This window comes from Lynx canadensis, chromosome E1, assembly GCF_007474595.2.
Source record: "Lynx canadensis isolate LIC74 chromosome E1, mLynCan4.pri.v2, whole genome shotgun sequence".
Lineage (NCBI taxonomy): Eukaryota > Metazoa > Chordata > Mammalia > Carnivora > Felidae > Lynx > Lynx canadensis.
This window is the reverse complement of record NC_044316.2, coordinates 56907937-57120232: the sequence shown is the minus strand read 5'-3', so window position 1 is coordinate 57120232 and position 212296 is coordinate 56907937. Positions and strand designations below refer to the sequence as shown.

The 212296-nt window shown below is 60.0% G+C and overlaps 3 protein-coding genes and 2 long non-coding RNA genes across 11 annotated transcripts; 3 read left to right on the top strand and 2 right to left on the bottom strand.

Moving 5' to 3' along the window:
* Nucleotides 1–238: 238 nt before the first annotated feature.
* Nucleotides 239–101629, top strand: DNAH17 (dynein axonemal heavy chain 17). Its single transcript, XM_030295066.1, has 80 exons — nucleotides 239–583; nucleotides 1903–2096; nucleotides 2948–3140; nucleotides 3320–3419; nucleotides 3557–3642; nucleotides 3829–3954; nucleotides 4596–4748; nucleotides 4860–4946; nucleotides 6338–6505; nucleotides 6728–6844; nucleotides 11252–11517; nucleotides 12269–12464; nucleotides 14348–14494; nucleotides 19594–19702; nucleotides 20670–20773; nucleotides 24215–24355; nucleotides 26641–26784; nucleotides 29692–29874; nucleotides 32640–32894; nucleotides 33927–34096; nucleotides 34675–34897; nucleotides 36767–36883; nucleotides 36964–37050; nucleotides 38104–38256; nucleotides 40121–40369; nucleotides 42076–42198; nucleotides 43475–43822; nucleotides 43929–44020; nucleotides 44362–44488; nucleotides 45118–45270; nucleotides 46475–46600; nucleotides 46750–46857; nucleotides 48106–48237; nucleotides 48540–48700; nucleotides 49336–49492; nucleotides 50575–50679; nucleotides 52864–53021; nucleotides 53452–53590; nucleotides 53715–53942; nucleotides 54329–54466; nucleotides 55923–56055; nucleotides 56559–56686; nucleotides 57306–57454; nucleotides 59781–60063; nucleotides 60155–60328; nucleotides 60536–60743; nucleotides 62153–62318; nucleotides 63090–63192; nucleotides 63822–63969; nucleotides 64363–64454; nucleotides 65097–65258; nucleotides 65750–65914; nucleotides 66139–66330; nucleotides 70807–71073; nucleotides 71915–72076; nucleotides 73530–73763; nucleotides 74109–74273; nucleotides 75741–75836; nucleotides 75993–76210; nucleotides 77466–77673; nucleotides 77994–78109; nucleotides 79575–79767; nucleotides 80281–80516; nucleotides 81163–81285; nucleotides 82978–83182; nucleotides 83608–83772; nucleotides 83979–84119; nucleotides 84377–84547; nucleotides 86066–86188; nucleotides 86767–86960; nucleotides 89756–89904; nucleotides 90634–90761; nucleotides 91454–91681; nucleotides 92636–92827; nucleotides 95525–95704; nucleotides 96035–96217; nucleotides 97111–97293; nucleotides 97642–97785; nucleotides 98284–98509; nucleotides 99505–101629. Exons 1-80 carry the CDS (start codon nucleotides 239–241, stop codon nucleotides 99750–99752), a joined length of 13389 nt encoding a protein of 4462 aa, XP_030150926.1. The 3' UTR covers nucleotides 99753–101629.
* LOC115500566 lies at nucleotides 77558–79644 on the bottom strand. Its single transcript, XR_004344402.1, has 3 exons — nucleotides 79558–79644; nucleotides 78444–78540; nucleotides 77558–77646 (listed from the first exon to the last, which is right to left on the bottom strand). It is a non-coding gene; the product is annotated as an uncharacterized LOC115500566 (long non-coding RNA).
* On the bottom strand, nucleotides 99509–134960 carry PGS1 (phosphatidylglycerophosphate synthase 1). 5 transcript variants are annotated; one of them, XM_030295067.1, is made up of 10 exons: nucleotides 134803–134960; nucleotides 125370–125559; nucleotides 122674–122751; nucleotides 121090–121193; nucleotides 120149–120334; nucleotides 119328–119506; nucleotides 116910–117431; nucleotides 108325–108473; nucleotides 103577–103716; nucleotides 99509–99597 (listed from the first exon to the last, which is right to left on the bottom strand). In XM_030295067.1, exons 1-9 carry the CDS (start codon nucleotides 134943–134945, stop codon nucleotides 103597–103599), a joined length of 1671 nt encoding a protein of 556 aa, XP_030150927.1. In that variant the 5' UTR covers nucleotides 134946–134960; the 3' UTR covers nucleotides 99509–99597; nucleotides 103577–103596. The 5 variants fall into 5 exon arrangements, with proteins under 5 accessions (XP_030150927.1, XP_030150929.1, XP_030150930.1 ...); XM_030295069.1 differs by having other exon boundaries at nucleotides 120149–120338; nucleotides 121094–121193; XM_030295068.1 differs by having other exon boundaries at nucleotides 99512–99597; nucleotides 103587–103716.
* A 12817-nt stretch (nucleotides 134961–147777) lies between these two features.
* SOCS3 (suppressor of cytokine signaling 3) lies at nucleotides 147778–150995 on the top strand. Its single transcript, XM_030295072.1, has 2 exons — nucleotides 147778–147867; nucleotides 148533–150995. Exon 2 carries the CDS (start codon nucleotides 148627–148629, stop codon nucleotides 149302–149304), a length of 678 nt encoding a protein of 225 aa, XP_030150932.1. The 5' UTR covers nucleotides 147778–147867; nucleotides 148533–148626; the 3' UTR covers nucleotides 149305–150995.
* Nucleotides 150996–201971: 50976 nt separating this feature from the next.
* LOC115501142 lies at nucleotides 201972–203959 on the top strand. 3 transcript variants are annotated; one of them, XR_003964737.2, is made up of 4 exons: nucleotides 202524–202614; nucleotides 202894–203001; nucleotides 203584–203678; nucleotides 203921–203959. It is a non-coding gene; the product is annotated as an uncharacterized LOC115501142 (long non-coding RNA). The 3 variants fall into 3 exon arrangements; XR_003964738.1 differs by lacking the exons at nucleotides 202524–202614; nucleotides 203921–203959 and adding an exon at nucleotides 201972–202089 and having other exon boundaries at nucleotides 203584–203702; XR_003964736.2 differs by lacking the exon at nucleotides 203921–203959 and having other exon boundaries at nucleotides 203584–203702.
* Nucleotides 203960–212296: the final 8337 nt, after the last annotated feature.

Below are 212296 nucleotides of genomic sequence, written 5' to 3'. Positions count from 1 at the left end.
CCCCCCCCCCCCCCCCCCCAACCAGCCAGAACAGACAAGGCCCCCCGGTCCCTCCCTCCCCCCAGCCCATGCACCGCTGAAGAGTGTACGTTCACAAGGAACCTTCTCTCACTGCCTGGTCAGAACAGAGGTTTCCAGTGGCTCCAGAGACGGGGGGACGCCAGGTGTCCCGGCAAACAGAGCTGCGTCGGTGTCTCTGCGTGCCAGAGGGACGACCGCGGTCTAAGGAAGCGTCACGATGACCATCACCCCGGACGTCAGGTTAGAGTATTTAGAGGGAGTCGCCGCCCTCATTCTGAAGTTCAAGCCCGACAAGTGGAGCAAGATGGTGGGAGCCGAGGAGAACCTGGCCTTGTTCACCGAGTTCTTTGAGAAGCCGGACGTGCTGGTTCTGGTTCTGACGCTCAGTCCGGCCGGCGTGATCATACCCTGCCTGGGCTTCCCCGCCTCCCTCAAGTCCAAAGGCGTTTACTTCATCAAGAAGAAACCGGGGAACGTCAAGAAGGATACCTACAAAGACCAGCTCATCTACGGGGACATAAGCCCCACCCCTGTGGAACACCTGATCGCTGTTGTGGAGGAGGTGGGTGCCCCGGGTGGGCCAGGGGCCAGAGGAAGGATCTCCAGTAGTGGGTGGTCTAGAGCCCTGCCACTCATGGGGTGGCCCACGGGCCACCGGCATCAGCCTCCCTGGGAGCCCATTAGAAATGCAAGAGCCCTGATGCCAAGGCAGACCTGTGTCCTTTTTTTTTTTTTAATGTTTATTTTTGAGAGAGAGAGACGAGCAGGGGAGGGGCAGTGAGGGAGGGAGACGCACAATCCGAAGCAGGCTCCAGCCATCAGCACAGAGCCCGACGCGGGGCGCGAACTCATGAACTGTGAGATCGTGACCTGAGCCAGAGTCGGACGCTCAACCGACCGGGCCCCCCCGGGCGCCCCGACAGACCTGCATTCTGACCAGACCGAGAGCCCCCGGCCTGGCACCTCATTAGGTGGACAGCCACACCAGCCAGAGTCCGAGTGACGTAGCTTTCTGGCCATTGCTCTCCTCACGTGTGAGATGAGGACTCGTGGGACCCAAGTGCCAACTCAGGGCTCGGGCCAGTGTCCTTCCATCTGGAGGAGGAGCCCGGCGGGCCCGGAGCTGACAGGCGTCCGCGTCAGTCTGCTCCGGCTGCCACGACAGGGTACCACGGGCCTGGGGGCTGGAAGTCCGAGATCCAGGTGTGGGAGGGGTTCCTTCGGGAGCCTCCCTCCTGGTCCTGTAGATGCCGTCTCCTCCCCGCGTCCTCACCTGGCTGTCCCTCCGTGTCTGTCAGCGTCCAGACCTCTCACAAGGACGCCAGTCGCGTTGGATTTGGGCCTCCCACCCGTGTGACCTCATTCTAACTCGATCACCTCTTGAAAGGCCCGTCTCCAGGGGCGCCTGGGTGGCGCAGTCGGTTAAGCGTCCGACTTCAGCCAGGTCACGATCTCGCGGTCCGGGAGTTCGAGCCCCGCGTCGGGCTCTGGGCTGATGGCTCAGAGCCTGGAGCCTGTTTCCCATTCTGTGTCTCCCTCTCTCTCTGCCCCTCCCCCGTTCATGCTCTGTTTCTCTCTGTCCTAAAAATAAATAAACGTTGAAAAAAAAAAATTTTTTTAAATAATAAAAAAAAAAAAAAAGAAAGGCCTGTCTCCAAAGACAGCCACACCCCAGGGTGCCGGGGTTGGGGCTTCACATGAGCCAGGGGGGGGGGCCCGGCTCTCCCCTCGCGGAGCTGGCTTTGCCGGCGAGCGGCCGTCCTGGGCCCGTGCCCCTCTGCGGCCGTGCCTCCCCCTGGCATCGATTCGGGGTCCCCACTCCTGGGCGCCACCGGGTGGGAGGACACACGTGGGCACACGTCCGGGGCCCTTGCCTTCCAGGTGCTCTGCTCTCTGTTAAACCAAAGCGAAAACTTGAGCGGATGGCCCCGGGTGGTCTCGGAGGACATTGTCAGGCAGGTCCACAAGCTGAAGAACGAGATGTTCGTGATGGGGGGCAAGATCAGAGGGACGACGCTGCTGCCCGTCCCGGAGCACCTGGGGAGTCTGGACGGCACTCTGGAGTCCGTGGAGAGGTAGGAGGCTCGGCCCAGGCCACCGGCCGGGTGCGGGAGTAGCCGACCGGTGGCCGGCAGGGTTGGAGCACGGGAGGACGGGGTGCCGGGAGACGGCGCTGAGTCGGAGGTCAAAGGCGGGAGGGCAGCGCGGCGGGGGTGGGGGGAGGGGGGGACTGGAGCCCCTCCCCCACCACGCACGTGTATGCGCCCAGGCGGCCCGCGGCCCGTATAGGGTGTCACACAGGATATCCAGATCTAGGACGTGGGCACCGAGGGGCGTGGGAGGGGTTTGGGGCAGGCGGAGACCGCGCGTGTAGATAGAGGCTGTGTCGTCCCAGAGGCCCCGGGAGGCACGCGATGTCCCCCCGCACCTGCCCGACCACCACGTTCAGCTGGCTGGCGTGTGAGGCTCTCGGAGCCGCTGTGGGGTGACGGCGTGCTCCATCTACTCGTGTCGGAGGGTGACCGCTCTTGGGGGGCTCACTGTGCAGGCAGGTCCTCCACACAACCCCCGACACATGCCTTGTGCGGCCCCGATCAGGATGGCACGAGGAACCCACGTTGGACGTGGTCTCATCCTTGTTCAATCTGGGCCTCTCTGAGCTGGGAGGTCCTCCTCCCCCCCCATCCTCCTGCACCCTCGCCCCCCCGCCCCCCTCCCCCTCCCCTCCCCCCCCCACCCTCCTCTCCCACCCTCCTCCTTCTCCACCACCCTCTGGGACGTGAGGCAAGATGCCTGGGGCCTGTTGTCTGAGGGCCGCTGGCGGAGGCGGGTAGGAGGGGGGGACGATTCCCGCCCAGAAGGGGCAGAGCTGGAAAACCCAGCACCTGTGGCTGTGAGAGCGTCTCCCCCACCTTCTGCTCTGCAGGATCCCCCCCTCCCTGGACAACTCGCTGCTGCACGCCATCGAAACCGTCATCATCGACTGGTCCCACCAGATCCGGGACGTGCTGAGCCAAGACTCGGCCCAGGCCCTGCTGGACGGACAGCACCCCCTGCCCCGCGTCGAGTTTGAGTTCTGGGACGCCCGGCTGATGAACCTCAAGTGCATCCATGAGCAGGTGACCGGGCCTGAGCTTCTCGGCAGCCACCGTCCAGCCAGGCGGACCAGTCACCAACGCGACCCTTCCGTGCGGACCCCCAGGATCCTCGAGGCCCCGCGTGCAGCCCTCCGCTCCAGCGGCCGCAGGGTCTAGGGTCTTGGAGTCCCTCTCGAAAGGCTCCTTGTGTTCTTTCTCAGCTGAACAGGCCCAAAGTGAACAAAATAGTCGAGATCCTGGAAAAAGCCAGAAGCTGCTACTGGCCGGCCCTGCAAAGCGTGTACATGAACGTCACCGAAGGTGAGCCCAGGGAGCGGTCGGTGCCTTCGGCGAGGGGCTGGGGCGCCTCCCCTCCAGCAGCTTCCTTTGGGGAAGGGTGGTGGGTCTCGAGGAGCAGGTGTCGATGAACAGAGAGCCCTTGCTCTCGTCCCGTGCAGGGCTGAAGGAGGCCAATGACATCGTTCTGTATCTGAAGCCTCTGCGGATCCTTCTGGAAGAGATGGAGCAGACCGACTTCACGGTGGTGTGTCAGCCGGACAGAGGCCACTCTGAGGGGCTGGTCTCGTGTCTTAGGGGGAGGGGACCCCCCACGCCACGGGGCTTCTTGGCCGGGAAGGGCTGCGCGGTCCCGGGGAGCTCCTCTTCCTTCTGCTCTGGGGTCCCGTCCTGGAGGCACACCCACCCGTCTCCCCCCCCCCCCTCCCGCCAGCTCCCCACCGTCATCGCCAAGGTGCTGTTCACGACCGGCTTCATCTGGGCCACCTCCGAGCACGACGACACGCCCTCCCGGATCATCATCATCCTGCAGGAGTTCTGCAACCTGATCATCGAGATGGTAACCGTGCCCCTCCCTGTCTCTCCGTGTCCCCGAAGCTGGCATTGCCGGGCGGTTACACGCACGCAAAGTGGCTGGCACCGGGGTCTACGGGCCCCGGGCTGAGCTTGGGCCCTCTTGGTGGCCACCCAAGAGTCCTCCCAAGACCTGGCCGGTGCCAGCCCAAGCTGCCCCCCACACCTGGAGGGAGGAGGACAGCAAGGGGACCGAGTCCCAGCACCCCAAGACTCGGCCGGGACTGAGGGGTTTTATGCACCTGCCCCGAGATCCTTCCGGATTCCCTTCCTTCCCTGCTTGTCACCAGCCTGCCTCAGCCAGCCACCAGCCTTTGAGTCTGGGCCACCTGCGGGTGGTGCTTGCGGGCCTGGACCCTGCAGCGGGGGGCAGTGCTGTATTTCTGGGTCCCTGGAGGGACCGGAATCTGTGCAGTAGCCCATACACTGCGGGGCTGCAGGGCCGGGCGAGGCAGGCAGCCGGCCGACCGGTTGGGGCAGGGACATGAGGGACGGTTGACGTGTCCCAAGGCCGAGGACCCCATGCCGGACTGTTCGTAGCCCGCTGAGCGGCCTGTGGGCAGTGCGCCCGGATGTCCCCCCCGGAGAGCTCGGTCACGACCTGGGAACGCCTTCTCTTCGGCCCAGACGCGCAATTTCCTGAGCCCGGACCTGGTGCTGAAGGGCCTGCAGGGCGAAACAGAGGAGGTTCTGAGCGGCATCTCTCTGTCCGTGGGCGTCCTGAAGGAGCTCTACCACACCTACGACTTCTGCTGTGCGAACATGAGGCTTTTCTTTAAGGTACGGCCTGACGTCAGAGGCGGGTCGGGGGGCGACTCCGCGCGAGCTCCACCTGCACCCGTGGGAGTGTCTGGGCCAAGCACGGCCTCCCTTCTCTCTCCCCCCTTGAAGGACAAGGAGCCGGTGCCTTGGGAGTTCCCTTCGTCCCTGGCGTTTTCCAGAATGAATGCCTTCTTCCGTCGCATCCAGACCATTGAGGTACAGGTGACGCTTGGTTCAGGCTGCCCTTAACCTTGGCAGAGCTGCGCCTCCCGTCCTTACCCCGCCACCATCACACAGCCCCCAGCAGGGAGGATGAGAGTCCCGCCCGAGCATCCGCGTCGTGGGGAAACCGAGTCACGGGCCGGCCTCCTCCGCGCCCGGAGCTGTCGGCCAAGAACAAAAGTGGCCCGTTGTGGCTGCTTCTCCACACCCCACACCTTCTGTCCAGGAGCAGGCTGAAAACAAATTAAGCAGGCACAGCCAGGGAGCCGGGAGGCGGCGGGAGAGGACTAGCGGGGCTAGGCTAGGGCAGGTGTGGACGGACGCAGGACCCCGCACGAGCACTGTCGGATACATGGAGTGACCGAGCAAATGAACGTTTTTAAAGTTGTTTTTTTTTTTTTAATTTTTTTTAGTTTTGAGAGAGAGAGAGCGAGCAGGGGAGGGGCAGAGAGAGAGGGAGACACAGAATCCAAAACAGGCTCCAGGCTCCGAGCTGTCCGCACAGAGCCCGACGCGGGGCTCGAACCCACCAACTGTGAGATCATGACCTGAGCCGAAGTCGGACGCTTAACCGACTGAGCCCCCCAGGCGCCCCTCAGTTTCCTTATTTGTAAAATGGGCTCATAACAGTACCTATTCTGTCCAGTTGGTGGGAGACGGCCCCGGCCTCGGCCCCGGCTCGGGGGAGTGATCAGTGCCAGGCCCTAGGTTGGACTCCCGAGGCTGCGTGAGATCCTCAAGGAGCCTTGGGGATCTGGACTGGGAAACAGCAGCCTCACACGGAAGCAGCGAGGTCCCGTGAACGGACCGGGTGTGATTACATGCCAAGGTCAAGGGCGAGTGGGGGTTCCGGAAAGGGAGACCCCCGCCAGAGGCCAGAATAGTTGCAAAAGCCTCCGGGAGGAGACAGGGCCCCACCTCAGAGGCGGTAGGATTTACATGCAGGCCTCTGTCCCGGCATCCTGGGCGTGAGGGCATCCTTTCAGACCCCCGTCAGGGACGGGCTCGAAGTTGGGGACGGGCTTCCAGGAAGCAGAGGATTCGAAGCTGAGTCAGGACATCAGAAATTACATGGTGCCTGTCCAACCGCCTCCCCCCACAGCTGAGGAAATGGGGGCCCCGGTAAAGCGTGATCTATGTAGAGGCGCCTTTCGGGCGGTGTGGGGTCCGGACCAGAAGAGCCCAACCTCCTCACGGCTTGGAGGTGACTCTCAGAGTGTTCCAGAAAGCACTTTACAGAACAGAAATGAACAGAGGGCCCCCCACTGCCCTGAGGCTCCCAGGGTTCTTGCTCCCTGCCTCCTTCCTGCTGGATAAGTGGCTCATCCGTTGCGTTTAGTTACGGAGATTACTGGGTGGGTTTTTTTTTTTCCCCCCTCCCCCAGGATCTTTATAAAACAGCCATCGAGTTTCTGAAGTTGGAGAAAATCGAGCTTGGGGGAGTGAGAGGGAACATTCTTGGAAGCATGGTCACCCAGATTTACGATGAGGTCTCTGAGCTGGTGAAGGTCTTTGCCGAGTGCAAATATGACCCCTTAGAGCCCGGAGATTCGGTAAGTCGGGGGCCTCGGCCGGATCCACGACAGACGCCCCGGGTGTGGGAGGCACAGGGAGGCGGTGTGTTAGACGGTCACGTTCTGAAGACGTGCTCACGACAATTTGCGCACTCAGATGGAGCCCCGAATCCTGCCAGCGGGCTCAGGGTCGGGGTCAGAGCGAGTATTCCCCTGCTTTGCATGCCGACTTACCAGGTTGGTGTTCTGATTCAATTGCAGAGTTTTGACGACGATTACGCCGGTTTTGAGACCAAAATTCAAGATCTGGATAGGCGGCTGGCCACCATCTTCTGCCAGGGCTTTGATGCCTGCAGCTCCATTGAGTCATGCGCAAAGGTAGGCGTGGGCAGGGGCCTGACGGCCGCGGTGTGTCCCAGCAACACCCGGGGTGGGGGGGACGCCGGGAGCCACCTTGGGGTGACCATCTGGAGAGGAGGGGCTGGCCCAGCCGGGGGCCTCGCTCAGCATCTCAGAGCTCCTTGGGTAACTCCTGTCGGGTTTTGTCGCCAAAGAGTAAGGACGGAAAGGGAGTAAGGAGCAGGTGACAGTTCGTCCGTCTACCGATAGTCACTAAGTGAAGGTGTCCCTTTGTTCTCACTCGATTCGACCCTCCCCCTGCTCAAAAGGACCAAACGTTAGAGTTGCTGTAAAAATAAAACGTGCACTTTTTGACCCGCTGGGCTGAATTCACGCCCTCTTCGACACCCGAGGCTCCACGAGTGGCCCCGGCATCGTTAACAGGGACCCGCCGCTGCCCTGTTGGTCCGTGTCTGCCTTCCGTGTACTTTTATACGATTTCCAGGTGGCGAGCGTTACGTGTTTTTAGCACTTTTGCGCTTAGAAAAAAGGCATGATGCTATGGAAAAAGAATGTCAAAAAATAGACGGCAGAAAGGCGCTAACCCCCCTGGACAATATCCGTTCAAAAGGGAAGCACGGGGGCGCCTGAGCGGCTCAGTCGGTTGAGCGTCCGACGCTTGATTTCGGCTCAGGTCTTGATGGCAGGGTCGTGGGATCGGGGTCTGTGCTGAGCCTGGAGCCTGCTTGGGATTCTCTCTGCCCCCCTCCTCCCTCCCTCCCCCCCCCTCTCTCTCTCTCTGTCTCTGCCTCTTTCTCTGCCTCTCTCTCACTCCCTCTGCCCCTCTCCCCCCAACTCACGCTCTCTGTCTCTCTAGACTTGCCTACTCTCGCCCAGCAGGTTGAAATTTTTTTGAACGAAGCCGCCAACATGTAAAAGTTGAGAAGGTTCACGTGAAAGTCCAGACTTTCACCTTCTCTTGGAAAAGGCGATCTGGCCACGCTGGCCTCTACACAGCCCCTCGTAGTAACAAGTGGCTGAAGGGAACAACTGTTCCTCCCTGTGGACAGAACGTGGCGTCCAGTTGGCCCCAGCCCCCACCACTCCTTCCCGCCCTCGCTCACCCCTCTTCGTGCATTTCCACGGCCTGCCTGGTCCCAACAAAACGATGGAGGGGGGCCTCTGCTGATGCCACGGCCCCTCTGGAGAACGGGCATCGAGCATTCAGATGAGTAAATATACGTATGTACTCGGGGAGGTTTTTTATTTCTGCCTGGTTTTCCGCGTGTTTCTCGACGCGGACACTCTGCGGGTCAGACCTGCTGCTTCCCCTGCTGTGCAGGCTCTAGGCTGCTGCAGGAAGTTCAGTGCCCACAGGGGACGCCCAGTAGTCATTCTAGGATCTTCGGTCCCACGCGCTCGGCTGAACTTGTCACCCACGTTAGCCATCTCCTTGTGCCAGCTCGGAAAAGTCCAGAAGCCTGCGCAGGGTCACGCTGTTAGCCAGCCGGCGGCAGAGCCGGGACCCCAAACCAGCCCGAGCGTGGCCAGACAGGAGGACAGTAGGGGTGGCCCAGGTAGCTCAGGGTGCTGACCATCTTCCTGGATCCTGGATCTCCCCGGCGGAAATGGCCAGGATGTGCCTTTGCCTTCGCCTTCTAGACCTTGTTTTTGCAAACGCAAGGGAATCGGATCTGCAAATGGGATGAGCAAGTCAGTCTTAGATTCAGTCGGTGCTCCAAGCAGAATATCCGTGAATGCAAATTAACCCAGCAGTGGAAGTGCCGTTCCCGTCTCTGGAACATTCTTCCCCCTAGGTAGCTGCCTCAGGCCAGCGCGAGGCCTCCAGGACTTCCCTGCAGACCCGCCGGCCCTCCCTGGTGTCTTCTATTGTGTGTGGGTCTCTGCGCCTTCATTGTCCTCCGGGCTCGAATATCACCTCCCCGAAGGCAGGCGCTTGATTTGGGTGCACTCGGAACCCAGCCAGCCGGGCACACAGCAGGTGCTTTTGGGCTCTCGTCGCCCAGGGAACTGGCTCCGGCCGAGGGAGCGGAGTGGTACTGGGGTCCCAAAGCTCCAAGGGTCCCGAACACAGGTTTCCAGCCAGTCCTGTAACCTGGAAACAGGAGTCTCCCGCCGCACCCCGTGATGGGGTCTCCCAAGCTGGAGGGCAGCGCGGGAGCCGGGCGGGCCCTGTGTCTCCCCTCCTGCAAGGGCAGAGCTGAGAGACGCGTACCTGTGCTCTTGGGGCTCAGGGGCTGGGGCTTTGTGCTGTTCAGTCCAGGGGCCTCAGGGAGCTGGGCTGTTGCGGCCAAACCAACGAGGTCGTCCCCTTCGTGATAGGGAGCCTGCGGTCAGCGCCGCGCTGCGAGGGGCAGGGTGTCCGGGAGGAAGCCCCCTCCCCCCAGGCACTCGAGGGGGTGGCGGAGGGAGGGGGCCACAAGCCAGAGCACAGAGGTCGTGAACAGGGCACTCTTCTGCCCGGGCCTTTCTCGTCCCCTCTCCTTTCACGGCCTTAATCTGGGTTTTGCACGCAAAAAGGAAAGGTTCTCTCCGAAATTTTAACTTTGTGCTCGTGCTAGATTAAAAAAAAAAGAAAAAGAGAGGGGTGCCTGGGTTGCTCGGTTGGTTAAAGGTCTGACTTTAACATCTAGGCTCAGGTCCTGATCTCTCGCTTCGTGGGTTCAGACCTCCCCACGGGCTCTGTGCTGACGGCTCAGAGCCTGCAGCCTCCTTCGGGTTGTGTCTCCCTCTCTCTCTGCCCCTCCCCTGCTCGTTCTCTCTCTCTGCCCCTCCCCTGCTCGTTCTCTCTCTCTGCCCCTCCCCTGCTCGTTCTCTCTCTCTCTCTCTCTCAAAAATAAACATTAAAACAAGGAAAAGGAGGGAGAAAGCGGTGCCTGTAAACCGTCTCCCCATCTACCTGCCTTTCCCTCCGCACCTGGGAGCATTTCCTTTCCAGCTTGACAACCCTGAGCCCTAATTAGGACGGGCCCCCGGGGCTCCCTCCGTCCCAGCCCGTGGATTCCCTGCAAGTCCCCAAGCTGCCCCGATGCCATCTCTCACACACAGCCAGGAAAGTTCTAGAGCAATTTTCCGCATGATCTCCTGGTAGAAAATAAGATCAGCTTCCTGCCCAGAAGCCAAAACCATGTGAACGCGGAGGGTGGGTGGTGGGAGGGGAACCGGACAGACAGACCGTCAGGAGGGTCGAGAACCAACAAGAGGAACCTGTGTCTTCCAGGGGGCGCTTGTCAATTTTGTGAGAACTTGCGACAACGGTGACCCCCGGTGGCAGCCCCCCCCCCCCCCCCCCCCCGGGGAGCTGTGCTTGGAGCCTTACTTTCTCCCAGCGTCCAGCTATTCGGTCTGGCTTTCCGGGGGCCTGAAGATCTCTCCTTTTTCTGCAGCCGGGTCTCACTGTTGCCCAGAAAGGCCATTTTGGGGACATTGTCATATTTTTCACACCAAAAACTGGGGCGAATCTGAGACTTGGGTCCAGTGCCCCCAGACCCCAAGAGGCTTAGACCTTGTGACCTGAGCACCTTTGATCTCCGTTTGCCTCAAGGGCCACTCTCATTGGCCCCAGTCCGGGTCTGGGATGACCTCGGGCCAGCTGAGGAGCTTCCAGAACTTTCTCTGTCTGGGTTCTAGGAAGGGCTCCCCCTTCAGGCCCAGCCCAGGGCCCTAGGCTTTGCTGTGCCTTGACCGTGAGCTGTGACCTTTTAGGAAAATTCTCCATCTGATTCCAGCCAGCACCCTACCCCAAACATCCAGATAAAATATCTTGCTCTCTACTAAGCGTTTTATTTTCTAAAACAATTCCTAATGTTGAGCATACATAGGCCGTGAGGGCAATGAGCCAGCTACTTGCAGAGGTTCTCCTCGGGCGTGGTTACTGTTTTCAGAAATGTGCTGTGTTGCCTCCCAGGTTAATTTGGGCCAATGGCATCCAGCAGACAGGTCTGCAGGCCTAGCTTTCCTCTCAGGGTAAAGGACACATTACGGGGGATGCGGTAACCAGGGCTTGAACCCCCCAGCGTCACAGCCCACTCCACGTTCCAAACCTCCCTCTGTGACTTCCTCAAATCCTTGGGGGCGACGTTCTCAATCAGCGCCCCCCCCCCCCCCCCCCCCGGCATCTCTGCTCACTGCCTGGGCCCCCGTCCCGACCTCCGCCCCCACCCTGGCCAGCCTGACTTCTCTCGGGCCTCGAATGTTACCTAGACCTCAGACCTAGTTTGTGGCGTTGGCTTCCAGCCAAGCGTTTTGGGACCCCGCGTGCGTCAACCTGCGAATCACGGAGGCGTCGCATTTAACCAGCTGCTCCGCGGAGGAAGATTCTGTGTCCTCGCCCCGTTGGGCCAACAGCCACGCGGCGGGGGCGGTGCCGGGGAGGGGGCCGCCGGCGGGGACCCCGGCCAAGGCGCGTCTCTCCTCGCTCCCCAGCTCCTGTACATGTGTGGGGGCCTCCTGGAGCGGCCTCTCATTCTTGCTGAGGTGGTGCCCAGGTACTCGGTCATGCTGGAGCTGTTTGACGCCGAGCTGGACAACACCAAGACCTTGTACGACGCCCAGCTCGCAGCCTCCGCAGACGGGAACGTCCCCCCGCTCCACAAGAACATGCCCCCCGTGGCCGGGCAGCTGAAGTGGAGCCTGGAGCTGCAGGAGAGGTTGGAGGCGCCCATGAGGGACCTGAAGCACATAGACCACCCGTGAGTCGCGGCCCCGGGGGGGGGGGGGGGGGGCAGCGCGCCTCCGTGGCGGCAGGCGAGGGGAGGGTCCATCCTGACTCCCGAGGCCGTCCCACCCTTCACGTTGGCCAGGCCTCTCCTCCCCAGAGCACGATCCCCGAAGAGACCCCACTCCCGTCCCCCCTCCTCCGGCGGGAGCCTGCTCGGCGAGCACGACCTTAGGGGTCTGGCTTGCCCCCGCCCCGACGGTCAGCCTGAGGGAGAGTGACGAAACCGTCCAAGTGAGGACGAGCACCGGCTGGCCGGAGCTTGTCACGGCAGGACGCGGCCACCGTCGCTGCGTCTGGCGGAGACGCGGACGCAGGCGGGGGAGGGGAGAACAGAGAGAAGGCTTCAGCTGTGCCCTGACTGGAGGCCGCCCCGGGCCTGGGGGCTGGAGGGGTCGCCTCTGCGATTGGCTTGGGGGGCGTCTCCGGCTTTCTCCAATCCGTCCTGAGTTGGACGGGAAGCTGGCAGTCCTCAACCAAGTCCTGGCCGTTTGGGGCCAGTGGTTACCGGGGCGGGGGTTGACATCCTGGACCCGTTGCTGCCGTCACGGGCGGTTGTCTGTCTGTCCGTTCAGTCTCCCGGCCCAGAGGAAAGGGAAAGCCGGCTGCTTCAGCACCCCCAGATCTGGGAGCCGCACTGAGGGCGCTAAAGAGACCCTGAAGGAGGCGGGCACCTCACCACCCCATCACCCCATCACCCCATCACCCTATCTGACCGATTCCAGGGTCATGTCCAGCACGGAGGCCAAGCTGATCTACCAGAAGTACGACGAGATGATGGGGCTGCTAAGAAACTACCGCGAGAGGACCTACCGGCAGTGGGTGGCCGGTGTGGACCAGGATTGCCACTTCAACCTGGGGCAGCCCCTGATACGGCGGGACCCCGTCACCAACCTCATCCGAGTCAACTTCAGCAAAGCGGTGCGTGCCGTCCTGCCGCCGTGTCCAGAGGGCGTCCGCGTCAAAGGTTCCACTGGGACCAGGGCCCCCCTACGGATGGCGGGTGGGAGAAGCCCAAAGAACAGACCCGTGGCGTACTTAGCTGGAACTTTACCGCGTGAGCGGTAAAGCGTGTCTGCGACGTGTCTGAGGCACGAGACCAAACAGCAGCTTCGGTGACAATAGTCCTTCGCAGCTTGGCTGCCTCTCCTGTGGTCTCAAGAGGCAACGTCAATCTGAGAATCGACAGGAACACGGAGAGAAGGGTCCTTGCGGGGTCTGAGCAGACGGGCCCTCTGGTTAAGTCAGGCAGGGTGGAGAGGATTCACGAGTGGGCTGTGGGGCGTGCATCCCAAGGCTCAAACCTGGGTAGCTGTGAGCCAAGTGCCAAAGACAGAGGAGTGGGGTGGCCCGGGTTCCTGCCACAACGCACCTGCCACGCTTTAGATCCCGGCAGCGATGCCGGGGAGGCAGATGTGAGGTTTCCCCTTCTCTTCCACTAAAATGCGGTCTTTTTTTTTTTTTTTTTTTTAACTCCACACATGTTTACTGAGCACCTACTTCGTGTCGGTGCTTGGAGTAAATGAACGAACGAAGCAGACAAAAATCTCTGTCCTCCTGGAGCATACCTTTCACTGGAGGACGGGGGCGGGAAGGAAAGAGAGAGCTGGGGGAAGGAGGCGGAGGAGGGGCAGGAGGAAATATAACTTGGTGTAACATAAAGCAGCGAGGTACGTGACACTGAGGAGGTAGGGACGGGTGCCTCCGAGGACCTGGAGGACTGGGGGGCAGGTTGAAGTTTGGATGTCGGCAGAGACTTGCGGGAGGTCAGGGAGTTAGCGGATTCGAGGAGAAGCCTTTGAGGAGGGCAAACGGCTAAGGCGAGGACCACACGGGTGTGTTCCAGGGGCAGCGGGGAGGCCAGTGGGGTCTGGGGTCAGGGTGGAGTGAGCAGAGGGCTGGGGAGGGGAGTGGAAGAGGAGGTGAAGGGAGGGGTGGAGGAGGGCGGGGGACAGGGCACTGAGAGCCTCCAGGACCAGCAGAGGGACTTGGGTTTCCGTTCCGAGTGACGTGGCTGCCGTGGCGGGTTTCCGAGGACAGACGTGCCCCGATGTGGTTTGTATATTTCGGGGATCCCTCTAGGTGCCACGTGTGAACAGACGGGGGGCGGGGACAGGCGCAGGGGCAGGAAGCCCAGCTAGGAGGAGCCTTTTGCCGTAATCCGGGAGAGAGACCACGAGACGGTGGTGGCCCAGATCAGCGTGTCGGCGACGAAGGCGTGAGGGGCGAATGGCTTTCGGCCGCAGAGCCCGTGGGGCTCGGACGGGTTGGAAAGAGAGTCTTTGGCGACGACAGCCTGAGCCCCAGCCGCTCTGGGCTGGCCCACTGGAGGGGTGGAACTGCCATTAGCTGGAGGCGGCGAGCAGAGCAGGCCGTGAGGGGAAGACGGCCCGTTCTGGCCACGTTGGGCTTGAGATGTCGTCTGGACGCGCGAATGGAGACGCTGCGTGGGCGGGTGGACACGGGAGCCCGAGGGTCGGGAGAGCGGTCTGGCTTGGGGACACAAACGTGTGTGTGGTGCCACCCACACGTGGCTGGTTCTTAAAGCCACGCTGTTGGGTGAGGTCGCCGAGGCGAGAGCGATGGAGAGGGCTCACACCCTGGGAGTCTCCAGCACGCAAACCTCTAAAGCGTCAAAGCACCGCCTGATGGCGGTGACTGGGAGAGCCTGGTGTCCTGGATGCCAGCGGGAGACCGTGCGCCCAGGACGGGGAGTGACCTGGGAGCGCCCTTCACCTGCGCTGCCGAGGGCCGTACCGTTGGGGTCGCGCCCTGACCTTTTCTGTGATCTCCGTTGGCCCTAGTTGGTGGCAGTTCTGAGAGAGGTCAAGTACCTGGGTTTCCAGCAGCAAAAAGAGATCCCAAGCAGTGCCGAGGATCTGTTCTCACGGCATGAGACCTTCCGGAAGTTTGTGGGCAACTTGGAACTCATCGTTGGCTGGTACAACGAGGTGAGCTGGTGTAGTTTGGTTTTACTTGCCGAGTTTCGGGTTTTGTTTAGGACAAACAAAGGGGTAGGGTCTCCAAGCGCAGTAGAGGAGGTGAGGACCCCCTCTTGTTACAACGTGGCTCGAGCCACTCCGCCATCAACCCAAACAGCAGCGGCAGAGATGGCGACGGAACAGCCAGTGATGGAAACCTTACTTCCACTGGACGTTGGCCTCCGTCCCACGATTGCTTAGAGGCGCCGTAGTTTGCCCTTGGGGAATCTCAAAGTCGTTCTGTTACTCCCAGTGGGGTGTGGCGGGGTGGGCGTCTCCTGGAATCCAGCCGGGTTTACAAATTTCCCAGCGACCCTGTGACCCAAGAGGTGGAAGGCGGGAGGTGGCCTCGAGGTAGGCTGGACCGGGACCTGGGAGGGGACAGGTCCACCTGTGCTCTGTGGAACAAGAGGTCCTCTTCCGCCAGATCTGGGGACCTCACACAGGTGGTCGTGCAGAGGCTGGCTCCGAATCAGGGCTCCCAGTGACTGACCGGCCCTGGGGGCCGGGGCGTCTGGCTCCGGGGCTGTTTGTTCCGCGCACCTCCTTCCTGGCATGAGAGCCCCTGGAAGGTGAATCCGAGATCGGAAGGGGACGCGGGGAGGCGTGGACTCGGGCCGCCGTGGGCCGTGGCGGGCACCCCTTTCCGCACAGACCCCAGAAGACGCTGCCGCTGGTGCCACATGACCTTCGCTCCTGCCCAGGCTGCGGCGGACGAGGCTGCCTGCGTGGGCTCTGCGTGAGCCTCCTGGGGTGGCCGCCACAGGCCGCCACAGACGCAGTGGCTTCCGACAGCACACGTCTACTCTCTTCCGGCTCTGAGGTCAGAAGTCCAAGATCTGCTTCCTTCTGCTGAAATCAGAGACGGGCCGCTTCCTGGCGGGCTAAGCCGCCTCCTCGAGGCCACCGCCTTCCGCGTCCCTCTGCCGTCAGACGACACCCCTCCGGCCGCTGCCTCCTTTGTTACGTCCCTCCTTCCCCTCCGACCTTCTCGCCTCCCTCTCACGAGGACCTTGTGATTGCGTTGGGCCTGCCGCCCGGATAATTCTGGACCACCTACCGGTCTCTGAGTGAATCTCATCCGCAAATTCTCTTTTGCCGGGTGAGGTGGGACGGTCGCAGATCCCAGGGACTAGGACGCCGACGTCCTTGGAGAACCATTTGGCCCACCACACCCGCCTCATCCACGGGGCCACCAAGATTCCCTCTCCTTGGAGCCCTGGGAATTTGGAATTGGCTGCCAGCCTCCTTCACGTGGGAGTCACAGAGAGACGGAGAAGGACAGAAGCACAGGCCGTGGAAGGAAGGGAACAGGCGGCTCAGCCCGTGGCCACAGAGGCCCCGAGAGTCCAAGGAGGTGCCTGAACGTGGACTTTGCTGGTCCCATCCCCTTGGGCCCCCCAGATGCGTCCACGTCTGTGGATTTCCTGTTGGTAACCTTACACGTTCTGCACTCTCGTGAGACTCAAGCCACCGACGGCAGGTTCACGGTTCTCGCAGCGAGCTTGCCCCCGACGGGAAGCACCGTCTGGGGCCTGGAACGTTTTCATTTTTGTTCTTGTGCTTTGTGCCTCCGATCCGCCCAAGAGATGCCTCTGTTCATGGGTTCCTGAGCCGAGGGCCCCTTTCTTAGAGCCGCGGGCCGTGCCTCTGTTGCCTTCCCTCGCCTGTCTTGCAGGAGTCCTGTACCAAATGCCCGGGTCCATCCCGCACGGGCAGGGGAGCACTTGCACCTGCTCTCCGTCCCCTCCCCAGCAACCTCCCTAGGTTCCATGTGAGCTGGTATTCACTGGAGCACGGCACGCCCTGCACCTCCCTCCTAGGACCTAAGAAGATGGCAGCAGTAATGCTGAGTCCGAAGGGTGTTTCCGGAATAACAGATCGTGCTTAGCCAACCTCTCCTGTAGGGGACGGTGGCCAGATCACACCGTGTGCTGGACCGAGCCCAGCAATCTGGTGCCAGCCAAGAGAAGAGTCAGAATATCCGAAGATTAAGAGAGAGGCCTTGGGGAGACCCGGGAAGCCCCCCGCTCCCGGTGGAGGTGACCCCCTTCGTGACCATGCTGGCAAAGCCGAGCGCGAAGTGAAGCGGGCCGGCTCGGGCCGTCACGTCGATTTGTCAGAAATACCACCGCCAGCCCGGACACACCCACCAGAGAATCAACCACGGGCCTGCTCCTCACTCCATTCCCCGGGGTCACGCGTGACGGTGGTAACGTCACCGAAGACGCGGTCAGTGGAAACTGAATGAAGCTCGTTTTCACTAATCGCATTTCTCAAAATTGTAAGTGGCTCGCTTATGTGCGCCGTCCCGCATCAGGCTCTGTGCTGACAGCGTGGAACCTTCTGGGGATTCTCTCTCCCCTTCTCTCTGCCCTTCCCCTGCTTGCTCGCTCGCTCTCTCTCTCAAAATAAATAAATAAATAAATGTAAAAAAAAAAGAGCCCGTCTTTGACTTCTGTAGTTCCACACGAAACCCAGCCACGCCCACTGCTCTCCAGCTCAAGAAGCCAGGAGCACGTTCGCTCCGGCTATGGATGCTGTCTGTCCCTCTTCTGTCCCTCTTCTGTCCCTCTGCTGATACAAACACTGGGTTAGGGTGAGGAGGCCTGGAGCTAGAGACGCTCGCTGCTGACGCGGATTCCCCTCTTTAGAGACGTGCCGGGCCCTTCTCGTCCTTCTCGTGCTTTCTGTTGGCAAGAGACCACTGGCCTGCAGACGGCTCAGGTCTGTTAGTGTCCGAGCCAGAGAGGGGCACGCGGTGCTTTAAGGAGTCTGCTGGGGTATCCGAGGGACCGCCCGAGTGTGTTTTTCTCCCCAGGTCACACTTCTGAGGACAGCACCCTAAAGGCGTGGGTTTATAACATAGGCTCTTAAAAAATACACAGGACGGACGTATCCTTACGTGGATCTCATCGCCGTGGGCTCTGTTTACCCTGGCAGTTACGACAGACATAGTGGCTACTTTTCTGGGCGGTTACTACGGAAAATAGGCAATAAACGAACGGCCTTCCTGAGGCCCTGAGTGTCCACGTGCGTCGTGGACGGGACGCGCAGCCTGAGGCGGCCCCGGCCAGGCTGGCCTTGGATTCGGAGCCCGGGACATACCTCCCGTCTCTGCCTGTGACGCAGTCATCAGGAACTCAGCACCTTTCCCAGCTGGAGAAGTTCTGTGTGAAGGGTTCCCCTCTGAACTCTAGTCACAGGACTTAGTGACTAAACACACCACAGAGGCGTGCTATGAAACGATCTCACTTGGGATATGTTCTCAAAGCAACGGCACCGGGTAATTGGGAGGGGACCACGGCCCGTTATAGTTATTTCATATCTAAACTCTGATGAGTGGAATCGGTACCTTCTCGTTCACTCGCTTTGTAATTCCATAGATGGAATTCTCTTCTTTCCGTCCTGTTTCTATCGGTGATAGGTTTGTAAGCTTTACTTCTCTGGCCTCACCCACCTGCTTAGAGAGTGAACCACATGAAAACACCTCAGGGCAGAGGTCAGCAGAAAGGGGTGGCGGGTGGGGGGGGGGCACCTAAAAGGACCAAATAAATGTATGTGAGGGATTATTCTGAAAGGCAAGAGTGGTCAGCGTTTAATGTACGATTTTAACTCTGTTTTGCATCCCTCACTTTATAAAGTACAAGTGTCCTTGAAAAGTTATATAAAATAAAAATGTTGCTAGGTAAAAGGACATTCCAAGACTCCAATGGTGCTTATCATTTAAAGGAATAATTTACAGGGGCGACGGGGTGGCTCAGTTGGTTGAGCGTCCGACTTCGGTTCAGGTCATGATCTCACGGCTCGTGAGTTCGAGCCCTGTGTCGGGGTCTGTGCTGATGGCTCAGAGCCTGGAGCCTGCTTCCGATTCTGTCTCCCTCCCTCTCTGTCCCTCCCCTGCTCACGCTCACGCTCTCTCTCTCAAAATCAATAAACATTAAATTTTTTAAAAAGTTAAAAAATAAAGGAATAATTTATAAAAAACTATATACACCCTCCTTCTCCTTTTTTCCTCCTGTTTTGTGAATTGATGTTTTTTCCAGGCCTTAAATGAATTTCTCTATTAGAGCAGGGTAGAACTATATCAACACTATATAGGACCTGGATGAGTGCTCTGATTCACAAACAGCTTGAATAGCTTCCCTGTAGATCCTAGATCTCCTTTTCTATTTTTTTTTTTTAGTTGTTTTTAAAATTTTTTAAATGTTTGTTTATTTTTGAGAAAGAGAACAGAGGATGATGGGGGGCAGGAGGGGCAGAGAGAGGGAGACACAGAATCTGAAACAGGATCCAGGCTCCGAGCCGTCAGCACAGAGCCCGATGCAGGGCTCGAACTCACAAGCCGTGAGATCATGATCTCAGCAGAAGTCGGACGCTTAACCAACTGAGCCACCCAGGCACCCCTCCTTTTTTATTTTTTAAAGTTTATTTATTTTGAGAGCGAGAAAGAACATGTGAACAGGAGGGGCAGAGAGAGGGAGAATCCCAAGCAGGCTCCACACTGTCAGCGCAGAGCCCAATGTGGGGCTTGAACTCATGAACTGCGAGATCATGTCCTGAGCTGAAATCGAGTGGGATGCTTAGCCAACTGAGCGCGGCCCCCCCACCCTGCCCTGCCACGCACACACACCGCCCAGGCACCCCCTGGATCTCCTTTATGTACCTAAATTGCAGGCTTGGGGTTTATGACCAAGGAGAGATTCTGAGCCCCGACCTGCTTCAGTTACTCGTGTTCATTTCTCTGAGTTTCTTTGTATGATTTTAAGCCAAATAAAAACAGTTTTGGATTACACACTCATTATTGTCCCATTATCCCCTTTCCTTCTGTTTCTACCCCCATTCCGTAGGTAGCCAAGAGTTAAGTGCATACATAAATCCTTGGTGATAAAAGTAGTTTGTAGAAGCTGAAATCTCCTGGAATTTGAATTATACGTAATTCCCAATTAAATGACACAAGTTGTAATTGGTTTGGTTGGTAGTGGGTAAGAAAACCCTAACCATGAGACCATTTAAAATCTGGCTGGATTTGGAGCAAAGGCCCTGAGACTGTAGCCTTTTTGTTGCAGATAAAGACCACCGTGATGGATGTAGAATTTCCACTAATAAAGTCAGAACTGGAAGCAATCGATGTCAAGTTATTGACTGCTGAAACAACGCTGTTCTGGAATGGGGAAGGTACTGAAGCCATGTTTGTCTCACTGGGAGGGTGACCAGCAGATCAATGGCGGTGGGACGGGGTGGGGGGGATGTCCTCCCTGTCCAGCGTCTGTCCTATGACACTTGCAAATGGCTGCTTCTGCCTCCCGGTTGGGTGGGTCCACTTTGACTCCAGTGGGGTTATGTTAAAGGCCATCGGAGAGTTCCACCTGCTTGCCCTGTCCCAAAGAGCCCATTTGTGTCACTTACAAATGGAATCAGGCAAAGACCCCTCCGGGGAACACCAAGGGTCCCAAAGTTTTCACAGTGGGCTTTTGGGGCCTGGGGCTCTTTGGTGGTTTCCTGGGCAGGTGTCGGAGAAGCAGAAAGAAGTGTGCTCACGAAGTCCCTTCTTCCCACCACGGGAGCAGGCAGAAGCCTTCCCCCCTGATGTCCCTCCCCTCTGGACCCACCTCTGGGTGGCCACCACCGCCAAGGCTGTCTCCTTTATCAAGGCCTGCAACTTGCCCTGGGCCGTTTTTCGGCCATATCCTGTCTCCACTGTCTCAATGAGAAGGTGGGACCGTCCACCTCCCTGCAGCCGGGGTTGGCCTGGACTTTCCGTGCAGAGAAGATACACTGCTTCTCACTGTGGCCCAAGGACGCACCTCTTTCCAGCCGCTGTGGCCCAGGACGCTGAGACCTGTCACCATGCTCATGTGTCTCCAGTGCCCTGCTGGTGGTTGGAGGGGCAGGGGCGCGAGGGGTCCCCTCGGGGGGTGGGGGCCCGAGAACTGATGGCCCACCTATTTGGGGATAGGGAAGTCCTGCTTCCGAACAGACGCTGTGTGCATCATCTGTCAGCATTGCGTTTGGAGAACTCTGGATGAGCAGCGGGCATGTTTTCCAAGCGCTGTCTGGCAGTGATGAGCGCGAAAGCCTGCCCAAGACTTTTCACTGTTCTGAATTGTTCATTTCGTTATATTCCTTGATGTTTATATTTTAGGTGTGTTAGAGTATATCCAAGACTTGCGAGAAATTCTACATAACTTGCAGAACAGGATGCAAAAAGCCAAGCAAAATATAGATGGAATTTCTCAGGCCATGAAGGTGAGTAAGCAGCAAGGTATTATAGAGCAGGGCTTAACCAGAAGCCCAGGAGAGGGTCCTGGGGAAAAGGCACCCGCGGAGATGCTCACAGAGAGTCCCAAAGGCAGCAGGAACTTGTTGTGTGAGGCTCTGGACTGCACAACGATGTCAAGGTGGTCCCGAGGCAGAGAAGTCCCAGGCCAGGGTGCAGAATTCAATTCTGTTCCGTTCTGTTGAGCTCGGCAAGAGTGCTTGTAGGGTCCTCTCTCTGCCGGGAAGGCACCGGGAACAGGGGGCAGGAAGGTACCCTGAGACTCAGCTCCGCTCAGGGAGGCACCGAGCTGACTTTCACTGAAGCCCAATCCAGGAAACTGGGGGCGAATTCCTTCACTAGCTTCCCCATGGTCCGTCATCAAGGCCCTAACGTGCAGAGAGACATCTGCAGTGACACATCCAAAGGGGAGCTTGAACTGCCCTGCCTCGTTAATTTACAGTCTACTACATGACTCCATTTTTTTTTAAGTTTATTTCTTTAAGTGATCTCTATGCTCAACGTGGGGCTCAAACTCATGACCCTGAGATTAAGAATCACGTGCTCCACTGACTGAGCCAACCAGGAGGCGCCCCACTCCATTTCATTTTTAAAACAATCATGTTTAAGCTCTATTTCATCAATATATCAAGATTAAATAATCACATTCTGTTTTACTGCCCATTGTGCCCCCACCCATGGGACCTCAGATCTTCTGCCTCCTCCGGCCACCTCCCTGCAAATGTCTGAGCTGGAAGAGTTTCACGTTTCTGACTCTGGCCATCGTTTAGTTTTGAGTCTCCTTTGTCATGGTGTGAACTTTCTTGTCTTTTCTTTTCTCTTTTTTCTTTTCTATGTTTATTTTTGAGAGGGAGGGAGGGAGGGAGGGGCTCACCAACACCCGCTTGGGTTTACTCCATAAACTGTAGACCGGGATCATTGCTCGGTTGTCGCTTGAGTGGAATATTTCTTCGGGTGCTTTCCGCGGGCAGGAAAGGTGCATTGATGACCTAGTGGGTCCTTGCTTGTCCAAAAATCTGTCTCTCTTGACCTCGCCTGCAGCTGTCCTGTCCAGGTGAGCGATTTTTTTGATACGGTCCTTTCCTTTCAACAGTCTAGAGACATCTGTGTATCAGCGAGCTCGTGCTGCCCTGACAAAGCCCGCTGGCTGGGTGGCTTAAACAGCAGAAGTTCATTTCCTCACAGTGTGGGAGGCAGGACGTCCGGATAGGGTGCCGTCGGGGTGGTTTTCCAGAGGCCTCTGTCCTGGGTTCCCAGACGGCCGTCTCCTCCCCGTGTCTTCATGTGGTCGTCCCTCTGTGCATGTCTGTGTCCTGAGTCATACTGGGCTCGGGCCCACCTAATGGCCCCATTTTGCCTTCACCAGCTCTTTAAAGACCCCTTTCTAGACACGTCCCACGATACCAGGGGGTCCGGGCTTCAGCCTGTGAATTTGGGGGACACAGTTCAGCCGTCACAGTCCCTGTCTCCCAGACCCACGTTGACAAGGCTGGCGATGGTGTGACTGTCCTGTGGGTGCCCCTGCTCTCTCTGTAGGCACGTAAAGTTCTTCGTCACCGTCGGGGCTCAGAAATGCCCCCGCAGTGCGTCTGGACAGGTGTCTCCTCTAACTAACGCTCCCCAGACTTGGTTAAGTGCTTCCTGTCCCAAAGAGGCCGAATCTTCTGTACCTGCTCAGTGTCTCACGGGTACCCCCTCCGGGAGCTCTGCCAGTCTCCACGTTCTCCACCGGGGCACAGCAGGAATGCTGGTTCCCTGGCTCTGAGCTTGCTGGGGTCAGGAGTGCGTTCTGACTGCGCCCTCCATGTCAGAGCAGGAGGGGGGGTGGGCACATCGGCCTGGCTGCCGTAACACGACATCTCAGCCTCCAATAGCATGTGTTCGCTCGGCTCCGCTCTGGAAGCTGCAGGTCTAAGATCAGGGTGCCGTCAGCCGTAGTTGATGGCGAGGGCCCCTTTCCTGCCTCACATGGTGAGGACACAGTTTAGTCTCTCTGCCTTTTCCTATAAGGACACTAATCCCATCGTGGGGGCCCCACCCTTGTGACCTCATCTGGCTGGCCCTTCTCACCTCCCACATTAGTCTCAGTTACAGGGGGAGCAGTCACCGGGCCCCTCGTGCTGGCCTCAGGGCCCTGTCCCCAGCCGTGTCCTCTACACATCCATTCAGAAGCTGCAGCCCGGCCGGAAGGGAGGGGGTGGATGGAGGGCCACCTCACTCAGGGTTTGGGTGCAGAAGCAGGGTCTGGCTCGCCCAGGCCCTCACACGGATTACTCCATCCAAAAACAGCAACCCAAACAAGACAGTAAATAGTATCTGCCCCCCCGGCTGCATGAGGAAACCAAGTAATTGGAAAAGAAAACAATTCAAGTCAGTCTATTAGACCTGAAATAAATAACGCAAAAAAAATAAATAAGGCACATGTAATTCTCAAATACTGGGGAGAAGGGAGAGGCAGGTGAGCTAAACCTTGGTTGCTCACACTCGAGTCACAAGACGGTCTAGACATGACTCAGTCTGACACAGAGAGTCCCACAAACCATCTCGAGTGCTGGGGCAACCGAAGTTTCCAGTGGGGACCAGGATGGAGAGACAGGAAGACATGGGGCCAAGGGGGTGTGGGTTTTGTCCAGAAACTTTTCCCACTCAGTGTTTTGTTGCCGTGTGTATTGATGAGAATTTAAAATGAACAAAAAGGGGGCACCTGGGTGGCTCAGTAGGTTGGGCATCCGACGTCCACTCAGGTCATGATATCATGGTTCATGGGTTCGAGCCCCGTGTTGGGCTCTGTGCTGACGGCTCAGAACCTGGAGCCTGCTTCGGATTCTGTGTGTATGTGTATGTGTCTCTCTCTGCCCCTCCCCTGCTCACACTCTGTCTCTCTTGCTCTCAAAAATAAAATGTTTAAAAAAATTTTTTTAAAAAGATCTAACTATTGGATAATAGAGCAAAATCAATATCGTAATTGCCGATGACAAGAATCCTTGTAGTAGAGGTCCCAATTATAGGAGGGTCAGAGCCCCCTATCCCCGCTCCCCCGACCCAGCAGTAGGTCAGCTGTCCCCACGAGAGGGACTCCTCCCCCTGGGCCTGCTATTCGGAGCCATGGATGCTCTGCCCAGCTCTGACCACACACCCCTCACCACAGATGCCTGCCCCAGGGTGATTCCCCTTGGGCCTGGTCAGGCAGGTAGAGCCATCCAGTGGTCTCCCTGCACCCCCCACCCCCACCCCCCGAGGCTCTGCCTGGCTTTTAGGCAAACCGTCTAAGCTCTCTGCTCAAGTGTCCTCAGGGGCCCCCAGGCCTCTCCGAGGGACAAGGACATTCGCATCAACGAGCAGGCAGCGAAGGCACAAGACCACAGGTGTTTTCCCCATATGTTTTCCTCACTCCCACCCGTGCCCTGCAGGACTGGTCGGCCAACCTGATGTTTGAGAGAAAGGACAATAAGAAGGAGGCCCTGTTGGACTTGGACGGAAGGATGGTCAATCTCAACAAGCGCTACACTGCGGTCAAGGACGCCGGTGTAAAGATTCAAGCCATGGTCATGGTAAGAACTCGCCCAGAAGGGGCTTCGAGAGGCCACTCACTTTCAGTAGAAGAGGGAGAGCCAGAGATGTCACGAAAATTACTTTAGTGGTCACGGAAGTTACTCTCTTTACTCCGAGAGTCTCGCTTGCAGAAAGCAGACAGACTATGGTAAACGTACCCTCGGTTAACGAGTTTCTCTTGCTATGGGCCTGCCCTCCTCCGTGCTAAGGGGTCGGCACGCCCTACCCTGCACAAAAGTGGTATAGACCAGTGGCATCGTCGTACAAGGTCAGCAAATCTTGTTTCCCTGGGTCACGCTGCTTGAGGACAGGCGCCGTGTGTCTCTGTTGTCCTCGGCGCTTTCCCGACGTGAGCGCGAGGAGCAAACGAAACACGTAAACGCGGGTGAGGAATGTGGAACGTGTGTGCCTGGTGTCCCGGTGCCGACACGTTCCGACTGGGCGGATGTGAGAGCACTCACCTGCTGGGCTGCCCCGAGCATAGGTTGTGCCTTGTTGCCAACAGCCTCAAGGGGCCGTGGGCCTCTGTCCTGGCCGGGGCACTCTGAGGGAGAAGGAGAAGCGGTAGCCTGGCGCCCCTGGAAGGTCTACCCAGGTTCCCGACGACGCGGGGGGGGTCTCACACCTTCCTCACTGGCCGCCGTGTTTCTGAGGCACGTGTGAGAGGTGGAGCTCTGCCTTGGCCCCCCAAAAAGAAGATTCTACCTTGAGCTCAAGATATTTTCAGGGCAGTTGTTTTTGGGTTTTCTGATGCTTGGTACAAATCATGGATGTGGACTTCAGTGATGGATCACCACACCCAGACAGACCGCAGCACCACCCCCCACCCCCCCCACCCACCGCCCCGCCAGGGAGGAGGGTCTCTCACTGGCTGTTCTCATGGTCAAGCCATTGTTTACAAGGCCATTGCCCCAGTGGAGTTACTTGACTGGATCAGAAGATATTTTGTCTCGTTTCCAGACCCTCTTCCTTCCCCTTTGCCTTGGTGCCAGAAGCTCCCACTAAATTAAAATGTGTAGCTGCAAACATATTACTTGGAAGCGTTGACCAGTTAACCTGTTAACGCTCTCAGATGTGTTGGAAATGGGCAAAGCAGAGAGAAATTTGGCTGGAGTGAGGGAAGGGTCCACAACACAATGGCACAGAAAGCGGACAGAGAGGAGGCAGCGCGCCGGGGAATAGGAACCTGGGAAAAGTGGAAGCCAGCAAGCTGAGGGGGCAAGGCTTTGTTGTCCCATTTGCCAGAGTCCTCGATGCACGTAATAATCATCTGGACCATTTCTTTCTGCCTTAGGCTGAAGTTACTTAGGCCTGTGTCTTCTTTCCCCTATTAGAAGATAACTGCCCTGAGGGTGCGGACTGGGCCATATTCATCTTTGTTTACCCTATAGCTCTCAGTGTCTTACAGATTCATCCATCTGTTCATCCACCCATCCACCTATCCATCCTCCATCCATCCATCCATCCATCCATCCATCCATCCTCCCATCCACGCATCCAACCACTCATCCATCTAGCCATCTAATCATCCATCCACCCATCCTCCCATCCACCTATCCGTCCACCCACTCATCCATCCATCCATCCATCCATCCTCCCATCCACGCATCCAACCACTCATCCATCTAGCCATCTAATCATCCATCCACCCATCCTCCCATCCACCTATCCGTCCACCCACTCCTCCATCCATCCATCCATCCATCCATCCATCCATCCAAACACCCATCCACTCATCATTCCACCCACCCATCCACCCATTCACCAGCTCCTGCTTTGTCCCAAGCATCCTGCCACAAGCTGAAGGTACAGCGGTGGAAAGGACAGTCAATCCATGAACTCATGTAGCTTGGTATTAAGGGGAGGTACAGACTAAACACAAATAAATACAATAATTCAGGGTTGTCATCTGTGCTATAGTAGGCACAAATAATGGATTTCTAGAGGGATTACAGGTAAGAGGCAGGAACAGAAGCCAAATCTGAGGTGAATAGGGTGTGGTCAATGGGGGGGTAGGGGGGGCTTTTCCTTTGTGAGGAGGTAACATTTGGGCTGAAACCTAAAAGGTTAGAAGAGGGAAGGCTTGGCAAGGATGGGAAGCAGTCTGTGGGAAGGCTCTGACGTAGAAAAGAGCCCGGCACTTTCAAGAAGCTAAAAGCAACCCCGTGTGCCTGGAGTATGTGAACAGGGACAAGAGTAGCCCAGAGAGTCCCCTAGTGAGTTGGTTGAAGAAGGAGCAGGTGAATCCATGAAGCGTCAGCCGACTGTGTGGTTCTGTTCGCAGGAAAATGCTGAGCTGTTCAGAGCAGATACGACGAGCCAGTCCTGGAAAGACTACATCGACTACATTGACGACATGGTCCTGGACGAATTTGACCATTTCATCCACAAATCTCTGAATTACCTAATGGACAACATGGTCACGGATGTGAGTTACAAACATAAGATACACATACATTTGTGCTGTACTTACGGTATTTTAACTGTAAAACAAGGTCTACTTTGCAATCTATAGTTTGCATAGACCAGGCTATCACGTTACAAGTAAACAGACCTTAAAACCTGCGTAGGGGGAACTCCTCACCCTGGACTTGAAACTGAGATTCCTGCATGCCAGGACCCTCTTCAGGCCCCAGCACTCAGGGCATCTGGTCACCGTACATCGGCCAGGCCCTGCCTTGCTGCTAGGTGAGGGAAAGCAGGCACCGCTGGCCCCCCAAGTCTTACGGATTGGGCAGGGTGTACCCTCCTGTTGGCAACATCAGCTACCAACCGACTCAACCCTCCGCGGGGCGGGTGGGAGTGTAAAGCAGGTCGGCAAAGAGGACGTGCTGGTTGATTTCATCCCGGAATGTTCTCCATCGTTTTCCCCGTGGGTCAGCCCTCCCCGAGCCATGTCTTTTTCATTACAGTAGTTCCCAAATGGTATCAAATATGCTAGTAGGGCAAGATCAAAGATCCCCCGGCCCACCCAGTGCACCCACTGGAAAGACAGTGGGAAGGACAGCGAGGCGCCCTCGGACCAGCTGCAGAGATGGATGGTTCATGCTTGAGCCCAGCACATACGTCTCAAAGGCCGGGTGTCACCAGACAATCACAGACCCAAAATTCTGTTGATGGATCGTCATCATTACTACCGACTCTAAAGTTCACCAAGCAACCCACAGTGATGCAAAATGTCACCAAGTTCTGTAATTTATAGTTAGTCACCATCAAAACCATGACGATCCCCTGATGACAAAATGTCCTTCTCCAAAAGTCCCAGGGAGTCCCCATATTTGCACGCGGCCCCAGCAGCAAGAGCAGAGCCCTGAGTCAGAGGCTTTAGAAAAGCCTGGTCATCTAAGTTGGTGGCAACTGACCTTTTGTGCCAGTTAGCAATTCACTTAAACGCCAGTAGACGCCATCCATTGGTTGTATTGGGTTCTCAAGTCAATCGCCCACAGGGCCATCGTGGGACTGTGTTTAGAAGAACACTAGCAGCCGTGGAGTGGATTTCATGGCCACCCATGGGCCTTGGCCCATCCTGGGAGCATCGCTGGTGTGGGGCTAACCTCCATCGGGTCACCTTACAAATGAGGCCATCATCCATAGCCATGCAGCCTCGCAAGGGGGATCCAGGAACAGACAGGGCTGCGGTGCACACGTGCTTTATGAACGGGAAGTCCAGTGGCTGGCTGTCCTTGCTGGGGCACAGCTGAGGCCGACCCACCTGGTGGCTGGTATTCCACAGCAGGTGTTTTAGTTGCTTCACTAATTGGCCACAAGGCAATTTTGCCATGAAAGATAAAAGAAGGACATTAAAAAGGTCCCCATGAAACAGGACAAAACTAATCATATTAATAATTTCTTCTGGGGCGCCTGGGTGGCTCAGTCAGTTGAGCGTCCGGCTTTGGCTCAGGTCCTGATCTCACGGTCTGTGGGTTTGAGCCCCGCATCGGGCTCTGTGCTGATGGCTCGGAGCCTGGAGCCTGCTTTGGATTCTGTGTGTGTGTGTGTGTGTGTGTGTGTGTGTGTGTGTGTGTGTCTCTGCCCCTACCCCACTCATGCTTTGTCTCTCTCTCTCTCTCTCTCAAAAATAAAATCATTAGGGGCGCCTGGGTGGCGCAGTCGGTTAAGCGTCCGACTTCAGCCAGGTCACGATCTCACGGTCCGTGAGTTCGAGCCCCGCGTCGGGCTCTGGGCTGATGGCTCAGAGCCTGGAGCCTGTTTCCGATTCTGTGTCTCCCTCTCTCTCTGCCCCTCCCCCGTTCATGCTCTGTCTCTCTCTGTCCCAAAAATAAATAAATGTGGAAAAAAAATAAATAAATAAATAAATAAAATCATTAAATAAATAAATAAATAAATAAATAAATAAATAAATAAATTTCTTCCTTCATTTAAAAGAGGTATCCGTTTTCCAGATACTAGGGTGCCAATTGGTAACTGATGGTATTTGCCCCGTGAAAGCGTCTCCGCTGACGTGTCCCCTTGGCACACCGTCACGTGTAGGTTGATAGGCACCCAGCGTTCTGCAGGAAATACCGGAAAATGCTGGTGCCGTCGCGCGTCGTAACTGGCGTGCTCTCCGTTTCTAGGAGAGTCGAGCGTGCAACCTGGCTTTACCCGGCCTTGTTTCACGCTCCCAGGAAGTTCACCACCGTGTTTTCCATCAAGCTGACACCCGCGGTTGACCTCCCCTGGCACCCACGGCGAGGGCTAGCCGAGGTTTATATCGTGTGATAAAAAATGCAGACACCTCTGAGAACAAACCACCAATGGGCTTTTTTTTTTTTTTTTTTTTTTATCTTTTATGGCAAGGCTGTTCGACCGTCAATGAGTTCTGTGGCGAAGGTGCTTCACCGCACAACTACCTAGAGCCAGGGGCCTCCAGAGACGGGAGGGCTGTGCTTTCTGGAGCGCAGCGAAGCCCGTCCTGCCCAGCTGGGACACCCCCCACCCCCAGCCCACCATGCACTGTGGGCCACTCATACTCACCGGCCACCACTCCCACGCTTCATGCGTTACTGACTTACTTAGTCCTCATAATAACCTGAAGAGATGGGGACAGTTGGCGTCTCTGTTCTACACAAGATTATCCTCATTTTATGTTTTTGGGGAGCCTGGGAGGCCACGCAGCTGGTGAGCGACAGATACAGGCTTTGCAGTGAGACGGTGGGGGGGTCCCCTGCTCCAGCCTGCTCTGGGCCCTGCAGCTCAAAGGGCCCGGGAAAGAGTGCTCCCCCAAGTGCTCCCGGCCGGCCCGGGTCAGCCTGTGGTGCCCGGAGGGAACACTGGGACCTTGGCAGCGGGTCATCCGAGCTCGAGGTACTGAGCCCGGGACGATCTCTTCCAGGGGAGCGTGGCACCGCTGTTTGAGGTCCTCATGCAGCTGGACGAGGACGGGCTGGTCTTCAATCCGTCCCTGGAGTTGGGCCCCGACTGTGGCTTCCTGATGCTGATTGAGGGCCTGATCAACGACATCTACACTGCAGCCAAGCTCATCCCCCGGCTGGCCAAGAACCGAATGAGCTACAAGGTCAGTCCGGGCCTCACCCGGCCCCACCTTCCTCCCCTGCAGAGGCTCCTACGGCTCCCCTGTTCCGGTTGCCTCCCCGACGCGCCCCCGCCCCACCAAGATGGCAAGAGCGTGCTCTTACCCCGCGGGCTGGTAGTTCGCTCCCTTCTGGAGGTTAACCCTGTGAGTCCCTCAGTACTCGGGCATCTGGACCAACAGGCTTCCCTGGCTCGCACATCCTCGGACCCTCGATGCATTAAACACCTGGAAACAAGACCCAGTCAGAGCGGATTCTCCAGACACAAAAAGGCATAGGAAGTTAGGCCCCCCCCTGGAGGGAGGTCTGAGGACGTGTTTGTCAGAGCGTTGTCTGTATAACAGGGAAACCCCAACTGGAAAAGACCTAACTGCCCTCCAATAAGGGAGCTCTCCAGTAGATTCCAGTAGATTCGGGCCCATCCGCACAAGGACAGCCAGCTGAGTCCCAAACATGAGCCAGGGGTGGAAAGAGGCTGGTGACAGGTTGTTAAGTGCTCATCAGGTTGTGGCACAACGCGTAGAATACGATTTCATTCGTCGACACAAACGTCTGTATTTCTGTGGATACACTCCGAACTGTTAAGAGTGCTTACCTCTGGAAACAGGATGGGGTTAAGGATGGGGGACGGTGAGGGGTCGGGGCGGGACAGGGGGTGCAAAGTTGTTTTTTATTTCATATACGTGAGCGCCGCTTGAAGTTTTGGTAACGGGCATGAATTCTTTGCAATAACAGATATTTACAACAAGAAGCTCTGTACTGTTAGGGAGGAAGGTGTGTGTGCACACGTGCGTATGTGTGTGCCTGTGTGTGAGCGTGTGTGCCTGTGCGCGCGTGCGGTGAGGTGGGTACACAGAGGAGATAACTGGCAAGGTCAAGGGCGGCTTCCCAGAGGAGCTGAGTGTGCACGGAGTGTTGAAGGGTGAGGAGGGGATTTCTAGGCCGACAGTATCGGGCAAAGAAATCGGCCTGAGGATTTCTGAGCCGCAGAAAGGGGATGAGCCCGGCCCAAGTGCACACGGCAAGCTGTTCCAGAGCCCAGAATAGAGTCTGTCACCAGACATTCACTCAGGTATGGACGTGGGACCCCGTGAGCTCCGGAGTCTGGCAGGATGCGAGTCTGGAGCTCCTGCAGCCTCCGTGGGGCTCTGAGGGGATTCATCTGCTGAGGAAGCCACACGTGGAGGAGGACAGAGCAAAGTAAGACAAGGATCCTGCTGATCATGCCACACCCCCGGCCTTGCGCCCCCCCCCCCCCACACACACACCGGTCTCGTTCCTACCTGTGGGATCTTAGTTTACGGAGGTGACTGAGCGGCGATGTGGAGAGGCCGGTGCCATTGAGAGGAAAGTTAGTGCTGCTCACAGTTCCCATAGAAACGGGAGGCCTGGCGGGCCCCAAGGAGTGGCAGGGGTCCAAGCAGGTGCAGTTGGGAGGCAGAAGCAGGAATGAGGAGGATAGCCCAGGCCAGAGACTTCCGTGGGGTTTCTGCAGGAGAGGCAAGGCTGGTGAGGGAAACAGCTCAGAACTGGCCAGTTTGCACTGACGTCAGTGACTCTGAGGCCCAGGGGTCACCTCGGTTACCTGGTACCTGACCCTGGGGCACTTAGGATAGGAGGAGCGTTGGCTTGGGATAAAGGAGGTGGTGGGGGCGGGGGGAGGGGGGTGTCTAGACCCAGGGCTGGATGGTTTGCATACGAAGGGTGTGCTCCCTGCTCCTGAGCCCTTAGTCTCGCTCAGAATTGGCTGGTCCCCAGGAGGGTGGTGTCTCCCCAGCCAGCAAGGTTTTTTAAGACGTCCGTGAATCTTGGGGCGCCTGGGCGGCTCAGTCAGTTAAGCGTCCGACTTCAGCTCAGGTCACGATCTCACCATTTGTGGGTTCGCGCCCCGCGTCAGACTCTGTGCTGACAGTTTGGAGCCTGGAACCCGCTTTGGATCCTGTGTCTCCCTCTCTCTCTCTGCCCCTCCCCGGCTCATTTTCTGTCTCTGTCTCAAAAATAAATATTAAAAAAGTTTTTTAGAAGATGTCAGTGAATCTCAAGATATGAAAATAAAAACCGTAATTAACACACACCCTCCACCTTGAGATTCTCCAGGTCCGTGGGTCCGTGAATTCTCCTGCTGCTTAAACCAACTTGGGTTGGGTTTTCTGTCGCTTGAAACGCAAAAGATTCTGTCCAGAACAGGCCTCCCCTGGTGCCCGCTCTAGCCATCGTGGTGGACTCCTTTTAGTTCCTCAGACGGCCACGTCCTTCGAGCACAGGGCCTTTGCTTGTGCCTCGCTGCTTCTCTTGCTTTTTGCCGCCCCCCCCCCCGTCCCCCATCCAGCAGGGGTCAGAACAACGGTCACTTCCGCAGGGAGCGTTCCCCCCACCTCCTCCCCGGTGAACGTTAGGGCAAGTCTCAGTGTCTGGGATTCTTTGGTGAACGTCTGACCCCGCCCCTGGACCCTCCGTGCGAGCCCTGTCTAGATCCCCCGTGCCCACCCCCTCGTGTGGCGCACAGCAGGTGCACGGCGCGGATGAATCAGTGTGTGAGTCACCCTGGGGTCCTCCAGACAAAAGTCACGTTCGACGTGATCTCCTCACGGGCGAACATTGCAAGTGGTCAGATTTCTGTTTCCCACCGTGAGAGGTTAGCAACGCTCCCGCCGGCAGGGAGCTTCCTTGCAGGGCGGAGAGATGACGTCCACGCCGTGACCCCCGGCAAAACCGCTCACAGGTCTGCTTGTCTCCTGCCCGCTCCCAGGCAGACCTCGAGGACATGTCGGACCTCATAGAGACGAGGGAGGAGTTGTCCAACCTGGTCCTCAGCGCCATGAAGGAGGCCGAGGAGTACCAGGACTCCTTCGAGAGGTACTCCTACCTGTGGATGGACGACCCCCAGGAGTTCATGAAGAACTTCCTCATCTACGGGCGGGCGGCCACCCTGGACGATCTGGACACCCGGGCCGAGGAGGCCCTCCCCAAGACGCCACCCACCCTCGCCCAGTTCCAACAGCAGGTGCGCGTGAGCCTCGCCCCCTGGGATCACCCCCCTCCCCCACCCACCCCAGGGAGGGAGGTCACTGGGCTCCGTTCAAACCTCCAGTGAAAGGTTTCAAAATGCGGGTTTTATTATTATTCGGGTCTGGTGACTCCAGCCGAGCAGGAGATGATCGCCGTGGAAAAGAGTCTGTGACTCACTGGTTCCAGGAGGAGGAGGCAGGCCCCGCCCCGCAGGGCCACAGGGGCAGCACTGGGGGGCAGCACTGGGGTCGGTCCGGAGGCAGAGGGACAGAGGGGAAGGCGTGATTCACAGCCTGGAAGGAATATTCGGGAGAGGCAGGGCAAGGGGACCTAGGATCAGCTAGTGGGAATCACGTCAGTGGATTCCGCGGTGTAGGGCTGGTGCCTCGTTGTGGGGACCAGGCCCTGGGATACTGAGGACAGGGGAATGTTGGCCCCGAGGGCGAAGAGGGTGGTTGGGGAGTGGGTTCTGGGTTGGTTGGTATAAGAAAGACGCTCCCTGGGGAGAGGCCTTCCCTGGGAATTTGCCAGCCTTGGGAGGGACCGTCCTACCAGGCTCAGCAAGGCTGCAGAAAGACGGAACGGGAGAAAAACCGTTAATACGCAAACCTCCACCTGTTGCCCGCGCGCGCGGTGACGGGGAGTCGCCCGTGAGCAGCAGTGACCCGCCCCCAGGGGAGACAGCGCACCAGGGCCGATGCGGGCACACGGGGTGGGGGCGGCTGGTGGAGCGTGAGAGCCCCGAGAATGGAACGCCGCGCGAAGAGGGCCAAGTGTAGGGTGCCCCGAGCCTGCCCTGACCGCGTTCACCTGTTGGCTTCTGGCCTGTCCTGCAGAGGCCGTGCTGGCCTTGCCCGATGGCGTCCCTTTCCGACAGGTTGCCTGAGCTGGGGACGGGCCACTGGGCTGCGGGGAACCCGGGGCTGCCGGGACGGGAAGCCGTGCCCCGCAGGGGGGTGGGGGCCGCCCGCGTGCTGTGCCGCCGCCTCCCACGGCCGCCCGACTGAGCCGTGGCCCCGTTTTCCAGATCGATTCCTACGAGAAGCTGTACGAGGAGGTGTCCAAGTGTGAGAACGCCAGGGTGTTCAACGGCTGGCTGCAGTGCGACTGCCGCCCCTTCAAGCAGGCTCTGCTCAACATCATCAAGCGCTGGGGTTTCATGTTCAAGCGTCACCTGAGCGAACACGTCGTCAACAGGTGGGCACCGGGACCCCGCAGCCCATCCCCCGCCACCCTGCAGAGGGCCGCGTCCCTGGAGAGCCGGGCAGACAGGCTTCCGTGGTGCGGGTGGGCGTTCCTCCGGGCCACGGGGCGGCTGGAGGTCAGGCTTAGAGGTCAGTGGGCCCCCAGCAAGGGGTGGGGGCGGGGGTCCCAGCGGAAAGGTGTCCCCGGCTGTGAAGGGACACCCTGTGCTTCGTTTGACACCTGTTTATTGAGCACGCATGGTCTGCAGCCTGGAGGGTGGGGCAGAGCAGGCTGAAGTGTCACCAGGGGACCGGCCCCACGAGACCAGAGGCGGCAGTCAGGACCTTGAGGGCACGGTGCCGGGACGGAGTACGGGAGGGCTGAGCTCTGCCCAGGAGGCCAGTCTGAGTGGGGCTGGTAAGGCGTAGGGTGGGGATCAAGGTGGTGTCGGGGGGCGGACAGGAGCTCTCCCTTGTTCAGCACGGCCCCGCAGCACAACGGGGGAGCCCTCACGGCTGGCCGCCGCCTCCGATGGGCCTCACCCTCCCCGTGGAAGGGGGCGCCTGTCACCGGGCCCTCTCGTTCAACAGCCTGGCTGACCTAGAGGCCTTCATGAAAGTTTCCAGGATGGGCTTGACAAAGCCCCTCAAGGAGGGGGATTATGACGGTCTCGTCGAGGTGATGGGGCATCTGATGAAGGTCAAGGAGAGGCAGGTGGCCACCGACAACATGTTTGAGCCCCTGAAGCAAACCATCGAGCTGCTCAAGACCTACGGGGAGGAGATGCCGGAGGAGACGCATGTCAAGCTGCAGGTAGACAGTGACCAGGTGCCGCGCCGTGCAGGGAAGAGGGGAGGGAGGCCGCCCAGTGCTGGGCAGGGTGGGGGGAGGAGGGTGTGCAGGGAAGAGGGAAGGGAGGCCGCCCAGTGCTGGGCAGGGTGGGGGGAGGAGGGTGTGCAGGGAAGAGGGGAGGAGGGCGTCCAGGGAAGAGGGGAGGGAGGCCGCCCAGTGCTGGGCAGGGTGGGGGGAGGAGGGTGTGCAGGGAAGAGGGGAGGAAGGCGTCTAGGGAAGAGGGGAGGGAGGCCGCCCAGTGCTGGGCAGGGTGGGGGGAGGAGGGTGTGCAGGGAAGAGGGAAGGGAGGCCGCCCAGTGCTGGGCAGGGTGGGGGGAGGAGGGTGTGCAGGGAAGAGGGGAGGAGGGCGTCCAGGGAAGAGGGGAGGGAGGCCGCCCAGTGCTGGGCAGGGTGGGGGGAGGAGGGTGTGCAGGGAAGAGGGGAGGAAGGCGTCCAGGGAAGAGGGGAGGGAGGCCTCACAGTGCTGGGCAGGGTGGGGGGAGGAGGGTGTGCAGGGAAGAGGGGAGGAGGGCGTCCAGGGAAGAGGGGAGGGAGGCCACCCAGTGCTGGGCAGGGTGGGGGGAGGAGGGTGTGCAGGGAAGAGGGAAGGGAGGCCGCCCAGTGCTGGGCAGGGTGGGGGGAGGAGGGTGTGCAGGGAAGAGGGGAGGAGGGCGTCCAGGGAAGAGGGGAGGGAGGCCGCCCAGTGCTGGGCAGGGTGGGGGGAGGAGGGTGTGCAGGGAAGAGGGGAGGAGGGCGTCTAGGGAAGAGGGGAGGGAGGCTGCCCAGTGCTGGGCAGGGTGGGGGGAGGAGGGTGTGCAGGGAAGAGGGGAGGAGTGCCTCCAGGGAAGAGGGGAGGGAGGCTGCCCACTGCTGGGGGCCTTGCAGGGGGGGGTGCAGGCTGTCTGAACAGGGACAAGGCCTCACGCGGGGCCTGCACGATAAACCTCCCCTCTGGATTCAGGAACCCCGTGGAATGTCCCCACAGAGGAAGGGACACTGAGGCGGCCTCCAGGGTGGGGCCAGTGGGGCCTCCCTTGAACTGTTGGATTAAAAATGCCCCTGTACCCCACACCTGCCCCCGAGGACGGGTCCGCCCTGGGTGCGGGGGACAGTGGACGGAGAGCGGGGTCAGCGGAGGCCCCGCAGAGGTGAGGGGCAGGGCCGTGAGGCCGAGGCAGGGCCGGCTCCCTCCTGGAGGGACACAGGGGCGGCTGCTCTGGGAACTGCCCAGCCCGGAAGGCCCCGGGTCAGCCCGGCTCTCCCCGTGGCAGGGCAGGGTGGAAGGGGGAGGGCCTCAGCATCTTACGATTAGAAGTCCGATATTTGCTCAGGGGTGGAGAACTTTGAAAATACAAAAATCCATCTGATTGTTAAAGCCGTGCTTAAACTAGCGAGATTCTAGAAATGGGGAGAAGGTTAGTGGTTGCCCACGGACGGGCTGGGGGCAGATACAGAGACCGCGTAGGACGAGTTCTTCCCGGCAAAGGACCGTTCCGTGTGTGTGCGCTGAGGAGGTGGTCACGGGGACCTAGACGTGGGTTCAGATCGCTTAGGACGACACACGCTCCCGCACAAATCGCGTGCACACTCGTGCACTGATGGAATCGGGTTAACGCGGGGTGAAAGCGGACGAGGTCTGCCACCCGGTTCCCGGAAACGCGCCGATGCTGGTTTCCTGGGGTGGGGGTCGCACCGCGGCCGTTTGAGGTGCCAGCCCCGGGGGGAGGCTGGGGGAGGCACACAGGACTCTCTACCCCTTTGGCGATTCCCCGTGGGTCCGTCACACTTCGCGATAGGAAGTTTCTTGAAACGACGGAAAAAGGAACGGCCCCTGGGCTCGATCTGCCGCAGGAGCTGCCCGAGCAGTGGACAAACACCAAGAAGCTGGCCATCCAGGTGAAGCAGAACGTGGCGCCCCTCCAGGCCAACGAGGTCAACATCCTGAGACGGAAGTGCCAGCAGTTCGAGGTGGTGCCATCCCGGGGGGCCGGGCCCGCACCCTCCACGTGGCCGGGCTGGGGAGGGTGACGCGACTGCTCCTCCCTTAGCTCAAGCAGCACGAGTTCAGGGAGAAGTTCCGGCAGGAAGCGCCGTTCACCTTCACGGACCCCGACCCCTACAAGTCCCTGAATAAGGTACGTCGGTCGAGGCCCCGGTGCCTCTCGGCCGTTCCTCAGGCTGTCACTCGTGGGCGTCCAGGGACGCGGCCTCGAGGGGCCTGGCCTCGGGGCTGTGCGTGTGCACAGGTGTCCCCACGGACCCCAGGTCCCGTGCCCGAGCCTCTCACCACGTCCCCCTCCGTCTCCGCTGTTTCATCCGGGGCCGGCGTCCAACGTGCAAATTCCACGGGGCTGGGCCTGACAACCCACTCGGGCTCGGGTCCCGCGGCCTCCCGCGGGGGAGCGTGTGGGGCACTCAGGACTTAGCGCAAGAGACCCCAAGTGCGAGTGACCTTCAGGGTCGCCCGTGCGTGCCCTCCCCCAGCCTCTGCTCTTCCCACGCAGCTTCGGGGCTGCCATTCCCCAAGAGGGTCCCCCAAGATGGTCCCCGTTCTGCAGGGTCACGTCCCCGAGCCCAGTGGGGAGGCGCCCAGCGTCTCCTGGAGCCTGAGGGGCCTGGGCTGATTCTGCAGGGGGATCCCGCGTGAGCTTGTCTAGTAACCGGGTGTGTGCGTGCGGAAGGCCTCTTGGAGCCACCCGCCCACACGCACGCACGGGGCGCCCACCTTCACACCCGTGCAGACAACGCGCGTACTCGACACGGAAGCACCCACTCTCGCTCTCCTGGTTTGGGGTGACTCTTGCCTTCCTCCTCTTGCCTAGGCTTCCGTCATATTTAAAGCAATCAGGCATTACCTACGTAATGCTTAATAAGGTAAAAAAATAAAATAAAATAAAATAGAGCGTGAAAATTAGGAAAGTCTGGAAGTCTCAGGAAGTTCGTATAGAGTCCGTTCACTCCTTGAGCCTAAACCGCCTTCCCGCACGATCAGAAGCAGCGGGCGTCTGAAGGCAGGAGGGGAGGGTAGCGACCGTTGCCCCATGGTCGGCGCGTGGGGCTGGGACACAGCAGGGTGCTGGCGGCGACCCCGAGAAGGTGCCCCGGGACGTGGCGGAGGGCGAGAGGGAGGCCGGCACTGAGTGCCAACGGTGCTGTTGACCCCCTCCCTCACCGCCCCCCCCCCCCAGCAACAAAAGAGCATCGCGTCCATGGAGAGCGTCATGGACTCCCTGTGCAAGTCCGGGAGCCTGTTCGAAGTCACGGTCCCAGACTATAAGCAGCTCAAAGCTTGTCACAAGGAGGTCTGCCTGCTGAAGGAGCTCTGGGACATGATCGTCATGGTGAGGTGGATGGCAGGCACCAGGTGTGGACGGGGCAGGCCAGCGCCACGGGGACCCGAGGACGGGGCGGCGGGGGGACGGGTGGCTCTGCACCGGCCTCAGCCCAGCACCCGGATGTCGGGGGGAGGGGGCTCTGCACCCCCACTGCACCCCAGCGCCCAGACGAGGTGCTCCCGCTATCCTCCTGCCCCTCGGATGCGACGGCGTGGCCGACGCAGGCACCCCCTCTAGAAGGGTAGCGCGCGAGCGCCTGGGGGCTCCTGCCGCCTCTCCTCCCAGCTCCCCCGTTTGCAGAGACGCGTGAGCCTTCTCTCTCATTCTCGGGATCGAACTTGAGGATCTTTGCCAAATCCTCCTCCCCTGCGAGAGGGAAAACCGTCACGCCTTTATACGGAGCCGAATCTTCTCCGCGAGCTAATCTGGGGAGAACTGCTCTCCCGGCGTGACGCAGGGCTCCCGTACGGAAGCACCCTCTGTCTCCTCGTTTAGTTCCTCTGTCAGGATGGCAGAGTTCAATGTTGAAGATGACCGCACTGAGCCCACGCAGTGCTTACACAGGGGGAGGCGTCTCTGGAGTCACAGGCTCTCTTACGACCGCTCCTAACGAGAGCGGACGCATACTTACTTTCCACACTTAGCCGGACTCGAGTCTCTTGCGTCGGAAGGCCATCCCAGCAGGCAGCGGTAAAGCCAGAGAGGACGGGTGGCCGCACTTCCCCTCGACAAACACCACTCAGCACAGACTAGAGCCTACGTTGCCCGGGAGGGAACAGTAAGCGTTTACAGCCAGAGTATTTCGGGGACAGCTCTCCAGACCGAACTGGCCAGGACGCTTCTAGGAAAACAGGATAGAGAATAAGCTTAAACCTGCCAGAAAGAGCCACTGATGTGATTGAGGTTTGCCTCTGAGCATAGCTTCCAGGCAGGTTTCTTGTAAACACCCCCACCTCTCTCTCATTCGGTAACAAGTACTCTTGTCCCGCCCGAGCCTCCAATAATCTCGTCCCTTCGATCCCAGCTACGCATCCGTTTTCAGCCCATCCCAGACCCAGAAGATCTGTGGTCTTCTGTCGTCACTGTTGGTAGGGTTTTTCCCAGGGGAACATTCTGTGTCTTCCGGTTTCTTCTAACACGTTGTCACCAGTCAGTATAAGCCAGGTTACTCTGCACTAACAAACAGCCCTGAAAGACAGCTCTGTGTAGTTAACAGCAAAAACGTATTTCTCTTCCGTGCCAAATCCACGCGCTGGTTCCAAGCAGCCCTGGGGCGGCTCAGAGATCCGGGCTAGGTAGCCACACGTGTGTCCGTGATCGCCAAGGCGACAGAACTCGGAGTTGAGCCCTGGCAGTGAAGTGCCTCTGCCCCCAAGTGCCAGGCATCACTCACGTTTTCCTGGTCGAAGCACGTCGGGTGGTCCTGTTAAGTAGAGGGGCCTTTGGGTTAAGAGTCCGACTTCGGCTCAGGTCACGATCTCGCGGTCCGTGTGTTCGAGCCCCGCGTCGGGTTCTGTGCTGACGGCTTGGAGCCTGGAGCCTGCTTCGGATTCTGTGTCTCCCTCTCTCTCTCTCTCCCTTTCCCCCCCCCGCTTGCCCTCTGTCTCTTGTTCTCTCAAAACTAAACAAACATTAAAAAAAAAAAAACAACTATAAAAAAAATAGAGCAATAACGCCCACCATAGGACACTGCCCAAATCTATCTTAACTGCCGACTTCTAAGTTGTATCCGTACAACTCGTCTCCCCGCCCCGGCCCCCGCCACCCTTGTATCTGTCCACCTGACCACCCTCGCTGTTCCCCGGGGGGCCACGGCAGGAAGGTAACCCGGCCGTCTTCCCGAACCTTCAGTGAGCTGTCCCCACCTCAGGTGAACACCAGCATCGACAACTGGAAGACCACCAAGTGGAAACATATTAACGTCGAACAGATGGACACAGACTGTAAGAAGTTTGCCAAGGACGTGAGGTCCCTGGACAAGGAGATAAAAGCTTGGGATGCCTTCGTGGGGCTGGACAACATGGTGAAGAACACCATCACGTCCCTGCGTGCCGTCAGCGAGCTGCAGAACCCCGCCATCCGGGACCGCCACTGGCACCAGCTCATGCAGGCCACCCAGGTAGTGCGCTTGGCGGCCGGCTGGCCCGACGCGGGCGAAGCCGGGCCTGGGCAAGGCCGGCTTCGGGCACCTGTGACCTGGACCGGTCACGCGGGGGCGGGGGGGGGGGTAGGGGTCTGCGCGCAGAGGGCCCCCGTGCTGCTTGCAGCGCTCTGCTGTGGCCGTCTGGGAATTCCTAATAATTTTTTAACAAAGGGTCCCATCGTTTTCATTTTGCACTGGGCCCTGCGAATCCGGCAGTCGGTTTCGGTTGTAAGTTGACTGTCCACAGGGTTCCGGAAGTTCGCCTCGGGTGAACAGCTCTCCTGGCTTCCCCGTGCACCCCGGGACCACAGAGCCCTAGCGTCCTAATTTTCCCAGGGGTGTCCCCTAGTCGGGGGGCTGTTATTGGCATCGACATCTGCAGGAGGCAGATAGGAACAGTTCCCACCGTCTGCAAGCATTGAACAAAACTATATTGGACAGCTACTCTGCAGAGGCCCCGCAGCGGTGCCCAGGATAGAGAGAGAGAGAGAGAGAGAGGGAGAGGGAATACACAGCCTCTGTTCTCAGGGAAGTGAGAGGAGGATAGCATGAGCCATCATATTCGGGATCCCCGAGTGGGATTTTCAGCAGCGATTCTGAGTTTAGAGGAGGCATCCTCTCCGAGGGCAGGGAAGGACAGAAAAGGCTTCAGGAGCAGATGGGGTGTGGCTTGAGCCTTGGGAGAAAGACACACAAGACAACCAGAAAGGCTGTCCGGAGTACTTGGGTGCTGAGACCACAGCTTTTCCAGGCCACTGGCCAGCAGCTTCATATGCCCACCCAGGCGCCCCGGGAGAGATCCCTGGCCGGCGATCAACAGGCACCTAAGACGCCCCAGCCGGGGACTTAGTGAAACCCCAGCAGCTATTTTCCCAAATGTGATCGGGAGACGCTCCGTTCTATCAGTTGGTTAAGCCAGTTTCCAGAGGGGGCTCAGAAGCGGTGTCGGGAAATGTCCGTGTGACGGCGAGAACGAAGGAGAGGGCGTGTGGAAGGGGTTTGAGGACTGGGTGGCACAAGGCCAGCACCTGATTCTGTCACTAGAGCGACAGTGCCCGAGACTCAGCTCTGCCTGCTACGAAAACAATGGCGAGTAACGTCAATAGCATTGATCCCTGAGCAGGTGCGTTAGCATCCGGGGGCTCCTACAGCAAAGAACCACACACCGGGGGCTTCCAACCACAGAAACGTGTTCTTTCGTGGCTCTGTGGCCGGAAGTCTGAAATCAGGGTGTGGGCAGGGGTCCCCCCCTCTGAAGCCTCCTGGGGACAGTCCTTCGCTGCCTCTTCTAGCTTGTGGTGGCCCCAGGCGTTCCTTGGCTTGTGGCTGCCTCCCGCGTCCCACCAATCTCCGTGTCTGTGACCACATGGCTTTCTTCTGCATTTCAAAGCCCTCTCCTCTCCTCTCCTCCCCTCCCCTCCCCTCCCCTCCCTTCCCCTCTCCTCTCTCTTATAAGGACACCTGGGTTTAGGTGCCACACAGATAATCCAGGATGATCTCATCTCAAGAGCCACTCACCCAAGTCACGGAGCCCGTCAAAGGTGGCACAGAGCTCCCGCTCGCTCCCCCCCTGCAGCCCGGATTACTTGCTCACCTGCCTCTCTCCACAAGGCACAGAGATGTCTGTCCCGTGCTAAAGGACCTGATGCGGAACGTGCCTCTCCCCCCACCCCACCCCCCAGGTGAAATTCGAAATGTCAGATGAGACCACCCTGGCAGATTTACTACAGTTAAACCTCCACAAATACGAGGACGAGGTCCGGAACATCGTGGACAAGGCTGTGAAAGAGTCGGGGATGGAAAAGGTATTTTTTTTTTTTTTTTTTTTTTTTCAAAAGCAATGTTGTTCGTATGGGATGATGCTGAACATGACCCACCCGCCCACCGCCTACAAGCATGGGGTCCAGCAGCCACATAACACAAAAACAAAAGCTTGGTGGGCTTTCTCTTAACCGACGCCCCCCAGATACTTCCAGAATTTATTACCGAGGAAAGGATCCCACCCCTCCACCCCACTCCTCCACCCTGGCTACACTTCTGTCTCCTGTGCGCAATGGTGACACTTTTTTTTTTAATGTTTTATTGATTTTTGAGAGAGACAGAGACAGAGTGCGAGTGGGGGAGGGTCAGAGAGCGAGGGAGACACAGAATCGGAAACAGGCTCCAGGCTCTGAGCCATCAGCACAGAGCCCGATGCGGGGCTCAAACCCACGAACCGTGAGATCGTGACCTGAGCCGAAGTCGGACGCTTAACCGACGGAGCCGCCCAGGCTCCCCAACGATGGTAGCACATTTAAAACTGCCCCGAGCTCTCTCCTCTCACGGAGCACCCTTGTTTGTGGCTTTGGAGGAGAGGTGGAAGGAGGGAAGGCAGGAGGGCTGGCCACTGGCTGGCTGGGGCGGTCCCGGGACACAGGGACACTGGGGAGGATTCCCTCTGCAGTTCAAACCTGTCTCCTCACCTGCTTGGCGAGTGTCAGTTGTCGCGTTTTGGCTTTCTTTGAGCCATAATTCACATGCCGTCGCACTCACCCATGTAACGCGTACAACTCAGTGGCTTTTGTCTCTCCATAGATGTGGGCAAGCATCACGTGGTAGAATTATTCCACGTTGGGGCATTTCGTCAACTCAAAAAGAAAGCCGCGCCCTCTAGAAATCCCCCCACCTTCCCGTACATCCCTGTCCCTCGTCTAAGCCACCACGAACCCACCGTCCCCATGGATTCGCCCATCCCGCCGTCTCGTATGAACGGGGTCGCGCAACGTATGGCCTTTTCCGTCTGGCTGCTTTCACGTGGCGTGATGTCTTCAAGGTCCATCCGTGTGGGAGCGTATGTCCGAACTTCATTCCTTTTTATGGCCCAACGGCCTGCCGATGACCTGTTCGTTTTGGCTGTCTGTTCGTCTGTTGACGGACAGTTGGGTTGTTTCCCCCTCTTGGCGGCTATCAGTGTTGCTGGCGTGAACGTGTCGTGTCGGTCTTCTCAAAGCAGGGCTTCGTCCCGTGTTCCAGAGAACTCCGGGTCCTTCTCGGCCCCTCCTGCCAGCCGCTGAGGGAGCCCGTTTCTGTGTCCCCTGGAAGGTTCTGAAAGCCCTGGACAGCACCTGGTCCACCATGGAGTTTGAGCACGAGCCGCACGCACGCACGGGCACCATGATGCTGAAGTCGGACGAGGTGCTGGTGGAGACACTGGAGGACAACCAGGTCCAGCTGCAGAACCTGATGATGTCCAAGTACCTGTCCCACTTCCTGAAGGAGGTGACGAGCTGGCAGCAGAAGCTGTCCACAGCGGACTCCGTCATCTCCATCTGGTTTGAGGTCCAGAGAACCTGGAGCCACCTGGAGAGCATCTTCATCGGCTCAGAAGACATCCGCGCCCAGCTGCCGGAGGACTCCAGGCGCTTCGACGGCATTGACCTGCAGTTCAAGGCGAGCACAGCCTTCTCCCTCCTCCCGGGCTTTTGCGGGAAGGGCTCTGCGGAGAAAACGCGGCTACTGACGCCCTGCGGGGCGGGGGGGTCCCGTCTCTTCCCAGGCCCTGATGGAGGAGGCGGTGAAAACTCCCAACGTGGTGGAGGCCACCAACAAACCCGGCCTCTATGACAAACTCGAGAACCTGAAGAAGAGGTGGGTCCCCACGCCTGTCCGGGTGAGAGGCGTCCTGGCTGCAGGGACCTGAGCCATCAGCCCGCGCCCCGCCCCCTCGCCGGGCCAGGACAGAGCAAACCCCCCTTCCTGGGGGCTCGTGCTCCCGGCCACAGGGCGCCACGCCGGCCACGCAGCGTGTGTCCGGCCTCAGAGGAACGCCCGCGGCGTGTCAGGTCGGAAGGTCTGAATGAAACGGGCTGCGAGCCGGGCGTCTCCGGGGCTGTCAGCCCAGTGCGGACGGGCTGGGCTGGGCTGGGCTGGGCTGGAGGAGGCCTTCCCAGGACTGGGCCTCAACAGCCCCCTTTTCTGCCCCCTCCTAGCCTGGCCGTGTGCGAAAAGGCCTTGGCGGAATATTTAGAGACCAAAAGACTGGCTTTCCCGAGGTTCTACTTTGTCTCCTCGGCTGACCTCCTGGACATTCTCTCCAACGGAAACAACCCCGTGGAGGTAGGTGGGCCCCGGGCGGCCCCGTGCTCGTCCCCTCGGCAGCCCTGGCTGGGGTGGAGGCGTGTGGGTGCACGTCACCTCCACAAGGCCGTCCGCGCCAGAAACTGCCGGGGGCCCGGCCATGACCGCTTCACTGGACGCGTCTCAGATCCTGTCCCATAGCTCCCGTGCCTCGCTTTCCTCATCTGGAAGATGGGTTGGAGGCCCGGGGCTTGGTGGGCCGCTGCTTCTCAGAGACCCGCCCGCTGGCTGGTCCTAACAGACCCCAGGCCCCGAGAGCCAGGAGGAGAGGTCTCCTTGAGGCTCTGCTGAAAGAGAAAAGGGGTAACCAACTAGGCAGGTGGGGGAAACGACTATATTTCACTATACTTTCCTTGAATCGTGAAGTCACGGGATGGCGTGGGGTGGCCCAGGGACACGGCCTTGTCAAGGAAACGGAATCTTCCGGAACAGACCTTTGTCTCTCAGTGCCGGCTCCCGCCTCAGAGCCCTCCGCTGTGCCCTTGGTTGGTCACACATGTTTGGTCATCACCGATCAGAGGAGGGGGAGAGAAGCAGGCCGTGTGCCCCCCCCGCCCCCCCCCAGCCCCTGGTTCACCTGACCCAGTGTCTGCCCTGTCCCGCCCCAGGTGGGCCGTCACCTGGCCAAGCTCTTCGACAGCCTGTGCAAGCTGGAGTTCCGCCTCGATGACGACAGGAAGCCTCTCAAAGTCGGCCTGGGCATGCACAGCAAGGAAGACGAGTACGTTCACTTTGACCAAGAGTGTGACCTCTCGGGGCAGGTGAGCGCCGCGGGCACGTCCGCGCTGGAGGGACAGCGGGGACCTCTGGCGGGGGGTGTCGGCACGGCCGCCGGCCCATGACGGTCCTTCTCTCGAATAAAAGCTCCACCAGCTTCCTTACAGCATTTCCGGAAACGCCTCGCCTGCACAGCCTGAAGCGTATCTTGCGAGCCAACAGCCAGAAGAGGAGGGGTGGGGAGGGGAGGTTTCTGACACGGTCCAGCTGTTCGAGGGCTTGTGGGGGGGCCGCCTGGAGGGGCCCCGAACAGTCAGATCTAGGGCTTTGACCAGAGAGCTCTCCTCACCTCGGGCGGCCCGTTCCCTTCTCTAGCCTCCCTGAGAGGCCACCTCCTGCCGACAGAAACTTCCGGCAGCCCCTTGTCCACCACCCCCCACCCCCGTCTCATTGCCCAACTCAGCAACCAAATGGGATTTCGACATCATCGTAAACGAAATGTAGCTCAGAGACAAATTCGCTGGGGGAGGAAAGAGGAAGATCTCAGGGGCGCCCGGGGGGCTCAGTCGGTTAAGCATCCGGCTTTGGCTCAAGGAAAATCAGGACAAGGTTGGCAGGGCTGGGGCAAGAGCCAGTCACGGAGGCGTGTTCAGACCCGCTCCCCCCCCCCCCCCCCCGTTAGCTCCTTACAGACACAGTTGGCCTGCACCGTCTTTAGTCTAAAAGAAAAACCAACCTGATTGTCCTGTTTCCACCCCGCCCCCTCCCCCGCCGCCACCCACCTACCCCACCCCTGCCAGCAATGGCTACTTGAGGGCTTGTATTTCCAAATACAAAGAAGGCCCGGCTGCAAGTTTGTCCCACGGGACCACCTGAGGAACAGCCAGAACATGCCGGGGACCCGAGAGGACAGACGCCATGTCTCCCAACATCAGTAGCACCCCAGGGGCCCAGACATAGCCAGTCTTCTAGAATTTTCTCTGGATCCCCTCCCCTGTCTGCCTGGAGATCACATGCACGCTTGAACACCCAGCCCAGTGCGACAAGTCTCGGTGGGGGGCACCACTGGGTTTCCCAAGTGTATTTTGTTAAGCAGGTCATTCTTCCTGCTCTGCAAAAACCTTGACTTTCCTACCCCTGGGGTGACGACCACTGGTACTTTTTTTTTTTTTTTTTTTAATGACAAAGTGAGTCTTTGGAGCTAGCTGAGCTCAGGGCCCGTCGGGTTAGTGTGGCTCCCGTCCCCAGGTGGAAGTCTGGCTGAACCGAGTGCTCGACCGAATGCGCGCCACGCTCCGACACGAGATTCCAGAAGCCGTGGTGACGTACGAGGAAAAGCCGAGGGAGCAGTGGATCTTTGATTACCCAGCCCAGGTCTGAGGCTCGGGTGGCGTGGGGGTGGCTGTGTTCACCTGCCCCTCGGTCAGTCCAACCGGTAACAGCCTATCTGGCCGGCAGGGACTGTTTTATCAGAAGTGACACTCACAGCGCGGGCGACGGGGGGGGGGCCCGTCTGTTTTCAGATTGCGCTCACGTGCACGCAGATCTGGTGGGCCACCGAGGTGGGCCTGGCGTTCGCGAGGCTGGAGGAAGGCTATGAGAACGCCATCAAAGATTACAACAAAAAGCAGGTGCGTGGTCCCGCGGGTCCATCCGAAACACTGCCGAGAGATTTCCAGAGGCATCCGCTCTGCGGCTGTGCCCTTGCGGGATTGCCCTACCCGTCGGTCAGCCCAAAGCGCTCCAGTCTTGGCAACCCCCAGTGGTTCTGCCCAAAGGAAACCAACCGTTTTAGAAATACGTAACTTTAGGGGCGCCTGGGTGGCTCAGGGGGTTAAGCATCTGACTTCGGCTCAGGTCATGATCTCACAGTTGGTGGGTTCGAGCCCCGCGTCGGGCTCTGTGCGGACAGCTCGGAGCCTGGAACCTGCTTCTGATTCTGTGTCTCCCTCTGACCGCCCCCCGGCTCACTCCCTCACTCACTCTCTCTCAAGAATAAATATACATTAAAAAAAACTTATTAGAAACGGATAACTTTAATTTTTTGGTCTGGAAATCATCAAAGGCTACCGTGAGCCTTTTTTGAAAGATTCTTGGATCTTCTAGTAAAGTTTGATGTTGGAAATATCAAAAAAAAAAAAATTAATTGATTTAAAATAATTTAAAAAAATAAACAAATAGAAAGATTCTTGGCTAGGGGTGCCCGGGTGGCCTCTTCGGTTAACCGTCTGACTCTTGCTTTCGACTCAGGTCGTGATCTCACGGTTCGTGGGATCAAGCCACACACGGGGATCTGTGCTGACAGCACAGAGCCTGCTTGGGATTCATTCATTCGTTCATTCATTCCTTCTCTCTCTCTCTCTCCCCCTCGTCCACAATAAAGAAATAAATAAGCATTTTCTTAAAGAAATTTTGAAACTAAAGATAATTTTTTTACGTGAGGAAAGCTACCCATAACCCCCCCCACCTGTTGTGCCAACCGTCAACGATTTGTATGTACACTTCTGATCTTTTCACGTGCGTGTGATTGACTTGCACGTAAATAACACACACACTATCTGCAGGGCTTCAAAACCCCCCGCTTTTACTGAATACCCACCATCTCCCCGTGGCGCTAGATTTTTCTCGTGCTACGTCATTTTTTGAGCCTCCGCGGAATTCCATCAGGGGCTTCTCTGCTTACCCCGCCCCCCCCCCCACTTGGGGGATATGAAGAACTTTCTCTGCGCTCCCTGTTTGTAAGCAAAGGCGTGCCGGTCGTGCCTACCCTACCGTCCCCCCTGCCGTGAGCTCCCAGGGGACCCAGGCAGCCAGGCAGGGTGGGGGGGTGGGCATGGGCAGCACGTGGGGTCCCAGCCGAGGTGCCTCTGCCCCTGCAGATGAGCCAGCTGAACGCGCTCATCACCTTGCTCATTGGAACCCTCACTGCCGGCGACAGGATGAAAATCATGACCGTCTGTACCGTCGATGTGCACGCGCGGGATGTGGTCGCCAAGATGATCACGGCCAAGGCACGGGCGCTCGGGCAAGGGTCAGGTGTTTGGGGACCCCAGCCCCCCGTTCGTGCCTCTTCCTGGAGAGGCCGCTCTATTCCTGGTGGCAGCCACCTCCCCCTGTGCCTCCCCCCCAACCCCATCCCTCTCTGAGACTCACCCCTGGTGAGCAGTCAATCCGGGGGGAGGGGCTCGCTCATCAGGATTGGGCTGGGGGAGGTGGGGGTGGGTGGGGGGGGTGGGACCCTGCAGGAGGGACGGGGGCCCTTCCTGGGTCAGCTGTGGCTCCCACACTCCCGCCTCCTGCCGCCTCCCTGCAGGTGGAGAGCTCCCAGGCCTTCACCTGGCAGTCACAGCTCCGGCATCGCTGGGACGAGGACAGGAGACACTGCTTTGCCAACATCTGCGACGCCCAAATCCAGTACTCGTACGAGTACCTGGGCAACACGCCGAGGCTGGTCATCACCCCCCTCACGGACAGGTGAGGGCACCGGCGCCCGTCGCTTCCCGAGCAACCGGGAAAGGAAACCGCCTGTTTTCTGCGGACCCTTCCCCGTGCTCCCTCGCGCTGTCAGACCCGAATGTCCCCCCCACCCCGCCCCCAGCCCCCCGTGGCTGACAGAACCAGGCACTTGGGTCGGGGAGGCCTGCGTTCGGACTCAGTCCTGCCACCCGGTGGGGACACCCAGCCTCGGGCGCCGCGTTCTGGACCCATCACTTCACTAGCCGTGCGGTCTTGGGGGACTGGCTTATCCTCTCTGGGGGCCTGCAGCGGGGGGGGGGGTGCCATCTTACGAATGAGCTTGTGGAAGAAGGAGCGATTTAATGAGATGAAGCACTCCGACCGGCCAGGAGGTGCTCAGAGCGAGCCCTCCAAGATGGTGAGGTGACGGTCACTGGTTTACTCCGCCCCGCGGTGGGCACAGCGTCTGTGCTGCGTCTGCCCCAGGACGGTGCTGGTTCCTGGGCCGCGTCTCGCGCGCTGGCCGGGCCGGTCCCTGTCCCTCCCTGGCGCCCAGCAGGTGCACCATGGGCACGACGAGCTGACCCTATGGTGAGAGGAGAGGGGGCAGCCGTGGGGTCGCCGCACTCGGGATGATCAGAGGTCCCTTACAGATGCTACATAACCTTGACCCAGTCCCTTCACCTGATCATGGGCGGAGCCCCTGCCGGCCCCGCCGGGACGGGAAAGACCGAGACCACCAAGGATCTGGGCAGGGCCCTGGGCACCATGGTGTATGTCTTCAACTGCTCCGAGCAAATGGATTATAAGGTGAGCTCCCAGGCCCAGAGGGGGCGGCCAGAGGCCCCCGTGGGGACCACGTACAGCACCCTCCACGCTCCAAGCGTGTTCTAGGCATCTGGACACTGCAGGCCGAACCAGGGGAGGAGAGGCCCCAGGTTCCCGGTCTGCAGAGTCTCTGTACACAGCAGGCTCAGCAGCTGTGTCCCTGCTGGCCGTCTTGGCCCTCCCGGGAAGCTGGGGCCTCGTGGATATGACTAACACGTCTGGAAGAGGCTCCTAGGGTCAGCACGCCCAGCCCCGAATGTCCTGACCCGCCCTAGGAAGGGACCTCCTCCCAGCCTCGGCTCTGAGCTTTCCCCCTGGTGGCTGGGGGCACCTGTGTCGTGGTTCATCCAGCCTGGGGCTTCCGGGTAAAAGCAAGTCCAGGCAGGCTTAGGAGGGGAGCCAGAGGCCAGGCCGGGCCCCGCCAGGCCCTGGAGACTGTGCAGAATGGTGTCAGTTTTCTGAGGGTCCCGGGAGAGTGCATACCCTCTTGGAGGCCCCGTAGAGCAGCTTCCGACAGGAGGGCTGGGGGTGGGCCTGAGGCCGGGAGCCTGGGTCTGCGGGGGCCTCCAGTCCCTTCCCCACCCTCATGTGAGCCCCGGGGCCCGACCCTCCTGAGGTGGCACCAGCAACCTCACCAGCAAGGCCACGGTCCACGCCAGCCTCTGTAGTCCGGAGAAGTCAAACCTGAACCCGGACGCCCCAGAAGGAGCGAAACACTCCCTGGAGCCCTCGCAGAATCCCTGAAGACTGCCGATCACCCAGCTGAGGACTGGGGTGCCAGAAGCATCTAGAAGAAACTGACACTCACGCCCCACCAGCCCCTCAGAGAGAAGCCCCCTCCCTTGTGTGCAAGAAGAACATTGCACGAATGCGCTTGTCTGAACTGTCCAGCTGGGGCAGGGGGTGGCAGGGCAGCCCCCACCCCAGGGAGATCACCGGGGCAGGATGGGCTCTCCCCGGCGGCCAGCTCCACGCGGTATTAGCCCCGCCTGAGGCGGGGGGCGCCGGCCCTCCGCCTGCCTTCCTCTCCCCAGGGCTCCCTTCTCCCCTCTCACCCTCTCTAGTCCTGCGGCAACATCTACAAGGGCCTGGCCCAGACGGGAGCCTGGGGCTGTTTCGACGAGTTCAACCGAATCTCGGTGGAAGTCTTGTCGGTGATCGCCGTGCAGGTAGGGCCCCGCGGGGCTTAATGCGCCGTGCAGCGAGGGGTGCTGTGGCACAGAGACGGGCGGTCTCCCCCGGGGCTGTCCCTCGGGGGCCCGGGGTCCGGGCAGGCACACGGAAGCGAAACCAGTGAGCATCGGAGAGAGCGGCGTGTACGTAACCGACCGCAGGTGAGGGGCTGCCGGAGTTTGCTTGGAGGCCGGGGACAGAGTTCTTTGTAACAGGTGTCAGTGCAGGATGCGTTAGAGAGCGGTGCTTGGAGGGGAGGGGGGAATCTGCCCGTGAACTTCGGGAATGCACCACGGGGGGGGGCGCTGGGGACCAGGTGGGGACAGGATGCTCAGGTGGCGACAGCCCTGTGCTCACCCCACATTCCTCCCGTGATCCCACACACGCAGGAGGTGAGAACCACAGGGCTCTCTCCGGGGAACTGAGGCGAAGCTGGGGGTCCAGAAGCAACTTTGCATATTCCAAAAGGCCCCAGAGGTCAGGCTGTTGCTGGTGCAGAGGACCCCCACCCCCACCCCCACCCCCGCACAACAGACAGAGAAGCAGACACAGGTCCCCGGAGCCAGGCCTTCCGGCCAGCACACGAGGCTGCGAGGCAGAGCGGGGGGCGCAGAGGGGACCCCGGCCCCCCCTCCGCTCGAGACTCACAACCTGGGCGTGGGGCCCGGTTGAAACTCACTGATCGGACTCCCCAGCTCTGCGCTTGGCAGGGATCGGAACCCTCTGTGTTCAGTGATCGGAACCACCTCCTAACCCACAAGATGGTTTTGAGGGCACAGGCTGGCCGGCAGGATGGGAGGTGAACGTGGGTAGCTGACATCCTCCACTGTTACCCTCCTGACACAGAGCTGTCCCCGAGCCCTGAGCCAGGGGCCGGGAAGGCAAAGAGGGGACGAAGGCCGATGCCTTGGGGTGCCCCCGGCCCCAGTCCACCAGTGCAGCAGCAGTTACTGCCCCACCCCCTAAGTCGGTCACTGCACCCCAGAATGTTTTCTGACTCCAATGGACCAGCAGGGACCGGCCCGGGGTGCTAGCTAGAGGCTTCGCATGGGGTGGCGGGGGGGGGGGGGAGCCCTTCTGGAAGGGAGCCCTGCGCTGCGGGCCAGCCAGGGAGGAAAGGCCAGGACCGAGGGCGGGAACTTTGCTGGGAAGGCGGAGACTCTGAATTCAAGTCCGGGTGGTTGGAAGGTTTTAACCGCGATCGTGGGGCGCCCTCCAGTGGTGGCGCGCGGCCTCGCAGCCGCTCTGCCGGCGCGGACCCTCAAACCCGGCCAAGGACCCCTGAAGTTTAGAGATCCCCCAGGGCCGGCTTTCTTAAAGACTGTCTGACACAGAGGTGGCTCTGATCAGTGCTCCCACGCGGCACTTCCAGGGCAGGAACGGGACACACGGAGCCGCTAGGAGGTGAACACCACTCAGCGATAGTGCGGAACCAACTCTGGGGCAGCTTCGCCCTTGGGGGCCGGGGTGGGGGGGCGTCCCCGGCGTTCTGCTGGGTGACATCACGTTACACGCCGCACGACACCCTGGCGTTCTGCTGGGCTACGTCATATTACAAGCTGCACGATCCCACACAGCATTCGTGAAATGGCAGGGTTACAGCAATGGGGAGCCGGGGGCCAAGGAGAAGGTGGGGGCCGGGGGAAGTGGGGCTATGGCTACAGAAGGGCACGTGAGGGGTCCTCGTGGTGACGGCAATGTCCCTTGTCTCGACTGCCTGTCGGTGTTGGGGTCCTGCTTGTGATGCTGCACTGCTGCTGTGCCAGATGTTACCACTAGGGGGCGCCGGGTAGGACACGCGGGGGCACCCGGGCATGTGCTCCGCATTGTTTCTGAAAACTGCACGGGAGTCTAGTGTCTCAAAATGAAGTTTCATTACAAGGAGAGAAAACAGGGCCTGGGTGGCTCAGTCGGTTAGGCATACGACTCTTGATTTCAGCTCAGGTCGTGATCCCAGGGTCACGAGATTGAGGTCTGAGCTGGGCTCTGCTCTGGGCATGGAGCCTACTTAAGACTCTCTCTCTCCCCCTCTGCCCCTCCCCCCTCAAAAAGAGAGAGAGAGAGAGAGAGAGAGCAGGAGCGTCCTCTGCAAACTCACATCCATGCACTTTAACACAGACGGAGATCCAGCCCGAGGAAGCTGGTCATTCCCACGCGGACGTGTCTGTGTGCTTGTTTAGGTAAAATGTGTCCAAGATGCAATTCGGGCCAAGAAGAAAACTTTCAATTTCCTGGGAGAGATGATAAGCCTCATCCCCACCGTGGGCCTGTTCATCACCATGAACCCTGGCTACGCAGGACGCACCGAGTTGCCCGAGAACTTAAAAGCCTTGTTCAGGTGCGTGGGCAGAGGGGAAGCTAGCCCAGAGCAAGCTGGGAGCCAGGAGAGGCCGGGGACACGGGGCTCCCCAGTCAGGGAGGCGAGGGGTCTAGCAGGCAGGGCCCCCTCTAAAAGTAGGCGGCGGTCTTCCCTCTCTGCCTTCCTGGAGGGCACGGGGCACGTGCGCTTCGGTGGAAGGCAGGGTTCAGAGAAGAGTCCGTAGAACAGGCGTAGGGCCTGGCGACAGCCCGGGCGGAGGGCAGAGGGCATAGGAGGAACCAAGGAGGTGGAGAGTGGAGGGGGGCTGCTGGGAGCCCACCCCCTCGGCCCCGAAACCCTGACGCTGCGGGCTGCCTGGCAGGTGAGGTGCCGGGCTAGCTAACCAACCATGGGGTGGCGGGAGGAAGACGGGAGAAGCCGGAGGCCCACCCCGGCCGATCTCCCCCAGGCCCTGCGCCATGGTCGTCCCCGACTTTGAACTGATATGTGAGATCATGCTGGTGGCCGAGGGCTTTCTGGACGCCCGCCTGCTGGCCAGGAAGTTCATCACGCTCTACACCTTGTGCAGGGAGCTCCTGTCGAAGCAGGTGCGAGCTGACGGCATCTGGGGCCCGCAGGGCGGCTGGGGAGGGTGCCTTCCGGGCCGGTCTGGGGAAGCTGCCCGAGCCGGAAGGCATGCTCACGTCCGCCGCCCGTGCCTGCCCTCCCCAGGATCATTACGACTGGGGCCTGCGAGCCATCAAGTCCGTGCTGGTGGTGGCCGGCTCCCTGAAGAGGGGCGACCCCAGCCGGGCGGAGGACCAGGTGCTGATGAGGGCGCTGAGAGACTTCAACATCCCCAAGATCGTGACCGACGACCTGCCTGTGTTCATGGGGCTGATCGGGGACCTCTTCCCTGCCCTGGACGTGCCTCGCAAACGGGACCTGAATTTTGAAAAGGTGGGTCCTGGCGGGCCCTCGGGTCCAGCCAGGGCGGGGTGGGTGTCGCGTCGGCACCTCCATGGCAGGTGCGACGGTGGGGCACGCGGCTCCCTCTGCCACGAGAGGCCCCCTGGAGCCACGAACGGCCTTCCAGCCCCGGGGGGCCCCTCTTTCAATGCTGGGGGCCGGGTCTCCCGGGGGAGCAGAGAGGGCTTCGGGCAGGTCTGTCCCCCGCAGGGGTGCTCGGGAGAATCACCGGCAGGGCGAGCGAGCGAGCGAGCGAGCGAACACAGCCACGCCGGGGGGCCTCCCTCACAGTACCCCCTGCCAGGCAGGAAGTCCCCCTCCCGCCAGGACCGCCTGGTCCCCGCGCCCAGCACCCCGCCCTGTGCGCGCCTCCCCAGATCATCAAGCAGAGCGTCGTCGAGCTCAAGCTGCAGGCGGAAGACAGCTTCGTGCTCAAGGTCGTACAGCTCGAGGAGCTCCTCCAAGTGCGGCACTCAGTGTTCGTCATCGGGAACGCGGGCAGCGGCAAATCCCAGGCACGCCGCCCCCCCCCCCCCCCCACCGCCCCCCGCGCAACCCTCGCAGGGCCTCGTCACCTCCCCACACCCCGGGGGCAGCCGCAGCCCTTGTCCTGGGCCCTCCTCTCTTCCTGCTCCTTCCCCCTGGACACCAGCCACCTGGCCCTCTGTGGCCAGTGCCCCACCCCCACCCTCCTGTTCCCTCCTGCCCCCCTGTGCAAGCCCCCCACGTTCCTGTCCCCTCCTCCCCCCATGTGAGCCCCCCCACATTCCTGTCCCCCCCTGCCCCCCCTGCACCAGCTCCCCACGTTCCTGTCCCCACCTGCCCCCCTGCACCAGCTCCCCACCCCCACTCCTGTCCCCTGTCCCCTGCCACTACCTGGGCATAGTGAGAAGCAGAGGGTGGTGGCCAATATTACTCACATCGATAACATCGGAAGATTCTAAGCCAGCCAAGTGTTCAGCCGAACGCCCACAGGATGGATTCCCGTGCTATTAATTCAAGATCGTTTCCAAAGTAATAACACGGGGGACGCTCACAAGTTATTTTTAAAAAGGCAGAAACTATATGAACCCAGTCTTCTAAAAGGAACATATACATATATATGCATTTTTTTTAAATTTTTTTTTTTTCAACGTTTATTTATTTTTGGGACAGAGAGAGACAGAGCATGAATGGGGGAGGGGCAGAGAGAGAGGGAGACACAGAATCGGAAACAGGCTCCAGGCTCCGAGCCATCAGCCCAGAGCCTGACGCGGGGCTCGAACTCACGGACCGCGAGATCGTGACCTGGCTGAAGTCGGACGCTTAACCGACTGCGCCACCCAGGCGCCCCTATGTATGCATTTTTAATGTTTATTCATTTTTGAGAGAGAGAGGGAGAGGGGAGGGGCAGGAAGAGGGGACAGAGGATCAGAAGAAGGCTCTGTGCTGACAGCCGACACGGGGCTCGAACTCAGAAACCGCCAGATCATGACCGGAGCCGAAGCCCGATGCGCAACCGGCTGAGCCCCCCCAGGCGCCCCACACGTATGCATGTTTATGTCTGCACACACACACGCACACACACGCGCGTTCACGTGAACCACCGACAAGTGTCCTTAAACACCCTTTTCTCTGGGTGGAGGGATGGCGGGGAGTTTTCTTCCGCGAGCGGGGACGGCCTCCACGGTCAGGAAATCGCTGCGAGTTTTCCCGAGCTTAGCCCGGTCTCCGGGCACACGGTGCTCCGCTGTCCGCGGATGGGAGCGCCTGCGGTCCCCGTCCCCGGGTTACTTGCCTCGGCCACCGTTCGGGGGACGCACGCTCACCCGTGTGTCGGCAAAGCACAACAGTCGCGGAGCAGGAATTCTGCCTGGGGTTCGCAGGAGGCCCCCGCGGCCCTCGTGGCGGGCACCTTCCTGGGTTCGGGAGCCGGAGTGGCCGGGCCCCCGAGCCCGGTGTGAACGCCCGCCCCCCCGCCCCCACACCCAGGTCCTCAAGTCTCTCCACAAGACCTACCAGAACATGAAGAGGAAGCCGATCGCTGTGGACCTGGACCCCAAGGCAGTCACCTGTGACGAGCTCTTTGGGATCATCAACCCGGCCACCAGGGAGTGGAAAGACGGTAGGAGGAGCCGGGTCCGGGCAGGCGGAGTGGAGGCGGGTCACCGGCAGGCGTCCCAGGGGCACCCCGGGCCTGCTCACCCACCCCGGCCCTGCTCACCCCAGCCCTGCTCACCCACCCCGGCCCTGCACACCCACCCCGGGCCTGCTCACCCACCCCGACCCTGCTCACCCACCCCGGCCCTGCTCACCCACCCCGGCCCTGCACACCCACCCCGGCCCTGCTCACCCACCCCGGCCCTGCACACCCACCCCGGCCCTGCTCACCCACCCCGACCCTGCTCACCCACCCCAGCCCTGCTCACCCCAGCCCTGCTCACCCACCCCGGCCCTGCACACCCACCCCGGCCCTGCTCACCCCGGCCCAGATCATCCACCCTGGCCCTGCTCACCCCGGCCCTGCTCACCCACACCGACCCAGCTCACCCCGGCCCTGCTCACCCACCCCGGGCCTGCTCACCCACCCCGACCCTGCTCACCCACCCTGGCCCCACTCACTCACAGGCCTTTTCTCCACCATAATGCGGGACCTGGCCAACATCACTCATGATGGCCCCAAGTGGATCGTCCTGGATGGGGACATAGACCCTATGTGGATCGAATCTCTCAACACCGTCATGGATGACAACAAGGTTCAAGGGGCTCCTGGGTTCTAGAGCTAACCCTCAAAGCCTGGCGATGGCCCGGAGGGGGGCAGGGGGCTCACGGGAAGCACATCACCACCTGCTGCACACAACGGACAGAACCTTCCGTAGACTGGCCCTGGGGAGTGAGACGGAACCTTCCGTAGGCTGGCCCTGGGGAGTGAGGGTCTGTCTGGAACGGCAGCAGCATGGGTGAAGGGCACAGATATGGAAAACTTTCTTGCCTAAATGGCATGTGACATAACGTGGCAGGACATCTAACATCTTGGAAGACAGAAACAGAATTCAGAATGATCTAGAAACAGCGGAAGACGACGATTCTTACTTGGGTGGAACAGGGAACACAAGAACTCCGGGGGGGGGGGGGCGGGGCCACGCTTTCCAGAAACAAATGTGGTATCACAGTGATGCCCTACGCGGTGCTCACTTCGGGAAGCCTCCTGTGTTGTCTGGGGGTGGGACAGGTGTCAGGGACATCTAGGGAAGCTGGCTGGTGACGAGCACAGGTGCACGGGCCCTCTTTGTTCTGAGACACCCCCGTGTGACGAACCATCAGGACAATGGCACGTCGGCCGCTGAAAACCCACAGGCCTGACTCCCTTCCCAGGTCCTCACTCTGGCCAGCAACGAGCGAATCCCCCTGAACCGCACCATGAGGCTGGTGTTTGAGATCAGCCACCTGAGGACGGCCACCCCGGCCACCGTCTCCAGAGCCGGGATCCTGTACATCAACCCCGCAGACCTGGGGTGGAACCCGTGAGTTGGGTTTTCGCTTTTCCGTTCCAAACTGGCAGAGAAAGGCGAGGCTGGTGGCGTTTCCGAGTCGCCTGTGCGGGCGTGCGGGCATTCGCTCAACAAATACCGCACGCAGGGCCTCCCCCGGGCCCCGGGTCACGGCAGCGGAAGGACCGGCGACAGCCGTGTAAACACGAGGTGACTAGCACACGGCCCCGTGCGCCGGGAACCCTGCGGGGAAGCGTTCCCGAGAGGAAGGCGCAGTTTGGGCTGACACCTGGCGGGAGAGGGAGTTTTCCAGGCGGACAGAAACTGCAGGGAGCTCGCCAGGCGAGAACCAGCCTTGACGGGAACGTGGCGGGGCGGGGTGGCTAGAGGGGGAGGTTCCGGGGTCCCGGTGGTGGTCGGGTGTCCGTGGACGGAGCGTCAAGCCTGAAGATGCTCTTGGCAGGAAGGAGCTGATACTGGGCAAGCCTGCGGGGCCCACACGGGGGCCCTTTCTGGGGTGAAGAGGGCCGGCCACGCCAGGGGACGATGGGTGACCACTGGGGGCAGGGAGGAAGGGACAATGTGAGAAATGCTCAAAATCCTAAGAAATGGAAGATCTGGCATTGATTCGGGGGCCCGAACCCAAAATCAGAGTGTTGGAGGGTCTGGTTCCACCCAGAGGCCCCCAGGGAGCCGGCGGCCCAGGCCTTTCTCCTGGCTGCTGGTGGCTCCGGGCCACCCGTGGCCACCCTTGGCTCGTGGATGCATCACCCGACCTCTGCGTCCACATCCACATGGCCACCTTTCTGTGTCTCTCGTGGTCTCCCCTCAGTCCCCTTTTCTTGTAGGGACAGTCATGGGATTGGGGCCTGCCCTCATTTCGGGATCCTAACCTTGACTACATCTGCAAAGACCCTTTTCCAAAGAAGGTCACATTTATGGGTCCTGGTGGACATGTGTTTTGGGAGCCACTACGCCACATGTGAGAGTTTCCAGGGTGGGAAGACGAGGCAACAGGAGGGAGGCGGAGGGTTTGGGGGCACCGGGGGGGGGGGGTGGGGGGTAGGAAGGAGAGAGCCGAAAGGAAGCCTTGTGCCAGGAGTGGTTCTCGAGGCCCCCGGAGGAAGGACCAAGCCGGTGAGCGGCTGTTTGGGGACGAGGAGGGGGGGGAAGTGAAGAGGGCAGGGGGCCAACACGCGCCCCCCGACCCCCGGGAGGAAGGCATCCCTCCCACGGGGACAGCAGTGACTTGAGGCCGGGAGACCGCAGGGCACATCCCAGAGCAGGAAGGGGAGCGAGGTTTCCCCCTGGGCTCACCCCGCTTTGCCCGCGGACACAGATCGTGGAGAGGATCGGTCTGTCATTCTGGACAATCCCGGGTGCAGTGGGGCAGACGTTTTAGCTGCCGGTCCTCCGTTCTGATGCAGGCACGTTAAGAATCGGAGCCTGTCCTCGGGGCTGCGGATGCCAGGCTAGCCGTGTCTGGTGACGTGAGCCCCCCGCTTCTGCCCCATCCTGGAAATGATGCGCTCGCTGACCCACGAGGGGGCCGGACGCTGTTTATGCTTTAGGCAGGCCACTTAGCGCTCACGGCAGGCCAGGCTCCCTTCTGCGGGCTCTAAAAATATCAGCCCAGGCAGTCCTCACTCCCGCTCAGAAATGAAAAACCTGGGAGCCAGACACGTTGAGTAACTCGCCCAAGCTGCTGCTGGCCGAAGGGGATTCAAGCCCAGGCAGCAGGCTCCAGAGTCTGTACCCTCGCCCCTGGGGTGGCCCACTTCTCAACAACCCACGCCAGCAGCGGGCGGACACCAGACAGGCCAACACGGGTCCTCAATGGTTCCCTATTGCATTAGTTGGGACGCCTCCGTAGAACGTGACAAATTCATCTCTAATTAGCTAAAGCCAAAAAAAAAAAAAAAAGGTTGGCTCAATTCACCAAGCGGTGCTTCAGGCACGGCTGGATCCAGGAACTCAGAGGATCTAATGAGAGGCGCCTGTTCCTCTGTCTTCCCTTCCCTTCCTGTCCCCCTCCCCCTTTCCACACAGACGATGTGAAATCTTTCTCCTCCCCTATGTCCAGCCCTGCCCCCATCAGTAGTGGCTTCGTCTGGGGTAGCGAAGATGTCTCCCAGTCGTTCTCGGCTACAGGACCCCCCATGGCTAGAATGCCAGGGGCAGAGCGCACCCCCAAGGCCCCGCCACCCCCGCCAGACCCTCTCAAGGCCTGCGTCTGGCCGCATCACCAGGCAGGAGCGCCAGAGTCACTCAGAGGCGCCGGGGATGTTCACCAAGGGGAGGGAGGCCACGCGGGCCCGCCACGGTGGCCCCACCACCCGGTGCCCCCCGTCTCCCCCAGGGTAGTGAGCAGCTGGATTGAGAGGCGCAAGGTGCAGTCGGAAAAGGCCAACCTCGTGATCCTCTTTGACAAGTACCTGCCCACGTGCTTGGACAAGTTGCGTTTTGGGTTTAAGAAGATCACGCCCGTGCCGGAGGTCACGGTCACCCAGACCATCCTGTACCTGCTGGAGTGCCTCCTCACAGAGAAGAGCGTGCCGCCCGACTCCCCCAAGGAGCTGTACGAGCTCTACTTTGTGTTCGCCTGCTTCTGGGCCTTCGGGGGGGCCATGTTCCAGGACCAGGTGAGCGGCCGCCCCCCCCCCCCCGGGGAGCCAGCCGTCCAGGCGGGGCCTCTGGGCGTCCCTAGCCGGGCCCCGGTTTGCTTTTCAACAGCTTGTGGACTACCGAGTCGAGTTCAGCAAATGGTGGGTCAACGAGTTCAAGACGATCAAGTTCCCCTCGCAGGGAACCATCTTTGACTACTACATAGATCCCGACACGAAAAAGTTCCTGCCGTGGACAGAGAAAGTGCCCTCCTTCGAGCTGGACCCCGACGTCCCGCTGCAGGTGCCCGCCCCGGGGTGGTGACGGTTGGGGAGCGGGACTCAGCGCCGCGTCTCACGCTTCTTGACGGGTCACCGAACACACACGATTTTCAACAGCAAACCCGGGGACTTGGCAAACCGTTGGGTCTGCAGGTTAGCCGGGAGGTGGAAATCAGAGGTGCAGGACGTCTGAGGGTCACGACTCCTCCCGCCCCTCCCCCCGGCCCAGGCCTCTCTGGTGCACACCACGGAAACCACGCGCACTCGCTACTTCATGGATCTGCTCATGGAGAAGTCGTGGCCGGTGATGCTGGTGGGGAACGCAGGCACGGGCAAGTCGGTGCTGATGGGGGACAAGCTGGAGAGCCTCAACGCCGACGACTACCTCGTGCAGGCCGTGCCCTTCAACTTCTACACGACCTCGGCCATGTTGCAGGGTGGGGCCGGGGCCGGAGCGGGGGTGCGGGGTGGGGCCGGGGCCAGGAGGAGGGGTGCAGGGGTATAGGGTGAGGCTGGGGGCAGGAACAGGGGTGCAAGGTGAGGCTGAGGCCAGTCTGGGGTGCAGAGTGAAGCTAAGGCTAGGAGCCAGGGGTACAGGATGGGGCCGGGGCCAGAGCAGGGGTGCGGGGGTACGGGGTGGGGCCGGAGCCAGGAGCAGGGGTGCAGGGGTGTGGGGTGGGGCCGGGGGGCAGGCTAGGGTGCAGGGTGGGGCCGGAGCCAGGAGCAGGGGTGCGTGGGTGTGGGGTGGGGCCGGGGCCAGGAGCAGGGGTGTAGGGGCATAGGGTGAGGCTGGGGGCAGGAACAGGGGTGCAAGGTGAGGCTGAGGCCACTCTGGGGTGCAGAGTGAGGCTAAGGCCAGGAGCCAGGGGTACAGGATGGGGCTGGGGCCAGGAACAGGACTACAGGTGGGACCAGGGGCAGGAACATGGGTGCAAGATGAGGCCAGGGCCAGGCTGAGGTGTAGGGTGAGGCCAGGGGTATGCCAGGGTACAGGGTGGGGCTGGGGCCAGGAGAAGGGTGCAGGGTGAGGCCAGGAAAAGGGGCATAATAGGGGGCCAGGTTGAGGTGCAAAGTGGGACGGGGCCAGGTGCAGGGGTGAGGGGTGGGGCCAGGGGCAGGAGCTAGGGTGCGGGGTGGGGCTGGGACCAGGAGAAGAGGTGAGGCCAGGGAAAGGGGTGCAGTAGAGGGCCAGGTTGAGGTGCAGAGTGGGACGGGTCCAGATGCAGGGGTGCAGGGGTGTGGGGTGGGGCTGGGACCAGGAGAAGGGGCGAGGCTAGGGAAAGGGGTGCAGTAGAGGGCCAGGTTGAGGTGCAGAGCGGGACGGGTCCAGATGCAGGGGTGCAGGGGGTGCTCAATGACCACGATGGGTCCTCACAGCCCCGCCTGGATGCCCCCAATCACGCTCATCCCAGTGGCTGGCCCCTTACCGCCACAGTCCCCATTATCCCTTTTCACTAAGACCAGGGACTGGCCAGGTTCCCCTTTGCCGGCCACGCCCCCTCCACTGGCCTCCGTCCTCAGAGGAGGGGGGATGGGAGTAGTCACCAGGACCCCTCGTCCCAGAGCTCCTGGGCAGATCCCACCGGGAGCTCCCGCCACAGCCAGTCTGGGGTGGCCCCAAGGTTGTCCAGGCGCAAGGCTTCTGCCGCCTGCGCCTTGGACCCTTGATGCCCAAGGCTCCCGGCTTTGCTCCTGGGGTTGATGGAGTCGAAGCCCACCCATCCTCAGGGCCCCTCCAGGGCCACTGCCCAGGCCACGCCACCTGGTGCTGGGGACCACGGGCCCCGTAGGACCTCCCTCCAGGATGTACCAGGCATGGAGGCAGCCGGCTGGCTCCCTTCTCCAGGGGTTCTGGAGAAGCCGCTGGAGAAGAAATCCGGGAGGAACTACGGTCCGCCAGGCACCAAGAAGCTGATCTACTTCATCGACGACATGAACATGCCCGAGGTGGACAAGTACGGGACCGTGGCGCCCCACACGCTCATCCGACAGCACATGGACCACGGGCACTGGTAAGCGGGCGGTGGGGCGGGGGCTGCGGGGAGGGTCCAGGACCGGGATGCAGACCGGGCCAGAGGAGTGCACCTCCTGCGAGGCTCGGGACAGCCCGGCCTCCCTCCGCCCCTCGCTCACGCGGGCCCCCGTTCGCAAGACACCCACGGTAACGGCACAAGCACCATCCGGCATTAGCAGACGGGGTCAAGGACTCGCAGAGGCTGATGGCAAATCGGTATCCGGAGCGTGCCAGGAATTCCTGGAAGCCAAGAACAAGCAATGACTCCCAGCGGAGAAAAACGCATAGGGGGGGGGGTGGTGCGGGGAACCCCAACAGGTAAGAGGCACGTGAAAAATGTAACCTTTCGGCTCATCCGAGTCCCTGCAAGTTTTGTCAGGGAAACGGCCAGCCTATCTGAGAATCGTCGTCGTCATTATCATTCATGATTACAACGACCCAGGCCAGGCACCCCTGCCCTGTGTCGGGTCTCCGTGCATTAGCGCATTTAGTCCCCGTGCTGGCGCAGGGCACGGGGCGCTGGGCCGCCTTGCCCGGGGTGGGGGCCCGATGCTGCTGGACGGCAGAGCTGGGGCGGAAGCTCGCGCCTGCACGCTGAGCCACCCCGCCGCCTCTCGTTTCCAGATTTTCCTTGAGGACAGGAAGTGAAATCGGCCCGTTCACATATAAGCGATACTCATGGCGGGTTTTGGTCACCACGCGCGAGAGATGATGGCGGGCGGGGTGGGGGCCGGTGGCACAACTTTGGGGGGGGGTCTCCCTCGCGCAGGTACGACAGACAGAAGCTGACGCTGAAGGACATCCACAACTGTCAGTACGTGGCTTGCATGAACCCCACCTCCGGATCGTTCACCATCGACCCCAGGCTCCAGGTGGGTGGAAGCCACACTCAGCTCGTCCCGCCGCCGTGGGGTTGAGGTCTCAGAACAAGCACATCCCCTACGGTATTCGGGACACGCTTACTCATCAGGACAATTGTTTGTTATTTACCTGAAACTCAGATTTATCTATTATTTTTTTTAAGTTTTTTTTTTAATGTTTGTTTATTTTTGAGAGAGAGAGTGTGAACGGGGGAGGGTCAGAGAGAGAGGGAGACACAGAATCGGAAACAGGCTCCAGGTTCTGAGCCGTCAGCACAGAGCCCGACGCGGGGCTCGAACTCACGGACCGTGAGATCGTGACCTGAGCCGAAGTCGGACGCTGAACCGACTGAGCCCCCCAGGCGCCCCTCTGAAACTCAGATTTAGCAGGATCTCCCGTACTAACGTCTGCAACCCCATCCAGGCAGGACCTCGCTTCTGAAGGATCTAAGCGGATCCTTATGATTTCGTGGGATCTCACCACATAGGACGCCCAAGGAGGGAGACCGTCCGTTCCGACCATGCCCGCGAGACACTAGGTGACGGGGGCAGAGCCTGTGCCCCCAGGCAGGCAGGCAGCCCGGGCCACCAGCTGGTCCCCCCGGGGCCGCCTGACGGGGATCTGTGGTTGTTCCCGGCAGCGCCACTTTTCTGTGTTTGCCGTGAGCTTTCCGGGCCAGGAGGCCCTCACCACCATCTACAACACGATCCTGGCCCAGCACCTGGCCTTCCGCTCGGTCCCCGCGGTGGTTCAGAAGATGAGCGCCCAGCTGGTGACCTCGGCCCTGGGTAAGCTGACGGCTCATCCCCTCCCCTCCTGTCAGGAAAACCTCCTGCTTCATGGGGCTGATGGCTTCTTCGTAGTCTCCCCTGGCAGATATGTTATTTATACTTTTAAAATCAATATTTTTAAACGATGCTATGTTGCAGCAGGAGATGTGATGAAATCCAGTGGCTTGAGGGGAGGGCGGGGGGCGGGGGGCAGGGGTAGGAAATTCAGTGTGCAAGGAGTGATTTACACGTCAGTAGGGCAGCAAGCCTCCCTCTTCGGCCGTGCAGAACTTCTTACTCAAACTGTCACCACCTCGTAGTCCGTTTGCCTTCGAAACTGCACCTTAAGCTCTGCCCTTCCTGAGGCCGTTAAGAGCACCTAAGAATCGATGTATCTTTTTCCGGTAACAGCCCTGCATCAGAAAGTCACTGCGATGTTTCTTCCCACGGCCATTAAATTTCATTACGTCTTCAACCTGAGGGACCTCTCCAGTATTTTCCAGGTACTGCTCTTTCAGCCCTCTTCTGGCCAAGTCCCTGATCCGTGGGTGCTCTCCTCCTGTGCTGCTCTCAGGAGAGAAAGCAAAGCGACCTAAGGACTGAGGACGGCAATGATGATGGGGCTGCGTGTGTCATTACCCTGTTTTGCTTGCCTGGTTGCATCTCCCACTCGAAGTGTGGACCCCATGCAAGCAGGGCCTATCTGGGCCGTGATCCCGGAGCCCCAGAGAGGGTCTGGAACGTGGTAGACTCTCCTTAAGAACCTGTCGGACGTGCCCGGGGCACTCGGTCGGCAAACGGCTGAGCCAGGACCGGATGCGGGCAGGCTTGCGGCGGATCCCCGGCCCGTAACTGCCCGCCCTGTGGCCTTCGAGAGTCGGGTTCCCCTTCGTGGCCAGACTCGTCTGTCCCTTCTCCGCCAGCCACCCCGTTAGAGAATGAAGGCATCGGCCCTGTCGCGGGAGGAGGATTCCCCCACATCTCTGCCCGCGACACAGCCTCCGGGATGCACGTGGCCTCGGCCATCCGTGGCTTGGCAGATCACCGCCTGGGGAAGTGACCACTCTCTCGCGTCAGCTGCGTACGGCACCTGGCTGGCCTCCGTAGTGCAGCTGACGACGCTGACCGTCCCGTGCCTGGGGCAGGGGCTCTTATTCTCCACAGCGGAGATCCTGAGGGTACCGCTCGACCTAGTCCGCCTCTGGCTGCATGAAGCCGAGAGGGTGTATGGCGACAAGATGGTGGACAGAAAAGACCAGGACATGCTGCGCAGAGTCACGATGGCTTCCACCAAGAAATTCTTTGACGTAAGTCAAGCCACCAAGTCCCTCTGATGAGCCCCGACAGGCTCTAGGAGGGCAGGGTGCCTGGGGCCTGCCGATAAGGCGAGCCCTCTCGGAAGGGCCCCGACGTGAGCGTGCGAAGGACCGCGCCGGGTCCCTAGAGATGACTCGGTCACGCGAGTGTGTGTCTGGGGGAAGGACTGACGCCTCAGTAGGTCGCGATGTGATGAGCTCCCTCCGTCCGCTTGGGGTAGAGAAAGGCCTGCTTGGCTCATGGCGCTCTGCTCGTACGTCCTAGGCTTTCTTGGAAGATTCTTTTCTTTCTCCTGACGTGATGGGAGATGGGACCGTCCTACCGGGGAGTTTTTTGCCCACTGTTTGCAGGGCCCCAGCAGCAGCGGTTTGGGCCCATGAAGACTCGGCCCGGCGTCCCGGGGCCGCTGCGGCAAGCAGCGCGATGCGTTGAGCTGCGTGCCCACGATGGACCGCGGAAGTGCCTTACCTCTTATTCCTAGGATCTCGGCGAAGAGCTTCTCTTCGCCAAGCCAAATATCTTCTGCCACTTCTCTCACGGGATCGGCGAGCCCAAATACCTCGCGGTAACCAACGTGGCCCATCTACACAAGCTCCTGGTGGACGTCCTCGACAGTTACAACGAAGTCAACGCGGTCATGAACTTGGTGAGGGGCGTGCGCCGTGCTGACAGCACAGGCGAGGGGCCGGGACCCCGCTCTCCCCGTCCCGCCTCGCTGGGAACCACGGCGGTGCCCTGGGGCGGCGTGACTCCCGGCAAAGGCTGCCTGGACTCCCCCCCCCCCCCCCCCCCGCCCGAGGAGGGTCTGGGCCGTGGACGGAGCCGCGCCCGCGCGCCCGGGATGCCAAGAAGCCTCTCGGCTCTCGGCAGGTGCTGTTCGAAGACGCGGTGGCTCACGTCTGCAAAATCAACCGCATCTTGGAGTCGCCCCGTGGGAACGCCCTGCTGGTGGGTGTGGGAGGCAGTGGTAAACAGAGCCTCTCGCGCCTGGCCGCCTACATCAGCGCGCTGGACGTGTTCCAGATCAGCCTCAGGAAGGGCTATGGGATCCCAGACCTCAAGGTGAGACGTGGCTTTCTGACGAGCCGCCCCTGCGGAAGGGGAGGAGGCGGGGGGCAGGGAAACTCTGACCACGCGCCGGTCCGAAAAGAGGCCCCCGGGACACAGAAAGTGAATGTCCCTGCAGGGTCCTCGTCGGAGGGAGTAAGGCCGGGACACGTGCTTCCACCAGCGCCCGCGCCCCTGTGGCCCAGGGGAGAGGCCGTGCGGGTCCCCGTCCCCGCCGGGCTGGAGTCTGTGGGGTCAGCCCAGCAGCAGCGGGACCCGGTTCTTGCCCCTGGTCGCCGAGTTGTTCTGTGTCGTTCCCGGGTCCCCAGAGTAAATAATTCCGGGCGGTTACTCGGTATCTGACTACGAACTTGGATCCTGCCAGGCCGCGTTTTGAATTAATCAAACAAACATTAGTGTCAACGGGTCTCCCATCGCCAAGACGTGCCGCGGAGGCTTTTCATTGATTTCTTTTTCCCGAAAGTTTGCTCTGGCCGGGGAACTGTGCTCATCAGACATGAGTGGTCCAGGGCAAATCGGCGTCCTGCTTCAGATTAGAACTGAAACTGATTCAACCGCAGTACAGGGGGCGCATCTCTCTCTGCGTTGGTGCCGGGGGGCCGCTTCTGCAGGCCGGACCCAGCGGGGACCCTCCCCACCGCACGGGGCCCCGAGGACCCTGAGGGTCGTTGGTGGGCAGCTTTAGCGGGGTGACCTGGAGCCCTGCCGGGGCACAGCGCCCTGGGATGCTCTGCGGGAGGAGGTGGGCCGCTGGCAGAGACCCTTGGAACGACAGTGGGGACGGGGTGCTAATTCTCAGCCCTGCTGGCTCTGCCAGGGGGGCTCTGCCAGGGACCACAACCTCTGGACAAGCATGTGGCTTCTGTCCTTGGCATTGTCCCCAGTGGATTCTACTCTTTCCAGCAAAGGACTAGCCGATGTATTTTTAGGTCCTTGTGTTAAGGGAAAGGTCTTCCTACGGGGGCACCACCGCCTCCTGGACTGGACCGGCTCGCAGCTTAGCCGGTCAAGTTAGTTCACTCTGATTTCCCGGGTGCACTCGATGGCATTTAGGACCCTCGCCTCTGAGCTGTATCATCTCACTGGGTTTTCTCCGCTGAAAAGTGTCTAATCTATCAACCGAGTTATACTGGTTTATTTCTTTTTTGTAATGTTTACTTATTTTTGAGAGAGAAAGAGAGAGAGAGACAGAGTGTGAGCAGAGGAGGGGCAGAGAGAGAGGGAGACACAGAATCGGAAGCAGGCTCCAGGTTCTGAGCCATCAGCACAGAGCCCAATGCAGGGCTTGAACTCATGAACCGTGAGATCATGACCTGAGCCGAAGTTGGACACTTAACCGAATGAGCCACCCAGGCGCCCCACATACTGGTTTATTTTTACGATTGCATCCCAGTGTCTGTCGCTGTGTGGATTTTGTCCCTGGCACATCACTTTAGGCCCAGTTGTGAGTGTTGAGTCTGAACAGCGTTCTTACAGGCGATCTGAGGGCTGTGCCCTCAACACCCACTGCGAGCCGGCTGGTGCTAACCGCCCGCTATCACTTATTGAGCAGCTGCTGTGTGTTCAGAAGTAAAGAAGCAGACAAAGCGGGCTGACGGGGCTTGTGTTGTGCCGTTAGTGATGTGATGTCGTTACGCGGTCCATACCATAAGCTGTGGACGCCCGCTGGAGGTTAGAGGAAGGAAAGGGGTCAGGAACCGCCCCCGAGGGACACTGTGGAGAATCCTGGACGTGGTCCCCAGGAAACGAGATGCCATCAAGTGTTTGAGCAGAGAGAACCAAGACCTGGGAAGGTCCCAGAACAAAATGGAGGGCGGTTTGAGGACCACAGAGAGTGCCGCAGGGTGAGCGGTGGGGAGGTGCAGAAAAGCCTCGTGCCCCACAGGGGCTGGGACCGGGCCGTGTAGGGAAGGGAGCGGGAAGGGAGAGACCTGAGGGGCAGTCTAGGGGTGCCCCCACCCGCCAGGGCTCTGCCTGCACAGGAGGGAGTAGGGGGGCAGGGCCTCGCTGGGCTCCCCACTCTCTGGGCCCCAGCGCTGCCCTGTTTGTATTCCTGTGGGATGCTCCCCCAAAGCCTGAGTCATAGCCCGGAGAGTAGGGACGCACCTGATGGGGAACCCCGGAAGTTGAGTCAGAGCCCAGCCCATGGTCTGATGATAAGCAGCTTAGGGGGCCTCCCAGCCAGAGATGGGAGCGTGTGCTCCCCTCCACCAACGCCGACCCCTAGACTCACCTGGACGCGGGTGATCACTGAGCTCCTTGTCAACGAGGGGCGAGTGGGGAAGGGACCCGCAGGCACCCGAGCTTAGGGAGCTGACCGTGACATCCGCACCCGGAGCGGCGCCCAGCAGGGTGGTGCCCTCCGCCAGGCCGCAAATGAGGCCGGGGCAGATCTGGGCTGGGGGCCCGGGGGGCAGCCGGGAGGAACCTACGTGATGCCACTCCGCATACACGGGCACCTGAGGAATTTGGGGGAGAGGAAGGACGTGCTGGGGGGCTGGGAAGTGCTGGGAGGTGGGAGGTGGGAGGCGGGGACCCCAGGACGGGACCAGCAGCCTAAGAGGGTGGGAGTGAGGGACGGGCAAGAGAGAACATGCAGGGCCGAGGCCACATGAGGGCAGGTGTGGCCGCCAGGGTCAGAGGGGTGAAGCTTTGAGACGGCGGGGCAGAGCCAAGGCGGGGCAGGACAGGGACGCGCCAGAGGAGGGACAGCCCCGTGGGCTCTCCTGGGGGCACCGAGGAGAGAGCCGGCCGGCCGAGCAGTGGAGCACCTGTGGGCTGATGGGAAGGAGCCACAGACCCAGACGTGGCGGGAGGGGAAGCAGCTGGGTCAGGAGGAGCCCCTTATCCCCATTCCTAGACCTTCAATCTTTCCAGAAACTTCCACCCTGACCTGGACGGCCATACAGTTAGCTTTGCGCACCTCAGCCAGTCGGACCAGACTTGGAATCTGAATTTGGGGAACCTTTGCAGCTTTGCACCCAGTGGCTCCCACCTGCAGGAAGAAAGGCCCCTCCGCGGCATCCTGCCGACCCCACCCCCCGCCCTAGAAGCTGCCTTCCCACTCACAGACCCGCTGCCCTCCGCCACCTCCCTGGGGATGACAGCCGGGCCGCGCACGCTCAGGCCTCTGGATTTAGACACATCTCCAACCACGGGCTCAGTGGGGCGGCAAGACGAGGAGAGCCTTCCTCCTAGCTCTGAGGCTCCTCCAGCCTGCACCCCTGCCCCTGCCCCTGCCCCTGCCCGAACCCCACCGGTGTGGCCCTCCTCTTCTAGCTCAGGACCTCCCCTCGCTTTCGTGCTAAGTTGTCAAACACGTGGAACTTGGGGCTTGCTTTCCACCGCCGTCCCCTCCAGCTAAGGACCTTGGTAACGTTTCTGTCCGGACAGAGACGCCAGGGAGGCTGGCCGCTGCCAGAGGGCAGCACTGAGCCACACGGGATGCCTCCAACTGGCCCGTTTTAAAGCCTTTGAAACGATTACACAGGCCCATCGGTCTCAAAGAAAAATTAGACATTACACGTAGTAGGTCATCAAACCCTGCAAATTCGCATTAGTACCTGGACGACAGACGTTTCCAACGAATATTTACATCTCTCGCGTGCAAGGGGGCACATTCTTTGAGAAACGCAAGGTATTCGTACCGTTCTGACACGTGTGTTTGTTCTTTCTCCTTTTTACTAGTCTCCTTCACGGATGCTTCCAGAATGAGCATAGTCGTTTCACGCGGCTGTTTCTTTAAATCCTAGTAGGGACAGGACAGGCGTTTCGCTCCGTGTAGGGATTGCTCGGAGCGGTGTCCTCCTGGCACTGAGCTCCAGACCTGAGCCCGCAATGCATTTACTGAGGACCTCCTTTGGGATCTCTATTTGAGGGTCCCCCCCCCCCTTTATCTTTTCTCGGTAGTAAACTGTGTGCACAACACAAAATTTACCGTTGTCACCATACAGGTCAGTGGCATTGAGCACACCCACATTGGTTTATAACCCCCCCCCCTCCCGTCTCCGTCTTCCCAAACTGAAACACGAAGTCCCCACCCCTGGCGCCCACCCTGCTACGTTCTGTCTGTATGAACCTGACCACATCAGGGGCCTCCAGCCAGTGGAATCCTACGGTATTTGTCGGTATTTGTCGGTATTTGTCGTTTGCGGACGGGAGTCACGTCCCCCAGGCACATCCGGGTTGCAGCAGGTGTCAGGATGTCTTTCCTGCTGAAGCCTCAATAATCCATCATATGGAGAAGCCACCTTTGTCCGTTTGTTGGCCGACGGACACTTGGGTTGCTTCTGCCCGCGTGGGCGCTGTGAGCGTGGCTACTCCCCGCCCAAGGTTTTGGGTCCCCTTCTACAGACCCCGCACGTTGCTTACAAAGCTGATCCCCGGTTGTCCCCTCCCGGGTGGTTGTGGGGGACGCCTCCAAGCAAACGTCCCCGTGACCGACCCTCGGCGTGTTCTCCTTGCGTCCAGGTTGACCTGGGTGCACAGTACATAAAGTCAGCTGTGAAGAATGTCCCCTCGGTGTTCCTGATGACAGACTCCCAGGTGGCCGAAGAGCAGTTTCTGGTGCTGATCAACGACCTGCTGGCCTCGGGGGAGATACCGGGGCTGTTTACGGACGACGAGTTGGAGAACATCATCTCCTCTGTGCGACCCCAAGTGAAGTCCCTCGGCATGAACGACACTCGGGAAACATGCTGGAAATTCTTCATTGACAAAGTGCGCAGGCAGCTTAAGGTGGGAGCTCGCGTCTTCGCGGCATCCCGGGGGGGCCGGCGCGGGGCTCAGGTCCTTTCCTCCGTGCGGAGTCGGGTGGGGGGTGGAGGGGCTGCTCCCCCTTCGCACGAGGAAGGCCCATCGGAGAGGACGGTGGGGCTGCGTGGTGGACGTGAGCCGACGGAGGTGTCTCGTGGCCAAGAGAAGCGTTTTCTACCCCCGCCCCCCCGACACACACACGGGTGTAAATAGATGAGGAAGTAGGCCTTAACCTTCAACGTTCTTTCTTAGGGAAACTGGGCTGAACTACCCCACTGGACTGAGGGCACTTTGGGTCCTTTACTCCCTTCTGTCAGCATCCAGAAGGGGCAGCTGCCCCCCTGACCCAGATGGTGCTGCCCTCTGGGAGGGTTCAGCCCAGTAGCTCTTCTAGAACCTGCTGGGTTACACAGTCTGACCAGTAGACATTGTTTGGGGGCTGAAGGAGCCCCTGATGGATGCTCCCCGTGCCCCGCCCGGCTTTTCTCCGGTTGAACGGCCACTTCCAATGAGCCAGCCCAGGATCCCCGTGGAAGGAGAACGAGGAGGGGCCCGCAGGGCTGAGGCTTTTCCCAGTCCAGCCAAAGGGACCCCAGGGCCTGTTTGCATAGCACCTATGAACAGCTGGGGTCCCAGGGAGTCCCAACTGTCTGGGAATTAGCCACCTTCTTGGAGGCCTGGAGGAGGCCCGCCCTGTCCTTGGGCCTTATCTGCCCGGCGACCCAGAGAGCTTTCCTTCCGAAGGAGCTTTCTGCCGGACTGGCAGGCTCTGGCCTCAGCAGCACCGTGACCAATGAGCTGTCCCTCTGTGTCCTGCATCTAGGTGATCCTGTGTTTCTCTCCCGTGGGCTCCGTCCTGCGTGTGCGGGCAAGAAAATTCCCCGCCATTGTCAACTGCACGGCCATCAACTGGTTCCACGAGTGGCCAGAAGATGCCCTGGTGTCCGTGAGTGCACGCTTCCTCGAGGAGACGGAGGGCATTCAGGTGAGTCACTGGGCACGGCCCCCTCTGCCGCCCCCTGTACTGGGGCTCACAGAGCCAGGAGGGTCTGCCGCGTGGGACAGGGGGACCCCACGCGCTCTGCCTCCAGGGCAAGTAAGGACTCACCTTGGTGCAAAATTTAAGAGAAGGGAGGGAGTAACTTCAAGCAGTCAAGATCGGTGATGTCTTAATGCAGTACTGTTAACCATCCAAATTGATGCCGAATAATTCACAACGAACGAATATCAAAATTGATCAAAATCGCAAACGATGATAAGTTTCTGGTTGTTGTTTTTCACGTCCTGCATTGCTGTGCCCCCAGACTCTCGTTTCTGCCAGCTTGGAGTACCCTCCCCTGAGGCCACGGCCCCACGGGGCTGGGGCAGGAGGGTTGACACTGGGGTACAAACAGACTGAGCAGATCAGGCTTTAAACGTAGTGCCTGATCAGGGCTGCCTGGGGAGCCCGTGTTTACTTGGTAAGCGTGCACAGAGGCCCACACTTACTCTGGTCTCGGGCTCCGGCACAGCCCTGCCCGGGGCTGCCCCGTCCCCTGTGCCCTGGCCCTTCTCCTCTACAGGCCAGGACGGCTGTGATGGGGAAGTCAGTCTGCTTGTCTTTTGCAGGCCGTTTCTTTAATCGAAAGACGGTGCCCACGTTCACTGTTTGAGCTAACTGCTGGCCTAGAAATGGCCATTAAACCCTGACCCAGCCAGTGGGGGAAACGAGGAGCCCTAGAATAAGTCACACTTGGTTATCATGTTTTGCTTTATTTTGGACACATATTCAGTTACTAAGTACTGAACCTGAAATTAACCGTGGGCCTGGTGGGAAAGGTGGGTAAAATCTGCTGGTCATTGCTAGAGCACCTACTCTGGGATGGGCCTTTCCCACACTTTGCTCGGGGCACAGATGTGGGGTTTCCAGGCCCCCCCCAAGATCGGGGAAAGGCCCCCACGGCTGGCACCAGCGAGGGCCGCAGGGCAGATGGCTGAAGCAGCAGGTGTGAGGGGGAACACGTTTCCAAATTACCTTGAATCACGGCTGGTATGGCTTGGACCATTCCTGGGACCAGGCGCCCAGGCAGATGGGGTGGACCCAGACGGTGGTGGCTGTGACCCTGCCGTGGGAAGCAGGACCCAGCGTAGGACCCTTCGCACAATAAATGCCTACTGGATGGCCCAGGTCGCTCAAACATACCGTCGGGCCCTCCACTCTCCCAGGTACGGGCGGGCGTGGATCAGAGAGAGGTGATCACGGGAGTCAAGCCATGCTGCGTCCCTGGCACTGAGCCAGACCCTTGCTGGTACAATGTCACCAAGCGCCCACGACGGCCTGCACAGGCAATGCTGTCTTGACGGCCCCCACTCCTCCCGGGGCTCCTCCAGGGCCCCCACCGGAGTGGGGTCGCTCCCGCCAGGGGACAGGGAACCAACGGCCCATCTTGCCTTTGCAGGGAGATGTCAAGGCTTCCATCAGTCTCTTCATAGCCTACGTGCACACAACGGTCAACGAGATGTCCAGGCTGTACCTGGCCACCGAGAGGCGTTACAACTACACCACCCCCAAAACCTTCCTGGAGCAGATCAAACTGTACCAGAACCTGCTGGCCAGGAAGAGAATGGAGCTGGTGGCCAAGATCGAGAGGCTGGAGAACGGCCTGATGAAACTGCAGAGCACAGCGTCCCAGGTAGGGAAGAACCTTCCCCCGAGTCGGAGGAACGGGATTCCCGCCTTAGAGAAACGTCCATTCTCACGCCAGAAAGGACGCGTGGGTTTTAATATTAAAAAAAAACACAAAAAAACGAAAACGGGTTCAAAATGCTTTCGCAGTGCTGACGTTACGTTGGGTGCTTCGCGTCGGCCGAGCCGGGCGGGATTCGTGCGTCCAGTCTGGCGCGTCCGTGACGTGCCCGTTCCAGGACGCCCTGCACTGAGGCCACCCTATCACCTACTGCCGCCCCGCGCCCCCTCCCGCTCTGTGTCGTGGCCCCGGGGCCCAAGCTCACGCGTCTCTTGGCGTCTCCTCCCCGAGGTGGATGACTTAAAAGCCAAGCTGGCGATTCAGGAGGCTGAGCTCAAGCAGAAAAACGAGAATGCCGACAAGCTGATCCAGGTGGTGGGTGTGGAAACCGAGAAGGTCGGCGAAGAGAAAGCCATTGCGGACGAGGAGGAGGCCAAGGTGGAGGTCATCAACAAGGTGTGCAGACACGCGGGGCCTCCGTGGGCTGTGGCTCATGGCTATGCCAGGCCAGGCCTCCCCTGAGTGGTCAGTATCTGCCATGGGCCCAGGCAAAGGCCGGGAGGGCTCCCAGACCTGCAGGAAGCCCCCTGAGGGGGCATCTCTCCCAGCTCAGAGGAGGGCCGTCTCCTCTTGGAGCCGTGCCGTCTGTCCCCAGGCCACCTCGGTGGCATTTCCAGGACCTGGTAAGAGACGCAGGTTCTCGGGCCCCGGCCCAGCTCTGCTGAATCAGGTCTGCATTTTAACAAGATGCCAGGGACCTGTGAGCACATTAAGGTTTGAGAAGCGCCCCGCCCTTGGATGGGGGCCCCGGTCCTCAGACCCTGTGCCAGGAGCTCCCTCCAGAGGTGCCGCGGTCACTGGGCCGGGCGGGGCGGCAGGAGCTGCAGAACCACGACCCTCTGAGGCTCAGGGTGGTCAGCAACGTGCCCGGGGGTCTCGAAACTAGGGAGTGGCAGTCAGGACCCACATCCACACCCCAAACTCTGTGACCTGCCCGTCTGATTCCACGTGTGGCTCTTAATGTCCAGGCACCCACCACTCTCCAAACCCGGGGTCAGGGGCGCTCCCCGGGGAGGAAGCCCCGGGTGGCGCCCCCGGGTTAGCCCGCCCAGGCAGCGCCTTCACCCCAAGAGACCTGGGCCACGAGGAGCCCCCGCCACTGGCTCTGAGGCCTTACTGTCTCTTAGTGCCAGTGTGTGATTTCTCCAAAATGGAACAGTTCGGAGGTCTGGCTCGCCCTCCCCGTAAGGAAGTGAGAACGTGTTCACGCACCTGTGCGGAGTTCGCTCCTCGGATCGGGAAGAACCCCTCCGAGTCTCTGGGTGCCGAGCACAGAGACCAGTAGCCGCGTGGTGTCCATCAGGAAGGAGCCAGTAGGGGCTGGGGGCTTTGCTGGGTGCAGAGGACGAGGACAGAAAGGAGAGGGTCTGTCTGCAAGGCACCCCGTGGAGAGTGCATCCTGCCCCCGACTTTAAGAACACCGTGGGGCACGACCACAGGAACGGGCGTGGAAGTTGCTGGCTGGGCAGGCTGCCCCGGGGATAGCACCCGGGCCTTCCTCCCCGGAGCACCCTCGCGGGGGCCGTTTCTGGATGCGGGGGCTGGAGAGGGGCGGGTGCCGGACATTAACCGCTGTCAGTCCCGGAAGCGGGGGCCATTCCAGAACCCCAAGTCCGCCACCCCCATGGCTCATCGCGACCTGTTGAGGGGCAGGGGCAGAGGGGCGGAGAGGAGAAAGGCGGGCTCCAGGCGGTGACCAGTGACCTCCCGGGCATGAAGGGGAGCACGGGGCACAGCACCCTCCTCACTTCCGTCCGTGCTCTCGCTGCTGCCCAGGGCTACACACACACACCCACACACACACTCTCACACGCAGCCGCCACCAATCCCTGCGCTGATCTTTCCCGCGTGGCTTCCTTCCAGAATGTCACAGAGAAACAAAAGGCATGTGAAACGGACCTGGCCAAGGCGGAGCCGGCCCTGCTGGCCGCGCAGGAAGCGCTCGACACGCTGAATAAGGTGCGGGAAGGGAAGGAGCAAGAAACGGACCGGCCAGAGTGGAGGAGAAAGCCGTGGTGTGTGTGTGTGCAAGCGGCCGCAGGCTTGTGGAAGCTTCCCAGGGTGGTCCCGGGGCCTGCGGGCCCCTTTCAGGTGCTCCCCATCTGTCATTTTCAGAACAACCTGACCGAGCTGAAGTCCTTCGGGTCACCCCCGGACGCCGTGGTCAACGTCACGGCCGCCGTCATGATCCTGACCGCGCCGGGGGGCAAGATCCCCAAGGACAAGAGCTGGAAAGCGGCCAAAATCATGATGGGCAAAGTGGACACGTTCCTGGACTCCTTGAAGAAGTTTGACAAGGAGCACATCCCCGAGGCCTGCCTGAAGGCGTTTAAGTGAGTCAGGCTCGGCCGCGCCGCCCAGCTCAGCACAGTGGTGCCAGGGTCCCCCGGGTCCCCTCCCGCCAGCCCCGGCCAGAGACCCGTTCCCAGGGGAAGGCTGTGCCGGCCGGGGTGGGGCAGGGCCTCAGGCCGTGTGCAGCAAGGTGGGCCCCCGGAGCTGGCGGGGGGCGGCCTGGGGAAACGTGGCCGCACGCGGGTCCTGGGGCACCTCAGCACCCTCTTCCTTCCCCACCGGAAGGAGTCAGTGCAGGCGGAAAGGCCCGTGGCTCAAAATCCACAACAGCGCATGGGAGGGTCTAACAACCCGTCACACAGCCCACAGGACCACGAGAAACGCCACCAGGGCCCCTAGAGGCGAGAGCAGTTGCACACACACGCACGCACGCACGCACGCATGCCGTGTGCATCCGCTGACTCGGGCCCCGTCGTGCGTGCTTTCTGCTTCCCGCTGCTGTCACCGCAAATGCGCCACACCTGGAGGGGCAGACCCGGCGGGCTGGCCGTGTTGCTGAGGGGCGGGCGGGGGGAGCAAACCAAGTGCCGCCAAGGGGGCCTCCACCACCGGGAGGTGGACGCGCGCTCAGCCTCCTCGCGGGCGCCGGTTCCCCCACGGTCGAGACGCCTGTGTGTGCGCAGAGATCGCGGGGCTCCTGGCGCTGACCGGAGAACACGTTTTCTTGCCGGTTCATCGGGCTCTCCTCTAACCGCCGGACGGCCTTGGCGGCAGGCAGAGTGTAATTTCCCTAACTGGTCCCAAACCGCGGAAGATTCAGGCCGTCTCCGTTCTGCCAGCTCCCCGACGGCCGCGGCCCCCGACGGGTGTCTAAACCCGTAAACCTGTCGCAACGTCAACCTAGAGGAAACACGAAGTAAACCGAGGGCGGGGATGGCCGGCTGTACTCCCGGCCGACGTCCAAATTGCTCGTCGGTTCTATTTTGAATTAACCCATTCGAGAGTCCTTCTGCAGGGAGTTCAGTCTGTTACGCTTAACGACGTCGCTGTCGCTTTTTAAAATACTGGTTTCCAGAAGGGTCTAAAGTGCCTCTGTGCCCCCTCACACCCCAAACCACTTTTTTCTTCTTCTTGAAGACCCTTCCCACCACGCGCCCCCCCCCCCAAAAAAAAAACCGATTCACCGTGCTCCCCGGTAATTGCCTGTGCTCCGCGGTCAGCGGCCAGCTGAGGGCCGGAGGGACAGACGCAGGGGAGGCCTGAGGCCTGCAGAGCCCACACCTGCTCCCCCTCCAGGCCCTACCAAGGCAACCCGACCTTCGACCCCGAGTTCATCCGCTCCAAGTCCACGGCCGCCGCGGGCCTGTGCTCCTGGTGCATCAACATCGTGCGCTTCTACGAGGTGTATTGTGACGTGGCCCCCAAGAGGCAGGCCCTGGAGGAGGCGAATGCCGAGCTGGCGGAGGCGCAGGAGAAGCTGTCACGGATCAAAAACAAGATTGCCGTGAGCGCCGGTCCACACGGCACCTGCAGCCCCGGGGGCGGGGCGGGGCGGCGGGGGGAGCACCGGAGCCAGGCGCTCACCCTGCCCATCACTACCCCACAGAGGAGGGGTGGGCGCGGCGGCCGCCAGGTACTCAGCACCGCGAATAACCCCCGCAGCCGCAGGGACCAGATGCCCGCACTCCTCGCTCCTCGGGCCCAGCCGGCACGGGAGGCCCCGCTCGGCGCTCACTGCTCACGGCCCCGCTGCGCTCGCTCCCGATGATGCTGGGACGCCCAGCACGGCCCCACTTGAGGGCCTCCCTCCGTCTGTTTTCCCAGGAACTCAATGCCAACCTGAGCAACCTAACGTCGGCCTTCGAAAAGGCGACAGCGGAGAAGATCAAGTGCCAGCAAGAGGCAGATGCCACCAACAGGGTGATCTCGCTGGCCAACAGGTAGCTCTCTCGGCCCCGCGGGTGCCCCTCCTGTTTTCAGGTGCCCTGAAGGGTCGGGCGGCTTTTGGAGGGGGAGGAACAGCCCCAGGCGCAGGCAGCAATGTCCCTGCTTGTGCTAAGTCACGAGTACAGACCCCCTGACGGACTACTGGCCAGTGTCCCCACCTCCCGGAGCCGGTAGCCCTCCACGACGCACCCCTACGCATCCCGTGACCTCAGGCAGGGGGGGAACCCCGCATAACCCAGACCTACCCCGACCTGCTTGGGATGCGGCGTCCACAGACCCCACCCCACCCCCACCCCCAGGGCAGATCCCCCTTGCTCCCACTCTTACCGCCCGTGGTGTGGGCGCCGGCTTCCGGGGCTTCCAGAGCAGGGCTGTCCAAAGGGACTGGGGCCACACCCATCATTTTATGTGTTCTGGTTGCCACCTTAGCAGAGGACAGAGAGGAAACGGACTTCGATAATGCATTTTACAGAACCCCAAATTTGATCATTCCAACGTGTGATCAGTTGTGATCACATGTGATCGTTAAGAATGACCGGTGAGACCACTGATGCACGTTTGCCCCCCGGGCCCTTAAAACCCACACACACACACACACACACGTCAATTCAGACCGGCCACGCGGGTGTGGGCTGGCCACATGTGCCGGTGGCTGTCCCCGCAGACAGCAAGACTTCAGGGCTTTGTCTTTGGATTTCGGAAAGCGACGCCCAGAGCCTGGCACAGAGCTGCCGGAGGGGTCGGTCCTAGTGCATGGCTTCTGGTGGTATTTTCTCTGCCCCGGAGGGGGCCGGCAGCCCACTGTAGCTGTGGTCAGTGAGACACGGGGACCCCGGGAGACCCCCAGGCTGCACGGCCCTAGCCTCCAGCAGGGTGCAGACTGGACCATGCCTGCCAAAAAAAATCAAAGCGCCTCCCTGGGAGGCAAGGGCCCCTCGGGTGATGCTAAGGACGGGCCTCGGTGGGCCTGCGCTTTCAACAAATATTTCAATGCTCTCAGGCTTGTGGGGTCACATCTAGGGTCAAGGACCAGTTCTCAGGCCAGTGGCCCGTGACACATGATGCATCCCCTGCAGTCCCCGCTCCACGTGGGCCAGCTGCCCTCTGGATGCCACACTGTCCTGTGGCCGCCGTGGCCACTCCACCTCTACCAGGACCTGTCACTTGCCAAGCCCGCGCTCGGCGGTGACCGGGCTTTATATAGCACGTGGGTGAAACATTCAAATAACGCCAGGGGAGCAATGACATCAATGCAGAATTCGGTCCCCAGGTGCCTCCAGGAAGCATTAGTTTTGCTTCCCTGAAGCAGTCCTTCCCCCAAACGTCCCCCAACGCATTTCTACTGCCGAAGCTCCGAGCCAAGGAAGGATAGGAAACGCCCAAACCTCACGGCATTAGAGGCGGAGGCCGCCTTCCGGTCTTTCCCTTGGCCCCCACTGACCTCGTGTTTCCATTCAGGCTGGTAGGGGGATTGGCATCGGAAAACATCCGCTGGGCTGAGTCGGTGAAGAACTTCAAAAGCCAGGGGGTCACCCTGTGTGGGGACGTCCTGCTGATTTCCGCCTTCGTCTCCTACATGGGCTACTTCACCAAGAAATACCGCAACGAGCTGATGGAGAGATTTTGGATCCCTTATATAAATAAGTTAAAGGTAAGAGGTTGGGTTGCGTTCATGGCTCAGGAAACTTGGGGAGGCCCCTGGCAGGGCAGACCCAGCCAAATGCCACACTCACGGACGCTCTGGCCATTGCGGGTTTCAACTGTGGCCCAGAGACTCCTGGGTGACTCAGCTGGTTGAGCATCTGACTCTTGGTTTCAGCCGCAGGTCATGATCCCAGGGTCGTGGGACTGAGCCCCCTGTGTCAGGCTCTGCCACGAGTGTGGAGCCTGCCCGGGACTCTCTCTCTCGCTCTCTGCCCCTGCCGGCTTACTCACACGTGCACCTGCTGGTGCCCTCGCTCTAAAATAAATAAATCGTGGCCCAGCGTGCTGCTGCCCTTCTTGGCGGGTTCCCAGGGGCTCTGTCAGCCGCTTGGCTGTCTTCCAGACGACATGGCTCGTCCGTGGTCTAACCACAGACCTACCGTGTCACTTGGAGAGCTGTTTCCCGCGGGGCAGTAAGGCCACACCACCTCTTCTGAGGACTAGTGCTGCCCCCTGGCAGGTCCCCATCCCGATCACGGAAGGTCTGGACCCCTTGAGCCTACTGACCGATGACGCGGACGTGGCCACTTGGAACAACCAGGGTCTCCCCAGTGACCGCATGTCCACTGAGAACGCCACCATCCTGTGCAACACTGAGCGCTGGCCCCTCATCGTGGACGCCCAGCTGCAAGGAATCAAGTGGATCAAAAACAAATACGGCCGCGAACTGAAAGCCATCCGCCTGGGACAGAAGAGGTGCGCGATGGTGGCAGGCAGGAGCCGGAGGGGCGGGGGCGGGGGGCGGGCTCTAAGCGTAGCCACTGGCCGCTGGGCCCCTGTGTGTGGAAAGTCACCTGGGGTGTTTTGTCCTGGTTAAACGGATGGGTGATCTTGAAACACAGATGCTGGCCTGCAGGTGGGTTTGTTTTCCCACATTTGGCCTTGGGGAACAGCGGCAAGAGCGAAGAACCAAACTCGGGGTCTCCTCTCTTCCCCCCAGTACCCGCCGCAGCTGCGGGCAGGAAGCGCTCACCTGGGCTCCAGCCCCGGCTGCGTCCCGCCCGGCCGTGTGCTGGCCAAGAGGCTTCCGGCTGGTCATTTTCTCATTTCTTATCTCCAGCGGGGCTGGCTTCCTTGCTACAGACGGTCACTAAGGCCACCCCGTGCGCCTTCCTGGAGCACTGGGGACGTGGAGCCACACACAGAAGTGAGAACAGAGCTGTGCTCCCACAGGCCCGGAGGGGAGCGCCCCTCGGGGAAGGCGGGTCGCAGAGGGCATGCACTGCAGGCCCCTCGGCCGCTCGTCTTTAGGTGCCTTCTTGCTCTGACAGCGGTCCCTGGGGCACCCAGCGGTGCCGTCACTGAGCCCCCCGCATTAAATGCCCCCCGTGTCGTCCCGCAGCTACCTGGACATCATCGAGCAGGCCATTTCCGAAGGGCACACCTTGCTCATCGAGAACATTGGCGAAACCGTGGACCCCGTGCTGGACCCGCTGCTGGGCAGGAATACCATTAAAAAGGGAAAGTGAGTTCCCGGTTCCATCCGTGCCGACGCCCTCAGTGGCCAGGTGCGGCCTCTGCGTGGAGAAAGCGTGGGGAATCCTGCCTTCCTGGTGGGCAGCCGGGTCAACAAAGTGCCGGTCCCCAGGGAGAGACTGGCAGGTGCAGGACAGCATCCCGGCCAGGAACACGGACACCAACACCTGCCGGAGGCCCCCTGCCAGCAGCAGTCCTCAGTGGCCACACTTCTTCCATTTTTACTCATCGTACAAACCATGAGCCTGCAGTAGCTTTTTTTTTTTTTAATTCAGGTGAAATCTACCCAACATAAAATTAGCCATTTTATTTTTATTTTATATTTATTTATTTATTAATCTTTATTTTTGAGAGCGAGAGAGATGGAGTGCCAGTGGGGCAGGAACAGGGAGAGGGAGACACAGAATCCGAAGCAGGCTCCGGGCTCTGAGCTGTCAGCACAGAGCCCGATGCGGGGCTCGAACCCACGGACCATGAGATCGTGACCTGAGCCAAAGTCGGATGCTTATCTGACTGAACCACCCAGGCGCCCCCCAAATTAGCCATTTTAAAGTGAACGATTCAGTGGCACTGAGTGCGTTCACGGTGTTTTGCAAGCATCACCCCTGTCTGGTTCCAGAACACTTGCATCCCTCCAGATGGAGACCCCGTACTCACGAAGCAGTCACTCCCTACTCCCCCCCACCGGCCAGGCCCTGGTGCCCACCACTGTGCCCTCCAGCTCCGTGGATTTCACATAAAGGGAGTCCTGTGGCGTGGCTCTTTTGGGTCTGGCCGCTTTCCCTGAGCTGTGTCTTTAAGGCTCGTCTGTTCAGTAGTGTGTCAGGACCTCATCGTTCTTACTGCTGAGTAACCGCCCGCAGTGTGGCTGTGCCTCATTCGGTTCCTCCATTCACTGGTCGATGCACTGAGCTGGTATCACTTTTCTAATATAAAAAATATTAGGGGTGCCTGGGTGGCTCAGTCGGTGTTTCTCTCTCTCTCTCAAAAATAAACATTAAAAAAATTTTAATTAAGTCAACTTTGAAAATGTAAACGTCAAAGGTGTTAGGGGCCACCCTTCAATGCAGGGGTGCGTGCAGAAGCCCAGAACAGAGGTAACAAACAAATATGCTGATGTCCTAGCCTCTGGAAAGAGCTTGGTATGAGCGGTGATACCCGAGAGTTGAAGTTAGCAGCCTCCAAAGCAGTGAGCTCAACCAGAAAGAAGGGGAGCAGAGAGAAGAGGTCCCCCCACAGTAGATCAGCAGACCAGGTTCTGGCCCTGGCTGTTCTCAGACTCCCCCCACCCCCGGGGGAGCCTCCAGAACGTAATGGTGTTCTGAATTGGGACGTCAGCGTCCTTCTGGTGTTCGTGGCTCTGGGGTGGGGCCCAGGCAGAGTAGTTCTGTGCCAGCTCCCGGGTGAGTACAAAGTGTCGCTAGAGTTGACCAAGCCCCGCGATCCCCGCTATAAAGATCGGCACAAACCAGCCGGAGAGAGAGCAGGTGCACCTTCTAGAAGGTCCTGACCACAGGCCAGAGAGAAAGACTGGAACGAGCAGAGACACAGCCCTTTCCTGGTGACCCGAGGAGGGTTGGTGGTGGCAGTGGGGCCCGGGGCAAGGGGGCCGCCAGGCTGCTATGGGAGGTGGTCTCTGTGGGTAATACCGCAGCTCTAACCTGCCTCCCCTAACGGCCAGGTTCATTAAGATCGGCGACAAGGAGGTGGAGTATCACCCCAAGTTCCGCCTCATCCTGCACACCAAGTACTTCAACCCGCACTACAAGCCCGAGGTGCAAGCCCAGTGCACCCTCATCAACTTCCTGGTCACCAGGGACGGGCTCGAGGACCAACTCCTGGCTGCCGTGGTGGCCAAGGAGCGCCCGGATCTCGAGCAGCTGAAGGTACCGGGGCCTGACGTCAGCCCCACGTGGCTCGGGGCGGGCTGTTCAGTCACGGCGAGGTTCCCTGACCCAGCAGCGGCCACCCCAAAGCATCCCAGCCTGTCGCACCGATGGCATTAGGTGCACCAGAACGAGCCGCTCTTCCTCCCCGGCGGCCTCCCAAACCGAATTCCAGACCAGACGACTAATTCACTGACGGCAGAGGAGCCTCAGCGGTGCCCAGACGGCCCCATGTGCCAAACCGCTGCCCCACCAGCATGGCCTTTGTGGCCGGCCCCTGTGCGTGGTCAGAGCGGGCTCAGAGCGGTCCCAGGCCCTGCTCCCTGGCCACACACGGCTGCCCAGGACAGGTTCAGGCTTCTCCCGTCCGTGCTGGGGCCTCAGCTGAGCCCGCCCCCCAGCCCCGCGGTCTGTCCCTCCTGCAGGCCAACCTCACCAAGTCTCAAAATGAATTCAAGATTGTTCTGAAAGAGCTGGAAGATTCCCTGCTGGCCCGTCTGTCGGCGGCGTCGGGGAACTTCCTGGGGGACACAGCCCTAGTGGAGAATCTGGAGACCACCAAGCACACAGCCAGCGAGATCGAGGAGAAGGTGAGCGCGCACGGCCGCCTCCGTGGGGGGCCGCCTCCCCCGGTCACTGAAAAGAGAAGCCACAGTCCCATGTGTGCCCCGGGGCCCAAGGCAGGGAACAGCATGCCAGCTGCCGGCCGAGGGCCCCCCCAGGCAGGGGGCGGACCCACTGCCCTCTGGCGCTATCCACCTGCTCGTCCCACTCGAGCCCCATTTTTTTTTTTGAGGTACAAGAGGCAAAAATCACAGAAGCTAAAATCAACGAGGCCAGAGAGAACTACCGGCCAGCCGCAGAGAGGGCGTCCCTGCTGTACTTCATCCTCAACGACCTCAACAAGATCAACCCCATCTATCAGTTCTCGCTCAAGGTGTGGGTGCGGCCAGGCTCCGGGGCGGGGGGCCTGGAGTCCACAGAACCCCCAGCCGTCAGGACAGTCGGGGTCCAGGCTGCAGACGGGTGGGAAGAGGGAACCGGGGCACGGGATCTGTTCCAGGCCGGCACCCCGGGGAGGGGCTCCTCTCCCGGTGCCCCAGACCCCCACCCGCCGCGGAAATAAACTGGAGCCCCCACAGGAAGCACGGGGTGGCCTCCAGCCCCATGAGCCTGTATGCACCCCTTCCCCAGGCCTTCAACATGGTGTTCGAGAAAGCCATCCAGAAGACCGCCCCGGCCGAGGAGGTCAAGCAGCGAGTGATCAACCTGACGGACGAGATCACCTACTCTGTCTACATGTACACGGCCCGAGGGCTCTTCGAACGGGACAAACTCATCTTCCTGGCCCAGGTGGCCTTCCAGGCAAGTCTGGCCTCCCTTCTCGGAGTGTGGTCCGCAGTGCAGATTCCCGGGTGATGGCGTTCGTTGGAGTCACCGAACGATGCTGGGGGACCTGCTTGGGGTTCTGTTGACACGGGGCACGGTTGTAGGTGGCAACCACTGGAGGGGAGGTCCATTAAAGAGAATTCTACAAAGACCCATCATTCTCACTGCATTTACGTTAATGCCGAGCAAGCAGTCCTGCGCCAGCGGGCGGATAACCACCATGGACACCGAACGCTATCTCTTAAGGAAGTAAAGATACTGACGGATAAATAGTTCTCCTGTTCATACAGACAGACCTGCTGAAATTGACCAGCCATTAAATTGATTGTTCCATTAAATCGATCAAACAGCCCCTCCACCCTCTGGTTCACGGTCTCGTGGGTGTGGCAGAAAACACGAATTTCTAGATAGCTTCTGGAAGTTTGCTTCCCTTCCAAACTCAAACTATGAGTCAGGGTCCAGGTCGAAGAGGTTTTCCTTCACCTGCATGAGTTCCTGAGCGGCAGGCCCGGCGGGCGCTTTCTCCCCGCCGAGGGGGCAGCAGGATACTTGATGCACGCCCTAAATTTCCAAAGGAGTTTCTCTTCTGACCAAGAGACAGAAAGAAAAAGAGAGAGAGGGTCTGACTCGGGTGAAACTCTGCTCCGTGGCGTCGGAGAGGAGCTGCGCGGCTGTCCGTCTGTGGCGCTGTGGTGACCGTGGCCCCAGCTCCCCGGGCAGATGGACAGAGTGGGCCGAGCCACCTCTCAAGAGCCGAGACCCGGCCTGCTGGGCGCCCACAGAGCTGGTGGGCACGCGTGACAAGGCGACACGGACTAGGACCCAGAAAATTCCCCGTCCCGAAACGTATGTGTATATGTACCGGAGACGTACGTGTCCCAAAGAACTGACTTGTATACGAACACAGCAGCTCTGCTGATAATCGCCACGAGGTGGATGTGGCCCAAACGTCCATCAGAGGATGAGTGGATAAACCACACGTGGTCTCTCCACACGACGGAACATCATTTGGCTACAACGTGGGTGAACCTGGAGGACAGTGAGAGAAGCTGATGGGAGCGGGCCACATCAGGATTCCACTGCACGGGCAGATCCGGACAGAGCATAGACCCTGGGGTCACCAGTGGCCCCAGCTGGGGGGGGGGGGGGTTGCTGTGCACAGGGTCAGGGGTTCCCTTTGAGAAGAAGAGAAAGCTCTGCTTCTAGATAGAGGTGATACAATTTTACGAAAATTTTACGCTTTAATAGGGGTAAGGCGGTACATTTTGTGTCCTGTGTATTTTACCACAATTTAAAAAATCAACAAGTCAAGGTGAAAAGAAAGTCTTGCCCGGACCCAGAGGGCAGGACGGGCCAGGGGTGTGAGCTCCTCGGCCTGCCCTGCGTCTGTCTGTACGTCTGTGACCGAGGTCCCAGGTGCTCCTGCCAGGGGCTGGCGGCCGCCCTGCCCTGCTGTTGTGGGATGACGTCTGAGCGGCCCCCGTGTCCCCCCAGGTCTTGTCCATGAAGAAAGAGCTGAATCCGGTAGAGCTGGATTTCCTCCTGCGGTTCCCTTTCAAGGCCGGGGCCCTGTCGCCGGTGGACTTCCTGCAGCACCAGGGATGGGGCGGCATCAAGGTGGGCTGCGGGCCCCAGCACTGCGTCCCCCAGCACTGCGTCCCCTCTCTGCCGCCCAGCCCCTGGGGCTCACGCTGGGGACGTTTACAAGGCGGACATTCAGCGAAACGGGGCGGGGGGCGGACCCCGGAGGAGGGGCCGGGGTGCAGAGGGCTACCTGCGGGCTCGCAGGAAACTCTACTTTCCTGTCTGAACCCGGCGGTCCTTACTACCCGCACACAGCCCTGCCTGCACCCCGCAGGCTGAGCCACGGGCGGGGCGGCCCCTCCACCACCAACCCCTACCTCCCGTTCTGGCCGAGTGCAAAGGGCCAAGGAAGCTCCTCCGATTCCGGGCACACGCACTCAGGGGCCCTGGGGGTCTCCGTTCACAAGACCTGAAGAATGGGGTCCCCTGCGGTGGGAGCGGCCCCAGTCCCACAGCCCTCTGGGGGGTGCGGGGGGAGGAGGCCGGCCCCGGGTCATGCGCTCCGTGGTTCTATCCGGGGCCCACAGTGGAGCCAGCGGCTCCTTTTAGGGCCGAGCCAGGCGGCCCATCCTCCGCCAGCGCCGGGGAGCTGAAAGGCCATCTGCCCCCAGGCCCTGTCGGAGATGGATGAGTTCAAGAACCTGGACAGCGACATCGAAGGGTCCGCCAAGCGGTGGAAGAAGCTGGTGGAGTCAGAAGCCCCGGAGAAGGAGATCTTCCCCAAGGAGTGGAAGAACAAAACTGCGCTCCAAAAGCTCTGCGTGCTGAGGTGCATGCGGCCGGACCGCATGACCTACGCTGTCAGGTGGGCGTGGCGCCCGGGGTGGGGGAGGAGCTGCCTGTGGCCCCACCCTGTGGGGGGTGGGAGGGACGGGGACCCCGCCCGCCGGCGCTCCGCCCCCTCCTCCTGCTAGCCTGAGGCACAAGTGATGGGGAAACAGGACACCCCACGTGAGCCGTCAAGATTCTTCAAAGTGTGGGCGTTAATGGCTCTGGGGCCACACAGAGTCCTTTTAAGATGCAGTGGGAACAGTGGCAAAGCCATCAGCACCCCAGGACTTTGATGCCCTCACTGGCTAAATTGAAGCTCAATCTTTTCCTCAGTTTTGGCTCCTTTGCAGAGAGAACTGTTCCAATTTCGTGAATAATTTCTCTGCCCCCAAAACCTCTGCACGGTTGGAAAATTAATCACCATGGCCTTTCGGCAAGCCATCCCATTCACACCCCTGCTGGGACTGTCCTCTCACAGAAAGGCTCCAGGAGCCACAACATCACAGAACACCTGCACCAATCCCCCACGGGTGACACCTGAGATGTCCCATCCACCCTCCCCTGGAGCAGAGAGGACTTCCCTCCTGCCCACCAGGGCGACCATCAAGGGAGGACGGAGATGCCACCAGAAGGAGGGAGGACAGAGCAGACAAGGAACCAAGCTCAGTGTCTGTTCTCCGACATGACACATTACGGTGTCTCTGCCTTTTCTTTGTCCTAGCAGAGCCCAAAAGCAGCCAGATTCCCCAAATGGTGCCTGCGTCCCTAACAGAACTCCCCTCCAACCAAAGCAGCGGCCGGACCCTGCCACTGGCTGTTCACAGACATTTCTGTTTTGCTGTTTGCTGGGGGCTCACGGGCAGGGCAGGAAGGGGCCAGACAGAAACAAGAAATCCCCGTCACGTGCTGGAAGAAGTTGGAGCAAAGTCTGGGAAAGGTCAGGGTGAAGGACGCACACCTGGCCAGCACAGCGGGCACACGGCCCCCTGGGGGAGCTGAGCATATTCGGGTGTCCCCGCCGGCTGCCTCCAGAGCACTGTGGTGAGTCACCACCTGCGCCCACTCTCCAACATGGCACGATACGGTGTCACGAAGGAAGGAACTCGGACCCCATGAGCGTCTGCACCTTGCAGGGGCCTGGGCGACCCCGAACACCAGGTGAACCCAAATCCCGCTGTGACGTTTCTGCAGTGTCCCTGGGTATAGAGAAGCAGTGTAGCTTAAAAGCAAGGGAATTCAAATCCACAGCGAGAAACAGCAGCACTCATCGAGGGCATACTGTGTGCCAGGCACCATTCAAAGCATGAGCTCACTCGGGGGCCCCCCCATGGCCCGAGGCTCACTGGCCCAGAGAGGGCGGCACCTGGGGGTGGGGGTGCCGGCAAACATCTCTCCCAACAAAGGCCCTGGTTTACAGCAGTTTCTGTGATGTGGCTTCTCCACTGTGGCTGTCACAGCTGGGAGCGGGCTCCCGCAATCCTCTGCCAAGGACTCGGCGCCCAGAGTGGCGGAGCCCATCAGGAACCAGTGTGCGCCGTTCATCGTTAATTCACCAGCAGAGAATGACCACGTGGCCTGGCCACATCATTAGTAACCGTGATTTAGTGACATTCCTGCCTACGGACAAGGATCCTAGCACCCACGTTCCCAGCCAGTTCCAAAGGCCGGAATCGAGGACAACTGGAGGCCTTTGGAAGGCATGCCCCCCCCACCCCACCCCTCCTGGCCAGGAGCCAGCGTCAGTTTGGGAAACAGGCCAGAGCAGCAGGTGAACACTGTCAAAGTGTCCCTGGAAAGTCCTGAGCCTCCGAGGTTCCCCACGGAGTCAGAGGGAAGGAGTCGGAGGGCGTGGGGTGGCCTCCAAGTGAGCAGGCCACCAAGAGGCCACCTGACGGTCCTCCAAGATGAGGACAGAGCGTCCAGATGGCCGGCTGCTTGAGAGCGAGCACCTCCTCTCCCACTGTTCTTTCGGACTGACTTGCTTCTTCCAAAGACACTGAAGCCTAGCATTTCAGCTCCTGTGACTCACTGAGAATACAGTAAGCTCAGCCGTCGGTGATGGAGGGAGAGGGGCAGAGCGAGATCCAAAGGTCACCCCAAAGAACACTAGATCTCCCATGAGAGGGGCCTCGATGGACCCCAGACTTCTGAGGGTCAAGAAAGACAGTTTGGGACTTGGAACAAAGAAGTGCTTTTGTGAAGAGAGGTATTGATGTACATTCCTTTTTTTTTTTCCCTGTGATTTTTCTGATGAAAAATCTGATGTTTTGTGGTCCTTGAAGTTCACCAAAATGGCTACAATGCGAACATCCTTCCTCCTCAACCCCTGGTCAGAGGACTGCCAGGATGCAGAGCCCCATCTGTGTTCTCCTTCTTGCCGCCCTTGCTGGAGCAGAGAACTTGACCTGACCTCTTTCTTGGGGGCATAGAGGGCTCGAAGGACCCAGGGGCCTCCTGGCACCGGGGCGTGCTCACCTGTGATGCCCTGGGTTGTGGCCCCACTGGAGCTTGTGTCCCCACCCACCACCCCCCCTTCCAGGTGACCTGGGAGCCTCTGAAAACGGGGCAGCGTGACACGGCCTCACCTGCTCGCGTGCAGGCCTCTCCAGGGAAGTGTGCCCTGCAGGGCCGGGCAGAGACAGGGGGTGCCAGCACCTGCTCCCCCTCCACACCCTCTCCCTGCAACGAGGAAAGCCCCCGCGAGGACTGCCTTCCGGCCGGGGACATCCTCTGCCTTAGGAAGCCTACTAAGAAATGGCCCTTCCCCCTGGGGTCACAGCCCACCCTGTCCCCCTCTGCCTTCGGGGCTGACCAGTGCGTCTCCCTCAGGAACTTCGTGGAAGAGAAGATGGGCAGCAAATTTGTGGAGGGCCGGAGTGTTGAGTTTTCCAAGTCCTACGAGGAGAGCAGCCCCTCCACACCGATATTCTTCATCCTCTCCCCAGGCGTCGACCCCCTGAAAGATGTGGAAGCCCTGGGTGAGTGTGGCCGGCTGGGGGCCGGCGGGGGGGCGGTCACAGAAGGGGGCGGCCACATCATTGGTGGTCAGCAAATGCCCATCAAAACCGCGGTGAGGTCTCATAGCTTCTGTCAAAGACCCAGAAAGTGATGGGCATCGGAGGGAGGGTGAAAACAGGTGTCCGAGCAGGTACTTCGTAGGGCTGTTGGCTCAGCCAAAAGGCAGATACAACCCAGCGTCCCTCAACTACTGAATGGCTAATCCCAACGTGGTAAATCCATTCAACGGGCTGGCGCTCAGCCACCAAAAGCAATAAAGTGCCAACACGCGCAACCCGCAAGGAGCTAGAAAACACTGCGCCGGCTGGAATCCAGGCCAGACACAGAGGCCCCATTTATGTGGTTCTGGTTATCTGAAACATCCGGGATAGGTAAATCCGTAGCAACAGACCGCTGATGTGGCAGCGGCGGGGGGAGCGGGGAGCGGTGGAGGGAGAGGAAGGGGAGGGGCGGGGCATCATTCGGGGTGATGAAAACGTCCTGGAACCGGACGGATGGTTGCACAACATCGTGACTATTAAATGTCACCAGACTGTACGCTTTAAGATGGTTCTTAAATGGGTAAATTTGACGTTCTGAAGTGTGTTTTACCACAATACAAAACAGAGCAGGAAGCGTGTGGAATTCTCAGCTGGGTCGCGGAGCCTCAACCTTCGTCAGAGGCCCCCCATGCGTTTCCTCTCCTTTAGGGAAGAAACTGGGATTCACCATAGACAACGGGAAACTGCACAACGTGTCCCTGGGGCAGGGACAAGAGGTGGTGGCCGAGAATGCTCTGGATGTGGCGGCAGAGATGGGACACTGGGTCATTCTGCAGGTACGGAGGCGCTCCTCTGGTGCAGGGGCTCCCCACCCTGAGACAGCCGCGGGGACAGGCCCGAAGCCTCGAAAGAAAGCCAGTCATGGGGTTCGCGCCCACAACCGTGGGAGGGGGCAGGCGGCTCCCAGGACGCTGGGGTTAGGCCCGAGGACCCCGAAAGAGATGCTGTTCACAGAACACCCGAGTGGCCAACAGCACCCCTCCTCCTCATTTGGGGGAAGCAAAAGTGGCCTGGGGGCACTCTGTCCACACTTTGGGTAAACCCGGCTGGGCCCAGTAGCCTCTCCACCCCCTCTCCTGCACCTCAACCAGCACCTCTAGGCCTACCCAGCTCCCACTGACCCCAGCGTGTGCTGACCTCAGTCTGCAGGGCCAGCCTGGTCCCACGTGGAGACCCCAGCTTCGGGCCATTCCTTTTTACCCAAACCTCTCAGGGGAGGGGTGGGGACCGTAGCGTCCGGCCTTGTGCCGGCGGGGGTGGGGGGTGGGGGCGGCCGGGAACGACTCACCGTGGGGCTGGGGGTCTTGAATTAACGGAGCACAGGAACGGACTCCCAGGCCTCAGCCGTGTAGCTGACATTCCCCAGCGCGCCCAGGGGAAGGGTGGACGGCGGGCACCACCCCCTGCCAGGGAACGCGGTCGCGGCGGAGAGGGGCGCGTGGGCGCTGAGCCCCAGTCTCGGCCGCAGAACATCCACCTCGTGGCGCGGTGGCTGAGCACACTGGACAAGAAAGTGGAGCGATACAGCACGGGCAGCCACGAGGACTACCGCGTGTTCATCAGCGCCGAGCCCGCCCCCAGCCCCGAGTCCCACATCATCCCCCAGGGCATCTTGGAGAACGCCATCAAGATCACCAACGAGCCGCCCACGGGCATGCACGCCAATCTGCACAAGGCTCTGGACCTCTTCACTCAGGTGAGGCGCTTCCCTCTGGTGCGTCCCCGGCCCCCCGGCCCCCATGCAGCCCCAGCCTCTGGCCCCCACTGTGGGGGGAACTGTGGGGACGCCTCCGCACAGGTCCTCGGTGCAGCACGCCACGCCACAGCGCACACTCGCACCTTGCACCACAAAATCAACATGTCCGTGCAAAGCTGAGTCGAATGTGCGATGCGTTCAAATTATGGCTGTAAAAACCAGAAATGCGTATTTTTAACCACTTTCGCGACCTGCGAGTCAGTGCAGGTAAATGCAGTGTGCGTCGTCACCTCAGGAAGGGGCCCTGCTCCTGGCGGTTTGCTCAGGGCTGCCGTGCCCCCCCCCCCCACGGCCCATCCCCACGGGGCCTCCACCCGCTTCGGTGGGGCTCCTCCCTCCTCGAGAGTCCCTGCGCGACCGGACCCCTTCCACAAGCCCCTAGCGTATCCCCCGATCTTCTGTTCCGCACCAGAACTTTCTGGGTACGCTCACTTGATCTCCCCAGTGGGGTCTGAAACCTTTTTTAAGGAAGACGAGACACCCCGTACCGTCTGGTAACACCTACAGAGATCTCGTTGTGGAGCACATTGTGCCGAGAACGCACAGCGAGCCCCTGTTCCTGGAGAGTCTGGGCTAGTGTTCACATGCACATGACGGGGAGTGCTGGCCGCCTCCGAGGACGGTCCCTCTCATTAAAGGAATCCAGAAATGTCCTGAGTTTGGGAATGTTTTATTTAGGAAGCAGTTTAATCCGACTTAAAATCAATACTTAGGTGATAGAACAGCATTTCTGAACGACAGAAGCACAAGAAATCATGCTCCCCTCCAGCCCTCGTGGACCGGGGCCTCAGGTGGCCGGTCCCTGCCCGCCATGCCCCTCCCGCCCCCAGCAAGCTGCTGGCAGAGGCAGGACTCAGGTCCCAGCCGGGGCGCCTGTGCCCCCCCCCCCCACAGGACACCCTGGAGATGTGCACCAAGGAGATCGAGTTCAAGTGCATCCTATTCGCCCTGTGCTATTTCCACGCCGTGGTGGCCGAGAGGCGCAAGTTCGGGGCCCAGGGCTGGAACAGGTCATACCCCTTCAACAATGGGGACCTCACCATCTCCATCAACGTGCTGTACAACTACCTCGAGGCCAACACCAAGGTAAGGCTGAGCCTGGTGCCCAGCGGGTTTCTCTGCCCTCCGACCCTTCCCGCCTCATGCTCAGGACGCATCACATAGAGCTCATTAGTCAAAGAAAATCTGCCCCGTGACCCCACCAGGCTGATAGGACGGTTGTTACCCAGGCCCTGGCCACCACCCCTGCAGCACCTGTCAGCTGTCTGGCAATTTTCCCACTTGTTAGCACACTGCACGGGGACAGGTATTTTTGGGGACCTGCCCAGAAATCCCTGGGCGGGAGGAGTGGATGAGGGACCTCCCTGGGGTGCAGTGTCTGGAGACAGAACCCAGGTTTAAAGGGAGAGCCAGAAAAATCCCCCTGGATAACAAGAGCGCTGCTTTCGTTCTCCTGAAAACGGAAGTAAATGTGTGCAGTGATCTGCAAGGGGCCTCGGAGGACCGGGAGTGGCCGGCCGCCCCCCCTTCCCAGTCCCTCTCGGAGTCTGGCTCAGAGAGCCTGGCGCTGACACGGGAGTGCTGTGACCCCCAGGAGAGGCAGACGCCTGCGTACCCCATACGCCTCGGCTCCCCCGAATCAGCAGAGACGGGACTGAGGCATGGCGCAGGGGTGGGCAGCAGCGGGGGGCGGGGGGCCAGATGGCGGGACCAGGCAGCACCCCTCCCAACGCCCTGGGGACAACGTCGCAAGCGAAGCCCGGCTCTGCCCCTGACCAGGCACCCGGCCTCAGGCTTTAGGGGTTAAGCAAGGGAAGAGCCCCCGGCTGGCTTAAGGGCACATGTTGGGCCACCCACCTGTTTCCCACCCTGCCATAAAGAGCTCAAGACGCAAGCACAGCCCCGCACGCCTGCTCCCCGCAAGCAGCCCAAGACAGGGGCCATCTGTGACCACCTCTGGTGGCCTCTGAGGGCAAACAGCGCCGCTGCCCTGGCCCTGACCGCATGGGACAGCCACCGCCCGAGTCCGGGTACACAGTGCTGGCTTGGTTCCTGGCGAAACCCAGCCCCGGGAGGCAGGAGGGGCCAGCAGTCAGCTCTCCAGGGGGAGGGCGAGGCCTTCTCCACCCGTAGGTTGGGAGGGCTAGAGTCAGAGCTGAACGCTGGCAGCCGCCTTCCAGCACTCGCGAACAAGCACACGCTGGGGACAGCCACGACGAAGGGTCACCGCCATCTCTGCACTTCGGTTAGAGAAGTCTCCTGGGGAGATGCGCGTGGGAGGAACAGTCTCGCTCGAATTTTTTAAAGACGTTTATTCAGACTCTCGCCCCATTGTACACACGTACAGAAGCCAAGGTGGGTAGGAAACTGCTCGAGGACGCGTGCCCAGCAGACAGCAATGAAGGACACAGGAATGCGTGTCCCGCCGAGCCAAGTGCACCAGGCTGGGGGTGGCGGGACCCCTCCTCTGTCGTTAGGTAACACCTGTGATGATGTCCACGTCCCACGCTCGTATCCCCCCACCCCCGACTCCGAGCAGTCGCTCGGGAGAGGCCCGGCACCGTCTCCGACGTGCACTCCAGGACTCCCACCGGCACCATCCCTGCTTGTTGGTCCCACGGCCCCCACCCTGCGGGGACGGACAGGAGGCAGCTCGTGGGGCCGGGGGGCCTCCCAGAACAAACAGACTGTCCCCAAAGCAAACAGGCAAAACGCAGAAATACGCAGCTCAGCACATTCCCAAGATAACGAGGCAGAGCACAAATTTTCAGGCACAAAATGACAATTTAGAGCATGTGAATATTTTGAGTAAAAGGAGACCAAATCCATCAACCGTTCAATCAGCAAGCTCTTAACCGTGTCAGGAGGCAGCCGCGGACCGACCGCCAGTCCAAACTGCGGGTGGGATGTGAGCTGTACTGAGTACTCTTGGGGCAGGTGAGAGAACGGAAAATACCTCGTTAATTCATCGTCTCCGTGCTGGTTACTGCTGCTGGAACAGGGCTCTTACGTGGGTGCTGGCAAATCTGAAACTTCGCGTGTGGCTGCCATTTGTGGCTCCCGTGCCTGGCCCCGGGCTTCCAGATCCCCCCCCTAACCTGGACTACAAGGATCCCCCTCGGGCGGCGCTGTGTGTGCAAGGAACAGCGATGTGCTGGCACCTGGACGCCGGAGCTCACCTGCTGGCTTCCCGGAGGAGGCGGCATTTGAGCTGGCTTCGGAAGTCGGGCGTCGCCTTGGTGAGTGGTGGTGGAAAGGAGCGTTCCGGGCTGAGCATAAGGTCAGACGCCCCAGGTTGGGCAGGTGAGCTCCCCTGCTGAAGCTCCCGGTGCTGCAAAGCCCCGCGGGGCACACGCAGCACGAGGGGCGACGAGCCGGGAAACTCGGCGCCAGGCAAGCCCAGCGGGATGGCAAGAAAGACCCACTGGACGGACACACTGCACAGACCAACTGGCTAACAGAAACGGCACCCGAGCGTCCACACCCCCAGTCAGCACAGAATTAAACCGCTCTGGTCAGGAGTCACGGGTGGCTGCACGTTTCCAGGCAGGGGGTCACAAGGGTGGCCCGACCGAGGGCACAAGTCGGGGCTGCAGGGCAGGCCTCGGAGCGGGACGTCCTGGGACACAGAGGCCAGGCCGTGGGCAGAGGGGAGCCACTGGGCAGCCCTTGCCAGAGAAGGCGGGACCCCGCCAAGGGGCGGGGGGAGGGGAGGGGAGGCCTGGTAACCCTACGGAGCAGCGGACAAGAGGACTTCTCCTCACCGCCTCCGTCCTTCCTAAGGTGCCCTGGGACGACCTACGCTACTTGTTTGGAGAAATCATGTACGGCGGCCACATCACGGACGACTGGGACCGCCGGCTCTGCAGGACGTACCTGGCGGAGTACGTCCGGGCAGAGATGCTGGAGGGCGAGACCCTGCTGGCCCCGGGCTTTCAGATCCCCCCCAACCTGGACTACAAGGTGAGGGGGGCCCTCTCTCGGGGACACAAGCTCACCCTGTGACGCAACAGCAGCAAAGGGCAATGCCGTCCTGGCCGGCTCCGGGGGGCCCAGCCTGGCGTCACAGACAGAGTATCGGTGATTGAGCAAGAAGGCCGGGACGGCTTGAAACACAGCCTCTGGGGAGGGGGCGTGGAGGCTTCGTTCATGTGGCTGGGGTGGGGGGTGTTAGAGAACCAGTGGGGTTGGTACAGAGGGCAAGGCGCGGGCGGAACATTCTGGTCAGAAATGCCTCGTCAACGGCGGACACAGGTTCCTTGGCAGCCCTGTTCACCGACCGCCCCTCTGCAGGGTTACCACGAGTACATCAATGAGAACCTGCCCCCCGAGAGTCCCTACCTGTACGGCCTGCACCCCAATGCAGAGATCGGCTTTCTGACAGTCACCTCAGAGAAACTGTTCCGCACAGTCCTGGAAATGCAGCCCAAAGAGACCGACTCAGCAGGAGGCACCGGAGTATCTCGGGAGGAGAAGGCAGGAGTCTCAACACGGCGCCCAGCGGCAGAGAAGGGGCGGGGCCCAAAACCTGGGGTCGGAAAGTGCGTCCCCAGAGAGCAGGCTGGGGCTGCGAGCCGGCTGACAGGCCCCGGTGGGGCCAGTCCCTGGGCGGCCTCCCCCACCTCAGCCTCTAACGTGGCTGAACTGGCCCATGAGCGGCGAGGGGGGAGCTCACCAGTCTGGACGCATAACAGTCCCTCCCCATGAGCTCAGACGACCACGGTGGGCTCACCCCAGTAACACAACCCAGACAACGCAAGACCTCTCCCTGCACTCCCCCTTGCCTTCTCGTGTGCAATCGGCACGTTTACGCTGCTTAGGAAATCCTGGACAGGTTCTAGTAACAGGCAGCTAAGCAGGGGGCTTCCCAGTAAATAGACCGAATTCTGGATCGCAAGACCCTCGATGCTATGAGGCCTCAGGACCCTTTTCTTGGTGTGATGACTGACACCACACATCTCCCGACCGCAGTGGGGTACGTGACCCCGTGCGGGCCACTCCTGGACAGGGTGTGACCACGCGGTCCCCAGGGACAGCCTACACGGCAGACAAGGTCAGATGACCTGACATTCGGGAATGTCTGAAGGCACCAGGCTAGGGTGGTCTGCTGCCCCCGTGGCCAGAGTCCCATGGTCTTGACGATGGGACCCAAACAGTCAAAGCCTGTCGGCCAACATCCTCTCTTCTCGTCAGATGTGTGGCTGCACCTCTGCACCCTGCTGTTCAGACACCCGCCCCCCCCCCGCCCCAGCGCCCTTTGCTCCAGGGGTCCTAGCCGTGTGCATGCAACACAGGCTCCCCGACCTGGACGCCGGGGGTGGGCTGGCAGGTGCGTGCAGTGACGGGGCTTGTCGGGGACTGACCTCTAGGTGAAGGCCGTGCTGGAGGAGATCCTGGAGAAGGTCCCAGAGACATTCAACATGGCCGAGATCATGGCGAAGTCAGCCGAGAAGACCCCGTACGTGGTGGTCGCCTTCCAGGAGTGCGAGAGGATGAACATCCTTACCAACGAGATGCGCCGCTCACTGAAGGAATTGAACCTGGGGCTAAAGGTAAAACACACGGGTCAGCCGGGACCCAGGGACGCGACTTCGGAGGCAGGCTGGTGCCGCAAGCTGACTCACCTCGCAAGGCGGCTGCGGGATGCGGGGGCGGGGGTGGGGACCGGCCCTGGGCGCTAGCGAAGTACGGTCTCCTCTTGGTTCCCTGGTCCTGAGCTGCAGGCCTGCCAGGCCAAGGTGGCGCACACCGGGGCTCCGTGCCAAACTGCTTTCTCTCGAGGGCCCCTGGCACGGCAGTGGGGGGGGGGGGCCGGGGGGGGGGGGGGGGGAAGGGAGAGACAAGGTGCGTGACCGGCCCGGCCTGCATGCCTACCAGCGCCCTGTCCGTTTGTCCCTTAGGGGGAGCTGACCATCACGACCGACATGGAGGACCTGTCCGTGGCTCTGTTCTATGACACTGTGCCCGACACGTGGGTGGCCCGGGCCTACCCCTCCATGATGGGCCTGGCGGCCTGGTTTGCCGACCTGCTACTCCGAATCAGGGTAAAGACCGTCTCCGTGGGTCACAGGAGGCCCGCCCCGCCCCCCAAGGCCTCCGGGACTGTGGCTGAGAGAGGGGTGGGAAGGGGCGGCCGTGGGCCCCGCCAGAGGCCCCCGCCGGCCTGGCCCGTGTCACAGCAGGGCTGGAAGGGCGCGGGCCACACCACACAGACGCCTGACAGTGCAGGCGCTTCCTGCAGCAGGGAGGAAACAGCGGGTCCGAGGCGGGGGCAGCTTCCATAGACCGACACAGCCCTCTCCGCCACAGCCCAAAGACCCAGGGGGGAACCCGTCGGGGAGCTGGCTCATCAAAGCCTCCTTCAGGCCCCCAAGTTGTCCTCAAAGGTTGAGCCCCCCCACCCCCCCATGCCCCTCTTCCCGTTACATTTTAACTGGAGTCGGCGGGTACCGCTGTGGCACAGGTAGGAGGCTGGGCCTCGCTGACCCATCTGTGTGGCTCGGGAAGGTCGGGGCGTCACCCCGATGGCATACTTCCACCAGGAGCTCGAGGCCTGGACGACGGACTTCGCCCTGCCCACCACCGTGTGGCTGGCCGGCTTCTTCAACCCACAGTCCTTCCTCACGGCCATCATGCAGTCCATGGCCAGGAAGAACGAGTGGCCCCTGGACAAGATGTGTCTGTCCGTGGAAGTGACCAAGAAGAACCGGGAGGACATGACGGCCCCGCCCCGAGAGGGCGCTTACGTGTACGGGCTCTTCATGGAAGGTAATGGGGGTGCCGCTCCTGCTGGGCTGGAGGAGAGGCAGTGGCTAGAGGGGCAGGTGGGAGAGGTGCGCGGAGGGGCGGGTGGGCCTGAGGCCCGGCGCCGGCCAGGGTGGGTGGCACGGCTGAGACGGCACGCTCAGACAACAGTCTAGAGCCCGGCCAGCCTGGTTTGGCTTTGCCAAAAGTGGCGTGAGCACCTGTTTCAAGGCAGTGTGGGGCGTGGCCCTCGCAGGACAGCAGAAGCAGGCAGCCCCGGGGCAGCCGGATGTCCGGGGGTGCCAGCCATCCCGTCCTGCACCCGCTGAGGCCACCGGGCAGCCCCGTCCCTCAGACCCGTGGAGCTGAGTGGCAGCTACCGCACCACAGACCTCCGGGCCACGCAGCGACTCACGTCGCCCCCTCACCTAGGGGGTGCAGGGCTTGGCCAGCAAGGGCTCGGGGCTCCCCGGTCCCCATATCAGAGACGAGCACAGCAAGAGTCGCTCTACATGTTTATTTTGGAATTACAGACAGGAAATACAAACACCATTAACAGGGTGAGTAGAAACAGAGCAGTCTGGTTAAAGGCAAATGGAAGTTCCGTGCGCACATACATGTAATCACGTGCACTGTGCGTGCACACGTAGGCTAGACGCTACATATGAAGGGCATCGGGGAACGTTAATCTCCCGTAACATTCAGCTGGAGGTACGATTTCCTGCCACCGAAATTAAGAAGGCTGACGGGTAGGTTCTGGAAACACCACAAATGTAAACGGGTGGCCCCGAGAGCTTTAGGCTGAGCTGTCCCTCAGAGGCACGTGGCGGGGTCCCGGGGGGCACCGTGTGTACCGCATCCCATCCCGGGCCTCCGCTCACAGCTCCGCTTCCAGCCACCCCTGTGCCAGTCCAGCCCCGGCACCCCGCCGGCCCCCGGTGTGGCTCACGGCCAGCACGCCACACGGCGCCCGGGCACGACCCCACGGGCCCCCCTGACCTCGCCGCGCTGTCCTGCAGGAGCTCGCTGGGACACCCAGACCGGAGTCATCGCCGAAGCAAGGCTGAAGGAGCTGACGCCAGCCATGCCCGTCGTCTTCATCAAGGCCATTCCTGTGGACCGCATGGAGACCAAGAACATGTATGAGTGTCCCGTGTACAAAACACGCATCCGCGGCCCCACCTACGTGTGGACCTTTAACCTCAAAACCAAAGAGAAGGCTGCCAAGTGGATCCTGGCGGCCGTGGCCCTGCTCTTACAGGTCTAGCCTGGCTGGCTGGCTGCCTGGGGCCTGCAGCAGGCCCCCCGCTTCCCCAGGGCCAGATCCGAACCCCGACTTCAAACGGACAACAGAAGCTCAATCTTGCAACGGCCACTGATTTTTATAGAGACTGCAGGTTGCTTTTTGTTCTAACCCAGGCACTTTAGAACCACGGAAACGTGGCCTAGCCAGAGGGAGGGGGCAGTGTGGAAGAGTGGGGCACGGTCTGGATTAAAACAGCAAAGTCACTTAGCTGTGCTTGTCTGATTCACGGGGGCCGGCCTGCAGCTCAGCACGGGGCAGCCACCAGGGGCCTGGCACGGGCTTGGGGGTGAGGCCCCAACCCCCAGATCCCGACCTGCCGGAGGGCCGTCGGGTTTGTCTTCTCCCACAAGTGGCACACAGGCTTTGGGTGCGGCGGTCACACCCTCTGGCCCGAGGCTATACGCACACCACCCGCCAGTGAGGGGACAGGGTGTTCCCTCCCAGGAGCTGCCACCTCCACACAGTCCCCTTCTCCCGGAGACATGGGACCTCTCTGGGTTATGACAAAGCCCCTCCCGTCGCCGGAGTTTGGAGACCTGCCACTCCAGAGGCCGCTTCTCCCTCAGGCGGAGCTGCACCTGCCCGCTTTCTAAACCGTGGGAACAGAACATACCAAACATGGACGCCGGGCCCCCCCTTAAACATGTGTGTCCTCGGAGGTCACTCACGTGTCATTTTCACAATAGCGGAGTCCATGGGTCCCTTCTTAACGGACTCGGCACCTTCCTTTCCTCCTGCCCTGGGGTCCCCTCCTCCCCGGGGGGGATTCGGCCTCCACCGCCTAATTGCGAGCCGGGGCCGGGGAATCCTGGCTTCCAGACAAGTGAGGCCTCCCCGCGGTGAACCGCGATCCAGGGGACGCTCACGGCAGCGGACGCGGGAAGGCCGATATCCCCGTCCCTTCGGACAAGCCCTCAGCCTGTTTGTGTTTCAGGCCTTTGAACTTGTCCGGGGAGACAGGACTAAGAACCGTCCCCCCAGGCACACAGCCTGCTGCACACGGCGGGGGTGGCCGGGCTGGAACGACCCAGCTGACACCACAGGCCCGGACTTTCCGTGGCTGTTCCAGCTATGTGAGCGGGCTGCCCTTTGGGGCTGGCTGGGGTAGCGGCACAGACAGGACGGAGTGACGAGCCAGAAAACCGGGGCCACGGGGAAGACAGCCAGCCGGGCCCGCAGACCCCAGAGAAGATGGTCTCCGGGGAAGCCCACAGGCCAGCGCTCAGGCTCAAATGCGGAGCAAAGGGAGCCCTCTGGGAGTATCTGGCTTCAGGCCAGGTTCCATCTGATCCTGAAGTTTCGTGAAAACTTTTTTCCAAGCATTCTCACCAGAGCCACAGGAGCGGAGACCCCCAGAAGACCTAACTCAGAGGACAATTCACAACGGCCCTGGGGCCCGGGAGCTCACAGAAGAGGGAAAATTGCCCATCAAATCCTCCCGCGGGGACTGAGGGTCCAACCCCTTTGGGGCCGCCCCTCAAGGCAGGCAGGACTCTGGGCCACGGGACCAGGCTGCCGGGCAGCCACTCTGCTGGCCAGGAGGGGTCGCTGCTGCCCTTCCTGTCGGAGACAGAGGGCCAGGGAACCAGAGGGGGCGCCAGAGGGCCAGAAAGCCAGCCACTTCTCAGACTAGAGAGAAAACTAGTGGCCACCAGGCAACTCATTTTTAATCCCTGGTAATAATCTCCAAATGGGAAGGCTTTCCAATTTGCCTTTAGAGCCTGAAATAAAACAGCAATTTATTCCACACGTATTGTGGGTAGCCAACAAAATTATCTCCCAACTTTCCAAGAGATGATTCACCTTTGGGTTGCAATCTGGTGCGGGGGGGGGGGGGGGGGGGGGGGGGGGGACAGGGAGTGGGCTAGAAGCCCGCCCTGCGTCTGAAGGTGCCAGCCTGCAGCGCCCCCCTCTGCACCAAGCCCCCACCTCCTAGGGGACCGGAGGGGCTGGCGGAGAGTGCAGGGCTGGGGGGGGGGGGGGGCCAGAGCCGTCTTGAGGGAATTAACAGAGACAAAGGGAGCAGCTGAGTGTGGAGGGCACAGGCTCGATTGCTCAAGCCAGGCTGTGGCACAATGTTTACTCTGGTCCCACAGAATCTGCAGGAATGTGAACGCTGTTTACCGAAAGCCTCTCTCCAAACAGAAACCCAGCGCCCTGGCACATTCTTTTGGCTTCTCTAGTCTAATTGTCCCACAGGACAATTTAATAACTAGTATGAAGGCAAACAGTGTTAACTGATGTGCCACTGCCCCAAAGCAGCAGAGCCACGGCCCCGACCCGATTCCCAAACACGACTCCCACCCACTGAAGCCTGCACGTCTGCCGGCCCTGGGGAGGGGGAGGGGGAGAGGGGAGGGGAGGGGGGAAGGGCTGCAGATGCTCTCGGTCTAAGACGAGGCGCCAGAGCGCCCCGTGCACACAGCCAGAGTGTAGATGAGGCCGGCCTTCCAGAACCCACGAAGGTGACCGCCAGCCCCAGCAAAGGAGACACATAAAGGTGCTTCTGGGCCAACACGCAGCGGTGGAAAGCACTCTGTCCCCCCACAAAGGATGGGCCGCCAGACCCTGGGGCTGAAAGGCCTTCTCTCAGGAAGGCCTCTCTGTGCAAAAGGTTCAAGCACCTGGAGATGAAGAGATTGGGCAGCAAGGTTTTGCAATCTGCTCCTGAAGACAAGTGGGGGCGGGGGCGGGACCTTGGCCTTTGACAAATCTACGCAACAAGAGGTGAGTTTCAAAGATGCCCCGCTGTGAGGTGTTTAGAGCAGATCCAATAAAAAGGGGGTTCATTCATTTGCAAAGAGAAAAACCTGAGGGGAACCCACAGATGAAAGGAGGCTTGACTGACGGTCACCGCACAAGTGTGGACCTTAACCGGAACTTCAAACACATGGAAAAAATTTAATGAAATAAAAATACTTCTAAGACAACTGCAATTGTGAACACCTTCAGGGTATCTGATGACACTAAGGGATTCCAGCTAATGTCTCAGGTGCCACCCTGAGACACAATATCTAGGGGGAAGGGAATGGCAATGTACACACATTCTTTAGGAACATGGGCCCGTACGTAAATATCAAAAACCAAAACCCGATAAAAGAGTTAAAAGTGGCTGCGGGGGAGGGGGAGGGGAGCGCAAGAGGGCAGGAAACAGCTGCAGTCTGTCAGTTTTCTAGCCGTACTTTCTAAATTTGTGTATTATGTGAATAAAATCAAAAGTAATTAAGATAGAGGAAAAACTGAATGATGAAGTTAAATGAGATGTGGTCTTAATGGCAGAAATGTGGCTCCAGCACCCAAGGGAGCCGCTGCCGCCCGAGCCCCACTCCCCCTTCCCTGCACCCCCACACCTGGGGCCGGTCCCATCCGGGGCGTCTGGGGGCGAGGGCAGGCTCACTCGGGAGAGTCCCCCCCTCTACCGGCAGCCGCACCCGCCAGGCCCCCCGCCTGGCCTCCCCGCAGCCCCGCCCGCGGCCGCCTGAGGACACAGCCCAGGGCTCCGGGCGCCAAGCGGCAGCCTCCATCCCTAGATCCCTAGTGGCAGGCTCCTCCTGAGTGGGCAGAGCGTGTCCGGTCTCCGAGCGCCCCTCCCGCTGCCGTCGCCCCGGCCCCGCTCCGTGCCGCCCAGGCCGCCTCACCTACATCCAGGCCTCGAAAACCTGGATGATGACCATGGTGACCCGAGAGACGGAGCCCTCGGGCCCCCCGCGAGGGGACCTGGGAACCCCCCACCCAGCCCGAGGCGGAAGCCACCAGCCCCCCCCCCCCCAACCCCGTGGCCTCACCGGGCAGCACCTGTCCGTCCTCAGAAGAAGTTCTTGATCAGCGGGGTCACCATCTTTACCCACAGCTTCACCTGCCGACTCGGCTGCTCGAAGGTGGCAGACGATACCACGCCTGAGCACAGGTAGAGCTGCTCCTGCTCCTGAGGAAGAGGAACAAACCATCAGGGCCTCCCGCGGCGCCGGACAGACGACGCGACATGGGGAGCCCCCCAGGGGTGGGAGGGGGACGCTGGCCCGTGCGCCACCCCTTCCCTGGCAAACAAGCTCGGGAGCCCCGGCTTCGATGCTTTCGGAACGCACAGGTGTATGGAACAGGCGACACGGAGGGAAGTACAGCCGGTAGGAAAAATACTTACAAGTGACCCCACTAAACGAGGTAGAGCAACTCACAGGCACGATTTTTAATTTTAACTTTTTAGGACTTAATTTTTTTTAACGTTTATATTTATGTTTGAGACAGAGAGAAACAGACCGTTGAGCGGGGGAGGGGCGGGGGAGACACAGAACCCGAAGCGGGCTCCAGGCTCCGAGCGGTCAGCAAAGAGCCCGATGCGGGGCTCGAACTCATCAACCGCGAGATCGTGACCTGAGCCGAAGTCGGACGCTGAGCCACCCAGGCGCCCCTCAAAGACACGAGTTTTAAATGGGACGGTTTTTCTTTTCTCAAGTCAGCAAAAAGTGGCTTTGTGATATCGTGACCCTGTGCCGACAAGAGGTCGAGGAAACAGGCGATCTCGTGCACTGCTGATGGAAACGGGTCACGCCTGCTTTCTAGAGAGCAACAGGTATGAAAGCCTTAGGAAGCTCTGCTTGCAAGAATTTATCCCAAGAAAGGGGCCCCTGAGTGGCTTGATCAATGAAGTGTCCCACTCTTGATTTCAGCTCAGGTCACGATCTCACAGTTCGTGAGACTGCGCCCTACATCGGGCTCTGCGAGGACGGTGTGGAGCCTGCTTGGGACTCTCTCCCTCCCTCTCTCTCTGTGCCTCGCGCACTCGCTCTGTCTCTGTCTCAAAATAAACGTTTTTTTTTTTTTTAAAAAAAAGAATTTATCCCAAGAAAATAACTATGCACTCAAGATTTTTGTATGCTGATTATCTGTCACAGCAACATTTATGAAGAGGGGAAAAACTGGAAACCACCTAAATGTCCAACACCAACTAGTCAAATATAATAAACCCCCAAGACAAACCAGCATTCACCACGATATAATCGTGTTCTAGAAGAACGACACAGAGAATATAATCCTAATGTCGTTAACAAGAAACAAGCTATGCCTCTCACAGGCACAAAAAATGAGAGGGAATCCTCAGAATGACTTCCATGAATGGAGGAGAAGGTGTCTTCTAAGTTTTCTTCATGTCCACGATGAATGTTTACTTTATATTTAAAAACAAATTAAAAAACAAAGAAGCCTTCTCTTAAGCTGTGCTTAGAATCTTTGAGAGGAAGCTTTTTTTTTTTTTTTTTTAAAAAAAAAACAAAACAATACACCCTCCAAGTCCCGTGTTCCCATTAATAAGGTATTTGAAGAAGCAGCGGGAAAGTGACCCTGACTGCTTCCACCACTCAGGGCTGAGACAGCGATCCCTCTCTGGACCTTGCATCACTCCCTCTAGAAGACACCAACTTCATCATAAGGACCGACTATCCCGCAACATCATAAGGACTGGACCAAACGGCCTCGAAGGCCCCGCCCACTGTAGCAGCAGGGGGCACCAAAGGGAGCTCGGGGAGGGCACGGCCCATGGCGCCAGGGAGCTCACACTCCCTTCCTGGGGGCAGCGACGCCCCAGCGAGAGCAGGGCAGAGGACACCTCACCCTCCAGAACACGAGGAAGCTCTGGGAAGTGTCCACGTGGAGGGCTGGGCAGACCCGGGGCCCCAACCGCATTTCTCCTGCATGGTTTTCAGGCTCACGGCCTTTGCCACACGGAGCAGGGCACGGGCGGCACGACAGCTCTCACCCTCAGGCCTCCTAACGGCAGCAGCGAGGGCCCCAGTCTCCAGCTGGACGTGCCTGCCGGTGTGCAGATGTCTCCACAGACCCAGCTTTATGTGTTCAGATGGACACTCAGCCAAGAGTTCAAATAGATTACCAGAAACACTTAAGTTTCCTCATAGACCCCACAACGGGGCTGGAGAAGGAAGTCAGCTGATCAAGGTCACAATGCTGTTCAAGGGAGTCTTTCTTGGGTCACAAGTGGTAAACCGTGTTCTCCGAACAAAACCAGGAAGCTTTCAGTTTTTATCGTGCGCACTAAGTCAAGGGAGGGACTTCGGATTCTGATAAAAATACCTCTCTATTCCCAAGGCCCAGCGTGCTACAAATAGGACCCTTCCCAGTATCCCAAGGAGAGCAGGGACAGGGGCAGCCGGGGTTTTAGGGACTTTCTAGGCTGTGGGGCCACTGTATGGCTGGGCAGCCCCAGGATCAGGCACTATACGGGCCACCTGGCAGGGTGGGGGGAGGGCGAAGTCCCAGCATGCAGGCATACAGGTGGAACTGCCTAGAAATGAGTCTCTGCACTCCAAAGCCACAGAAATCAATGTACCCCTGAGGAAGGGAAGAGCTAAGAGCTGCAACAACCCTCCCACAACCCAAAGCCCCTGGGATTCAGGTTTGGGAAGAAAAGGAAAATATCCCAAATATGTCATTTAGGGAAAGAGCTGCTGACCACAACCCACCCTGCTTCTCTCAAGATCCAGGATGTGGGTTCAATCCCCTTCCTTGGGCGGGGGGGGGGGGGGGGGGAGGGGGGAGCGGGGAAGCGGCCAGTACCAGGACCCTGGGCACAGGCCTGGGGGACGCGCCCCCACAAATCAACCCAGATTGTGGAGAACTTGTCCCGGCCCGAGGCCAAGTTCACACCCACAACTCTGTGCTGACCTAGGGCGGAAGTTCACGCAAGTCCAGCAGACCCCGCTGGGGCGCAGCCCTGACCCTCTCACACCAGTGGCCCCGACTGGAGCTTCAGCTCTGAGGCTTCCTCATTTTCTGGAAGCCTCACGGTAGCAAGAAACCTGCTGAGCAGATCGGATTCCGCACCGGCCACCCAGAACACAGCCACCGCCACTTCCTCTCGCCCCTGGTCGCGAAGGCCTTCCCGGCACCAAGGCCCCACTGGCCGCTGACAGGATTCCCAGATGGCAGAAGGCAGGTCCCAGGGAACAAGGCAGTTACCGTTTCCTTGTCCAGCAACAAAGGCTCCAACCGTTTCGCAACACTAATTCCCAAACACTGGAGAATAAAAGCTTAACAAAGTCAATAGCCGAAGCTTCTGAGGTCTGGCCTACAGCAGCGTTATCTGTATTCCTATGACTCAGGAGGGAAGCTGGCACCTTCCATGGAAAGGCTTTGCTGTAAAGGTCACAAATTCACGAGCCCACAGCACCGCCCTGGTCTCCTGCACAGGCACAGCGCTGGCGCTCTCCGAAGTCCAGCAGCACTGCCACAGGCAGGCACAGAGTCCCACGAGAGCACCACGGAATGCTCAGAAACCTTCTGTTTTCCTCTGAATGTAAAATGAAATATTACACCACCGAAGGAGGGCCAAGACAGCTGCTGACTCTTTGGGAACCACCCTGCGACCTGCCCCGGTGAGGAAACCAGGTTCTCCCCACTGCTGCTTCGGGCCCGAGCCGGCCGGCAGCACGGGGCCCAGGGTCTCCAACCCCAGCTCAGGACAAAGGGCTGCTCTCCCCACTTCCAAGTGGGTCTTCCAAGGGAAGCAGGAGGATCCTCGATGGGCCACCTGTTCCCGATGGCCAGCATACCCCGTGCCGAACCACCAGAGCACGCCCCACCCCCCATGCTCAGGACAACGCCGGCCTCTCGTCTCGGACAGAGGAACAGAAGCCCTGTCCCAGCTGCGAGCACGAGGAAAATAGCACAATGGTGCCAAGACGCCGAAAGTCCCCGAGGAAAAGGGGGCCTGTTCGGCCAATCGCCATCCCCCTACGAGGGGGAGGGAGCTGAGGCAGCCAAGGGTTTCTGCTGGGTCCCACACATCGCCCACCTCCAGACTCTGCAAACACACCACGAGGGAACCCGGCTGCTGGCTGGCACACTTCCAGACCCTCCCCATCACCTCCTGCGCCTTCAATCCCAAGCCAGAGCACTACCAAAGGAAACCACCGGGGAGTGAGATGGAAGCCAGGTGATCGGTGCACAGGGACGCTAGGGCATATGAACCTAGGAGCAGGACTGTCCAAGCCCTGGCAATGACTCAGTTCGCCACGAAGCCCCTCTGCACTGGCACTCAGGGCTCCTTACGAGGTCTGCCTCTTCTCTGCGTCCCCTGGCAGAGACACTGGCTCCCGGAGTACCCTTCCTGCCTGCGGGGCAAGCCTTCCTGCTGAGGCTGTTCACCAGAGGCCCCGAGTGAGCCTGGCTCCTCCCCCTGGTGGCCCTTCACACGGACGTGCGTTCTTACAAGAGGCCGGGGACCACAACGGATTCCTAATCTGCGTCCACGTCCCAGTGAGAAAACAATGCTCTCCTCCCGCACTGAAAGGATCCCCCCGGGGCTGTGGGGTAGGGGCCCCTCTGGGGAGCGGCCACATCTCAGGGCGGCCCCACAGCAGGTTTCTCTCGGGACCGCCACCAGCAGACTGGGAGGACTCGCTTCTTTCTCACGCGGGAGGCGATGGCGGAGACGGCTCTCGGGGGACCCGGTGAGGTGAGCAGGGCCGAGCACCCAGCTACCCACCCCTCACCCCAGGAAATCCCACTCGTCCCAACCAACCTGGTGAAGCTGCTGCTGCAGGGCCCGGCTCTCCGTCACTATGGCGATCTGGGCCTCCAGGTCCCGGTGAACTGACCTGTACCCAAAATTAGGAGAGCCAATCAACGTGAGGCAGGGCAGGCTGCTCCCTGCCAGGTACAGCCAGAGGCCTGCAGGGAAAAGGAAACGTGCAGACAGGAAATGAGCATCTGCTGAGAGCCTCTCCACGCTTCGCTTCGTTCAACCTAAGGGAAAAGCAGCCCTGCCGGGAAGGAGCGGTCGGGCAGGACGTGCTCTCCGCCCGGGCGCTGTCAGGAGGGCACGGACCCCCGGCATTCCCAGGAGGCCGCCTCCTCCTCTCTTGCCCGAGCACGGCGAGAAGTGGGCTCTCCAGGGAACCCCAGAGGCCGCTGCTCAGGTTCCGCTCTCACGGCCCCGTGCGGCAGCCCCTCCCGGAGACCTCAGGGCCCCTAGGCCCCCCTCCGAACTGCCTCAGCCACATCTTGGCCACGGAGACGCGGAACCCACCCTGGCCAAAGGCTCCACGGCCCCGCCACGAGCACTGAGGGGACGAAGTAAGCGCACCAGAGTCCAGTCCGCACCTGCTTCTCGGGAAAGACACCCCCCCTGTGCTAAGAAGGTGGACGAGGGAACGGCGGGTTCGTCCACCCAAGCCCGCAGGCACGGGGCTGTCCCACGGGTGAGACAGAGGCTCTTGGTAAGCACAGGTTACTCGGTTCTGCACCCCTTCCCACCTAGGGACACGCGATTCTCCGACTCAGGCTGCCGACACACCACGCCCAAAGGGACACCAGAAGTGAGTGCCTGCTGGGGACCCGGGGACATCCAACCAGACAGGCAAAGCCCACGAGAGGCCAGCGGGGGAGAGAACCCAAGAGGCGCCGTAAGCTTCCGTCCCACCCCAGAGAACACTGTTCCCCCTGTCTTGCCAGGAGATGAGCCAGCCGACGGCACAGCCAGAGAAAAGGCCGGGCCCAGGATGAGGCGATGGGGGGTACAGGGTCCTGCCTCGTCAGACAACAGGCAGGTCTTCCACTGTGTCCTCCAATCCCGAGTCCCAAGGCCTGCCTGGACGGCCCAGTGCCCATCACAACTACTTCTTTTTTTTTTTTTTTTTTAATTTTTTTTTTTTTTCCAACGTTTATTTATTTTTTTTGGGACAGAGAGAGACAGAGCATGAACGGGGGAGGGGCAGAGAGAGAGGGAGACACAGAATGGGAAACAGGCTCCAGGCTCTGAGCCATCAGCCCAGAGCCCGACGCGGGGCTCGAACTCACGGACCGCGAGATCGTGACCTGGCTGAAGTCGGACGCTTAACCGACTGCGCCACCCAGGCGCCCCTCACAACTACTTCTGAAAAGACTGTCCCAAACCTGACCTCCCCGGGACATCTACTGCCCTAGACTTCCTTCCTCCTACGCGACCCCAGACCTGGGTCTGGCCCCCGTCTTTTCCTGCACGTTACACCCAGGACGCTCAGCCCAGAAAACCCGGCCCGACATCCGGTGCCCAAGTTGGCCGCGGCTCCCCCGCAGGGTTCCCCTGCTCAGGGCCAGCCTCCTCGCACCCTCCCACCGCCGCTGGTCCCTCCTCTGCCAACACGGCCCTTTCAAAGGGCCCTCGGGCGCGCATGACCATCGTGAGCGAATCAACGACATACTACACGCCAAGGAGCCTAAAATAGAAGGCCATTTCCTAATTCTCACTCAGAGCAAGAGCATTTCCAAGAATATCTTGGGTAAGAGATGACGGTGCTCTGCTGCCTGTTCCTGTAATGTGCTCGACCCTCCCCCCCGCCCCCCCCCCCACAGGGGCCACATCAAAGCTGCTCGCCTGCCTGTGTCGCTCAGGCAACTGCACCGTCCCAAGGGGCCACTGCCGCACAGGCAACCACTCGGCTCCCCTTATCTCGTGTCAAGAGACCACGGGGTGGGCCAGATGCCCAGCGAGGTCCACTGGAATGGCTGCGCCTCGGCCGCTGCACTTCTGGCTCTCTGCCTACGCCAGGCTCCGCCTCTCCTGCCCCTCCTCTCCACGCAGCCTGGAGCTGGGGGGACAGGGCCAGGGACAGAGGAAAGGCCGCCTGCCATCGCTGTTCCAACTCTTGTGACGGGCTCAGAAAGACTGAAAGGCACCGGGGCTGCTGAGTGCCGCCCATCCAGCGGGCTCTCCCAAGCCCACTCTGATGGGACAGGGCCAGCGAGCGGTAGGGAGGCCCGACCCCAGCTAAGGCTGATGTGAATCACGCCACCCTGCGTGTGTCCATCCAAGGCTCCTGGACTGCGGGGCCCGGCGGGGAAGGCCGACAGGACCCGGTCCCGTGTGTACTTTTTATTCCTGAAATCTGCCTAAACGTAGACGGCTTCCTCCTGAGGCAACCTAGGGGCCAGCCACGGGAGGTGGGCGGCCCATCCCCGGCCCCCTCCGACGGCTCCTTGTGCCCGCCACCACTTCCCAGCCTGATTTCACTACCGGCCCCCGAAGAGCTTCCGTAGACCCGTTTTTCCTAATCGCCAACCCCGGAAGCTCTCTTGTTCTCTGATGAAGGGGAGCACTCAGCCGGTGACCGCCCCACCACCTTCCTCTGTAGGCCCACGTGGACCACGATCCTTCTCCACCCGAAGGACGTAAAGACCACAGATGGCGAGGCCCCGCCGTACCCGTGCCCCAGGGGCTCAGGACGCAGCCCCAGGAACAGCCAGCCCCTCTGGGTGCAAAGCTCCACAAGGCGGATGTCTCACCCCTGGGCCAGGCCCCCAGGACAGTGGGAAACTTCCATTCGGGCAGGAGCTACAGCGGGTGCATCCCTGCTCCGGGCCTGAGCGGGGGGGGGGGGGGGGGGGGGGGGGGGGGGGGGGAGGGGCGGGGGCTCAGGGCACTTCCCGGCAGGGCCATGAGCCTGTTATCAAGGCCGGGGCCTGACCTTTGTGCTAAACACCAATCACTCTATGACCTACCACACTCTGCAGCCGAAGGGACCACACTGACAGCACAGAGGGGACTGGCTGGGGACGGTCCTCAGGCCCTGAGAGAGCATCCTGGGGGGGCGGGGGGGGGGGGGTGCAGATGACTGGACTGAGACCCAAGGCTACTGCCGGCTCTAGGCTCTAGAAGGAGAACCCCTACTCCCCCCACCCCCCTCCGCCCCTGGGGCCACCTCTGCTGCTCTGCCTGCACCTCCAGTCCCTTCAGCACGCGGTCCCAGCATCGTGCCACAGAGTAAACCTGGTGACTCGATGGCTCCCACGGTGCTCACTCACCGGGCCTCTGGGCCTTCCTGATGGGCCCCGGCCACCTGCCAGCCTCACTGCCCCCCACGGCCGCCCCCCTCACTCGTCATGCCTCTCGAGGTCTCGGGGCTTCACATTCCTGCTCCCTCTGCCCGGACCCTTGGGCCGGGGACTGCATTCAGTGTCGCGTCCACAGAGAGGCCTTCCCAACACCCCCATTTAACAGATCTGTTCCCTCCCCTTGCTCTGGTCTTCTCCATAACCCTCTCCACCACTGGACATTGTATCTGAATAGAGTCATCGGCCCATTATTTGTTTCCTATTAAACCAGACATCCTGAGAGGACAGGGGCTTTGTCTTGTCCCCAGTGACTTATTCCCAACCTCAAATGCTGCCTGGCACACAGCAGACACTCAATAAATATTTGTTTAAACAAATGAAGCTAAAAGTGCATCTTCTGACACATGATGATGAAGTACAAAAAGCTCTGGGTTCTAAAGCGAGAGCTCAGGAACGCTTCTGAGTATCATCACTCCAAGGAAACGTTTTTTTTAATTTTTTACATTTATTTATTTTTGAGAAACAGAGTGAGACAAAGCGTGAGCGGGGCAGGGGCAGAGAGAGAAGGAGACACAGAACCTGAAGCAGGCTCCAGGCTCTGAGCAAGCGGTCAGCACAGAGCCCGAGGTGGGGCTCGAACCCACGAACTGTGAGATCATGACCTGAGCCGAACTCGGACGCTCAACCGACTGAGCCACCCAGGCGCCCCAAAAAATTTTAACTTATGCACCCCTCCTTCATCTCTGCCACAGTATTTGGCAACAAATTTCAGAGGCTCTCAGACCCATATAAAAATAACAGGGAACAGGAGACATCACAGCCTTGTGCTCAGAGGAATAAGCACCCGCCTGTTACACTCCGGGCCACAAAGAGGCTGTCTGCCGTGGTGTGCACCTGCCGGCACCCAGGTAAGACACACGTGCCCTGGGCACACAGGGCGCGGCTGCCCGGCCTGCACTGCAAGCTCACCTTTGGGCACTACGCCAACCGGCCGCCTGTCGGGAAAGCAGTAAAAATAGTGACAATTCTCACAATCATTAACAGATTCCTCTGTCAGCAGGAGCCAGAAATCTCTTAATCCCACGGCCCTGCCCCGCCCTAGCCACACACCATGCTCTCAGTGCTAGGATACCACACCCAGATGAAATGGAAGCCAACACCTCAAAACTCATTTTCTGATCCTGCCCCTGAAATGTCCTCCAGCGTGGACGTGGCCCCTGCCCGACGGGGCCGCGGCAAGGCCGGGAAAGCCGCGTGCCTCTTGCTCCAGCCAGAAGCCCCACAATGGGACAGCAGATCAGGCCACTCCCCTGCTGGAAGCGGGAGAGGTGAGAAGCAGGCCACACACACACACACACACACACACACACACACACACAGCACCCTCACTCAGGCACCCCTGGGGCTGCTGCCTCTCCAAGACCTCAAGAGGCTAGCTTGTTGGCACGGCACGTGGCCGATACGGTGCTGACGACCGCCGAGAAGGCCACTCTGCACCTGGCCCCTGTACCCCACTCTCCACCAGGGTCAGGTTTCAAAGGGGGAATCCCTGCAGCAGCCGAGGTGTCCTTCGGCAGGTGGGTGGAGAAATAAACTGTGGTCCGTCCAGACAACGGAACGGTACTTAGCACTAAATGCCAAGAGCTATGAAGCCACGAAAAGACGTCGGGTTTACGAACCTTAAACGCACCTCACTCAGTGAAAGAAGCCAGTCTGAAAAAGCCACGGGCTGTGTGATTCCAACTGTATGACATTCTGGCAAAGGTGAAAACACGGAACCAGTGAAAGGACCAGCGGCTGCCAGGATTTGGGGGGAAATGGGAGGGACGGACAGGAAGCACGGAGGGTGTTCAGGGCAGTGAAACCCTCCGTATAATACAGTGACAACGGGCACATGTCCTCCTCCGTGGGAACTCATGAATGCACAAGATGAGCCTCAATATACAGCGTGGACCCTGGGTGATACCACGTGTCGACGTCAGCTGATCGGTGAGAATGATTGTGCCCTTCTGGTGCCGGATGCTGACGGGAGGGGGGAGGCTGTGCGTAGGGGGAGGGGGGCGGGGTAAGGGCAATCTCTGCGCCTTCCTCCCGATTTTGCTCTGAACCCAAACCGCTCTAAAAAAAAAGTTAAGTCTCCTGGAAGTAAATACATGAAATAAGAGTATAAATTGTCACTTAAAAGGGAAAAAATAATTACTTAAGCCGTGAAGGGCCACACTGGGCACTAATGCCCACGCAGTAAACCAGAGCAGGTATGGGAAAAAGAAACGTGGCTGGACGCCCAGCGCCTCTTCACGTGAGCCGCCGGCAGCACTCGTGGTGTATCCTGCTCGCGGAACCTCACCCAGGCTTCCAGACTCCAAGTCTGGTGCCTCCTCAGCATTCCGAATAGGTGGCCTTCGCAAAACCCCGAAGAACACTAGACAAACCACGTGGCAAAACTCTCTGGGGTACGTGCCTTTAAACAGTGGAAGGTTTCTCTGGTACTTTGAGGCAATGTGAAAATGGGGTAGAAGGGCACCCGGGGGCTCAGTCGGTTGAGCGGCCGACTCTTGATTTCAGCTCAGGTCGTGATCCCGGGGTCGTGAGACCCAGCCCTGGGTCAGGCTCCTCAGTGAGCACGGAACCTGCTGGGGATTCTGGCTCTCTCTCCCTCTGCCCCTCCCCTGCACACTCTCTCCCTCTCTCCAAAATAAAAAAATAAAAATAGATAAATAGATAAAACACAATAAAAAATTTTTTTAAGCCGTCTATGCTCCAGTCTGCTATGGGATCAGCCAAGCATGCCAGTGAAACACGCCTCTACTCAGGAGCCCACCGACCAGAACAAATGCTGTTTCCACAGCTACCTTGCTCCGTCTCTCCAAAGACGCCTCTGAACCACCGCCTGACATCCTCACACTTGATAGGCAGGAGAAGACTGAAGGACGCCCCCCAGCCCTTGGCACTCCCTGCCATTCCCTGGCACCTGCTGACCGGTGCGGTCACTTCCACGAGGAGGATGCCACCTCCCCCCCCCCCCCCCCCCGTTAGCTTCCTGCAGGCAGGGACCACACAGACTGTTCCTGCATCGCCACGCTCACGAGGCCACCGGTAGGTTCAACGCAGAGCCCCTCCCTGCCCGACTCCTAGGGGGCGCGGCGCTGTTGGACCCACAAGGACGTGCACGTGGCGAACGTGGGGTCCAGCTCCCTCTCCTCACCAAGGGCTTCTGGGAGCATGAGGAGTCGAGATCAGCCAGGCCCGTCCTGCGGGGGCCTGGATAAGGCCATCAGGGTACCGGCTACTCAGCCATCGACAGGAACGAACAGACGCTCCGCTTGTCCCCGGGCACAGGCCTGGCCGAGAGCAGACAGCAAACCCAGCCCTCTCCCCCACCCGCACCTGGGCTGCCTGCTCCTCTCGGAGGCCGCTTCGGGGAGAGCGAGCACCAGGGATGAGCCAGAAAAGGGGGCTGACTTAGGACCCGCGGCCAGTACTGATCACAGTCACAGGAGAGGATCTTGGGCTCTCCAACACGGAGGGATCTCTGACCCCTGGCTCCTCCTCACGGGCCCATCCCCCATTCTGTTTCTCACACACGTGCCGTGGGATCCCCGCCTTCCCCACTAACCCAGTGCTCCCAGGAGTGCAGGGCCCCACCCAAGGCGGGGGGGGGGGGGGGGGGGCAGGAACATGCCAGTCCGGGAAAAGGCGAGACGCACTGGAAAAGCAGGTTGGGTGTTTCTGTTTCAACGGTAACCGGGGAGTCGCTGCACGTTTATCGGCGCGGCTTCAGGGAAATAACCCCCAGCCCGGTCACAACTGTCAGGCCAGGCTGAGCTGGGAGCCCTGAATGCCAAGGGACCTCCTCGCTGATCTCACCACGGGACAGACCGGGAGCGGGCGCCGTCTAGGCGGACCCCACACAGCTCCCCCCCAGGTACTCGCGTCCTTTCGGAAAAACAAAGCTTCTCCCGCCGTCCAGCTGTCCGTCTTCGATACCCCACACCGAGGCACCGTCGTTATTCTCAGAAGTAACGAAACCAACCCTGAGATACTTCCCACACCCTCGCTGGCTTAGCCCCACCTGTGCGGCTCAGCCCACCAGCGCCAGCACTCGGGGACAGTTCACTTCCACACCCAGGGCCTCCGAGCAGGAAGCGGGAACCACCCTCGAGGCCAGAAGCTTCACCCTTCTGAGCTGTGACAGTGATTCTTGAGGCATCAGAAACTGGAGAGGATTCTTTTTTTTTTTTTTGAATGCCATATTGGATTCATCCCCGAGAGAGCTGGATGCAGGTCTAGGGCAACCCGGGCGTCAGTATTTATCAAGTACCCACGGGTGAAGAGCACCAATGTAACAGAAAAAGAGTCCCACCCAATGATCCCCAAGGGACCTCAAATCTGAACAACACAGACAAGCGGCCGTGGCTGTCTGCAGCCCGGACTCCCGGTCCGGGACCAGAGGTCAAGGTACCACCGTCTGCTCCCTCCTCAACCAGCCCTTGTGCAAGACTCCAGGGCCAGCACGAGAGCACAAGGGGCCTCCGGACCACCAAAGAGAAGCCAGATAAGCCACCTCCGTCACTCGTGGCCGGGGGCTCTCTACGCCAGTCAGTCTTCCTTCAAACACAGGACTATGACCCGTGGAGCATGGGAAGGAGTGACTACACGTGAGGCAGGTGCCCTCGAGGCATCAAGCAGCAGCGGGGACAATCCCTCTGCGGAGCACACGGTTTTAAACCCGTTTATCCCCGTCTCAGACCACATTCCTGGGATCACGGCACGTGTGGGCTGCCCCGGCAATGCACACCCATGCCTGCGGGGGACCGTAACCCACATACGGTTCAGACCACGGCCCACGTGGGGGCAGCGCTGTGCGGCTAAAAACGGAAAGGACGGGGCCTCGATCTTCACAGCTATGAAAAAAAGAGGAAGATTCACACAGAGGAAAACGAACCGCAGTGGCGAGGCAAAGACTGAAAACCGGGCTGTTTAATGCCAAATAAATAACGCCTCACGAACCCTCCGTCCCCAAGGAGGGCACGGCCAACGCGGGAAAACTCCGATGACCAAGAGAAGGCGACATCACGCACCTCTTCACCCATCTGAGAAGTTACGCGTACGCTTTCTAAAAGAGCCGCCCCAGCCACGGGAGGTTTGACTTCCGGGCGCAAAAAGGGAGAAACCGGCGCAACCGAAACGCGCTCAGGCACGAGGCTGCGGCACGGGCGCCCCGGCGGCTGGGAGCACAGGACAGGAGGAGGGCCGAGCGCTGGCGAACGGGCGAGCCCCGCCGCCGCCGCGTACCTTTGGCGTGGAACGTCCAGCCCCTCCGCCAGTACTCCTGCAGCCGCACCCGCTCCTGCTGCCCCAGGCTGCACACCTCGCCGTAGAACTGCCGCTCGATGTGCACGTAGGCGGCCGGGATGGCACCCGCCACCCCCTTGGCCCCGAAGAAGCCGTTCACCTCCGGGGAGGCCAGCAGGATCTGGTACTCGGCCCGCGTGCCCAAGACCAGGTCCATGTAGGCCTGGGTCAGGTTGAAGTAGCCAGTGGTGAGGTAGACCTTGGCGCCTCGCTCGGCCTCCGTCAGCAGGGTCTCGGTGACGATCTCGTCAATCTGGATCTCAAAGGGCTTCATCTGGATCAGTGGGTAAATCCAGGTGTCGGGGGCCGGCCTCCGGTCACCAGCAGCTGCCGCGTCCTCCTGGGTCAAGAGGGAGTCGCCGTGGAAGGTCTGGGCGTGCAGCACTTGCTGGCGGGCCTTGGCTGAGTTGATCACATCCATAACCCTCTTGTTGGCCGCCCTGCAGTATGCGGCCCGGTCACCTGCAGGGACACAGGGAGGGAGGAAAGCGGAGGCTCTGGACTCCTGCCTGGCACGGGGACGCGGCACGAGACAGGCAAGCGCAGATGCCCCAACTGACCGTCTAGCGACACGCTCCCGCGGAGCGCAGGCAGCAGGCCACAAGCAAGGCTCCCCCGTGGACAGAAACGTCCGAGGAGAGCCCACACAGAGCCTGCGCCAGGGGACGTAAAAGGCCTCTGTCAGTTCCACGTACTCGAAGTTCAAAAACAGACCAGACTACTTGAGGGGGACAGAAACGAGGGGAGCGGGACCTTGGGATGCAGTGCCTGGGAAGGGCCTGTGACGCACACGCTCCCGACCCGCACGCCGGGGGCCGGCGCTCGGCACGCAGGCTGCACCTGAGCGAGAGCGTTTAACAAAGGCGCGTGTGGGTGCGCGAACCACAGAGCGTGGGCACAACTGCGGGCCGAGCGAGCTCCACACGGTGGGAGCGGGGCCCTCGAGGTACAGCGTGGGGACAGACAGGCTCGGGGCCCCACGTGTCTACACGAGACACTGGTGGCGAGCGGCCGTCTGGACACACCGGGCAGACGAGAGAGGACCATAAACGCTATCGGAAGGTGAACACTAACGGGTCAGCATCCGACCTGAGCAGTCGGGGTGAGACCACAAGCCCAGCAGGAGCAGGGAGAGAATGAAGAGCAGAAGGGAAGAGAACAGGACACTGAGTGTCAGTGCTGTGCAAAGCCGGCCCTCTGGGGAGATGAGGCAACAGCAGGCCCCAGGCAACACTGAGCCAAGCGTCCGAGAGGAACGGACCAGGACGGCCGTCCCGGTCCTTATTTGCTCCCACGCCTGAGCGCCTTTGGGGGTGGGCTCCGGGACAAGAAGGGGTGCTCTGTGCAAACCGTGTCACGGTGACAGCAGCAGCCACACGGGAGGAGGTGCCACCCACCACAGGAGGTCTCAGGCTGTCCTTCTGAGTGTCCTGAGTGTCCCCTGCATCCCTCCGAGCCACTGTGGTCCCCAGAGCACATCTGTGCAGGCCCGGCCGCCCCCACCTGCCCCCTTTGCGTGTTGACTCATCCTTCCCAGAACGCGGGGCCCTCTTCTCTGCATATTCATGCCTGGCCTGTAAAGTCAGACCAGGGGTCAGCCGATGTTTCCTGTATGGGCCAGATAGCTGAGTATTTCAGGCTCTGTGAGCCAAAGGGCAAAACTGAGAATAACACGTAGGTATTCGTATGACAAGAGAGAAAACAAATTTCCACAATTTTTTTTTATTGATGAAAATGGAAAATACCACAGTAATAACTGAGCGTCCAGGCCGGCAGCAGGCAGGGCAGGCACCCGGCTCACAGACTAGCGCCCTGGACAGGGGCTCTTGTCCTTATACGGTCAGCGCCTACCCCTCCCCACGCTGCCGACACTGTTGCAAATTCAGCAGCAGGCCTTCCCAAAGGCCACCAGGAAGCCACAGGAATCACAGGAATGCAAATGCCCCCAGAACGCTAGCTGCCAGGGTTCGCCTGTCTCCAGGGAGCAGAGCTGAGGGCTCTCCCGTTTCACTTTCCAGGCAGGAGGCCACAGGCCTCCGCGGAGCCGGAGCCGAGAGCCACAGAGCCTCTCGCTCCCCGCTGGGGAACTGGCCCTGGGGAGGGCTGCTTCCTGTAAGCGCAGGCCAGACCCCTGGTCCCCTCCCCCAGGCACCGGCTGAAGCCCGCCCTCCCGCCTTCCCTGGACCCACAGAGCAGCACCGATGGCCCGTGAGTCACCTCTGGCGGCAGAGACACAAGCAGAACGAGGCTCTGCCACCCAAGGGTCGCCAGCCCGCAGCCAGGCCGCCAGAGGCGTGCTCGCCACAGCCGGCGGCCCCGCCCGCCGGCTCAGGAGGGCAGCGGAGCCCAGGACCCTACCTTTGTAAGGATGCACCATCCCTTCCACCACCTGCACCGTGTCGTCCCCCTGCAACTGCAGGGACACGTCCCCCACCGCATCCACCAGCTCCGTGAAGAAGTCCGCGATCTCGGGGCAGTCCTGCAAGAACACGTAGCGGTCCTGGCGGTTGGTGAAGTAGGAGTCGCTCAGGTTCGCGCTGCAGGGAGGAAACAAGCAGCTGAGGACGCGGGCGGGACCGCGGCGGGTCCCGGGGAACCAGCAGGGACGGGGCAGTGACAAACACGGACGAGGACCCCACGGCAGAGACCGAGTAACCAGCAGCTCCCCTGAGCGTGAGGTGACACGAAGGAGGGAGCCGCAGAGCCCCGCCCCTCAGAGTTGGCAATCAGCTGAGAGGAGAACGCCACTTATAAAGCCAACTGCCCCACGGGGCTCGTCACCAACGTCCGGGCTTTAGAATCAGAAGACGTGGACCCGCCATTCCGGCTTGTTCTTCCTGCGTCACTGGTCTAGTCTCCCGCGGATACAGCGAGGAGAGCACGACGCGGGTCTCCGCGGGGGTCACAGCGACAGCACGCGCAGGGCGCAGGGCGGGGCCTGGCAGCCCCCAAGCGCTCCGCAAGCCGCGGCTCCCTCCTGACGGCCCTTGGCGGGCCTCCCGCTGCCACAGCAGACGCGCTGCCGCGGAAGACGCCGACACGGTGTGACGACTGGACCAGAAACCTACGACCACGTTCTCGGAGGCTTACGAGGATGGGTCTTCCCTTCTCCGTGTTCCGCAAACCTGTGCCCTGGACGGTATCAAGGGGAGGTCCCGGACGGAAGGCAGCGAACTAACCCACTCAAGATGACGCTGTTGTCAAAGAGGTACACCTTAATGTGCTGCAGGCCGATAGTCTCATTGAAGCGCTCGGGGATCAGGAGCCGGAGAAGCCCGCGGAGGTTAGGCGTGTGGAAGAGGGAGACGCGAACCTGCTCTGGAAATCTCTGCAGCAGCGGGAGCAGCATCGTACGTGAGTTCTTCCTGCCTGAACACGCGGGCAAGGGGAAGGACGAGGATGGGCGATTCACACCAGGAGAAACACCCCGCCTGCCGGGGGGACCCGCCTACCGCCCATCACAATCGGCCAGAACCCCCGGTGCCATCGCGAGCCCAAGGGGCTCAGACCGAATTCAGCTCTGGACACCACCACGTCTCAGAGCGAGACCGGAGCGGCCGGTGCAGCAGACCTCTGCCATTTGGGCACCCAGCACCCATTCACCCCACCCCACCCCCGCCCCGGGAACTGTACCCAGGCCCCTCCCAGGGGTACCACCCGCTCCGCTCTCGGCGTATCTACTCGGCGTAAAGAGGGCTCCACCCACCCTGAACCCTCACCCCAGCTCCACGGGAGGGCGCCCGGGCCCAGGCGGGGCCGGTCAGCGCGAGACAAGGACAAGATGTCACGGCCAGATGGGCCTGGGGCCGCCAAGGGCCACCGCGTGGAGCCTGAGAATAAAGCCAGCCCAAAGGAAGGAGGGCCAGCAGATGGGTCCTGGTGAACACCCAACCCCCCAAATCAACCTGCCCAGAGCAGGTCAGTCACGGGAGTCAAGAACAGTCTCTTTTTTGCCTGAGTTGTTTTTCCTTGGGCTTCCAGTCACTTGCTACAGAAGGAATGCTGATACTCTGGGCTGTCTTCAAACAGCCTTGCCTCTGCCCGGGACGGGGGAGACGAGAGCATAACTCGTGAAACAGGCTCCAAAAGAGGCAAACTCGGGGCAGGGAACGTGTCAGACCTACCTCTTGAGCCCCGTGTAAAGTCCAAGAGAATGGACACCTTGAGGTCTGAAGGAAACTTTGCTTGGAGTGACTTTTCTAGAGTGCTTTCCAGGCAATCTACCTACCAAGGAGAGAACCCAAAAGAACAAAAGTATAAGATCCAAAAAGATGATTATGTATTAAAAAAAGGATCTACTTTCCAGGTAACGCGCGCCCCCTCCCCGCTGCGCCCAGTCCTCTCGGAACACACACACACACACACACACACGTGCCCCGAGTGCTCAAGAGTCCGTACCACAGAGACCAGTAACAGTAACCAGGCGACGCCACCTGGCACCCTTCTCCAGCCGGGTCTTAAGGAAGAGAGGGTCTGTGGGTCAGAGACGCGTTGCCCGAGCAGTCTGGACCTTGCCACTCTTGGAAAGGCTAAGAAAGACACCAGTGCTCACACATTTCAACGGACAATCCCCACCGACACACAGCAAACAGTGCCTACACGCGGAGAGCACTTGGTAAATATTTGCTGAGCCGATGAGTCCAACACACAACCTGCCTGCTGGCCACTCTCCATGAGCTGGACGTGACAGTCTTCTCCCAGAAGAACAAACAGGCTTCCCAAGCCTGCTGCTAAAAGCATGTCCTGAAGGCAGAGGGAGGCCTCCCTCTCAGAGCGGGAGAGGACAGAGTGCTTCTGACCCAGCGTCCCTCGTCCTCCGCCCCCCCATCCCCGGCATTCTTCCCCAGCCCCTAGCTGTGCGTCTCTGGACAGCGATGAACAAGAAAACGCTGTGGGTGCCAGGCCCGTCTCACCGCGTCAGAGTGCAAGGCGTCCTGAAATGAGGATAACAGAACCCCCTCATGCGCGCTCACGTGAAGTCAGCCCACACGCCGTGCCCGCGCACCACGCCCCGCGCCGCGTGAACCAGTGGGTTCCGCTCCTTCCCATCTGGCCCACCTCACCGTGGGCGACGGCAGGTTCGGGTGGAACGAGGCTGACCAGCAGAGCCCAGGCGCCTGACCCCAGCCCGACCTGCACTCCACTCATTTGTCTAGGACGGGGTCGGAAAGTCTTTTCTGTAAAGGGCCAGGGAGTAAATACTCTGGGTCTGGTGGGCCGGATGGTCCCTGTCACAACCACCCAGCTCTGCAGTCCCGGCAACAGAGCAGCCACAGACAACACGTTTGTGAGCGAGCATGGCCGTGTTCCAACAAAGCTTTGTTTATGGACCCGGGAATCTGAATTTCACACAGTTTTCCTGTGTCGCAGATAGCCTCCTCCTTTCATTTTCCCCCCAATCATTCGAAAACACAAAAACCATTCTTAACCCACAGGCCATACAAAAACAGGCAGCGGGCCAGATGTGGCCTGCTGAGCCCTGGCAGACACGAGCAGCCCAGGAAGCCCTGTGCAGGGTGAGGAGGACACGTGAGCAAGGAGGAGCCCTCCCCGCACCCCTCACTGGCCCTCCTAACACACCAGACAACCGGCAGCTGGCGGGGAGGCTTGACCCCAACTTCCCAGGGCCGTGTGGCCGGTGAGGGTGGGGGGGGGAGTCAGAGGGAATCTGCTGCCGTGGGGACCACCCCACCTCAAACCTTACCAGTTCCTGTTCCAGAGGACCCGTCCCCAGGTAGAGAGACGCCATCACGACGCGTCTCTTCGCCACTTTTATCTGGCCCTGAAAGAGGAAAAACAGTTGCCGATTGTTCCCAACAGCCCACTCAGAAAACGTACAAGCCTCCAGGCTGAACTCGCTTACGCCTGACGGTGAGCTACCAAGTAAGGCCCCACGACCCTAATTTAAAACACTCCCCCCCGAAAGTAAGGCCCGGCCTAACTGTACGAGCCACGACGCAGCCATCGAAAGAACGAGGGAGGTCTGTGCCGTGACCTGACAGGGCGCCTGCAACATACCGCTGAGATGAAAGCAAGTTGCTCCCCCACCTACTACCCCCCCCCCCGCACACCCTGCTGACACAGGGGCTTCACGACCGCCGAGAGCGGTCCCTGCGGGCAGAGCAGGAGGGCAGCATGGGTGCCAACCTGCATGCCCCCTCTGCACCCGCATGGTTGACTTTTATAACAAGCACGTACGAATTTCCTCTGCGATGCGGACAGCTCCCTAGGGACGAAGACAGACCAGAGGGGCATTCAAAGATGACTGTGACCTCGGTCCTCTCCCTAGACCTGCTCCAGCCCGGGGAACAATGACCCCCTCTGGAGTTCGAAGCACCCTGCCCCAGAGGGGGGTGGCGAGGGCAGAAAGGCCGGCGGCATTCCAACGGTCAGGCTCCGTCAGGCTCTCGAAGGAGACGGGAGGGCCAGGCCTCTGGGGAGGCGGCAGGCGGGAAGAGAGAAGCAGGAGGCAGGGCACGTGTCTGCTTCCCCACCAAAGAGGGACGCGGCCCCCCCAGCCCCCCAGCCCGCACAGGAGGGCCGCCCTGACTCCAGGAGCAGGCAAACACACCGGCAAGAGGCCTGCAGACAAGGAAAGCACGGAGAATTTTCCCAGCTCGCCACCCCCTCTGTCTCTGTTTTGTTATTTATGAAGTGCTCCCGCGGGGACCGCGGGGACGCAGACCAACAACTCGGGTACAGGCACCCCGGCTCAGGCAGCAGACCGCCTGCGGGTGCCGCCGCCAGGCCCGTGGGAGCAGCCTCGGCTGTAACGAGGGCTCGGGGCCAGGCAGACGGCAGGCTGCACTCCCCAATCAGGGAACAAGGCCACTCTGTGGGCCCTGGGAAGGGCTACATCCCACTCTGCACCACCCGTGCGGGGAGAACTGCCCTCGACTCCACCCGGAAGGCAGGACAGAAGGGCCTCCTCCCGGCCTGCCGGGCCAAGCCCCGGGGCCCTTCCTGTCCTCCGCGGCCCTGCCCGGGCAGGTGCGCAGCCTGGGGATCGCCACACGGAGACGCAGCCGGTCATTCACCCAGAGTAGACTAGAACACGAAAACCTGCCTCTGCAGAACCGGTTTCTTCAAGCCAAACACAGAACCAAGTAGGAGCAAAAGGCAAACGGCCTGACATCAGTTCTAGCCAAAAAGGACGCACGGGACAGAGGAGCAGTGCAGGGGAGAGGTGGGGAGAGCCTGTACACAGACAGGGAAACACGCACGCACGCAGAATGCATTCTGGAACGAGCCAGTCAGAAATTAAGCTAAGCGGCGCTCCGCAGCACAGCAGGGCCAAAGGAGAAGGGGCGAGTATTCAAGTCAACTACAGACCGTTCGGTGGAAAAGTGAATCTCTACATACATTTCCTACGACCTCCCCCCTTTCTGCCTGTCTGACCTCGTCAGACCTTAACTCTAACATCATTGCCAACTTGAACCCAGAGAGTTCATGTTAATAAAAATTGATCAGCTTCAAATGAATTATTCCGATTCCGCAGCTGAACCTGGAGGACCTGGATGAGACCGGAAGACCTGGGCACTGAAGGCTCAAGCCGAGCCTGCCCGCCCCCCCTCCACAAAGGTTAGCCCCTCCCCCAGCACAGAAAAGGCGCAAACTGTAGACAAAGTCACAGGAAAGAACAGGACTCCTAAGGCCTAAAACCGGATGTCCAAATCTCCCAGTGGTCTCTAAACACCTCCTCACCGAACGAGAGAATTCCAGCCACTTCCTACACATCGAGTGTCATCCGGGGCTCGGCCGGGTCTTCGTCTCCAGGACGTTCTGTGTCCTGAAGACGTTTGCCAGGTTCCTTTCGTCTCAGACCCCGTCGGCAAGGACGCCCACACCCCCTCACGAGCCTCCCTTCTGACGGAACCAAAGCAGTCAGTCCGTCCGTAAGACTCAAAATCCGGGACGCGCCCCTCTCGTGCCCACACGCTCTGGGCTCCTCCACCTGAGATGCGAGCCACACAGGAGCGTCCGAGGACAGCGCAACTCAACCGTCTGTGAGGCTGAAAACCTAACAGGGAGAAGAGCCCACAGCAACAAGCAGAGTAGCCATCAGAAACTGCCACAGCGCGGGGCGCCTGGGGGGCCTCAGGGAGCGAAGCGTCCGGCCCTTGATTTCGGCTCAGGTCATGATCCTGTGGTTTGTGAGTCAGGGCACCGCGTCAGGCTCTGTGTTAACAGTGCGGAGCCTGCTTGGGAGTCTCTCTCTCTGCTCCTCCCCCGCTCTCTCTCTCAAAATAAAAAAACTTAAAAAAAAAAAAAAAGAAGAAAAGAAAGAAAGAAACTTCCAGAACAGAAGACACGTCTGTCTGCTAAGGACACCCTCCCACCCCCAAGTCCCCAAGCCTCTAGCTCAGACGTCCCTCCTTCTCTCCTGCGGACACAACTTACCTTCATGAGCTCAAAAAATTCCGCCGGGGAGGAAAGCACCCTGACGTGCGAGCTGCAGACCCCAAACTCTGGGACCAGGTTCCGGATCCACTGGAACCTGTGCACACCCTCTGGACACAGGCAGCAAGGAGGGGAGGTGACCTGGGGGACCGTTGGGGACAGCAAAGGAGCCAACAGCAGCCATGGTGACCTGGTTAAAGAGACATGCAAAGGGTCATACTTCTCAAACACTCCCTTCGAAGTCTGTCCCAGCTACCGGGGGACAGGTGGAAGTGGAGGGTTTTTGTGTTTTAACCGATTTCAGATTTTCTAGCCTAGTTCAGGTAAGCCCGAGGGCTTTTCCTTCAGCCCGTCCGAGCTGAGCAACTTGAGAAGTGCCAAGGCCTAGAGAGAAACCCCAAACTGGCAGCTGGGTCCAAACAACTCCAAATCGAGTGCGGCCACGAGTAAACTCACGGAAGCCACGGCACACGCTCAACACGGAGGCGCCCCGACAAACCCGCCTGCACAAAGCCACTGAAGGCCACCTGGAACGAAGGCAGGCCCGGGATGAGGGTGATCACCGCAACCCAGGCCGCCAGCTGTGTGACTGCAGAGACAAACAAGGCTTTTATTTAGGGAAGGACCTAGAAAAACAAAGTCTTCTCTTTAATACTCAGCTGTGGAGAGAAGAGCTGGAGCAGGAAGAGCCTGGAGGAGGGGGGGCCATCTCGGCCGTGGCGACAATCGCCCCCCCCTCGGCCCTGGGACACACCGTCCCCGGGGCTCACGCCACATAAAGCTGCGCCCCAGACCGGCTCCACTCCGCTGAGGCAGAGACAGTGGCAACCGAGGTCCTGCCCTCGCACCCGCGGATCCGCAGGTCTGCCGCCCGCCCCGGCTGGCACCTCCATGGGGACAGGGAGGGAGGGGCAATACACCCGGAGCCCCACGCGAGCCCGGGCCGACTCTGAATCCCAGCAAGCAGCAGCAGGAAATCCCTGTGCCGTGCGTGACCTTCTACCGCAGCTTTGCGAGGGGCTCTGGGGAAGGGACGCTGCAACACCCCAAGGCCTGAAGAGCCACAGATTCCAGGAAGATGATTTCATTCACTTGCCTCATGATAGAGCGCTGAATCTTCCCAGGGCCTGCGAACGTCCCTACACAGGCGCCAGATGGCCCACAGCTGTGCTTCCCAGAAAGCCCGTCGGTCTGTCCCGGCCGACTCATTGCCAAGAACGCTTTAGTCAGCGGGTGGAAGGTAGCGGTTCCCTGGATCCGGGGAAGTCGGGGACTGGCCTGGGGCCCCACAATGCAGAGGGAGGAGAGCAGCTAACCTTTCCCGCTGTCTGCGATGCGGGGGCGGGGGGGGGGGGGTGACGGCACTCGGGGCCACTGGCTCGCTAAGGTTCTCAGGTGATGAGTGGCAGCTGGCAAGCAAAAGGCCTAGACACGTAGACTAGCAGCTGCTGCCTCGATTTCCCAAACTGTAAGCCTTGTTCCTGCAGTGCTCAAAGACAACTTCCAGGAGAGGGAAAGACGCTCCAGTCCAATGGAAGACCACGAGATGATGGGAAAGCCTGCGGGACAATCCATCCGAAGGCCCGAAGGGGGCCTAAAGTCTACCAGTCATTCAGTAAACATGGTCCATCCGAGGCAGAAAACCCCACAGTAGCAGCACCAGACCGACGTACCCCCAGTCTCATGGCACCTGTCATCTCTCAGACCAAACAAAGGACCAGGGCGCCAGCCGACACCCCGGGCCACACCCCCCATCTGGGCCCAGAGACTGCAATCAGCTTCCCAAAAGGGAGATGCGGAAACACGTCCTCGGCACACGGCAACCCAGGAGGGGGCCAGCGCCGGCCCGGGGCCTCCATCCCGGTCATCACGTGAGCACCCCCTGGCTCGTGAGGGGCGCAGGGGAAGAGCTGCCCGGCCCTGGGCTCCCACGAGCCCAGCGGCCTCACAAGCTGACACGCCTGAGATCCTCCAAGAACGACACAAGACACAGGCGCTGCCATTAATTAAAGGTCAAAACATACAGCACATGGGCTTCGAGTGACCGAAAAGGGGAGCTCTCGGCGCCTGAGCCCCCGGAGGCCTTACAACACCTGCCTTCAGACGGGCTCCCTGAGGGCTGCCCCAGGAGAGTGGAGAGGCGAGCAAACCTAAGGAGTGGGAACTGGCAAAAGCCACCGCGAGCGGGAAAACTGGTCTCCGCGGCCAGTCCCCATGACACACACGTCAAGGGGTCCAGCGTCGGCCCCATCCTGCCCGGGAGAGGCCCAGGGCAGGCTCAGGCGGGCCAGGCTCAGGGCCCGGGGCTGCCTTGGGCAGGTCTCGTCCCTGCCAGGCAGCTTTCCCCGGGAATGTTCCACCAGGGCCTCCGTCCAAGATCTGTTGAGGGCTTTTTTATGTTGGCTTCCTGTTTAATCTGTGTACTGACAGGTTTATTTTTGCTAGAGAGGAGAAGGAGCTGAGAGGTGGCAGGGGCCCGGCGGGTCGGGGGCGGGGGGGGGGGGGAGACCCCGCCCTCAAGTGACAATTTCGCACACCCAAAGTGGAAGGCACTTTGGAAAGGAGCAAAGCCTTCTACAAAGGGCCCCACAGCGCCGACACGGGCGTGGGGAGACCACGTGTGGCCAGGTGACGATCTAACTCGAAACGAAGGGCCCCGGCCAGGGCAGGCACAGCCAAGCCAGAGTCCACTTGGGGGCCCACGCTGTTCCCTCACCTCGGCCAGAAGCCCGTGGGGGGGCTGGTTCCCGCTTTCCACAGCCTAACTCCTGGGAATCTTCCCAGAAAAGGTTCCTTCCAGTGCCAGCAGCAACCCCACTGCACAGTAACCCCAGTCTCCAGGGGCGACCACCTGTGCGGGCAAGTCCCCACACCCCAGGGAGGTTTACTAAGAAACCGCACGTCCCAGGTCAGGAACCGAAGCCCCGAGAGATCTGAGGAGCTGTGGTTACTTTACCAAAAAAGCATAGCCATGTCAGTCACACACACACACAATTTCCACACCGAGACCTGGACGCCCCTGAATCATCTCTCTGGTACCACCTAGCCCCGGTTTCTAGTTACGAAGAGAGGAAGTGGGGAGAGGGGGTTGGGGACCCGATCACAGCTTCTGCTGACGACCCGGCCTCCCAAGGCAAGCCCCTTTACTCGGAATACCATGGAAGTTTGGAGAACAGGGCTAGGGCAAGCGGGTGCCAGAGGCAACAACAAACCTAGCGCACTGACACCCCCCCCCCCCCAGCCCACGATTCTAAAAGTGGAACAAAGCAGCACGCCCTCCGAAGGGCAGGCTCCGGCCACCGCGGGATGGCAGGCCCGCAAAGGTTCAGCCCCGAGGCTTAAGGCTTCGGGCAGAGAATCTGCAGAGTCCCGCACTGGGGAGTCAGCTGGGTGTTAGGGCTCAGGACCTGACCTGGGGCCCTTCCTCCCCCTGGGTGAGGGGGGCGAGGGGAAGGCTTCAGGGTGACTCCAGGAGGGCACAGTAAGTATGAAGGGAGGGGAGCCGTGGGGGGGGGGGGGGGGGGGGGGGGCGAAGTCTCTTCCCACCATCTCTAAGAGGAACCCACATCTGAACCGCCTTGACCAAGGAGGCTCTTTTCCCTGAGCCCCCAGACTGGCGGCCGCCACTAAGTGAGAACAGTGGAAGCCCACCTGGCCCAAGGGGTGATCCTAAGTGGGACAGAGCGGCCCAGCGTCCGCCGAGGCACCGGGAGGCGGGGGGGACTGGAGTTCGTGACAGTCAGCCGCTCGGAAACGGCAGAACGGCCACGGAGATACAACTGGACACCGCTCCTGACCCCGGGGGCCTCAGGGGAAAGAGGAGGTGTTTCTCCTTCTCGTGGGGAGACAGGAGCTCTTCATTTCACCAAACATCCTGGAGCTGCAGGTGCTCCATGGAAAAACACTGACACGCCTTGCATTTTCCCTCCGTCTGGATGCGCGACAGGGTTCCTGGAGGTCCAACCCCGCTCCGCCGTGGCAGCGGCGAGAGGCCAACAAAGGCAGGCAAACACCAGAGAATTACACCCCGGTCTACACTTCCCATGTGCCCTCCACAGCCTCTCCGCCTCGGAGGACAGGGGTCTGCTTCCCAGGGGCTGCGGAAGGTCACCCGCCCCAGCGGGAACCAAACAAGCGGGCCGCCCTCTCAGGGGTCTTCTCAAAAGGGGGCATCCTGGGCTCTGAACAAAGAAAACAGCGATGCTACAGGACTGTCCTCAGACACTAACCACAAATCCTCCACGGACAGCACAGGAGCCCTACCCCCTGTCCCGTACCGCACTCGGGGTACTAACTAAGTGGCCCCCACCGTGGGCTCGGCCATGCTCCAAAAGTCCGTGGGCTCTTCTGGAACTGTAAGATAAGATTCGTGGTACAAGCTCTGTGGCTTGGATCCCAACCAAATCTGTACAAAATGACGAAAAAATGAAGTTTTTAAGAGAAACCAAGCTCGGTGGACTGCAATATTTTCAGAAACTACTTTTTAAGAAAAACCCACCCTCCCCCCAGTCATGCACACTGAAACGTCAAAAAGTGAGCTAATAAGAAAAGAGCAACAGTCATAGCACTTCCTGAGAAAAGCTCTCAAGAAACTACATGAAGGCACCGTACTTCCTGCGTCCCCGGCAGCAGGCGGCCCTTCCTGACTAGCTCAAGACCCGAGCCCGAGAAAGGGAAGTGAGTGTGAATTCCCGTAGGTTACAAAAGACCAACGGCCCTCTGCACTCCCACCACAAGTCCGGCGTGAGAGACTGCGGCTGCCAGTACTTGGCTACGTGCTGACCAGCTAGAGGACTGTCCTCTGGACTTGCCCAAAAGGAAGTCGCTCACATCCAGGGGCCAGAAATCCCACAGAACCCACAGCACGGTGTGGTCGGTCGGTGAGAGCACCAGACACAGCACAAGTGCCTGTCGAGAACCAATCACACGTTCGACTAATCCAAAGGCTCGGACATGCCTGACTTCCCAGCAGCCTCGAAAAGAACTCGTTTACGTGAATCAGATCACATGTTCACAAGTGGACGATCTATCCAAACGCTTTAATCCAGGCTCCCTGCTAACTCTCTAGGGGCACACAGCTGACTGACCCAGCCTAATGCACGTCCCCAGCCACAGTGTGCTGGGGGTCAGTCACGGTTAACATGAACTCAACAAAGCTACAATTTAAAAGTCTGTCCGGGGGCGCCTGGGTGGCACAGTCGGTTAAGCGTCCGACTTCAGCCAGGTCACGATCTCGCGGTCCGTGAGTTCGAGCCCCGCGTCGGGCTCTGGGCTGATGGCTCAGAGCCTGGAGCCTGTTTCCGATTCTGTGTCTCCCTCTCTCTCTGCCCCTCCCCCGTTCATGCTCTGTCTCTCTCTGTCCCAAAAATAAATAAACGTTGAAAAAATAAAAAATAAAAAAAATAAAAGTCTGTCCGCTAATTCCCTGCAGGATCAAGTTTGAATTATTTGGGGGAAATTACGCTCTAAGTATCCCCCTCCCACCCATTCTATTACTGTAAATAAACCAAGAGCAGGCTCTACTAAACCCTAACAAGTAAGGAGCATTACAAAGTTTAAAGAAAAAGTGATTTCTGGAAATCTGGTGGTCCCTCAGAGTAGAAGATACTAACAAGCTGAACTGGAGGGTGCTGACCTGCCGTTACAACTGAAGACAATCTAACTGAAAGGACAGCCTTCTGGGGGGCGCCTGGGTGGCTCAGTCGGTTGGGCATGCAACTTCAGCTCAGGTCATGATCTCCCGGTTCGTGGGTTCGAGCCCCAGGTCGGGCTCTGTGCTGACAGCTCTGAGCCTGGAGCGTGCTTCGGACTCTGTGTCTCCCTCTCTCTCTCTCTGCCCCTCCCTCACCTGGTGCTCTGTCTCTGTCTCTCTCTCAAAAATAAATGTTAAAAAAAATTAAGGAAGGAAGAAAAAGAAAGAGAGAAAAAAAAGAAAAAGAACGAACAGCCTTCTGGGTCTCTGTTTCCCTCTAACTCACGTTTGGAGCCCCCTCACCACTCCTCATACTCACACCTACCCACACACCTAGAAGAGAGAAAACAGGACTTGAGTCTCAAAAATAAAGCCCTTTCTGCACATATAGCTCAAACTGAAAATCATTTGTTTGCTGTTTTTTTAGAGAAGGAGGCCACAAAGAAAATATTTCCTCGCATGGCAGGCAAGCTCGAGATTAGGAACCAGCGCCCCCCTGACACCTTTCCCACTGAGGTTCATCTACTCCAAATAACAAGTCGATTCTGTGTAGCCTGATGACTCCAAACTATCTGGTGTCGGCTGCCCCTCCTGAGCTCCAGATCTGTCAGAACACCTCCACCTGGACGTGCCTGGATACTAGTGAACCTGCCCCGAGGTCACCTTATCATCACCCCCAAACCCAGTCCCCTTTCTTACCCCCTGTTTTGGTGAAGCGTGCCTCCATTCACGCAGTCACCCAAGTCAAACACACGGCCTACCCCCCAGGCACTCCCCCTACGCCTCCCCCACCAGAGCGGATTCTACCTTCCACTCCCCACCACCTCAGGCCCGGACCACTCGGAAAGGAAACTACAAGAAATCTCAGAGCTTGCCTCCCTGGGTCTCAGCCCAGAGGATGTTTGTTCCTAGCTCCTCTCTCCACCTCCCTTCCCTACTCAGCGCCCCCAGTCAGCTCCTGGAAATGACTTGAGAACTGCCTTCCGCCTCTGCTGCTACAATCAGCAGCCCACACCGATTCAGGACCCTTCCCTGAACACCACCAGCTCCCCCTTCTCTCCCTAGCCTGCTCCTATACTCCAAAACGCAGCTCTGAGATCACAGCCACCAGGAAGCCTTCTGTGACCTCCTGGTGTGCCTCTTAGGTGCAGCCGTGACCTTCTACCTTACTCTACTATTTCTTCTGTTATGGGTCTGAGCATCTTGAAGGTGGGGCTATGTCTTTACCTGTCTTCCTAGGCACCTACGCACAGCAGAGCTCTACACACGCATGCTGAATAAACGAATGAACCCAACAGTCCAAAGCGATAATGAGTCAGACGCCTGCTCAAGAGAAAAACAGTATTTCTAGATCACTAATTGGAAGTAATTTTAAGTAGCATTCTCTGTCACTATGGCTGTCTCTGTAACTAACAAGGAAACCGCTGCAAGGAAAGAACCCTCCTTTCCCCCCCACCCCCCCCCCGCCCCACGTGTTAGCCACGAGGATTCACCAGGCACTCCAACAGTTGAGTCAGACTGGCAGAGCTAAAATCTGAAAAAGTCTAAGCTCATGACTACACAGAACTATTATCAATGAATCAACGACCAGAGTTACAAGAAACCACATCATTCGGGGAATGAGGCGTTGCGAGGTACAACCGTACGATTGGAGGAAAAACGAAAGTCAGCAGCCAATAGAGGATGAGTGGCCACACAAGACCAGAGAAACCCCAACACCAAGGCCACAAAGAGTCCGGGAAAATCTGCAAACCCGTAAGGCAGTAAGGCAAGAAGAAAAAAAAAAAAAGGGTCAGAAAGCTACAGTGTTGTCATAACACTGGTCGCAGCACTTATCGGCAGTCAGTCCTAGTAGCATTTTTCCCCCTAAGGATTATAAAACACAAATTTCAGACACTTGTTTCTTTGGCTTGAGTTTCTGGTTTAACTGTTGACCCAGAGATACAACTCCCTCTCTCCGCTTAATCAAAAAGAAATACGGTGCCACACCTCCTGCCTCCATTTACAAAAAGGACTTTGGGAAGTCAGTTTAGACTCTCCCCACTGCCACACTCTCCACCCCCCCCCCACACACACACACAAATCACTCAAGAGAAATGTCTTTTTCAAAAGAATTTGTTAACAGTTAATTCCAATGCTAAACAGGAATCAACAATGAAGTGTTCTTCCTAGAGTTTTTTTTTTTTTTTAATTTTTTTTTTTTTTCAACGTTTATTTATTTTTGGGACAGAGAGAGACAGAGCATGAACGGGGGAGGGGCAGAGAGAGAGGGAGACACAGAATCGGAAACAGGCTCCAGGCTCCGAGCCATCAGCCCAGAGCCTGACGCGGGGCTCGAACTCACGGACCGCGAGATCGTGACCTGGCTGAAGTCGGACGCTTAACCGACTGCGCCACCCAGGCGCCCCTAGAGTTTAAACATATACAGGGAAATTACAAAACTGCCTGAACACCTCATCTTTGAGGAGAGCACGTTTCTTGAAACTTTAAACCAAATTTCCCAGTGGTTTGATGCCGAGACGTGGAAGTCATCTGACTTCACTACCCACTGCAATGGCCAGGTCTTGGCCAAACACCAAGTACAGAAAACGCTGAGGCCACCTCTGCCCTGCCCCCGCCGGTTTCACTGATATGAAACTTAAAGCCATTCTGATCAGCAGGCTTCTAAGGGCTCAATATAGCCCCGATGCTATCACCTAAAAGTTACCCTGAATCAAACTCGATTTTTTACTGAAAATCATCCACCGTAACCCAGGATGAAGCCGGCTGCTTCCCATACCTAGAAACAGCACGCATGACTGGACCACAGATCTGTGCACGGAAAGTCAGGAGGTCTCATCCTCACCCAAGTAGCACAGATAAAATCTAAGACAACGCAAACCCTACTAAGGCATTTACGTCTAAGATCTTTTTCTTTTTTTTTTTTTTTCTTTTAAAGGACCAAAGGGGGCGCCTGGGTGGCTCAGTGGGTTGAGCCTACTGACTTCGGCTCAGGTCATGATCTTGTGGTTCGCGAGTTTGAGCCCCACGTCGGGCTCTGTGTGGACAGCTCGGAGCCTGGAGCCTGCTTCGGATCCTGTGTCTCCCTCTCTCTCTGCCCCTCCCCGGCTCATGCTCTGTCTCTCTCTCTCTCTGTCAAAAATAAATAAACATTAAAAAAAAAAATTTAAAGGATCAAGGGTAAGACTTGAGTGTCTCTGATAAGAAAACCATTTGCACACAAGAAATCTTTTTCTTTTTTCTTTTTACATTAGCACTAACAGCAGGCCTCTTGGGTCAGCATGTTCTAGGCAAATGTTGACTCTGAAAGCCCACTGCCTGAACAAACCGCTTCAAAGCCTCCCTCGCCATTTACATAAGTCACTTCAGTACTTTTCCAGAACACGGGCGCTTTGAAAAGTGGGGGGGAGGGGGGGGTCGAGTGGTTCCTCTTCCCTGGCCTTAGAGTCACTGACTCAGGATTGCTTCACAGCCCTCTCGGGCAGGATGTGAGAAGCGCTGCACGAACACAATCCCGGCTGAGCTGATTCACTCCGGCCGAGCCACCCCGCGGCCAGGACCACGTAAGGAAAAGACCCCCTCCGCACCCAAGCGGCGTCTCTCGCCACCAGACCCCGCCACGCCAGCCGCCGGGGCCCGGGGCGCCCGAGCTCGGCCCCCCGCGTGAGCGCGCACTCCCGGCGCGGAGGGAGGCAGGGCTGCGGCCGCGACCCCGCCACGGCCGGCCCGGCCGCCTCTCACCTCCTGCGCCGGCGGTCCCGGTTCCTGCCCAGGCGGTCGGACAGGCGCCCCAGGAGCGCGGCCAGCCCGGGGCGGCCGGGCAGCAGGCCCAGCAGTCGCCTCCAGAGCACCGGCCCCGCCGCCGCCGCTGCCGCCGCCGCCATGGAGACTCGGCGCTTCCGCTTCCGGCGCGCGAGAACTTTATTGACAGCGGCGCTCGCGGACAAGTGGCGGCGGGGGCGGGGCGGGCGCAGGTGTGCAGGCGGCGCGCGGGGCGCAGGCGCAGACGCCGCGGGAGCGTCCCGCGCGCCCGAGTCGCCTGGCCTCGCGAAGTCCCGGCCGTGCCCGACGCCGGGGCTCCCGAGCAGGTGCAGCGGGCAGGCCCGGGGAACGCGCGGCTCTGCGAGCCGAGGGCCGCGTCCGTGGAACCGGGAGCACCTTCTCTAGCCGATCTTCGAAAAGAAGATGTGGTCTGGGGCGCCTGGGTGGCGCAGTCGGTTAAGCGTCCGACTTCAGCCAGGTCACGATCTCGCGGTCCGGGAGTTCGAGCCCCGCGTCAGGCTCTGGGCTGATGGCTCAGAGCCTGGAGCCTGTTTCCGATTCTGTGTCTCCCTCTCTCTCTGCCCCTCCCCCGTTCATGCTCTGTCTCTCTCTGTCCCAAAAATAAATAAACGTTGAAAAAAAAAAAAGAAAAATAAAAAAAATAAAAAAAAAAAGAAAAGAAAAGAAGATGTGGCAATGTCCTGAGGGGCAGGGGAGATGGCTCTGACCCGAAACGTGGGGTTCCTCGGCCGACCCACGTGGACTGGGACTCGGGAACCGGAAGAGCCGTAGGAGGTGGCCACATCGTCCTTGTCCCGGGGTGGGGGTGTTGTGGACACACGGGATGCAAAACATTCCGAACTCCGCTTCCACCCAGGTATCCCACGGAAGTCAGTTACGCGTTCCCTGCAAGAATGTTCGTCTCAGCATTGTGCATGATACCAAAAATGTGGAAGCAATCAACAGTGGGAGAGTTGGGGAAATCAATAATGGGGCATCGCTGCGTGGGAAGACCGCGCGCAGCCATGAAGAATTACGTCCTAGAAGAATCTTGAGTGACACAAGTGGAAAATCCAGGTTTTAGCAGTCTAGAGCGTATCTCGTTGGGAAAATTAAAAATTGGAGACAGCATCGTGTGCAGACAGACTGAAAGTAAATACACAAAACCGCTAACATTGTTTACGTGGGGCTATTCAAGAATTTCCAACTTGTTTACGACCAACGAGCGTTTCAGATTGTTTCAAGCTTTCCTTTACGTTTAGAGAGCTTTACAAATACAAGGTGGACTCTGATTCACCTCTTCCGAGTTAGAAGTGGTGAATCATCAAATTTCCTAATTTCCAGTAACTAGGATGAGACCATCCATTGCATGATTCCACTTTTGCACGGGGCCTAGGACAAGGGGTAGTTGTAGGGTCAAGTGGCCGAATGCCTGCACCATGATGTTTAATGGTGACCACAGGAGCATTCTACCCATCCAGAAGAGAGCTGGCAGCGCGGTGGTGCTTTGCCGGGTGAGGTATTGAGTGAGACAGACAGCCATAGTACTGTCCCGTTGGCAGTTTCCCATCTAAAATAAATTGTAGTTAATACGGTCGTATTACAGCATGGTAAGTTACACCAGTAAGTATTTACGTATAAACAGCAGGCAATGACCCAGTGCCTTCTGAAGCCACCCACCTAGAGCCTCTGTCCATGGCTAGTTTGAAACTGTCAGAGCTGCTACCAGAATGAGGCAACCACGACTTTGCCCTAGGACGTGCACGTTTAGAAGTTGCAAAAATTTTAAATAATGGTTTTCAGGGATTGAGCAATTTTTTCTTAATGGTTGCATTTACGCGATGACAAGACAAACACTTTCCATCCACCAGGAGAGACGTCGGCTGGTTAGCGAGCACAGGTAAAGGAGATAAGTCACTCTCAGGTGACACAGGTGGCCCAGAGAAGAGGCCTGGGAGTACCCCAAGCTGCTTGGAGGGCCAGCGGGCTGGGCTGCTGCAGGGCTCTCCACTCACACCTTGATGACCCTGGGCCAGAAGGCATGTGCCCTCTGAGACCCCTGATGGCTCGAAAGCCCATCTGCTGAGGCCCCCCTCACCCTCCTGCCCTCACCCACTGCTTTCTGGCCAGTCGCACCGGCTCCTTCCCGAACAGGAGGTGCCAGGGTTACAATGACAAGAGCTGATGAGACCGATGACAGATATCAGGTCTTCCCAAACGGAAAAGGAAACGCATTCACTGGAAGGAGAGTTGACGTCAGGGAGGGGTGGGCTGCGGCCCCTGATAGCCAGGCTGCTGTCCCGGGCAGGAAACATCAGGAAATCCTGAGCCAAGGGCCCATGCCTCACTGTCTGTGATTCACACACGAACCGAAAATCAGGCCAACGCAAGCGGAAGGCCCCTCCTCCCCAGACTACTTCGGGCGCAAGGGTCTCTTTCAGCCACAGGGCACTTAGCAAATTCCAGAAGGAGGAAGAGGTGGTCCAGCCCACCTCCCTCCGGCGAGGAGAAACTCTCCCATCGGTTTGTCCGGTTTGTCCCGTAGGCGGGGGCTATCAGCTGCTTCTGAGGAGTGCACACTTGGTTCCCGGGGAATGGAGCTTAGGTGCTGGGGGGATGAAGCCAGCTGGGGACCACTGCATTCTTTCATTCTGTCGTGCCCCGGCCACACCGGCCCCGTCTCTTCTCAATCCCTCAACACCCTCCCTCCCCCCACCCCACCCCCACGCTGCCACCTCAGGATCTTTGCTTAGCTGTTCTGTCCACTCATGAGCACGTCCTCCCAGCTCCTCTCATCCCCCCTTTCCAAACCGAGACCTGACTCCAGCCCTCCGGGCTTCTGTTCCCCCAGAGCAGGGGTCGGCCAACGTTTCCCTCAAGGGCCCAGTCGCGACTACTTTACCCTCTTGGAGCCAGATGGCCTCACGGGCAACTGCCCAACGGGGTACAAAAGCAGCCGCAACCAATACGAACCCGTGCAGCCGTATTTCCAATAAAACTTTATTTACAAAAACAGTCTGCCGGCCTGTGTGCCACGGTCTGCCAACTTCTGCTTCAGATCAGGTCTTTTCCCATGGCCGTAGCCGAGGTACCAGGCATTGAGCCCTCCCAGGCCTGCGTGGCCCTAAAGGTGCTTGAGATGAGGTCTTTCTAGCACCAGGGGCCTCAGGTGGCTGGGGGGGGGGGGGGGGTTGCTGCGGACGAGGCCCAGAGGAGCTGAAGGTTGTGAAAAACAAATCTGCCAAGCACTGAAGCTGAAAACAGCAACCTACGGGGGGGGGGGGGGGGGGGGGGCGCGGGGAGCCGGTCAAGGTTCTTGTACTTATCATTTAAACTTTTCGGGGTCGAAAAATCTTGTCATCGGCGAAACAAAACCCCACCTGTCCCTCGATGTGATCCATGCCTCCCTGCCGCAGAGAGGCCCAGGATAATCTGGCATTTCATCAACAAGAAGCCCGGGCCCAAATTTCTGGACATGCCTCCTGGGCAGAGCGTGCCGGTTTGTTTCTCTGTGTCGCTGGTGAGAGATAAATGCAGCTCTCGGTTTCAGGGGAATCTCAGCCTCTTGTGACGTGGCAGGCAGCCAGCGCCACCCCAGCAAGGACCTGCTGGCCTCCTCCCGATGTAGCAGTCCAGCGCGTGGGGAAACACTGCGGCCCGTGGCCAGTTCTGTCCCAGGGAATCCCTGGCTCTCTGGGTCCTGCTTGGGGAGCCGAGGCGAGCTGCTGGGGGCTCCTTGGCAGAAGCCCGTCCTGACATGGCCGTGCCCTGCTTTTCTCCCCACCTGGCCCCCACGGTTAATTGAAGCAAGAGGCTAAGCGTGCCCTGGGCCTCGCTCGAGAACCCCAGCTCAGGATGAGTCTTGCCTAAGATGAGGCCACATCCACCGAGCAGGTGGGACTCCCAGGACCAGGCTGGATTTATTTCCAGTCTCTTGGAATTTAGGGAAGAGACTCAAAGAATGTCGTCCTTCTTGCCCTTTAGCCTGGAAAGGGGAGGTGGGAAGACGGAGGCCAGGTGGGGTTGCTGCCTCAGTGCCTGGGGCTCCTGGCGGGGAGGGGAGGGAGGAGGAGAGGCCAGTCCTGGGGGTGGGCCTATGCTGAGCTGGAGAGCCCATGTCCCATCTAAGGGGCCAGTGGAGACCTGCCAAGTGTAGACCCTCTGCTGCCAGACGACCCATTTTTTCCAAAGAAAGCCCCAAAGTCAGATGTGAATGTGACATTTCCAGATTTTTAAATGTCGTCTCAAACATATATATATATATGTTTTTAATTCCCTGAAGTCTAACCAGTGCCTCTACGGGTCACGCTCAACCCGTAGTTCACTACTCCACTCACATCTTCCGGTCTGCGAAACAATGTCCCCAGCACCACGGGAGAACAAGGTAAGGGTTGAAGACGGTAAAAGACCACAGTTCATCTGTTTGTAACGTTTGAATGTCGAACCCTGGGACTGTATTGCCTGTTTGTGAAACACATTTTGAGTCTCAAAGTTGCAAAAATCAGAGAATGTGTCTGACCCACCTCTCAGGGGTTGAAGGGGGAACAACATTCTCATCTTACCAGTTTGTAGCTGCCTCAGGTTGAGCCTGAAAGCAGGGATCGAAGGCCAAGGCCTTTACGTTAGTAGGTGGGAGGGAGAGAGAGGCAGAGTGAGCTGTAAACTCAGCGGGGGGGGGGGGGGGGGCCGTGGATCCCAGACACGCTGGCACTGGAGGTGTGCCGGTCCCCGGGCACCTACAGGCTGGGAAACGTGGGGAGGTCAGGTGACCCCTCCAGACCTCAGCTTCCCACCAGCCTGCGTGTGTCACTTCCCCAGGGAATCCCCTCGGCTGTTCCCCCCAATAGATTCAGTCTCCCCATAATATGCTCACACAGCCCCCCAGGACTCTTCCTTTACAGGACTCATGGTGCATTCAAAATTGACTAGTCATGACATCAACTGTGGGAGAATCTTGACCTCCTGGAAAGAATCTAAATTTTCCTGAGGTCCCAAACGGATAACTTCTGGGCACGCCGCTCAATCTCTGATGCGCAGAACGCGCTCAACAATGATCTCTTATGAATGAATGAATGAATGAATTACTTTGTGAAATAAATCTTGCAGAAGCGGGAAGTGACTCCAGGTAGGTTTATCTACCCCAGAAATCTGGACCACCGCTGGCATTTTGTTTACAAATACAGGGGGCTTATGAAATCCTGGGGAGGGGGCAGTGCCTGTACCCCGGTTAAGAAACTCTGCATGACACAGCATGGGGCCAGATGAGAGCCAAGGGAGAAGTGGGAAGGAGGGGCTTAGGAGACCCACCTCAACGTCATGCTTTAGAGCCTCACCTCTGTCCCTGATAGAGACCCCCACCTCCCACTCCTTCGGACACACTTCTCTGCCCCCGTGGCTGGTTCTAGACCTTGGGAGCCAGAGAGAGGGTGTATCGTTTCCCCTTTGAACTTGCCCACGAATTGGTGCCTAACAAAGTGCATGCCAGTGTGTGCTTCACAATGCGGGGACCCAAGGACCTTGCTAGTGGTGTCACACACCTGGTTAGGGGTCGCTGTGAAGATCTCACCACTGCGGGAAGCTTAATGCAGGGTGTGGGGGGGGGGGAGGGCTCAGTTCAGATGCTACCCGCACCCCCAGGTGAGGTGGTGAGCAGTCCCAAACCCAGGAACCCAATGGGTTAGGGGCTCCCAGCTGCCTCGCTCCAGGAGCCAGCCATCTGTAGGCAAGCTATTCCAGCCGGTGGTTCTCCACCAACCCTTGGCTCTCCAAGGCCCTCTTGAGCCCAGGCAAAAACTCCTGGGTGCCAGCCTCACTCCCCACCCCCTGTCACCGGGCTCTCCTCCTGGGCACTGCCACTTTAGCTCTCTGGGCACCGGGCCAGGCCTCACTTGTGTTACAGCCCAGATGGTTCACCACGGCCTCTTCCCAGAACTGCCCGCTGCCCTGGTGTCTGTTCCTGAGCGCGGGCACGGCGGCTGCTGCAGGGCGAATGGAGACTCTTCCCATCCCAGCCCCGGACAGAGCAGGGTTTGTTGATTTGGGGTCAGGAGAGACAGCTGGCTGGAAGCTAACTGTCCCATTCTCTAGCCCCAACTCCGAACTGGGAACAGATGTAGATTCCTCATGGAGGGTTGGGAAGAAACTTCCCCTTTCCCCAACAGGCGCCCCACACGCTTCATACCCTCTGTGCCCTCCTAAAGTCCCCCCCACCCCACCCCCTACCCTCCCACCACCCTTCGGTGGGTGGAAGGATGGGCCTCTGCCCCAGGACTCTGGCCCAGCCCAAGCCCCAGAGGGAACAAGGAATGTGAGAAAGCAGGGTGGGTGGGTTGGTGAAGTGTTTTCCTTCCCCTCCCTCCGCACTTTTTCTGGGAAATGCCAGAGGCCAGCTGGGTCTGGAATGTCAGGCTTGAAAGAACTCCTCCAGACATCAGAGCCACAAACCTTTTCATCAGCTCCCTTGCCCCTCCCTGCAGGAACAAAAGCCACAAACCATTGTCCCATTGTCCCAGCCGGCCTCCCCGCCCCGCCTCTGCAGGATGGTCGAAAGCAGCAAAGACAGAGATCAGGGTCCACCTGTGGTGAGGTCCCCGCACCGTCCCCCCCCCCCCCCACTCCGCCGCCTCCTCCCTCTCACCGCACTGGAAGGTCACGGGCGTCACAGCCCTGCCACCAGCAAGGCCGTCCGCCCGCACAGGCAGGGGCTGCCTCCAAGAGGGCACAAGACACAAGAGGCATCAGGGCTGGACTGCCCAGCGGAGCCGGGCCCTGGAAGAACCACACTGGGGCAGCAGGGGGCACAGCTTCCAAGAGGTCCGGGGAGACACAGGTCCCCCGCATCATCTCCAAATTGGCTGGAGAAAATGGGGGAGGGGGGTAAGAGAGGAGAGGCCTCATTGCTTCCTGCCCCGCTCTCTGAACTGCCAGCACGAGACTAGAAGCTCCAGAGGCAAGGACCCAGATCCTTTTCCCCACCACTGTAACCCCAGGCCTGGTCAACTAACGGGCATGCAATAAAGGCACAATCGATGCAGAATAAGTAATATAAAGCCACTGGGCCGTGAACCCCAGCTGCCTTCTTGCCCACCAGTCTTAGAGACAGAGGGAGGCCTGGTGTTGAGCAACTCTGTGGTCTGAGGCCAGTCTCCTAACCCATCTGGTGGCCAATGTTGCCTCCAAACAATGGCAACCTCAGAGCCTGCCCCCAGGCTGGCCCGAAGACAGGAAGATCATCCATGCGAGTATGGGACCTCGTGTTCCCCAGACCAGGCCATAGCTTCCCACGACCACCCCACAGGCGCCAGGGTTCCTATCTGCGAGGTTTGGGCCAAAGCTCATCCTCTGTCACTCCCCATGAGTAAGCGGAGCCCCACAGGCAGCTGAAACCGCTGTGTACTTCCCCTCCATCATGAATAAATCTGTATTATCTTTATGACCAAGCACCTTTGCCTGGAAATGGGATTCTGACTTCGTAGAAATTCTGCAAAGGGAGAGATTAGCAGGCAGGAGTCTCCTAAATCCCTCCGGCCAGGAAGATAGTGGGTGGGGCAGAGGGGCCGGACTTAGGAGAGCCCAACCCCCCTCCCCCCCCACCGCTCCCCCCACCCTCCGCAGGCAGGGAAAGTGAGAGCAGCACTGCCCTGGGTCCCCTGGGTCGCCCTGGATGGGCTCTGGCTTGGGTGGCTCTCTTGCCTGGAAGAGGGTCCCTGGGGGTGTGCCCTGTATCGGCCCAGTGCCTCCTTCCCCGCTTTCCCAGCAGAGTTTGGGTAATCACTCCATCTACCTTTAGATTAGCAGGCCTGATAATCTCCATGCACATGGGGTTTCCACACCATCTATCCCATAGATGCCCCTGAGCCCTGCAGGAAGAAACCACTAGCTACTCTAGAAGTAAGCAGAGTAGGTGTTTCCTAAAAATGATGGAAAGCAGGAGTCAACACAATCTCTCATTAAAAATTCACCGAGGGGCGCCTGGGGTGGCTCAGTGGGTTAAGCATCAGACTCTTTTTTCCGCTCGGGTCATGATCTCCCTGTTCACGAGGTTGAGCCCTGCGTTGGGCTCTGTGCTGACAGTGCACAGTCTACTTGAGATCCTCTCTCTCTCTGCCCCTCCCCTCCCCCTCTCAAAATAAATAAACTTAAAAAAAAAAAAGATTCAGGGGCGCCTGGGCGGCTCAGTCAGTTAAGCGTCTGACTCTTGATTTCAGCTCAGGTCATGATCTCACGGTTCGGGAGTTTGAGCCCCGCATTGGGCTGTGCGCTGACGTGCAGAGCCTGCTTGGGGTTCTTGCTCTCTCCTCTCTCTGTTCCTCCCCTGCTTGCGCTCTCTCTCTCAAAATAAATAAATAAACTTAAAAAAAAAAAAAAAGGATTCATTGAGCACTTTCTATGTACCAGGTTTGAAAAATCCAGTCTGTTTCCTCCAGGTTCTCACTGGATGAGCAGTCCGGGCACGTTGGTCAATGTGGAAACAGCTATCCTGGAAGTTTCACCCGAGTTTCTGCCAAGTCTTAAAGGAAAAGTAGAAACCAGCCAAGGTGTGGAAGGCAGTTCCACCCGGAAGGAAGTGAACATGCAAAGACCCAGGCCTGAGGAAAGTTCTGGAGCACAGAGCCTTCGACACACACCCACTGAGAAGTTTTGGCGCCTCCCAAGGCATTGCAGACCCTGGAGATGCCAGAAAGCTAAGGGGCACCTTGGTAGTTGGCTCAACTCTTTGAAGACAGGCAACTTTGCAGATTGCATCTTGCATGGGAGATACATAGCTCTCCAAAGCATAAAGCCTCGCGGTCACGTCCACCCCCTGCCACCCAAGCTTCGGCAGTGCCTCCCTTCCCCAGACACCCCAGTGCTTTCAAAAGAATTATAGCCAGGGCACCTGGGTGGCTCAGTCGGTTGAGCGTCTGACTTGGGCTCAGGTCATGTTCTCACAGCTCCTGACTTCGAGCCCCGCGTCGGGCTCTGTGCTGACGGCTCGGAGCCCGGAGCCTGCTTTGGATTCTGTGTCTCCCTCTCTCTCTGCCCCTAACCCACTCGTATTTTGTCTCAAAAATAAATCAACATTAAAAGAAAAAAGAATTATAGCCAACATGCACTGAGCATTAACTATGTGCAAGGCACCATTGTAAGCATTGGGTCATATATAAGTTCTCCCATCAACTGGACAGAGTAGGTACTGTTATGAGCCCACTTTACAAATAAGGAAACTGAGGGGCGCCTGGGTGGCTCAGTCGGTTAAGCATCCGACTTCGGCTCAGGTCATGATCTCACAGTTTGTGAGTTTGAGCCCCGCGTCGCGTTGGGCTCTGTGCTGACAGCTCGGAGCCTGGAGCCTGCTTTGAAATCTGTGTGACCCTCTCTCTCTCTCTCTGCCCTCCCCCACTCACACTCTGTCTGTCTCTCAAAAATAAATAAACATCAAAACAAAACCCAGGGGCGCCTGGGTGGCTCAGTCGGTTAAGCGTCCGACTTCAGCTCAGGTCACGATCTCGCGGTCCGTGAGTTCGAGCCCCACGTCGGGCTCTGGGCTGATAGCTCGGAGCCTGGAGCCTGTTTCCGATTCTGTGTCTCCCTCTCTCTCTGCCCCTCCCCCGTTCATGCTCTGTCTCTCTCTGTCCCAAAAATAAATAAACGTTGAAAAAAAAAATTAAAAAAAAAAAAAAAAAAAACAAAACCCAATAAGGACACTGAGGCACGGCTGGCGAAGTAAGTTGCCAGAAGTCATACAGGTACTCGATGGGGGAGCCTAGACAGCAGTTCAATCTCCAGAGTCAGTACGTAGGGAACGCAGCCCACCTTCCCACTGCAAGCCCTGACCTTCTCCAGCCCTGAGAGCCCCTTTCAGGACCCCCCTGAGCACGCCGCCCCTCCTCTCTTCTCTTCCAATCCGCCCTGTGCTCCAGGGCACATTCCCAGCAGATATGCAGTCTCTGCAGAGCCCAGGCTCATTTGGGGACCATGCTGTTGTTTCAGAGATAGGAGTTTTCCAACCAGACTTGAATTCCCAGAATTCCAGGGCTGTTTCGTCCTCCTTATCTTCCCCCTTCAACATCTCCCCTCACCTAAAAAATGAACTATCACAGTATCCTAGGGTCGTAATCACCCCTTTCTCCCGGCACCCCTCCCTTGGGGGGGGGGAGGGGGGCATGTCTCTGCCTCGCCTGTCTCCCTGCAGGATTTACCCAGCACTCTCTCTTCCCGGCACTCTGCTCCGTGCCTGGCAAAAGCAGGCACTCAATGAAGGTTTGTGGACTGGATGAATGGACCTGACTTGTGTCAGACCGTTGTAATTTACAAAGCACTTTCTCATCCATTAACTCCAGGGTTATTCCTTCTGAGTCTTCCTCGCCCTTCACGGGCTCAGCACAGAAGTGTGTATGGTCATGGTGCAGCCTCCTCTTGTCCTTTTCCTGGACGAGAAAAAGAATGAACTGATTATAGAGAGGACGAGAATCCATTTCATTAGCCCACAAGCATCTCGAGGGCAAAGACCCAGTTTTATTCATCACTATATTTCAATACTTAGCACAATGCCTGGTACACAGAGCCCAATATTTGTGAAATGTGTTGGATAAATCAATCTCCCCCCCTCTGCAGAAGCGACCAGAAACAACAAGACTTCCTCCTTGGGGCGCCTGGCTGGCTCAGTCAAAGGCGCATGTGACTCTTGATCTCGGGGTTGTGAGTTCGAGTCCCGCCTTGGGCGTAGAGATTACTTAAGTAAAAAATGGAACTTGAAAAAAATAAATAAATAAAGGACTTCCTCCTTACTACGGTCTGCTCCTAGAAGCTGAGGAAGAACGAGACTGAGATACACCCATTTCTAGCACACTTTGATGTGCAGAATCTCTTGTGAATCTCAGCTCTCTGATGGGGAAAAGGTTACTGTTCTTACTTTGTGCGTGGAAACTGAATCTCAGGGAGGCTGGGTGTCCTGCCCAAATCTCACTTAGTCCCCCCACATCTGTGAGGGGAAGAGGTGATGGCACAGACTGAAGACAGAATGGCAAAGGCAGTGAGGTGCCTGTCCGCTCCTGGAGAAGCAAACGAACCAGGCCTTTGTGTCCTAGACTCCCAAGATGCCTGCTATTAGCATCTGTCCTTCCCTTTCTGACTCATAATCTTCGGTACGGTGGCATCTGGGAAGAGGGCATGGCCCAAAGCCCGCATGTCCTGCGAGGTGAGATTCGCAAGGGGCGCCTGGGTGGCTCAGTCGGTTAAGCAAACGACTTGGGCTCAAGTCATGATCTCACCGTTTGGGAGTTCGAGCCCCGCATCGGGCTCTGTGCTGACAGCTTGGAGCCTGGAGCCTAGTTCAGATTCTGTGTCTCCCTCTGTCTCTGCCCCTCCTCTGCTCGTGCACTCTCAGGTGTCTCCAGCATCCCACTGCCCTTTTGGGGACAGATTGCAAACTTTTCCAACCTTCATAGAGCTGGCCCTGGTTAGCCCAAACCACCCACATTCATGCCAGCGTGACCAAGAGCAAATCCACGGTTCACCGCAATCACCTCTGCACCCCTGAAGAGACATCAGACCCCGCACCCAGAGGTACAGGCGGGGGTGGGGGGGGTGGGGGGAAGGGGACACATTCTTGGCGGTGCTGGGCCATCTGGAAGCGGGCTGAACTCCTGAAAACTGTTTTCTGGAAACCCTCCCCTACTGGACTTTTATTCCCAGCTCTAATTCCAGACTGCGATGAGACTTCTCCTCGGTACCCCGGGAAGGTGCCTCGCCCTGGCTCCTGAACCAGCACCCCCTCCATACACACACATACACACACACAGCCCGCCCCCTCCGGTTTCCTTGCAGCTCCAAACTCCACTCCCGCTACGAGACCCCAGGGCGCCCTCTAGCGGACACCGGCGCGGGGTGGGGCCATTGCTCGCCCCGGGGCCCGTCCCGCCGCGGGAGAGCACCTGGCAGGGCCCACACCGCACCCCGAAAGTTGGGAGACCCAGATGTGTGAAAGCGGTTCTCGTTTGTTTGTGTCTGGTTTTCTGGTGGCGGGAGGCGGCGCTCATGTCAGCGTCGGCAGGGAACCTGGCAGTGGGCCCAGGGACTGAGGCCCGACAGCTGCCACGCAGGCTGCGTCCCCTCCATCCCCGGGGCTCCGGGCTTCTCCTCCGGGACGTGCCCGCACGTCCCCCCGCCCCCACACCTCCCCACTTCAGCTCCCAGGTGCGGCCCCAGTTTCGCCGCCCGGCTTTGGGGTGTCCCCAGTCCCCTCGCGGCCGGCCCGGGCCTCCTGGGGCCGCGATCGGGACCTCGGGCGGGCCCGGGTGGGGGCGAGGGGGGGTGTCCCCGCGAGGTCTGAGAAAAGGGGAAGGGGAGCCGGGAGCCTCTCCCGCTCGGCCTCCTGGAACTGCCCGCGCTCCCGGAGCGGGGGCCCCCGCCTCTGCCAGAAACCTGCCTTCTTAGAAGGGAGGGGGAAAGTGTGAATGAGAAGTTGGGGGCGGAGCGCGCGCGGAGGGTGGGGGGAGGGGCCGCTGCCAGGAACGCGCCGCCGGGGCTGGCGCCGCGCCCGCCGGCCGCCCGGGCCGCCTCGCGCCGCGCTTTGTCTGTGCGCGCGTCTCGGCCGGTCCCGGCCCCGCTCGCGGCCCGCCCTCGGCCGCCCGCGGCCCCTCCTTCGCCCTCCGCGCAGCCTTTCATTGCTGCGAGTAGTGACTAAACATTACAAGAAGGCCGGCCGCGCAGTTCCAGGAATCGGGGGGCGGGGCGCGGCGGCCGCGTATATACCCGCGAGCGCGGCCTCGGCGGCGGCTCCGACTCGCACTCCCGCGCCGCCGCCGCCGCCAGCGCCGCCACTCCGGCCAGCTCCCGCCGCGGCCCCTCGCCTCGTCCCTGCCGGCCGGCCCGGGGACGCGCAGGGGGCAGGGCGGGCGCCCCAGCGAAGCCCGAGAGACGCGCGCGCGGGGCCCTCGGTGGACTCCACGGCCGCCAACATCTGGGCGCAGCGCGGGCCACCGCTGGTCGCCGCGCGGCCGCCTCGCCTTGGGGACCGTAGGAGGCGCAGCCCCGAGGCCGGAGACTTCGTTTCGGGACCAGGTAGGAAGGAGGGGCGCGGCGTGGAGCGGGGCGGGAGGTTGGCGGGGCGGGGTGGTGGGGGGGTTGGTGGTGGTGGTGGTGGCGACTCGCTAGTCCCGGGAGCTTTTTCCCGGTTTCCCCTCCCCTTCCCGGGTCATTCCCGGCAGGGAGGGGACGAGGTAGGGGGCAGAGCGGATGGAAGCCGGAGATCCCAGGTTCCCGGAAGACCCAGGCTGGGCCCTCGGGCTTCTCAAGCCCCCTCCCAACCCCCCGTGCCTCGGATTTCTCTCTCCGTCCCCGCCGCTCGGGGCCACCGGACTGAGCGGCGCCCAGAGCGTCCCGGGGGCCCTTCTCCCGCTCCCCACCCCGGCCATGCTCCCGGAGACCCAACTTCCGCGCCCGAGTTTCCCCACTCGGCGTTCTCCCGGCGCGTGCCGGGGAAGGGGGCTGCCTGGGGCCACCCCGCGGGCGGGGGCGGGGGCTGGGCGGGCTCCGCGGGGTGCCTGGGCGCGGGGGGGGGGGGGCGGGGTGGGGAGGGTGGGGTGGGTGGGAGAAGGGCTCAGGCGGGGGCCTCGGGGCAGGGGGCGGGTGCCCGGGGCCGCCGGGAGGAGGCTGGGGGGCCGGGGCGGGCCGGGCGCGCCGGACGGTTCCGGGCACTCACGCGGCGCGCCCCTTCCTCCCCGCAGCCCCCCGGGATGCGGTAGCGGCCGCTGTGCGGAGGCCGCCGAGCAGCTGCAGCCGCCGCCGCCGCCGCGCAGATCCACGCTGGCTCCGTGCGCCATGGTCACCCACAGCAAGTTTCCCGCCGCCGGGATGAGCCGCCCCCTGGACACCAGCCTGCGCCTCAAGACCTTCAGCTCCAAGAGCGAGTACCAGCTGGTGGTGAACGCAGTGCGCAAGCTGCAGGAGAGCGGCTTCTACTGGAGCGCCGTGACGGGCGGCGAGGCGAACCTGCTGCTCAGCGCCGAGCCCGCCGGCACCTTCCTCATCCGCGACAGCTCGGACCAGCGCCACTTCTTCACGCTCAGCGTCAAGACCCAGTCGGGGACCAAGAACCTGCGCATCCAGTGCGAGGGGGGCAGCTTTTCGCTGCAGAGCGACCCCCGGAGCACGCAGCCGGTGCCCCGCTTCGACTGCGTGCTCAAGCTGGTGCACCACTACATGCCGCCCCCCGGCGCCCCCGCCTTGCCCCCTCCACCCGCCGAACCCTCCTCCGAGGTGCCGGAGCAGCCGCCGGCCCAGCCGCTGGCGGGGAGTCCCCCCAGGAGAGCCTATTACATCTACTCCGGGGGCGAGAAGATCCCTCTGGTGTTGAGCCGGCCCCTCTCCTCCAACGTGGCCACTCTCCAACATCTCTGTCGGAAGACCGTCAACGGCCACCTGGACTCCTATGAGAAAGTCACCCAGCTGCCTGGGCCCATTCGGGAATTCCTGGACCAGTACGATGCCCCTCTTTAAAGCGCAAAGGGCAGGGGTCGGGGCGAGGAGCCTGGGTCCCCTCTCCCCCGTGGCACATGACACAAGCACAAGAATCCAGCCGTGAGAGTCCTGCAGCTCTGGGGGGAGCCGGGGGGGGTGGACAGGCCCCTCCCTTCCGCCTCCCCCCCCCCCCCCGCAGAATGGGGACGGCGGCAGGACCTGGAATGTGTCTGAGGGAAGGGGGGGCGGCCACCTGAGCGCCCCGCCCCCACGCCAGCGTCTCCGGAGGAGCCCGCTGGCCCGGTAGGGACAGCGACGACGACAGCAGTGGTCTCTTCTCCTCTCCGCTTCCTCAATTCCCCGTGCATTTCCAAACAGGGGACACTGCAGGAGCGTTGAACTAGTGAGAACTGCCGGGGAGTCTTCAAACTTTCCAACGGAACTTGTTTGCTCTTTGATTTGGTTTAAAACGTAGCTTTAAACCTGAACAGGTCTCCGGCCTGGAAGAGGGTGGAGGAGAGGGCGCCCCCGGGGGCCTCAGGGCTGCAGGCTGGCCTCGGAAATGGCTCCTCCCACCGTCCGCCCCAGGTGAGGAGGGCGGCTGCGTGCTCCTCCCCCCGCCTCGGCTCTGGGGGTTAAGGTCAAGGGGTGACCTGAAGGGGGCTGTTCTGTCTCCCTCTCTGGGACAGCCACCAGGAACACAGGTCCCAGAGTCCATCGGGTGCCCGAGAGCCCTGGGCCCTTCCCTCGTTTTAAGGGGGGAGTGGCCTTCGGAGGGGGTGGGGGGAGGCATGGGCTGGTCAGTCGTTCTGTACCCGGGGGTTGGGAGGAGGGTGGAAAAGATAGCCATCTTTGACCCCAGATCTCCGACACCGAGACGAGGGGTTCTACTCTGGGCCTCCTGTCTGGCTAGGAGATTTGCCTTAAATGCTCCCTGTCCCATGGATAGGGACTGGCACACAAGAAGCCACACACTCAGCCTATCCAGGCAGAGGCCAAGGGATCCTCGGAGGGCAAGCTGCTGGCCACTCAGCGTGGGGAGGGGGGCGGGGCGGGGAGCGGCAGGCGGAGACGGAGGGGGGTGGAGATCCACGCCTTCCAGCCGAGTCCTGGAAGAAGGCGAGCCCAGTTGGTATTGGCCAGTCCCAGGTGCCTCAGGGTGCCTGGGCTTCGGCAGAGCTGAGCCACCAGGTCCCACAGACCCCCCACCCCCCACCAGGCCCTGCACAGCCCTCACCTGGGGGTGGGGTGGGGGGAGGGCACAGGCAGGAAGTCATTGAGAGACTGGGGCCCCTGCCACCCCAGCTGCCAGCTGCTCCCTCTCTGCAATAGCACTGATCAGTGAAAACTTAACAGGAATGTAGCAGCGATGGAATTATCTGGAACTGTTCTTTTTGGGGAAAACTAAAACACAGAAGTTTTCTGTGTCAGGTATGGGGCTGGATGGGGCAGCTGTGTGTTGGGGTGTTTTGTTTTTGTTTTTTTTTTCCTGTTATTTTGTTTTTGTTTTTTAATAATGTTTACAATCTGCCTCAATCACTCTGTCTTTTATAAAGATTCCACCTCCAGTCCTCTCCCTTCCCCCACCCAGGCCTTCGAGGCTGTTAGGAGATGCTTGAAGAACTCAACAAAATACCAACCCAACTCAAACTTTGCACATATTTATATTTATATTCAAAAAAGAAACATTTCAGTAATTTATAATAAAGAGCACTATTTTTTAATGAAAACCGACTGGAGCCTTTTCCCCGCCCCTGCTCTGGCTTGCTCTCTCTTTCACCCACACCCACGCGGCGTCCTAGGGGAGGGGAGGGGAGGGGAGGGCAGAGGAGAGAGAGCCGCTGGGGTGCGCGCTCTGCCCCCTTGCTTCCCGGGGCGTTCCTCGCTCGCTCTGGAATCATCATCACGTCACTGACAAGCTAAGGCAGCCACCTAGACTGTACCGAGAGGGGTAATTCCTGCTAGTCTGATTCAGATCTGACCAGAATATGCAAAGCAAGTTCGAAGGAAGAACTTCAAAGGGTTTGCAGGGAGTAAACTGAGCTGTGGTCAAAGCTTTTAGAGGCTCCAGGCTATTAGAAGCGCTCTGCTCCTTGGCTGGGAGGTGTTCCGAGAAAGCCCAGACTCCCGGGGTCACCGGGGGTCCTGGCGGTGACCCGCGACCTCAGCACAGCCAGGTTCGTGGGAGGTGGGGGGAGGGGTGGGCCCTCCACTCCTGGGAGACCCGGGGCCTGCGAGGGCGCACCCACACGTGCCTCCCAATGACAGTACCCGTCTATTTGCCTATTTTTAGTCACTCCCACCCTCTGGGTACTTAGAGGCTATCTGGGTTAACCTTCCCAGCCCCCACAGCGCAGGTGTTATCACCCCTGTATTCTCAGACACGACCGCGGGTTCCATGGGAGCTGGGGGCTTGCGCTGGTCACTTCCGAGGCCCAGAACAGGGTTCAGTCAATATTTGTTGACTGAGTGGGGCAGTCACTCGGGTTCACGGAGGTTAAGCAACGTGCCCAAGGACACACCACTTGGGAATGTGGGAAAGACACAGGGTTGGAAGCGTGAACTCTCTCCGCCTCCCAAAGCACTAAGAGTGTGCCCAGGGCTGCCCCTCAGTGCATCTCCCTGCAAAGCCAAGCCGTGAGGACCCTGGCTCTGGGGTGTCAGCATTAGGGTTGGCCCCCTCCCCGGGCCCTCTATAAGCTGCTCCGGGAATCAGCGTTCAAAAGGCAACTGAGAGTAAATAAACAAAGTCATTTTTCTTTCCCATCTCCTAGACTTTTGGGGGAAAATAATGTAATACAGTGACAAGAAAGGGCCAGGCTTGAGACTCCTGAGTGGACAGAGCATGTAGGAACCAGTCCAGAGAGACCACCATTTCCCAGAACAGAGAATGCAGACCCAGGTAAGGTCACCTTCCCAGAGCACGAGGTCAGGCGAGGGGACCCAGTGAGGCCTGGCTCATCCCAGGAGGAGGGGAGCCTGGGAAACTCCTGGCAGGCTCTTCCCTGTTCAGGCACTGTTTTGCCAGGGTGTCCAGTGTTGACGGGGGCACTAACCCAAGGGCTTGATCTTCTCTGGCCCAAGGGGAAGCTCCTCTCTCCGCCCTCCTTGGGAGGTTGAACTCAGAGGCAGGAAGCCCCCCCCCCACCCTTTTCCTTTGATGCCCCCTCCCCCCACATCGTTCCTCCCACACTTTTTTCTGTCTCCCCATTATCAGACCACAGACTGGACCAACCTTCTGCTTTTGCAGACAAGCGAACTGAGTCCCAGAGAAGGAAAGCAATTCACTTAAACATTTGTTTTAATCTGTATTTATTTTTGAGAGACAGAGACAGAGACAGAGCGTGAGCAGGGGAAGAACAGAGAGAGAGGAAGACACAGAATCCAGAGCAGGCTCCAGGCTCTGAGCTGTCAGCACAGAGCCCAACGCGGGGCTGGAACCCATGAACCGTGAGATCATGACCTGAGCCCAAGTAGGCCGCTTGACCCACTGAGCCACCCAGGCGCCCCTGGAAAGCAATTTACTTAAATTCACACAGCAAATGAGTGGCAACAGAGAGAATCTCTCCCTTCCATCATTCAGCTCCCCAGTGCTCCTTCCTGTTTTCCCTCCTCATCCTACCCTCTGTTGCATAAATCTTTCTGTACTTCACAGTCCTTTTGGGGACAGACCCCCACACACACACCCAGGACTTAAGGAGTGGGGGTGCGGGGCTCTGTCCTGTCAGAGGAGGACTCCGCCTGGTTCCCAGATTTGCTAAGAAGCTTGAGCAGACACCCATGCCTCAGTGAGGTTAAGACGAGCAAAGCTGGGGGTCCCTGGCCAACAGAAAGGGGAGAGGTTGCTGCCTCCAGGCCCTGTGCCCTATTACGCTGCTTCGGGCGTTGTAAGAATCCACCCCCCAAGAGGCCCTATCCTCTCTCCGGTGGTGCTGTTTTTTTTTTGGGCAGTCCTCCGGATGAGCCAGAGCCAGGAATGGGAAATCTAAGGCCTGCTCTGGGGGGAGGGAGCGAGGGAGGCCACGGACAGGGGAGCTGGAGCATAACTGCACGTTGGGTCCTAGTCTAAGGAACGAGGAAGGAGGCTTGGGAGGGGGCACCGCCGGGGTACCAGGCAGAGAGACGGGGCGGGGTGGGGGGGGTGGGAGTCACCGAGGGAGTCTGAGCAGAGACAGAAGTCTGCGGGGTGGGGGTCGACGTGCCCAGGGGCGGATCGGGAAGACCCAGGCCGAGGCTGGGAAGAGCCGGGCCCGGGGCGCACCTTCCAGCGCCGCGTCCCGCCCCCTCCCGTGCGGGCGGGCGCGCGCGTCGCTCCCAGGCCGGCCTCTGCCAGGAAGAGTCACTTCCCGGACGCCGCGGGAGCCCTGGCGGAGCTATGCGAAGAATGTCCGCGCTCAGCCCGGCGGGTGGCACCTCCCGGGCCCGCGCCGCCGCCGCCGCCGCCGCCGCCGCCGCCGCGCCCAGCCGAGCTCGCGCGCGGTGGGCAGGCCACGCCCCCGCCACGCCCCCGCCCCGCGGAGCGCGGTCGCCGTGACAACGGGATTACGGGCGCGCAGCGCTGTTTATTCTCAGCCGAGTGCCAGGAAATTCGACGGGGAGGCTGCCAGGCGCACCTCCCTGGGGTGGGGGGCGGGAGGGGGAGGAGAGAGGGTGGACCGGCGCGCCCGGGGCTCCTGCGGGAGGCAAGGAGTCCTTCGTCACTGGGGGGGGGGGGGGAACACTGACCCCTCCGAAGGGAGCTGCTCAGAAAGCACTGGCTCCCCCCCCACCTCAGCCAAGTTCTCTCCTCCCAGGGGAGCCGAATCTCCCCTTCCGGCTGGCGAGTGCCCTCCCTCCGCCCCCCAACGCACACTCTTTCTGTCCAGGGATCCCGTCCTTGGAGCCCCCCAGCCTCTGCCCCGGTCCCTCATTCACTCATTCATTCTTTCACTCCCCAAATATCTGTTGAACACGTCCTGTGTGTCCGGGGACTGAGCGTAGAACAGGACAAGGCCCTGATTGTCCTGCTCTCCAGAGACTTGGAGTGACAGACAACGAACTAGTAAATATGTACATAAATGTAGCCGGCTACTAGTAGCGCAAAGATGCATCTTCCAGTCACATTTCCAGTAGGTGGCACATCCCCCGTCCTGTTTCTCCCTCTGGTAGGGTGACCAGCTAGTCCTGGTTTGCCCAGCACGGTTCCAGTTCAGCTCTGAAAGTCCAGCAAACCAGGCCAATTGATCACCCTACCCTCGGGTCGGAACACGCCCATTTCAGAGATGGGGAAACTGAGGCCTGAAACACAAGGGCAGCTCTTCCAGGGTCACGGGGTCAGGTAGAGAGCGCAAGAGCCAGAGGCCCTCCGGCTGAGAATCCCGGGCTCTTGCAGCCAAACACTCTTCACACACACCTCCCCCAAAAGTGCGGAAGCGCCCGCGGCCGGCCCCCCAGGGAGCAGACGAAATTGCTAGCTCCCAGATTCCAACCCCAGCTCTTCTGAATCAGAAGGCCTGAGGGGAGTCCCGGAATCTGAATCCTCAACATCTCCCCAGGTGGACTCTCTGACCACTTTCGTTGCTGCCTTCCGGGAAGACAAGCCCGGATCCTCCTCTCTTCCGGGGACAGGGAATTTCCTTCTTGAACCTTGACTAAGCCGATCTGGGAAATCAGCAGGGAGGGAAAGCCTGGGTTCACGGCCCGCGCCCCGGCAAGCGCAGGCAAGTGCAGCCCTTCCCTTTCCTGGGCTCCAGCTCCCAGCCCTGGGCCTGAGAACAGGGGGCCGGCCCCACAGGGAAAGAGTACGGTGTTCCTCCCCCCACCCCCCCCCCCACCCCACCCAGGGCTGAGCCCTCCCAGCTGTACTGTGCTGGGAACAGGCCAGGCATTTGTGAAATCCTTGGGTGAGCCTGACCCACTGTCATGAGGACGGCCTGTGGAAGCTGGTGCAGGGAGGGGGATGGGGGGCTGTTCCCAGAAGCGGGGAGAACTCTGGACTTCCCACTCCTGAGTGTTGTGCATTACAGCACAGCCTTAAGCAACAGCAGCGGCCTGGAAGGCTGCATGGCAGTCAATCAGCAGCGGCTACAGGCCGTCTTCTGAAGCTAGGGTTCTGGATGCTAAAACTTCACGTAATCCTCGTGAAACCGTCACTGCTGCCATTCATTGCAATAATCAGGCCCAGCCTTAGGAGAAGGCTTGAAAAGCTAGACTTAGAGAAAAAGATAACAACCAGGAGACTAGCTTGTTAGGCACACTACACAAGAAAATGTATTTCCTCTGTTTCGCCTCCCTCCCCCCCAAATCTCCAATCTTCCTTTCCTATAGAAAACCTTATCTGGTATTTGCAATGTGCGGATGTTGCAAGGTAAAGGCATGAAATGTAAAAGCTGGTCCTCCAGGAGGTCACTGTGCCTCACAACTGCAGGGGCGCTGTTCACAATATGATCTTTGTGGATGGTGTCCCCTGAAGTTGTGTGATGGGGGGCTGCGGTGTTTCTGAAGGTTAGGGTACCCTTGCCTTAACAACACTCCAGGTGATCCGGTGCAGGTAGGAACCCCCTTCGGGGCACCATGACCGATGCTGGAGATCAGTGCTAAGAAGCATTCAGACATCAAGAGGCTTACAGTCTGAAAGGGGAACCAGAGGTGAAAACCAAGAAGTATCCTAAAAAGGAATGGGTGTAAAAATAAAGTGTTATACAGCAGACAGCTGGCAGCCCTAGGAGGAAATGACCTACAGTGGTTTCCCAGAAGAGGTGACACTCGTGAGCTAAGGCAAAACAGCAGGTGTTCCCCGGGTAGGCAGGCGTGGGACAGAGGGGCATTCTAATGACCTGAAACAGGGAAATGGCCCGGAAAAGGGAAAAAACTTTTGGGAACTTCAAGAGGTTTGGTATGTCCCCATCGGGCACATCCACATCAGATTCATCTTCTAAAAATACTGCTTTTATTACGCACACACACACGCACACACGCACGCACACACGCACAGTCCATGGTTCATCCCAGTAGGATCCACATTGGTTCATTTGTCATTTTCTTCTAAATGGAATGGAAGGCTAGCCTGGTAAGCCCCCCACACCCTGCACCCCACACTGGCACACATTTCCCTTCCTCATCTGCCTACCCCACACTACCCGCCCCCCCGCTCACCTGTGAACCCGTGTCGTGTCGTGTTGGGGTTATCCGGCCCTATGCCCGGTCTGCTCCGAGCTGTCAGCACAGAGCCGGGTGAGGGGTTCAGACTCACAAACCGTGAGATTGTGACCTGAGCCGAAATCAAGAGTCGGATGCTCAACCCACGGAGCTACCCAGGTGCCCCAAAAGAAGAAATGTCTTTAAATAACGAGGTTTCAGAAGTCGTTACAATAGTAAGTCACCCACAACTTTTACTTTGGGACGCAAACAGGCATCTTTTATTTTCAGCACCTGATGTTTGCATAAGTGGCATTTCTGCTCTTCTCAATGCGTCCTAATACGTGATATCCTTCCACGTTCCCTCCGCGCCTCGGATGCAAGTGAGGCGGGTAAAGTGACATCTGTTGCATTTTCCAGATGAGCAAATTGAGGTGTAGAGGGGATTCAGACCTGCCTCAGATCACACAGATAACTGGTGATAGAAGCAGCCTCCCTTAGGACATCGATCACTGGACTTCAGGTCCAGTGCCCTTTCCACGACTGCTAGCATCTGTGTGTGAGAACCCCCACCGTCCAGGACCTCCATCTAGCAGCGGCTGCGAAGGCTCCCCAGGGGACTCAAATGGCAGCTGAGTCCACACTGGCCAGCTCAGCCCTGGGACAAGGTCCTGAGGCCGTCACTCTATCTGTGGAGACCTTGGCTGGTTGCTAGGAGCATGAGACACATCCCCCATCTCCCAGCAGGAGGGAGCCTCGATGGGGGTGCCCAATGCACACAGAACTCCCAAGGAAATTCCAGCAAGACGTCCGGCCAACCCAACGTGCGGGATTTTGCTTGAAGCCTCAGAGAACCCCAATATTGCCCTGAACTCTGGTTTCCGGAAGCTGGGGAAAGAGATGAGATGGCCTCTATGTAACTTTTTCTGTTCCGGAATCCCGTGAAAAGGAGGCTGGAGGGAGAGGAAACCAGCGCTGGGAAGGGGCAATTCTTCCCCGTGCTCTTCGGTGCTCCTTGGTTCCCGGAGAAAGTGGGCAAGGGGGTCTGGCCGGAAGGCTACCCAGAAGACACTTGGAGACCCACGGGCCTTGCCCGGTGGGGGGCGGGGCAGTCAGTGGCTGTGGCATGTTTCCCTACACCCTGGGGCTTCCCCGCCGGACTCCTCAGGCCATCACTCCGGGGTTTGGCCAGGAACTCAGCAAGGACCCTGACCAGGCTATGGCCAGAGCCCTGGAGTGGAGGGAGGAGCCCAGAAGAAAAGCCCGGCCCGCCCGCAGGCGTGCTGCCAGACCTCTCCCGTCTAAGAGAAGGAGCTGAGAAGGTCAGCCAAGGGGCCCAGCTGCAGCGAGAGACCTTGTGCCCACAGCAGGCCGAGGACTGAGTTGGTCAGTCTCGAGCGCCGAAGGGGAGGGGCTTCAACCCAGGCAGAGTCCACAAGCCCTGGGGTCACCCGGCTGGGCTCTGTGGCCGGGAGGAGAGACATCTGGACAGGAGCCAACGCAAAGGGCCAGTAGAGGCTGCAGACCCCCCAGGGGACAGGTGGGGAAGGTCGCACACACACACACACACACACGACTCCCTCCGTCCGCAAATGCAGCACATGGTACCACCCCTCTGTTGTGCACTGTGCAATTCTCTTTCCATGGGCTGATGCCTGACAGCGAGTCGTCACCCCAGTCCTGGTCCCCCCGAGACAGCTAACTGGGAGGCGACTGACCAGGACTCTGGGCGGAATTGCTGGCGGGGGGTCTGAGCTCTCCTCTGGGAGGAGAGAGCCGCTGGCCTGGCCCAGGATCCAAAGGTGTCCTCAGCCTTCGAGAAGGCAGGATTCAAGCAACTGAATCAGCCTGCCCAGGACGTGGGCGGAGCTCTGCTCCCCGGTCTCAAGGGCCCTTCTGGCTAGTCTCTGGAGGGTTCTGTGGGGAACAGACCAGGACCGCATGAGAATGTTGTTGGCCTTGGCCTCCCCGTGGCCTGTGGAGCAAGAATAAGACAGGTTCGCGGTCCCACGGCGCTCTCCTTGGACAAAGAGTACTCCCATCAGCGTCTTTTATTCATTTCACAAACACCTTCACGTTTCCAGTGCGCCGAGCTCTGGTCTAAGCACTTGAAATATATGAACATTTAATTCTCCAGGAACCCTTATGGCTTAGGCCCTATTATTGTCCCCCGTTTTCCCGGGGAGGGAATGGCCAAATAGGGGGTGCCGTGACTTGTCCCAAATCACGCGGCTGGCCAGGAACAGAGCTGGGGTCCCTGACCAGGGCCAGCACCTGCCGACGCCACTGAGGCACTGGATACTGGCATGGGAGCTGCCCCACCCCCCACTCCCGGACTGGTAGAGGGCAGAGCGCTGGCTGTCGGGCCGGGAAGCTGGGTGTGTGCCCCTTCACTGCTTCCTGGAAAACGACCTTGGGCCAGCACCTAATGGCCTTGCCTGGGTTCCTCATCTCTCCGTGGGGGATCTCAACAAAGCCTGCTCTGGGAGTCCTAAGGTTGATACAGGACCAAGTCAAAGCTTTATTATTACTAGCAGGGGCTCCCTGGGACCAGCAAGATCTCGAATGCCTCCCGTTCACCCAACATCCAGCCCCACACACTCCTGCTCGCAGGGCCACCGGTTCCGTGGTGGTTTCCTGTCCCCGCAGAGAGGAAGACACGGAGGGAGCACTTCTTCCCGTCTCCTCCTTGGTCTCTTCCAGCTTTTGCTTTGTGCGCCTGCTCTGTTTCCTTCTTGTTTTCCTCAGCTGCCCTCTGTTTGACATTCGGTGGTTGTCCAACTTTCCTGGAGTCGCCATATCAAAGGACCACGCACTGGGAGGTTTAAAACAACACTTACGGGCTTCCTTGCGGTTCTGGAGGTCACAAGTCCAAAATCAAGGTGTCCATGGGACTGCACTCCCTCTGAAGTCTGGGGGGGGGGGGGGGGATTCTTCCTTTCGCTTCTCAGCTTCGGTGGCCGCCAGCAGGTCCTTGCCAATCCTTGGCCGGCGGATGCGTCACTCCAGTCCCTGCCTCTGTCTTCACGCGGCCTTCTTCTCTGTGTGTCTGTGTCCAACTCTCTTCTTATAAGGACACCAGCCATTGGATTGCGGCCCAAACTCATCCAGTATGACCTCATCGTAACTAATTACATCTGCAAAGACCCGATTTCCGAATTAGGTCACATGCACAAGGTCCACGTGGACATGAATTTTGGAGACGCCACTCAAGCCAGTTCTGGGGGGTTGGTTCTGCAGGATCTCAGATCAAGAACGTTTTTTTCTTTCCTTGAATTTTTCAGGAAGAGCCTGAGAAATGTGTCCTTCTCTGCTCTTGGGCATAGGGAGAAGCGGAATGTCCCTTTAGGCTCTGTTAAGGGCACCTTGAGCAAAGGACAGCCTGGAAAGGCACCCAGGGATAGAGCCCAGTGGTTGGCCTGGCCAAGGGCTGCACGGCCAAGGGCAACGTCTCTCAGGGAGGGAGCATGCGTCTGGAGCCTGCCTGGCAAGGCCGAGTCCCCCACAGACATTGCCTCATTTAGCTGCAGAGATGTTCCTGCATTTCTCTGGTGAAGAGCTCCGTCTCGGCGACCTCAGATGACCCCTCACACAAGAAAGAGCATCCTCTAGAAAGCTTATTCCGAGCCTCCATGGGCAAGAGACGGAGGGGGGTAGAGCCACAGGGCCGGGCATGGGAAGTCTGGCCAGCACCACAGTTCCTTGGCAATGTTACCCAGGGAAAAGTCAGGGGATGCCCGGCAGCCAGCTCTTTGCAAAGCCCGGGGTTCCTGACAGCGAGGGGGACACGGGCACACAGCAGCCTCCGTCCCTCGGATGTCTACGTTGAATCCCAACCACCAGGCTGGGGCGGCTGGGGACGGGACGTGGGCTTTCCTCTGCATTTTCGCCACCGTCAGAGAGGAGGCGGGACGGGGGAAGCCTCCAGGTGCTCCCTGAGAGCTGAAGGCCAGGTCCTCAGGTCCCTCGAAGCCCTCCTCCACCAGGGCCCACAGCCCGTACTCTCTGCCCACGCGCCCTTCACCCGCAGCTAAGGACTCTGGGCCGACCTCTGGCTCTGCCAGGCTCTCTGGAGTACCCAGGGCTGACTTCTAGAACCTGGAGAAGGAAAGAGGGAGGATGCCAAGAAGGCACGAGGCTGTGCTCCTACCTGAACCACAGGAAGGGGACCGCCCTGCCTCAGCGCACCCACAGCTGCTCTCCCAGGGACAGGAAGTCAGCCGAGTGCCGAGCAAGCTGCTGGGGGGGGGGGGGGGGGGGGGGGGAGGGGCTCAGGCACCTGGGCGGTCAGCTGGGCCATCTGCCCTCCTGGGCTGCGCTGGTTCCCACACCCCGGAGGCCAGACAGAGGAGGGATTAGGAGCCTAAATTTTCAGGGCGCCTGGGTGGCTCAGTCTGTTGAGCGTCTGACTTCGGCTCAGGCCGTGAGCTCACGGTTCGTGAGTTTGAGCCCCGCGTCGGGCTCTGTGCTGATGGCTCAGAGCCTGGAGCCTGCTTCGGATTCTGGGTCTCCCAATCTCTCTGCCCCTCCCCCACTCTCGCTCTGTCTCTTTCTCAAATAAATAAGTAAATAAACATTTTTAAAAAATTTAAATAAAAACAAAAAAAAGAAGCCTAAATTTTCATCCCAATTCACTTTGCCTCCTCCCAGCCAGGAGACCTGGGCGCGTCAATAAACCTGCTTCCCGTCTGTACAATGGGGATATTAACGTTCCCCGCTTCCTTCGGTCGTTGCGATAGCTCAGTAAGTGAACACCCACATTGCTTAGTACACAGGGAGTGCTCTCTCAACACCGGGTGCTCTGATGCTCCGGACCAGGGGCCGAGCCCCTGGACAGACTTGATTTCTTACAAATAATCTGGCACTGCAGTAGCGGCCTGACCTGCTTAGGGGAGAGAGGGTGACCTTGCAGGCAGCCCCGCCTGGTCTGCTGAGTCTCCCTGGGACACCAGTGACACCCTGCCTCCACTTGTTACACTGGGTGAGCTCTCCCTCCGCCAGGGCCCCTCTCTGGCTGGTCTGCCCAACCACAGGACAATCAGGCTTTCGGCCAGGCAGTTACAGTAAGTCAGGCCCGCCCTTCCTCACATGGGGTACCCACCAAGCCTGGGGCCAGAGCCTCTCGCTTCCCATAGAGGAGGGGAAGGGGGGGGAGATGGAGAGGCCCTTCCTTGCCAGGTGCACTGTTAACCCCCACCCCCAGAACATGCTGGTCTTTCCCAGTGATTTCCAGGGGCTGCCTTGTCCTGGCAACCACCAGGCCCAAGCTGCAAAGGGCAGCTGAAACAGCAAATGATGTTCAGAAAGAGGCTGACTCACTCCAGCCAGGCTGCGCCCTCCGTGAATACTGTTGGACCTCAGCCTGGGATTCCCGCAGGTTCGGACAACAAGTTGGACCATCCTCTTGTAGGAGGCACGTTCCAAGGTAACCCTGAGGGGGAGGGAGGAGAGGAAAGGGCCCTGGCAAGGGTGCTGATGCACCCGCAGCTCCAGTTCCAGGCCGAGGGGGACAGGACAGGGACACGGGAAGGCCTCGCTGATCCCAGGCCTGACTGAGGAGGCAGGGGGCGGGGAGGACAGAGGACCCCATTTATAGAGCAAGGGCACATTACATGATTATTCTATTTTAATCGTAACAACCCTGTAATGTAGATAGGAGTAATCGCTGCTTAACAGATGAGGAAACTGAGGCTGGGAGCCCGCGAGAGGAGGCTGGGTGAGGGGTGGCGCCTGCTGGAACAGGAAGGGACGCCCGCACAGAGCTCCGCCAGGGCTACCTGACCCCAGGGCTGCATCTGACCGCGAGGCGCGCATTTCGCAGGCCTGGCGGGAGGAGGGCGCAGACCCGGGTGGGGGGTGGCCCCGGAGGCCGGCCCTGCCGCCCCTCCCCTTCCCTAACCCCCCCTCCCGCGCTCCCCCCGCCCTGCTCCCCGCCCCCGCCGGCCCCCAGGTCCGCGCCCACGGCAACCCCTCCTCCAGGCGCTGTGTGCAGGGGGAGGGACCGCACGGGCGCTCAGCCCGCGCTGCCGCCCGCCGCGCATTCCTCCGCCCTTCCATCAGCGCGGCCGGCCCCCGACGGGCTTCCCCGCAGGCTGTGAGGTCAGCGCCCCACCCCGCCGCCGCGGGGCCGGCCCCCTCCCCGGACGCAGATCCCCGCGCGGGGATCCCGGCCCCCTCCCCGGTCTGCGCCCTCCGCCCACGCCCCTGCCCCACCTCCCCGGGCCCCGCGTCTGGGATCCTGGCCCTGCCCCACCTCCCCTGGTCCCGGCGCCTGCGCCCCGCCACGCGCCCCTGCCCCACCCGGATGTCCGCGCCCGGGATCCCGGCCTGCGCCCCTCCCCGGGTCCCCGCCGTCCCCCAGGTCCCCGCGCCCCGGCGCGTCCCGGAGCTGGGCGGCCCCTCGCGCCCTCCGGCCGCTGCCCGCTGCCCTCGGGCCTCCGGGCCGAGCCCTATTTCGGGCGCTGGCGCTGCGGGCCCAGGCAGCCCTGCCCGGAAGGGAGGCTATTCTGGGCCGGGCCAGCCGAGCAGCTGTGGCCCCAGGGCTTCCCGGCAGGGTGCGCGCCCGGGACAGAGGGCACGCTAGGGCAGGGCTCTCCTCCCTCCCCACCTTCCTCCCAGGCCGCGCCCAGCTCCCTCCCCTTTTTGGCCAGACCCGGGTCCTCTCCTAGGCCAGGAACATTCTCTGGTGCCAGGTCACCGACAGAGTGTCCAGAGCCTGTGGCCACGGCGCACCCTCTTCCAGCGCCCCATGCTGCTGCCGCCACCACCTACGCCTCTCCGGTCTCTGCGCCCACCTCTCGGTCGGGGTGATCTTCCTAGCACCCTGTGCTTGTACGACATGGCCTCTGTCCCCATGTGTCCCGTTTGCCTGCCCTTCTTGGCCGTAGCCCCTCACCCACGCGTCCATGTGGTTCAGCGTCAAACCCCCAGTGCCCAATACGGGATGGATCCCCCCAAATGGTCATTAAATGAAAGTTCTTACAGGGTCACATTTGGTGCCCCGGTCAGGTCGCCGGACTCCAGTCCCTTGGGGGTCTTCTCACATTTTGCCCAGCAAAACCTTCTGATGACCACCTAGCTGCCCCCTGGGCCCCTTCCCCCACCAGAGGGAGTGGCCATTTCCACGGGTGGCCTTGGCTTGGTGGTCGAAGCCTCAGGCATCTGCACATGTGACCCGGGTCCCTTTGGGCTCCCTCTGACCTTAGGACCAATTGCTAGATTCCTCAGGGCCACGCTCTTCCCTCTGGGATAAAAACCAGGATAAAAATCTCTGTGGTCTATCCCACGTCATGGTCACAAGGAGACAAAGTATATGTAACCATCAGAACGCAAGCCACTGCGTTATCCGCCCCAAATCCCTCTCTCCTGACCATAAGGTTTCCCGAAGAGCGCGCGTGAGCCGGTTTGGTGGAGGAGAGAAGGGGGAAGCTGACATCTGTCCCTCTGCTCACTAGATGTTTCCACACTCCACCTCATGCGGCCCAGAGCCTCCAAACTTTAATGTCAGCACGAGCCACTCGGATCTTGTTAAAAAGCAGACTCCAATGCTTCAGGCCTCTGGCGGGGAGTGAGATGTTGCATTTCCAGCCAGCCCCAGGTGGTGTCCCTCCCGCCAGCCCCCACGGCACCCGGGAGGGAGGGGGGACCTCCCGGACTAGCCCCCCCTAGTGTTCCGATGACAAAGCTGAGGTTTAAGGAGATTAAATTGCTCGCTTAACGCAGCCAGGCCAGCACTTGGGCCCTGCCGGCCACAGAATCTCCCCTTCCCCTTGGGCCTCCGCTGCCGGGGTCCTCCAGATCCTCCGCCCTTGGCCCCCCAACTCCCTCCCCCACTACAACTCTCACCCCGCAGCTTGCTTTCTTTTTCTTTTAAAGGATCGCGCCAGGGGCGCCTGGGTGGCTCCGTCCGTTAGGCAGTTAAGCGACTGCCTTCGGCTCAGGTCATGATCTCACCGTTCTTGAGTTCAAGCCCCGCGTCGGGCTCTGGGCTGACGGCTCAGAGCCTGGAGCCCGCTTCCGATTCTGTGTCTCCCTCTCTCTCTGCCCCTCCCCCGCTCACACTCTGGCTCTCTCCCTCTCAAAAATAAGTATTTTTAAAAATGTTTAAAATAAAAAAATTAAAAGGTCACACTAATACCTGTGAGTGGTGAAATGTGCTATATGTACTCTTATCCCCAATGAAAACAGTAAGTTCTATATGGACAAAAAATGAAACTTGCCCCCCTACCCAACTCCCCTCAGCTCACCGCCCCCCCACCCCCAGAGAAAGAAATAGGATCTCCGGAGGCGCCTGGGTGGCTCAGCCGGTTGGGCGTCTGACTTCAGGTCATGATCTCACAGTTGGCGGGTTCGAGCCCCCCCCCCCCCTCCCGTCGGGCTCTGCTCTGACAACCTAGAGCCTGGAGCCTGCTTCAGATTCTGTGTCTCCCTCTCTCTTTCTGCCCCTACCCCGCGCTCTCTGTGTCTCTCAAAAATAAATAAACCTTAAAAAAAAAAAAAAAAAAGGGAAATACAATCTCCAATTTGCTACTGGTTCTTTAATTGAGGCCATATAGTTGGGTCAGCTCTGGTTAACGCTGTAGGATATGGGTAAAAGGTCAGGCAAGAAGCCACTAAACCAGGGATGGCAATCTGGTGAAAGAGAGAGAGAGAGAGAAGAAAGTGTGGTTCAAATATGGGCCCAGGAAGAGGCAGGAAACCACTTTCTACCCAGAGCCCTCTCCTTGCATGTATCGGGGCAAGTTGGAACGGGTGAGGGAAACCCAGGTCCGCCAACACCCTGGCTCCTGAATAACTAACAGCCACCCGGTGCTCTCATTCACTCGTCTATAGGTAGTTTACTTCCTGTCGGGGAGGCCTGAGCCTCCACCATCCTGTGTTGACGGAAGGGTAATCAATTGGCAATTAATTAAAAGCGGAAGGAATGCGGATTCGCTCCATCAGAACTCAGCGGGGAAGGCGGTGTTTTTCAGAGGTGCCTCTACGGGCAGGCCGGGATGCGAAATGAAACGCTGTCCCGGTTTCCCGAATGGCATCTGACCAATCCTGGGGGGCTTGCAGGCGGGGGCGGCGGGGATGGGTGGGGGGAGGCGCTGGGGCCAGAACGCCTGGGAACCCGGGCCACTGGGTGGGGTCCTGGCCCCACCGCCCCACTGATGGAGCCGTTAAGTGAGGCGTTAAGTGGTATGCGGTGCCCGAGAGCGGGGCTGTGTTCCTTTCCTCCTTCTCGCTCCTGCTCCCCGCCGCCCCACCGGGTGCCCCACCTCTATTCCTGAGTTCTGGGGCTGAAATGAGGCCAACAAGTTAGTTGCCTTTCAAGATGGACATTTTCTCAGACTGGGGAAACTGGGGAAAAACCACAGGTCTCCGAGAGGGAAGGAACAGGGCCCACGCGGGGCGTGGGGGAGGGGCAGAGGGACAGGGGAGGGGACTGGGAAATCTCACCGTGCCCACTTCTGCTTTGCAGAACCTCTCTCACCTCATAACTTCCCCTGAAGTGCCCACTGGCCATTTGCATAGGTCTCCTAGAAATTCTGGATAGGAGCAGCGCCACCCTCTCCTCCCCCAGCTCGGCCCTCCAGGGGGTGGCTGGAGCACCACTGGGGAACCAAAGGGTGGGGACAAGTGGCCGTGGGACGGCAGCGACTGCCCTGAACCTTCCCCTGGCTGATTCACTCTTCTTCCAAGAGATGGGCCATTTTCCTAGAATGTTGCAACAGGGGTATGAGGGTTTTTCCAGAGATTTCCACTCTCCCGATGACCCAGCCCTGAGCCCCTCGAGTGGAACCCACCATGACTCCCGCTCTCCCACCACAAGGGCTGGGCATCTGCCCTCTGACCCTGATGCCCCCATTTCTCGAGTTCTCAAGGGGCCCCGAGCTCAAGTCTCCGGGGATGGATGCCTGGTACCTCCGGCTGGGCACACAGCAGGCTCTGGGGCGGGTTTTTCTTCCTTAATGCATATTTGTTTCATGGATGTTTCATGGATGTTTCATGGACTGGAGATTACTTACCCCTGATGAAGAAACCGGAAGGCAAGACAGTTTTAAAATTCTTTAAAGGGGCGCCTGGGTGGCGCAGTCGGTTGAGCGTCCGACTTCAGCCAGGTCACGATCTCGCGGTCCGCGAGTTCGAGCCCCGCGTCGGGCTCTGGGCTGACGGCTCGGAGCCTGGAGCCTGCTTCCGATTCTGTGTCTCCCTCTCTCTCTGCCCCTCCCCCGTTCATGCTCTGTCTCTCTCTGTCCCAAAAATAAAAATAAAATAAAATAAATAAAAAAATAAAATAAAATAAAATTCTTTAAAAAAAAAAAATCCATCCTGAGTGTTACCCCCTTCATTTTTATCGTCTCCTCCCTTTCCGTTCCAAACCCTAAACTCAGTCCTGAGAGTGAAGCACTTTGTGGGGGAAGCCGAGTCTCACTCCCCTCTCTTTCCCCCAGTCCCTGGGTTGAAGCTCCATGGATTTTGTGATTTGGGATTCCACGGCCTTTCCCAGCCCCTCAAGGAGGTGAAGAGGGGGACGTTTGATCTCCAGGAAAGGAATGTCACTGTGGGCTCACTGTCCACCCAGGGCGACTCCCTGTGGGCTCAGCACGGCTGAGGAAAGAGACAGTGGGGAATGTCAGGTACTCTAGATTTTAGGGGATATTTTTTCAAAAAGTTCAGGGAATCCTGGCCCCAAAGAGCTATAGGTTCTAAGAGAGAAAATGGGTCGAAGAAAAATGATCGACTAGGGGAGAAAGTCAGGGCTGGGACAATCCAGGCACAGAAGGTCTCAGTGACAAGAGCAGTGGGTGGGTGCAGGAGATAAAGCCCTGGGGAACCTTCTAGGGAGCGGAGGTCTGATTTCAGAAGGAGCAGAGAAACGGGAGGGAGGGAGGGAGGGAGGGGGTGCTCTCAACCGGGACGGAGTGCAAAAGGACAGCTCTTACTTAGGTAAGGAGACTAAATGGTGTCCAAGAGGAAGGACAACAAACTGCCTTTATTGAGTATCTGTTGTATACTGGTCCACCCCCCCCCCCAAGTCCGTCAAGTCCGCCAGAGCCCCACAGAGCAGGTGCTGTCACGCTCTTCCTACCAGAGAGCCACTCAAGACTCAAGATGGCCACGCACTTGCCTCCTCCAAAAGGCTCCCCAGGCCACAAAGACTACTCTCAGCTACTCCGTCACACTCAGAAAGAAAGGGCAGGGCGGGATTGAGGGGAACTGAAATCCCATAGGGGAGGGGACAGCAAGAGGGGGAGGGAGGCTCTGAATCAACTCAAGTGTCAGCCCCCGGGGGCTGCCATTGTGGGACAGGAGGGAGCTTGGGCCCCTGACTGCGGAGTGGTGCCTTTTCTGTCATCCCCGAGATTGGGAGGGGGACAGGAAGATGGGCAAACCAGGCCCCTGTGGAACAGGAAGCAGATTCCAGAAACTGGAAACCAGCGAGGATGATGGTAATCACCAGCTAAACTCTGGAATGAATCATTAAACAAATTCATTTATTCATGCCCTTAGTCGACAAATATTTATGGAGTGTCTCTAAGTGCAAGCTACTGTGTTAGACACTGGGGGTGAACTGTTAAATTGGTGTGGACTGTTCCCGAAAGGACTTCGCAGCTACAAGCAAGGAGATGACAACATACAATTATCGTAACGGGAAATACTTTCAGCGGAGACGTACGGATAAAACACGATGGGGACCCAAATCGCACTTCGAGAAGGCAGATCGTGGTAGCTGAATTCAATGCAGGCAAGGAGCCGGACATGTTCACAATAGGCCTATATATGCCAGTGTTCAAAAAGGCAAAGAAAAATTGGAATCTATTCACATGGGGTCTGTTGAACGGAATATGTCCTCACAGCACAACACTACACAGCCAATAAAAATTGTTTATGTAGGGGCGCCTGGGTGGCGCAGTCGGTTAAGCGTCCGACTTCAGCCAGGTCACGATCTCGCGGTCCGGGAGTTCGAGCCCCACGTCAGGCTCTGGGCTGATGGCTCAGAGCCTGGAGTCTGTTTCCGATTCTGTGTCTCCCTCTCTCTCTGCCCCTCCCCCGTTCATGCTCTGTCTCTCTCTGTCCCAAAAAAATAAATAAACGTTGAAAAAAAAAAATTAAAAAAAAATTGTTTATGTAGCTGTACAGATGTACACAAAATACGAGTGAAAACAGACCACAAAAGACTATGTAGGTCTGACTGCATTTTTGAGTTTTTTTGGCCTATGTACTTGTAGATGTTTTTAGAAACTTGTAGAGGGGCGCCTGGGTGGCTCAGTTGGTTGCGCGCCCGACTTCGGCTCAGGTCATGATCTCACGGATTGTGAGTTCTAGCCCCACGTCGGGCTCTGTGCTGACAGCTCAGAGCCTGGAGCCTACTTCTGATTCTGTGTCTCTCTCTCGCTCTGGCCTTCTCCCACTCATGCTCTGTCTCTCTGTCTCTCTCTCTAGAATAAATAAAACATTTAAAAAGAAGATTAAAAAAAAAAAAGAAAAGAAACTTGTAGAAATACATACCAAAGTGTTTGAAGTCCTCACTTGTCCTTGCAGAGTGGGATCCAGAATGCTCTAAAATTCTTTTTCATTGATCTCTATTTTGGAAATTTCATAAAATGAATACTACCCTTTTTCAAGGGTAGAAAGCAACTGATGAATACACAACGCCCACTGGGAGGTAAGTCTCCGGCCCCGACCAAGTCCTGTTCAACATTTCCATCAATGACTCGAGTAGGGAGCCTGAAGGCATATAAAACAAAACTGGGGGGGTCATCCAACTCATCTGGATGCAAAATGATGACAGGCTAGGGCCCCAGAACTGGAGAGCCTAGGAGGAGAGACACAGAGGCGGAGGTTGACCGCACACGAGTTCCTGCTCTGGTGCCCTGAGACACCGGAAAGCTGCCACACCCCTGGTCCTTGTCAGGACGAAGCGGTCTTCAGTCCTCTGTGGTCCGAGAGAGAAGAAAGCGTGTGGACCATCACAGGGAGATGATGCCGCCCCCAGATCAAAGAACAAGGCAAGTTTCCAGGAGGCTGATTTCAACTCAATACAATGAAAGGGGAAAATGCCAGATCCTCAGATCCCGCCAGCTATCCAAGCCTCCCAAGAGCCCAAGCCATTGGCCACGCAGGACAGGGAGGGAGGCTGTGAGTCTGCTCCAGCACAGGGGGGGCTGACCACCGGGGAGGCTGGACCAGAGGACCTCAGGGTCCCCTTCCAACTCACTGGCGGCGTCTCCCCCAGCACTGTGTTTGCATCCAGGGAGTGCAAAGTGACCCCGACACACAGGGCCCTTGGGTGGGGGTGGCCCTGTGGCCCTGGGGAAGCCAGCACTGGCTGACTGCCCGTTGGAGGGTTGACAACAGCCGGATGGCAACACAGAGGAGAGGAGGGGTCAAGGGAAGGAGGAAAAGAGGGAACAGAAAACAAACTCAAAAGAGAGAGGAACGAAGAGAAGTGTGGGAGAGGGAAAGTGGGGAAGAGATGTGGAGAGGCTGGTCAGCCCTGGAGGTGGGAAGGGAGGGCAGGGTGGGCAGAGACCCAGTGGGGGTGGGGGGGGTGGGGGTGGGGGGACGGGGTTTGCTGCAGAGGGCTGGTGCTGTGCCTGGAATCACCCGCTGTCCCACAGACACCGGTCCACCTGTGTGTCATGCCTGAGCGCCTCAGTGTCAGTGCTAGTGGCCTTCAGAGAACGAAGAAGCCGTGACCCCTGCCAACCCTCCCAGATTCACCCCGGAGCTGGGGCGACAAAGCACGAGTACACGAACAGTGAAGGAGAAAGCGCGGCCCGTCACAGGGCAGGATAAGGCAGGGTGGACTTGGGAGTCACAAAGACTCGAGTTCGAATCCAGACTTGGTGCTGTGTGGCCTCAGGCAAGGTCCTTAACCTCTCTGAGCCTCGGTTCCTTTCTCTGCTATGAGGATAAATGAGACCATGGATGCATATGGGTCCCCTCCCTGCCATAACGTGAGCACACCTTGACGTTGAAGGAAGCAACTCTGCCCTGGGTGAGAAGAAAAGGTGGAGGAGAAAAGGTGGAGAGGTCAGCGAGTCCTGGAGGGACGACTCAGTCTGGGCCTTGGTCGACCTTGGGGGAGCCGCGGAGCTTGACCCCTGTGTGTAGGCTGGAAGCGGCCAGGGCCCCAGGGACCCGGGCACCGGGGGCCGCCTGCGTGAGTGCTGAGCACTGACAAGGCCCCCTGTGAGTGCACACAGCTGGGGGCAGCCGGCAGGGTCAGGGGCCTTGGCACGGCTCCTGCCTTTGCAGACGGTGGGGAATTCTGAAGGAGCGTCCGGCATTGTGCATATGTCCACAAGCGGCTGGAAAACTCCGGAGGCTGTGGGCAGAGCTGGCACAGGGTACATCCAGCCAGTCTCCAGAGGGCGAGGCAGGGCCCTCTCCAGCCCAGCGTTCCGGCCCGAGTCCTCCGCAGCAGCCCTCCCCGGAATTATTACCGTGGGGGGCAGAGCCCCCTCTTTGGGGGCCGTCTCCGGCCTGGGGCCCCAGCTGCTATCCCAGCCTCCGGGAGGGAGGGTACAGAGCCACCCCGTGACTCACTGTGCCCACTTCCTGCCACATAGAACCCTTGGCTGAGTCACCGGCCCCCCAAAGGGAAAGACTGGCCACAAGGCCGGAAAGCTGGAGCCCGATGGTGGCAGGAGTAGAGGGTGCCGGGCCCGCGGGGCCACCGCTGCTGTCTCCCGTGGCCACAGCCCGGAGTCTCCTCCAAGCAGCACCAAGCCACCGCCAGCAGGACTGACTGTCTGGTATTCCCCCCCGCCCCCCCGTACCCTTCCAAACAAAAACAAAACAAGAAACCCCAACTTTTTGTTTTGAAATAATTTCAGGGTGGTAGAAAAGTTGCAAAAGTGCTCCAGACAATTCCCGTAGACCCTTCACCCGGACACCCCCCAAAGGAAACGGTCTGTGTTGCCATTTCTGTTCCTGCTTCGCTCCCCACTTTTTTTCCTAGGCCATCCGAGGCTAAGTTGCAGACACCATGCCTCTTTCCCCCCTGAAACACTCCCTGGGTGTGCGTCCCCCCCAAAAAAGGGCTTTCTTACAGAATCACTGCACGGAGGCCTCCCCATCTCCTGGGGGTAGGGCCGGCCTGGGGCAACCGGGAGACATTCACCTGGCCAAACCTGGCCAAACCTGGCCAAGGGCCAAGGGTCAGCACCCCAAGTTCTTCCCTCGTGCCGGGACTGGGGCGCCGAAGGAGCACTCTGCACCTGTGAGATCTGAGACTGAAATTCACCACAGGGGTGAAGCTATGAGGCACAGGGAGCTACCCCTGTATAAGTTCTCCCTACCTCCCTGCATCTGTCCTCATATCCAGTGTAGTCGGGCTCTTGGAAGACAGCCTGGGAGACAGCAATCAGGCACATCACAGACTCGGGGACAGGCTGTCACCCAGGGTCCTGCACCCCGTGCTTGGGGTCCTAGCCCTGCAGTCACCTTGACATTCTTATTGGTTGTGTTTCTTCATTTGTGTTTTCTAAGTCAAGTCCAATGGGACAGTGGAGCCTAGCTCCCGTGTGGTCCGGTCCGTCCTTCCAAGGGTAGGTCCTTGGTCACGACTCTGCCCCCCACACCCCTACCCCACCCCCAGGCCTTACCAGTCTATAGGGCACAGGCCACCACGGCCCTGGGGAGCACAGCCCCCTGCCCTCATGAGCCAACTGAATGAGCACAGTTGTGATGTCCTCTTTGTTTCCGGACCCACTCCCCATGCCAAGCCCTGAGCCTTTAGTCAGCATTCCCTCCGGTGGATAGGCTGCGCTCCCCATTCTACAGATGAGAAAACCAAGTCTCAGAGAGGTTAGCTCACCCGGAGATCAGCCGGTACTTAACTGAGCTGGACTCAGAGCCCCTTCTTCCCGCACTGAAACCCAAGCCGTCACTCTTGGCCGCTGATGTGGTTGTTTATGGGGTCTGTCTTTTGATCATCCGGACACAGGGTAATTGACCCCCGGGTAATTGATCTCATTCTGTGCACCCCAGCGGAACTGTGCACACAGAAAAAGCTGCCGCGCCTGGAGCTGGGATTTAGGTCGGTGACCTTATGGGAGCGATGTTGATGCTTAGGCCATGTGGGCCCAGGACAGGCTCTCCAAGGTGGCCGAGCCAGGGCTGGGCCTGGGCCTGGGCCAGGCCTGCCTTCTTGCCTGTGGTCCAATTCTCGCTTCCACCAGCCAGGGAAAGCAGGCCTGAGTCACCGGAGTCCCTGTCCCTGACTCTTCGCCCATACACCAGGCATTCCAGTCCCTGGCTCTTGGCAAAGCCCCGCTGACTTCTTAGCTCGCCCCACCCTCTTCCCTGAAATAAATCAAAGGTCCGAGCTGGGGAGGAGGCCACTCGACTCCAGCCCTTCGATCTGCCAACGGAGGACGTGGGGTTTGGGTGGGGGTCCTGACGGGGCGGGAGGCGTGGGTTTGTGTCCTCTCTGAGGCTCAGCCTTCTCCTGAATGGGGCTGGTGATGATAGTAACTCAGCAGAAGAGGCTTCTGGGAGGGACCTCCACCCAATGCACCCCACGCACGCGCAGGGAAGATCACCTCCTCCCCCTCAGCAAGTGAGTTCGGTATTATTAGCATCCCCCACTTTCCAGAGGAGGAAACAGGCTCAGAGAGGTCAAATCACCTGTCTAGGGCAACCCCAGCGAGCCAAGCATAGCTGACGTCTAGTCTGCCAGGGCGACCGTGCAGAGCGGCCGCCCTCCCCACCAGGGATGAAGGTCAGGTGGCCTCCGTGACCCCCATCACCGCCTAGCCACCAGCCCCCCAGCCCGGGGCTCCCGGAGCCCAGGGCTGCGGCCATTCCCCGCGGACCAACCAGCCCCGGAGGAGCAAGGAAACCGACCCCCTCCGGATAAACAAAGCACTTCCTCCCCGAAGCCCGGGCCCAGAAGGAGGAGGTAGTGCGCGCACAACTGTTTATAGAGACAGATGTTTGGGACGGAAAAAGAGAGACAGCCCTCCTCCACCCCCATGGAGACTGAGGAAGTTTGCAACTTGGGCAGAGGCCACTGGAATTGAAAAAGGAGAAGGGGGAAGAAGGGAGGGAACCAGATCTGACCCGCCGAAAACGGTTTGACATTTTCAGATGCTGGTGCCTAACAAAGGGATGTTGCCGAGGCAACCGGGCCTGCGGGCACAGGGCTGTGGATCCCGGCGCGACCAGGGGCCGGAGCCAGCGGATAAATCCGTGCGCGCGGGCGGCAGGGCGGCGAATGCCCCGGCGGAGCAAATCAGCGAGCGCAAACATACCTAAGGGCCCCTCAGCCCGGGGACCTCCCAGGGATCCCCGCAAAGGGGGGGAGGTTGTTCGCGGCCCGCTCCTCCCGCCCCTCCCCTCCCCTTCTCTTCTCCTTCCACTCCTATTTTCTTCCTTCTCTCCATCTTCTCCTCCCACCCTTCCTTGTTTCCTAGGTGTCCGATCTTGCCCACGCCCCCGGCCCGGAACCGTGTCCCCATCTTCTTGGTGGCAGGTGGCAGAGAGCTCTTGGCATGACTGATACCAGAGGGCTGCTTTTGCATGGAGCGAGGCCCCCAGGGGGCCCAGCATGGCCATGTTGTCACTCTCTCGGGCTGGAGACCCTGGGCGTTTCTGGCAGTGGTTACGGGGAAGAAGGGAGGAGAAGGGGAGAGAGCTTTGGGGCCTCTTTTCAGGGACCACATCTGCTTCCTTGGAATCTCTCTGCCTGGCTCCCAGCCCCTTGGTGTGCGCTCCCTCCCGGGAAGGGCCAGCCTGTGTCCCGGGGCTGGGCCCTGCTTCTTCGAGCTTCTGGGCTCTGGTGGTGATGTCGTCTTTGCCCTTCCCCTGTAGCCGTGACGTCCAGTGTGGGATGGACCCTGCGGCCACCTGCGCTGACCTGCCCAAGCCCCGCCACCTCTCCCATCAGTGGAAACGAACTTTCTTCTCTTCCAGCTCAGCTGCATGGCCCTCTCTCTCCTTGCTTCCCTCCAGGGGATGGGAGAGGGGGTGGATGGGAGAACTTCCGATGAACTCTGGCCCAGACGATGAAAATTCCTGCAGCCAGGATGTTCTGTGGGAAAGAGTTGCAGCGGCTCTGGGGTCATGCCTGCAAGTCCAACAGAGGGGGCCGGCACCTTCCCACCTCCGACCTCAGAACCCCCCACCCCCACCCCGGGATGCCCCATGATGGGAAGGGAGGCCACAGCTGGACCACATGTTTTTCCAGCCTGGCCCGCCCAGCAGCGCACCCCAATTCCCAGGCTGACGCTGGGAGCGCAAAGGTGTCAGGGTAGCTGTCCTCCTCTGACATTTGGGGAGATTAACACTTGGCAGGAAGGACTGGTTTGGAGGCTGGGGCCAGGGATGGGGGTGTCCACAGCTGGGGGCCAGGAGTACAGCTGTTACTGGCCCGTGTTATGTGAAGCAGAGACTCATCAGCTGGAAGGCTGGGGAGGGGCAGGCGGTGACTACAGAATCAGGGGTCCAGAGTCACTGGGTCCAGCCCTGAGGAGGCAGAATTGGAGCCCGCAACTGAAGGACAAAGAACGCCACCCTTTGTTAGAGTGGGAACCTTTGGGAGGACAGAGGGTGACGAGAGCCTCCGTCAGCTCCCAGGATACCAGGGATGAAGGCCAGGTGGGCTCCCTGACCCCCCAGCGCGGCCTAGCCACGTCTCCTGGAAGCCTCGCCCCCCGACAGAGACCTGGAACTGGGTGCTTGCTGTGCTGCCCCGCTCGCGGTCTGTGAGTTCGAGCCCCGCATCCGGCTCTGTGCTGACAGCTCAGAGCCTGGAGCCTGCTTGGGATTCTGTGTCTCCCTCTCTCTCTGCCCCCCCCCCCACTTGTGTTCTGTCTCTCTCTGTCTATCAAAAAATAAATAAAATGTAAAAAAAAATACTTAAAGTTCTATGAGAACATAGCTGCACGCATTGGTTTGCAAACTGCACGCCCGTCCGTGGCTGCTTTCATGCTACAAAGGCAGAGACGCAAATACTTCCTATCTGGCCCTTTTCAGAAAAAAAAGTTTGCTCATTCCTAGCTGAGGGGAAGCAGGTTCAAAGGCCAAGGGGATGAGAGAAAGAGAATGGAACTTTCTGGGCTGTGGAAGAAGCCCACTGTGGCGGGAGCAGAGACACGGATAGCTAACAGGCTGGGGGGGGGTGGGAGGGAAGTGGCAGAGGTGACCCATTCACGAGCCCTGTGGTCCCCATCCGGGAGAGGACAGGAGCTGGGGGTGAGGGGGCTCTGGTCAGCTGTCACCGACCAGATGCCACCTTGCAAGGCCTCCCAGGGAGGGGAGAGGAAAGGAAGGAGGCTCCCTAGTCCCTATCACCGAGAAGTAAGGAGCAGCCCATGCAGCTCCAGGAGGGCCTGGAAATCAGAACGTTCTTGATCCTTTCCAAGGAAACTGACAGAACTCTCCCCTCCCTTCTGTGGGGCTCAACCACGCCTCCCTTTCCCCCAAGGAAGCAAGCCCGGGAGGTTACCAGGGGCTGTTGTCCTGATTCTAGAGGCACCCAGTAAGGCCTGTGGGGTGCTCCCTCCTCTCTCCAGCTCCTGCTCAGCCAAAGCGTGAGCAATACAGCGGATTGAGGCCATCCCAGGGGGCCTGGGGCAGGCACACATCTGGTGGGGGGGGGGTGCTAAGGTCACAGCTGGGCCGCAAGGCCTTCTGGGAGGGAGAGGGGAGGCTGAGTCCGATGAGGCAGGAAAGCGTGGTCACAACTACCAAGGGGCTGGGACCACCTTTCCGGGGGGGACCCCTGTGCAATTCACCGGGCAAACCATGCCATCTAGTTGGAGGAAGGAGGTGCCCGCTGAGGTCCCAGTGCGTTTCAGGGCTGTCCCACCAGGAGGGGGCTGGGACCCGGCCTCCGCTGGTGCACAGAGGAGTGGTAGACCCCTGCGGGACCCTCCCAGGTCTGCAAACCCCGGTCCCGTCTCCCCCCAAGAAGCCACCTCTGCTCTTTCGTCTTTGCGAGGTTCCCTCCCTAAGGACCAGCCCACTACGGTCCCGGCCTTGGTATGTGTGGGACCAAGTTAGAGGGACCCTAGAACCTCCCATCCTGGTCATGTCTGGATCCCCCCAAAGTTGAGGAGTATGGTGAGAGCGTCGGGGGTCTCCACCCCCCCTAATGCGAGCAGCCCGCTTTTTGTGTTGGGCGTCCCAGGACAGACAGACAGACGTGGAGAGAATGGAACTTTCTGGTGGCTTGTCCAGGTACGAAGCGAATCGGGTGTAGGCTGCAGGCGAAGTGAGCGTGGGTATGGGCACGTGGAGGGAAATTCAGGTCTGTCCCTGCACCCGGGCTGCGGAGAACTGACGCCTCCGGGAGGACGGGCGGCCGAGGGTGGGGGGCGGTGGGGGGGCTGGAGGCGGAGCTTCCTGCCACGGACCGAGCCTGCCGCCAAGCGTGACTTCACAGGCTCCCGCCCGCCCCCTTCCTCCTCCTCTGCACAGCTGCAGGGACGCAGGACCTGCGCCCTCAGGCCTCCTCCCCTGCCCCCACCCTCGCAGGCACCGGAACCCCCCCCTCCCCCCCCCCAGTCCCCGGGAGCCCTCCAGCCGCGGCCCGAGGCTCCAGGCCTGGGGTCTCTGGTCTCGGCCCGGCGCCTCTGGGCACACGGCCTCAGGCTCCATCACCCAGAGCCCCACCCCCCGCCGTCCTTGGCTCTGGAACCCGGATGCTAAAGCCTCTGGATGTTGCCTTTACTCTTCAGCGGCTCTTCCGGCCAAGGTCCCCACCCCAGCCCCTTCCCACTCCTCCCCTCCCCTCCCCCCCTACTTCCTAGAGCCCCTCCCCTGCCTGCTCTAGTCACCTGACTGGGCGCCGGAGCCCAGCCCCACCCGGATTCCTCACCTCCCCCCCCCCACCCCCCCGCCCTGAAAATGCTGGAAGAGACCGAGGTCTTTGACAGCTCAGAGCTGCCCCTGCGCCGCAAATCCCCACCCAGTCCGAGCCACACACGCGGGCCGCCCCTCAGGCACCCAGCTCACAGAAACACGCGCACGGCACTCGCGTGTACGTATACGTGTGCACACGTGTGTGCAATCACGCGTGCGCCTGCACACCCACACGCACACGCCGTCTTGCACCCTTGAGCTGGCGTCACGCCCCGTGCTCCTTCCTCACAGGCCCCTTCCTGCCTCTCCAGTACCCACAGGGGCCCGTCCCTGCGACTTGGGACTTGTTAGCTCCCGAGGCTTCTTCCCAGAGTAGCAACCTACCCCACCTCTTAGGACGGTGGTGATACCTTCCTGCTGCCCAGAACTTTTTTTTTTGGTTTTTTTTTTTTTTTTTTTTTTTTTTTTTTTACAGTCAAGAGTAAAACAAAACGAAAGCAGTCCCCCACTACTGTCCGAAATTGGTGAGTGATCGGCGGGGAGGGGGAGATCCCCACCCGTGGGGGCTCGGCTTCGCTGGGAAAGGGACTTTCCTTAGAAGGAACCGAGGCGTCTTGTATCAGCTCTTAACGATTTGGGAAGGGAAACTGAAGAGCTCTTTACTGTAATTCGAGCAGCTAAATTATTCATCAGGAACAGCAGGCAGAGATTGGACAGTGACCGAGAGACAGGAGGCCCCAGCCCAGTCGGTGACCCAGGCGTGGGGGACCGGCTCCCCCTGCTCCTGAGGGGCCAGGCTGGGTCAGAGGGGCCTGGGGAGAGACTTGCCCTGGGGGTCCCCGCAGAGCTGGAAGAGCCTCATTCCGGCGGGGGGGGGGGGCACTGCATCAGGGGGTTCTGGCCATGTAGGGAACTGTAGTAAGGGGGGGGGTCCCTGGCCCTCAGGGACTTGTCTTGAGTCCTCAGGGACTCACCTGCTCCAGCCAGGTGGACCCCAGGCCACAGCAGGCTGGCACTGTCCTGAAAGACCAGGGTTCAAGGTGCCTGGCTCCCCTATGCGGTCTCCCTCCTGCAGCCTAGAACCTTCCCCGCTGACCTCAGGCGGTTGGGGTGGGAAGGGGCCTGGCCAGAGTCCCATCCGCAGTTCAGACCTGGCCTCCCTGCTCCTCCAGGAGGCTCAGGGTGGGGAGGCAGGGAACAGGTGCACATGTGACATGCGAGCTCACTCCTCAAATGCAAATCACAGTCCAGCTCCGTGTCCCTTCACCTCCACTCTGGGCACAGGAAGGGACGTGTGGTGAGAAATCTCGCCCCGGCTCTCCTGCCCTGCCTGGTCAGCCCCCTCAGCCCAGGCCCTGTGCTCTGACCCAGAGGGCGCCCCAGACAGAGAGCTCAGAATGAAGTCGTCAGGCATTGTCCTTTCTTCCTCCCAGCTCTGTGGGTCCCGGGGGAGAGAGTGGCCAGAGGAGCAGGGGGAGGTGGGGATGAGCCCAGTGCCCGGTTGTGGTTGTTGGGCAACATCTCCTACGCAGGAGTCTCCTTGCCCTACAAGGAAGCCTTCTGGGGGGAGAGGGAAGGTTTTCTCTTCCTCCCGCCCACGGCACCTGGACCCGGTAGGTGCTCCGTGGATATGAAGGGAGGCAAATGATGGATGGATGAATGGTGGACATGGAGGGGGGGGGGGGGGGGAGGGAACGAGGGAGGGACCTGGAGTGTGGGTGAGGACTGAGACAGGACAAGTGAGGAGAGAGGGAGGGAGAAGTCAGGAGGGGCCAGAGGAAAAGTAAGAGAAGAAGTAAAACCGAGGGGGGGCGTCTAGTGGCAGAGAACTTGCTGAGATGGGGGTGAGAAGTAGGTTTGGGAGGGGGAGGAGGAGGAGGAGGAGGAGGGAGGTCCAGGAGGAGGAGGAGGAGGAGGAGGAGGGAGGCGGAGGAGGAGGAGGCAGGAGGAGGAGGGAGGGCCCAGGAGGAGGGAGGAGGAGGGGCTCAGGAGGAGGAGGAGGAGGGAGCGGCTCAGGCGGAGGATGGAGGAGGCCAGGAGGAGGAGGAGGAGGGGGCCCAGGAGGAGGAGGAGGAGGAGGGAGGCTCAGGAGGAGGAGGAGGAGGGAGGCCCAGGAGGAGGAGGAGGAGGGAGGCCCAGGAGGGAGGAGGAGGAGGAGGGAGCTCAGGAGGAGGAGAGGGTGGCAAGGAGGAGGAGGGGAGAGGCTCAGGGAAGGAGGAGGAGGGAGCCCAGGAGGAGGAGGAGGGAGGCCCAGGAGGAGGAGGAGGGAGGCCCAGGAGGAGGAGGAGGAGGGGGGGAGGCCAGGAGGAGGAGGAAGGGAGGCCCAGGAGGAGGAGGAGGAGGAGAAGCAGGAGGAGGAGGAGGGAGGCCAGGAGGAGGAGGAGAGGAGGCTCAGGAGGAGAGGAGGGAGGAGGGGAGGAGGAGGAGGGGCCAGGAGGAGGAGGAGGGGCCAGGAGGAGGAGGAGGAGGAGGGAGGAGGAGGAGGAGGAGGAGGGAGGCCCAGGAGGAGGAGGAGGAGGGAGGCCCAGGAGGAGGAGGAGGGAGGCCCAGGAGGAGGAGGAGGAGGGAGGCTCAGGAGGAGGAGGAGGGAGGCCCAGGAGGAGGAGGAGGAGGGAGGCCCAGGAGGAGGAGGAGGGAGGCCCAGGAGGAGGAGGAGGAGGAGGGAGGCTCAGGAGGAGGAGGAGGGAGGCCCAGGAGGAGGAGGAGGAGGAGGGAGGCTCAGGAGGAGGAGGAGGGAGGCCCAGGAGGAGGAGGAGGAGGAGGAGGAGGAGGAGGAGGGAGGAGGAGGAGGAGGGGGGGGGAGGCCGAGGAGGAGGAGGAGGGGGGGGGGGCGGAGGAGGAGGAGGAGGGAGGCCCAGGAGGAGGAGGAGGAGGAGGGAAGCCCAGGAGGAGGAGGAGGGAGGCCCAGGAGGAGGAGAAGGAGGAGGAGGGAGGCCCAGGAGGAGGAGAAGGAGGAGGAGGGAGGCTCAGGAGGAGGAGGAGGAGGAGGAGGGAAGCCCAGGAGGAGGGAGGAGGAGGAGGAGGGAGGCCCAGGAGGAGGAGGAGGAGGAGGAGGGAGGCGCAGGAGGAGGAGGAGGGAGGCCCAGGAGGAGGAGGAGGGAGGCCCAGGAGGAGGAGGAGGGAGGCCCAGGAGGAGGAGGAGGGAGGCCCAGGAGGAGGAGGAGGAGGAGGGAGGCCCAGGAGGAGGAGGAGGAGGAGGATGAGGGAGGCCCAGCAGGGGGAAGGGGAGGAGGAGGAGGAGGATCTAGGCTTTTGGAAAGTGGAGCCCTGGGGGCAGCACGTGCTGACTCACCCTCCTGCCTTCAATTTTCCCTGTTTCCTGGGGATTCTCATTTTATTTTCGGGAAAGCTGCCTGCTCCGTGACTAATTTGTTCTTAAACAAACCAAACCCAGGCGGTGGGGAGGCTAGGCGGGGCCTGAGTCACTCTCCCCGCCCAGGGGGACCACACCTCAGCTGTGGGCCCGGGCCTCCCCTCCAGCTCCTGGGGGCCCCACCCTCTGCCCTGGCCCCAGGGTGGCTCCGATGCTCCTCAGGGAGGCTGGGGTCCCTGAGCTGAGGGACCCCTGGCTGCCGAGCGAGCTCCCTGAGCCTCCGCTGCCTCGAATGGTGCCTGGCAGCCAGCCAGTGCTCAACGAACGTTCGTTGACTGACTGACTGATGGCTGTCCCTCCCTCTTCTCTCCCACTCACCCCTCCTGGAACCCTTCCCATCGCACAGCCCTGCAGTTCTGTGACACATGATTTCCTAGCAGTTACCTTCACCAGGACCACATCCGAAGCCAGACCCACTGATGAATGGACCTCTCTGAATCTGCATGACCATCACGGGACCCCGCCTGGGGGGAGGGGGTGACACTCACCGCGCTGCCATTAGGGTGGCTTGGGTCGTGTGCCCATCCGGGAGCACAGCCAGGTCGGGAAGCGGGCTGCAAACCAGGCACTCGACCCGGTCGACCAGGCAGGAGGGAGATGTCAGCCCCTCGATTTTCCAGACCAGAACCGAGGCTCAGAGAGAAGTGGGAACCCGGGGGTCCGGGAGGGCAGCTGTGGGCCTGGTGGGGGTGGGGAGGGAAGATGGACCAGAAGAGAAGGGGGAGGGGAAAGGGGGAGGTGTTTCACCCAGCTCCAGGCCCAGACCGGTTGCCCCCACTCAACCCAGGTCTCCAAAGAGGGGCCAGTGCAAGACAAGCCAGCGGCACATTGAAGAAACTGTTTGCGATTCTCCTCCTTTATTTTTGAGATACAGAGAGAGAGAGAGAGGGAGGGAGGGACACCGAGTGGGGGAGGGGCAGAGAGAGAGGGAGACACAGAATCCCAAGCAGGCTCCAGGCTCTGAGCCGTCAGCCCAGAGCCTGACCCGGGCTCGAACTCACCGACCGTGAGATTATGACTGAGCCGAAGTCGGACGCTTAACCGACCGAGCCCCCCCCCCCCCCCCCGGCGCCCCGTCTCATGCTTTTAAAATGTCAACTTTTGTGGTTACATAAAATACACACCTATTAACAAAGCAACTGTGGTTTATAAATAACTAAACCGCCAGGCTCTGGAACACGCGAGAACACCGCCCCCCACCCCGGTCGGCTGCATGCAGGGACTCCCGCAGGGCAGGTGCCTAGGAAACCTTCAGGTGTCCGAAGCGAAGGCGCCCCGGGCCTGGGGGTGTCGGGGCGGGAGGCCGCGAGGGACCGGGAAGGGGCGGCGGGTTCGCGTGGCAGCCGCCGACATCCCGCCCCACGACTTCCCCGCGGGTCCCCCCGGGAGGCCCCGTGCGCCCCGCGCCGCGCCCAGGGCGGGTGGCCAGCTCCGCGCTGCCGCCCGCGGCGAGGCCGCCGGCTGGGTCCCCAGCCTCTCCTGCCCCAGCGCGTTTCCAGGAAGCGGGGAGTCGAGCCGGCCCGACTTCCCGACAGCCGGCCGGGCGCGGAGAGCTGCTGCCGGGCCGCCGCCAAGGCTGCGTCTACACCAGCGATCAATGCGTGCGGGCTCCTCTCCGCCCAGCGCAGCGCCGGGGCGCGCAGGGCACCGTGCCCGCCCCTCGGCCGCACAGGGTCCTGGGCTCCCTTCCTCCCTCCCTTGGTGGACAGGTCACTTGGCCGGCCTGCCTGTCTGCGACTGGGGGCGACAGTCGCCGCCCCCACCCCCACCAGGGCTGTGAGGCGCCCTGGCCGGTGCCAGGAGCCCGGGACCCCGCCCGCGGACCCCTCGGCAGCCAGCGGGTCCCAGGCCCAGCCGGCAGGCCCGCCGACCCGAGGTTGGACCAGCCGGCTCCTCCAGCGCTCTGCGGGGCCCGCCCCGCCTCTGCTTTTTAAAAAGGGGGCTCAGTGGATATTCCCGGGAAGGAACTCCCGAAAGAAGCCGCGGCAGGGGCTTTCCCAAACCCAGGGCTGCCGCCCCACCATGTGCCTCCCCCCTGCACAGGCTGGGAGTGAGGGGGCTGGGGGAGAGGAGGCCCCCGGCCACCTGCTCCTGATTTGGGGAGGCTGGGGGTGGGGGGAGAGGGACGGAGGGAGAGGAGAAAGGCCAGGTGGGGGCAGGGCGACTGAGCCTTTGGGCAGGTGCAGGCATAGCACCCACCACGTGGGGAGGGGTCTGATGGAGGGAGCAGCCCCTTCCTGGGAACCTAACGCCCGGAAAGACCTCTGGGTCTCACTAGGTGGCCTGTGTCGGCCCCCAGTTTCTGCCTCTTCCAGGGAAGCTGCAAAGAGGGGTTCCAATGGGGGGGGCGGGGCGCCAGCGTCAGAGTAGGAGCCCTAAGGGGGCTGCTTGCAGAAGCGGGGTTTCCTTCCCTCTGCTCCTCCCCTCTCCTTCCCCGGGGGCGGGGCGGGGGTGGGGGCCTGTTCCCGGGATGCGGAAGAGACAGACCGCTCTGGAGGAAACCGGGGTCTGAGCTTCCGCCACCAGCTCCCTCCCCCAGAGCCGCCTCAGACTCCCTGGTCAGTGTCCACCTTACCCCAGGATGGCAGGGAGGGATGGGGGGGGGAGGCTGGGGCTGGGGAGTTTGGGGGTGTCTGGGATGGGATGGTGAATGTTGGTGCGGACCACGAATTCACCTCCAGGTGTCTGGAAAGGGCAGAGAGGGCGTCGGAGCCCCTTGACCTTGTCGGTGGCTGGACAGCGTTGGATTGAGGGAGGCCCGGGTCTCAGGCCCGGCGCGTGGTCTAGCTTTCTGAAGGGCTGTCCTGCTCCGAGGTCCGAGGAGGGTGATTCTCCGGCAGGAGCCTCCCCTGCCCTCCGCGCCCCACCTGCCGTGTCCATTCTGCGCTCAGGCAGCCTCCTGACCAGCTTTGCTGAGTCCCCAGCAGGGACAGTCTCCTGCTAAACCTGGAGACACCTTGAAGGGGCTGTGGGGTGGCGGAGGGAACCCCCCCCCCGCCCCGGGCACCCATGAGCACAGGGGAGAAGCCCTCGAGTTGGACTTTGGCACCAGAAATCAATTCTTTTGGTTGAAATTTGAATTAATTTTAGATTCGCGCGAGTTGTAGGAAATAATACAGAAAAATCTCCTGTAGGCTTTGCCTCAGCTTCCCGGGAGGGTGACATTTTTCAGAACTGTAGGGCACTGTCGCAGCCCACGCACTGGCCTTCGTATAACCTTATTCCGAGTCTTGCTTGTATATTTGGTTTCTATAATTCTATCACCGGGGCGCCCGGGTGGCTCAGTCCATTGAGCGTCTGACCTCGGCTCAGGTCGTGATCTCACGGTTGGTGAGTTCGAGCCCCGCGTCGGGCTCCGTGCCGACGGCTCGGAGCCTGGAGCCCGCTCCGGATTCTGTGTCTCCCTCTCCCTGCCCCTCCCCTGCTCGTGCTCTCTGTCTCTCAAAAATAAGTAAAAATGTTAAAAAATTCTTTTAAGAAGGGTAACATTTCTCAGCGGCTACTTCTCACATCTGAATTTTGAAACCTGTGGACATATTACCTGTTCAAAGATACAGTGTTACCTAAACAGAGGCGAGCTGAGAGGAGTCCAGGGGTGCCCAGGACAGGGGGACAGGGCCGAGGAAGCTGGGGCTGACCCCTCCCTGGGCCTCGGTGTCTCTTCTGACTGAGGGAGTCAGGCAGCACAGATCGGATCCAGGCCTGCAGGACTGCGAACCACCCAGGTGAACGCCCAGAGCCCCAGCCTTCGCCCTGTCTGACGGGGACGGTGAGATACAGCCTTTCCTCCTGGCACCGCTTCGAGATTCAAGCACTGAACACACCCAAATGCTCCCCAAACGGTAACCCAGAAAACAGAAGCCTCCTGCCAGCCTGGGAGGCAGCGCCCCGGGGCCGCATCCCGGCCACACCTGGAACCTCACCTCTGCTTCCTGTCGCGGGGGCGGCACGAGAGGGTCCCCAGGACCGGCAGCCTGATCCTGGCGTCCAGCGGAACGGGCTCGGAATCCAGTTCTGTCCCCACGCTGGCCATGCCTTGCCCTGCCAGCCAGCACCCACTGTCCCTCCCTCCAGTAAAAGCCCCCGGGTTTTCATCCCTTCTCCGTTCTTGGTCTTTGTGGCTCATCGATGGGACTGATCTCCCCCACCCTGCTGGGGGTGGGGGGTGGGGGACGTGACCCAGGACGTTCCAATCAGGACATGCTCCAGGCACGGGGACAAGACCCAAGCAGGCTAGGGAGAGCCTGCCGGGGGGTGAAGCCAGCAGGGGAAGCAGAAAGCAGAGACGTTTCCAGGTGACGCTGCTTGCCAACTGTGCCTGAGGCCTCGCTCTCCTCCTGCGAGTTCTCATCGCATGAGCCAACCTCTGTCCCATGGCCTTGGGCCGCTTACCTTGGCTTTCCACGGTCCTGACTAGCAGTTATTAGCTGAGGGCACGGGGCCATTTTCCTTGGGGGTTCAGTTAACGGGGCGCACGGGGCTCAGGTGGTTAAGCGGCCGGCTCGGTTTGGGCTCAGGTCAGGATCTCCCAGTTCGTGGGTTCGAACCCCACATTGGGCTCAGTGCTGATGGTGCAGGGCCTGCTTGCTCCCTCTCTCTCTCTCTCTCTCAAAATAAATAAATAGCCTTAAAAAAAAAAAAAAAAGAAAATAGAGTCAATGGCAGCAACACCACCTGCTTACGGTTGTCGTGCTGCTGTCTATAAAAGATACTGAACGGAAGTACCTAGTTAAGCGCGCAGGAAGCTACAAAGTAACACCTTGGTAGCAGGTGGCTCGGAGTCGCCTTAACCCCACGAATAGGCACGAGACTGCTCCGACTCACCAGGAAAACCCCAAGGACTGAACAACCAGCCGTAGCTGGACTGAGACCAGAACGCCCATGTCATGGGGGGCAGAGACCCTCTCCCTCTCCAGGGCCAGCACAGCTCAGCAGCATCTGTGGACACATCCTAAGGTGACCCCAGGGTGTCCCACCCTCTGTGATTCCCTCTTGGTGGGTGCAGTCCGGAGCTGGGACTGGGGTCTCAGGAACAGACCATGGCGAAGGGGACAGGATGTCACTCCACGGTTATCGTACGTCATGTAAGGCTCCCTCTTGGCAGACTGGAAGGAGAACGTCCCCCTGCTGGCTTGATGAAGGGAGCGCCAGGGTGGGGGTCAGGGACTGGGGCCTCTAAACTTGAAGGTGGCCTCCAGCCTCCAGCCAGCAAAACCCCCAGGCCCTCGGTCACGCGGCTGCAAAGAAATGAGTCCTGCCAATAACTGCAAAGAGCGAGGAAGCAGGCCTTCCTCGGCTGAGGCTTCAGAGGAGGACACAGCCCAGCCGCCGCCTAACTGCAGCCCTGTGAGCGGTCCCCAGACCTCTGACCTCACGCACCTGCATGGTGACAGACGCGCGCGTGGTTTAAGCCACTGAACGTGCGGGAATCGGTCACACGGTGTGGAAAACAGGTGCTGCGTCCTGCTGGGGTCTGAGGCGTCAGAAGGAAGAGGCACCAGCAGGGACAAAAGGCCGAGACCCTCTTCTCACTGAGTTGGGGGTGCACTTTCCGGGGCCCGTTGGTGACTTCAGCTGAGTGACGACTCGCCCCTGACTTGGTTCCATGTAGGATCGCTGGGGCCATCTTGGAGACCGGCCGCCACACACGGATGGCAGTGAGGACAGAGGCTGGTGGGGGCTTGGAGAGGACTACGGAAGGGAGAGTGGGACAGTCGGAAAGCGAGGAAATTCCCTGAGCATACTCCCAAGGCCCTCCCAAGGCCCCCCTCCTTACGTGGCTCAGGGAATGAGCGGGGACAAGAAAATGAGTCTCACTTCTCCAAACTGGGCCCCGGACCCCAGGGGAACCGGGGCCCTGCAGGAAGGGGCAGGCCCCAGCTGTTTGCTCCCCTCTCTGAGCTTCTGCCTTGATGCAGGTGAGGCTTATCTGCTCCTTTAAGTTAGAGATGGGGGGGCCTTTGGGGCGCCAGGGTGGCTCAGTCAGTTAAGCGCCTACTTCAGCTCAGGTCACGATCTCGAAGTTCTTGAGTTCGAGCCCCGTGTCGGGATCTGTGGCTGACAGCTCGGAGCCTGGAGCCTGCTTGGGATTCTGTGTCTCCCCGTCTCTCTACCCCTCCCCCACTCACCCTCTGGGCCTCTCTCTCTCTCTCTCTCTCTCTCTCTCTTTCTCTCAAAAATAAACATTAAAATAATTTTAGAGACCTGGGGAGGCCAGATAGAGACTGCATGCAGCTGTCGACCAGGCCCTTTACAGCATTCTCCCACTGAAACCTTGAATGACCCTCGCACAGGGTGCCATCCACCCACGTCATCCAGATGAGGAAACTGAGGCTCGGAGGTCCCATGGCAAGTGGGGAAGAAGCCTTCTGATGCCTCAGGGGGTCGCGCCAAGGCTCCTGCACCCAGGGCCTCCTTCCCTGACTGAGCAGGGAGCCAGGGGAAGAAAGAGGGAAGGAAATGATCTGGGAGGCCAGTGCCTGGCAGGGAGCGTAGGGCTGTGGCTGGGGGGTGCTGAGCCTGGAAGAGGGCTGGAAACCCTGCTCAAGCCATCTGAGAGCCCAGCTCTGACACCACCGGCCGGCTCGCTGGCTGCCAGCCCTCCCCCCATTGATCTGGAGAGTTCAGGCTCACATCGCTGGCTGCACGGGCTTCCTGGAACCATCCTGCTGTCTCCTTTGGGGCTAGCCCAACCTGGCTGTGGTCGGGAGGCCCCCACGATGGGAGAAGGAGGCACCCCTAAAGCCAGCCGGGTGCTCAGATCTCCTCTGTCCGATGAAAGGCCCTGGGCTCTGAGTCCTGGAGAAGGTCCTTGTGGTCTGGTGGGAATGGCAGGGCCAGCTCTGAGCAGGCAAGAAAGCCTGTGGACCTAGAACTCCGACAGATCAGGTGGACTGAATGTGCCCCACGAGAGGATTCTGGAAGGGCAGATGGGGGGAGGTGCAGAGGTCAGAAAAAGCTGAGGAATCCCCTGCAAAGCCCGGGGGGGCTGCTCCTGCCATTACGCCAAGCTCGCTGCCCCCCCCCCCGGGTGCCACCTATGTGTCCTCGCCATGGCCCGGTGAGGGGCCTTATCCCCACTCCTCGCTTACCAGCAGTGACAGGTGGGGCCGCTTTTCCACTTCACTCCCTGGACCCAGGGGTTGCAGATCCAAAATCCCATCTGTACGTTGACATCCGGGGGGACAGCGGCACGGTGCACCCCTCTGTGCGCCCCCAGGCCCTTCACACTGGCCTGCATATCCTGGGATACTTGGGCAAGCTCAAGTCTATGACCCCTGGTCTCTGCAGTCTGTGTGCACACACACACACACACACACACACACACACACACGGGTTCCCGCACCCAGGTCACCTGACCTCTCAGAACCGCACAGGGAAAGGTGATCCTTGCTCCCCGAGAGCCCAGCTACCTTCACGGCATCCTGCCCACCCCACCCCCCTGCCGCCCATCTCAACTGCTGTCCCCAACAACAGCTCAAGCGCCCCAAACATGGGCATGACGGCACCCAGGCTCAAGGCAGGCCACGGCTGGGACCTCTGCAGAGCCTGCCTGGAAATAGGAGGCCAAAGAATGCAGTGGGCAGCTTGGCAGAGGGACAGACGGAGCCACCGGGCTTCCAGTAACACGCTGGCCCTGCCCTGACCTCGCCCACCGGCTCAGGGACTCAGCCAATAGATGCCCGGTCCTGGGCTCCAGCCCCCAGCAGCGCCAGGCCCAACACAGCTGCCGGAGGGCCCTCCTGGTCACCACCCCTTGCCCCCGGCGACAGCACGACTGGAACGGGATCCCTGGCCTCTCAGGGTTCCAGCCGTGCCGGGAAGGGGGTATCTTTAGTTTCCCTTCCTGGAAGCCCACTGGCTGCAGTCCTACGCGGCCCAGCAGCCTCGCCTCCAAGCCCAGGCCACCTCCCCCTCCAGCAGTAGCTCCCAAGGCTGGAGAAAGGCCTGCCTGGCCAGTCCGTCCCCGGGGTTAGGACCCCATGCCCAGCTTGAACGGCCCAGCCAGGCCTCCTGGGTCCCCTCCTGAACGCTGCTCGCTCGGGGGTGTTGGCCCAAATACACCTCACCCGCGCTCGAGTCAGAGGACCTTCGATAACGTCAAGGCGAGTCCCTTGCCAGCGGAGGAGACCGAGGTCCAGAGAGAAGAGGGCAGTGGCATGGGGTCCCAGAGAGAGTGGCAACCAGGGCAGGACAAGACCCGCGGCTGTTCCTGACACGCCAGCGCGTTTTCCCGGCACGAGGCTGCGAATCGTGAAATGACCCGGGTGGGGGACTCCTCGATCGCGCGACTTCCTGGGTGCAGGGACGGGCAAAGCCGTTGCAGCGGTTTGGGGAAGAGCTGGAGTCCAGGAAACTGAAAGGCAGTGGGGCCGCTGGGAGCAGCGGGAGGAGAGGGGGCTTGAGTGCCCAGAGGGGAGAAAAAGGCCAGATGAGAAACAGCACCCACCTGTGGGGCCTCTCCCAGGAGGAGGGCCGGGGACAGGACAGGTGATAAGACACTGAGTCAGCAACGGGCCAGGAGAGGGCTGGCAGGATCTCAAGCTGCAGGGTGGCCCCGGGGCCTTGGGAACTGGGTGAGAGGGCAGTGAGCCCCTGACCCAGGAATGAAAGCGGTCAGGTCGGGCCTGATCTCATTTCCTGGACACGGAGACACTCAGCATGGACTGTTCAACCGAGACTGGGTGGGGGGGAGGGGAAGACTGGAAAAGTCTGCTGTCTGTCTGCCCCCAGGGGCTCAGGGTTTAGGTCAGGGGAGAAGGCGGAGAGGGCAGGCAAGACGACAAACAAGTAACGACACAGAGACTTAAACCATAAAGATATTCATTGTTTATATATAACAGAAAAATCCAGAGGTTAGGGGTTTCCAGAGCTGGTTGGCCCTTCAAGGATGTTGGCAAAGGGCCAGTTCCTTCTGCCCTTTCATGTCACCAGGTTAGGGCGACTAATTATCCTGTTGCCCAGGACTTTTCCAATTTTAGTGCTGGAAATCCTGCATCCCGGGAGTCACATCCAGACTTGTGGTCACCCTGGCACTGGAGATGGTGCTCCTCGTGGGCACAAAACGGCTGCCGCAGCTCCAAGCATCACACCCTTACAAGACAGGGCACTAAGCAAGAGGAAACGGGGTGCAAACAAAACAGATTTCTCTCTGCGCCTCCCAGAAGCCCTCAGAGACCCTCCCCTCCTGTTTCACTGATAGGCCTGGGTCGCATGGCCACCCCAGACCAATCACTGGCAAAAGCGTAGGGGGTTGGGATGACTGGTTTAGACCCACCACCATTCATCCCCTGGGGACCCTGGGGTCCCCGGGCAAAGCAGCGGCACAGGTGTTCCCTTAGAGCTGAGGGCCAGCGTGGGGCTTCAGTGAGGCCTCGGTGGCAGGAAGTGAGGGCCGTGGGGGGCCTGGAAGAGGGGGAGGATGCCAGCAGAAGAAACAGGGGCCATTCCGAGCTGAGCGTGTGCCCGGGAGGCCTGGGAGGCTGGAGCCCAGGGAGGGGGCTGGGAAGAGGGACAGAGGCTCAGTCCCTCCAGGGCCTGGGAAGCCATGGGAAGGAGTTTGGGTTATTTCCCAGCTGCTGCCTCTGTGGGGCCAAGACCCCGGGGAGTGAAGGGAGGAGCCCCAGGTGGAGGTGCCTCCTGCAGGGGAGAGGCAGAGGCGTGAGGAGGGGCCGCTTCTGGATCTGCTCTGAAGGCAGAGCTTTGTGTCTGGACCGATCTCGGGGTGCAGGAGGAAGGAGGGGGGCAGGACAAAGGCCCCGTCGGGGGCCTGGGTAGCTGGTGGCCTGGTTTGCCAGTTCCTGAGCCCAGAAGACTATGGGAGGAGGGTGAGGGCGTGGGATAGATCCGGGCATCAGGCTGGATGCGGACGGACGGACGGACCGACCAAAGGGCTGTGTGCGGCTGCTTTCGCCCTCACATCTGGGTCAGCCCCCTGGGCTCACACCCAGCGAGAGAAGCAGATTGCAGGGGCGGGGGGGGGGGGGGGGGTTGCAAACCTTTTAGGCTGAGATGTAACTTCCATCCAGGCAGATGCAGAAATCCTGGGGGTCCGGGGTCAGGACACAGAACGTTCCCAGCCTCCGCAAGGCCTCAAGCAACCCTTCCGAAGTCCTGCGGGACGTTGGGGCCTTTTCCGCTTTCGGAGGTTACGGACGGCGTAGCAGCGAACATCCTAGCCCACGTCCTCCGATGAGCACACGAAGGGGTCCCGTGGCATTGCTGGGTCCTGGGCCGGGAGTCCGCTCAGCTCGGGCAGACACGCTGATGCGGGTACAAAGTGGCCACATCCCCGCGTGCCCCCACCAGCGATGCGCGAGACTGCCCGGACCTTTACGCTGAGGATTTAATTTGCCAGACTCTTGGTTGCGTTTGCAGGCCTCTCAGGTCTCCGTCCTCCAGCTCAGGCACAGGGGACCTTAGCACCGCTCCCAAATGGCCACCAGGCCTCCCCAAAGAATATTCCATCCGAGTAACGCAGGGCATTACCAGGTCAGCAGGGTAAAGTCAGGTCCCAGAGCCCCGGCCCTCCCTGGGGCGCTGCTGTATAGGTCCCTTTGTAGAAACTTTATAGAAATTCTGGAACTATCACCGTCAGTAGCTCTGACTAGCGATAGAACCTAGAACCTAGCCAGAACCTGGAAGAAGCCCCGCTTCCGGAAGCAGCGGGACACAGCGGGGCCAAAGACCGGCAGCCTCCAGGAGCTGGGACCTGCACCGGGCACGGGGCGCCGCTGGCCAGCAGGCGGGTGCTGACGGCCCCGAGGTGACCGGCTGCCCGTCCCCAGTGCGCTTCGCTCTTGTGAAGAGATGTGGGGGTGACTCCGGGGACGGCCTCTGGTCCCCACTCCTGGACGGACAACCAGTGGCACGGTCCGCCCCACCAGCCCCAGCAGCCATGGCAAGGCTCAGGGGTGCCGTAGGGCACCCACCTGCTCCTGGACCGAGGGGGGCGGCCAGCCCCTCTCCCGCTCCCCCTGCACCTGAGCGGCTCGACCTGGCTGCCTCAAATACCCCACTGGATGTACGGCCAGAGATCTGAGGGTCTGTAGGGCAAGCCCCCGTCCCCCACGATCCTGCTCTCTTCCTGCCGTCGGCTCAGCCCGTGCCCCCAACCCACAATGTCAAGACCTCCCTGCTCTCTTCATTCACAGTGGAACAAAAACCCAAACCCGTCTCCCCCTGAGCTGACCCCTCCGCAGCCTGCCCTGCATCAGCCCCTTCTCCCCTCTCCCCTGCGGGGCCATCTCCCGTCTCAGACGCGCCCCTCAGCCCGTCCTCGGTTCACGCAGCCAAAGGCCCACCGCCCCACCTGTGGTCTGCCCAGTCTGTCTTAGTCCCATGGGGGTCTCGGCACGCTCACCCCTCCTCTCAGACCCGGCCCCGCTCTCCCAGGGCTTGCCCCACACGGCGCGGTCCTCAGTGACACGAGCGGGGTGCCCTGCAGTTTAACTCTGACAACCGTCCACCTGGAGACAGATCCCACAGGGGAAGGGCTCGGTCCCGCGAGACTGCCCCTCCCTTCAGAGGCAAGGAGGGGGTCCCCAGGGAACCCACCGCTTCTGTGTGACTTGGCTACACATCAGAGACTCCCGTGATGCCCTCCTCCTCGGATTCGAGTACCTGTTGGAGAAGCAGTTTATTGTACCATAGAGGAAACGCTCAAGGACACAGACGGCCGGCCGGGGGAGGAGACACATAGGGCGAGGTCTGGGAGGCTCCCAAGCTCAAGAGCTTCGGTGCCCGTGGAGCTGGGCCGTTTCACTATCCTGGCATGTAAATGTGTTCACCCAAACCCTGTACTTCGGGGGATTTTTACGGAGGCTTCCTCCCGTAGGCACCATCAGTCATCAGTCCGTTTCCAGCCCCTCCTCTCTCCTGGGAGGAAGGGGGCTGGGACCGAAGTTTCCAAGCCCCTACCACGGCTCGGGTCTTTCAGGCGGCCGGTCCCCATCCTGGAGCCCACCCCCTACCCAGAGTCACCCCCCTGGAACAAAAGACATTCCTATCACTCGGGAGATTCCAAGGGACCAAAGACCAAACCCTAGAACAAAATATGTTCCTAGAACTCTGATCGCTTAGGAAATTACAAGGGTTTTGGGGGCTCTGAGGCAGGAACCGGGGGCACAGACCAACACATATTTTTCTATTTCTTTACATGGGCCTCTCCTCTCCATTTCATTAAAAAAACATTTTTATTTTTTTTTTATTTAAAAAAAATTTTTTTTAACGTTTTATTTATTTTTGAGACAGAGAGAGACAGAGCATGAATGGGGCAGGGGCAGAGAGAGAGGGAGACACAGAATCGGAAGCAGGCTCCAGACTCCGAGCTGTCGGCACAGAGCCCGACGCGGGGCTCGAACCCACGGACCGCGAGATCGTGACCTGAGCTAAAGTTGGACGCTTAACCGACTGAGCCACCCAGGCGCCCCAAAAAAATTTTTTAATGTTTATTTATTTTTGAAAGAGAGAGAGAGAGAGAGTGCAAGAAGGGGAGGGACAGAGAGAGAGGGAGACACAGAGTCCAAAGCAGGCTCCAGACTCCGAGCTGTCGGCACAGAGCCCGACGCGGGGCTCGAACCCACGAACCGCAAGATCGAGACCTGAGCCGAATCGGACGCTTAAACGACTGAGTCCCCCAGGCGCCCCTCTCCTCTCCGTTTCAAACACCATGACAGCAGGGGTAGAGTCAGGAAGCAGCATTCTCTCTGTAAATGCTGGCAAAGTACGGCGTGTGGGCACGGGTCCACACTGCCGGGCTTTCTTGGGTTTCTTACAAGCTATTTACTCAGCCCAGGGTGAGCATCACCGCCCGGGAGAACTAACACCTAAGATTATGTGTTGGCGGTGTTGGGCTGGGAGCCTGGCCAGGATCCACAAGCGGCCTTATTTCTGGGATATTCTCCCCATTTAATGAGCGGACCCCTTCCTGTGGGCGACCGTGCGGCACGTCAGCAGGGGCCAAGGCTTGCAGCCTAGATTAACACACACTTCACTCCCTGGAGACCCTGTGCCCCAGGGGACCTTTATGCTTCTTAGGCTCCAGTGTCCCACATTCCCAGCTGTGTCTCAGCAGCGAGTGGCGAAGGGAAATACACTCGCCCTTTGCAGAGTCTGGGGGACTCTGCTTCCCTCTTTGCACCTCATGCCCCTGCCTGCCTCCTGGACCGCCAGTGGTGGTCACTCACTGAGCCCTGGAAGGCCTTCGTCCCTTGGGGCGCCCTGGGGACCGCTGATGTCCTCCCTGGAAACATCATTACCTGTGGTTGTCTTGCCCCGACGAGGTGGCCCTGAGGGCCTGCTTAGGGTCACGCGGGACAAGCCTGTGTGGATTTGGAGACCCTCTGGAAGAGGGTTCTGGAGAGATGCAGGACCGGGTGGGTGGCCCACAGCCAGGGTTCCGAGCTGGTGTCCCCGGGCAGGGACAGCAGAGGATTCTGAGGGTCGGCACTTCGTGCACGCTGGGTGTGGGAATAACAGACCCAAGACCGAGGGCAGAAAGGTCAGGAAAGTAAGATGGCGGAGGTGGGCCCAATATCAGTACTCTCCTGTGGCAGAATGTTCCAGAAATCGAGTGGGCTTCCTCACCCAGTACTGGGCCCCTGTGGCTGGGTGCTCCTCTCAGGAATGCAGACAACTTCTGCAGGGGTGCTGAAGCGCAGAGGGGAGGGGCGTTGATCAGCTCAGGTAACTGACTAGCCAGGGTTCCGGAAAGTCTCATCCTTCCAGAGGAGCAGCCAACGGGAGGCGCCCCCGGCAGGCTCTGGGCACAGGGGCCCCGGAGCGGTTGCTGGGCCGCATGTCTCTGGGTGCAGATCCCACGGGGGAATGGGCCTCCTCTAAGCTTCACCTTGCCAAATTTGGCAGACCAGGAGGTGAATTCCCAAATCAGGGACAGCAAGCCAGTGTGAGGGACAAACCGGACCAGGCTTTGGTGAGGGGGAGACCAGGTGGGAAAGACCAGTCCCCGAGTCACCTCAGGTCACCTTCGGATGGCCTGTACCCGGAGGGCCCACGGCACCTGGGGAAAGCCCTCGGGCCCAGGCGGACCTTGGAGAGGCCTCCGGCTAGGCTGGCCAGGGGACTACTTGTTCCCAGAACACTGCCTGCCCCAAAGGCCGTTCACCCCGGACGGTCAGGCCGGGCCAGGGGGCAGGTCTCCAGCCCAGGAGCCAGCGGCGAGGGGTGAGAGATGCCAGCGGAAAGGCCCTGTTTGTGCCTCCGCTCGCTCGGGCTGCCTGAGGCCCGAGGCTGCGGGTGCTCTGAGACGTGGGCCTAAAGGTGGGTGAGTGCACGGCGCTGGGACAGGGGCTTCGCCCCGAAGCGTGAGAGCTTCTCTTCCCAGCTCGTGCACACTCAGGGGGAGGGTCCCACATGTTGGCCTTGGAGGCTCCCACCTACCCAGGGCGGATGCAGGGATACAGCAGAGGACCAGGAGAGCTGACTGGGCCGTAACAAGGGCAGGGCTCGGTGCCGAATGAAAATGCTGGGTCCCTGCTTCGGAAAGTACTGAGACTTCTCAGATGAGGACTGCCGAGCATTAAGCCCAGCGCAGGGTGCTTCTGAGCGTGGGGCACCTACGTGGGTCATATCCTCTGAAGCCAGCCCTGCAGCAGAGGGAGGAAGCGAAGAAAAGTCCACGGTGAGGGGAGCAAGGATGTTATAATGGGCATCTTAGGTGCACACATGGTACATGCAAAGGCCCTGTGGCCACACGCCAAGGGCTATAGCGAGAGCCCTGGAGTCTACCTCCCTTTACATCCTGGGTCTCAGTTAAACCTCTAAATAACCCCATGAGATAGATGCCAATAGCCCCAGCTTAAAGAAGTGGGGTTCAGAGAAGTGGGGGGTCCTGCCCAAGGACACTCGGCTGGCAGACATTGGAATCCAAAGGCAGGCCCAACGGCTGTCTCAGACCACCCTGGCCGTGCCCTGACGTGGCTCCCCTCTCAGTGCCATGGGGCCCAAATCCTGGCTCCCCCTGCATGGGTTCAAATCCCAGCTCTGGCCCCACTTAAAGCTCCGGCCAGTCACTCTCCGGCCTTCGGTCTCTTCCTCCGCAAGATGGATATTGTGTTAATAGGCCTTCACCCTCTACAGGATTATTTCTCACACTATACACAGAATGCCGAGAACGGCACGGGACACGGAAAAGCCCCAGATACGTGTCCTCCATCAACGCATCTTGGCTCTTACTTGCTGCCCCCCCCTGCCCCAGTGCCACCCACCTCCCCACCCCGCCCCCGCCCCTCCGGTTCTAAGTCTTGCCCACCACCCAGGAAGCAGACCTTGTCCACCTGCCGGAAGCCAGGCCACCAGGCAGCGCGTGCAGGACTCCACGGCCCAGGTCACACACACACACACACACACACACACACACACATTTTCTCTGCTCACTCTCACCGTGCAGTGGGGCGGCTTTGGCCAAGTGGGAAGCCGGGCTGCGAAGGTCTCCCTCTAGTGGCCCCAGAGACAATGGCTGCTGCCACGGTTTCTGACCCCGCAGGAAGGAGTGGGGACCTTGCTCCTGTGCTGAGCGACAGCAGAGTCCTAAGGGGCCCCCCACTCCCAGCCAGGCCCGGACACCTGCCTTCTGTTCATTCACATGTGAGCGGCGGGAACCGAGCTCTGGCCTGCGGCCGCCCAAGCCAGAGGCTCGAATCTCAGGGCGGGATGACAAGGTTGGGGATCTCAAGGCAGCGGGGTCCCAGGCTGGGAGGAGTAAAACTAGCCCCCCCTCAGGTGCTGAGTGCCGCCCCAGGGCGCGGACCACTCCCAGAGCTGGCAGAGGGGGCGGTGGGCACAGCGGGCAAGGGGTCCCGCGGCTCTCGATGTCCAGGCAGAGGAGAAAGGCAGCCCAGGAGAAAGGGAAGGTGCAGGAAAGGCCCAGAAGCAGGAAGCTGCGAGCAGGGTTTGGAACCCTGGGCAGTGGGGCTTTGCTGAAAGGTAGGGGCGTGGGGGCAGGGTAGAAAGAGAGCACGTTGGTGGGGTGAGCTACCACCACGTGGAGTGGGCGTGCGATGAGCGGACGACGGCTTTGCCCCTGTTGTGTCACGAGAGTGCCCGTGGCCCTCCGCAATGACCGATTCCAAGGAACGGTTCCCCAGCCTGTGGCTCTGGACTCGGCGGGAAAGAGGCCAGAGAACCCGGATGATCACACGCAGTCCAGGGGCGCCTGGGTGGCTCAGCCGGCTAAGCACCTGACTCCAGCCCAGGTCACGATCCTGCGCTTTGTAGGTTCGAGCCCCGCGTCGGGCTCTGGGCGGACAGCTCAGAGCCCGCTTCGGATTCCGTGTCTCCCTCTCTCGCTGTCCCTCCCCCGCTGGCACTCTGTCTCTCTGTCTCCCCAAAATAAGTAAACATTAAAAAAAATGTTTTTTTAAAGAAAAAAGGAAAAAAAACCAAGCAGTCCAGTTAATGCTGAGATCACGTCCGGCCCCTTCCCGGGCTCCCTGTGGCATCATCTAATTGCCAGGGCAGGTTGCAGGCCGGAGACTCTGAGCTGGGGCGCGGGGGTGGTCTGGAGTGAGCTGGGCACCCCAGATTCCGGGTCGGGAGGTGCTGGTGCACTGCGAGATACAGCAGACTGCGGGGCAGGGGCCTCGGGGGGCACCCGAGGCTAGCTGAGTTGGGAGGGAACTATCCGACCTCCGTGAGTCCCACGCTGTCCGGGCTCCTGGTCCCACCTGGGAGACGAGGCAGTCTGTTCCCAGCCTGCTGGGAAAGCGCGGAAGTGAGGCCTCCCCCAGGGCTGGGAACCCACTTCACGGCCACGTGTCCCGTGTGCTTCCCTTCGCCTCTCTGAGGCCAGGTTTCCCCACAGCCAAATGGGACCGAGAAAGCCCACGGGTTCCTTGTGGCTTTCTCTTCTCTTCTCCCTCTTCTTCTTTTTTTTTTTTTTTAATTGTGGTAGAACACACATACTGTACCGCTTGCCATTTGAACCATTTTTGAGTGTTTCGATTCGGTAGCATTAAGCACATTCATGCTGTTGTGCAACCGTGACCGTCACCCGTTCCCAGAACTTCGGCATCTTCCCGAACTCAGTCTCTGTCGCCATTAAACACCCACGCCCCCTCGCCCTTCCCCCAGCCCCTGGCGCCCCATCCCTCCGAACGGGACCCCTCCAGACACCTCAGTAAGTGGAACCCTGCGGTATTTGGTATTTGTCCTTTCGCGACTGGCTTCTGTCACTGAGCGCCTGGTCCTCGGGATTCATCCACAGGTGTCAGGATTTCCATTCTCCTTAAGACCCGGTGCTATTCCGTTGTGTGCACGGACCTCATGATGCCCCAGGGGCACCTCCCACCTGACTCTATCCTCAGGGCTGGTTCCTCTCGGGCTTTCCCGTCTTCACTCCCAACTGGCAACAGCAACAGACCGTAATAAGAATAACGAGGATGCTACTATAGTGGGTTGAATTGACCCTCCCCCCAAATAGGCCCACCCACAACCTACGAAAGTGATCTCGTTGGAGAAAAGGGTCTGCGGGGGATGCAATTCAGTTAAGGATCTTTAAGGAGATTATCCTGGATTAGGATGCGCCCTAAATCCAATGACCGGTGTCCTTATGAGGGACAGGGGAAATGACTGCCACGGAGACACAGAGAGAGACCTGAGACCACAGAGTCAGGGCTTGGAGCCGTGGAGCTCCGAGCCAAGGAGTGCGTGGGCCACCAGATGCTGGAAGAGGCAGGAAGGATTCTCCCCTAGAGACTTTGGAGGGAGCACGGTCCTGCCCACACCGTGGTTTCTGACTTCTGGCCTCCAAAACCGTGAGAGAATCAACTTCTGTTGGTGGTTTGTCCCCGCGGCCCCAGGAAAACAACACGAGGCCCATCCAGAGAGAGGTCACTGCACGCACTCATGGCCAACCCCTCTCCAGCCATTTTCTCTTCCCATTTCCCAGACTAGTAGGCTCTGACCTGGGAACCAACTAGCTCCCCAGGCAGCTGAGTCCCAGTGACCTTGACTTCTGGGCTGAGCTCCTCACCAGCCCCCCCCCCCCCAGCAGGGGAGCGGCGCAGAGAGCCCACTTTTTCCGAGAAGAGTGTTTGATGTGTTTTACAGGCATTCTGTTATTATGCTTATTATTTACGGTCAGCTTTAGGGACATAAACTTGCCGCTGAATTGTTGGGAGTAAATTTTATTTTCATGGCTCTCAAACACAAACAAACAAAAATAATCAGCCCATTAGTAGCTGAATATTGCCATAATTCTGTGGGATATAAACTTTACTGCCATCGTAACTGTAAAATACCAAGAACCCGCTGCAGCAAGGTTATTGGGAATAAATGTCACTGTGGGGCCCCAAACACAGACAACAATTCCACGCTGGCTGCAAAGGGGTCTCACACTCGTGAGTTAGGCAATCCTCAAGCATGACACTCGGGTACTATTCACAAGCTGTGTGGGGTTGTTGGGAATCCAGTCTACCCCTTCTGATAACACACAAATAAAACAGATGATTCCCTTTGTAGTTACGTTTTCAATCAGCAGGCTGACCAGAATTTTTTATTGCGACCGTAAACCTATAAGATGCAAAAAGAAGAAACCGTCTCGGCTCCGGGAAAGATGGAATGATAAAAACATACAGCTTGAATTGCAAGAAGTCTCTGGGATGGATGGGACTAGGGGTGTCAGATGCGATGCGAGAAGCTCCGTTATTTTGAATGTCTGATGAATAAGGAATAATTTTCAGGATAAGTATACCCCACCTGTAGCATGGATATACTTATACTAAACAGATAGCATGGATAAACTTATACTGTACTTATAGTATACTATACTATATACTATACTAAACCATGTCCCCCCCCCCCGCCCCCTGCTTGGAGTGAGGAGAGGTGAGGGGTGCTTAGAGAGTGTTCACGTAGCCTTGACGTTGACTGTTCACGTACAAAGGTGAAGGAGAAGAGAATAGGCGCGACTTCTTTGTTTTGTTTGGTGTTTTTTTGGTTTTTGGTTTTTTGGGGGCGATAGGGGATTTACGTGCGCATTTCGGTGAGGCCTCGGGGACTCTGGGGGAAGTGGGGGGTATGCTAATTGCTGTTTTACGAACGGGGAGCTGAAGTAGCTGGGACATAGTCACACAGCTAAATAGGAATCCGGGCCACGGGCAGAACCCGGTCCTTCCCCTTCCTCTGCGGGGCAAGGTCACAGAGCGGGCAAGGTCACAGAGTGCTTGCAAGGGCGCTTCTCTCAGCTCTGCAGAGTTTGCTAACTCAGGAGGCTACACCTCCAGTCCTTAAAAGCTTTGCAGAAAGCCCGGCTTAGAACCAGCCTCTGAGCCCCCCACCCGCACCCCTGGGGGAAATGAGCCCCCCAACTCTGAGAGCTAGGGCTTGCTTTGGTTCTAAAGCTGCACCATCGTGGGGGCGGGTGGGGGGTGCCTGGCTGGCTGGGTCAGCGGAGCACGCGACTCCTGATCTCGGGGTTGTGAATCGGAGCCCCACCTTGGGTGTAGAGGTGACTTAAAAATAAAATCTTAGCAACAAAAAAAAAAGTTGCACCGTTCTCTCGGATCGGCCTTGCTTCCCGAGCCTGTAGCAAAGGGACTTTTTTTTGGCTGTGAAGAAATCCACCTTCCAAGGTAGCTCTGTTCCTCCGCCTTCCAACAGGAGGAAGTTGGCCGAGGGGAGCCCCAGGGACCCCTGGAGTAGCCCCCACCCCAAGGGGGCTCTCGGGATGAGCCCCCAGGCAACAGTTTAAATAGCCCTCTTCCCTGCTACTGCCCGACCTGGGGTTTTGGCAGAGTTTGGGCGGCGGCCGTGGGTGCGCACAGGCGCCCTGGAGACCCCTGGGGTCTGTTGAGCGGGGCCAAGAGCCCGGTGTCCCCTGGGACCTGCCACCCTTCCCACTTCCCATGTCAGGTGGTGCCCACAGGACATGCGGGTCTTCGTTTCTGCTTTTTGTTTTTTCTTAATGCAAATAAGGTGAAAATGTAATTGTGTTCCCCAAATACACGCAGAAGCAGCCGCTTCACGGCAGGCTTCCGGGGACGGGGGGGGGGGGGGTCCCTGCATCTCCCGGCCACGTGGTGGTCCCCAGCTCCGCCTCATGGGCTCCGGGGTGACCTGTGAGCCCAGCCGAGCGCGGGGTGCCCCCCAGGCCCTCCCCGCCTGCCTCTCACCTCGCTGGAGCCTCAGGCCCCCTCGCAGTTCCCAGAGCATCACCCAGGACCGTTGTCCCCCAGGTTTTCTTCGCGGCTCCCGCCTCGCTGCCTGGCTTCACTGCCTTCACGAGGACCATCTTTTGAATTCTGTAATCCACCCGCCCCTCGCCTCATCCCCCTAACCCGGCTCGCCTCATTCCTTCAAAACACCGTCAACCTGACACCCCCTGTCGTGCGGGTGTTTCCCTGCTGGACTGCGGGGAGGAGGGGGCCCAGAACAGCGCCCACTCTTGATGGGCACGGAGCAAAGCGTTGCTGCAAAACAAACAAACAAACAGTGAATGAAGGAGGGAAGGACCCAGTTTGCTTTACAGTAGCGACCTCTGGACGTGGCGCCTGGACGTCACCCTTTATTCTGCAGTGCGGGGCCGTCATCGTTGACCCGTGCACCCCTTTGCCTGTTCCTGTCTTCCCATCGGGATGAAGTCCTCTGAAAGCAGCATCCCCCTCGCAGAGCCGATGGGCCGGAGACCCTGCGTGCAGTGGGTGCCCCGGGGTCCCTCCCGCTGCTGAAGGACAACAGGTTCTCCAACAGGGACAGGGCTTCTCACCCGGAGAGGGGGTGACCGCCTGCGGGGGGGGGGCGCTCATCTACATGTGTCTGCGCGACGCTCTGTGTAACTGCCTTTCCCAGCGGGAGTTCAGAGACCACAGTTTGCAGCCCCGCCCTCCCTTCTGGCTCCTGGAGCTTGGCGCCCAGGGGAATCAGAGAAGGCCTTTCTTACATCACCCCCCGCCCCCCGCACCTGGGCAGGGGCAGGGTGGGTCCACAGCCAAGACGAGGGTGCTCACAGCAGCTCCTGGGGCTGGGCAAGGCTTGCAAGGCCAGCCAGAGGGCAAAGGGGCCGCTCTGGGGCCCCTGGAGAAGCGGGAGAGCCTGGCCCCTGTCCCTGGCCACACTGGGCCTGGGAGAGCGGGCACAGAGGGGACTGGCCCCTGAGACCCCGCAGGGCTGGCCCTGAAGCACAGAGGGCAGACGTCCGCCCTGGGGTGGGGGGTGCTCCTGGGGGACCATCTCCACCCCCCCGCCCCCCCAAGGCCGGTCTCCAGGAGGCCAGGTCTCAGGGTGGAGCTTCTGGCCACAGAGAGGGTGGTGATGGAGGCCCCAGATACCGGGCCTTCCTTCCTCTTTCTGGGAAAAGAGGGGGCCGCCCTGTAGGCCCTGGGAACCTGCCCAAAGTCCTCCACACCCCCCCTCCCTGCACCTGAGTGACTGGGCAAGGGCAAGGAGCCCCAGATCCCAGGAAAGCTGGGGGAGGGGAAGGGAGGCAGGGAGGAAGTGTCCTTTCAGCCTCAGCCGGCAACCTCAGCCCTGCGCGCCCCCCCCACCCCCGCCGTGCCAGCTATAGAGTGAAGGTGAGCAGTGTCCCAGGAAGCTTTGGAGGAGATCCTGTCCACCTGCCCAGAGAAATTCTGTCTCCCCTCATGCCTGGCAGGCCCTTGGAGGGAGGCCTCCTCGGGGGCCCCCCGCCCCACCCAAGGCGGGTGGGGAACACTTTTCCCCAGAGCCACCCGGCAGGTGTGGGGCTGCGGGCAGGCACCTGTTCGCTCCAAGCCTGGCTGGGAAGGTGTCTGGGTGGAGGCCGGGCTAGGGAAGGGGGGCATTGGGTGTCCCCCAAATCCTCGGCAGGGTGAACCACCCGGGGCGGGAGCCCCCGCCTGCGAGCGGCCCTGCTGTACCTGGACAGGTGCGCTGGCCCAGCTTTTCAGTTGGCAGAGGGCCAGCAGAGAGGAGTGGGGGCGGGGAGCAGGTGGGAGACAGCTGAGGGGAGGGGCTGGGCCCTGGAGGCAGAAGCTGGCACCCCACCCCATTCCGTCATTACCTCTGTCGTTACGGGAAGGGACGAGGGCCTCCTGGGGTCTCAGCAGCGCTGCCTGCTGGTAAGTCCCTTCCCCAGTGGCCCCTCCACCTCCCACAGGCCCGCTGTGCCCTGCCCACCACCGGGGCCCCATTGCCAGCTACAGGTGGCCTCTGTGCCACAGGGGTGGGTGGGGTGGGCATCCACGACCCACTGGCTCTGCCCTCTTCTGGGGGCCTCCTCCGTGCCCCGGTGCTAAGGGCCACGGGGGGGGGGGGAGAAACACAGACCCCTGTTGGGGGAGGGGGGCTGGGGCGCGGGGCACTGAGCAGGCAGGAAATCTGTTTCCATCTGACCACAGATCCGAAGTCTCTGAGCACCTCAAGAAAGGTTCAATACCGTGCCCCGGGCGCTTGGGCCAGGCTGACAAGCAGAGTTTTCACGGAAATCAGCTCAGCAGAGAGCAGGGGTACAGAGGCTTCCTTCTCAACCCTCCTTCCCCGGGGGGGGAAGGAAGCGCGTATGTTAGATGCCACAGCCCCCCTCTTGGCCACGAGCTCTCCTTTCCAAGTTGCCATCAGCCTCCAAACACCTCATCCTGGGACAGAAGTGGGTCTCAGGCCCCTCCTCCCCCAGCCAGGTCTTGGGGTCCCCTCCCCACACCAGCTCCCGAAGTCGGGCTAACGGAGAGGGCAGGCCGACCCCGGCAGGGACCCGGGGACCCAGCGGCCAGTTCTGGGTTCGGCTGTGCAGCTGTTGGAGGGAGTCCGGGCGTCCCCGCGGAAGGGTGTGCTGAGGTCGCTATAACAGACTGCCGCGAGCCGGGGGGCTGACAACAAGAGAAATTTATTCTGTCCCGGTTCTGGAGGCCGGGGATCCGAAGTGAAGGTGTGGGCGGGGCCGGGCTCCCTCCTTGCCCCTTCCAGCTCCTTCCAGCTCCTGGAGCACCAGTCTGTCCCTGGGCTTGTGGCCTTGTCCCTGAAAGTCTCCACCCTCACGTGGCTCCTCCTCTGGGTCTGTGCCGCAAATCTCCCCCTCCTTTCTCTTACAGGGGACACCACTGGAGAGTCCCGGATGACTCCCGTGAGATCCTTAGCTTAATTACACCTGCGAAGACTCTGTTTCCAAACAAGGCCTCAGTCACAGGTTCTGGGGTTTAAGAGACGGTCATGGGGCGCCTGGGGGGGGGGCTCAGTGGGTTAAGCGTCCAGCTTCGGTTCAGGTCATGATCTCACAGTTCATGAGTTCGAGCCCCGCGTCGGGCTCTGTGCTGACGGCTCAGAGCCTGGAGCCCGCTTCGGATTCTGTGTCTCCCTCTCTCTCTGCCCCTCCCCTGCTCGTGCTCTGTCTCTATCTCAAAAATAAACATTAAAAAACTTTTTTTTTAGGGGCGCCTGGGTGGCTCAGTCGGTTGGGCGTCCGACTTCAGCTCAGGTCATGATCTCACAGCTCGTGAGTTTGAGCCCCGCATCAGGCTCTGTGCCAACAACTCAGAGCCTGGAGCCTGTTTCAGATTCTGTGTCTCCCTCTCTCTGCCCCTCCCCTGCTCATGCTCTGTCTCTCTCTGCCTCAAAAATAAATAAAAACATCAAAAAACAATTAAAAAACAAAACTTTTTATTTATTTATTTATTTTTTTTTTAATTTTTTTTTTTCCACGTTTATTTATTTTTGGGACAGAGAGAGACAGAGCATGAACGGGGGAGGGGCAGAGAGAGAGGGAGACACAGAATCGGAAACAGGCTCCAGGCTCTGAGCCATCAGCCCAGAGCCCGACGCGGGGCTCGAACTCACGGACCGTGAGATCGTGACCTGGCTGAAGTCGGACACTTAACCGACTGCGCCACCCAGGCGCCCCAAAACTTTTTTTTTAAAGAGGTGGTCCTGTCTTTTGGAGGCCACCATTCACTCGGGGGTTCCCACGGTGGCCTTTTGGGATTCCCTCCACGCATGTGCCCGCAGGCTCCTTCCGCCAAGGGTCCACCCGTCACACACTCAGCAGCAGGGTCGCGGCCTGGGGTCCGGCTGGTTCGTCCAGCAGGACGGAGCGGGGCTGGGTGCAGAGCGTTCAGCAGCTGGCGCTGTTCCAAAGTCCGCTCTCTCCTCTGGGCCCAGCCCTTCCAGCAGCAGGTGTGGCTCTGGGACGAAATTCCAAGCAGAGCCACCTCACAAGCTCCACCTTGAGCTGACAGGGCCGCCACCACCCGCCTGGGTCCCCGAAGGGAGGAGCGCTTCCCGCCACTGGGAGCACCCACCTGGGCCGTCACACGAGAGAAGAGAAGTGAACTTCTCCACAAGCCACAGCACTGCTGGCCGATCCCTCATTACAGCCACTGAACCCGCCCTGCCCAGGACTGGTGACAAGAAACAGAAACCCATCTCAAACCGGCTTGGGTCAAAAGGACATTGAAAGGCACATCAAAGCCACCGTGAGACAACAAACCACATCACACTCATCTTGACGACTATTATTTTTGTAATTTTTTTAATGTTTATTTTTGAGAGAGGAGAGAGAGGGAGAGCGCGAGCAGGGGAGGGGCAGAGAGAGAGGGAGACACAGAATCCGAAGCGGGCTCCAGGCTCTGAGCCGTCAGCACAGAGCCCAACACGGGGCTCGAACTCACGGACCGTGAGATCATGACCTGAGCCGAAGTCGGACGCGTCACCCAGTGAGCCCCCCAGGCGCCCCCCCCATGATGACGATTATTTTAAAAATTAGGGGTGCCTGGGTGGCTCAGTCAGTTAGGTTTCTGACTCTTGATTTCGACTCAGGTCTCAGGGTTCATGGGATCAAGCCCCACGCCAGTCTGCACTGACAGCATGGAGCCTGCTTGGGATTCTCTCTCTGTCTCTCTCTGAGCCTTTTTCTCTCTCAAAATAAATAAACACACTTTATTTATAAATACACTTTATTTATTTTTATAATTTTTTTAAATGTTTACTTATTTTTGGAGATAGAGAGACAGAATGGGGGAGGGGCAGAGAGAGAGAGGGAGACACAGAATCCCAAGCAGGCTCCAGGCTCCGAGCTGTCGGCACAGAGCCCGACGCGGGGCTCGAACCCACAAAGCGCAGGATCATGACCTGGGCCAAAGTCAGACACTCCACCGACTGAGCCATCCAGGTGCCCCAAATAACTACACTTTAAAAATTAAACAATAAATAAAAATTTAAAAGAGGGACTGAGTTCTCCATCCAGCCCCCTCACTCCCTTCTAACAGATTTATGCATCCATAGCCTTGATCTTGGGCTGTCTGTCCAGGCGGCTGTCACAGAACACCCACCAGAGACTGGGTGGGTGTTTCTCGGTTTTGGAGGCTGGAAGTCCCAGATTGAGGTGCCATCGAGATCGGGTTTTGGGGAGACACAGACACTGGGGTCACGGCACCATGTGACTTGCTTTGACCGGGGATGTGCACTGAGTAGAGGCTGAAACGTGCTAGTACAACCAATGAGCTCCCTCGTACTGCTGAGATGGTCCGGAAGAAGCACACACCGGGGACACGACGGGTAGCCCGCTGGTCCAAGGAGGCTAATAAAACATATGAAGCAAACCCGGACCCAGCCCACAGCCCAGGCTGGATCTGCTGAACCCCAGCAAACCCACGGCGATGAGAGCCAAACTCAATTCTTACCGCTAAAGGCCATTCAGATTTAGAGACCGTTATGTGGCCCAATGACGGCAATGGCTGGCTGGTACAGGGAGTTTCTCCCGGAACCCAAGCGAAGCCACTAGTCAGTATTGGGACCGACAGAGGTGCTCCCTGGTGAAGCTAAGCAGAAAAGGAGTTGACGGGGTGTTGGTGAGCACAGAACGGCCTGAAGAGTCTAGCACTGCCTTCTATCTGACCCACACGCTGCCGGATGGGGAACGATCCTAAACCACTCTTCCCCTTGGCATCTTGCCTCCAAGCTTCCAAGATCCCTTAGACCCAGAGCATTCCGGACAGGGTTCCTCCTCTCCTCCCGGGCCACGTGCCGCCTGTCCCCGGGCCCTACGCGCCTAGCTTCAGCACCTCGAGGAAGGCCAGCTTCTCTTCCCCAGCCGCCGAAGCCCTTGACGAGGTGGCCACAGGCTTCCACCGTAACCGCCAGGTGGAGGGCAGGGAGGGGCAGCCCCCAGAGGCCAGGAGGAGCAGGAGGCAGGAGACAGCACTACAGACAACACCGCAAAGCGGAGTCTGGTAGATGTGGGTTCAAGCCTCAGCACCAACATTCACCAACTTGGTGACTTGGGATAGTTGCCTAAGTAAGTCAGCTGTGCAAATGTTCCGTCTTCTGGGACTGCCCGGATGTACCAGAGTCCGCGGCACGTAGTAAATGTTCAAGAAAAACAAACAGCGATGCGGACAGCGGCCCTCGAAAGAAAGCTGAAGGGACGGGGAGGGCTGCCCAGTAGGAGCCGCGGGTGTGAGCACAGGGACGCACACAGAGCCAGCGGCACTGGGCTCTGTACCGCCCGCCCCCACAACCTCCGCCCGCGCCTCCTGCTTGTGAAGCCCAACCGAAGGCACAGGAAGAGGGAGTCCGTTGACGTGGCCCCCACAGGGCAGCCTGTCCCGGCACAGAAGGACAATGAGACATCTGGAAGGGGGCCATCCAGGTTCCCCCGGGGGGCTGCCTGGGCGGGCGAGAGCCAGCTCACGGTGCTTCCCGAACAACCTCACCCAGGTCTGGGGTCCTGTCCACTCCTCTGCCCCCTGTCCCCAGGTCCCTGAGTCACTCCGCTCCATCGCCCCTCCCTCCTCTCCACCTGTGGCAGCTGCCACAGTCTCCCCGCCCGCCATTGCTGTGGTTCAGCCCAGGCTCCGTCATGGCTCAGCTGAACCAAGAGCCATGGCTCCTACTCACACAGCAGGACATCTCTGATCCCCAGGCCATGCCCACAGCTGCGGGGCTGGGGCTCCTAAGGCAGCTCTCCTGGTGTCTCTTTGCGTCCACTGGTGCCCAGCGGCCACGCAGGCAGGGGCTGACCCTTGGGCAGGCCTCCCCCCTTCCCTCCCTCCCTTCCTTCCTTCCTTCCATAAGCCCTTGGCTATATCAGGTTCTGCACTGAGGCCCTGTGGACCCACCAGAGAACAAGTACACCCCCCACCCTCACACGGTCTACACAGGCTTGTCAGGACGACCAAGTGAATCCATATATGTGCCAGGGCCTGGCCCGGAATGAAAGGTATAGAAATGTTTGCTGTCCTTATGAATCACTAGCGCCCACCTAGCAAGCCAACCCTGTCCAGGCTGGTGGACCTCTGCCTGCCTGGGTCCCACCGTCTGACCTGACCCCGGCCTGGGGCCCGGGCACCATAGGATCGCTGCACGGAGAGAGATCCACAGAGTCCAGAACCAGCCCCAGGACAGGTCCCCCGTGGTGGGGTGCCTCTCCCCTTGGGGGTCCTGGGCCCTGCCCAGAGCCTGGCCCCAGGACAGGAGTCCAACGTGCTAGGGAAAGCACTCCCAACAGTGGACAGACCCCATCCGTGCTCCTTGCAGGGAGAGCAGCCCTCCCTTGCCTCTTGGGAGATAAACGGAGCAGAGCTAGGGCTGGGGCACAGAACCTTGCAGCAGGATGCCAGGGGTGCCCGGAAGCCGGGGTTCAGCCACCAGCTCCTTTCTCGGTGGGGGGGGGGGGGGAGGGGCCAGCTCCCAGGCAAAGGCTGAGCCCTGGTCATGCTGAGGGAACCCTGGGTGCAAATTAAATGTCTAGTTGTGGGCCCTAGTCGGCAGGCAGCCCGCACAGGCGGTGAGCCTTCCCTTTATCATCCGCAGCAAAGCATTTACAGTCAATAAACGGGCTAATTAATTCTCTTCAAAGACCTCTCAATTATTCATCTAGGGCTGCAGAGAGAACAATTAGAGCACCTCCATGCTCAAGGCTCTAGAAGTGGAGGCTAGGCTGAGCCACAGAGCTCAACCCCTGGGCTGCACAGCCTGGCCGTCCCCAGGGGCCCCCTCCCCCAACAGAGGCAGGCAGGCCTTGTCCCGGGGGCCCAGCAGGGAAAGGAACCCCTCTTCTCCCCCAAACTGGCAAGGAGCTGGGATCTTTAGCCTCACTCCTCAGGGGAGGAAGCGGAGACCCTAAGCTGTCAGTGACTTTCGTCCAACACCAACAGCCCATCAGAGCGGACTTGTGGACACCAAGCCAGGCTGTGGGCGTGCGGCCTCGCCGGAGGGGCAGCAGGTGACCCTGCTGGACCTGAGCGGAGCCTCTCTGCCTCTAGGAAAGCATTGTGGGGGGAGGAGGGGCAGAGGCCAGGGAGGGGCGAGCTGAGGCCGCCAGAAACTGCAGGCCAGGCTGGGTAGATCTGATACCCAGTCACCCTCGGAGGGCTGGAGTCCCCGAGGCGCTCGCTTGCACTCTGGTGGCGCTAAAGCCGCCTGGGTGCCCCAGCCATGCTGCTCCAAGGCGGGGCCTTCAGCTGAGAGCCCGGTTCCCTTCTCCCTTCCAGCCGCCCGGACTTGCTCCAGTGGCTGGAGGCGGCCTTGAGGGAGAGGGCAGCGGGCCTATCCCCCCCGTCTACCTTCTCCAGGCCCCTCGTGGTCGGCTCTCCGTCCCCGGACTCCCCCAAACAGCATCGCCGGCAAGCTGAGGGTTAACTCCCGGGAGCTCCCAGACCGCGCGGAGTGGGGGGTGGGGGGCCGGGGGGCGTGCCTGTCGGGAAGTATGGATTTCTGCAGTGGTTTTACTGGAAAAGCTGTAGCTGAAGGTGGGAGGGGGTCACCATGGCAACTTCTGGCTATGGGAACAGGTTGGCTGTTGGGAACCAATTCTTCCAGGGGCCCAGGGGGCCCGTCTGGCGCTTGGCACCCGGGGGTAGGGTGGTGGTGGGGGGGGCAGGGCTGCCTCGCGGGGGTCCTCGCCTCCTTGGGGAGGCACAAAGACCCTCCCCAACCTGGAATTACCGACTTCCCCGCCTCCCTCCAACCTCTCCCCAGGGCCTGGTCCCTCATCAGCCGCCCACCCCCCACCCTTGTTGAAGCGCCCCCCACACCCAACTGTTAATCGATGAACCAATTACCAAGCGGCCGCCGGGGAGCTCGCGGGAACCTCCCTCTTAAAGCTTTGCGTTGGGAGAGGCCGACTCCGTGGCCGGGACTGAAATTCAGGGAATAACATGAATCTCGAGGCTTCCTCTCCCAGGCCCTGCCCCACCCGCCCTGCCCCACGGAGGGAGCCTAGGACTGCAGGGGACCGAGCCCCCACTCCCACTGGTCCCGACTGGGAAGTTCAAGGAAATCCTCCCTCCCCCACCCCCACCCCGGGCGAGGGACACGGGGACTCCGCAAGCCTGAGACCCGGGTTGGGGGCGGAAGTCCCGAGGCACAGAAGGTGCACCCCTAAATCCTGAAGACCCCTGCCGCTCCCGTCCCAGTGGGATTCCGGGAGCCCCAGGCCTGCCCTCCCGTCCAGCCGTCTGCTTCGCCCTGTCCTGCAAAAGATCGAGCCCCCGGCCCCCGAGGGCCTCCTGGGTGTTGGCAAGACCCCGGTGCCCCGCAGGACTTCAGGCCAGGGAGTGCTGGGCACTGCTGGAGGGAGGGTCGGGAGCTCCCAGGCCCTCCGGGCTCGGGTTCCTAGCCACCCCCCACCAGGGGCTGCGGGGGGGGGGGGGTTGGCCTCTAAGTTCCCCCCTCCTCGCCCCCCCCGCAAATCCTTCAGTCACTGGGTGGGCGGGTGCGAGGGGGAGGGGTGTGCCCGGGAGGAGCTTCCAGGAATCTCAAGTGGTGCTGCCCAAACGGCCAGGAAGAGGGCACGAAGAGGGCATCTGCAGCTGGCGGGCCCCTAGGGGACCAAATGGGGGGGGGGATGCTCCACCCACTACCCTTCCCCAGCTAAAGGGAGGACCACCCGCCTGAGTCCACGTGGGCACCGATCTGCTGGAGGTCCTTAGACGTGTGGTTCCTCTGAACCTCAGTTTCCTCATCTGCAAAATGGGCAGGATAAGACCACTCAGGTCTCCAGGGGGTGGTGAGCGCCGAATGAGACCACTAATGCCCCAGAGTGTTAATAGGTGCGGGATTCCTAGATCCCGCCCGGTTCTCTCCTCTTCCCACCCCCCACCAGAAAAGAGCTGGGCCCCTCCCTGAGGCATCCTGGGTTTTGCCGAGGGCTGTGGCTCCCCACCGTCGTTTGCGACCACCGGCGAAGCACCCCGGCGAACTGGCCTCTGTGAGCGCCCCCTGTCGGCCGGGTCCGCGCAGGCCGGAGCCCGGGTCAACCCGCCCCAGGTGTCGTCTCCCGCAGGCCCGCCACGCACCTACGGTTTCCCAACGCCCCTCGGTGACCCGAAAGAGTTAAATGGACCGCGGATGGGGTCGTATCCTCCCTCACCCCCCAGTCGTGGCCGTCCGCCGGGCCGACTTCGGGGCCACCCAGATCGGCTCCGCCGCCCCCACCCCCACCCCACCCCACCCCACCCCACCCCCCTCTTCCGCTGCTCCCCCTGCAGCCCCCCTCCCCTCCCCCATGCCGCCCAGGGCTTCCACCTCGCGCTCTCGGGTCTGCCGAATCCCGATAAAACATTTGGGGGAGATAAGTGCTGCGTATAAATAATTAAGACCACATGCATATTCGCCAACAGAAAAAAAAAAAAGTTTAAAACCCCCATTCCGGGAACAGCTGCTGTGTGGGGCCCGGGGCGGGGCTGCTGAGGCCCACCTCCACCCCACCCGCTCCTCTGGGGAGGGTCAGCCGGGACTCCTCCTCCGGCAAGCCCCGCCCCCAGCCCCAGCGCGACGCTGGGGCTGTCTCCCCGCGGGGCCCAGGGGTGGGGTAGGGGGAGACTAGCGCCACCGTGGGGGTGGCCTCATGCATCCCCAGAGGCCAAGCCTCCAGGCAGGGTCCCCCAACCCCAAGGCCAGGTGGGGTCTGGGGACCCACTTGGTACCCAATAAACATTTACTGGATAAATGAATGAATGGGCCAATGACTGAGGGCTCGTGGGTTCCAGCGGAGGGTCCGTCCTGAGCTCTGGCCGAGGACAGACAGCACTCCCCCCTCTCCCCGCCCCCACCCCCACCCCAGGTGCCTGCAGACACCTTTTCCAGTTCCAGGTGCCGCTTGAGGGCCTCAGGTAAGAGGCTAGAAGAACTTCCAGAGGGAGTCAGGCCCCAGGCCTGGCCGGGTGGAGCCGCCCCTCTCCCCTGCCTCCTCTGCCAGAGGGTCACCATGGATTGCCCTGGGCTGGCCCTGCCCTGCCTCCGCTCCAGGACCTGTAGGGTTCCCTCTTCACAGCAGTGTCTGCTCTGGTCCTTCCGGCTGGCTCTCAAGGTCCCCTGTCCCACCAGGCCATGTGCCCGCTCAGGCAGGACAACTGCAGACACCTTGCTGCAGGCCTTTGCCGGGGCCTGTCCCCTGGTGGCCTGCCCCTCTCCCCGACTCCTGTAAATCGTGTGTTCATCTCCCCTCTTCCAAAGGAAGCCCCTCTCCCCCCCTACTCTGTTTTCTCACCCACATCATTTCAGGTATTTGTTTCCTCTGCGTCCCCCGTGTTCCAAGCCCCGTGCTGGGGGTCCCGAGAATAAAAGACACAGGTCTTGCCCTCCACAACAAGTGACCGATGACAAGTTTCTGCTCTAAGGTAAGCCAGGTGCAGAGGAAACAGAGAGAAAAGGGCGTGTATTGTGGGAGAGGGCCGAGGGGCTGTTCTGGAAGACATCCTGGAGGAGGAGACCAGCCGACCGGAGTCTGGGAGCCAAGTGGGATTCCTCTAGGTACAGAAGGGAAGAAGGAAGAGTTGACCATGCCCCCCGGTTCTCCCAGCGCTGCCC

What these genes read in the sequence shown, in the direction of transcription:
- PGS1 (XM_030295067.1), bottom strand. Translation starts at nt 134,945, where the DNA reads ATGGCGGCGGCGGCAGCGGCGGCGGCGGGGCCGGTGCTCTGGAGGCGA. An exon ending in ACACGGGGCTCAAGAGGTAG is followed by an intron (nt 120,335 to 121,089) that starts GTCTGACACGTT and finishes GTGTTCAGGCAG; the next exon opens with GAAGAACTCACGTACGATGC. An exon ending in TGCAGCAGCAGCTTCACCAG is followed by an intron (nt 103,717 to 108,324) that starts GTTGGTTGGGAC and finishes CCTCTTCCTCAG; the next exon opens with GAGCAGGAGCAGCTCTACCT.
- SOCS3 (XM_030295072.1), top strand. Translation starts at nt 148,627, where the DNA reads ATGGTCACCCACAGCAAGTTTCCCGCCGCCGGGATGAGCCGCCCCCTG.
- DNAH17 (XM_030295066.1), top strand. Translation starts at nt 239, where the DNA reads ATGACCATCACCCCGGACGTCAGGTTAGAGTATTTAGAGGGAGTCGCC. An exon ending in AGCAGACCGACTTCACGGTG is followed by an intron (nt 3,643 to 3,828) that starts GTGTGTCAGCCG and finishes CCCTCCCGCCAG; the next exon opens with CTCCCCACCGTCATCGCCAA. An exon ending in GGGCCATGTTCCAGGACCAG is followed by an intron (nt 60,064 to 60,154) that starts GTGAGCGGCCGC and finishes GCTTTTCAACAG; the next exon opens with CTTGTGGACTACCGAGTCGA.